This window comes from Mytilus edulis, chromosome 6 (assembly GCF_963676685.1).
Source record: "Mytilus edulis chromosome 6, xbMytEdul2.2, whole genome shotgun sequence".
NCBI lineage: Eukaryota > Metazoa > Mollusca > Bivalvia > Mytilida > Mytilidae > Mytilus > Mytilus edulis.
In genome coordinates this window covers 53633161-53921518 of record NC_092349.1, presented here as the reverse complement: position 1 = coordinate 53921518, position 288358 = coordinate 53633161, and the positions used below count along the sequence as shown (strand labels likewise).

Sequence of the window (288358 nt, the reverse complement as noted above, 5' to 3'; positions counted from 1 at the left end):
GCGTAGCGCAATAGAGTCTTAATGGATCGTGGGTGGAGATTTACTTCCCCATGGGTATCACAAGCCCAGTAGTCAGCACTTTTTGTGCTGACATGAATTGTCATTGATATGGTTATAATAATAAATTTACTGTTTACACATTTTGGAATTTTTTAAGATACTAAGGATTTTCTACCTTAGGCATAGATTACCTTAGCTGTATTTGGCAAAACTTTTAGGAATTTTGGTCCTCAATGCTCTTCAGCTTCGTCCTTTATTTGGCCTTTTTAACTTTTTTGTGATTCGAGCGTCACTGATGAGTCTTATGTACACGAAACGCGCGTCTGGCGTATATGCTAAATTTAGTCCTGGTATCTATGATGAGTTTATTTGCACGTCTATTTGATTTTCTTCTTTAAAAGAATACATTCATGCATCCGGAGCGTTTTTAAATTTCTATTAATATAAGGTTTAGGGATGTCTCTTGTAGATAAAGTGCAACTGTTATCGTATTTAAAATCCCTTACCACACTGGTTACAATGACTTCTTCCTTTTGTTGTCGTTTTAAAAGTAAAATTAAATGTTGATAATTTAAAAGTGTTGTCTCGTTGTTTACATGATGAACATCCGAGAACCACTACCAATGAAAATTGATCAACAAATATTTTTAAATATTTCCCATGATTATGATAACGTTTCATTATTTCCAATGTCTGAATGAAATTGTTACTTATCTAACAATGCTAACATATTATATACTATTTCAAAACATGCTCTAAAACATTCAAATATAACATTATTTATGTTGTTAAAAACGGTATAATTTTCGGAACATATTAATTGGTAAAAAACAATGTCTGACGTCTGTTAACGATGAAGAGAAACTTTTATATAAAGTTATTGATAGCTTTGAAAAAGGGTTTGCATGTTGATATAAAGGAAATAACTATTCCTGTATATTTACGTATAGACAAAATATTATTCAGTAGTACTGAAATTGAACTGCACAATATATATATTTTTTAATGGTGTGCGGAGTAGGACAACAATGTTTTTATTTGGGGTGTCTAGCCGAACAATTAAATCTCCAGTCAATTAAACTGGATAGATCCTTGACACTATGTTTCAAAAGAAACAGATAAAAAGTCAAACTGCATGCTCTAAAGATTAAGTCATACAAGTATCTTGGAATTCCGTCAAAACTCTATCTGTAAGCTTGATAATGAATACAAATACAAATTTCACGAAATGTTATATGCCTGAACGTGTTAACGAAAAATAGAACCTGCTGCTAACTTAACATACATCAAAAGATAGGAAAATTTAGAAGACAAATTATCCGACACTAAATCATTGTATTCATGAACGTTAACTACTTTTAAACGCACAAGCAATCATAAAAAACAAAAACAGGATTTTATAAAGGCTGCATTGACAGTCAAATAGATTAAAGAGATGAAACAAAAAGAAGTGTGACTAACAACTCCTTATTTATTAACACGATTAGTGTCATATCAAATATCACCAAGAGACTTGAAAAATAATAAATTTTATTAATGCTTTTCAAATAACAGATACTGACATAAACACAACCAACACGTTTCTGATTCATAGTGTGTAGTTATTAAAGGTAAAATTTAAAATATGAAAATATTTCTGTTTCATAAATTAGTTTAAAATTTTACCAAAGGGATATAAGAGTTCTTAATTTCGAAAACAGAATAACAACCCCGTTTAAAAAAAACCCATATTGACACGTGCACTGAATGGATGAACGTGCTTGCTTTTGATACGTTGTTGATGAATGATTATTTATGAGAAATCTGAAATATTTAAATGAAATACAAAAGCACATTATGTTTATTCTGACGCACGATGACGCATAACAATAGCGTCTTCATGCATCGTTTTGTTCTCCTTTTTGAAAAAAAAAATAAAAACACATTCATGCGTCCGAAGCGTTTTTAAATTTCATAAATATTAGTGTAAGGAATTTTCTAATTTTTATTCTCTTGAGCTTTGTTTCAGATTTAACGTTCCAACTTGATGGTTTTTTTTTAGCGCCACTGAAAAGTTATGACAATCATAACAGTAGACAATCTAAAAAATGGCTTAAAATAACGTTATTTTTCCATGAAGTGATATTCTAATGAGGCTATGTTTTCTACAGACGGTTTGTTTCGGCTTTCAAAGATATATTGTACTATACGATCTGTGTGATTTAGTGGTTGTTTCTGGACCACTAGCTGTTGGGAATGATATTTGGATACCTTTTCTTTTTTAAGGATTTGCAAATTTAATTTTACAATCCGTTTATTTTTCTTGGTGTTATTTTGGTGTCCAACGAACATCCTACATTTTTTGTTTAAAGCACGTGTCATTTAAACCAGTTCAATCATATGTATAAAGTTTCTGCATTGGTGCACGTTCATGTACATGTCTCCCTCATGACTGGTATCAATATCATGAATCAGTCAGTTTATACACATATCAATTGGACAGGTGTTTTGGATTAACGTGCAGTCAACTATGCTATACGAGATACATTTCGGGTTACATCAAATGTTAAGCTGATAACAGTGTTCTGGTTGCGACATAGGGATAAGGCACTAGCTTATATTACCGCCAATTAAATATGTTAAAATTGTCGAAATCAAAAACATTTCCTTTGACTAATGTAACATGTGTAATGAACGTACAAATTAAGATTGCACATTGTAAACAACCAATAGAAAAAACTTAGTTTTGAAAATAAAGAAAAGTATGCTACCTATAACAAACCATTACAGGCTCCGGTCTTGGGAAAAGCAAACATCACCATACGTTGAACGATAGTGTAACAGCTCAAAATAACTCAACAAATAGTTACCTAATACAAAAACATACCCCTAAAAACGATTTCAGACATACATTAATGATGTAAAACACTCACAGCTACTGACAGCATATTGAAAACCAATTGTTATATTCGTTAGCTAAGGACTTGCTCAATACAGGAGTTAATGTGGACGAAGTTGATGTCTTTGGAAAGAAGGCTATATACTATGCAGAAAACAGTGGATTTTCAAAAATTACAAAATTACTTCTGTCGTGTGCATTGATTGACCAATTCAATCTCACTTGAACGCAAACAAGTATCATATCATATAAACATTTCCTGAGATGCCACAACATGGTGACAAATATTCATATGGCGATTTTCATTATTTCATTGCTGATAGGAAAACGGGTTGACCTTTTAGGAACTAGGATTCATAAAGGAGTAAGGACCGATTTTGGCCTCAAATTTCAGGTTTATCTGACAAAAGATTTTGAACACGTTTTAAACACTTTAAAAGTGTTTATTTCATTTGATTCAATTAGTTTATGTGAAAGATTTTAACTAATTTAGTCATTAAAAACGATCCGATTCAAGCTCAAATATGAAAAATCTACCAAATATTTTTAAAATCACTTTTCAGATGGTTTTTGTCTAAAATAATAGTGGCCGCATCCGTGTTCATCCTCAACCTTTATATATGTTATGTATTATCATCAAATACAACTTACATGTCAATATTAAGGATGAACACGAATGCGGCCACTTTCGTTTTACACGAAAACCGTCTAAAATTTAGCTAAAATGCTAGAATTGTGAAGATTTCAGTAATTTAGCATGACTTAATGGTGCTAGTACCCGATATATGCGCATTGTATTGTCAAAAACAGCACATATTTGTGAAGCAGAAGCATTTTACTCTTCAATAAATAACTTTAAGTTTACATTTTAACAATTTTGTAAAACTGCTATATTTTGGGGCCAAAAAGGGGTCTTACTTGACCTACTCCTTTATCAATTATAAAGATACATGATATATCAATTTTTTAACAGCTTCTAGCGGAAATATATTGACCTCTTCGGCCTCAGTGAACATCATATCTCTCGGGTTGATAAACCATTATTCAAACTCATTAAAAGTCAATAATTGTGTAATATTATATTTCTTTGACATACTTTTTGTGCATGTGTCTGTTTGAACAATATATTGCCAATTGTATCATCATTTTCAAATCAAAGTATTTACATTGTATATCTAAATATTTAATAAAAGTTTATATTGATTTTGAAGTGGTCTTTATTGAAAATACTAAAAAAAATGCACTCGAACTTTATGACACATCATGTTGACTTACAAGAAAAACAGGGTTTTTATACATTTCGAAAAAATGAACGGCACTCACAATGCTCATTCATTTTGATAACTTTCTGTATTGTGATGATATATTATTTTCTCAGGTAAAGATGAAGGTTGGTACCTATTAAAACGTTTTATCCCGCTGAATTTGTTCGTACCTGTCCCAATTTAGGAAGCTGATGTTCAGTGGTTGTCGTTTGTTGATGTGGTTCATACAATAATTCGAAAAGATGTCTTAGAAGTAATCAAGTTGTGTTAGAATTACCAATGTGGTACAGAGTTAGAGCCTTAATTGTGTCTAGCAAGTTATCTGAACTATTGATGTTTTTGCTTTAAATTAATGATTATCAGATCAGCAACGATATATCTCTTTTAATAAATTTAAATGTAAGCATTTCTTGAAGGCTGACATGCATTAAATGTGTTTGTTAATTGAATTGATAAACTATTCAATTGATATAATATATCTGCTTTAAGATAAAATAGTAATATATTGAAAATATCCAATATGTGTTCAACAATTGTACATGCTGAAACAAAGCTTAGAGTAAATTGACTCTCATTTCGTCATCTTGATATCTTTATCTTTAACGGAAAGCTAAATACCAAAATTTATGATAAAAAAGTTGATTTTTCAATTTTTATTGTTAATCATTCATTTGTAGATGGTGACGTTCCCATGTCACAATCTTATGCTGTTTTTATATCTCAACTTGTTCGATTCTTTCGTTTTTGTTACAACGTATTTGTTTAACGAACGAAATCTTTGTATTACTGATAAATTATTACACCAGGGTTTTTGATATCACAAACTAGTCAAAACAATTTCTTTACTTTATCATCGGTATAAGGACATTATTCCTAAATATAAATCAACATGCAGGCATCTTATACCTTCGAGTATTTCATATACAATCTTTTATGGTAAATATTTTTATAAAGCACAACAAGTCGGCTTTTACCACAAAATTTAACCAAACCTTTTAACAAACTTATTAAGAACGGACATAATAACGATATTGTTGTCAGGTCATTAAAGAGGGCATATTTTAGTTTCGATATTGATTCACTCATAGGGTCTTTGCATCTAACAAAAACCCACATTTAATTTAATACCATTTGTTGCCACAATATTGGTTATGTTCTATTCATATATTTTATGATGGTATGATACTTAACTCCTAACGGAAGGTATTGTGCTTGATCTTAATAATCTTCTAATCAGTTTAATTGAGATCTGGAGCTTTTTGTTTACTTTATTTTGTTACTTATTATGACATCGGACTCGGACTGCTTTTAAACTGAGTTTTACTGTGCGCATTTCTGTGCGTTTGTGTTTTGTATTCTACATTGGCTAGAGGAATAGGGGAGGGGAGAGATGTCACAAAATATATTTAAACCCGCCGAATTTTGGCGCTTGTCCCAAGTGAGAAACCTTTATTAGTCTTGTATATTTTTTGATTTTAGTTCATTTATACGTTTTGAATATAAAAAAGAAAATGTGGTATGATTGCCGATGAGACAACTGTCGACAAAAGACAAAATGACACAGAAATTAACAAATAAAGGTCACCGTACATTCTTCTGTAGGGGACAACTGAAGCACGCCGACGGTTGCGGAAATTTTATCGCTGTGTTGGAGACCTATTGGTGTCCTTCGCCTGCTTTCTACTCTTTAGTCGGGTTGTTGTTTCTTTGACACATTCCATTCTCAATTTTATTGCCGTATACAATCTAAACAATGACTAAAATAACTTTATTTTTCAATAAAGAGATATTCAAGGGAGGTTATATCTTTTGACTGAAGGAAACTTATTATCTTGATATATATGTCCCTGGCAATACAGTTTCTTTCTCATTTTTAAACATTTATAAAATATCAAGTTTTACGTGCACACAAATAAATAAAACGCCAATTGTTTTGTTTATTTTGCTATTTTGACATGTTCTATTCATATCAGTGTATATTATAAGCTATCTCATAAAAAAAACTAAGATGCAGAAGGATGAATATGTTATCTGTTAAAAATACCATCATCATCTCATGTTTTCTTACATAAATCTGAATCAATACCGAAGAGTCAGAAAAAAAAACCAACAATGTTTATGCGGTATACAGTTATAACAATATGAGTTGAAAGTTTATCTATGATACAATACTAGTAATATAAAAATTAAAAGATGTGGTCAGAGACAAATCTCCATCAGAGAAATATTTGTGTCTTATTCAAGAAGGCTTTGGCAGTGTTTTCTTTTCTGATCAAATCATTACTACCAACATAGTTTCTTACAGGGTATGTTAAAATGTTTACACCTATAAGCAAGCTTTTACCTAAAATATATATACATGCTCAATGTACTTTTGACGTGCCAAAAAAATCCATTATTTCTATACTTATCATTTCGTGTTTCCTTTTGTTTGAATTCTACAGTAGTTATCATCCGGAAATGATAGGGAAACCCTTTTGCAGAACTTGGAATAGCTCGGTTATTTCTTTATATCTTCTTTTTTTTTTGCTTTCCCAGATGTATTGAACCATGTCATCCGTGTGATTCAACAGTTTTTATCATATGGAAATGATAGGAAAACCCTTTTGCAGAACTTAGAATAGTTCGGTTATTTCTTTATATCTTCTTTTTTCCGGCTATCCCAGATGTATTGAACCATGTCATCCGTGTGATTCAACAGTTGTTTCAGGACCACTAGCTGTCGGGAATAAAAAAAAAAAGTAGATCCGGTAAGGACCGATTATGACCTCAAATTTCAAGTTCATCTGACGAAAGATGTTAGACACGTTTTAAACACTTAAGTGTCTATTTCAGCTGATTCAATTAGTTTATGTGAAAGATTTTTACTGATTTAGTCATTAAAAACGCTCCGATGCAAGCTCAAATGTGAAAAATCTATGAAATATGCCAAAAAATGTCATTTTTCAGATGGTGTTTGCCAAAAATGAAAGTGGCGGCATCCGTGTTCATCCTCAACCTTTATATATGTCATGAAATATCATCAAATGCAACTTATATTTCAATATTAAAAATGAACACAAATGCGACCACTTTCATTTAAGACGGAAACCGTCAAAAATTTAGCTAAAATGCTAAAATTGTGAAGATTTCAATAATTTGGCATGACTTAATGATGCTAGTACCCGATATATGTGCATTGTATTGTCAAAAACAGCCCATATTTATGTAGCAGAAGCATTCTACTTTCAAACAAATAACTAAAAGTTTACATTTTAACAATTTTGTAAAACTGCTATATTTTGGGGCCAATAAAGGGTCTTACTGGACCTACTCTTTTGGATACATTTTCTTTCAAGGCTAAAAAAAAATAATTTTACGTTCCGTTTATTTTTTCTAGATGTTATTTTTGGTGACACACATTTTTTGTCAAAAACACGTGTCATTTAAACTAGTTCAATCATATGTATAAAGATTTTATCATCGGTACATGTACATGTGTTTGAATTAGAAACTAATCACATGTATCTCATCGTGGTTTGTATCATATCATGTATGTAGCAGTTAATAAACTTATCAATTTGACAGGTGTTTTGGAATAACGTGCAGTCACTATGCTTACATTGTAACGAGATACATTTCGAGGTACATAAAATTTTGAACTGATAAAAGTGTTCTGTTGACGACATAGGGATAAGACATTAGCTAATATTACTGTCAATTTAAAAATGTGACAATTTCGAAATCATAATATGATTTAAATTTTACCGTGATTATTGTAATGTGTAAATTTAGATTCCACATTGTAAACAACAAATAGAAAAACTTAATTTAAAAAGGGAAAAATTAGTTACCCTATCACAAAAAAAAAACCACCAACGGTAAAACAAAAAGAGAACTAAACTAAAATTAAAAAAAGAAAAATAACCTAGATAAAAATCAAACGTTAAACTTGATCATGTTAATGTCACCTCATGTCAGCAATGAACAAAATGCATCCCGTATTGTTATAGCCATAAAAAGCCTCGAAATGATAAAAGGAAGCATTTCATACGAAGAAAATAGGCATAAAAAACGGTCTGACTTATGTCAAACTAAACCAATGAACAAAAAACAGACACAATAGAAAACGACTGACTACAAATTTCCGCAACTACTACATTACACATGTTACAGGGTCCGGTCTTGAAACAGACGTTTTCAAAATTTTATGTACATTGTAGTCGGGTTAAACATGACAGCAAGCGAGCGCACAACCTTCCCATCACCTTAAACAGTAGTGTAACGGCTCAATATAACTATTTTAAATATTTAAATACAATATACAAGATGAAAAAAGCTTCACTGAACGGATTACTACTCAATACAAAAACATAACGAATAAAAAACAAATAAAAAGACTAGAGACATACAGTACCTAAGAAAAAACATTGAATACTACTGGCAGGTATTGAAAACTAATTGCAGGTATGTCGTTTCACCTGATAAAGCTGTACACATCTATGGATTTCAATGTACAGATAGGAGAAAAAACGTGACCTTGTTGTGAACTTCAAACGACGAGTGCAATGTTCCAACCGAATATAACAGGAAATTACACGAGAGAAGTTAAACCAACTAACCGGTTAAAAGACACAAAGGATTATATGTTTAATCATCTCAAAAAGACAAGATTAATTGATACACGACACCCAATCATTGCTATGGTATCGTTTTCATTCACACTACCATATTAAACGTGTAGGTAGGAAATAACGTTAACACCTTTACAATAAACAAAACAAAACGAAATTATTCTTGCAATCTGATTGGTGAATAAAGCATACAGTGTACTATAAATATAATTAATAGTTGAGAGCAAACATTATAAGAAACAGCCTTTATTGAAATTGTTAGAATCATCAGTAGTTGTTTAAAATGGATCTTTCAGCTGGAATTGCGATGATGTTTAAAAACTACGAACGATTCGCCTGTGACAATCATCTACAAAAAGATTGGATGGAAATTTTCAATTCAATTGTGAAAGCTGATGCCGTGAAAACGAATCATCTACTAGAAAAACAGTTTGATGTCAATGTTAAAACTAATCTTAAAACAACAATTTTAATGTTGATATGTCAATCCTTTCCTGCTAATAAAGAAGATGACGTGTATTCCTTAGCTCTGTATTTGCTTAATAGAGGAGTAAATGTGGACGAAGTTGATGTCTTTGGAAAGACGGCTATACACTATGCAGAAAGCAATGGATTTTCAAAAACTACAAAATTACTTTTGTCGTGTGCATTGATTGACCAATTCAACCTCGCTTGAACTAAACCAATAAACATATCATATAAACATTTCCACAGAAGACACAACATGCTGACATTCATATGGTCAGGTTCATAATTTTCATTGTTTATAGGAAAAATGGTTGATCTTTTAGACTTTGATTTATAACGTTGTCTATTATATAGAAACATATATTAATTTTTGAACAAGTTATAGTGGAAGTATTTTAAGCTGGTTGGCCTCAGTGATTATCATATCTCTAGGATTTATAAAAAGTAAAAACACAAAAATACTGAACTCCGAGGAAAATTCAAAAGAAAATCCAAAATCAAAAGGCAAAATCAAAAGTCCAAACACATCAAACGAATGGATAACAACTGTCATATTCCTGACTTGGTACAGGCATTCTCTTATGTAGACAATGGTGGATTGAACCTGGTTTTATAGCTAGCTAAACCTCTCACTTGTATGACAGTCGTATCAAATTCCATTGCATTGTCAACGATGCATGAACAAAACAAACATACTCAAAGAGTAAAAAATGTCAAAAATAGGGGTACAGCAGTCAATATTGTGTTATCATCTTAATATCACTATAAAAACAACAAATGTAACGAAGAAGCACAAAAAGGCATACATCAAATTTAACATACTCATTTTGAACCAGTGCTTAGACTCATCATAAGTCAGTTATTGTATATCATATTCCATTTACTCTTTTTCTGTTTTGTGTACATATATTTATGTGCATGTATTAGATTAATTTGTCTGTTTGAAGAATACATTATATATTTTATCATCATTTTCAAATTAAAGTATGTACATTGCATATGTAAATATTCAAATAAAAGGTTTTATATAATCTGGAGTGTTTTAATTTAACATAAATAAGCGATGCACTCGAACTTCATGAGACATCATGTTGACTGCTGGGTTAACAGGATTTATACATCCCGCAATAGCAAACATCATCTACGATAATATGTCATGATTATGCTGAATTGGAGTTCATCATACAATAATGCTAAACACAATTGTGTTTGAATTAACCATTTGGTAAACTGTTAGAGCCTAGCATCTGCACCAAGTTGTCTCTGGATAGCAAATCTACAAGCATTTTTAATTATTCTTTATTACATCTAACCTAAAATGAATGAAATTCATTCCAGAAAATATCTGTTTTTGCAACTTCGGCTTTCAAAAAGAATTTTAAAAAAAGGCAAAGTGTTTTCTTATCTAAAAGTATTAAATATATTATATAAGATATATGACGCCATTGTTACTTTTTCAAAAAACATTTCAAATTGTTGACACTGAAAAAAAGTAATGGATAACCGTAATTCAACCACTGACACAACAAATACATTAATTAATGATTTGACTTTATTTATCGAACTTGTATTTTGAAAAAAAAAATTTCATCAGGTAAACTTTTTAGTTACATATTAGATGACTCCGATGTTGCTTTGTGGAGACAAAAAAAATTCGAATTCGAAAGACTGAAAAATGTAATGAATATCATTTATTCAACTAAACTATTAGATTATTGGCCTTCAAATATCTGTCGTTTGGGCGTTCCTGATTAAGGTAGATACAGAAAAGTGCGCTTCGGACGCATGCAATTTTTAACGTTTGTTTTCATTTTTTGTTGTTTACATGATGACCATATATTGCCTTTTATCATTAATTTTTGTTCAAAGTATTGATGCAGTAGGAATATTGAATTAATGGTGTCGCAATAAACGTAGTGCTAGCCACGAATGTGGGAGGTAGTTGATATCTAGTTTACACTGCTACCCACTATACACGCTGCAATAAAAAGTAAGATCGAATATTTGTAGCTTGGAGCCAGGATACTGTTAAAATGTATCTAATATTAACATCCAACTCATCGTGCTGGTCTTGTAGAAACTGAACACATTCATACCATATAAATGTAAACCACAAAACATTATTTGAATCCGGCATATTGATGTAATAGTTGCCGCTGTGAATTCAGCCTAATCTATCCATGTGTAGGTGTCGGCATTTTGAAATATTAACGATACACATATGATCAAGTTGAATGACTAATCGAGAGGGTTATCTATTTGAGAATCGGAAATATAAATATTGTTACTATGGTGACACTATATTTGACTTGGATCACGAGGGACTTCAATAATGGTACATTTTCAGGTGTGGATCCACGATTTTGAAAATGTGGGGACCTTGGTAGACAACTTTAGCATTTTTTGGACCTATACTTGTGAAAAAGATATGCATTTATCATTTATGTAGCTTCGTTAGGGGTCCTAAATCCGACTCAGTTTTTAAAAAGCTACTTAAAGTAAGCAGGTATTTTTGTCTCAAAAAGTAGTTTTGTATTTGTTAGTTGTGCATTTTTAAGTTGTCCTACGACAGTAAACTTTGAGCAAAGTACAAGTACGCAGTTACATGTACGTCCAGTCAGAAGTGGGCGTGTAGAAAATGTGCCACGATATCTACACAATGGATTTTGCTGTTTTAACGTCCATTTTGGCAATACACCAATTTTGCTCTCAAAAAACAAGGACAATGTAAAACGCTGAATATTAAGTAAAGCTTTTACCTACGAAACGCTAAAATTTAAATATCTGAATGTCAAGTATATATAAGAACCGAAACAATAAAGAGGTATATGGCCAAAAGGAAAGTTAAAAATATCAGAATATATCTAAGAGCTCCTTTGTCCGATGGAGTTTAAACCTAATTTTCTTTGTAATTTGTATTTATACAACCCATGTTAAATGATTGATTGTTGGTTGCCAGTCGCAAATATGTCATGCATGTTCAGGACGATAACAAATTAACAATAAATACAATATGTAAGTCCTGTAAGAGTCTGTTCAGGATGAACATCGGCAAATCTAAATGCCACTGGCAAATGAGGGTATATTGGATAGGGACATAAATGTTGCCTTGGGAAGAAAAAAACAAGTTACTGTAGGGGTTCTTAAAAGAGCTTGTCATTCTTTAAACACGCCTCTTTCTGACTAGACTTTGCTGCGTACTTGCACTTTGCACAAAGTTGATTGTTGTGCGATGACTAAAAAATACGGAACTATGATCCCTTAATACAAAAAGTCCCGTTTCATTATATTCGATATTTAAAAACAGACGTGGATGATGGGGCATCAGTCCAACTTCAAGGGGGAGGGGGTATGTTTTTTGTCTGATTCAGACATTTTTTTTTCGCAAAGAATTTTACTTGTCCCATGCTATCAATTAAATAATTTTGTACAATTTAACATTATATAACATGCATAAGGTGTGGGGAAAATCTAGATTTAGAATGTTTTCTTCTTCATCAAATTGGAAAAAAGCATACATCCCTACACCCCCTCCCCACTTGAAGTAAAATTATCGTTCCCTGACTAGGCCCCCACAAATTAAAATTCATTGATCTGCACCAGAAAAATGTAGAACTATTGAAGCCCCTCGTGGAAGTATACAAGTCAAATTTAGTGTCATCTTAGTGAAAATATTTATATTTCCGATTCCTAAACATATTACCATTTATCATTGATATGAGCTTTTAAAAATTCATTTCAAATCACGATGCCGACAACTACAAATGAATAGATGGGCGCTTTATGTACAGCGGCAACTATTACATAAATAAAGTGTATGCAGGTTGAAAAGAATGTTTATGGTATACGATTATATACTATGACTGTATTTAGCTTAATCAAAATCAGAACAATGAGTTGGATGTAAACGTTTACTTTATATGGCATTTTAAACTTTGTTAGACTGTATTTGGCCTTTTTAAAAAAGCAATATATGGTCGTCATGCTATCAATAAAACATGAAAAACCAAACATTAAAAAATGAATGTGTCCGAAGCGCTTACATGTATCTGGATCTGCCTCCATCAGGAATGCTCAATATTCGAAGGCCGATAATTTATAAATACCGAAATAGTTGGTAAAAGGTTAAGATGATCGTTCAAAATGTGCATTAAATAATTTCATCTTCCGACATGATTACAGATAGTCTGCAAAAAATATGAAATCAAATTTGAGAGATTACATGTGTTTTGGCGATTTTATTGCTAAAAGTTCAGAATATATACATACTCAACCCTACCATACTATTTGGCATTACTTTCGAATAATTGGAGCTGGGAAACTAAATAGTTCTGAATTATTTATCTGCAACACTAATCTTATGTTAGAGATTCTGTAAAACGTAAATCTAATTAATTGTTTGATGCAGGTTTAAATAGGATTTACATTATGTTTTACTCAATAGATGCAAATCTTCAAAATTTCTAGAATACTGTTATCGCATCTGATATCCAATTTGTTTTAAAATGAATTCTCAGCTTTTGAGAAATATTATTTTGCTATCCAATTTTTCACCGCTTACAACTGTCTGTCTCTGGTTTTATTTTATACATTAACTACAGTAACGGTAACTGTTATTTTATTTTCGTTCTGTCCGTTTTGCTTCGTTTCGTTCCGATTTTTTGTTGACATGATTCTTTTTTAATATAAAGTTTAGTGTAAGACACTTTGTTAATTATATCTGTTTATCACATGCTTCTCTTGTCTTTGGATTATTTTCTATTTTAATGATTTAATGATAGCTTGAAAATATGTGCATTAGATTAGAGTAGTCAATCCGTTACTTACGATACGTTTTATGTTGTACAGTGGACTCCAAACTCTAACAGACACACGTTTTGTAATATGTTTGAAACAAATCATCATGACAGCCTTGTGATCAAACCATCTGTTCATCAACCTTACACATTACATGAAAATAAAAAAAAAAGAAAACAACAAATTCCTCATTTGATTAACCATTACAACTGATTTTTAATGACCTTGTATGCTTTGTTTATTGAGTAACCTTTCTATGTCTGGTAATTGAAGAGGACGTTATAGATATAAAAAAGGCTGAACCCCAAAATCCTCATGATGAATTGCATTTTTGTAATACAAATAGTACATCAACTTGATAATTTATTTCTAAATGTTTTGAAAACTTAATTTGATAGATATTCAATATTCCATGTAGACCGCATGTTTGGTTCAGAGCACACATAAAAGCAAGTGGTGTCATTTATAAAGGAAGCTTCCTATAGATATAAGTTCAGGTCCGTTGAAAGAATATGTTTCCTGTGAATATTAGCTTGACTATACATTTATTTAAGACGAAAGCCAGTCTATAAGTGCGTATTTTCACCAATGAGGAGATAGACTTCCATGTAGAGATGGATTTGAATTTATATTGTGCTCTCTGTATGTTTTTTTATTACATCATTTCTTTTTGTCTAGAGATGAAGGGTTACATTTTAGTTCCCTGATTTAGCACGTACTACTTTTATCTTTGCATTCGGCATCGGAGGTTCAAGTGTCTTATATTATCTGATTCCCCATTTTTAGACATCAAACGTGCTCGTTTATGGGAAGCACCTGTTGTAAAATTCGAGTCGTTGAAACGTATATCTGATACGTTAAAGCCTTTGATTTCAGACACTTTGTTAATCTGTATATTTGTCAGATATCGTATCTGCTAATTAAATATAAATCGCATGCTTCTAATGATTTCAGTAGGATCATTTTCATTTGCAATGCAGCTGTCAATTTTCAGATCTAGAAACGTGCACATAATTAGAGAGTGATAATTTTTTCGTAGGTTTAGTACTTTGCTGAACAGTCGACATCAAGTTGGAACAGGCACAAACCGTATCATGTTTAAAAACAGTTTTTGGACACTCTTGTTTTCAAACGAAATGGTAACATGAACCTTAATTTTGGACAGAAACACACAAAACATGCCTAATTTAAGTTATCTTGATTTTTTTTATATGATCTTCCAAGGTTTATAAATTTGACGTTTATTAACCTTTCTTTTTGACATATTTATTTGTTTTTATATTGATTAAGATTATATTACAATGTGGATTGCTATACTCAAATCTTTTACATTTGTTCCTATTATATCTCTTAGTTTTGTTCACACAACGTTGATAATATAATCTTGTTCCCGACTATTGCATGTACATTTGTTTTGCTTGCATTGGCGGTTCAATTGATGTGATGGTTATATTTCTCTTTATTGTGCTTCCTGTTGGTTTTGTTTTAAAGAAAGGGGTCCATCTTATTGTTTTGTTTGAGTTTTCCTATTGTCCTATATTCTTTGATTCCAGATAATATAGCTTTCAAACGTGTACGTTGTCAGGAAATACATGTGTACATTGAATCGATATCCCACCTTCATGCTACGTTTCTTGTTACTTGACAGCTTTTAATTTCAGACACCTTGTTAATCTGCATTTTTTTTCAGATATCATATTATGCTAATTGGCTATTAGTCACATGCTTCTCATTCGTTCTATTGGATCTTTTTTATTAGAGTGAACATATGATTTTCAAACATGTGCGTCGAATTAGAATGCAATACTTTTATCGTACGCTATATTTTTTAACTTTTGTGAACAGTAGACATATAATTCACTCATCCACGATACGTATGACATTCTATTTGAAATCAGTATGACAGTACTGTTTTCGAACGAATTGAACAGAAAAACAAACGAAATTTCTGATTTTATTAATCTTTATATTGATGTTGGGACTTGAATCGATAACAAAATTTGAAGCATTTGGCTTATTTTTATTTTTTCTATCTCTTTCATCAGGAAAACTTTAACGTAAAATTAAGAATCGAAATAGGGAATGTGCCAAAGAGACTACAACCCGACTATAGAGCAGACAACAACCTCTTTAAAGAATTTTAAAACAAAACGTAGGTTTTTCGTCTAGCAATTAAACACAAACCGTATTAGAATTCTACAAGAACCAAGATGCAAATTTAACTGCTACACATGTATGATTTTCACTTTCGATATTTTTGGCATCGTTTGATATTTCAGCTTAAGTCATAACCTGCATTTGCTGAACTAAACTGGATTAAAAACAAAGTGATATATGTTTGCCAATGAGACCACGCTCCACCAGAGAAAAAATGGCAGATACAGAATACCGTTCGGCCTTTAACAACAGCAAAACCTTTAAAAAGTAAGAATGTATAGCAAATCAAACGAAAGCATAAACTGCCTGACTTTATGAATGAAAATAATAAATTAAAAACATATGTGTCATGCACTAAATAACATGATCGAGACTCGGGACAGTGGTGTTATAGTATAACATATTACCAAATTATGAAAATCAGTTTCAAAAAGGGCTCAACTAGTCACATCGATACAACGCACTTAAAACCCTCAACAAGACAAAGAAGACACAAAGTATCAATTGACCGCAATGAGACATACATTTTTGTCATCGATACTTTAGCGCTGAAAGATTGAAACGACCTTCTTATGGACAACTCATATGGCAGGGACTATGAAAAACAATATAGTCCAACGTAATTTAATCTCTGTACAAATGCCTAAAAAATACATAGCTGACTTTCTTGAAGAAAATAAAATTCGTTATTGAAAAATTCCGTATACAGACTCACAAGAACATACTGAACTTCAAAGAACACTAAAGGTTTTAGGAGACAACTCTATGAAATTCATGATGGTGCTGGAAAACTAACTATACATATTTGTAATTTAACAGTATGTGGTCAAAGGAGATGTTCCTATTTCCACGAATGTGTATGGTACGTACGTATAAGTAACTAAGTAACGGCTGATATAGGCGAAACCCATGATGCTGGGAAACGCGCAAAAGAAACTTTTGATGAGATTTTTGAAGATACTCGTTGTATGATACATTATTTAAAGTAGCCCTTTATAATTTCCAAGAAACACATAACAAATTTACAATGTATTTCAAACAGAGAAAGGCACAGTAGCAACGCCTTTTATAGTAACACTGGCGGAAATAGTAATAATTCTCATTCTTTTTTCTATAACACACTTCTTGTTTGCGATTACTGAATGGAAGGCAAACATTCTTGATAGGAAGGTGTTTTAAAATACGAGTTCGATAAAAAAAATCAAATCATTAATAATTTAATGAGTTTGAATTATTCATATCAATATTGTGTTTTGCAGAATAGACATTTTGAAGTGTTTTTCGTAAAGCAACATCGGCGTTATCTAATATATATGTTCCATATTTTTAGGTAAGAAAACGCTTTTATTTTTTGCATTTTTCTTTAATATTTGAAACCCAAAGTGACAAAAGCAGGTATTTTTTGGAATGTTTTACATTCATTTATATATAATTAGGGTCCGATTAACTAGAAAACTAATTAAAAATGCATGTAAAATTGTTATCAAGTCATTGTATGAGAGTCAACTCGACGCAGATGCTAGACACAATTCAGGCTCTAACTGTGAACACATTGGTAATTCAAGCACAACATGGTTACTTCTAAGACATCTTTTCGAATTATTGTATGGTCAACTTCAATTAATAAATGCAAGAATATGTGGTATGAGAACTCTCCGTCCAAGTCACAATTTGTATAAATCAACCAGTATAAGTCAAAGTACGGTCTTCGACAAAGCCTTGGATCACACCGAACAGCAAGCTATAAAGGACCCCACAAATGACTAGTGTAAACTCATTCAAACGGGAATCCAAACGATTAATCTATAATATAAAAAACTAAAAACGAGAAAACACTTATGAAACACATCAATAAACGACAACAACTGAACATCAGCTTAAAATTGGGACCTTTTGCGTTATAACGCAAACCTTTGCGATATAACTTTGCTTTATAACTCAAATATCTTGATTTCAATTATTCATTAAGTTTTGTATATATGTCCGTCTGTCATTCATTTCGGATGTGATTTACTAGTAGATAATAAAAAAACATACATACATGGCCAAATCATTGTAATGAATATGCATAGGAATAATGGATACTTGAAGTGCAATTATACATAAATTAAGTGATTTGTGCATCGGAAAAGTATATAATTTAACAAGAAAATAGATATAGTTTAGTATATAGTCATATTCAAATTGAAAGATAAAAAATAATGTCATACAATTGCGAAACCTCCAAATCAAATAGAGAAAATGATCTTTCTACTTTAAAATGAATTAATAATAAGGAAACATTTTTTTTTAAATCTCAGAATATGATCAAGATTCTTTGATAAAAGTCATTGAATTTTCATTTCAATAGAATGAAGTATTTCTAAGATGCTTGGGTAGCAATTTGAATAGAAAGAACATAATTTTATTAATAAAACATCTTCATTCTATACATTTATTGCCAAAGGGTAGCTTGTTTGAACCTAACCTACTTTACACAGTTCTCAAATGAGAGCTTACTTTGGAAGTATATTTATATTCGGTTATAGCTATATTAGCAGGGTTGATTTTTTTCTTGGGTATAACCTCAATTTACTCGACTTTCCACATGGAGATCGTTTTTGGGGGCCTTTATAGTGTGTTGTTCAGTGTGAGCCAATGCTCCGTGTTGAAGGCTATACCTCGGCCTATGATGGTTTAGTTTTACGAATAGTGACTTAGATGGAGAGTTTTATTATTGGCACTCATACCACATCTTCTTATATTATTCTGCTCATTATTAGTCAATGACATAATTATTCAAGCATTTTACTTTGCAAATACTACAAAGGTGATAAATTTTAATATATACAGCCTCCTCCATTAATAACTACTGTTTCCTTTCAATCTTAAATAAGAAATAAGATGAAACAAATGTTTTTGTTATACAAATGTTTGCGTTATAACGCAAAGCTTTGCAAAGGTTTGCGTTTAAAGCAAACATAGGAAGGAAAAATGTTTGGCGCTGATACGCTTCCGTAGGTACCAACATTCACCCTTACCTGAAACAAAAGATATCCCGTTCATTATAGTGGAATGTATAAAATCCTGTTTTCTCAGCAATTATCCTGATGTGTCATGCAGTTCGAGTGCATCTCTGTTTGTATGTTAAATAAAACAACTCCAGAATGAATATAAATTTTTATTTGAATATTTAGATATACAATGTAAATACTTTGATTTGAAAATAATGATAAAATATATAATGCATTGTTCGAGCAGACAAATGCATATAAATATATGTAAAACGAAATATAATAGTATACAAGTATTGACATTTGGTGAGCTAGAAGCTGTTAAAAAATTGATATATCATGTGTCTCTATAATTGATAAATTTATGAATCCTAGTTTCTAAAAGGTCAACCCGTTTTTCCTATAAGCAATGAAATGATGAATATTTGTCAGCATGTTGTGGCATCTCCCGGAATGTTTATATGATATGATAGTTGTTTGCGTTCAACAGAGGTTAAATTTGTCAATCAATGCACACGACAGAAGTAATTTTGTAGTTTTTGAAAATCCATTGCTTTCTGCATAGTGTACAGCCGTCTTTCCAAAGACATCAACTTCGTCCACATTAACTCCTCTATTAAGCAAATACACAGCTAACGAATATACGTCATCTTCTTTTTTTGCGGGAAATGTTTTACATATTAACATTAATATCGTAGTTTTGAGATTGGTTTTAATGTCAACATCCAATTGTTTCTCTAGCAGAAGCTTCGTGTTCACGGAATCAGCTTTCAAAATTGAATTGAAAATTTCCATCCAATCTTTTTGTAAATGTTTTTGACAGGAGAATCTTTCGTAGTTTTTAAACATCATTGCAATTCCAGCTGAAAGATCCATTTTGAGCAATTACTATGATACTGTCAACTTGAACAAAGGCGGTTACTTATAATGTTTGCCCTCACCTTTTAGTTATATTTATAGTACACTGTATGCATATTTCACCAATCAGATTGCAAGAATAATTTCGTACTGTTGTGTTATTGTAAACGTGTTAACTTTAATACCTACCTACATGTACATATGGTAGTGTAAATGAAAACGATATCTTGCTAATGTTTAAGTTAAGCAGGAGTGTATTAATTAATCTCATTTTTTAATATGATTGAAAATCTAATACTTTAAGGATACTTGCGGTACAAAAGTTTCGGCAAATAATTAAACATTTATTTTTTCATTACAAATTTTATTTATCACACTAATAGTTATTACTTTATGATATGGTACAATAATCAACCACAAAAATCGATTCTGTTTGAATGACTTGAAAAATGTTTATATCATTTAAAAAGCTCCAATTTGAAATATCTTTCTTTGGTGCAAAAATCCCATTGTTTTACATTAGAAATTGAAATATCTTTTATAAGACATCGGAGACCAACTAGTATATTTTTTATTATTGTTTTCAAATAAGCTGTACATAAACTAAATTTAAGCGATTTCTGTAATTAAGGTTATTTTCTTATTTCGATATTACCTCTACTTCTCCTATTAGTTCAGCAGAAAAAAAGGACATGAACAAAAATCTATGCTTCTTTCAGAGGCAGATTGTGAGCTTAAAACCCCATTTTTTTTTTTTTTTTATTTTTCTATTAAGTATATAATTAAGTTCATTTATAAAAAAAATATAGCGAAATCCTATATTAAAAAAAGTGTATACCCGCGATCCCCCTTAACACTGGTGGTAAGCGGATGGTCGTAACTAAAAGTTACGACCATCCGGAGATGGGAGACAACTCTAGGGATAAGTTTTCTTTTCCGATTTTCGTGCACTAACAGGTTCATTTGAACCAAACCGCTTGTCTCGTACATACTATTCGGCAGTCCGGTGATATTAAAACCAAATTTGCTGCATTAAAACATTCCAATTTTCGTAAAATAGTCATTCAAAAATTCAAGCATGATGGTCGTAACTAAAAAACAAAAATATTGAGGATGGTCGTAACGTAAATTTGTGATGGTCGTAACTCTGTTTTAAATTAGACCGAATATGGCAAGTCAAGAGTTTTAAACTTGTCTTTTATTATATGCATACTAGTATTTTATATCATGTATTTCTGAAGATTTTTTTTTATTTTTTACATACAATGTGAAATAAAGCAATTTCAATGCGTGTAACACTTATCAATTCAAAATTTTTAAAAGTTTTCAAATATTAGTTTTGGGGAATTTTGATTAAAGTTCGATTTAGAATTCCAAATTTTTCAAATGTCTTGAACCGAATCAGTCAAGAGTTCTAAACGTGTCTTTTGTTATATGAATATATCATATATCATATTATATATTTGTGAAGTTGTTTTCACCAAATAATAAAAACTAAATGGAGAAAGGGATACCTGTAAAGAAGAAAATTGGAACGAATCGACTAAACAATACAAAATGAACAGTCATATATTCTGAAAATATAATGTATAAAATTAACAAAGAGGCAAATAGTTGAATTAATGTAAGCGGTTAAATTCATTAACAATGTAAATTTCTCAAAAGTAAAGAATTCATTTTAAAACAAGAAACACAGCTCTGGTTATGATAATTCTTAGTTAGAAATAAAAAGCACAAAATGTATCAAATAATTGTTTTAATTACAAAATAAATGAGTTTAAGAAAAGGATTTTTAACAAATTGGACATCACATGAAATAACAGTATCCTGATTTTTTTTCCGTTTGGAATTCGCATCTACTAAAAACATAAACTTTTTGAGGATGTACCTACTAGTTGATTTTTTTTAAATCTTCAATTTAAAAATGATACATTTAGTCGGAAGAGCATTAATAAGGAGTCAAAATAAGCTTAAAATATTGATAGATTATGAAGGTCGTTATCGAGACTACCCGCGAATTCGCAGGTCCGTACCTGAGTTAAAGAACATACGCTTTATTTTTAGCCTGGATGCTTAGACGTCATATTGTTGTTTCGTGAAATCAAGCTGATAATCAGGTGCACAGTAATGTCCAATGACGACGTCCATGAGTAGCTTGTACCCATTCATACAATGTAAACATATAACTTACACATGATTTTCAACCTGCATACCGGGATTTGTATGTAATAGTTGCCGCAGTACATTTAGTTTGACCTAAATCCTTGTTATCCTGGCTACAAGCTTAAGCCTGGCTACAAACTAGTATATTATTTTACTCTTAAGACTACTCAATGCATGTAGCAGTGTAAAATATATATCAACAATATTCCTACTTTCGAGGTTAACACAATGTTCATTGCGACACCATGGATTCAGTTTTAATTCCGTACCAATACTTAGAACTAATATCAATGCTATACAGCAATATATAATCGTTATGTAATCGATTCAAAATAACGACAACACGTAATAAAATCCTGGGTTGAGTTCAATATCGTAGCGGCTACGTAGCTGCTATCAATATCTATGTAACAACTAGTCTATAGCTACATGTTCAAAATCTACGTAGCACTACGTAGCAGCTACGATATTGAACTCAACCCTGACTCGGAAGTGCATTTGTGGATTCTATTTCCTCATGAACGACCAAAAGACGAATATTTGAAGGCCAATAGTTAATAAGACAATAACAATTTAAAGTCAAGGAGTAAACAAAGACTCAAAGACTCGAAGACTTATAAGAACTGCAATAAATGATTTAAAGATGATTGTTCAGAATTGTTCGTTTAATAATTTCATCTGCCGACATGATTGCAGATAAAAAAAAAGTCGTAAATAAAAAACACTAAAAACAAATATAAGGGCATACACGTGCATTTAATAATTTCATGCCTTAACGTACAGTAAAAAATATGTATTAATTCTCAACCCTGACATACTTTTTGGCTTAATGCGAGTTGATTAGTTTTCACTGTTGCTTCTAAATGATGAGCGTTAATTTGAAATCCATTAGAGATGTGTATGTTTAATAATTCTCTAGCTTAATTTCTGCATATCATAACCAGAGTAAAAAATAATATTGTTTGTAGCAAATCATATATTACATATGAGTCTATTACCTTTTCAATGAAAATACATTAATAAAAGTTTTTCTAAATACTCGAGTTACGGTCATCTTTCAAAGTTACGACCATCTTGTGTCGGTTACGACCATCATCCAAAATACTATAGTTGAAGTTACGACCATCACACATTTAAAGTTACGACCATCATGCTTGAATTTTTGAATGACTATTTTACGAAAATTGGAACGTTTTAATGCAGCAAATTTGGTTTTAATATCATCGGACTGCCGAATAGTATGTACGAGACAAGCGGTTTGGTTCAAATGAACCTTTTAGTGCACGAAAATCGGAAAAGAAAAACTTATCCATAGAGTTGTCTCCCATCTCCGGATGGTCGTAACTTTTAGTTACGACCATCCGCTTACCACCAGTGCCTTAAGCATTTTAACTGGTTAGTTGATTAAATTTCTCGCGTGTGATTTACAATCATATTCGTATGAACATTGCACTCATCGTTTACATATTTAACAATGTCACGTATTTTCTCCGATCTTTACACTAAAGTCCATAGATGTGTATGGATTTAGCATTATCATCTTATTTGTATATTATATTGTAGTATTTATAATAACTACATTGAGCTACTGTTAAATGTTAGGTGAAGATTGCCTTTCTTAAGACCGGAGCCTGTAATGTAGTTTTTGTAGTTGGTCTCTATCTATTGTGTTTGTATTTCGTTTTTTATATTATTTAAATGAATCATAATTATTGGGGTTTTGTGTTAAATGTTGGGTGAAGATTGCCTCTCTTAAGATCGGAGCCTGTAATGTAGTTTTTTAGTTGGTCCCTATCTATTCCATTTGTATTTCGTTTTTTATTTAAATAAATCATAATTGTTGGGGTTTTGCGTAAGCAATGCTTCTTAAATTTTACGGACTCCATTACTAGTTGGTTGACTGTTATGGAATATCCGTTATACAAATGGTATCGGATATGTTCTCTTTGTCGTAACAACAATCTTTTGCCCTTTTCACGAATGTGACCTACCGAATTCGACTATTTACGGGCTTTGAAATGACATCGGCAATACGACAGGTACTACATGTGAGGCATGATCTGCTTACCCCTCCAGAGCACCTGAAATCACCCCAGATTTTGATGGGTTCATGTTGTTTTTGTGCCCCTATTTGTGACATTTTTTTCATCATTGTCAATATAATGGATTTGATGCGACTGTCGTACAAATGAGAGGTTAAGCGCTATAAAACCAGGTTCAATCCACCATTTTCTACATTTGAATATGTCTGTACCAAATCAGAAATATGACAGTTGTTGTCCATTCGTTTGATGTGTTTTGTTATTTGATTTTGCCATGTGATTATGGACTTTCCGAATTGATTTTCCTCAGTATTTTTGTGATTTTACTTTTTAGGTTGCACTTTGTAAATACAGCTGTTTCGCAAACCACGCCTCTTTTGTGGAGATTTAGAATATTCATAGAAAAATAATTTTGTTTACATACTGGTTCCCAGTTATGATCTCTGTGTTCTATCTCATAGAGACATAACTTGGGAATGTTACCAGTAAATAAACTCATCATAGATACCAGGACTAAATTTTGTATATACGTTTACAAAAGACTTATCAGTGACGCTCGAATCCAAAAAAAGTTAAAAAGGCCAAGTAAAGTACGAAGTTGAAGAGCATTGAGGACCAAAATTCCTAACAGTTTTGCCAAATACAGCTAAGGTAATCTATGCCTGAGGTAGAAAAGTCTTAGTACAAATGTATTTCAAAAATTCAAAATTTTGTAAACAGTTAATTTATAAATATAATCATATCAATGATAATTCATGTCAGCACAAAAGTGCTGACTACTGGGCTGATGATACCCTCGGGGAAATAAATCTCCACCAGCAGTGGCATCGACCCAGTGAATATACACGTGCAATTTGTTTATATTGAAATCTGTGGTAACCTTTTATTCGAGGTAGGGGTAGTTAAAAGATAGTGTTAGTTTAAAGTTTGAGAAGTTCAGGGCATATACACGTTGAAAATATGCCGCACAGCCCTATATTTTGACCTTTGAAAAAAATTGTAGTGCATATGAACATTCAATTCTAGGATAAGATTTTATTCAAAACTTCATAGTTAAAGTGGTACAGTTTAAGTCGTAAAAGGAGTTCCTAAGGGAAATTGCATTATCAATATTAACAGAAATGCAACCTTTATCATTTTATTTTACCATTTGATTAAAGACTTTTCGTTTGTAATTTTCTTCGGAGTTCAGTATTTTTGTGAATTTACTTTTTACATATTTTTTTAGTTAATTGTTTGTTTTTTTTTTCTTTGTTTTTTGTTTGTTTGTTATAGTTAACATAATTTTCTAGCTGTAAACTAAGTTTTTCTATTGGGTGTTTACAGTGTGCAATCTAAATGTGTACGTACATCACAATAGTCAAAGGAAAACTTGTCACGTTAGGAATTCGACAATTTTAACATTTTTAATTGGCGGTAATATAAGCTAATGCCTTATCACTTTGTCACCAACAGAACACTGTTGTCAGTTTTACATTTGATGTATCCCGGAATGTATCTCGTATAGCATAAAGACTGCACGTTAATCCAAAACACCTGTCAAATTGATATGTTTAGAAACTGCTACATACATGATATGATACAAACCATGAGGAGATACACGTGATAAGTTTATAATTCAAACACTTTACCAATGACAGAAACTTTATACATATGATTGACCTAAATGTAGTTTAAATGACACGTTCTTTTGTCAAAAATGGTAAGCATGTTCGTTGGACAGCAAAGAAACACAAGAACAATAAACTGATTGTAAAATTAAATTAACAAAGCCTTAAAAAAAGAAAACGTATCCCAATAGCATTCTCAACAGCAAGTGATCCTGAATCAACCACCAAATCACACAGATCGTATGGTACAATATATCTGCAAAAGCCGAAACAAAAAAGATGTAATAAAACTCAGTAGAATATCACTTCATGGAAAAATTACACTATTTTTGGCCATGTTTAGATTGTCTACTGTTATGTTTGTCCTATTTCAATCGATGTTGATTTTTTTTTTGTGGTTTTTATTCTATTATCTAGTTGAATTTGTTCTGTTCATGAATTTGATTGCAAGATACTATTTTGAAATAAATAGTTATTTGAATATTCAAAAAGAAAATTCACCGAAGATACCAACATGACCAAGCTATACATCACTTTGTACTTAAGTAGCGCATTTTTTCTACTTAATATTTTAGTAGCTCTAAAACAAATCAAGTTGGAAAGTTAGATCTGAAACAAAGTTCAGAAGCTTTACAATAAGAAAATTCACAAATGTTATATTTATAAAATTGAAAATAAAGCTTGGGACGCATAAATGTGTTGTGTTCATATTTTTTCAAATAGGAGGACAAAACGATGTATGAAAACGCTATTGATATGCTTCATCTTTCGGAAGAATAAACGGTGTGGGTTATTTTGTATTTCATGCGAGTATTCAAAATTTTTCATGAAGAATCATTCAGCAACAACGTTCCAAGTATTTAACGCAATTCCGTGCATCCACACACAAAAAAAAAAAAAAAATATATTACTAAGTAATTATATTTTACTTGAATTTTAAAAGTATTCTTTTTTATTACTCATTACTAGGAATTACTTACCAATTACTCACTATTACTAGCAATTACTTATATTTCACTAGATGTGAAAATAGTTACTCGAAACAAGTAATTGTTTTACTGAAAAAGTGTGTCTATCAAAAAAATTACTTAAATTAAAACAAATACTAAAAATAATTTTACTCACTTGAGTAAATGAATTACTTAATCCATATTTAGGTAATAACATACCCGTACTGTTTTTAGTAGAAAGAAATTAAATTAAGTGGATATACATTTTTTTTTTAAATTATACTAAACTGCTGTATGAAAGTTACTGGAATTACTTCTGATAACATGGATATAAAACTTGTTATTACTAAGTAGGTTAAGGCACTATATCATGTTGTTTTCTTGCATACGGCTTATTATATATAATAATAATTGCTTCCTATGAAATTTGACTCCATAATTTAACAATTTCAACAATATGTAGGTTTAAGTCTGAAATTTGCATAATTGTGGATAACAATTTTCTTTATACAGGCAATTATTCCAACTTGAAAATATTTTTAATTATATGGAATTTTCATAATTTCCTGTGCTTGAAATTTTTATAAATTTCATGTATATTCTGTATTTTAATGTTCAGTGTGGCGCCCAAAACTTTTTATTCCAAAGTAGATAACACATGTTCAATAGAATGTACTGTGCTGCGCACAACACTATCTATACAAAATACATTGTATGGAAAGTATTATGCAAAGCTTAAAAATAATAATGCAGAATAAACATGGAATTTCAAGCACAATAAATCATGCAAATTACATAATTAAAAATAATTCCAAATTGAAAAAAATAGCCTGTTTTTAGATAATACTTTGAAATACTTAAAATATTTGATCGAAATTACTTAGTATAAGAATTACTAGTCATCACTTAACCTATTTTCATATCAAAATATCTTCAAATTATTATTATCTATTTTTAATATAATTTTTATAATGTAAAATAACATGACTTAGTTTTACTAAAATGAAAAAATAACTCTTTATTATAATTGTACAAAACTGTATAATATTTCCTGTATTTTTAATAAGGAGTTTTTATTTGAGACTGAAAAAATATTCGGCCAATCAGAATTAAGGTTTCATTTGACTTTGGTAAGCTATTTTTGAAAATTGACTGGAGCTCATTCAGTTTTGAATTTGAACAAAAGTTTACAGAGTTTGTTTAAATACTTACACGAGTTACACGCATGAAAGAAAATGAGAACTTTACAAAAAGGACACTTTGTGGGTTTTCATGTTTCTGGCTACCCTTTGTGTACTAATTCAATTAAATGAAAATGTAACACAAATAGTTGCTGGTGAGGTAGCCCATGTTAACTTACAACAAACAAGAGAAATGGATTATAACAAAGGATATATGATCATTCTTTAAAAAGATGTGTTACTTTTTCAAATTATATGCATTTATAATAAAACAGTGTAGAATTTTTATTTTAATCTATAAATATATTATAAATTTATATATAATTTATGTGTAAAAGAATTAAATAATAAATATTAACAGAAATACTTACTTTTATTAATACAAATAATCAATATGTATAAAAAGAATTACTTACTATCATTAAAAGAAATACTTAATGTGTATTAAAAGAATTACTTACTTTAATGAAAAGAAATACTTACTTTTATTTAAAGAATTACTTACTTTTATTAAAAGAATTACATACTTTTATTAAAAGAATTACTTACTTTTATTATTATTCAAGTAATTATGTTTTTTGAGTGCATCCGATGTCAATAAGAAACTGTTTGTGTTTCAGCTGTTTTCGGTTTTTATTGTTACAATGGCGTTGCCAGTTTGTCATCGATTTATAAACTCTATTATCCCTTTGGTATTTTTCACCTCTCTTTTCTTAAATAAATTTGTAAAAACAGATAATATTATGTCTTTTGTTTTGTTCACACATCGAAGTCAATATAATTGAATTTTATGCGACTGTCATACAAGTGAGAAAATAAGCTAGCCATAAACAAGGTTTAATCCATCATTTTGTACTTAACAAAATTACTTACCATTTAGGATTATGATAGTTGTTATCCGTTCGTATGAACGTTTGATTTTGCCATTTGATTTGGGACTTTCCTCGGAGTTCAGTATTGTTTCGATTTTACTTTTTCATAGTTTAACGAACCAAAAGTAAATATAAAAAAGAAGATGTAGTATGATTGCCAATGAGACAACTATCCACAAAAGACCAAAATTACACAGACATTAACAACTATAGGTCACCGTACGGCCTTCAACAATGAGCAAAACCCATACCGCATAGTCAATAGCTATTTATATTCAGGTCTTGATAAAACACATAATCAGTCGTGACAAGTAAGTACTACACTAAACAAACATACAATAGGATTTGTCGGTTGGAACAATATGCTGTCTTGTATTGATTTTGATTTTGATTTTTATTTCGTATGTGATTAACAGAACTATCCGTCAATTGAAATACTTAAAGATAAATTCTTCATACTACGTTTAGTAAAAAAGAGATAAACCAGAGGGAAAAGAGAAAAAAATTTCACAATGTTTTAATATGATGGTAGTCTGATGATAACAAACCCATGAAAAAGTTACTCTGACTACAAGATGTATACACTATCAATTAGAAACGTGTTGGCTGTGTTTGCATCAGTATCTATACACACGTTTATGTAGAGCAGTAACGATTAATAACATTAATTATGTGTCAAGTCTTCTGGTGATATTTGATTTGACACTTGATATACAAGGAATTTTTAATCACACTTCTTTTTTGTTTCATTTCTTTTGTACTATACGACTATATCAATGCAGTGTTTCTAAAATCCTGGTTTTCTGGTGATCGCATATTAACGGTTAATGAGAATGTTTTAAGAAAATAATTTGTTACTGAGTTTATTTTTAGGTTTAACATGTTTAACGAGCATGAATAACATGATTAAGTGTCGGCTTTTTTTTCTCTTTTAAACAACAACGGGTTGTCTGATTCGTCTGAAAATTTCTTGACCTTATTAACAATTACATCCAGTGTGAGATTTGCTCTAAATGCTTTTGTTTCATAGATAAAATCAACAATCTACATTTTACCCCTATTTTTGTTTTAGTCATGTCTGCCATGGCAGCCATCTTGGTTGGTTGGCCGGGTCATCGGACACATTTTTTAAAACTAAATACTCCATTGATGATTGTAGCCAATTTTGGTAAAATTTGGTCGAGTATTGTTAGAGTAAAAGTTAACGATGACGACGGCGGACGACGAACGACGGACGCCTTAGGGCTATGTGAGCTAAAACTTGAAACACTTATAAACCACATCAACAAACGACAACCACTGAACATCAGCTTACTAAATCAGAACAGGTACGAACAAATTAAGTGGGTTAAAACGTTTTAATAGGTACCAACTTTTACCTTTACCTGAAATAATGGTACATCATCAAAACATAGTAAGCCATTAAAATTAATGAGCATGCGCAATGTGGGTGACGTTCATTATTGCGGAATGTATAATTCTTGTTTTCTCAGCAGTCAACATGATATATCATGAAGTTTGTGTGCATCTCTTTTTGTATGTTAAACAAAACCACTCCAGAATTAACATACACTTTTATTTGAATATTTAGATATACAATGCAAATACTTTGATTCGAAAATGATGATAAATATACAATGTATTGTTCAAATAGACATATGCACATAAAGATATGAAAAAGGAATAAAATATTATACAATTATTGACTTTTGATGAGTTCCAACAATATTTAAAATAATTTCGCTTAGCCTAGAAGTAGTTAAAAAATTGATATATCACCTATCTATATAATTGAGAAATATATGAATCCTAGTCTCTAAAACGTCAAGCCGTTTTCCTATAAGCAATGAAATAATGAAAATCGCCATATGAATATGTGTCAGCATGTTGTGGCATCTCTTGAAATGTGTATATGATGTTTTATTTGATTGTGTTCAACAGAGGTTGAATTGGTCAATCAATGTACACGACAGAAGTAATTTTGTAGTTTTTGAAAATCCATTGCTTTCTGCATAGTGTACAGCCGTCTTTCCAAAGACATCAACTTCGTCCACATTAACTCCTCTATTAAGCAAATACACGGCTAACGAATATACATCATCTTCTTTTTTGGCGGGAAATGTTTTACATATTAACATTAATATCGTAGTTTTGAGATTAGTTTTAATATCAACATCCAACTGTTTCTCTAGTAGAAGCTTCGTTTTCACGGAATCAGCTTTCACAATTGAATTGAAAATTTCCATCCAATCTTTTTGTAAATGTTTGGCACAGGAGAATCTTTCGTAGTTTTTAAACATCATTGCAATTCCAGCTGAAAGATCCATTTTTAAGCAACTTCTGATGCTCCTAACAATTTCAACAAAGGCTGTTACTTATAATGTTTGCCTTCAACTATTAGTTAAATTTATAGTACATTCTATGCTTATTTCACCAATCAGATTGCAAGAATAAATTTGTACTGTTGTGTTTTTGAAAACGTGTTAACTTTAATACATACCTACATGTACATAAGGTAGTGTAAATGAAAACGATACCCTGCTAATATTTAGGTTAAGCAGGCGTTTATCAATTAATCTGATTTTTACTATTATTGAAAATCTAGTACTTTAAGTAATTTAACGATACGTTGATTAAATTTCTTGCGTGTGGTTTACCTTTATATTCAGTTGGACCATTTCTATCATCGTTTTCATATGTTACAAGATCACGTTTTTCCTCCGATCTGTACACTAAAGTCCATAGATGTGTATGGATTCATTATATCCATGAAACATGATGAATGTAATACCTACAATTTGGTTTTCAATAAGCTGTCAGTAGCTGTGAGTGTTTTACATCGTCACTGTATGTCTGAAATCGTTTTATGGGGTATGTTTTTGTATTGGGTAACTATTTGTTGAGTAAAGCATTATCATCTTATCTATTTATTATATTTTAGTATAAATGATAGTTATTTTTAGCTGTTACACTATCGTTCAACGTAAGGTGATGTTTGCCTTTCCCAAGACCGGAGCCTGTAATGTAGTTGTCGTAGTTGGCCCCTGTCTATTTCATTTGTATTTCGTATATCGTTAACAATGCTTTACATGTTTTAGTTCAGTTGTCCTTTAATTTTGCTTGTTTTGGTTTGTTATAGACAGCATAATTTTAATTTTTTTCTAAACTAAGTTTTTTTCTTTTGGTTGTTTACAGTGTGCAATCTTAATTTGTACGTTCATTACACATGTAACAATAGTCGAAGGAAAATTATATGATTACGACAATTCTAATATTTATATTGGCGGTAATATCAGCTAGTGCCTTATCCATATGTCGCCAACAGATCACTGTTATCAGTTTAACATTTGACGAACCCCGGGATGTATCTCGTATAGCATAGTGACTGCACGTTTTTCCAAAACACCTGTCCAATTGATATGTTTTAAACTGCCTGATACATGATATTGATACCAGACATGAGGGAAATATGTGTGATTAGTTTCTAAATCAAACACATGTACATGAACGTGCACAAATGACAGAAACTTTATACATATAATTGAACTAGTTTAATGACACATGCTTGTAACAAAAATGGTAGGATGTTCGTTTAACACCAAAATAACACCAAGAACAATAAACTGATTGTAAATGCAAAACGTCTGTAAAAAAGAAAAACCCACTATCATGTGATGGACAAATCGAATTATTTTTGGCCATTGTTTAGATTGTCTACTGTTATGTTCATGATGTTTGTCCTCTTTCAATCGGTGTTGATTTTTTGTGGTTTTTATTCTATTATCTTGTTGCATTTGTTTTATTCATGAATTGGATTGCAAGATACTATTTAGAAATAAATTGTTGTTTGAATATTCAAAAAGAAAATTCACCGAAGATATCAAGATATACATCATTTTGTACTGAAGTAGGGCTTTTTTCTACTTAATATTTTTTGTGGCTCTAAAACAAATCAAATTGGAAAGTTAGATCTAAAACAAAGTTTAGAAGCATTACAATTAGAAAACGCCTAAACCTTATATATTTATAAAATTGAAAATAAAGCTTCGGACGCATGAATGTGTTGTACAAAACGATGTGCGGGAGAATAAACGATATGGGTTATTTGTTTTTCATTTGAATATTCAAAATTGTTCATGAATAATCATTCAGCAGCAACATTCCAAGTATTGAAAGCAATCACGTGCATCCATCCAATGTCAATAAAAAACTGTTTGTATTTCAGCTGTTTTCGGTTTTCATTGTTACAATGGCGTTGTCAGTAAGTCATCGTTTTATATGCTCTATTATCCCTTTGGTGTCTTTCACCTCTCTTTTTTAAAATAAATTTGTAAAAACAGATAATATTATGTCTTTTTTTTCACATATCGTAGTCAATATAAGGGAATTTTATACGACTGTCATGCAAGTGAGAGGTTTAGCATGCTACATGCTACAAGGTTTGATCCATCATTTTGTACTTCAGAAAATTACTAAGTAATACCATTTAGGATTATGACAGTTGTTATCCATTCCTTTGAGCGTTTGATTTTGCCATTTGATTCGGGACTTTCCCCGAAGTTCCGTATGTTGTGATTATATTTTTTCATAGTTTAACGAACCAAAAGTAATTAGCTATTTATATTCAGGTCTTGATAAAACACATAATCAGTCGTAACAAGTAAGTACTACACTAAACACACATAAAATAGGATTTGTCGGTTGGAACAATATGTTGTCTTGTATTGATTTTCATTTTGTGTGTGATTAACAGAACTATCAAGTTTTCCGTCAATTGAAATACTTAAAGATAAATTCTTCATACTACGTTTAGAAAAATAGAGTTAAACCAGAGGGAAAAGAGAAACAAATTTCACAATGTTTTAATGTGATGGTAGTCTGATGATAACTAACCCATGTAAAGTTACTCTGACTACACGATGTACACACTATCAATTAGAAACGTGTTGGCTGTGTTTGCGTCAGTATCTATTCACACGTTTAGGTAGAGCAGTAACGATTAATAACATTAATTATGTGTCAAGTCTTCTGGTGATATTTGATGACACTTGATATACAAAGAATTGTTAATCACACTTCTTTTTTGTTTCATCTCTTTTGTACTATTAGACTATATCAATGCAGCGTTTCTAAAATCCTGGTTTTCTGGTGATGGCATATTTACGGTTAATGAGAATATTTTAAGAAAATAATTTGTTACTAAGTTTATTACTAAGTTTATACAACGATTAAGTGTCGGCTATTTTTTCTTCTAAACAACAACAACAGGTTGTCTGATTCGTCTGAAAATTTCTTGACCTAATTAACAATTACATCCAGTTTGAGATTTGCTCTAAATGCTTTTGTTTCAGAGATAAAAGCCACAATCTAGATTTTACCCTTATTTCTATTTTTAGCCATGGCTGCCATGGCAGCCATCTTGGTTGGTTGGCCGGGTCATCGGACACATTTTTTTTAACTAAATACCCCATTGATGATTGTAGCCGATTTTGGTAAAATTTGGTCGAGTAATTTCAGAGTAAAAGTTAACGATGACGACGAACGGACGACGAACGACGGACGCCAAGTGATGAGAAAAGCCCTTAGGGCTATGTGAGCTAAAACTTGAAACACTTATAAACCACATCAACAAACGACAACCACTGAACATCAGCTTACTAAATAAGAACAGGTACGAACAAATTCAGTGGGTTAAAACGTTTTAATAGGTACCAACCTTTACCTTTAACTGAAATAATAGTATATCATTCTAATATGACGTGCTTCTTTCGCTTTGTAAACAACACTGTGATAAAATTCTCGATATATCTATACTTAGCGCAGACTCCGTGGTGTACATAATAATAGCTGTTACAATATACTTCCCACGTAAATCCACATGTATTGAAACCTATTTGCAAACCCTTTGTCGATTTTATTGTTTTAAAAATTGCAATTAAAAAAAGACAAAATCACTTTTATTCTTATTCGGATGCATAATAAAAAGAAGTAATGCACAAGAGCTCGGAGAAACCAACAAAATAAAAATAAAATAAAATTCCGCGAAAGTCTATTAATGTTTTTGGCGCATTTAAGTATTTCAAAACATGACGTCATACAAATCAAAACGCTAGAGTTGAAAGTTTTCTGTTACGTTAACTATTGAAATGTCGTTTACTATTGTATAAATTGATTATCAAGGTAGGTTTTGTTTGATTTTCTATTCTATTGCATTATTCGCATATTTACTGATTTCAGCAAGTCAACATGTCGGCTCCTTAGTTACGAAATGTCAACTTTGGATTTGACGGTAGCTCACGAGAAAAACATGTAAATCAAAATGCCAATTGTTGGTTTTGAGAATGAAACAGATTTTTTTTCAGCGGTTGTTCACGAAATAATCCATGCAAGCTACGGATCTATTAGAATGTTTGAGCTTTATCTAACAGGAAGTAAAAAAGAACAGCCACACACACAGCTTTACCCACCCTCGCTTCAGTATTTTTAATGATCGTATTTGTCCTATTAGAATCGAAATAATTCATGGAAGCCATAGATTATTGGAAATTTACACATGGCCTGGGCCGTGATATTCGTTAATGTTATCCCTCGCTAACGCTCAGGATAAAATTCGAATATCACGGCCCAGGCCATGTGTAAATTTCTAATAATCTATGGCTTCCATGAATTATTTCTTAATCAAAACATAGATAGACATTAAAATGCATGCGCAATGTGGGTGACGTTCATTATTGCGAAATATATTATTCCTTGTTTTCTCAGCAGTCAACATGATATATCATGAAGTTTGTGTGCATCTCTTTTTGTATGTTCAACAAAACCACTCCAGAATCAATATACACTTTAATTTGTCATGAATATTTAGATATACAATGTAAATACTTTGATTTGAAAATGATGATAAATATACAATGTATTGTTCAAATAGACATATGCACATAAAGATATGAAAAAGGAATATAATATTATACAATTATTGACTTTTGATGGGTTCGAACAATGATTTAAAATACTTTCGCTAGAAGCTGTTAAAAAATTGATATATCACCTATCTATATAATTGAGAAATATATGAATCCTAGTCTCTAAAAGGTCAACCCGTTTTCCTATAAGCAATGAAATAATGAAAATCGCCATATGAATATGTGTCAGCATGTTGTGGCATCTCTTGAAATGTGTATATGATATGGTATTTGATTGTGTTCAACAGAGGTTGAATTGGTCAATCAATGCACACGACAGAAGTAATTTTGTAGTTTTTGAAAATCCATTGCTTTCTGCATAGTGTATAGCCGTCTTTCCAAAGACATCAACTTCGTCCACATTAACTCCTCTATTAAGCAAATACACAGCTAACGAATATACGTCATCTTCTTTTTTGGCGGGAAATGTTTTACATATTAACATTAATATCGTAGTTTTAAGATTGGTTTTAATATCAACATCCAACTGTTTCTCTAGTAGAAGTTTCGTTTTCACGGAATCAGCTTTCAAAATTGAATTGAAAATTTCCATCCAATCTTTTTGTAAACGTTTGTCACAGGAGAATCTTTCGTGGTTTTTAAACATCATTGCAATTCCAGCTGAAAGATCCATTTTAAGCAACCACTATGATACTGTTAATTTCAACAAAGGCTGTTGATTATAATGTTTGTCCATAACTATCAGTTATATTTATAGTACACTGTGTGCTTATTTCACCAATCAGATTGCAAGAATAATATGGTACTGATGTGTATTGTAAACGTGTTAATTTTAATACCTACCTACATGAACACATGGTAGTGTAAATGAAAACGATATCCTGCTAATGTTTAGGTTAAGCAGGCGTGTATCAATTAATCTCACTTTTTTATCATTGAAAGTCTAATACTCCAAGCATTTTAACCAGTTAGTTGATTAAACTTCTTACTACCATATTCAGTTGGAATCTTGCTCTCATCTTTAACATATTTTACAAGGTCACGTTTTCTCCGATCTTTACACTAAAGTCTATAAATGTGTACGGATTTATATATCCATTAAACATGATGCATGTAATACCTACAATAGGTTTTCAATATGCTGTCAGTAGCTATGATTATTTTACATCGTTACTTTGTCTTTGGTCTACTTGTGGTTTTTGTATTGGGAAACAATTCGTTGAGTCAAGCATCATCATCTTTTTTGTATTTTATATGTTAGTATTTATAATTTTTATATTGCACTGTTACACTATCGTTTAATGTAAGGTGAAGATTGACTTTCCCAGGATCGGAGCCTGTATTGTTGTTGTTGTAGTTGATCCCTGTCTATTTTATTTATACTTAGTTACTTGTTTTTTATTTCAATAAATCATAGTTGTTGTTTTGTGTAAGCAATGCTTCGAAAATTTTACGGACGCCATCACGAGTTGATTGACCGTTCTGGAATATCCGTTACACAGATGGTATCGGATATGTTCTCTTTGGCGTAACTATAATCCTATTCCTTTTTTCAAAAATGTGATTTATCGAATTAGACTATTTAGTGGCTTTGTAATAAAATAAGCTACACGACAGATGCTACATGTGAAGCATGAACTGCTTACCCTTCTGGAGCTCCTAAAATCACCCCCAGTTTTTGATGGGGTTCGTGTTCTTCGTGTACCCCTATTTGTGACATTTTGTTCACGCATCATTGTGAATATAATGGAATTTAGCAAGACTGTCGTACAAAAGAGAGGTTTAGCGCTATGAAATCAGGATTAATCCACCATTCTCCACATTTGAAAATGCTTGTACCAAGTCAGGAAAATAACAGTTGTTGTCCATTCGTTTGATGTGTTTTATCATTTGATTTTGCCATTTTATGAGGGACTTTTCGTTTTGAATTTTCCTCGGAGTTCCGTATTTTTGTGATTGTACTTTTTACATGTTTTTTTAGTTTAGTTGTCTTTTTATTTTACTTTTTTTGTTATAGGTAACATTATTTTCTTTTTTTTTAAACTAAGTTTTTCTATTTGTTGTTTACAATGTGCAATCTAAATTTGTACGTACATTACAATTATAGTCAAAAGAAAACTAAACACGTTATGATTTCGACAATTTTAACATTTTTAATTGGCGGAAATATCAGCTAATGCATTATCACTTTGTCATCAACAGAACAGATTTTAACATTTAGTGTACCCGGGAATGTATCTCGTGTGCATCTCTTTTTGTATGTTCAACAAAACCACTCCAGAATCAATATACACTTTTATTTGTCATGAATATTTAGATATACAATGTAAATACTTTGATTTGAAAATGATGATAAATATACAATGTATTGTTCAAATAGACATATGCACATACAGATATGAAAAAGGAATATAATATTATACAATTATTGACTTTTTATGGGTTCAAACAATGATTTAAAAAACTTTCGCTAGAAGCTGTTAAAAAATTGATATATCACCTATCTATATAATTGACAAATATATGAATCCTAGTCTCTAAAAGGTAAAACTGTTTTCCTATAAGCAATGAAATAATGAAAATCGCCATATGAATATGTGTCAGCATGTTGTGGCATCTCTTGAAATGTGTATATGATATGGTATTTGATTGTGTTCAACAGAGGTTGAATTTGTCAATCAATGCACACGACAAAAGTAATTTTGTAGTTTTTGAAAATCCATTGCTTTTTGCCATAGCATAGTGACTGCACGTGAATCCAAAACACCTGTCAAATTGATATGTGTATAAACTGCTACATACATGATATGATACTTACCACGAGGAGATACATGTGATTAGTTTCTAATTAAAACACGTTACCAATGACAAAAACTTTATACATTGAACTAAATGTAGTTTAAATGACACGTTCTTTTGACAAAAATGGTAAGCATATTTGTTGGACACCAAAATAACACCGAGAACAATAAACTGATTGTTAATTAAATTTGCAAAGCCTTCAAAAAAGAAAACGTATCCCAATATCATTCTCAACAGCAAGTGATCCTGAAACAACCCCAAAATCACACAGATCGTATGGTACAATAAATCTTAAAAAGCTGAAACAAAACGTCTGTAAAAATACAAAGCCTCACTAGAATATCACTTTATGAAAAAATCATGTTATTTTTGGCCATTGTTTAGATTGTCTATTGTTATGTTTGTCTTATTTTAATCGGTGTTGATTTATTGTGGCTTTTATTCTTTTATCCTGTGGCAATTGTTTTGTTCATGAATTGGATTGCAAGATACTTTTTTGAAATAAATTATTGTTTGAATATTCAAAAAGAAAATTCACCGAAAATACCAAGATATAAATCATTTTGTACTTAAGTAACGAATTTTTTCTACTTAATACTTTTTAGTGGCGCTAAAAACAAATCAATATACCAGGATAAAAAATTCATATTCACGCCAGACGCACGGAAATTAATATCTTTAACAAAGTTAAGAAGCATTACAATTAGAAATTGCCTGAAGCTTATATTTATAAAATTGAAAATAAAGCTACGGACGCATGAATGTATTCTGTTCATATTTTTTTCAAATAGGAGTACAAAACGTACATGTATGAAGACTCTATTGCTATGCTTGATAGTGCGGATGAATAAACGGTATTGGTTATTTTGTATTTCATTTGATTATTTAAAATTGATCATGAATAATCATTCAGCAACAACGTTCCAAGTGTTTAAAGCAATCACGTGCATCCATCCAATCTCAATAAGAAACTGTTTATATTTCAGCTGTTTCCGGTTTTTATTGTTACAATGGCGTTGTCAGTTTGTCATCAATTTATACACTGTATTATCCCTTTGGTATCTTTCAACTCACTTTTCTAAAATAAATTGGTAAACAGATAATAGTATGTCTTTTGTTTTGTTCAAACATCGTAGTCAATATAATTAAAATTGAGAGTTGAAATGGGGAATGTGTCACAGAGACAAGAACCCGGTCATAGAACAGACAACAGCAGAAGGTCACCAACAGGTCTTCAATGCAGCGAGAAATTCCCGCACCCGGAGGCGTCCTTCAACTGGCCCCTAAACAAATATCTATATTAGTTCAGCATTGTTCAGTGATAATGAACGCCATACTAAACTCAAAACTTGAATGTTATGCGACTGTCATATAAGTGAGAGATTTAGCTAGCTATAAACAATGTTTAAACCATCATTTTGTACTTACCATTTAGGATTATGACAGTTATAGTCCATTCGTTTGAGCGTTTGATTTTACCATTTGATTCGGGACTTTCCTCGGAGATCATTATTGTTTAGATTTTTCTTTTTCATAGTTTAACGAACCAAAAATAATTAGCCATTTATACTCTGAATCAGATCTTGATAAAACATAAAATCAGTCGTAACAAGTTGTTCCTACATTTTATAAACATAAAATATATAGGGTTTGTCGGTTGGACCAATATGCTGCCTTGTATGGATTTTTATTTTGTATGTGATTAACAGACCTATCATGTATTCAGTCAATTGAAATAGATAAATTTTTCACACTACGTTTCGAAAAGGGAAAAGAGAAACAAATTTCACAATATTTTAATGTAATGGTAGTCTGATGATAACTTATCTATGAAAAGCTAACTACACGATGTATATGTATACACTATCAATTAGAAACGTGTTGGCTGTGTTTGCGTCAGTATATATTCACACGTTTATGTAGAGCAGTAACGATTAATAACATTAATTCTGTTTCAAGTCTTCCGGTGATATTTGATTTGACACTTGATAAACAAGGAATTGTTAAACACACTTCTTTTTTGTTTCATCCCTTTTGTACTATTATATAGACTATATCAATGCAGCGTTTCTAAAATCCTGGTTTTCTGGTGATCGCATATTTACGTTTAATGCGAATGTTTTAAGAAAATAATTTGTTACTAAGTTTGGTTACTAAATTTAAAGCGCATGAATACAACGATTAAGTGTCGGCTATTTTTTTCTAAATTGAACTATTTTCGCAAAAAATTTAAGGCATTTAAAATTTGTTACAAAAGTTTACTGAAATTTGTTTTTAAAAGTTAAGAAGGTTTTGACAGAATTCCAAGAAATTTGTATGACTTCTTCTTAATGACAATGATGTAGTTTGAGTTTTTAACTGTTTCTTGTGAAGCATGGTGCCAAGGATTTATCTGAGACAATATCTGAAAAAGTTTAATTTCCTGGTTCCATCTTTCAACGGCAATTATGTTTTTATTTTGTAAAATTTTAAGTTTCAGTATTAACAAGAGTATATATTGCACCAGCTATGTACAAAATATAATATGGTTCTTACTCATTAACATATTTAAACAGACGAATTCGAAGCTGATTAAACACTCCTTCTTAAATTTCTTCCAAGAACATATTATAATTTGAATGTTCAATCACCCAAAAATGATGTTGTCCCATGTAACAACATAACCATTCTCAGTAACAAGAAGGATGGTAAAGGACAATTTAACTGATGAGCCACAAAGGTAATCTTCTATATGCCAACCATTGCATTTAATATAAGTTATTAGTATCGTATTAAATAAATCTCAATACAGTATACAGTATTTGAAATGAAAAGACAGGTTTATGACTTTTGATTACAGCAAAGAACATTGTGCAATTCTTGTATTATAGTAGATGGTAACAGAAAGGAATATATTTTTGAATTTTCATTACCTAGGCAGATTTTTTATCTTACAAATACCTTTTTAAAGAAAAATGGCATTGTTTGTTGATATCTTCCAAAATGTGACCAATTTGTAATGATGTATTTTTCATGAACAATGAAATAAAGGAATTGTTTTGAAAAAATAATTCCCTTCTGTTACCAACTCGTTACTCAAGATTCTTCTATGTTACCGACATATCGGACAATTATAGTTTAGTATATTTCATAACCTTTTGTATAGTAAATGGCTAAAAATAAATAAGTGGCATTTGGTAAAATATTGTAGGATATAATAGTAAACCATATAATAGTATCTTTAACTTATTCGTTGTTCCCATTTGAAACTTGTTCAATTTGGTTCACTTTGGTAACAGGAAAGAACTGGAATTTGTGGTAGCATTTTATAATTGCCATTGTTACCACATTCAACAATTGTTTGAATTACAGACAACAGTTCCTGAATCCTCAATGAACTATTTAAACGCAAGTTCTAAAGACATTTTCTTTTTTTGGTTTTTCCTATTGACAAAAATTATACATTTTCAGATATTGTCTTATCTACATTTATTTTTTAATTGACTGGGAATTTTAGTGTTCCGTTAGTCACCCCTAAAACAAACAAGACAACATTGCTGTACCACTCCATCTTTATAATATAAATGATAGTTCAATTTCATTACGACTGAATTATGTTTTTGTCTAGACCTTAATATATAAGAATACATATTGAAATACAAACTCTTTTTCAAAAAAAGAAGCTTATTAATAACTCTAAATTTTGAAATTTTCTTTTTACCCTCAAAAGTCGCTTAAATGATTTTATCATGATCTTGACAATTTTAACAAATGATTATTTTATATGATGAAGTAGAAGAGTGTCACTTTGAATGTTTAAAGCAGTTTTTGACATGGCATGCATATGTTAGCATGGTTAGATACATGTTTGTAGTTAATCAGATAGAGAAAGCAAAGCAAAATTAAAGAGAGGCGAAAGATACCAGAAAGACATTCAAATTCATAGGTAAAAAAAAATGACAATGCCATGGACAAAAAATGAAAAAGACGAACAGACAAACAATAGCACACAATATAGTAAAATATGGGAAATTCATATTGGCTGATCAACTTTCATTTGCGGATGTTCACAGTTGTTCACCATGTTTAAGACGAGACAACACTCAATTAAAAACATTTGATTAAAAAAAAAGAAAAAAAAAAGACTTTAATTCATGGATTGAAATGGGGACTGCAACTGTAGGAGAGGTAATACTATGCAGTAAGGGCATGTATATAGAAGTTATTGTAACCGGTATGGCAAGGTTGTTTTTTTTTAAATTCAAACTCTGGACAAAAAAAAATCAATACAAGAGCCGTCGAAATTATTTTCGCATCTCAAACCAAACGAATCTACATCATTTCATTAGATTAAAACATAAACTTACACATGTTACAGAAGACCACTAGTCTTAACAAAAGTTAATAAAGGTAATTAGCTGTGCGAGGAACGGAATCAGTGTAAAATGACTCTTATTTTTACACCTTTTTTAAAACTTATTATAATCTGATGATCACGATTCTCTTTATAATTGGATTACCTACATTGAAATGAACATACTGTCAGAAAACATGTGTGATGCTTTAACGCTGTTGGCTCATGTTTTGTGTTGAAGATCAGTAACTGATCATGAACTGTTGAATTTTCATGTGACTTTTCAAATCATAGAAGTACATATAATTGGGCATTTCTTAATGCCAAATGTATTTTTTATAGTTTGATTCTTTGTCAGAAATGTACTTCATTTGACTTTCAAAGAGAAAAAATACTCTAGAAACACAGTTTTGTGATAACGACGTCTAGAAAATTACGATACAGACATTTTAAAAGCAATGACATTTCTTTTTAAGGTATCCAGCAAGAAATTCTGAATTGCCATGCATGTCATAGTACTATTGAAATTAAGCATGTCTGCAAATAGCCTATAATATAAACATGAGGATGTGGTATGATTGCCAATGAGACAACTCTCCAAAAAAGACCAAAATGTCACAGAAATTAACAAGTATATGTCACCGTACGGTCTTAATAATGAACAAAGCCCATAACGCACAGTCAGCTATAAAAGACCCCGAAATGACAATGTAAAACAATTCAAACGAAAAAACAGACGGCCTAATAAATGTACAAAAAATAAACGAAAAAACGAATATGTAACACATAAACGAACGACAACCACTGAATTACAGGCACACACATATAGAACGTGGCGGTGTTAAACATGTTAGCGGGATCCCAACCCTCCCCTAACCTTGGACAGTGGTGTAAGAGAACAACATAAGAACGAACTATAAAAATCAGTTGAAAAAGGCTTTACTCATCAGATAAAATTACAAATCCTGCAAATATAAATGGACGTGGCCGGGTACTTGAACATCCCAACATCAAAAGACACAAAGTGCAGATATGTAAGATACAAAACGTGGTGTGTTATACCAATGTAATATGCACACCCCTCATTTTGTTTATCCAGTCTAAGACACAAGTTGTTAAACTACAAAATAAAATAGCAATAATAAACAAAAAAGTCAAACAGCAAGACATATTTTAACTTACACCAATTTATAATTATACGATCTTTGGTTGAACAAATAAATTTTATAGAGTGACATCTTTTAATTTAGTAGTATACATCTTATTGTATTTAACCTATTTGTGTTAATCTGACATGTCTGAAGAAGTGCAAAATCGAACATTTGATTATAACATTTTCTCTACCCTATGCATCATATATGTACATATCCCATTGTGAGAAGCCTGTAGCATGGTGGTTGTCGTTCGTTGCTTTGTATTATATATGTGTTTCCCTTTATGTATACTTAGCTTTTCTGTTTTGCTTTTGAAGTACTAGTCAAGGTTAGGCAGAGATTGCGCGCCTTCTTACATATTATACCTTGCCACATTCATTATGTTTGTTTCAAAATTCAACAGCCTGGTGGTCGCTTTCAGATTGTATCATAAAATTGAGAATGGAAATGGGCATATTTGATTTTCGTTTCCTGTGTTTTTACATACATTAATATTTAGATTTCTTTTCGATTCTGGTGTTTTACATTGATCTGGTTGTGGATTAACATCTAAGAATTGAAATCATTAGTATAACAATTATGAAAATCATTGTAATAAATTACTTTGCTCTTCATGGGCCCTTTAATTGGAATAAAAATATCTTTGCATGTAAGGGCTTTGTAAAGCCTGCTATATATGCGGTACGAGCTTTGTTCATTGTTTTGGCCATTCAGTGACATAAAGGGGCAACACTCTATGTGTAATCTCTGATAGAGAGATGTCTCATTGGCAATTATCATATTTCTTCTTATTTTCATATTATGCAGAACACTATATAAATATACTTTTTTTCTATTTACAGCAGATTATAAAATCGAATTTCACTTGTCAGTCACCACTGGTGTTTTTGTCTGATGTTTTGTTTATTTTCAAATCTTGTTAAGCCCAAATTAAAAACACAATTTCTTTTTTTAATATAATTTGATTCACGTTTCCTTGAGTAATATTCTAATCAGCGAACGCCGGAAAATTGTTTTTTTTTCTTCACTTTTGAAAAACGAAGGACGAACTTCCCTCATGATAAATACATCCGATGATCAAACGATCTGTATCCGAATGCAGCCTTGGTGTCAGTCATAACACGCTGAAGGTTATAAAGCTCACCCCATTTTTGCGTCTTTGTTAGTCTTGTATGTTTGGTGGGTTTTTTTAATTTTAGTTTATTTATATGTTTTAAAGTTTAGAAGCCAGTTAATTTTCACTGAACTAGTATACATTTAGGGGCCAGCTGAGGCCCACCTCTGGTTGCGGGATTTTCTCGATGCAATAAAGACTCATTGTATGTCTTCGGCTGTTATCTGCGTTTTGGTCCCATTGGCAATACTACAGTACTTGCAACCTTAGGCGTTACTGTTTGACGTGAACTTGACTGATCGGTGAATGATCGGTGACGGATGTTTGACTGATCGATGAGTGATCGGTGATCGGTGACCCATAGGATCCGTCAGATAAGTCAAATAACCTATGTGAGAGTTACCCTGACAACTGTCACCGATCGATCAGTAAATTAAATTTATGCACGGATCGGACGGATACGTATATATTTAAAATTCTTATGTAAACCGAACTCCACAGTGTTTACAATTGATGAACGCGGACCTCTACGAAGACACCTTAATTTACACGTTATAATTTGTAATAAAATTAGTTGCAATACAAAAGTAAAAATAGTTTAACAGAATAAGATGCTAAGTGGGCACTCAACGTTGTGACAACGTTGAAATTTGGTTGAAATATGGTCGTGACGTTGATCGACTTAAATTCAACGTTGATCTAACGTCATGGTATTCAACGTTGACTTCACAACGTTGTTTCAACGTTGAATTTACGTTGTTAAAATCAACGTTTAAACAACAACGTTAATTCAACGTTGGGTTAACGTCAGACAATCGCGACAGAAAAATCTTATTGTCAAAATTGAAGGGTACAGATATATGGGATGAGCAGATCGAACAAGGAGCAGTGCTGCAGTATTATAAACGATTGGATAATAAGTGTCTAATTTAGAATTTATAATACTTATAAGGGGGTCCACTGACTGCCATAAGCGTGAGGGGGTTTCCTCCTGTCATGCTTCCATGATCCCTATATAATCAATCATTTTTCCCACAAAAAAGGGGGTAGACCGAATTGCATTGTTTATGCATGGAAAGGAGTTTTGGACAAGAGCAAGTGGTCAGGACTCTGGAGACATCACCAATAACAAATCGGCTTTTACAAATCAATTTTGTTTCGTGTTTATTTTTTAAGTGTCTTTAAAAAAATCAATTCTAACCAATTATTAAGAAGATCTAATTTTGGTTTATTAACAGTGGCGGATCTAGAAATTTTCATAAGTGGGGGCCCACTGACTGACCTAAGAGGGGGCCCGCTCCAGTCACGCTTCAGTGATTCCCTATATAAGCAACCAATTTTTTTCCCAAAAAGGGGGGGGGGGCGGGCCCCCTGGCCCCCCCCCTAAATCCGCCTCTGATTAATTATCTTTATTTTGGGAGATCTGAAAACCTGTTCATACTATTTTAATTATATGTATATCTGTGTAAATATGATATATTCTTAGATTATATTTTTTTTAATCAAATCGATTTTTTTAATTGCTTTCATTCAATTAAATAAATAGGTGAAATTATTCGGTATATTTATTTAATTATTTTTACCGATTGATATTTAATATATAAGCTTAAAATATCATCGATGTACAATGTAATCATAATAATTGAGAAGTTTTTTAATTTTCGCGGTTTTTCAACTGGAGTTCCGAATATTTACATTTGGATGCGCACGCAAGCACGCGCACCTCTTTTTAACATCCGTTTAGAAAAATTTGAAAATCATCCTCGAGAAATTATCGCACCAGACTGATGAACAAATAGTGAAGATCAGTGAACAACTGCGTCTAAGGAATATAAAGAAGATAGGAGACTTTTCTGTATAAACCTCTTGATATTAGGGTAAGTCTATTTTACAGTTAAATTAACGAAGAATCATAATATAAACAAACAGAATCAAATTATTTATCAGATTATCTGCATGTTTACCTTCACAGAAATTATGAGAAGTTCTTATCTTACTGAATCTAATTCAGTTTCATGTCGAAACATGATTGCATATATCCTCTAATTAGCAAACTAACATAAAACATATCTAGCCATGCACAGAGTCAGTAATATCAGAAAAAGGGGGAGGGGGTGTCATCGAAAACTAGCCATTCGTTCCAATACAACTCGATATGGTGTGTCTGTCACATATAGAAATGGTCAGTTCTTAAACACTGTTTTGGTCTTTTAGATTTTTTCGTTAAATATCTCTCATCTTTGATAGTTTTATCTGTATATGAACATTATGGTTATTGCAAAACACAGATCTGGTTTAAAGGATTCATGCTTTGTCTTGTTTTTGATGCAAGCTGGTACAATTGTTTCTAATGAACATGTTGTTTTCTATGATTTAAAGTAACTGTTTTATAATTGGTAGAATTTGATAACATTTCCGGCTAGTAAAAGTACACAACTTTATTTATGTAATTCAAATTTATTTTATTCCTTTTCCATGCTTTCAGATGCTGTTCTAATCTGCCACAAAGAGACACCAGAATCCAAAATATCCGAGCAGTGATCAGGACATTTGAAGAGTGCCCCACAAAAGGCAGAAGGAGTTTCTAGGCAAAAAGAATAAATCATTAAAATAAAATAAATTTTTCATTTTAAAAACCTCTTTTTTTTTTATTTCTATAGTTAATTTAGTGCCAGTTAAAAAAGGCAGTGAAATTTAGAAATACTTTATTTGGTGCATCTTTTTTTCTCTGGTTTACTCAATTGTATCGGGTGTATAGAAAATGATTGAATGAGTAAACAGCTTGGTGATGGTATGTTTTGTTCCAAATGCTTTCAAGATAAATTTAAAAAAAAAACATACGGTATACCCTCAAAAAGTCAAATTTCAGATCAACAAGTATCAATAAAAATGAAAAAAAGACAATAAAAAAGAAGTAAATACATGAAATATTGGATTACAAAAACTTGAAATGAGAACATCTTTTTTTAATGGTCCGTCTATGTATTCACATAAAACAAAGGAGGCATTTTGTGTCACTGTGTCAAATTTGCTGCATTTACATAATTTTGTATAAGTTGGAAAACTTGATCAACCAGAATCAAACCAGTGTGCTGTAGTAAGTTTTTCTTTTTTCCTTTGCTTTGAGAAATTGATGTGCTAGAAAAGTAAGCTTTGTTAATATTGATATATTTGGTTTCAAATAAAATTTTGATATTGTAACTGTCTCTTCTCTATGTTTCTGATTGTTATTCTCTACTATTCTCTTTTGGAGTCCCTTGTTGAGAAAGGAACTGTTGATGGACACTTACTTGAAATAAAACTTGAAAGTGGCTTTTTCATTTCATTATTCAGGTATCTTGTTATTGTATTTGAACACGTGCCAATTAGGATTAATGTACACCCCAAAACCATCACTTCAACCAACCCACAAATGACCCAACTACAACCTAACTCGACCTGATTTCAACCTAAACCAGACCTGATTTCAACCTAAACTCGACCTGATTTCAACCTAAACCCGACCTGATTTCAACGTCACTGGACCCGATTTCAACATGTTATCAACGTCAAAACAACGTTGAAACTGCAACGTTGATTCAACGTCAGAATTTCAACGTCATTACAACTTTCAAAACTAACCCAAATTTCAACGTTGTAACAACGTTGAAGACTGACTTTGGATCAACGTTGATACAACGTTTTGTGCCTGCTGGGTAATTAGAGCGTTAAATTGTTTGTGTTGATTAATATTTTCGTATTAAATATTATAAACATCAGAGACATATAATACATAATTGTATTATATGACTCTGTTAACATGAACTTATTTCTACGAAAATGGTTATTGTTGACCGCCATTGGATTTTTGAACTTTTAATAGTTTCAAATAGGTTGTTTTTTCATGAAATTAAAAGAATGTCAAAGAAATGATATTAAAAGTTTGTTCCCATTGTTTAGAATTACCAAAATTAATATTCTTTTTATCAAATATCGTACTATTTTATTTGCAATCAGTTATTTTTACCATCTTGAGACAAGTCTTCTAATTAGAATTGAGATATAATGAGAATTAAAATACTTAAACTTTTATTTTTGTAGAATAAGAATGCAGTTATTGATTTATTTTGATGCAAATTATTAACCATCATATGATTTCAGTACTTTTTGTACATCAGGATTGGCTGTTCTTCATAAAACATGCCTACTTTAAGGAAAAAGATATTAAATTTTTGTACACGTTACCTAAAATGCAAATACTTCTTCATTTTACTGAAAATTATTGACCGCCATTGGATTTTGTACTTTTTATAGTTTAGAATAGTTTTTTTGTTCATAAATTTAAAGGAATGTCAGAGAAATCATACTAAAATTTTGTTTGCATTGTTTAAAATAATCAAAATTATTCTTCTTTTGTTCAAAAATGATACTATTTTATTTGAAATCAGTTATTTTTACCATCTTGAGACAAGTCCTCTAATCAGAATTCAGATATAATGAGAATTAAAATACTTAAACTTTTATTTTTGTGGAATAAGAATGTAGTTATTGATTTATTTTGATGCATATTATTAACTGTCATATGATTTCAGTACTTTTTGAACATCAGGATTGGCTGTTCTTCATAAAATAATCTTACTTTAAGGAAAAAGATATTAAATTTTTGTACGCATTGCCTAAAATGCAAATATTTCTTCATTTTACTGAAAATTATTGGCCGCCATTGGATTTTTGTACTTTTTAGCTCACCTGTCCCGAAGGTACAAGTGAGCTTATGACATCACTTGGCGTCCGTCGTCGTCCGTCATCTGTCGTCCGTCGTCTGTCGTCGTCTGTCGTCGTAAACTATTTCAAGAATCTTCTCCTCTGAAACTACTGGGCCAAATACTTTCAAACTTTAACTGAATGTTCCTTAGGGTATCTAATTTATAAATTGTATCCGAAGTTTTGATCTATCAACAAACATGGTCGCCATTGCTAAAAATAGAACATAGGGGTCAAATGCAGTTTTTGGCTTATAACTCAAAAACCAAAGCATTTAGAGCAAATCTGACGTCGGTAATATTGTTTATCAGGTCAATTTCTATCTGCCCTGAAAATTTCAGATGAATCAGACAACCTGTTGTTGGGTTGTTGCCCCTGAATTGATAATTTTAAGGAAATTTTGCTGTTTTTGTTTATTATCTTGAATATAATTATAGATAGAAATAAACTGTTACCAGCAATAATGTTCAGCAAAGTAAGATCTTCAATTAAGTCAATTTGACCAAAATTGTCAATTGACCCCTTAAGGAGTTATTGCCCTTTAAAGACTTTTTTCACAATTTGTTCATCATGTTGACTTACTTTAAAAAATCTTCTCCTTTGAAACTGCTGTATCAATTTCAGCCAAACTTAGGCTAAATGAGTTTCAGAGTATCTAGTATTAATTTTATATTTTATTTCCTTGTATGTCAAGAAACATAGCTCCTATGGCTAAAATAGAACATAGGAGAAAGTGATTATTTTTTTTGGCTTTTGAAGAAAATAGGACGATCCAAAAAACATTTAAATAAATTGAAAAGCCAAAATAATCATTGATGAGAGATTTAACCAAAAGAATTAAGGTGAGCGATTCAGGCTCTTGAGAGCCTCTTGTTATAGTTTAGAATAGTTTTTTTTCATAAAATTAAAAGAATGGCAGAGAAATCATATTGAAATTTTATTCGCATTGTTAAAAATAACCAAATTATTCTTCTTTTTATTAAAAATTATACTATTTTATTTGAAATCAGTTATTTTTACCATCTAGAGACAAGTCTTTTAATCAGAATTGAGATATAGTGAGAATTAAAATACTTAAACTTTTATTTTTGTGGAATAAGAATGCAGTTATTGATTTATTTTGATACAAATTATTAACCGTAATATGATTTCAGTACTTTTTGTACATCATGATTGGCTGTTCTTCATAGAATGATCTAACTTTCAGGAAAAAGATATAAAACTTTTGTACGCATCGCCTAAAATGCAAATATTTCTTCATTTTACTGAAAATTATTGACCGCCATTGGACTTTTGTACTTTTTATATTTAAGAATTATTTTTTTTTCATAAATTAAAAGAATATCAGAAAAATCATACTAAAATTTTGTTCGCATTGTTTAAAATAATCAAAATTCTTCTTCTTTTTATAAAAAATGATAGTATTTTATTTAAAATCAGTTATTTTTACCATCTTGAGACAAGTCTTTTAATCAGAATTCAGATATAATTAGAATTAAAATACTTAAACTTTTATTTTTGTGGAATAAGAATGTAGTTATTGATTTATTTTGATGCAAATTATTAACCATCATATGATTTCAGTACTTTTTGTATATCAGGATTGGCTGTTCTTCATAAAACATCTTACTTTAAGGAAAAAGATATAAAATTTTTGTACGCGTTTTCTTAAATGCAAATATTGTTTCATTTTACTGAAAATTATTGACCGCCATTGGATTTTTATACTTTTTATAGTTGAGAATAGTTTTTTTTTCATAAAATTAAAATAATATCAGAAAAATCATACTAAAATTTTGTTGGCATTGTTTAAAATAATCAAAATTATTCTTCTTTTTATCAAAAATGATACTATTTTATTTAAAATCAGTTATTTTTACCATCTTGAGACAAGTCTTCTAATTAGAATTGAGATATAATAAGAATTAAAATACTTAAACTTTTATTTTTGTGGAATAAGAATGCAGTTATTGATTTATTTTGATACAAATTATTAACCGTCATATGATTTTAGTACTTTTTGTACATCAGGATTGGCTGTTCTTCATAAAACATGCTTACTTTAAGGAAAAAGATATTAAATTTTTGTATGCTTTACCTAAAATGCAAATATTTCTTCATAATACTGAAAATTATTGACCACAATTGGATTTTGTACTTTTTATAGTTTAAAATAGGTTTTTTGTTCATAAAATTAAAGGAATATCAGAGAAATCATACTAAAATTTTAATCGCATTGTTTAAAATAACCAAAATTATTCTTCTTTTTATTAAAGATGATACTATTTTATTTGAAATCAGTTATTTTACCATCTTGAGACAAGTCTGCGAATTAGAATTGAGATGTAATGAGACTTAAAATACTTAAAATAAATGATTGCATTACTTTTTGTCCATCAGGATTGGTTGTTCTTCATAAATTGTGTTTACTTTAAGGAAAGAGATATTATTTTAAAGATATTAAATCTTAGCAAAAATGCCGCACCCACTTATAAGATATATAAATGTCTTTACTCTGACTGTTACATTTTGAACACACGAGTGAAAGTCCAGCGCAATGTAGAACAAAATAGTTTCAACATTCATATATCATTATCATGATCTTGACCTCCATGAACATGCATTTAACTTGCAACTGGACGATTAAACAAAACGGTTATTGACGACTGCACGAAAACCTTTACTTCAGACAAAACATGAAATTAACTGTTCATGAAAAACGAAGTCCATCTAGTGGTAAACTACGGAAAAATGAAAATAAATATTTGCAAAATTTTGCCCTGGATACTGTATTTTGGACAGAAAGAAGCTCCCAATTTCCCGAAATTTCATTATGTTTGACAACGATTTTGATGTAAAACAAAACTTTAACCACAGACTGAACCTAAATGCTGAATTAGTCGGCGTGAATGCTGACGACGGGACCGTCCAGCATCGCTAAGTATCGCTTTCGCGAAACTTGTCAAAAAGAAGGATGTTTGTCAAAAGATCCAAGTAGGCAGCTATTTCACTCATAAATCTTAAAGACCTCCTTGCTTTCGACAAGACGACAATAATTGTTTTCTTTTTGTGTAAGGGGGAGGGGGGGTCTTTTTTATAGTAATTGTAGTAAAACAAAAAAAAAATCGCATTTAGTATCATTTTTCTACCTACTAACGTGAATTTTCTGACACAAAGATAAATATACGACAGTACTGTCCATTAAAAGTATGTAATCAAATGCCAAACTATATATGTATATATAAATATATATTGGAATTAACTAGATGTTCTGTATACAATATCATGTATGCTTCACAATATATCAAAATAAAATGCTGAATGACCCATCTCCCTCTCCTTTCAAAAATTGTCAATATCCGATGCATTTGAATTAAGCACAAAACATTTATTTAAATACACGCATGCAATCAGGGCTAGCATTTTGAACATATATTTTAATGGTACCTAACTGTCAGAACATGATTACGATTATTAAGGGTATATAAATTGTCTCTAACTGTCGCCTGGTGAGTTTAATAGGTTAAGGTAAAACTTTATGATACCATATGGCCTAGGTGTTGATTGACTTTTATTTTTATGACCTAAGATCAGTTCCTCAGATATGGTAATGAAATAGCACCTGTACCTTCTTGAATATACAGACGATCTGCTAAGTGAACATCACAGCATGAATCTGTCCATTTTTGCGTGAAGGTAACATTCAAACATATATCTAACCGTTCCTTTTGTAATTAAGATTAATTAACATAACGGTCAAAATAGTATGTTTTAATATGTCAGTGGAATCTTCAGCTTTAGAAGAATGTAACAAACTTTGTATTTATAAACGATATAAAGTAGTATTTGGTTTTGAAAGATACTTAGATTTTCATTGTAATGTATCTATATTAACAAAATTGTGTAGCGGCACACTTAGATTAAATGAATGTTGAAGTTGGTCGTTATCTGAATACTCAAAGAGAAAATAGAATTTGTATATGTTGCAATATGAATGTTTTGGAAGACGAATATCATTTTGTTTTATCATGTCCAACGTATAGATCTGTACGCATAGAATTTTATATTTATTCTACTATTTTTGGCCAAATCGGCACAAGTTAGATAATTTATTCTAAATCTCTGACAGTAAAACTATATGCATTTATTCAAATGCAGCCGCTTGGAAAATTAGATCACATATAATGTCATAATATTATTGTATACTCTCAGTCTGTAACTTCTGTTCTCTGCTGCCTTTTATTTGTCATATGTTGTATATATTTTCGTTTGCCATAGCATGTGAAAATAAATTATGCATATGACTACAGTAATAACGTTGCCAATCTGGTAAATCAATAAACTGATAATGCCCCCAGTTTATCAAATCTCGTATCTAATTAGTCGATAACGCAAAATCACGATCGATCTTGCACATGCGCATTGCTTCCCTGAACTAGTGTATTTGTTATTTTAAATGCTTCGATTGTGACGAGAATATAGAAAGTCCGTGATTATGATAAGTTTTTTTAAGAATTTTATGATGATAAGGATACAAAAATTTGAAATATTGAAAAAAAAATAGACAACATTTTTCAATAACTGATTCTTTCATTTTGTTTTTCCCGAGATTGTTTGGAAAATAATGAAATAAAAATCGCGATGTAGAAACCGTTTTAGAACTCGCCGGTTTTGAAAATATATAACCTAAATAAAACGAAAAAGACCATTCTTTAATGATGATATTTTAATTTAGGTTTTATCTGTACATTTCTTTTCATTTCAATTCATAAAACTTTGCTAAATAATTAATAAACAAAATGTATCATTGAACGTTCGATTTTCAAGAGTCGCCATTTTAATTAGATTAAACGAAACTAAGATTCCGTAATTTGTATTAGTTTATCATGTGACGTATTAAAGTTCAATCCGTCATCAAGGTCGATCGGTACTATCCGTCCGATCAGTCCGATCAGTCATTTACTTTTACTATAAGTCTGACGGATTGCTGACGTGCGTTTGACGCGAACTTGACTGATCGGTGACTGATCGATGACCGCTGACTGATCGCTGAAATAGTAACGCCTAAGGTTGCAAGTACTGTACATCTTCTTATTTTTGTGAAGACTGGTTACTCGTTCAACAGCTGCTATTGTCTATACGACTAAACTGCTGTCCTCATTTTTTTACTTCGGATAACACTTCAAGTTTTGAGTGAATGACACAATAGCCGTAGTTCTCAAAACCCGTCAATAAATGTATAATGTCACCTTTCTTTTTCTTCAATAAACAAAAGACGGTACTAAGCAAATAATGTTCATTTAAAAGATAGAAACAGCAGAACTTTAAGTAAACGTCGATGTGCAACCTCGTTTAATATTCGAAACAAATGGTCTGAAATTCTTTTCTAAAAATATATTGCATGTTTGGGGATCGAATTGTTTCCTTTTGTACATATAACACCGAAATGACCTAGGATAACCTAGAAATCGTCAGCTTGCGCGTCATACATATTTTAATTCGTGTACGCAATTCATCATTTTCAGAGAAAATTATATATTTATCAGCTGTAATTGATCTCGAACTAGCTTTCAGTAACTGCAAGTAATCATACATTGTTTTATGTGTCTTTTTTTATTGTTATTTGTTATGAGGTTTTGGGGAGGTTCATTTTTTTTTGCTTCGTGTCGATCCATTTTCAACTGCATTTTATACTGTGTCCTTATGTTGTACTCTTTCACAAATTTCCCAAGTTAGGGATGGGTTGACTGGTACACACACACATGATACATGTAACCCCGCCTCATTCTTTGTGTGCATGTAACAAATCATGACACTTTAATTCGACAACCACTGATTTGCAGCAGCCTGACCATGGACAGGCACATGCAAAATCTGAAGATTGAACTAGTTTCAGAGCGCACAAACATATCGCTAACCCATGACATAGGTGAAGGAGAACAGCAAAAAAATACAAATCATATTTTCATGGACGAATTTTTTGAAGTTTTTAATTGTCCGATATCCAACATTTTAAAATTGTAATTAAATCAATGTTTTGATAACAAACAGTTCATACATGGGTGGTATTTAAAAAAAAATCATTATCATTTTGCATTTACTGAAGACTGCGTCTTGCCTTCTGGTTATCATTGGAAAATTATTTCGTGTTGTATACGTAATGACTTTATGTGGACCGTTTTAAGATTCGAGGTATGCAGCATGTCATTTTAGTGCTAAATAGTCCGCCTGTTGCTAAACAGGTTTAAATAAACTAACAAACAAACAGTGCCTCTTTTTTGAAAATAAGGTGTGTCTTGATTACCAGTGAAACTATCCATTAAAATTCAAATGAAGTGGATGTACGGCCTTTAAAAGTGGGGAAACCCTTACCATACACGTACATATTCGGCTATAGAAAGGCCCTGGCATGACCAATATTAACCAATTCAGTTGAACAAAAATAAAGGACTAATTTATTACAAAACAATTTAAGCAAAACAAATAATATGACAGACAACCACTGAATTACAGGCTCCTGACTCGGAACAGGCGCATATTGGTGCTGGCGCCAACCCTCGCTTTTAACAGGGCCGGTGTTATATAGCCATTCTTCCCCCATGCCAGTCCCCCCACCACACACACACAGGGGAAAGACTGGCATGAGCCAATGTTTCCCCAGGGGAAATGTTGGATCATTGTCATTCTTCCCCTGCGGAAAGTTAACAATACATTGTACGTATACATATAGCAATTTTTCCCCCATGCCAATCTCCCCCTCCATAATATCGATTTCACTATATTTATATGCAAGTCTGTAAATGAAACCGAACAGTGTTAGAATTATTTTTATTTGTATAAAAATTTGTTGTTCATTTACATATACACAAGTCTTTCTATGTGTCAACTAGTCTGTCTTTCTGTTCACCAGTTTTTCTATGTGTCCCCTAGTCTTTTTACAATTTTAACTGTCTGTCTATATGTCCGCAAGTCTTTCTACATATTCACCAGTCTATTAACATGTTTACCATTATGTCTATGTCCACTAGTCCGACTGGACTACAATTTCACTGGCTTTGAAATAACTTTCAGTAGAGCCTATAAACGGCGAATACTTTTTACTTTTATTTCGGTGTTTTGTGTCTTTTGTTTTTATGTAAGTGATAATTGTGCACCGTACTAACATTTTAGTGAAGTCAATTGCAATTGATATTTTATTTTTGTTTTTTCTTGCGGTATGCTGTCACAGGTTGGGTTGGAGGAGGGTTGTGTTTAAGGCCGCCGCATTATTTATGTGCCATTCCCAAGCCAGGAACATGTAATACATTTGTTGTTGTCGTTTCATGGCGGTCAAGTTTGTTTCGTAAATTATTTGTTATAAATACATTGTAGTTTTGTTAAAAAAAATTCACATTTTTATTGTCGGGGTATTTTATAGCCGACTTTATGAGGGTTTCTCATTGTTAAATGCTGTACGGTTTCAGTGGCCTTTAATTCCTTTCTACCACGTCGTATCATTAGTGCTGGATGGCGTTCGTAAAACAAGGTCAAAATGGTCCTTAGTGTCGACTTAAGCAGTATTAGTACTTAAAATATAAGGCCCTGTTCACACCAAACGCCATGTACAGTAAACTTGTCGATGGAAATATTTCGAACCCCAATTGGAAAATAAAAAAGAGGTCCTACAGATGATACAAAAATATTCTAAATCAAGAGTTTCCCCATACATTATAGTGTTAAATGTGGGGAAAAAATTGATTACCAGCATCGAAAAAAAAACGAAATAAAACGTTTGCGCTGAAAAATTTCTGGCTCAAATAAATTAACAAAATACCCCCCCCCTTTTTTTTAAGTTAAGTGGTTGCTTCTTTATGAAAGCCATTTTGATGATTTGCAGTAGTTTAAAAATAATAAAGATGTCTCGATTAAGCATTAGAAAACGTAGAATATATATTTTTATTCTCATAAAGCTAATGCATTACATCGCTTCAGAGAAAAAGGAATGATATATAAGGGATCACTATATTCCTATTTTTACTGTTTGTTTCAAATGGTATTTCTTCTCCAAGGAGTATTTGGCAAAGGGAGGGGGTAATGTTTTTTTTTTTAGTTTTAAGGGTAATTTAACGGATCCGAGATACGTGTACTAGACAAACAATACATTTACCTCATACTTTTTAAGTAATGCATTTATGAGTGAATCGTTGTTTGAGTAAAGACCAGGGGCAAACATTTCTGTGCAAGTCAAGTCGATTCGAAAAAACCTTAATTTTCAAATGAATTATGTGTTCGGCAATGACGCTGCTTTGAGTCTTGATAAGGGCTTTTAAATAAAGCTATGTTAAGTTTAAAAAAAATATATATATCAAGTTTAGACAAATATTTCTGTTAAGAACTTTATTAATAATTGTTATAAATATCAATTTTATTCAAAAATTGTTTCTTCCTTAAATATACACGGTGAAACTAATGTTTTAAATGCCTAGTTTTGTGTACACTTAATCTACACAAGGCCTACATCGAGTATCAACTGCATGTAGACAAAACATGTTTTACACTACATGTAAACTGAATTTTATCAATGCGAACGTAATTTTGTTTAGTTTACGTGTGAGTTACACTTACACAACACCGAGCTTAGGTCAATATAACACGGCCTAATACTGCACTATCACTATATTTGAATCTAGTCATAAAAAATCCCCAAAGTCTAAGCAACATAAAAGACAAGAACAGATAGACGGATCCGGTTTAAATTATTATGAAAATTACGATTTTTGCTTTATCCTACATATTGGTCTACTTTTATTGTTGTCCCCGTTAAACCTAAAAGTCTTACATTACAACGAATCAGATCTATGTTTTTGCTTTGAGACCAGAATATTTTCGAAAAAATAAAAAAAGAAATCAATTGCGTTTCTATGTATTAAGAAAGAGTCCGGGAAACGCTCAGAATGCACGATTTTGCGTTATTTTTCTCAGAGCTTCTGGGGGCATTTAGGCTCCCCAGACCCCTCACCCAAATTTTCGCCTCGCTATGCTCGGCGAATATATTTGCCTCACTATTAAAAGAGGCTAGTTACGGCCCTGTATTCATTTATTCCATGATACCAGGGGTTCAAGACGGAAAATAGATGTGATCATCACACCAGAATGTGTATACATATATATATATATATACTAGAACACACCCGTGATATCGCGGGTCCATGACTGAATTAAAGTATATAACTATGCGCAAGCCTTATTTTAGTATTAGTATTGTCATCTGATAAATTAAAGTCATGCCGATTATAAGATACACAGTTTTCTTTGCTTTCAAATCTTTCTGTTTGAACCCGTCGAACTGGAACTTATTAATTATTGATAATATTAATTATTCGGAAAACAAAAGGTCCTGGAATGGAGTACTTTTTAATCAACAGCATTGTCCTATATTAGTTATAAATAAAGTTGAATTCTTTGATTCGCTGTTTTACGTCATGCCCGCTAACAAATTGAAAACTGTACCTATACGCCTTATTTTAGTCCAGATTTTTAGTATTCGTATTGTTATCTTAGAAAGTCTAACTGATTAAAATACTACAATAGGTAACAATTTGACAATTAAGTAGTGTCAACCCTGTGATTATGACCCGTGTAATACTATATAGCATATTAATCCTGAATACACCGTTTGGTGGTGTGCCTGTCAGATGCGGAACGTACAGATAATGTAATCGGTAACAGGTGAATATACTATTGGTATCGGTATCGGACTCGACCCGGAACTTATTAATAATTGGCAATATTTATTACGTGGAAAACAAAAGGGCCTGGAGTGGTGTAATTGTTAATCTACACCTTTGTACTATATTAGTTATATATAAAGTTGAATTCTTTGATTCGTCGTTTTTACGTGATGGCGGCTGACAAATTGGACCTCGTAATTTTAGTATTATAGATATCTATAAACACATTCTAAAAAACATCTTTTCGTGACGTCGCCAACGGTATATTACAAGGCGGAAGTTTTAGCATCGCACGCTACTACGGGGGTAGTGGGGGTGGCTGATCATGGTTCCCCACCTTAAAGCTGAGGGGGGAAGTAGGATCATGCCAATTTTCCGGGGGGAGGGAATATTTTATCGAGCCAGTCTTTCCCCCCCGGATCGATCAAGTCTTTGACCCCGGAAAATTTGGCATGGGGGACGAATGGCTATAAGACACCGGGATAGTGGTGTAACAGCAAAACATAAAAAGAAATATACTTTTTCATATATAAAAGTATTAAATACATTCCTTATGACGTATCGTCCGATCGGGTGTATTTGATTTTTGTGATTTTACTTTTTGCACCATGATATTGCGGTTAATTTTATAAAATAAAATCTGATAAAAATAAAATTCTGATTTGATATGTAATCTAACTAGGAAATAAAAGACAATGCAAAGTAGCCCGAAATTTTACCTCTGAGTTTAGATTCGTATATATAAATTCCTTAAAACAATCATTCCTAACCATGTCAAACAGTTAATATTTAGCGTTCCAAGATATATACTGAATGAAAAGTAAAGTGTCGCCTCCTCCCCCTCCCCCCCCCCCCCCCAAAAAAAATGACTAGAATATTCTTCTAGTAGTCTTATTCGTGTTGTGTCTGCGAAAAGATCAATTTCTTAAATGATTTGCTATGATGCAAATATTATTGAAATTATATGTGCCAAAAATGATGATAATGCACACATCATTGCAAGCAATCCAACCAGGAACATGTTGAGCTTTCTGTCAAATAGTTCAGAGGAGTCGCCTTCACATGTGTTATTGTCATAATACTAAAACAAAATAGTCAAAGTCCCGCAACTCCTGTTCAAATTGTCGGAACAAAGAGGCGGTATGATGTGTTATGATCAATTACGTACACTATTTCAATATTCAGCCCCATTCTACTATTTAGTCAGCCATCAGTCCTACCCTGATATACCCTATCTTTTTCGGGTAATTAATATTGATAGCGTTTGACATTTTTAGCCGAACAAATTTATCCATTTTATATAACTTAAATTATTGTATGCTGGTTCATATTCTGGACGCCAATCTTTGCTCCTTTATTATATAATTCACTAACAAAACAATTATGAAGCTTAGAAATGGAAAATTACCAAATACTAAACTTGTTCAAAGGGTATCTACACGTCTCAATCTTCAAAATCGGTTATCTAAAAATACTACCATCGCTAACATTTTTAACAATAAAAATCGTGGTTACCCTTCTATCGATAAGTGTCATGCAAAAAATGACTTACATGTCCCCGTCTTTCCACCAACAATACGGTAAGGTCCACGTTTAATGGTCGCACATTTTCTTTAAATTTTGAAACTGATATAACTTGAAAAACAAACAGTATTATTTATTTACTCACATGAAACAAACCGGGGTGTGGTATTCAGTACGTAGGAGAAACTGGACGATATTTATCTAAACGCACTCAAGAACATCTGTATCGTTTTAAAAGACCCAATAAATTCAAAAGTATCATTTACCAACACCTTAAGAAGCACAACCATCCTTTTAAATATTTAGCAGTTCAACCTTTAGAAGTAGTAAATAAGCAGCCTGGTGAATCGCATTCAAAGTTTGTACGATCACGGAAAATAATTGAATTGAATTGGATTAAAAAATTACAGACAGTTTACCCTCTCGGTCTAAATGATAATATCATGGGAATTGGTAATATATCTAGAACCAATTCCGTTAACATTTTGGATATAGTTTCTAAAACTGTTCGTAAAAAACGTTCTCACGGTCGTAGAACAAATCGCAATCAAAGAAAATTTCGGGCCAATCATACCAATATTTCGGACCTAATTTCTATTTCAAAAAACAACGGCAGACATTATCTGTTAACAAAACTCTGTTCGTTACCGGTTAATAAGTTAAATAAAATTTTGGAGGATTGCAACACAATTTCATATAGCAGTCCTAAGTATGAAATTGTTCAAATTATTATGGCATATTGTTATTCTAAATTATTTCCCAAAATTGATCGCCCTGAAGATCATAAAAAACATTTTATTAAAATTAAGTATGTCAATAAAGGCTTTGATTTTGTAAATATTGCCGGTATATTTAACGACCATTCTGTTAAAGAACAAATTCCTGGATATTTTGACAATACTGAGCTACCTCTTATTTGTTATATTTACAAGAAATCTACCCGGAAATTTGTGTTTAATTATAGTCAATTGTGTAAAGATGTTAATATCAGTGAAAATACACCTACTTCATGTAATTGCAGTAATTCCGAATTTATTTATGGACCCATTTCCCATGTTATAACAGGAGATCTTCACATCGTTCAAGACCGAGAGTTAAAATCATTCCTCAGTAAAGGACCTAAATATCGTCCCCCGTCAATTATTAATTGGAATGAGTGTCGTAATATCATCCACGACTCACTCCATACTTACTGTATGAAATGGATAAAACGGGAAAAATCTGACAAAAAATCTTTGGACTCTTTTTTTAATTCAGTAATGAAGATAGTTGATATACGTATTCAACATTTTAAAGAACATTTTACTATTAACAATAAAAAGAAACCTATTTCTCGTATCAAACATAAACTAAATGAACTAGCCAAGGAATTTGTTTTTGTCCCGGCCGATAAAGCTGCTAATAATATTATTATTGTTTGACGTAAATTTTACATTGAGGTTCTGAAAAAGGAAATCACCAATTCACCAACATTCCAACTGACTCCATTTTCAGAAAACGAAATCTGTAACAAACATAAACTTTTGGCCACCGCTTTACAAGCAGAGCCAAATACAATGAAAGTCCCAACTATGTATTGGCTTCCGAAGCTACACAAAACCCCTTACAAATATAGATTTATTTCGTCTTCAAGCCATTGTTCAACTACTAAATTGTCTATTCTTCTTACCAGCACACTTGGCACAATTAAAAACCTGATAATAAATTGTTCAAATAAGGCCTTCGAAAATAGTGGAATAAATTACTTTTGGAGTGTCAAAAACTCGTTGGAAGTACTTGATAAATTGCATGCTTATATTGGTGATTTTGAATCTGTTCAAAGTTTTGATTTTTCTACCCTGTATACCACATTGCCTCACATTCTCATTAAGAAAAAATTCACACACCTAATTAAATGGGCATTCAAAAAATCAGAATGTGATTATATATGTTCAAACTCTTTTAGGACATTTTTTAGTAGCAATAAACAAAAAAACTATGTTAATTGGACATGCTTTGATACTATATATGCCCTTGAGTTTTTACTAGATAACATTTTTGTTCGTTTTGGGGATTCCGTATATCGTCAGATTATCGGAATTCCAATGGGGACTAACTGTGCACCACTTATTGCGGACCTGTTTTTGTATTGTTATGAGTTACAATTTATGACAAAAATAAGCAAAGACCCATCGAAACAACATCTGATAAACAAATTTAATAATACTTTTAGATATTTGGATGATATTTTGGCTCTCAATAATGACGACTTCAGTATGTATACTAATGAAATTTATCCTGTTGAACTTACTTTAAATAAAGCTAATACTAACAATGACCACTGCCCTTTTCTCGATCTTGATATCTATATCACTAATGGAAAGCTGAATACTAAAATTTATGATAAAAGGGATGATTTTTCATTTCCTATCGTTAATTATCCGTTTTTAGATGGTGACGTTCCCTTGTCACCATCTTACGGTGTTTATATATCTCAACTTGTACGATTCGCTCGTGTATGTAACAATGTTTTAGATTTTAACGAGCGAAATTTATGTATTACTGAAAAATTATTACACCAGGGTTTTCGATATCACAAACTAGTCAAAACATTTACTAAATTTTATCATCGGTATAAAGACATCATTCGTAAATATAGCTCAACATGCAGACTTCTAATACGTTTAGGTATTTCACATCCAATTTTTTATGGAAATATTCTTTATAAAGCACAAAGGTGTCAGTATTCACCTCATAAACTTACAAAACCTTTGAATAGACTTATTAAGAAGGGATATAATTACGATACTGTTGTCAAGTCATTAAAGATTGCATATTTTGGCGTTAATATTGAGTCACTGATAAGGTCTTTGCATCGGAACTAAACACATTTATTCTAAAAACAGTTGTTGGCATGACACGGGTTATGTTCTTCTCATATATGTTATGATGGTATGATACTAAACCCCTAACGGGAAGGATTGTGCCTGATGTTCATATGATGAAATCATAATCTTTCAGTCAGTTTAATTGAATTCTGGAGCTGGCATGTCAGTTAACTGCTAGTAGTCTGTTGTTATTTATGTATTATTGTCATTTTGTTTATTTTCTTTGGTTACATCTTCTGACATCAGACTCGGACTTCTCTTGAACTGAATTTTAATGTGCGTATTGTTATGTGTTTACTTTTCTACATTGGTTAGAGGTATAGGGGGAGGGTTGAGATCTCACAAACATGTTTAACCCCGCCGCATTTTTGCGCCTGTCCCAAGTCAGGAGCCTCTGGCCTTTGTTAGTCTTGTATTATTTTAATTTTAGTTTCTTGTGTACAATTTGGAAATTAGTATGGTGTTCATTATCACTGGACTAGTATATATTTGTTTAGGGGCCAGCTGAAGGACGCCTCCGGGTGCAGGAATTTCTCGCTACATTGAAGACCTGTTGGTGACTTTCTGCTGTTGTTTTTTGTTTTTTATTTGGTCGGGTTGTTGTCTCTTTGACACATTCCCCATTTCCATTCTCAATTTTACTACTGTATTGATGGCAAACATTCCTTCTTAGAAAGATATCTTTCAGTTAAAAACACTCCATTGAACTGCGGTCTTATGATTCTTATTACAATACTTATAAAAATGTTAAAAGTTCAATAACTCTTGTACATCATCATGCAACTCTTGTACAAGCTTGTCAAATAAAACTAACGATATACAGTAATATGAAGCATGGCCCTTCAGTGTTTTAACGTTTGAATTTCCTGTAATTTTTTATTTCTGTGAAAGCGAACAAAAAAATATAAAATCTTGCAGGCTGTTAACTTTAGAGACAATTTGTGCACATTTTAATGAGGGGAGGACAGGGGTAAGGGAGACAGGGAGAAAGGGGGTAGGAGAAAGGGGGTGGGAGAAAGGAAAAAAAGTTGGAGAAAGGAGAAAAAATAAAATATCTCTCCTTTTAAAAAATGATCTAATATTTCAAGAAAAAATATCTCAAAAGGAGATGTTTTATTCTAATGGGAGAAAGGAGAACGGGGGTAGGAGAAAGGAGAAAAGGGGTGGGAGAAGGGAGAAGGGTACCCCCTGTCCTCCCCCTCTTTAATTGTTTTTACAAGAACGACAGCTAGTGTTTGTAAAAGCATCGTTGTACGCCCTTGAAACACACATCTGTTGGATATATATAACGGAAGTACACAGCTTCACTTTATTGGCTTATCTTTATGTTAAAGTGTTGGTTTAGAGTTTAGTCACAAATTTTGTTGTTGTTAGTAAAATATACAAAAAGATCATGAGCTAAGAGTGCATGATACGCTTACGTTGTCTTATGCATTTATGATAAGAGTAAAATGAAATATTTAACCATAATTCAGTTGGAATGCTCCATAGAAAAAACTTGCATGAAGAAACCTTACGTATAATAGAAATAATGCCTTAAATATATATGGCTCCTGTAACTCATTTCATATACATGTACTATCAGCAGTGATTGACACTGTAAAATCCCGTCACTCTTAAACGACAAATAGGGGTTTACATGGATGGATCCACGGTCCGAGGAAAGTGTTTGCTCAAAACATTGTTATGTTGATACATCAATCCGTTGTATACGAAATACATCACCCATTACATGCCCATTCAGATATTCATTATCATTTGGTATTAACTGCAAGTATTAAATCGTAAATGCAGAGAAAAAAAAAGTGTTATACTTTAAGAATAGGGGTTTTATGAAAATCATTACGGACCGATTTAGAAAATTTAAAAAACGAACTTCTGGACCATTTCTTTAAAACAACGTAGATCTATAATAAAATAAGATAAGATATTTTTAGTCCAATTGAATGGCCCTTAAAGAGCAAAGTAATTTATTACAATGAATTTTATAATTGAAACAATAAATAAATGTTGATATAAATATCCACAGCCAGATCAGAGTCACACACATATTAAAAAAAAGTGAGAAAAAAAGGCATAACAATTATATCAGGCTATTATGATACGTAAACGGTTCCGATGTTGGTCTTACCATTACACAGATTTTAAAGATATATGACGTCAACAATAATGTAGAAAAGTAAGTTGGTTCTTGCCTGAATTCTAATCTCCAGGTCCGGTAGTTTCGTTTGTCAGTTTAATAACGTAAAAAATAAGCGAACTTAACGGACGAACGAAATTGCCGACCAGCATCGTACATGTATTTTATATTATAAATGAAAACAGTTAACAGATCATTCGTTCACAAAATGACGATCGATAGAAACTCGTGAAAAAGTATTCAAGAAGATGTGGTACATGTATGATTGTAAATGAGACAAATGACAACACTCCACTAGAGAACAAATGACACAGAAATTAACGCGTATAGATCACCGCACGGCCTTTAGCAATGAGAAACCACCGAATTACACACTGAATGTGCCTATCCCAAGTCAGGTGCCCGTGAATTGTAATTTTTTAGAGGCACCTGACATAGGAGATACACTTTACTTACAGAATGTGGTGGGGTTAAACTCGTTTGAGAGCTCCAATCCCATCCTTTCCTTAACATGGGACAGTGGTTTAATAGTACAACATAAAAGTGTGCACATTTTTAGAATGTAGCGCGGAATACAAAATGTACATTGGTCAACGCTTTTCAACTCGCAATGAGTTTACAATAAGAGGCATTCAATTCTACGGATCCACTTGAACTCTCCATCAAATCGGGCTTTGAATTTTTATGATAAGATCGACATAGTTCTATAATGATCATTTTCAGATTTATTATTAAGAGTTATAGGACTTTAATCGCACAACACTGTGATAGTCATGATACAAATTTTCTTTATGAGTTGAAGTTATGATCAGTTACTGTTATAAGACCATCGAAATAAATGATTTTTCTTACAATATGAATAAGGTGAAGGTGCCTCTAAATTTTGACATTCAAGTCATTGCGAGATCATAAACTCGGGTTAGAAGGAAGAAATTGAAAATCATCTAACTCTTTAAAAATATAGAACACATTGATGTGGATTTTTTTAAACCATAAGATCATAAAAAAAGAATTACTCTAACCCTACCTATCAAGAAAAAAGATGCCTCCTCAAAATCTTTTAGTGATGTAGACATGTATAGACATGAAGATTAAAAATAGCATCCGACATTTTAATTTCTTTTTGCGAGAAAAAAAAAAGAAAAGAAAATGCCTACTTACGTACCTATAACCTATATTCATGTACCCACACAGGCAAATTATACTCACATCAATATCCACGTGAATATAAATTCATGTGCATCTCAAACGAGGTTATACTTGAAACTCACGTGAAATCAGTTTCATGTGAAACTCGTGTGACTGTCACGTGAAAATCACCAGATTTTTTTTCATGTGTTGGCTTTATTCTACTCCCTGTCTTTCAGACCTCACCTCTATGAAACATGGATACGTCCGATCGAATGATACAACTCTCAGAGGCCGCTTGTCATAAAATTTTCCAACTCCGTAGTCTTATTGTCTTGACAATGTATATCGCCAGTTTGATGGGACAATTCTTACGGGAGCTGTAGGACTTTGACCATCTTTTTAATAGTGTAAACATGCAAATGCAACGTCCATTTTACATGAATCGCTTATACTTTGTCGTATTTGGCTGTTCGCCATCATGTGTAGCAGACAATAACTGCTAGTAGTTTGTAACCAAGTGTTAATTATGTATTAATGTCATTTGTTTATTTTCTTTTGTTACCTCTTCTGACATCGGACTCGGACTTCTCTTGAACTGAATTTTACTGTGCGTATTGTTATCAGTTTACTTTTCTCAAAAAATATGTTTAACCCCGCCGCATTTTTGCGCCGGACCAAGTCAGGAACCTCTGGCCTTTGTTAGTCTTGTATGATTTTCAATTTTAGTTTCTTGTGTATAATTCGGAGTTTAGTATGGCGTCCATTATCACTGTACTAGTATAGATATTTGTTTAGGGGCCAGCTGAAGGACGCCTCCGGGTGCGGGAGTATCTCGATGCATTGAAGACCTGATGGTGACCTTCTGTTGTTTGTTCTATGATCGGGTTGTTGCCTCTTTGACACATTCCCCATTTCCAATTTCAATAATAATTAAACATGTTTGTATCTGTCAATTTAATAGGCTCATTTTACATGAGTAAAGCTTAAGATACTAGCTATTTTTTAAAGAGTAATTTGACAACGTTAACGTAGCTGACCATATTATATCGTCATTGGTGGTGTAGTTTACTTCATTTTAAAGTCGTTTGGCTTTTTAGGCACATAGTTTTACATTAAGGATTAAAAAAATAAGGTTGAGAGCGTAATATCAAAGAGTTGTAAAAAAATATGTTTTACTTAGAAGCCCTGTCTCATGGGGTGTTGCTAAACGGCGGAAACGGAAAACGGAACGGAAACGGAAAGAAATATTTATATAGACGGAATTTAAAAGGGGATGGAAAGAACTACGAAAATCAATATCGACTGAAATTACAAAATGACACAAAAATTATGTTGACAATAGGATAGTAGCTAGATATCAAAGAAATAGTAATCAGTTTTTCGCACCTTTATTCGTCATGCTTGACGATATTGATTTGATAACTGGTATATTGCTTTAGAATGACAGATTAAACTTATAGGGTCTTTGCATCGGAATTAAACAAATTTATTCTAAAACCAGTTGTTGGCATGACACGGGTTACTGTATGTTTTTCTCATATATATTGATGCATGGTACATGTATATATACTAAACCCCTAACAGGAGGGATTGTTCCTGATTTTCATATGATGAAGACATAATATTTCAATCAGTTTAATTGAGGTCTGGAGCTGGCATGTCAGTAACTGCTAGTAGTCTGTTGTTATTTATGTATTATTGTCATTTTTTTTTCTTTTGTTTCATATTCTGACATCGGAATCAGACTTCTCTTGAACTGAGTTTTACTGTGCGTATTATTGTGCGTATGCTTTTTCTACATTGGCTATAGTGCCTAACAAGATTTTGTGAGGTAGACGAAATTGACTTTAAAACGATCGTATTGACTTTTGATGTCCAAAAATAGGCAGATCGGACATATTTTGACTTCATATACCTACTACTTAAGTTTTGGAGTTATTGTAATTAACATATTCCAATGAGACTGAATAATGCTTTTTTTTTGTTATGATAACTAATAACTTTACCTGCCGTAGCTGTGCGTAAAATGTATTTCGGCATTTCTCTTAAGAAAATGACTTGTTTAATGGAACAAAACGTCTTATTTGTAAACTTTCTCTTTTATCTCCACAATAGGCTTTTAAAAAATAATCTATCAACTGTGTAGTCGGAAAATTTTGTGAAAATAGAAGAAGTGGCAATTCTTACCTTTCATACCTTAACTTTCATTGATAAAACATAATATTGACTCGTCCAGTGTCCAGTTTGAAGGTCATTTTAGTTACCGTACACATACATGCACGTTCTTATTATCAATAGTCATGTATGAAAAGCATAAACAAGTTTGAAGGTAAACTAATTACAAGTTAATCCAATCAAATTGCGTACGAATTAATAACAATGACCAGTCCACATCATACAAAATAATAGGGGTAAACTGGGTAGGGAGAAAATGTCAGATATTTTAAGTTCATTATTTTGCAATAACGAATAAAAATTTGTAAACCAAAAGATTTGCTATAATTCCATAAACATGTCGTTCTGTATTGGTATAGTTTTTGGATCTTTTATTTGCGTATTTAAGGCTGTAGAAAGTTTGGGCTTCAAAAGTCAACATAATTATTGACTTTATACAGAAAATTCGCCTTTTTAAAACATTGAATGTTTCAAAAATAATACGCGACAACAAAGTAAAATCATTTTTTAAAACACTGCAAAAATAATCATACAGATTGATGCAGTGGTATTGTCATAAATTGTGTTGGAGTGAACAGTGGTACAGCAAACGTCGAATTCCCTCACACAATGTTATCACACACTATAGAGATATAGAAGGAGGGTTGCGATATCAAAAAATATGGCAGGAGCCTCTGGCCTTTGCAAGTCTTGTATTATCTTTAATTTTAGTTTCTTGTGTATAATTCGGAGTTTAGTATGACGTCGATTACTACTGAATTAGTATACATATTTGTTTAGGGGCCAGCTGAAGGACACATAAAAAAGTACAGAGAAGAATAAGTTTTCAGTTGTCTTGACATATCATCTAAATCTTTAAAAACTACAAATATGAATAAAAGTAACTTTTAAATTTCAAGATTTCTTTCAGTGTGAATGAATAAAAACTCATTTCTATATAAACGTGTGTCACACATGTGAAGCTGGATCTGTTTATCCTTCAGGAGCAAATGATATCACCCACAGTTTTTGAGGGCGGTTTGAGTTGCCCAGCTTTAGTTTATATGTTGTGTTTTGCGTACTATTGTTTTTCTGATGTCTGTTTGTCTTTTGCTATTTTTTTTCTTTTTTGGTAAAAGCGTATTCAGTTTATTTTTAACTTGTGAGTTTGAATGTTCCTATGGTATCTTTGGCCTATCTTCAAATGTTTTAAACTATAGTAAAACAGCACACTAGTACCAAATGAGTGACACTAAAGAACATATCCCTAGACAAAAATAGGTTCCGTTGATTTTTTTCCAGATGTGAGGCTATGACTTGTAAACAGTATTACGTTTCAAAAATGATTACATTCACTGTAAACATAGAATTATTCGAACACTTAAATTAAAAAGCCGTTCATTGCATTTACCATTCCTGTTAATCATAAATCGAAGGAATTATATCATATCTTAATTTAGATGTTGAAGTTATACAAGATGTACGAGAACCAGGAAGTAGGTGACCATTGGAACTTTTTCACACTTACAAATTTAACCACTTATACAAAGTATATTTCAAAAGTATGAAATTGTACCAAAAAATCCGAAACTATATTTATGTTGTGTAAAGCTAACTCTGTTCAAGCACTTCCTTTATACAATTATGACAAGTTTGGATACATTAAAGCAGCCAGTTCTGCTGAAGGAGAAAAATGAGTTACAAGTGTTACAGTTATTAAATCAAGATATTCACACATTAGTTGATAAAACAAATTGTCTAGTCTGTTTTAATTATAGTTGTATCTGAAATAGAAACTTTTTTTTTTAAACTTTCACAATTAACTTATAAATGCTTAACTAAAACAAGTCACAATGAACAAAAAAATATGAATTCATAATATGGAAATATTAAGACAATAAGATGTGGTATGATAGACAATGAGATAACTCTCCACAAGTGACCAAATGACATAGAAATTAACAACTGACGGTCATCGTACGGCCATCGCAATCGCAAACCCATACCACATAGTCAGCTATAAAAGGTACCGAAATAAACATACATGAAAACCAATTCAAACGTGAACATGATGATTGCTAACGGCCTGATGTATGTACTAAATAATAAAGAAAAAAAAACCAACTGATATACAGAAACAAACGACAACCACTAAATCACAAGCTACTGACATGCTCAAGCACATACAGAATGTGGCGGCATTAAACACAAACTTATATTTGGACAGTGGGATAACAGTACAACATTATAACAAACTAAAAACAAGTTAAAGACAGCGTCACTCATCAGATTGTAGATCCATGATTGTGTATAGGTATATAAATAATATTTAGTCATAAGACTGTATTATTGTTATCGGCCTATTTGTGAAATTCGCACACCATTCATGTATATCAACACATAGGAACTAGATTCACCACTGTGCATCAACGTTTATTCCTTCAGACGAAATGAAAATGAAAATTTCCACAAAAAAAAACTCTATCATCATCCCTGGAAGGGATGGTTATGTAATTATTCACACTGCACTTGGCAATACACATTTCTTGGAATTCTTGTCTACATATTCACCTTATTATAGAAGGGAAACAGTACATAAATATACTATATTAGGTCATAAATACATTTTATAACTGTACAATAAGTGCATTCTATGTTTTAATCCTTGAGAATTGTCATTGGCGACACTTATTAGAACTATTAAAAAAAGGCGAGACGTTCTTTGTCGTACCTCCGGTTCATTAGCTTTCTGCTCAGACACTGGCGACCTTTAACAAAGTCTGAGTAGGACCACCAACCTATTGAATACAGAAAGAGCTGGGAAATGTATATATCCGAAAATATATGAATATGAAATCGGTATATTGTTACTAAGGTTATGAACATATCAGTGGTCATCTGTGACACAGATATTCATAAAAAAATGCTGAAAGGTGTCCGTAAAACGTTCGAATAGAACTTTATCAACTGGAGTCCATGGCTCGATAACATCATTTCTACTTTGGGGAAATCATGATAGATAATGTAATGTCTGAAATATCACGTTTGTTTGAAGAAATATACTCCATTTAAAGTAATCAAAATTGTTTAATTACAGTGGTTTTAATACAGGATCATTCACAAACTGTTTGATACAAAAATATGTTACGCACACGAAAAACTTGATAAATGAATACATACAAAAATGCAAATTGATTTACATATGGGAAAATTTAAATAGATGAATATAGGCAAAAATGCAAATTGATCTACCACTTACTTTGAAGTAATCACATTTTAGTTTTTAAAAAACTGAAAAAGAAACTACAAACTGTTGTTATAACCGCATAATATATCATACATACCACACATGTTTACATTGAAGCATTTGCGAATTCTCTTAAAAAAATATTCTTATTTGAAAAATACAATCATGTTTCACAAAAGTAATAATCATGGTGTTATTCTATGCATTTGTTCCCCTACGCCCGGCTTCAGTCAGTTACAGATACACTCTTCAAGATGCTGGATTTAATAAAGAATCCCCAAAATACGCCTTTTATTGAACAGATATAACAGCATACTAATGAAACAATATTTATTTCTATTTTGTTCGACCTCAGTATTCATTATACCAATCAATACAGATTACTATAAGAAAAATATCTGATGGAAATGAGTTGTAATTTCTATAAAAAGAATATAAATAAGTGTGACAAAAATAAGGAATTCCCAGCATGTACCTAGGTTAATGTATTCCGATGACATAGTATGTAATTTATCATCGGGTCACATCGGGATATACTTACGATGTTTATTTATAACAATTATATGTACGCTTACACAGCACAAATATTTATATTTGTACAAGATTTGATCAAATGATTAAGTGTAAATATGCAAGTGACACATATATGAACGACCTTAAATCAGTGACGCTTTGTTTAGACCCTAATCTGTTGTCATTTGTCCAGCTTGAAATTGTGTGTTTTTCCTCAGATTTGTTTCTATGCCGTCACAAAATTCAAATATGTGGCCCTATGTGTGTAATGTTTCTAAAATTGGCTTTTGAGTAATGTGATATGATCTGGGACAGGCACATATAAAATGCAACTGATTTGCTGTGCTGAACCTTACCATATCGTGGGACCGTTATGTAAAAATACAGTATAAAAACAAACCAATTCGAAAAGACTTGAATCATCAGATCGGCACAAAGCACCTAATGCAAATCTAAAACAAACTGCAAAGAATATAAATCTAACCTACCGTTCGGTCTTCAAGACTTCTCTATGTATACCAACAAAACATTTAAAGAAAGCATTTAAAACTGATGTTACTTTATTGAAAGAAAATAGATAATAGTCTGACTGTTTTCTCTTTAAATATTTCTTTGATAAGTTAATAATTATAAAAGACATTCGTAATCAGGCTTATAAATGTCAGCTTAAAAATAAAAATAAAAAGACTTTTACAATATGCAAGGATTTGAGGCTTGCAGATATAAGTTAGACAAATTATATATATATATATATATATATAAATAAACAATATGCATTACATCAAAAACTGATACATAATAAGAACTCTCCTTAACTTTAAAATGTTGAACATGTGAAGAATTATGGTAATTGAGTTTTACTCCTTAATTGTTTTAACTAAACCATTTCCCAACCACTCGATACATAGTTAGTACTACTTATCAAGGAACATCGAAGCATGTTTCCCTTTTAGCACTTTTTTCACTAATAAATTACCGCAATCTATATAATTGACAACTTCAATAAAAATCATAAAAATCAACGTTATTGACGTATCCAATACCTTTTAAACATTTGACAAAAAAAAAAAGAACATTTAACTTTTGGGCATGTATGATCTTGAATTACAACATTACCATTAAGCAATACTAAGGCAATGATATGTTTCTTAAGTATATCAATTTCAACCGCCTTGATATTTGATTAAACAAATTTCTACAATAGAGTACATAGAGTACATAAAAGGCTCAAAGTCGACACATTTTGAAAACATTGTCAGAATAAGTTGTCTTGTCCATTTCCCCCAAGCTTTAGAAAAACCATGGCCTCAACATGATAAAAAATATTCTTAAACAAAAAAGTGCCAATTATCATATTGTATCCCTCGACAGAAACGTTTTTGGTATCATGCGTTGATGAAATTGGGAAATTATGCTTTGACTGTAAATGTAGGGGAAATTAGACCAGAGCTGACATTAAAACACACATTAAACATAACGAAGGGGTAATTACTTCGTTATCAATAATAAGATGTGATAAAACAGTTATTTTGTATGATAAGTAATATCACAACCATTTCTATTTGAAATTTATAATGATCGGTTTTTATAACATCAAAATTAAGGGCGAATTATAACCCTTCGAACCCACTCATTACGCCTATCTAACATGATGACCATTTGATATTCGGAGGGATTGGTCCAGTATCATTTGGAATTGTATATTCTTGGCTGGTAATAACTGAAAATAAATAATAACTTTGCCTAAAACTGGGTGAAACTGAATATTCTGGCAAATAAAAAGCAAAATTTTGTTGTAAACAAGTGTGCAAATAGGTTCTTGATGCAAAATACGAGCATCACTGGAGAGACATTGATAGTCGAGATGCGCATCTGGTGCAGACTAATTGGAACTGTTTATGTTGTATAAGCCCTACAGCCGACATGTAAAACTGAATACTATTTAATGTTTATTTTTACCTCAGAGGACGACCATTTGATGAGGAGGGAACAAATTATGGTAACAAAAATGAACTGTGGGAATCACCTCTCCTGCTATACATGCAGCTTCGCCATTGAAATCAACCCTCAATTACAATGTAACAATCTGGAATAGGACACAATTGATAAAGTTGCAGATTATGCGATAATTATTTTTAAAACAGGCTTTCTTATCCCACATTTTATAATCTCCATGCATATACATGTATTGCAGAAAAAATAACTACCAAGAATAAAAATAATAAAGGTAAGGACTGATTTCTTTTACATAATGGAGGTTATTTATGGGATTAACAACGAACTATGTATTCACTTTAATGTAAATAACCGACTACAACCTTATATTCTTACAATGTGCAGTTATAACATACACATAACGTAACTTTACCAATGTGCACCTGTTTTGCAAAAAAACCAACTATCATCTTATAGGTTTTTCTCAGAGACTTAAACAATTCGTTTTTTTCTTAAGTTGTCATATTCACGTCTTTTCTTAATTGCTCAAATACACTAAAAGATACTCAAAACGATCCCATTACAAATGATGTCGTCTCCATACCAGTGAGAAAAGGAAACGGTCGTACGCAACGTTCATAAAAAGTCGATTTTTGAAAGATCTAAAAATTAACATTTCTAACGCATCTTTTAATTACCAAATTCAATACTTATGCACTATTTATTATTTTTTTGTAAAAATATTTTTTAAAGAAATTAATACATATTTTCAAAGTAAAAATTAACCTAACTTTACTGTTAAAAATTAATACCACCTTCAACTGAACATAAAGAACAACATTAACATTTACATTTTTTTGTATCTTTGTCAATGTTATGTATGTAATGAAGTCATTCTTCATTACATAATCTTGGGTCGTAATGAGGTCGGTTTAAACACTTTTTTCTAAAATTTATATTAATTAAAATCATCTGCAATAAAAACATAGAATGCAAACTTTTAACAGAGGAAGTTGAGATATGATATCCAATGGCACAACTCTCCACCAGCGACCAAATGACGTAGAAATTAGGAAATACTGTTAAGTTTGACTGTCCCTTTGGTATCTTTCGTCCCTCTTCACTCTTCGGTATTTTTCTTAATTACGAAGGTGACTTAAATCATAATAGATACAAATTGGGTACTTCAATGTAATTTATAAAAGGTATGGTTCTTATATCTATAAATAATAAGATCTTTGAAATTTTCTTTTTTTGCTGCGAGTAACACATTGCCTTCACTCACAATAATCATCACTCTAAGTGTCATGTTTAAAACTAAATGAATAAACTAATATTGCAAAGAATTTTTTATCACTTTTTTGGTTATTTCGCAAAAAGGATGAGGTGATAAAATGCAACGGCCACAGTGTACAGAAAAGGATAATAAATGAAAATATAAACCACTCATTGTTTATTTAGTATTTGCTGCCAAAAGCAGAGTAGGAAGTCGACACAAAGTTAAATTTGGAAAAAGTACACGGATGTCTGAACATCTTTTTAAAAATTTATTGTGTTTTGAATAACCTGTCAAAAAATAATTTCTCAAACAGAATAACCTTCGAGTGTTAAAAATCTCATATTGATAATATGTACGCAGAAAGCTATATTGAATGAAAGACATTAAGGGAAAGTCATGTAACCTTCTAAAACCGTGGGCATATATGCTTGGCAATCATTTACTAGTTTGTTCTTTACGCCTCCACACCTCAACTAAAGCTTAATGTTTAAATTAAAAATCAGAACATCGATGGTCTCTAATATTTCAATTTCATCGTATGAACGAGTGAACACCAGGTTCTTGACTTACGACAGATGAAAACAAATGCAGCGGATTTTACGTTTTGATAGGCGGCAATATTCACTCTAACATGAAATAATACTGTAGCATCACAGAGAAATACATACTACAAGATGTCAATTGAAATGGCTTAACTAAAAAAAAGAAGATATAAGAAGATCTGGTATTAGTGTCAATGAGACCACTCTCCATTAAAGTCACAGCTTGTAAAAGTAAACCATTATATTTAAAAGTACGGTCTTCAACACGAAGCCTTGGCTCACACCGAACACAAGCTATTGGGGGCCCCAATAATGACCAGTAAAAAGACATATTATCAAGTGAACATGCTTTGAACGAATAAATGATCTATGACACAATGTGAATACATAATTTATAAAAGAAAAGGAGGAGAAAAGAGACGTTAAACAATATCAGAAAGACAACAATCACCTTGAACAAAATGCCGACATTAATCCGTTGTATACATGGTATACATGGAGTACGGAAATTTTGTTTACAAAATAAAGTTTGTTGTTCATGTTGTTGTGCATCTATAGTATAAAGATAATAAATAATCTGGTGTAATATAAAATTAAATATATAGTGTTTTTTTGGGGTATTTGCAAGAACGACTTTAAGAACAAATTCTTTAGTAAGCTTAGTTACTCCCTCTTGATTGCAATTTCTCTCTCCAAAATGCCCCTTAAAGAATTATATAAGTCATTATATTGCAAAACAAAACAAAAAATCTGTCTAGCGTACCAATAGGTATCATAGTTATAAAATCTGCATGTTTGGTGAAATGTTTGATGGCAAACTAGTATATCATAAATGAACCTTAACTGGATTTTGCATTTCATCTTTGATGGAGTAAAAAGTAAAATCACAAAAATACTGAACTCAGAGGAAAATCCAATCGGAAAGTCCATAGTCACATGGCAAAATCAAATGGCAAAACACATCAAAAACGAATTGACAAGAACTGTCATATTCCTGACTTGGTACAGGCATTTCAAATGTAGAAAATAGTGGATTAAAACTGGTTTTATAGCGCTAAACCTCTCACTTTGGTAAATCATTGATAAACTAGTTGTGCTTTAAAATAAACACTTTTACCCATTTGAACACGTTACAGATTATATTGCCCACACTTTGTTTCGTACAATGAAAGGCTTTGGGATGTGGTCTGCAGTTAAGTAAGATGAAATAAAATTCGTTTGTATGGAAAAACATTAATGAAGTCAAGATAAATAATGATAACAAAATTAAAAAAGAAAAAGGGAAGCGACTGAAATATTCGATGTGGCAAAGACAAAACGGATTTTGGAAAATCTATAACGAAATTAAAGATGAAATGTCTACTTGGAGTGGTCTGGAGGCGAAAGTTAAAATGATAGACAAACGATTATATAATCTTTATCTCAATTAATTTTATATCAGATTTAAGTCATTACATGCCCTTTCCGATTAAATTTCCTCTGAGTTCAATATTTTGACAACACGGATGTTGAAATATCTTTTTGCGAAATCAAAGATGAATTTATGCTTGGAGTGGTCAGGAGGCGAAAGGTAAAATGATAGACAAACGTTCATATAATCTTTATCTCAATTAATTTTATATCAGATTTAAGTCATTACAAGCCCTTCCTCAAGTTTGTTTCTTCAATGACCTTTAGCTTTTAAAGATTTATCATTTTCTTGTCTAATAGTCAAAGAGGTACATGTAAATTGTGACAAGTTACTGTGAATTGACAAACTGAGTTTAATTACATTAACTGTTTAAGCAATCAGTGGTTGTATACCGCTTGAACAGCATGAGTGAAAAAAAGTCAAAAAGTTGAAACTACATAAAGCTAAAACAATACCATATAGTCTTGGAGAACATCATTTATTTATTAGATTTAATTGGCTTTGAACAAGTTTTTAGTTAATGCAAGACCCTTAATGTCGGTGGTACATCGAGTTGAGCCAATTGCAACTGATTTACAGCTTGTTCTGATATTGTAATGTTGTTCTTGCTTGAAATGCTCATATTTTTCATGTCGGGATGAGGTTTTCTCATTGTTGAAATCCGTACAGTGGCCTATAAATGATTCCACGTAATTTTAAATCTGCCATCATATAAGTGTTTGTTTTCAAAGTTATATAAAGTCTTTTTTCAAAAGTTGTTCTGATTTATTTTCTAAAAAAGGGGGGGGGGGCATAGTTCAAACTTAAGCACGTTCGCCATGTAGATATACTCGAAATTTAATGAATTAAGAACTGAATTAACAATAAATTAACGCAAAATAATATTCTTATCATTATTTTAGAAAAGCAAGGGCAGATAGTTAAAATGTATCTCAGAAAATTATTCAAAAGATAGTTTTATTTTTCACCAAAAAACACAATGAAAAAGTCATGAACTTTATCAAATATCCTTTTTGAAATAGCTGTAGTAAAAAATTAATAAATATACAAATTTGTCAATTGGTTGCAATGAACGTTTAACTTAAAAATAAGTGGAGGACAACAATCTTCTAATGTCATTTTAACCTAATGATTAATCATTTAAATATCTATGGGAGTAGTCATTTCATAAACATGATGTTTTAATAACATAGTGATCATTTATTACATTAACATAATTAAATATTCTAGAAGTGTAGGTATATCAACATGATTAACAAGTAGGAAACTTAAAAATCTTGTAAAACGGTGTTCTAACATGTCTAATGTATTACATTTCCATTTACAAAGTCGACATACAAAAAAAACATTTATGACGAAAATGACAGTTAAAACAGTTGTCAAAGGTACCAGGTTATAATTGTATACACCAGACGCGCGACTCGTCTACATACACCAGTGACGCATAGAAAGAAAAAAACAGGTTACAAAGTTGAAGAGCAATGGGGATTCAAAATTCCAAAAAAGTTGTGCCAAATACATCTAAGGTAATCTATGACTGGGACAATAAAACATTTAAGGTTAACAAGCAACTGCCTGGCAATCATTAGGATTTTGCCGCATCTTCGTGCATATCAACAATTATTACATGTGATTTTATAACTGCTTATTACTAATGTCTTGTTTATGCAATAATACATCTAACATGACGCTATGTGTGCTCTGGCTCCTCAAAATATTATTGAAAAATAAATTCATAAATAGGACCTTTTATTTTCACCATAATTAACATATTGTTTTAAGTCCATCTTGTATACTCAGACATGTCAAGGGTTAAAGAGTGTTGTGTTCATTCACCACAATATGGCATTTACATTAACTTCTAGTTTTAGTTCAATTTTAAGTAGGCCCATAATACATGTCTATCAAAAACCTCTGCCTACAACAAAAGATTTGACTTTGAATATGTTATTAAGATTGATGTTTTTCGTCAAGCAATGTTATCTAACATTAACAATTTAAGATGCATTAATGGCTTCGTAATTGAATAATACACTTTCATACCTGATAAATCAAATGTTCTACAACAAACTAACAGATTAATAAAAATATCCGTATTTGTACTGGATAAATATGTTTATTATTGATGACATATAAAGGCAACAGTAGTATACTGCTGTTTGGAATTCATAAATCGATAAAGAAAAAACAAATCCAGGTTACAAACTAAAACTGAAGGAAACGCATCAAATATAAGAGAATGCAGAAAATATGCACAAACAATGCATGCACACACATAATACATATCTTTTTGTTTAAGTGCAAACAAAAATGTAGGTTCTAATGTACTTGCTTGTAAAAATATCACTAGAATGACAATTTCACATTTTCTCAAATATCAACTATACGCCCCGTACGGTCCTCAACAATGATCAAAGCCCGTACCGCATAGTCAGTTATAGAAGGCACCAAAAAGACAAATGTAAAACATTTCAATCGAGAAACTAACGGCTAAATTCATGTACAAATAAATCAATGAAAACCGAATATCTAACACAGCAATAAACGAAAACCACTGAATTACAGGCTCCTGACTGAGCTTATGCTCATACATGCAGAATGTAACGGGGTTAAACATGTTAATGGGATCATAACCTCCCTTAACCATTTAACCTGGGACCTGTTAAGTCCTCCAAAGTTCAATCTACGATTCATATGGTATCGAACGTAGAAGCTATCGAGTTTTATTTTTAGGAGCATATGTCGTGTAAAATATGTCGTATGCAGTGCTAATTGTCACAAGCAATGTCTACCACTTTGGTCATTTATACTTGTACGTGTGTATGAAATTCAATTCATATTGAAAACTTCACATGTTTCTTCCTTATGAATTGTAACATTTTCACATGTGTGGCAATTTATGGTGAAATCAAACCGACATGTGTGTTGGATTAGCGTGCTTTGTATATGTCAAATGAGTCATAGTTCGTAGTATCTCATTAAAGTAAAGGCATTGATAACAGTTTTTGTATTAATGGCCACAAATCAATAATGCACTAGCTGGTATTACACTCAATCTTAAAGATATTACTGTTTCGTAATCATCATGTGCTAGGCGTTTCAGTGACTATACAGAATGTACAGTAAAACATTCAGTAAACTCTATAAATAAGTTAGAAGAATGGCTTGTCTTATCAAATCACTACACTACACAAAAACAAACAATAACAAGGTTGAAAAAAAACTAATATAAGAGCACTGTCACTAAAAGGTAGACCAAAGACAACTTTCGGTAATCAAAATTAATTTGCGGACAAAAAGCAATCAGTAGATATTCAATGAATAAATAATGTAATCTAAAAGCGACAAGATTTTCGAGACAAATCTAGTAACCGAATCCTTAGCAGGGGATCGTTTTTAATCACATTCCCACGTTTTAATATTAATTGTCTTTACACGTTTATAATTAAGATTACAAAAAAATAAGAATTAATCTTAAATTTGTTATCTGATTGGTAGAATGGACATACAGATTTTTGAACCGATTAATTAAAAGTATAAAACAATATGCTGAATAAACGAAGACAAAATACAATAACTTTAGTTGTATGAAGTACCATACCGTGTTCAAAATGGATCTTTCAACTGGAATTGTGATGATGTGTAAAAACTACGAAAGATTCGCCTGTGGAAACCATTTACAAAAAGATTGGATGGAAATTTTCAATTCAATTTTGAAAGCAAATTCCGTGAAAACGATGCTTCTTTTAGATAAACAGTCGGACGTCAATATCAAAACAACAGTGTTAATATGCAAACATTTTCCTGTAAGTAAAGCAGATGACGTGTACTCTTTAGCTTTGTGTTTGCTTAATAGAGAAGCCAATGTGGACGAAGTGAATGGCTTTGGGAAGACGGCTAAACACTATGCAGAAAGCAATGGATTTTCAAAAACTACAAAATTACTTTTGTCATGTGCACTGATACACCAATTCAACCTCGTATGAATTAAGATACGCATCATAACAATTAAACATTTCTACAGATGCCAAAAACAATGTTTCTTTCTTTCTATGTTTATTTGTGGAAAAAAGGAACGCTCATTTAGAGACTTCAATATGTTCGATAGTTTTGTCGCATGAACAATACATAGCACTGATTTCTTACGCGATTTTGAACATTAGTCAATATCCACACCTGATAAATTAGGCATGTATATTCAAACTGAAAGTCTTTTATTCCTAATATTACATTAACAAGCAATTTAAATACCCATGCAATGGTTAAGAAATGAAGGATCAATTTTGAATTAATAGATTATATATTGAAATGTATGAAATGCGCTAAAATATTCTATGTATTTCAATGAAATGATATTATCACCTTTTTTTAATTTATTCTTTTCACTTTTTTTTTGGTATATACTCATGAACATGTTATTGATTCACTTGTAAGTTTGAACATACAACTGTATATATTATCATCATTTCCATGTTATATTATTTACATTGTATAGCTTGATATTTGAATAAAAGATAATGTTGATTCTCGGGTTTTTTGTTTTAAAGAAATACTAAAATGGCCGAGGTGCAGTACCAAATGTTTTAGTCTTTACATTTTGAATTCTACCAGAAAACGGTGCTAGTTAGAAGATAGTTGGGTTGTTACTATTTTACTACCTTATACCACTAACATTGTATGAAATGATGCATTTGATATGCGATTGAATGCATATCTTATGCATAATAAATACAAATTTATATTATTTACATTTTTTTTTAAATGAATAAATGTATAGTTTGATATCATTAGATTTCGAGTATGATCAATGATAATACGTAAAACAAAAACTAAAGATTTATTATAACATATTTAAATAAACAGCTGCGCCACGAGCTCATTATACGCCAGTCGTCTTGTGTGTGAAGTATAATGCAATAATCATAAACCTTTTTTTTTTTAAAAAAACTCAAGAACTCTTAAACGAAATTTTTAATCATCACCGGAGAGTATACAGATCTTCAAATGAAAATATTAAAGAAGTGGGTAAAATTTTAAGCGATAATCATCAATCGTTTTTAAGATACGACGCGATATGTGACCCCTCCTTTTTTCACAAAAAAAACTTAATAACTCTAAAATAAAAGTTTAATCATCAACAACAAGTATACAGATCTTTAGATCAATATAACTAAGAAGTGTGTAAAGTTCTTAGCAATTATCATAAATCGTTTTTGAGATACGGCGCGACATGTGAAAAGAACACACCCCTTTTTAGTTCCAAAGTCCCGTAACTCAAAAAGTTTTAATCTTTTTCATGAAATTTGGAAAAGTCGTTCTCAAGTTATGGTGCGACATGTTTACGCCGCACAGACGGACATTTGTATAACATAATACGTCCCGTCAAAAATTTTACGGGCGTATAAAAATCAAATCATATGTATAACTCCTTTCTTAAGTATCAGTAGAATGATATGTGTTGTTTGAAATGTATAATTTGTCAAAACCATAGAAACCCGTAAAGATAAAACTACAATGATAATCAAAAGAATATAAATAATTCATTTGCAAAGCTCAATACTAGTTTGTAAATATGGTGTAACCTATATGTAAAGAATGCCAATGCTGCCTCTGAATTTGTATAAGTACTTGAATGGTTAGAATTTAAGATATACAAATGGACGCAAATAAACACGTACCTAAAACACTTTTTGTATTCGATAACTATGTAATTGTCATTTTTGAATGATAATTTGAATAAGGAAAAGATAAATTGAATACACTTTCGTTATGTTTTTTGTTTTTGTTTTGTGAAATCAAAAAAGAAAAATGAAAACGCTTTCGTTTCTCGAGTTTTATTTTGTGTAGTCAAATATGAAAAAAGAAAACATTTTCATTTTCGATCTTTTTATGTTAAATAAAAAATAAAAAATAAAAATACACTTTGTTTTTCATTTTTTATTTTGAGAAATCAAAAACCAAAATGAAAACACTTTCATTTTTTTATTTTGACATTTTGACATTTCAAAACGAGAAACGAATGGACGCAAATATACATATATCTCAATGTGTGATTTAGTGTTTAGTGTTTAAAAATTGCAACAATGTACTATACAGGAGAGAACAACATTTTTGACCACAGCAAATCCATACACAAAAAGTTTCTGTATTTTTTCATTGTCATCCTGTCTTCAGCATTGTTATTTTTATCACATTTAATCATGTCAGAATTATAAAAAAAATTAGTTTTAATTATCTCCCTCTGTATAACTTCAATAAATGAAACATAGTCTTTATCAAATTAATGTTATTCAGATACTGACATTAAAGAGTTTATTTCATTTTCAATTAAAAAAAAACCAACTATCATATGTTTCTTTTATCAATAACCTGTAAAGTTACTGTGCAAACACATATAGATATCAGAAATGTTCTATTTTAACCTGTTTGAAGTACAATTGTGTACATATACATGAAATATAATATATTACAATTTTATATATGTATATTTATACCAAGCAACATGTAGAGGCATATGATTCACTGCCATTTATGTACGGAAAAGTTTATGAATAAATTTCAAAATCAATTAAATCCTCATTATATCCGAAGATCTTAACAGCCAGGATCGCTCATCTGTATCTATCTACTGTGGTTTCGGAAATCGTGTAAAATACGATATAAATCATAATAGATACTTAATAATGATTGAGGCCAAGTTTTGTTTAATTTGGCCCAGATGTTTATAAATGAAAAGCAGATTTTTTTTGAAAAAAATGAAAGTAAAAACAATTGCCAATTAATTGCAGAAATTATTTTGAAAGACAATAACAGCATAAACAGCAATAAGATGTCAATTGCTTATTTTGGCTATGTTGATCTATTTGAAGATCTGTCTTTACCTGATATTTTTTGCTGTTTAGAGTTTATCGCAATCTATAATAATTTAAAACTTTAAGATAATTAACAAAAAATGCAAAATTTCCTTTCCTCGGCTCTGAAATAATTTTACCAATGGCCTGTATAACCCTGGAAAAATGCCTTTCAGTAGGATTTTTAAAAAACCTTCAACAAAACTTTGATGAAGGGTCTTGATCCCTACTAAACCGTCTGGTCAGTAAAAGTATGCTGGAAAAAAGATATGCAATGGTTATTTGAAAAAAGTTACACTGCATAATTTTAAAAATGGAACGTATCAAGGAGGATTAATAAGCAACCGCCCACCCCTGAGAAATATTGCAACCCCCTTGAAAAAGTCATGTCATCCCATTGTAGTCTTACAATAGTTACTGAAGACCCCTTATCATAATTAAAAGTAGTTTTCAAGTTGTGATGATTTGAATCTGTTGTTTTTTTTTAAAGATTTTTCTTAAGACTTCTATAGTGAACATCTATATTTTATTTTACCCATGAAGATCATGTTGGTTGTAGGGCAAGGTAATCAGATACATTTTCAATCAAATACTATATTTAATAATTGTGGCCAAATTTTCTCTGTGCTTCTTATATTGTTTTTCCTAGACTGTACGAATATTGCAACTGTCTTTTAGAAAACCGTATTCAGAGTGATTGTAAGGGATATGAGAATCTTTCTGACATGAATCATTCGAAATTGACGTCATTCTCTTGAAGACTCTGGTATTTAAAATGTTCAAAAGGGAAAAAATAGAAAGAAGAAAAAACCCATAGCAACTTTTTTTTCAAAACCTGGTATTTGATAAATTCACAATTTTCTCCTGAAAACAGTAACAACAAAATAATCAAGGTTTCTTTCCACAGTGCTTTACTATAATGATTTAAAATGTTGATAGAGTTAAATCTTTATATATCTCTTTCGCTAGTTACAGAAATGTAGCAGAAATTATGTAAGCAAAAATTCTTCTTCTGAGTTTACAGAAAAAAATAAAACATATGCGTTGTAATATTCGCTCGCGATAACTTAACAATAAATGTGCCTATTTAAGAAAAATAGTTTCATTTTAACAAATGTTTAAATACACAAATAAGACAGCAAAACAGGGAATTATGTTATTTGTACTTTTGCTGCGTTATAAACATACTAATCAAATAGATATTAAATTTGAAAAGTCAAAATACACCCATTCAATTATATAATCATCAGCGTAATATAATCAAGATTAATTCTAGACACATTATGTATGTTATAACATAATGTTCTTGTCGGTTTTTTTTTATAACTACCAACAAAACAAAAATGATATACTGTTTTACATCTTGTATAAACCACTAATTATGCGTTAACACTAGAACAAACAACAGACGTCGAAAATATCAGTGAAGTACTTTTTCAGTTTCCGTACAGACTTAGCAAAGTGCGTATTAAGATGCTTTTTACAATAGCTATCCAGTTTTGTTGTTTTCTATTTACCATAGGTGCCAATATTGAGGACTGCATCGGACAGCAATGTTCCGAAATTGTATCTATTCCACTACTGGATAATATGAAAGCTGCATTAAAAGCTGACTTAGACGTTACCGAACTTAATAAAGTTTTGCAAAAATATATTCAAAAAGAAGTGACAAAGGCTGTCAAAGGAGCGATCTTCAATCAAATGGAGGGAACTGTTGATCAAATAACCGAAAATGTGACACGACTATTACAGTCGAACGTTAGTGCTACAATTGACAAATTTCAAGGTAAAAATACTTGCATTTATTATCAAGAAATTTACCCTGCTAGTATATACATTTTTGTAACTTTCTATTCTAGTCCTTTAATTTTTTATTACACCCAAGAACCAATCTGAGTGGATCAAGTTTCTTCTTTTAATTTCTTACAACTAAACGAATTAAACAGTAAAATTGATATTACTGTCAAAAGTAGCGTTTAAAGTTTGTATTTCGTCACCAGGTGTCGCTGTTGACTCTTTTGTAGTCTTGTTCTCGCTTTTTATATTTAACAAATAATCTTTTTTTTTCTGATAAAATGTGTCCCATTACGACATAGAGTTAGTTCCCTTATGTCCGTGCTTGTTCATCGAGGAAAATTCGGTTTTATTCTGAAAATATATATTCTGGTTTCCTTGTTGTTCGGTTACTGTCTCATTGAGGTAATTTAAGATTTTTTTCACAAATTAACTGAATTACAATTAGTAAAATTTAATTGTTGTTTTACCCGCCACATTCTGTATGGGTGTACCTGTTCACAGTCAGGAGCTCGATCCTGTTATTCAGTAGTTGCTGTTTTTCATACCGCATAGTCAGCTTTAAAAAGCCAAAAGATGCATGATAAATATAAACAATTCAAAAGAGTTTAAAAAGACGGCTTATTAATATACAAAACAATGAACGAAAAACAAATATGTGCTTTGCTGATTGTTGAAGTTCGTATAGTGATTTGTGTCATTTGGTTTCTTGTACCGTACCTTTTTCATACTTATGTTAATAAAACAATGTTCACAGACCAAAAATTTAATTTATTAAAAGTAGCATATTCAGTTAACGCTTGTGTGAGTGTGTGTTTTTAAACTTTTTTTGTATTTTGTTTAATTTGAAGGATTTCAGTTATACGCATACTTATGTCCGACATTGTTCACTGAGTTAAGGAAAGCTTTATATTATCCATCGATAGACTTACATATATTGTCTATCGTTGGAATATTATGGTTATGTGCTCTCTTTTGTTTCGATTTATTGTGTTCCATTACAGTTTTGTTGGCATTTCTCTTATATGGTTCAATGGTCATAACTACGATCACGTCTCATTTTCCATAATGCAACCTTCCGAATTCAACTTATCAACGAGTTTGTACTTATATGAGCAAAACGACAAGTGCCCAATTTCATTAAACTTGAGATCATTCAAATTCTTAAATGGCGCCCGTTTAGCTCAGTCTTAAATTTCATTTGGTGTGTTCGGTATACTATTGGTCGTATTTTGTTCTCAAACTTTTTTTTGTCATTACGTTGTGATTTTATTTTTGACCTGTATCATTTGATTGGTAAGTTGGTATATTTTGCCTCTCTCTCCTAATGTCTCATACTCTTAGGTCTAGGGATTATCCGATGATGTCATTTGGTAGATTTATAAAACTTTTTGATTTTCAATACTATTTCTATAATGATGCTCGAGTACAGACATTGGATTTTCTCTTCGTATATACAAATGTTTAACCCAAAATACAATAAACAAAAACATACAAAAGCTGGATTGAAAACAATTAATTAACTGATATCCTGTCTTATATTATACATGTTATAGTTCTGCCATGATATAATAAAATGAATTAGGTGTGGAACGCATATATAAAAGTAAGCCTGTGCTTGACCGTATGCAGTAAAAAGGAAACCTACTATTGTATACTAAATGCATTACATAATATATTGAATGATCTTTGAATCTAGAAAATACTACACATATGTGCAACATAATTGATTGTACCAACAAAACCACAACCTTCATTTTACAAGGGTATCGGTATAAAGAACTTATAATTTTTATTCCACTGTAAATCATGTATATCTGTAAATAAAAATAACAAAATTAACAAATGATCGCTTGAGACGACTCAGAGTGACATTGAACAAAACCTCTATAACATTTAGAGCGATCGTTTAGTCATTACTGTCTTCAAAACCTTTCAGACATGTGAAAAAAAAAATCACAAAAATACTGAACTCCGAGGAAAACTCAGCACGGAAAGTCCCTAATCAAATGACAAAATCAACAATAAAACACATCAAACGGATGGGAAACAACTGTCATATTCCTGACTTGGTACAGACATTTTCAAATGTAGAAAATGGTGGATTGAACCTGGTTTTATAACGCTAAACCTCTCACTTACATGACAGTCGCATCAAATTCCGTTATTTTTAAAACGATGCGTGAACATAATAGACATAATCGGTAAAATAGCTAACAATCCACAGAACAATTGAACATAGAAGAACATATAATTACGTTTTAATCGGTACTATTGATCAAGCGGATGACAAACATTGGAAATATTCTTTATAAAGCACAACAATATCAGTATTCACCTCAGAAGCTAACAAAACCTTTAAATAGACTTACTAAGAAGGGATATAGTTACGATACTGTTTTCAGGTCATTAAAGATTGCATATTTCGGCGTTAATATTGATTCACTTATAGGGTCTTTGCATCGGAACTAAACACATTTATTTAAAAACCAATTGGTAGCATGACACGGGTTATGTTCTTCTCATATACATGGGTGTTATGATGGTATGATACTTAACCCCTAACGGGAAGGATTGTGTCTGATTTTCATTTGATGAAGACATAAACTTTCAATCAGTTTAATTGATGTCTGGAGCTGGCATGTCAGTTAAATGTTAGTAGTCTGTTATTTATGTATCATTGTCATTTTGCTTATTTTCTTTGGTTACATCTTCTGACATCAGACTCGGACTTCTCTTGAACTGAATTTCATTGTGCGTATTGTTATGCGTTTACTTTTCTGCATTGGCTAGAGGTATAGGGGGAGGGTTGAGATCTCATAAAAAATGTTTAACCCCGCCGCATTTTTGCGCCTGTCCCAAGTCAGGAGCCTCTGGCCTTTGTTAGTCTTGTATTATTTTTAATTCTACTTTCTTGTGTACAATTTGGAGTTTAGTATAGCGTTCATTATTTCTGAACTTGTATATACATTTGTTTAGGGGCCAACTGAAGGACGCCTCCGGGTGCGGGAATTTCTCGCTGCATTGAAGACCTGTTGGTGACCTTCTGTTGTTGTTTGCTCTATGGTCGGGTTGTTGTCTCCTTGACACATTCCCCATTTCCATTCTTAATTTTATTGTATAAAGATTTATATCTTCTTGTTCAGAAATTAAAAGTAGTAAAGAAAGTGGAAGTGGGGGAGTGGGTCTGTATTCGCACCTAAGTCAAAATAATCAGCGCGTTGATTGTAACTATTATCAGACAGAAGAAGAAGAAGAAGAAGAAGAAGAAGAAGAAGAAGAAGAAGAAGAAGAAGAAGAAGAAGAAGAAGAAGAAGAAGAAGAAGAAGAAGAAGAAGAAGAAGAAGAAGAAGAAGAAGAAGAAGAAGAAGAAGAAGAAGAAGAAGAAGAAGAAGAAGAAGGAAGAAGAAGAAGAAGAAGAAGGACATTCATTTCCCTTGGGAAATAATTATTCACTTGGGAGACCAAGTCCTCAAATCTCCCTCAGACAAGGGTAATAAATGTATGATATCTGAAACTATATGGCCCAACACGTAATCTTCTATAGTGCCTTGACATTATTTATGTTTCATATTCAATATTAATTTGCCGTTTTACCAAGAAACTATATTTTTTGTGTTAAATATGACTATCATAAGACTAGCTTTAGTCATATTATTAATTATTTATTTCTAATTTCAGGTTGTCAGTGTTCTAACAGGGAGACAACACCAGCATTTTCATCTGTTCGCACACATGATCAAAGCGTTTCAGCAAATGTTGCTATCAAGTTTGACAGAGTTGTAGTCAACATTAAAGACGGCTACGACCCAACGACAGGTATTTTCACTGCACCTAGTAAAGGAGTGTATCATATATCGTCAACTGTGATGAACGCAAAAGGACACAAACTGTGGGTTAATCTTTACCTTAATGACGTGCAAGTGTCAAGTATTTGGTTAAATCCTTCAAGTAAAACTTATGAAATGGGTACAACCAATATGATATTGGATCTGAAAGAAGGAGACAAAGTATCTATAAGGTCACGTGGTAATTACACAGTTCACAGTGATCGGAATGGCTACAGCTCATTCTCTGGCTTTCTGATTATGAATTAATGAAAATTTACATGTTTATGACTTTTAAGTTTTGTCTTTTGATTGCTACTTTATAGAAGAAATCGAGAATGTTTTATTCCACTTATAGTATTATACGAAATGTTCCAAAGAATTTCAAGTCTTGGATTAGCATACAGCATGGAAAAGACGTTACTGAGTTGTGAAAATTGTGTCTGATACATTTGTCATTTTGAACAATAAAATATGTTTAAATTATACAGCAGGACGATTAAATACGCACCTACAGTAACTTATTGAAACGCAATTAAAGTAAATGTAAAGTAAATGTGAAGTAAATTTCACACATTATTAAAATCTTCAATAATAAATGCATATAATGTTCTTAAAAATTGATATGTTGTTGATACCTTATTTTCCATATCAATAATACGTCAACGATTTTGTTCATACGTATACTGTAAACAAACTTATTTTCGAGAGCGATTTATTTTGCGAATTTCGCGAGTAGAAAATAACGCGAATATAAATCGTCGCGAAAATGAAAAAACTTTGATCTTTCCTTATCAAACTACATCATATAAATTTAAAAATCACGAAAAATAGCCGCGAAGTGGACTAGAAAGGATAAAACGCGAAATAAAGTATCCGCGAAAATAAGTTGGTTTACTGTACCCAATCCAAAAGAATGCTCTAGCAAAAACAAAACACAATACGTCGACTTAATCGTACCGTTATCACTTTGTATCAACATCATATCAATTATGAAGATAATCTACAAAATATGTATATTGAGATTAAATTATTTGACGGCAACTAAAAGAACTTTATCAGCGTTTGTATGTGCTTTCCTAACAAATGTGCTTTTATAAATGCATCATCTAGTCATAATTGAACGAACCAAAGTTGTATGCAAACCTTAACCAAAATATGTGATACATTGATAAATAAGATGGGATATGAGTGCCAATGAGACAACTCTCCATTCAAGTCGCAATTTATAAAAGTAAACCATTTAAAGTCAAAGTACGGTCTTTAACACGGATTTTTGGCTCACATCGAACAGCAAGCTGTAATGGCCCCAAACAATACTAGTTTAAAACCTTTTAAACAGGAAAACCAACGGTCTTATCTATATAAAAACGAGAAACGGGAAACACTTATGAACCATATCAACAAACGACAACTACTGAACATCAGATTCCTGACTAAGGACAGGCCAAACAATTACAAAAGGTTTAAACAACGAGTTAATGGTACAAACCTTCACCCTAATCTGAAACAATAGTGTAACAGCACAAGATTGAAAGATATCCTATACAATATCAATTGAGATGGCTTAGCTAAAAAAAAAAGACATATTAACACAAGTGAACAGACACTGAACGAATACATTTGATCTATTATACAATGCAAATACAAAATCAATAGAATAGGGGGTGGATAATTTAACAGTATTATACCGCTGTGAAATATTAAACAATTTTAGAAAAAATAATAAGCTTTAACAAAACTCTGACTGCTTGCTGTACTGATACCATTAAAAAATAAAAAAAAATGCATTTCTGTAGACTCGTCAAAAGTTTTGTCGTCCAGATAAAAAAGATGATAGTTATATTCATAGTATCACTTGGGATTTGTTACTCCTACATTACATGCGATCAGAATATTTCCATGTAAATGAGTTCCAATTTCTAAATAGTACAGAAAAACATGGTAAATGTTTTGTGTCATATAAATATTCATCAAGTTTTCCTGCAGTCCATGCAAACCATTTTTTGGATTTTTCCTTGACCAAAATATCTTTGATTTTAAAACATACAATGCTTTAAAGATAGTAGAAATTTTGGTTTCCGACTTACTATTGTTCAAATTTGCAGAACATATGGAATGCCAAACAATAGTTGAAAAATTCCACATTGACTTTTTATCTGATAAAAAAATATTGTTTTCCCTACCCTATAGAATAAGAAGATATTATATGATTACCATTGAGACATTTTATATAACAGAATTTTTTTTTTATAACTCACAACTACCTATACTTTAACTTCCGAAAATGGAATTTAATGTTCATTATTAACTCAGACTGGGAGTTTAGTACCGGATGGCATTTCCTGATCAACAACTTTACAATTTATAGATTTGTTATTTCTATAGACAAACACATGAAACAATGACACAACAATCTTTATCATCTTATAATAATGTTTTGCGAGTACAATATATGTGTGTCAACTTATTGGAATATAATTTTATTTTACCAATAAGAGCAGCTTTAAAACAGTATATAAATGCCGCTGTTCTAACTAGAAATTAACTATGCATTGGCAATTTCTAGAAAGACTGTCAATTGTCAATTGTGCGGTATTATGTGTTTGGTATTATGCATCGCTAAACAACTGTGGAAGAGTACGAATAAAATCAATACATATGGAATGTTTTAGTGCACATAAATAATATCCTCCTGTAATTAGTGATATAATATAAAAGGACACATAGAAAAGCCTATTTTTTGTAAAATCTAACAAATTGTGCTTGTGTTGTTATTTGAAAGAAGGACGAAAGATACCAGAGGAACAGTCAAACTCATAAATCGAAAATAAACTGACAACGCCATGGCTATAAATGAAAAAAGACAAACAGACAAACAATAGACGTATACTTGACACAACATATAACACTAAAGAATTAGCAACACAAACCCCACCAAAAACTGAGGGAGATCTCAGGTGCTCCGGAAGGGTACATGTAAGCAGATCCTGCTCCACAAGTGGTACCCGTCGTGTTGCTCATGTTATAACAAATGCGGTAAATAGTCTGATTCGGTAGGTCACGTTCTTGAAAGGGAAGGGGATTGTAGTTACGACGTAAGGAACATATTCCTATATCATCTGTGAAAAGGTTATTCTATAACGGTCAAGCAACTCGTGATGGCGTCCGTAAAATTTACGAAGGGATTATTTCAACTTCATAATTTGGAATTCTTGGTTTAATAGCTTCCTTGTGGGCAGCAACCCTCTATCAAGAAAAGCATGATAGGTAATACAACCACGGGAATATCGTTTCAATTGGGAGATATATACCCCGTATGCAGGTGCTGCTGGAATGTTGATACTTCGAAATGGAAAGTTCACAATTGGAAGCTGAAATCATCTTTTTAAAAATGTTAGTCATCTTGTGTCATCATGGCTTGGCTCATATTCACTTATTCTGAACAACCACTCTTATGGTGTTTTAAAATTTGATAATTAAGCAAAATTATATTTTTGTTGAAATCATTGATACGAGAACAAAGAAGGGGGGATACATGGATGGAATAATGGGGAAAAAAAGAGCAAAGTAACAGCCCTCCGTTGAAGCAGTTTGTCTCAAATTCACAAATAAAACTTCAGCACATAGCAAACGATCATACTTCATACATCCATTAGGTATTAAAATGTACTTAAGATTGATCATTGAATTGAATTCATTTTTGTTCTTAATTTAGTCCTCCTTTTTGAACAGACAAATCAGGGAATAGTATACTATTTTATATATTAAGTCTCAGGATAAATTAACCGGCAAATAAATGGTATAAAACATATGAACAACAACAAAAACTGTACATAAAAACCTTTATTTGTACTTTTGATTAAACACAATGATGTTGTGAGGGACGTAGTTCCTCTTTTATATGTTATACTATTTCAAATGAGAAAAAAACAAAAGAAATTCTAACTTCAAAATGCAAACTTAAAATATAGAGAGCAGTTTGCAACATATACCCCACTCAAAATAACTCGGCTTATAATTTAGATCTTTGCTGTTTTCTTTTTTCTTAATTTGACTTTGTCCTATCTCATGTTAATAACATAAATTTGTATTTTCTGATGAAATTAATAATCTATGTTTTTGCCATGGTATTTTAAGCAATTGACAGGCGAAAAGACGTAGAGTTTACGTTATATACAAAGGATTATATTTGTATATAAATTTTGTGGATTAAGGAAAATTATAATTTCGTGAATACTTAGTCTCGCTGTTTTTCAAAAGTCTGCATTCAAACCTATCGAATATTTGTACTTCATTTGACATTTAAATTCATGGTTTAAGCCCCAGTCCCATTAGACCACGGATCGCACCACGCTCACCGCGATCTAAAATAAATTCTGATCGTGGTGAGTTCACGGTATGAGCGGCATGAAAATGTAAATTTTCGTTGCTTTCACGATGCTACTACGTTCTAATCTATTTTTTATATATTTTATGTGAAAATGACAATGAGAATTATGGTCGTAGTGTGAACGTAGTCAAGTCGTAGTGAGATCGTAGCGCAGTTTCTCCGAATAGAACCACGCTTTCGCTACGATTATTCAGCGACCTTTGCGATCTTACTACGATCTTAGTGCGCTCTCACTATGCTTCTACTACCACCCGATTTCGCCACGACCGCATTACGATTGTTTTGAACATGTTCACAGTTGGCCACGCTCATCACGATATTAAAGACCTCACCACGACCGTGATACGACCTTACTGCGATCTACACGATCGTACTACGATCATCAAAATTTGCATTTTTTTAACAGATCGTAGTGCCATCTTGGCCTAGTGGCACTGCGGTATTAGATAAACTCATCATAGAACCACTAATTCGGGCCCGGTCGGAAGAACATAAAAGAAAGTAAAACATTTTTAAAACAAAAAAGTTCCTACGCATACCTGTATCTTTGTCACTAGTGAAATATTAGGGTAGTTGTTTTGTAACAAATGAAAGCTTTGGGAATTGAGATAACTGTAGAACTCTTGTTGAAAGTTTCTTTTGAACAATTAAACATAAAAAATCATAAGAGGAGGGCACATTTGCCTTGCTGTTCGGATCGGAAGTACCTATTTTAGTACTGTCAAACGTCCGGGAAACGGTACAATCTAATATGCAATTAAGAGTATGTTGAATTCTTCAGCACAAATCAGGATAAATTATAGTTTTGACATGATAGGTATGTCATTTAATTTGAACTTGAGACAAAGTAGCCAACAACGCTTGAAGTAGCTGAATTTAACATAGAAAACAATAGGGATATAATTAGTAGTGTTTGCTGCGAATAATAATGAATTCACAGTAAAGTTAGTCTGAAAATCAGTACTAGAATATTATAGCTTACAAAGAAGCGTTGAAAAGAATGTAAAAGGAATGTGGTGTATATAATATTTACACAGACGCCTATTCACTCAAGCAAGTCTTGCATAGATGACAAAAGGTCTAAACAATAAATCTCCAGGGGGGTCGCCCAACATTGTGAATCAATGAGCTGTATAGCTCTGAGGGATAAGATCGCCATAGCTTCTATTTACATTCAATTTAGTAGTCTTTCTCAAAAATGTTTCAACTACTTATTTCATACATCCCGTCATTGTTGTTGTGCTATGGTAAATGTGCTAATGAGTTGGTTTTTTTTGGGTTTTTCTTTGTTGATATATTTGTTTGTTTTTATAGTGATTCAGATTATTACACAATGTTGACTACTGTATCCCTTTTTTTTTACATTTCTACCTATTATGTCTGTTTGTTTGCATGTTTGGCGATAGAATTGTTTCCTTTTGTACATGTAACACCGAAATGACCTAGGATATTAACCTAGAAATCGTCTAGCTTGCTCGTCATACATATTTTAATTATTGTACACAATTCATCATTTTCAGAGAAAATCCATTTTCAACTGCATTTTATACTGTGTCTTTATGCTGTAGTCTTTCATTAATTTCCAAAATTAGGGATGGGTTGACTGGTACACACACACATGATACCTCGATTCATTCTTTGTGTGCATGTAACAAGTATAATTCGACAACCACTGATTTGCAGCAGCCTGACTATGGACAGGCACATGCAAAATCTGAAGATTGAACTAGTTTGAGAGCGCACAAACATATCGCTAACCCATGACATAGGTGTAGGAGAACAGCAAAAAATACAAATTATATTTTCATGGACAAATTTTTTGAAGTTTTTAATTGTCCGATATCCAACATTTTAAAATTGGAATTGAATCAATGTTTTGATAACAAACAATTCATACATGGGTGGTATTTAAAAATAATCATTATCATTTTGCATTTATTTAAGACTGCGTCTTGCCTTCTGGTTATCATTTGGAAAATTATTTCGTGTTGTATACGTAATGACTTTATGTGGACCGTTTTAAGATTCGAGGTATGCAGCATGTCATTTTAGTGCTAAATAGTCCGCCTGTTGTTAAACAGGTTTAAATAAACTAACATACATGTACAAACAGTGCCTCTTCTTTGAAAAAGGTGTGTCTTGATTGCCAGTGAAACTATCCATTAAAATTCAAATGAAGTGGATGTACGGCCTTTAACAGTAGGGGAAACCCTTACCATACACGAACATATTCGGCTATAAAAAGGCCCTGGCATGACCAATATGAACCAATTCAGTTGAATAAAACTAAAGGACTAATTTATGACAAAACAATTTAAGCAAAACAAATATGACAGACAACCACTGAATTACAGGCTCCTGACTCGGAACAGGCGCATATTGGTGCTGGCGCCAACCCTCGCTTTTAACAGGGCCGGTGTTATATAGCCATTCCTCCCCCATGCCAGTTCCCCCCCCCCCCCCCCCGGGGGAAAGACTGGCATGAGCCAATGTTTTCCCAGGGGAAATGTTGGGTCATTGTCATTCTTCCCCTGCGGAAAGTTGACAATACAATATTGTACGTATACATATAGTAACTTTTTCCCCATGCCAATCCCCCCCCACACCATAATATAGATTTCACTATATTTATATGCAAGTCTGTAAATGAAACCGAACAGTGTTAGAATTATTTTTATTTGTATACAAATTTGTTGTTCATTTAAATATACACAAGTCTGTCTACAGATTTATCAGTCTGTCTATGTGTCAACTAGTCTGTCGTTCTGTTCACCTGTTTTTCTATGTGTCCCCTAGTCTTTTTACAATTTTAACTGTCTGTCTATATGTCCGCAAGTCTTTCTACATATTCACCAGTCTATTAACATGTTTACCATTATGTCTATGTCCACTAGTCCGACTGGACTACAATTTCACTGGCTTTGAAATACCTTTCAGTAGAGCCTATAAACGGCGAATACTTTTTACTTTTATTTCGGTGTTTTGTGTCTTTTGTTTTTATGTAAGTGATAATTGTGCACCGTACTAACATTTGAGTGAAGTCAATTGCAATTGATATTTTATAGTATTTTCTTGCGGTATGCTGTCACAGGTTGGGATGGAGGAGGGTTGAGTTTAAGGCCGCCGCATTCTTTATGTGCCATTCCCAAGCCAGGAACATGTAATACAGTTGTTGTTGTCGTTTCATGGCGGTCAAGTTTGTTTCGTAAATTATTTGTTATAAATACATTGTAGTTTTGTTAAAAAAATTAACATTTTTATTGTCGGGGTATTTTATAGCCGACTATATGAGGGTTTCTCATTGTTAAATGCTGTACGGTTTCAGTGGCCTTTAATTCCTTTCTACCACGTCAAATTTGTATAATTAGTGCTGGATGGTTGTTCGACCCAATGCACCTGTAGGGCAGGCGGGGTATTTTTGTAGATCTTGTACAGCTCACACTAATGGGGGTAGTTCATGTACTTCTCGGTCTCCCATGCTGGTTAGAGTGGGTGTTCATATCTCCTCTAGTTTGGATGAAGTTTCATCTGTATCGGACTTAATTATTCTCCTGAATGAAAGCTTTAAGTCGAGAGTATTCCTCTCTATACAGGGGCGTAGCTGCCGTTAGGCACTTTAGGCACGTGCCTACACATACATTTTTTCACAAATATTTTTTTTATTAAAAAAAACAATAAACAACGTTATAGATAAACGCCAGTGAAGTTGTCAAAACTCTTTAATTATCGAATGTCATGTGTACACCAGTCTCTCGTCCTTAGTGAATGGAATGTTGGATAGAATTGAATGTTTTTATATGATTTTACCTTATATAGAAACTATAAGCTAGAACTTTGGTTCAGATCATTTCACTTCTATCAAAAAAAACTTGAATGAACCTTAACTTAGACACATGATTTTTCTAATTAGTTGTTGTTAGTTTTCAACTAGCTTTCCACTTTGTCTTCACCCGACCTACAATAAAACCCTTGCCAATGTTGGTCGTCCGTTTGGTTGTGCAGGATGTATAAATACGCAGTCACGTCTGGTCAGAATGGGGACATTAAATCCGATGCCTAGTTGTAGAGAGAATGCCACTCTTTGGGGAGTTCGTAGTTGATCTACTGAAAGGTAAAATTTCTGCTACTATCCAATAATGATCCATCATTTTCCAATGCGTGGCATTTTCAAATTTTCAGACCTTCGTCCTGTACGACACCTATTACAGGACCTAGCTCCCTGTTGTATTTAAATTATTGTAAAATTGTGTTTTTGTCCTGAACTTGCATAAATATTTGTCACTGGATGTTTAAAAATCAATCAACTAGCTTCCAGTAATTTTGAGTACTCTCATATATGCGTGTAATGACCACAATTATTCAAATTTCTAAGCAGGTAGGGATTTTACAGTAGAGGATATAAAGACATATGAATTTCTTGAATTTTGTTACGATAGTATGAACAGAACAGAACTTTTGCATTAGGCATCGACTATGTGTGTATATATTTAGTCTCTTATGCATGATTTTTTATTATTAATTGGTTTTGGCTTTTAACTAGCTGTCAGTAACTGCGAGTACTCTCAAATCGTATTTTCTTGTTAATTCGACCTGTTGATACTGTTTATAATGCTTTTTTGTCATTTTTTATTTATACGGATCTTGTCTGTACACCAGCTTTGATTATTTGTAATATCTTCACTTATTCTTACAACATTTGTATAAACTTCAAGATTATAAAAAACCGGTTTTTTTCTAAAGTGAACATTGATTGGTTAAATATTTCTCAGTCATGTCCTGTTTTTGAATTTGTTTGTTAGCTTTTTGGTCATGAATGTTTGTCTCTAATATTTAATTAACTGTGCATTTGTATTCAGATATCGCAGATCAAATTTATTCGTTCATTGTTTAATCATACGTTTTTTGATTGAGTTAAGTCTGCCAATTGATATTTTATCGTATGTTTTTCTTTGTTGTGATGTTATGCTATTGTTTCAGAAAAAGGGAGAAGGTTTGGATCCATTAAAACGTTTAATCCCGCTGCAAATGTTTGCACCTGTCCTAAGTCAGGAATCTGATGTACAGTAGTTGTCGTTTGTTTATGTAATATATACGTGTTTCTCGTTTTGTTTATATAGATTAGACCGTTGGTTTTCCCGTTTGAATGGTTTTACACTAGTAATTTTGGGGCCCTTTATAGCTCGTTGCTCGGTGTGAGCTAAGGCTCCGTGTTGAAGGCCGTACTTTAACCTATAATGGTTTACTTTTTAAATTGTTATTTGTATGGAGAGTTGTCTCATTGGCACTCACACCACATCTTCCTATATCTATATGTTTGTGGCTTGGGTGAAGGTTTAAGAATCGAAAGATTGATGGTTGACGTCTAGCTAAAAGGATAGTCAATATGTACTATTAATTAAGTTAAACGTGTATATCAGTCAGAACGGAATAGATATAAAAATAACAAACAGGGTGTACTGCTCAATTAAAGGTATACGCTGATCTACGCTGGGCAATGCATATTGTAAATATTTTTTTTTATATATATTTCCGATTGTACTGCGTTATTTAATTCACCAGTCAGATATTATGGTAAATTATTCATAATTCTTCGAACTTTTCATCATGTATATTATAATTATCATGAACCCCCTACCAGGGCTCTGCCCTGGACCTGCTGGGGCCATCAGCGGCCTCCAGACCCCCTGCCGATTGGTGCCTACAGTTGACTGAATATCTAGCTACGCCCCTGCTATACGTGCTTTCGGTGAGTTCTTTTACTTAGAAATACTTTGCATGATTTATCATGTGAAGTCATTTCACGATATTACTTTGGAGACATCATAGACGTCTGTCCAAGGACAAATCTACTAATTGACAAGAAATGGTTAACGTAATTGTATTCCAGGAACGTAACAACATTGAGGCAAATGCCTCATGTTGAAAATTTCAATAAAAAAACTGAAACAAAAGATTGTCTTCATATCAAATTGTTTTCACGGAAAGTGTTTTGAAAGAATCAAGCTCTTTTCACTCTCTGATGTCGCCCCTGCATGTTTTTCGTGATCCATGTTTCTATTTTACTTTTAGTTTTCAGAGTTGATGGTCTATTGTTTTATGACTATAGTCTGAGTGTTGATTTTCATCTGTAAACGTGTGGTTTTGCAATGTTGCATGTCCACCGATGTCCAGACTATCACTGTGCGAGAAAATATTTTAAGAATATACGATGCTACTGGGCACAGAACTAGATTGGTCGTTTCTGCATGGAGAATTGAACTTGATATCAAAGAATACAAAACTGGCTCTTTTTTTGTAGATAAAACTAGATATCTGACTTGGTTTAAATTAAAGTAAGACCACCAAATTCCAGGTATCAAATCATCTATAAAAAAAACTTCAATGTATTGCCATATGACCTTTTACATTGAAGGGTCAATCTTGCAATAAGTCGTGTTCAGACCCTTTAACAGAAAATACGGGAATATGGAGTAAACGTGCACGGGACCTAATCTCACACAAAGGCAATGCATAGAAAAAATACAAATGATCAATGGTCAAAGTTTGTATTCCTGTTTTTCATCTTGATAGTTGCTGGAAGGTCTTCAACAATAAAAAAAATCAGTAAAACCGTAAAACAAGGTCAAAATGGTCCTTAGTGTCGACTTAAGCAGTATTAGTAATTAAAGTATAAGGCCGTGTTCACACCAAACGCCATGTACAGTAAACTTGTCGATGGAAATATTTCGAACCCCAATTGGATAATAAAAAAAAGGTCCTACAGATGATACAAAAATATTCTAAATCAAGAGTTTCCCCATACATTATAGTATTAAATGTGGAAAAAAAATTGATTACCAGCATCGAAAAAAAAACCGGAATAAAACGTTTGCGCGGAAAAGTTTCTGGCTCAGATAAATTAACAAAATACCCCCCCCCCCCCCCAAACCACCCTTTTTTTTAAGTTAAGTGGTTGCTTCTTTATGAAAGCCATTTTGATGATTTGCATTAGTTTAAAAATAATAAAGATTTATCGATTAAGCATTAGAAAACGTAGAATATATATTTTTATTCTCATAAAGCTAATGCATTACATCGGTACATAGAAGAAGGAATGATATATAAGGGATCACTATATTCCTATCTTTACTGTTTGTTTCAAATGGTATTTCTTCTCCAAGGAGTATTTGGCAAAGGGAGGGGGTAATGTTTTTTTTTTTTTTTTTAGTTTTAAGGGTAATTTAACAACTAGACAAACAATACATTTACCTCACACATTTTAAGTAATGCATTTATGAGTGAATCGTTGTTTGAGTAAAGACCAGTGGCAAACATTTCTGTGCAAGTCAAGTCGATTCGGAAAGACCTTAATTTTCAAATGAATTATGTGTTCGGCAATGACGCTGCTTTGAGTCTTGATATGGGCTTAATAAAGCTACGTTAAGTTTTATAAAAAATATATATCAAGTTTAGACAAATATTTCTGTTAAGAACTTTATTAATACCCTAGTTTTGTGTACACTTAATCTACACAAGGCCTACATCGAGTATCGACTGCATGTAGACAAAATATGTTTTACACTACATGTAAACATTGAATTTTATCAATGGGAACGTAATTTTGTTTAGTTTACGTGTGAGTTACACTTACACAACACCGAGCTCATGAGCTTAGGTCAATGTGAACACGGCCTAATACTGCACTATCACTATATTTGAATCTAGTCATAAAAAATCCCCAAAGTCCAAGCAACATAAAAGACAAGAACAGATAGACGGATCCGGTTTAAATTATTATGAAAATTACGATTTTTGCTTTATCCTACATATTGGTCTACTTTTATTGTTGTCCCCGTTAAACCTAAAAGTCTTACATTACAACGAATCTCAGTGGCGGATCCAGAAATTTTTATTATAAGTGGGGGCCCACTGACTGACCTAAGAGGGGCCCGCTCCAGTCACGCTTCAGTGATTCCCTATAAAAGCAACCAAATTTTTTCCACAAAAAGCCCCCCCCCCCCCTAAATCCGCCTCTGAATCTATGGTTTTGCTTTGAGACCAGAATATTTTCGAAAAAATAAAAATAGAAATTAATTGCGTTTCTATGTATTAAGAAGAGTCCGGGAAACGCTCAGAATGCACGATTTTGCGTTATTTTTCTCAGAGCTTCTGGGGGCATTTAGGCTCCCCAGACCCCTCACCAAAATTTTCGCCTCGCTATGCTCGGCGAATATATTTGCCTCACTATTAAAAGAGGCTAGTTACGGCCCTGTATTCATTTATTCCATGATACCAGGGGTTCAAGACGGAGAATAGATGTGATCATCACACCAGAATGTGTATACATATATATATATATATATATATCTATAAACACATTCTAAAAAAAAATCTTATCGTGACGTCGCCAACGGTATATTACAAGGTGGAAATTTTAGCATCGCACGCTACTACGGGGGAAAGGGGGGGCTGATCATGGTTCCCCACCCTAAAGCTGAGGGGGGGGGAAGTAGGATCATGCCAATTTTTCCGGGGGGGAATATTTGATCGATCCAGTCTTTCCCCCCGGATCGATCAAGTCTTTGCCCCCGGAAAATTTGGCATGGGGGAAGAATGGCTATAGGACACCGGGATAGTGGTGTAGCAGCAAAACATAAAAACAAATATACATTTTCATATATAAAGTATTAAATACATTCCTTATGACGTATCGTCCGATCGGGTGTATTTGCACCATGATATTGCGGTTAATGCAAAATAATTGATTTCAATAATTTAGGAAGGGAGTCATCAGATTGAAATTATGTTAAGGAAAACACATAAAAAAAATCAGTATTCATGATATTTTATAAAATAAAATCTGATAAAAATAAAATCCTGATTTGATATGTAATCTAACTAGGAAATAAAAGACAATGCAAACTAGCCCGAAATTTTACCTCTGAGTTTAGATTCGTATATATAAATTCCTTAAAACAATCATTCCTAACCCATGTCAAACAGTTAATATTTAGCGTTCCTAGATATATACTGAATGAAAAGTAAAGTGTCGCCTCCTCCCCCCCCCCTTTCCCCCCAAAAAAAACAATGTGTAGAATATTCTTCTAATAGTCTTATTTGTGTTATTTCTGCGAAAATATCAATTTCTTAAATGATTCGCTATAACGCTTGTTATTGAAATTTTATGTGCTAAAAATGATGATAATGCACACATCATTGCAAGCAATCCAACCAAGAACATGAGCTTTCTTTCAAATGGTTCAGAGGAGTCACATTTGTTAGTGTCATAATACTAACAAATAATAGTAAATGTCCCGCAACTCCTGTTCAAATTGTCGGAACAAAGAGGCGGTATGATACGTTATGGTCAACTACACTACTGTCTTGATGGCAAACATTCCTTCTTAGAAAGATATCTTTCAGTAAAAACACTCCATTGAACTGAAGTCTGATGGTTCTTATTACAATACTTATAAAAATGTTAAAAGTTCAATAACTCTTGTACATCATCATGCAACTATTGTACAAGCTTATCAAATAAAACTAACGATATTATAGGGTTATTGCATGAATATTGGGGAATATTGTCCCGAGTAGAATTTTATATTGCACGAGCTTGCGAGTGCAATATATGTTCTACGAGGGACAATATTCACCAATATTCATGCAATAACCCTTTTATTGTATAGCAATATAATATTTGAAAGTAAAAATTGGTTTAAACTAAGATTTTGTCATTGATGACGTCATGAATTTTGAAGATTTATTGCACTAGTACAATATTAGAATTTATTGCACGCTAACTTTTGGTTACTTTCTGTTGGAAATATTATATTGCTATACAATAAACAGTAATATGAAGCATGGTCCTTCAGTGTTTTAACGTTTGAATTTCCTGTAGTTTTTTATTTCTATGAAAGCGAACAAAAAAATATTAAATCTTGCAGGCTATTTACTTTAGAGACAATTTGTGCATATTTTAATTGTTTTTACAAGAACGACAGCAAGTATTTGTAAAAGCATCGTTGTACGCCCTTGAAACACACATCTGTTGGATATATATAAAGGAAGTACACAGCTTTACTTTATCGGCTTATCTTTATGTTAAAGTGTTGGTTTAGAGTTTAGTCACAAATTTTGTTGTTGTTAGTAAAATATACAAAAAGATCATGAGCTAAGAGTGCATGATACGCTTACGTTGTCTTATGCATTTATGATAAGAGTGAAATGAAATATTTAACCAAAATTCAGTTGGAATGCTCCATAGAAAAAAATGCATGAAGAAACCCTACGTATAATAGAAATAATGCCTTAAATATATATGGCTCCTGTAACTCATTTCATATACATGTACTATCAGCAGTGATTGACACTGTAAAATCCCGTCACGTTTAAACGACAAATAGGGGTTTACATGGATGGATCCACGGTCCGAAGAAAGTGTTTGCTCAAAACATTGTTATGTTGATACATCAATCCGTTGTATACGAAATACATCACCCATTACATGCCCATTCAGATATTCATGATCATTTGGTATTAACTGCAAGTATTAAATCGTAAATGCAGAGAGAAAAACATGTGTTATACTTTAAGAATAGGGGTTTTATGAAAATCATTACGGACCGATTTAGAAAATCTAAAAAACGAACTTCTGGACCATTTCTTTAAAATAACGTAGATCTATAATAAAATAAGATAAGATAAGATATTTTTATTCCAATTGAATGGCTCATGAAAAGCAAAGTAATTTATTACAATGAATTTTATAATTGACATAATAATGTTGATACTATGGCAGAGTCATATTTGATTGATATATTAAAATATGATATTGTTGATTATTAATTTTATTGCAGTGTTTGATAGTTTAGTTACTCATTGTTTCTATTTCTAGCACTATTGTTCTAGTATCATTCTCTTTTCCCTTTGGTGAACCTCTTTTCTTTCATATCATTTTGGAGGGAAAATTTTAACCTTTTGATTGGTCAATCTTCAGGCCATAGGCCTTACTATAGGTTTTCATTGTTTCTGGTAAATTTAGACTGCAGACATATTGGAATGCAGTGAAAATTACCTGCTTGGTATATTCAACTCTGACATTCATGATATTTATATTATACTTCTTGGATTTTCAATATTATATTCAGGTCAGTTGATTAACCTTATTTCTAATTAACAAACTTAATAGTATGTCACTCATTTTAATACTTTGTGAAAGGATTGATTGTATGTATTGAATAGAGGAATATTTGGAGTATGAAAGAGTAAAAGATTAAATCATTTTATAAAAACACAGAGTCATATTAAACATTTTAATATAAAACATTCGAATACTTTAAATATTATAAAGTTACAATAAAAGTAAAAGACAGATAACTTTGGTATTTGAATAATACAGAATTCTGAAACTACATATTTTAGATGTACATGTAGTTGTGTATTTTATTTAATTGGTGAAATAGTCCTGTCTTATGAAATGTTATATTTTTATTTATTCAGGATATGGATTAATACCTTGTCAAATTGTCATATGAGTAGTGCTCAGATTTTATACACGTACAGCACTGTGATGCTTCCAGCTATTACACTGACCTATGTACCACATACGATCATTACATGGTATAAAGCATTGTGTTCTATGTTGTCTATTTGTAATGTCTGTGTTGTCTATGTTTTATTTAAGTAATTGTCTGTTTATGTGAAGTGTAGTTCAATATGTGATATATTTATGTTGGTCAGAATTTGTATAAATCTATTTATAAAATGGACAACTCATTAAGAGATTTGAGATGTATATAATTATTTATTATTATGAGATACATATGAATTATATTGTATTGGAAAGTTAACTAAAGAGTTAGATTTGTGTGCTTAAAAGATTAATTGTAGTATATAGATATTTAAGGAATAAGTATGAATTGTAGTTATTCCCCTTTGCCCATATGTTACATGTACTGTCGTGTCATGTGAATATTTATTATTTGTTATTATGTTGTAGGGTCTAAATATTGTGTATTAAAGAAAAGAACCCTAGAACATCGTTTACGTTGTATTTGCCTAGAAAATACCCCGTTACAATATAAATGATAAATATCCACAGCCAGATCAGAGCCACACACATATTAAAAAAAAGGCATAACAATTATATCAGGCTATTATGATACGTAAACGGTACCGATGTTGGTCTTACCATTACACAGATTTTCAAGATATATATATGACGTCAACAATAATGTCGAAAAGTAAGTTGGTTCTTGCCTGAATTCTAATCTCCATGTCCGTTAGTTTCGTTTGTCAGGTTAATAATGTAAAATAAGCGAACTTAACGGACGAACGAAATTGCCGACCAGCATCGTAAATGTATTTTTATAATAATTCTAATATAATAATTCTTTATTTGCAAAACAGACAAAAACCAATTTTGGTTATGGCAAATACATTGACAAAACAAACATGATATTATAAATGAAAACAGGTAACAGATCATTCGTTCACAAAATGCCGATCGATAGAAGCTCATGAAAAAGTATTCAACATGTATGATTGTAAATGAGATATGACAACACTCCACTAGAGAACAAATGACACAGAAATTAACGCATATAGATCACCGCACGGCCTAAAAAGTTAGCAATGAGAAACCACCGAATTACACACTGTATGTGTCTATCCCAAGTCAGGTGCCCGTGAATTGTAATTTTTTAGGCACCTGACATGGGAGAGACACTTGACTTACAGAATGTGGCGGGGTTAAACTCGTTTGAGAGCTCCAATCCCATCCTCCCCTTAACATATGGGACAGTGGTGTAACAGTACAACATAAAAGTGTGCACTTTTTTTTTTAGAATGAAACGCGGAATATAAAATGTATATTGATCTAGTATATTGGTCAACGCTTAGCACCCCACACACTGAGTTTACAAAAATAAGCATTCAGCATAGACTTACTGATCCACTCCAACTCTCCATCAAATCGGACTTTGAATTTTTATGATAAGATCGACATAGTTCTATAAACATTAATGACTATTTTCAGATTTATTATCAAGAGTTATAGGACTTTAATCGAACAACACTAATAGTATACAAATTGTCTAAAATTTATGAGTTAAGTTAAAAGACCCGATTTCTTACATCGAAATACATGATACAGAATATGTGTATCGGTGGATTGCTGCCACATTGAGAATACGTTCATAAAAATCTTAAAGTGTTTTATATTGGAGAATCCAACAAAACAGGAGCGGCTCTTAAACAACCGAACAATACCGGTAATTACGAGAGAAAAAGAGAGGGAATGTCCGTCTGGATACTTAAGGTGGTACCTAACACTACAGGGAGATAACTCTGTAAATTCAGCTAAACGTTTTGATTACGTTGTGTTGTTAAGGGAATATCAAGCTTCTCAATGATCAAAATAAGTGTTCATCAAACTGCTATATAACCAGTGTCATTTTTCTGATAAAACGGTTGGTTCAAATTTTTTTGAAATTTTTATATTTTTGTCAAAGGGTCAAAGTAAATACTTTGTCAAAATTTAAAGAAAATTAAACGAGCCAAATTAGTTTAGTCAAAGTGTTGGGTACCACCTTAAATACATGTATTAAATTATTATTCTTATACAATACCAACCTCTGTAACAAATGAAGTTTTGAAGATCTTCCTTGTACATGTATCTAGTATATTTAACTGAACGACCATTAAACTTCAAATAGGATGGAGTTTTTTATGCCCCACTTACGATAGTAGAGGGGCATTATGTTTTCTGGTCTGTGCCTTCGTCCGTCTGTGGTACCGTCCGTTCGCTTCAGGTTAAAGTTTTTGGTCAAGGTAGTTTTTAAAGAAGTTGAAGTCCAATCAACTTGAAACTTAATACACATGTTCCCCATGATATGATCTTTCTAATTTTGAAGCCAAATTATAGTTTTGACCCCAATTTCATGGTCCACTGAACATAGAAAATGATAGTGCGATGTTCAGGTTAAAGTTTTTGGTCAAGGTAGTTTTTGATGAAGTTAAAGTTACATCAACTTGAAACTTAGTACACAAGTCATGTTCCCTATGATATGATCTTTCTAATTATAATTCCAAATTATAATTTTGACCCCTGGGCCAGTTTCACGGTCCACTGAACATAGAAAATGATAGTGCGAGTGGGGCATCCGTGTACTATGGACACATTCTTGTTTTTCTTTCTAAAAAAATATTGTGATCCCCAATTTGATGAAATAAAATATTCAAGCAGTTGACAAAAAAAATTTATTCTGAATCCATAATTTCCCCATACCGTACATATACCATTATAGTGTTACATTTATGAAATAATAATTTGATTGATAGCGTTGAAAAACAAAATAAAATTGAAAAAAATATTCTGACTAAGACAAGAAAATACCCCTCCCACATTTTTGAAGTTTAAATGTTGCTCACTATGTATGATAATATACATCTATTTTTCATGCGAAAAAAACAAATTATATTTCTGAAACTGTTCGACATTTTCAATATCATACTGTATATTAAAGGCTCAGCTATCCATCCATCAGATGATTCTACGGTCACCGTGGAAGAACAACCACATAATCAGTATGGATTCAGCCGACAACCTGGACAGCCACTTAGTTTGATTCCTGCAACAGTACTTATCACACCGGAACATTTTAAACCTTACAGGATCACGTGCCCTCATTGTCAAGAGGAGATAACTACCGAAACATCTTTTTACATGGGATCCGCTGCTAAATCTTGTGTTTTCGCTTCACTTTTCTTTTGGTAAGTATTTAATACTGTCAGAACAAAATTGTTACAGCTGATCAGCTTCGAATAACTGTTTGCAGATGTTTAATTGGTATGAATTAGATAGAGACAATAGTTTTCGAACTTATATTCTGTAACGTCATGATAATAACTGATTTATAAGCAACTAAACATGTTATAAGGATCAGTGAACTGAACGCTTTTCCAGTAACACTTTCACATTTTTCAGTGTGTTTTCATTGTGGCATGGTGCAACTCCTATTTATTTTCAAAATGTCACCAATGGTTTATGGTTACCATTATAAAATTCATAATTCTTTAAAAAGTATAAAATAGAAAAGTTTATAAAGTACAGTTTTGCGTATTAACCATAGTATACGTAAGGGAAACTATCCTGTCAAAACTAGAGTTCCGAATTCGACTAAAATCTTAATTGACTTCTTGATATTGATAGTGCCCATAGAGAATCACCGGCCGACCTTCGGTAGGAAACTATCAATCCTAAGTAGTCAATTAAGATTTTATTCAAATATAAATCCTCAGTGTTGACAGGCTAGTACATGTAGTATCAGTAGTTGGACCACTTATACCACTCGACCACAGAGGTACCCCGATGAAAAGATGAAAACGTATTTCCAACAACAACAAAAAAGAGTTGAACGGGAACCTTAGTTGAATAGCATTTCGTCGTGTATGATCATTGTATGTTTGTAAGATTTAATGGGATACCAAGAAAGATGAAATTCTTCTTATTTTCATAATATCCTACGTTTTGCTGACCAGTAGTTTTGCGATACTAATTCCTATTTCTAGTAATGTAGCTACTATTTAGGACTGATAACGATCCTTAATTGGCTTATTCTCTCTTCAAATCGTCATAATCGGACCTGGGGTATCTGTTCAAAGAAGCATGTGACACGTTCAAACTTGTTTAGAAGATGGTTATCTAATATATCTATTGAAGAATCTATTTGGCTGTTAACAAACAGTTGATTGTTATATTTCAGTAAAAGACGTTTCTTTCCTTTTTAGTATATGGTTTGGATTGTTTTGTGTTGCGTTTTGGCCATGTTACACAAATAAGTTTAAAGATGTAAAACACACTTGTCCATACTGTCATAAGGAAGTAGCTAGGTACGAAAGAAGAAAAATAGCAACATGGCATCAATCTCCATGGTTGCGGGAAAGAAGAGGTAAATATTGATAGAACAGACTATAGATACATGGTTGTATTATTTGAATGAAAATAAGAATAGTGCATAACGTGACACTATTTAACAACATTCAGAGATCTAGAACTGGTTTCGGATAGTCACAATTTACAGTGCAAAATTAAATTGCATAAAATTATCTACGATCGACGAGTATACGTACTTTCTAAACATTTAATTTATTATCATATTCTATATTTTACCAAATAAATCTTAGATTCTATATTTTACCATATAAATCTCAGATCCTATATTTTACCAAATAAATCTTAGATTCTATATTTTACCAAATAAATCTTAGATTCTATATTTTACCAAATAAATCTTAGATTCTATATTTTACCAAATAAATCTTAGATCCTATATTTTACCAAGTAAATCTTATATTCTATATTTTACCAAATAAATCTTAGATCCTATATTTTACCAAATAAATCTTAGACCCGTTATTTTACTAAATAAATCTAAGATTCTATATTATAACATATAAATCTTAGATCCTATATTTTACCATATAAATCTCAGATCCTATATTTTACCATATAAATCTCAGATCCTATATTTTTCCAAATAAATCTTAGATCCTATATTTTTCCAAATAAATCTCAGATCCTATATTTTACCAAATAAATCTTATATTCTATATTTTACCAAATAAATCTTAGATCCTATATTTTACCAAATAAATCTTATATTCTATATTTTACCAAATAAATCTTAGATTCTATATTTTACCAAATAAATCTTAGACCCGTTATTTTACTAAATAAATCTTAGATTCTATATTATAACATATAAATCTTAGATCCTATATTTTACCATATAAATCTCAGATCCTATATTTTACCATATAAATCTCAGATCCTATATTTTTCCAAATAAATCTTAGATCCTATATTTTTCAAAATAAATCTCAGATCCTATATTTCACCAAATAAATCTTAGATTCTATATTTTACCAAATAAATCTTAGACCCGTTATTTTACTAAATAAATCTTAGATTCTATATTATAACATATAAATCTTAGATCCTATATTTTACTATATAAATCTCAGATCCTATATTTTACCATATAAATCTCAGATCCTATATTTTTCAAAATAAATAAAAGATCCTATATTTTTCCAAATAAATCTCAGATCCTATATTTTACCAAATAAATCTTATATTCTATATTTTACCAAATAAATCTTAGATCCTATATTTTACCAAATAAATCTTATATTCTATATTTTACCAAATAAATCTTAGATTCTATATTTTACCAAATAAATCTTAGACCCGTTATTTTACTAGATAAATCTTAGATTCTATATTATAACATATAAATCTTAGATCCTATATTTTACCATATAAATCTCAGATCCTATATTTTACCATATAAATCTCAGATCCTATATTTTTCCAAATAAATCTTAGATCCTATATTTTTCCAAATAAATCTCAGATCCTATATTTCACCAAATAAATCTTAGATTCTATATTTTACCAAATAAATCTTAGACCAGTTATTTTACTAAATAAATCTTAGATTCTATATTATAACATATAAATCTTAGATCCTATATTTTACCATATAAATCTCAGATCCTATATTTTACCATATAAATCTCAGATCCTATATTTTTCCAAATAAATCTTAGATCCTATATTTTTCCATATAAATCTCAGATCCTATATTTCACCAAATAAATCTTAGATTCTATATTTTACCAAATAAATCTTAGATCCGTTATTTTACTAAATAAATCTTAGATCCTATATTTTACCAAATAAATCTTAGATCCTATATTTTACCAAATAAATCTTAGATTCTATATTTTACCAAATAAATCTTAGATTCTATATTTTACCAAATAAATCTTAGATCCTATACTTTACCAAATAAATCTTAGAGTCTATATTAAACCAAATAAAGCTTAGATTCTATATTTTACCAAATAAAGCTTAGATCCTATATTTTACCAAATAAATCTTAGATTCTATATTTTAGCAAATAATACTTAGATTCTATATTTTACCAAATAAATCTTAGATTCTATATTTTACCAAATAAATCTTAAATTCTATATTATACCAAATAAATCGTCTCAGAAAATAAATTCGTATATATACCTTTTAAATAACAAAAGGTACTTAATAAATTGACTCGCGATTTGTCAGCCGGTAGCTATTATATTCCGTTATATGCCGATTTCTCGGCAGTCAATCCCACTAAAACTTGTTGTGTCGTAAATCTAAATTGATTTATATTCACAATGGTGTATAACACGCCTACTTTTGTTATATAAAGGAATAAAACAAAAGTGAACTGTCTATGGGAAACACACTAAAATAAGCACTATCGATGGTGTTGACATTTACCTAAAGATAACAATTTTATCGAACAGTCGAGACCGTCATAGGTAGTGACGGTCGTTAAACACCTACTAGTTTTGTACCCAGAAGACCACGAACAATTAACAAACCAGTACTAGCATGATTATTCAAACTATCTATGCATTATCAATTTAAGGTTGGGATGCAGCAGCACTTCATCTTCAGCCAAGGTATGGGATCAAGCAGCAAGCAGAACAGGCAGAAGCACCACCCGGTGTTTTGATAGTACAACCTACGCGCATGCCTACACCAGAACATTTCAAACCGTATGATACCATATGTCCACACTGTAACGAACATGTAACAACTGAAGCTTCCTATAAAATGGGTGATAAGGCGTACCACACTATATTCAGATTATTACTTGTACTGTAAGTAAAATATATATTTTATATGATATGAGGGTCTGGATGTGGGGTCCTTGATTTCTATATTCTTTAATGTTAAGTTCATTTTACTCTATTCTTTATGTTTTGTTTGCCCATTGTCTATACTTTTTTTTTTATATTTCAGCATCCCATTATCTCTTTTCTTTCCTTTTATGTTTGTCCTTGGTTTTTCTCTTTTCTGTATTTTTTGGGAATATATATTCTTCTTTTTTTCCCCACATTTCTCTTTACTGTAAACCCCATCCGGAACCTCAGTCATATCTTTTCTCTTGTTGCAACAGTATGTGTACCTATCTCCACTATGCATACTATTAGCTCCGATTCCTTCCCCTGGGGCGGTGTCAACGAAGCTGTCTTAGGAGTAGGACATGTCTTAGGATGGTCTTAGGACACGTCTAAGTTCTAAGTCGGGTTAACGAAGGTGTCCTTAAATAAGATATGTCCTAAATTTGGTCCTAAAGTTAGGATATATAAATAAGTGTCTTAGGATAGTCCTAAAAGTAACAATGTCCTAAAACGAAATAAAACAACTAATATGGCATAAATTCATTAAAATGAATACTAATACTATACTTAACTAGTATAATATTATAAAAAATAAACGAATCAAACAAAACTTTCAATATTTGTTAAAGATTCAATTATGTTACATTATTTTCAATTTGTAGACAAATTTTATATTTAAAATACGTCCAGATATTAAAAAAGCGTTCATAGTATTTTAAAGTTTAAATTTTGGAATAATAACCATATTACAAGACATTTGTGTGGGTGTGCTAGAACTTACTTGATGTACATATCTAAATACATTGAGATATTGTCATTTGGTGAAATGCTTTACTATACACTAAAATTGCTTTTCTGTACACAAATCTATATGAAATGTACATCAATAGTAAATCTCCTAAAAGTGTGTTTGACGATGTCATATCGTTACGCTCGTACATTTATATAGAATACATGGAGCTGTCCTTTTTGCTTAAACAATGCTATCATCATGAGTAACATTTGTTTTGCACCTTACGGTGCAATTTTAATTTAAATGTGGGGGAAAATGACTCCCTTTTACTTAATCCTTATTCAAAACATGCAATGTAATCGAGTGGACCAAAAGACAAAACAATTTACATGCTTACATTAAATTCTAGCACGAATTTAACAAAGTTTTGTGACTATTTAGTTTTGTTGTCGTATGCAATTCATTTATATTTTTGTATCGTGTATATAATAACGTATCTACTAGTATTACGTTAAAACTTTTATTTTGCATAAATTGTTTTCCATAAAAGAGTCATCCTTTCTTCCATTACACATATATATATATATATAGTGAAATACAATAAAGTATATGTCATTGAATTCCGTACATAATGTTTTTTTTTTCAATTAAATAAATGTGTTAGGATGGTCATAGGACCATCGTAGTTATGACTGTCCTAAGATAGCTTTGTATTACATCATAAGACATGTCTCAGAAACGTCCTAAGACCATCCTAAATAATGTCCTAAGACCTACATGTATCTTAGGACATATCCTAGGATACTTTCATTGACACGACCCCAGGGTTAGACCTTTAATTGGTACTTTGTGGTTTTATCAACTCTGAAAATTTAAAAAAGGTTTTAGACTTAATTTTTTCGACCTTCACTGAAGAGATATCTTTGTCTAAATTCTCATCTGGTGCAGTAAAATCGTCACTTTTAATATTGTGTATGTATGAAACTCGTTTTATACCTTTATTGTTTGAAAATGGTTTGATATTAATGTTCATGATGTTAAACTTTGTGTGACTATCGATTTATGGTTGATGTTCTAGGTTAACAGTATGCGTAAAGGGAACGACCATTTAAATTCAAGGGGGTGGGGATTATGGCTTTTTCCGAGAAAAAAAAATATTCTGATCCCGAATTTGAGGAAAACAAATCTGTTCAAAGAAAGGACAAAACAAAAATATTTTGAATCCAGAATTTCCCTATAATACCTGAAAGTGATATGTTTTGAAATTGATAATTTTATTGATAGTGTTGAGGAAGAAAAATCTGACTAGGACAAAAAACCATACCCCTCAACCTTTTTTGTAGATAAATGGTTGCTCCCTAACGTAATTACTTTGTATTCGTTAAGTTGTAAATTACAATGGAGATACTGACTTAATTGTTTTTGAACAAATCAGTTCGACACTAGATTAGACATATTCGATGGAAAACTACTTTCCTGTTAAGTTTCCTTAATAGTTTGTTAATAATGGACGCGTGGTTTGTCCAGAATTAAGTATATTCTTCTTTGCATTAACGTTATTCGTTACTTTTCAACTACCAACTGCATGATGTTTTTCGGTCTGTGCGTTTGTCTGGTCATCCGTTCGTCCGTCTAACCTGCTTCAGGTTAAAGTTTTTGGTTTAGGTATTATTTAATGAAGGTGAAGCTCCAATCAACATGCCATTCAGTACAAATATTCCATATGATATAATCTTTCTAATTTTCATCCAAACTTAGAGTGTTTTACTCCAATTTCACGGTCCACAGAACATATAGAAAATAATAGTGCGAGTGGGTAATCCGTGTTCTATGAACATGCACATTCTTGTTTCTTTTCTCCCGTTTTAATTTACTCTCAATAGCTACATGTACGTAACAATTCGACTTTTTTTTCAAAATTATTGTAAAAGTTTACTGAATAGTCCAAAATATGATTGCTGCAGCCGAAAATATTCAGAATCGGTGGCAATATTCTTTAAGATACATTTGTGTTCATCAGCCTTTTTTTAAAACTCTTACACATTCTTCATGTTGCGTGAATTATAATTAACAATGATTAAACACTATGATCATAACATTTTCGGCCTTTTTCACTCGGAAATATGTCAAGTACAATTTACTCAATATGATACATTTATCCGATAGTTTGATTACCAAAACTGTTAAAATACAATACATTCAATATTATACATACACGTACAATGTAGAGTTACACTGGTCCAGGGGCAAATATCATAAAAAAGAAGATGTGTTATGATTGCCATTGAGACATCATAAAAAAGAAGATGTGTTATGATTGTCATTGAGACAACTCTCTACACGTGAATAAAAATACTTATTTTTAAATATTCAAGACGATACATTTTTAAGTAAAGATAAAAATCAATGTAAATGTTGGTCCCCCTATAATTCTGCATTCAGAAGTTGGAGAAAACATATTTAAAATGTTATGTATATGTTTTATTGTATATAATTTGTAATACTAACTTAAGTGTTGAAAACAATTTACAAAACCTTTAATAAAAGAAAATTCAAATGTATATATAATAATCATGTTATTATAACTATGGTTTAGTTAAAGACGATCTCCTTAAAACATACTAACATATTTAAATAGATTGATATAAAAGAGAGTTGAAAGATACCAGAGGGACATTCAACTCATAAATCGAAAATAAACTGACAACGCCATGGCTTGAAAAGAATAGTACACAAAACATAACACAGAAAATAAAAGACTAAGCAACACGAACCCAAACAAAAAACTGGGGATGCTCTCATGGGTTCCTGAAGGAATATTTGATCCTGCTCCACGATGTGTCACCCGTCGTGATATTGCCGAAGAAAATGTTATGAACACAATTCTAAATGGCAAAACTATTAATTATCAATCAGGTTTATAAAGAAACTGAAGCTTAGATTGAAAAGGTAAACAATAACACCATTCAAATATCTTCATTTAGTTGTACATACATTTGTACGTCAAGCTGTTGATATCTATCATCAAGGACAATAATTATTGATGAATTAAAAAAATCTTTTGAAACCCAGTAAACTATCATAAGTAGCAAGCATCATGCATTGTATATCAGGTTCGAAAAAATCTTCTATGAGGTACGAAATGGTATACATGTTAATATGCCATGAGGTACGAAATGGTCAAGGTACGAAATGGTTTTTTCCAGGGTATGGAATGGGGTGTACGAAATGACTATGATAATACAAGTTTAACATTTGTCACAATTTGGATGATTCCGTTACTCTAAAAAGAGAATCGGAGTGAGCCGAGGTAAGCCAATTAATGGTTTAACATCGAAACAGCTGCTGTTCGAAAGAAAAAAGATTTCAAACTCACTCTCTTTTTTGAAAACGAAACACATTTGAAGGAAATAGTGATTTGAATAGATGTTGAAGCATTTTGTAAGTAATTGTAAAAATTCATACTAAGATACATTTGTTTTTTACAGATGCTGTATTGGGTTACCGATATTAAGCTTAGTGCCTTGCTGCATAAACAGATTCAAAGATGTAACCCATACATGTCCACGCTGCCACCAAATTGTCGCAGAATATAAAAGACACGAAATGAATTATTTTTAATAATTTCAGCATTCATCATGTTGTTTCTTTAAAAATGCCGAGTTCATAATGGAGGCTAAGCGTTTAAATGTTGATTAAACGATTGAATGTCTCAGTTGTCATTGTGTTTTGTTTATTTGTTTAATGTCTTTGCATTTTAAGTCATATGCAACTTTAAATTATGCTACATGTAAATATTTCCCTTAAGGCTTATGGTATGATAGAACAACTAATTCGGCCCGTTTGGAAAGAACGAACGACATTGATATGCCCACTACGGGTACACAATCGAAATGTGACAACGTGATTGGCGATAAAAATGTGTCTTTTCCGTAATGTTTACGTATAACATATGAGCATGTCCAATTTGGTTATCTGAATGTATGAAGATAGATAGAAAAACAAAGTAAAACATATTCCACAAACATTTTTGGGAGCTCCTAAGGTTACACCTACCTCATAGTATATACCCGTATAGCATTGCCTTTTCTTATGACATTACTCTTCATATTCTTTAGCGATCAGTTTGATTGCACATCGCTGAGTGTGTAAAAGCTATCTACAATAATTGTACATTGTACATATAAATTTCAATGTTGCCGAATTGACTGTACATATATTTTTCAATGTTGCCGAATTGACTGTACATATACATTTAAATCTTGCCAAATTGACTGTACATATACATTTCAATGTTGTCGAATTAATTGTACATAGAAATTTCAATGTTGCTGAATTGACTGTACATACAAATTTCATATTGCCAAATTGACTGTACATATACATTTCAATGTTGCCGAATTGACTGTACATAGAAATTTCAATGTTGCCGAATTGACTGTACATATACATTTCAATGTTGCCGAATTGACTGTACATATAAATTTCAATGTTGCCAACTTGACTGTACACATTCTTTCAATGTAACCGAATTGACTGTACATATAAATTTCAATGTTGCCAAATTGACGAAAGGGGTTGAGTGAAAGCTAACGTCCGTTTATCGTATGCAGACTACATGTATGTGACTATACGTTTGATGTGATCTGATGTTGGAAAAGTCATAGAAAAAACATACAATTGTTGAATGCAATGGTTTGCAATGTTTCTTCCAGACTGTAAGTCTAGAAACGAAGTTGTTGTTGTCTGTTTCAGTAAAAAAAGTTGAACAACAAATTGCATGAACAGATTAAAAGTCTTCCTTTTTTTAATCCGTGGCTTTAATCAAAATGATGTGACTGATTGATTGTTGATGTTTTAACGCCATAGAAAACGACGAGACACGTGTTGAATGTTGGGCATGGTGGGGTTTGCAGTGTTTCTTTCAGACTGGAAGTCAGGAAACGGAGTCGTTGTGCGCGTGTTGTCTGTTTCAGTAATAAAAAATATGTTTTATTTTGAACATGTTCAATTCAAATTATATGAACTGATGAAATTACTTCCTTTTTAAATCAATGGCTTTAAACACACGAAGCTGAAAGTGATGTGGCTTACATTCAAATGACCATGCTGTTATGTACAACTTATAAATATTGAGTATAAAGATAAGAAGGTATCACGTCAATTAGACAGCAACCAAAAAAAAAAATGAAATAACAGAAATCCAAAGAGCAACTAGTCCGAAATTATTCTGACGTCTGATGACCAGTTTCAATCTCGAAATCTTAATAGATCCATTTTTAGTATGATATTACGATTTCGAGACATGGCGTAGATAAATCAAACGCCATTCGATTTCTTTTTCATTTATTGAATAAATGAATACCTTTTATTTTTGAAGAAAAGAGTAAACAAAAGCAGTCCACTCACTGCAACACACACACATACACCAACAATCAAAAGGTACATGTCTATATGATACTGAAAATGTTTAACAATATACAGCTGAGAATAACACATTTCTATGTCAGAAAAAAAAACCCCCAAAAACAATGCCGCCTCAAAAGATTCATTGAAAGAAATGTGGTCGCTGCTAAAGCAAAAGAAAAGTTGTTTTTGTGTTGACCGATTTATTTTAACTACCGGGTTCAATTATCCTCGAGCAATTATCATGATTATAGTGCAGAGCCTAATTACTTTATTAATACTTTTAAACCCTTGGTGTTTTTACATTGTAATAATAGTTTGTTAGCTGCAAAATCCTTTCTACGGCCTTGATTTGGTTAACAAGCTTTTAATGTAATATGTTATTTTCATATATATCGAACTACATAAGTTTTCTAAAACTCCCGTGGTTGGCCTTATTAAATACTGGATTTTACCCCGACAATGTCTTACAACTAGGTTTTATTTTTAAATACCACATACAATTCAATATGATAATGGATCGATATTAATACTAACAACAGCAGTGTGAATATATAGGTTGTTGATATACTTCACCATTCAGCTCGTTGTTTACAGGTAAGCAATATTATATATACATCTGAAACAAAATAAGTATACAAAATTTATAGTGAAAGATGATTAGAAATAATTGTAAACAATATATAAAAAAAATCGTACTCGCAGATAACCCTGATGCTATTTATAAAACGATTCGGACTAAACAGACTCTACATGTGAAGTGTTTTTTGAACAGCAGTCGCGGATCCAGAACTTTTTATAAAGGAGGGGGCTGATTGACATAAGAGGGGGCTGCTACAGTTATGCTTCAGTGAATCCGAATATAATCTAGCACAATTTTCCCCTGAATCCGCCTATGAACAGATTCATGTCCAAAATGTATACGGGTCAATTATGTGTGCCACTTGTACACACGTATTTGTGTTGATACTTGATGTTCAGATGCTGGCTTTAGACTACTTACTAATATTCATGGAAGAGACCTATTTCATAATGTATAATATTTTTGCTTTCATACTATACCGCTGTAGTTATAAGTAGGGTATTTAGGTCAAATTGAAAGAGAAACCAGTGTGTTATTTTGCTGAATTTTCTCAACCATTGTCAAATTAAACATATTTTCAATGTTAGTATTAAGTGTAAAATGTAATGCGAATTAATGTTATGGATGGCTTATGCCGTTTCTGAGTTTTGTGTTTTTGAGTACCTTACATGCATGTATAACATAAATCACAACAATTTGAGGTCATTTGTACATTAACATATATTAACTAATCCACTCTGGGTCGAGTATTTGTAAACACCTATTTTTGATAAGCAGTGGAAAAGATTTATTCGTTTGTGGTGTAGATTAAATAACATGAGCTCAAATCGGTTAAATGCAAAAGTTCACAAGTGGGCTGATAGTATGAGTATTAAGCATAAGTGTGTTAAAAACTGGAATTTTTTTAGTAAAGAAAACCTTCTGGAACTAAATTTAAGTAATTTATCGTGTCCTGAAAATATGGACACTAACTATGTTATAAAATTTTTTATGTCAAAATTACACGAAAAACATGTCGATAATTGGCATGCTGTTTTACATTCTGATAAATCTATATCGGGCAGAGGTGGCAATAAGCTACGAACTTACAGACTGTTTAAGGAAAATGTTGAACCGGAGGAATACTGCAAAATAGCTTTACCCTTCAGTCACAGAAGTGCTTTCGCCAAATTTAGATGTGGTGTTGCTCCCCTAAGAAATGAAACAGGGAGATATGAAAATATTGTTTTAGAAAATAGAGTGTGCCATATATGTGACGTTTTTATTGAAGATGAAGCACATGTTTTATTAAGATGTCCTCTTTATGACGATTTTAGAAACCATTTATATTATGTTGCTGAAACTTTTAATGATAATTTTATATTAAATACTTTAGATGATAATCAAAAGTTAGTGTTTTTATTCTCAGATGTAAATATGATACGTGTGTGTGCCAAAACCTGTCAATTGATTTTAAAAAGACGTAGAATTTTTATATATTGTAAATAGTATTTTATTTCATATTGTGTATTATATCTATGCATTTTAATAGTCTCTTATAATTCTGTATAGAATGGCTCTCATTTTACCTAGTGTTATTTTACAATGTATAAAGATTGATTGTACTTGTTGAGAGATGAGACTTTAATAATAAAACATTGAATTGATTGAATTTATATTAACTAATCCACTCTGGTCGAGTATTTGTAAACATCGATAATATTGGTGGATGTCGATCCCTTCGATATCTTTCGCCTCTCTTTTTTTCAAATGAACATGGGGTGATTGGGGGGGGGGGGGGGACAGAACAAACTGAATACGCCCGTATACAATGGTATATACACTGTACATATTTTTTTTTATAAAGAATATGAAACCATATAACAGCTGCATGTACATGTAATTCTGAAATTTCATGTTTGCGAGCCCCTCCTTATAAACATAGATATCGTTTATAAGCTCCATAATCGTGTAACATACATGTACATGTGTAGCTTTTTTTTCTGCTTCTAGATTTTTACCTTGACCTTATTCTTTGATCTTAGAAATCAATACCAATAACACATAGCATCTAGAGTTGATCACACAACACCTGTGCGGGTATTATTTCTAGATGGAGTATTCAAATTATAACACGGAATACGGTAAGTCGATATTTAAAATTCAAATGTGTTAATCCGGAAATATATTTATTAATATTATATCGTTAAAACGGAAACCTGAGATCGGTCTATTTCTATACTATTAAACGAGAAGACCTCATTTTTGGTGTCGCTTCTCGCCTCTGTGTCCTATAGGTACAGTGCAAAGTCGCATTTGTCATCCATTCATATGATTATTCAGATTGATTTATTTTAGGAGAAAAACGAGAAAAAAGGCATCCGGATATTGTCCCGTCATTGTACGAAATTTTAAGTCAGATTAGACTTCCGGTTTGCGTTTTTCTGTATACTTTGAACATACATATACTACGAATAAAGTGTATTTTTAGAATTTTATCTGCTATCATTTTCAAGTTTACTATCCACGGCGGTCACAGAGTTTATTAAATAGAGAGGGTCTGTATAGTATATCAATGATCACCATGGATCGATTAGTAAACTTAGAATTGAAAGTAAATACGCTTTATTTATATAGTAATGAATGTTCATAATATACAGATAAGCGCTAAAATTATTCATGTGAACTTTTGATACTTTTTCTGAAATTCTCCAGTCATTAAATATTTTACAAAATTCATTGATTACATAAAAAAAAAAGAAGATGTGGTATGATTGCCATGTTAAGACAACTCTCCACAAGAGACCAAAATGACACAGATATTAACAACTATAGGTCACCGTACGGCCTTCAACAAAGAGCAAAGCCCATACCGCATACTCAGCTTCAAAAGGCCCGAAATGACAATGTAAAACAATGCAAACGAGAAAACTAGCGGCCTTATTTATGTACAAAAAATGAACGAAAAACAAATATGTAACACATAAACAAACGACAACCACTGAATTACAGGCTCCTTACTTAAATAAATGTTCATAACATACTAAATGTATGTTCATATTGAAATTGATAGAAAACCAAAAATTGGGAACTTTGGAAATAAAGGTGGAGGGTAAAAAAACATGTTCCTGTCCCCAATAACCTATGACTTATGATATTTTTGCTGAAATTCTCCAGTCATTCTGTATTTTACAAAATTCTTCCAACAACACTTAACATACTTTAAACTACGCTCTGAATGCCCGCGATTTCGCGGGTGTGTTCTAGTAATCATATAAAAAAGATCTGATATACATGATTGGCAATGAGACAACTATGCACAAGAGACCAAAATAACACAACAAATAACAACTATAGGTCACCGTACGGCCTTCGACAATGAGCAAAGCCCATACCTCAGCCCTCATAGTCGGCGTGAAAGAGCCCCGAAGTCACAAATGTTAAACAAATCAAACGAAGAAAAAGAAACACAATGATCTAATTCAATTATGTACAAAATAAAAAAAAAAACACAATAAAACAAGTAGGTAACACAGCGACAAACGAGAATCCCTGAATTACTGGCTCCTGACTTGGGACAGGCACATACAGAATGTGGCAGTGACTGCACGGTTAAACATGTAAGCGGATGTCCAACCCTCCCCTAAGCCGCGATGGGGGTGTAACAGCACAACTTCAGAACAAGTTATAAAAAAAAAATTCCGTCGTTAAAGGGTTAACTCATCAGATAGATACAAATAGAAATTCATCTAAAAAAACTCAAAGAGGACGTGGACGGGTACTTATACATCACAACAATAAAGATACACTTAGTACAGATCCGATAGTACTCGCAGATACCGACAGCTATTTCAAAGACAATTAAAACTAATGAAAAACTCATACATCTTAGACTTAATTATTGCAATCAGTACACATCCAACTTCGAATTGATTTAGGAAAGTGGTGTAAAACACAAATCCATCAATCAATCAATAGATTTTGTGACCTACGGGTTATATACAAATTTTGAAGTCTTAATGTATATATTATTTTTTTTTTTTTTTTTTTTTTTATGTTTTATTACTTTTTAATATTTTATTTTTATAGGAATACTTTCTGCTATCCGATTTTATCATTGATTATATCTGAAAATGTTTTAAATATAAAATGGTTTAATTTTAAAGGTTCAGCTATCCCTCCATCAAAAGATACTCCGGTGAAAGAACAACCGCAAGCTAAGTATGGGTTTAGTCAGCAGCCAGGACAACCACAGGGTGTGGTGGTTATACCTCCAACATTGCTCATAACACCGGCACATTTTGAACCTTACGAGACAAAATGTCCTCATTGCCACGCTCAAATAACGACTGAAACATCTTTTAACATGGGATACATTGCTAAAATGTGTGTTTTCACATTGCTTTGCTCATTGTAAGTATAAAATAATAATATTTTTTACCTTTCCAAGAAGGTCATTTTGTATCTGTCACATTGATGTCCCAAAAAAAAATCCTTAAAGTATAATAATAATTGTTTTTTTTTTTTTTAAATTAATGAGAATTATTTATCAGAACGATAAATAATACTGTCCTATCACACTGATATGGAAGATGAAATTTATTAGACATTGTTCAGAAGATTCTCACTGTGTCCACATAATATCTACGGACGGACGAACGAACCGACACACAGACGAAAAACAGAATGAACAGGAATAAAATGACATTGCAATAACTTATTGATAATTATCTAATCTAGAACACTTTTATGGTATATCATGATTATATCAGTTTAGTATGAAACCGCTTTTGTTTTGCAGTGTATGGGTTGGATTGTTTTGTGTTGCGTTCTGGCCATGTTGTAGTAATAGGTTCAAAGATGTTGAACACACATGTCCGCGTTGCCGCAAGGTAGTAGCTAAGTACGAAAGACACAGAATTGCACCAAATTACCAAAGTCCATGGTTTAGACAAAGAGGTAAGTATTTATAGACTAAGACATCTGTAATAAGACCTACTTATATACCTAAATGTATATGGAGTTATTTTCTTTCAGAACCTTAGGTCATTCTTTCTCAGAATCAACCCGGACGATACCATGTTTCAATGAAATATGCTCCAAGGCATAACATAATGACCTGTGTCAGGTCATTATTTTCCTTGATAAAAATGCAATCTTTAATTTACTCCAAAATTATTTTCGTCTGATAGTTTTTTATTGCCGATTTGTTGATGAAAGAAATCGTCAATGCCCGCATTTTATTCTTAGAAACAAATAAAACGTGAAGTTTTGTTAATTTATCGCTACAATACAGAATAGCATATATATATATATATATGCATATATATATATATACAACTCGTCTAAACATCAACCCAACAATGTTAGATCTGTAAATTTGCTTTCGCAAATTTTTGATTCTTCCCTCGCCGGGATTCGAACCCATGCTATATATGTGAGATGAATTTTAATGTAGACTTTTATAAAATAAAGCCAGATTTAACATAGGTTGATTGATTGTTGGATGCTTGCTTAACGTCCAGTGGTAAATATTTCATGCATGTTCAGGACGATACACACTGAATACTGTGACCTACATGTATTTATATTCGTCGCCGTGTCAGTTCTTAATTTTTTTAACTTATGTACACCTTTTACTCTATCAAATGATCAACTAAAAAAGATAATCTAATTTTCTTTGAATAACATTAACGTAACTCACAAAAGTGTCGGGTGCGGAGGGTATATAATTATACCCTAATTATATGTTTAAAAAATGTATTGCTATTCAAAAGACAATCTTTCTGATTATTTCATTCGATTCAATTAAAATTGTTGAAAAAATAACCAATTTTCCGCGATAGAAATGTCGTTATAAATAGAAAAAAAACCATACCCCACTCTTTTCCATAAACTAAGTTGATACAATAATTTACTTACAATGTGTCTAGTATTTGTCAAACACTGTTATCGGATGGTAACAATTCATTTGTGTGTTTTTTCATGCAGTTGCAGTAATATTTTTATTGTGTATGGATAATAATTTTCCAAAGGTTTATATCTAGATTAATAAGTGAGTTTTATTTCACATTCTAAATGAGACGTAGGGCGTATAAAAACCTGGCCGCATTAGAAAGGAATATCCCACTTTAGTGTGGTCGGTAAAATAGGATACTAAATTTTGCAAATCTTTATTAAAAAAAAATTAATTTTGACGGTATATAAGTCAGATAATGCATATTTTAAGATTTTTCTTGTCGTAGAACACACCTCCGTAGAACCTACGAAGAAAAACCTTAAAATATGCATTATCTATAACATAACAAAATCCTATGTACTCTAGAAACATGTATTATTGTAACAGAATATACTGCAACTGCAAAAGGTCTAAAAACAACGAATGGGTTAAATAAAGGCAACAGTAGTATACCGGTGTTCAAAATTCATAAATCGATTGAGAGAAAACATATCAGGGTTACTAACTAAAACCGGGGGAAACACATAAACTATATATAAGAGGATAACAAAGAAACAACAGTAACACTGAAGTGCAACAAAAACAAACGCCAAAATACATAGAAACGAACTATTTGATAACAACTGCCATATTCCTGACTTGGTACAGGACATTTTAAGAAAAAATGGATGGTTAAACCTGATTTAATAGCTAAACCTCTCACGTGTATGACAGTCGCATAACATTCCATTATATTGACAACAATGTGTGAACAAAATAAACAGACATAACAGGTAAAAATGTCAAGTATAATTACCACTTTTAGCAAAATTTAGGTAATTTAACCATATTTTACCTCAAACCTGTACTAAATTTTTCGATAGATACAAAGATTTGGTTGGCAACTGTCATACAAGTGATAGGTTTAGTTAGCTTTAAAACCAGGTTTAATCTACAATTTTCTACATAAGGGTATGCCAGTTCCAAGTCAGGAATGTGACAGTTGTTTTACATTCCTTTGATTTGTTTGAGCTTTTGATTTTGCCATTGGTGAAAGACTTTCCGTTTTGAATTTCCCTTGGAGTTTCTTACTTCTTTTATTTAACTTTATTTAGGAATTGTTAATTTTTTTATATATATATAATTATGTACAGCAGTTATATCTAAGAGATAGAACCAAATTGAATCTTAGATGTTTAATGTAAAAGAAATGTAAACTTGTACGATACGTGTAAAAATATCTCATTTTTTCTTTAATTTTGGCATGTGATATCTCTTTATTTAGTTCTTAGAATTTTGTTTCGAAGCACTTACTGTGAATATGTGTTCATTCCTGTAGTCGGGAATATATTAATTGGCTAAAAGTTCATATTATCATGAACTGCCTATTTCTGTTTTTCAACAAACTTATCAGAAGATTTCTTAAAGGGACATTGGCTGTCATATTCATGTTCACCGATTTGACTCAAATTCTCATAATTGATTTTTAACATACTAAAACGAATATTCAAATTAGAAAAAGTCTAAAATAAACATTTTACAAGGCATGGGCTATATAAAATGTATCATCTTTTCGTGCGTATTTTAGTCTAGACGCCATCTAATTTAATATCGGGGGCCTCGGTGGCCAAGTGGTCTAAGTAGGTCTACTACTGTAATCACTAGCCAGTCAACACTGAGGTTGTGAGTTCAAACCCCTCTCGTGCGGGTGCACTAGACTCAAATATTAATTGATTAGGATTGTCAGTTTTCCTCTCGAAGGTCAGTGGTTTTTTTCTCCACCCATAAAAACTGACCACCACGAAACAGCCCAAAAGTGGCGCTTAAAAGTGGCGTTAAAACACCAACAATCAATCAATCAATCAATTTACTATCGAGTTGACCTCCGAAGACTGCTGACGGTCATATAAGCGATATAAACATAACTATAGTCTAAGATATAAATAGATAGCAAACTCATGCAATTGGATTTTTCTAGGTCTGTTTAATTTTATATTATAGGTGACAAATACATGTTAATCATCGTTTTTACCTGTATAAGAATGAGTTTTGTGGATCGAATTAGTCAATCAAATGATATACCTTTGTTTCACTTTCAATGTTGACATTCTATTCCTTTAATAACTGAACACGCATAATTCATGCATAATTCATCTCTAGCTAAGGGGTTAAATTGAAGGTCACATGAGTACGGATTCAATGAGGTCGAATTATTTACTTGCAAGTGAATAATTTATCATCGATGTTTCTTAGCTTATTTTGACAAAATTGAACCATAATGGCTGCTAAAAGCAAATTATTATTTCACTATTTCATTTTCGCTAATGATTGAACAAAAAAATCATATTTTAAATATTTTATATATCCTGTAACTAGTGCCCCTTTAATAAATATGAGTTATTGACTCAAATGACGATTGTTTGCCAATATTTGTGTTTTTGCAAAATATATTTTAAAAGTACAAAAGATAGCCATATCCGTTAATAGCAAACATGATCGACAGTACATTATCTACAAAGGGGCAATGAGAACGAAACCATTATAATATGTTTGTTAATGTATATTGTTATCAATACAAGTTTGTTTGCCTAGTATCTTCAAAAAAAGTTATCACTTGGATATGATAATTGAAAACTGTAAAAAAAAATATATTTCATTATGCAGGTATGGCCGGTTATGGAGCAGCACACTTTCAGGCTGGTTATAATCAGCAAGTTCAACCAGCGGAAGCACCACCAGGAATTCTGATTGTACAGCCTAAACCTATGGTGACAGCAGACCATTTCAAACCTTACGATACCACATGTCCGCATTGTCATGCCCAAATAAGAACTGAAACATCTTATCAAGTCGGAGATCAGGCGCTCCTATGGGTTTTCATTTTTACGTGTATATTGTAAGTAAATTTGATACATAACTTATAGGAACATTTTATACAAATATAACAGCTTGGTTTGTATGGTTTGTAAGTGTAAAGGTTTGTCACCTTTTTTACAATTTATGGAACCTTTATAACTTATTATTGGCGAATTTAAAAGGACCGTTTTCCTCAAGACGCTCTTTAAATACTAGTACTGAAATTTTTACAAAAAAAATTAAAAAAATTGGCTTATGATAATTGTCTTTGAACGTTTTAGCTCACCTGGCACAATCAGTGTGAGCTTTTACCATCACTTGTCGTACAATGCAAATCTTCGCTAGCCAAGGGTTACGATCCACTCCAGTTCTCTTCATCCTTGGCGGATTGAGCCAACATTTGTGATAACAATGTTGCTCCATCTATCGGAAGATAAAAATCACGCCCATTCCGAATACATTATTCTTGACCAATGGTAGCACTTGAACTCTTCAATTTGGAGGTAAAAACACGGAAGCGTCTAGATTCTACACACTTGGTAAAGCCGGAAATGAAAATATACGTCAACATTCATGCATTTGGGCATGAAACATACAGGGAAAATGGTTCTATTTATTCTGCCATAGGCGACAACAGTAACATTTTCTAAATTTACCAGTTTTTATAATAAAAACCTGGATAAAACAGTTATGTGTGGTGTTAGTACTTTATTACTCTATTTTAAAAATTGAAGCCAAATAGTATCATGACCAATTTCCAACGGAGCTTGTTTGTGTTATCCATGCCCACCGTCATTTTACACCAAATTTATGAAATTTTGGAAGCTTTTTCGAATAATTATCTAGAAAATATTTCAATAGGTTTTAAAATTTATATTGTAAATTTACACACTGCAGTTATTCATAGATAAATAAAAAAAAATAGATTGTACCCTTACATCCAATCACAGCCCTCCTAAGTTGACTTCCTTCACCTGTCTTGGGTACACAAAAGGCCAACCTAATGCTGGGAAAATGTAATAGTACCGTTTTACCTACACAGGAACTTCTATTGGTTGATTAAAAACATTCAAGTTGTCACTAAATATAGTCGTATGTTTAGGGATGTAAAGACTTGTTGCACAATAAGCACGTGGTAATTGTTTACAAACACGTTATACATTTACACGTGATCATGTTATAGGCGCTTTTTGATTGGATGCAGCGAGTTTTGACTGCAACCAATAAAAATCCTTACCTTGTGTCTCCGAAATTTTATCTCAATCTGCCAAGGGTAAAGAGAGCGGGAGTGGATCGTAACCCTTGGCTAGCGAAGATGTACTATGCATATCCCTTCAAGATACCAAGCTAAATTAAACAAACCTGCCCTCATTCCCTATTGCGGTATTTAGAAATGTGTTTGATGGCTAATCATCTAAGCATTGTTGGATGAAACAAAACATAGGCCGGGAAAATGAAAGTATTATAGGTTATTTTTTTATACCTCTATAGAAAGAGACGGACGGGTAAACAGGTTCAGATTGACGTAATCTGTTTATGAACATAAAAAATGATAACGGCACCTTGTAGGAGGACACGTCCTTAATTACATGTAGCTAAATAACTCTGTTATTTTCATGCTTTTTTGCCTACAAACTTTAAAATTATAATATATAGATAAATAAACATCATGTAGCAAAAATGATAAAACAAAGACAAGATCTATACAAATAAGTTAATTACATAAATAGTCATTTAACACTGGAAGATGAGAGTGTATTGGATAAGACTTTTCCTTGCAACATGCCAACTCATTTTGACCGGACGTGGCTACATACTTGTACATCCCACACAGCCAAAAAGACGCCCTACAAATATAAAGACACACTTTTCTAGATTTTATAATCATTGAAATAAAATTAACGCATTCCAATATGAAATACTTTTTTTTGTTTTCACAGCGCATGGTTTGGACTTGTTTGCTTCATCTTTCTGCCGTGTTGCATCAAGTCTTTCAAAGATGTAACCCATACCTGCCCTCGCTGTCATCAAACCGTAGCGGTGTACGAACGACATGAAATGCTTTAATGTTTTCCGTCTATTCTTTTTAAACATACACAATGAACTACTATGTATGTCTCTGTATAGTTGTTTGTTCGCTGTTAGCCAAGGCTCATTGTTGGAGGCAGAACATTGACCTATAATGGTTCACATTTGTGGTGGAGAGTTGTGTCATTGGCACTCATACCATATGTCCTTACATCTTCTTAAGCCTTAACATGTGGATTGTATGATAGAAATCTATATTTGTTTGTGGTCTTTTTTTATATATAGTGTTTTTTACCCTGACTCAAAAATAAGACAATACACGTTTTTAAACTGTGTAAAAATGATTTTAGGTCATTTGATAAAACCTGTCTATAAAAGGCAAAAAAGGAAGAAAAAGGGAGTACATGTTCCTTGTGGACAAGTGGCAGTGCCTCATAAACAAGGATGTTGTTGATAAAACCGCCTAGTTTTGTTAAGGTATTGTGAAAGTCCCTTATCAAATGGCAAAATCAAAATCTCAATCACGTCAAACGAATGGATACCAACTGTTTGGATACCAACTATTCTTGACTTGGTACAGGTTTTCTTGTGTAGAAAATGGTGGATTAAACATGGTTTTATTCTTAGCTAAACCTCTCACTTGTATGAAAATCACACAACATTCCATTTTATTGAAAATGATATATGAACAAAACCGACAGACATAAGAGGTATATATGTCAAAAAAGGGGGTACAACAGTCGACATTGCATTTATTGTAAGATATGCTCTGCAAGGTATTCATACGATTTCGTGTTTGTTTTATTCATGATATTACTCATTACAGGAATTGGATAACAGTAAAATCAAAAAATGAAATGTATCGATTATTATTATATTATGTTATAGATTTATATTTTTATATTGTAATACATGTATTTTTTTTTTGGATGTGATATGTTTTTAGGTTAATTATTATAATATGTGTGTATTGTTGAGTTGTATAGGCGTATACTTTTATATTGTAATACATGTAAAGAAGTGAACTCATATTTTCTAAAAAAAAACTCTCTCGGACTCCGTGTTTTTATTAATTTACATGAAATGTATTTTAGGTTAGTTAATATATTAAATATGTTTGTATTATTTAGTTAAATTATACATATAGCATTATGTAACTGTAAAGTAAATTAATATTCAGTAAAATAAACAATGTTATAATGTCAACAAAGTGAGAGGTATAGCGCTATAAATCCAGGTTTAACCCACCATTTTCTACATTTGAAAATGCCCGTACCAAGTCAGGAATATGACAGTTCTTGTCCATTCGTTTTTTTATGTGTTTCGTCATTTGATTTTGCCATGTGATTATGAACTTTCCGATTGGATTTTCCTTTAAGTTCAGTATTTTTGTGATTTTACTTTTTATCGACAATTGACCATTATTTTTATGACTTTTTATTATTAAATATTTTCGGAAAAAAATAAAAATTTAGATATTTAGAAAAAAATTTAAATTGCTTACTATATGACACTCATAAACTAGAATACAAGCACCTTAATCACTGTAAAATAGACCAAAGTGAGTCGGCAGCGGTGGGGGCATAGTGATGGGAGATGTTTTAATTTAGATTTGCAGATCGATCAATGTTTAGTTGTTGCTGCCAATATAAAAACAAAAAGTGTGTTTTGCATGTTTGCCAATGAGACAATAATTCTTCACACGATACAAAATGACACAAAAATAAACAGCTAGTATACTAGGTTAGTGTACGGCCTTCAATAAAGTTGAAACCCATATCGAAAAGTCAACAATAAAAGGTCCCGAAATGACAAATGTAAAATAATTCAATGGAAAAACTAGGACTTTATTACTCAAAGTGCACTAGAGAAGTTACAAGATAATTGCCTTTAAGTGTGGAAGATTTTAAAGAAAATCGATCCCCGAACCTTGACAGATGATTTTGCCTATTTGCTAACAACTACTTTATTTTATGTTTTCTTCTTTGATAGTGCCAAACCGAATATCAATATCTCCCATACAGACAGACTTATCGTCCTTTCCTCCTCAAGGACGACAACTCTGTCTGTATGGGAGATTGACCGAATATACCGATTCTATGATATATGAAATGTTTGAATAACCTTCTGATAGAAACCCTGAATTTAATCCCGGTGACACAGCAATCAAAAACGACACACAAAAAAACACATCACAGGTCAACATACATTCTTCAAAATAGGCAAGGTATATCTTGACAACATTTCAGGTTCTATAAAATCGCCCAATCTGAAGAAGTTTCAAATGTTAGTTTCATTGTGATATGTTTAATGCTGCATTGTAACAATTGCTGGACACGAATCTGCAGTATAGCCTTTGCTCATTGTTGAAGGCCGTATAGTGACCTATACAGTTGTTAATTTCTATGTCATATGGTCTCTTTTGAAGAGTTGTCTCATTGGCAATAATACCACATCTTCATTTTTATATATGCTAAAGCTGCTCATCATCTTTTAAATTAAGTTTATGAGATAGCTTACAAGTGCATTGATCGATATACTTTAAATACTTAGTCTATATAATTACATAAGTTAAATAAAATTGAGAATGGAATGGAGATGAATGTGTCATCATAATACGTTATTCTGATTGGCTAACTGCAATCTCGCGTTTTTATTTAATCAACTTTCCCGAAAAAAATTATCATTCATGATGACACGAGTTGTTCCGAGACCACAATTACACCCAATTTACAATAACCTTGACAAATCTCACTACTAGTCTTGTAAGTAGTCTGCTCGGCTGTCTTCTCTAGAAATTTAGTTAGTACTGTAACGCTTCGAATACCAGATAATTAGTTAACTTGGCCGTATAAACTCGACAATGGGTTGATAAGTAATTATTATACTTTTTAAAAATATCCTAGACGCATATTTTATTTTATCTAACTGATTCGGACATAGTAGTGTTCACCTTATATCAGATTTATGAATAAGAAATTATACGAAGTTCTTTTTTTCTATTATACTTTCAATAGATCTCTGGCCTCAGATCAAAATAAAATTCCTAGATATTAATTTTTATAACGTTTTAACTCATTAATTAAAATACAGCATGTTCTTTTGTCAAACATTTTGTGTGTGTAAAGTACAGAACTAGCCCAAAAAAGTATCCAACATTCAGAAAGATTAAACTAATCCGTCTTACAAATTTAGTCAATACACATCACCATCCCTATGGGCAAGTCAAGAGATGTTCCGAAAACTGTAAATATGAAGCTTTTGTACATGACCTAATCACTCTTTCTATATCAAAATCAGTTATAATACAACATCCAAAAATGTATTTATCCTCTCTTCTTTCATTTCTATCCCCTCAAATAGAAATGAATAAGGAAGGGAATGCAAAAACAATTAAGAAAAAAACAAGTTAAGTAAAAGGACCTTTATGCTGCAACTTGTTCTACTGAGACTGTCGCATGTATAGCCATCTCAGTCAATTCACGTGCGTAATTCATATAACTATGGAAATAGTCCTAAACTTTAAAACATTCTTCCCATGTATTCAAGTCTGTGTGGTACATAGAATGGTATGACAAATCTTTATGTCGGTGTCCAAAAAGAAATATAAGTGAAATCCACAAAGGTTCATGACAAAAGCGTCCTCTGGACGTACATGTAAGCAATATTTTCCAAATCAATCTATAATTCATATAAAGCACCAAAAACGAGACAAAATCCACTTGAAGGTCCATTGTGTCCTAAAATATTGAAATATTCAATTCCAAATTGCCCAAGGAGGTTTTCCTTGTGAGTGGCGTTGGAAGCATAATTGTGTACCTCTATAGTCTCAGTTCCCCATACTGTTTAATGTCTGTTAATATATATACTCGTCTAAACATCAACCCAACAATGTTAGATCTGTAAATTTGCTTTCGAAAATTGTTTGTTCTTCGAATTCCCTCGCTGGGATTCGTACCCATGCTACTGAGATATCGTGACACCAAATCGCCTGCATTGTATCCGACGCGCTAGACCACACGACCACCTTGGCTTCACAAAAAAAAAGCTTTCGGTGGCCGGGTGTTACCTTTCCCCGTCAGTTTTAATATATATATAAAGAAGACGTGGTATGATTGTCAATGAGACAACTCTCCACCAGAAACCAAATGAAACAGAAATTAACAACTATAGGTCACCGTACAGACTTCAACAATAAGCAAAACCAATACAGCATAGTCAGCTATAAAAGGTCCCGAAATGACAAAAGTAAAACAATTCAAAAGAGAAAACTAATGGCCTTATTAATGTACAAAAAATGAACGAGAAACAAATATATGACCATCAATAAACGACAACCACTGAATTACAGGCTCCAGACAAAATTTCACAATTCAAACGAAAAAATCTTGAACTAGAAACAAACTTGCCTTCAGAGTTACCTGTGATCCATTAGCAAATAAGATTAGGCAACAAAGAGTAATCAAGTAATTGATGAGTTATATACACCAACCAAACTAATTTCCCGGTATTCGAAGTGTTACTAAATTAATTTCTAAAGAATTCATTGGGGTACAAAGAACAATAATAGACAATCAAGTAGAAGAGAAGACAGTCGAACAGACTACTAACAAGACAAGACAAGACAATATTTATTTAAGTCTCACCTCTAACAAGACTAGTATGGAAAGCCAACGGGGTCAACATTCTTAATTCGTAACTTGTCAATTCGTAACTTGTAACTGTGCAATTTCTAAATTGTTAATTCGTAAATTGTTAATTTGTAACTTGTTATTGTGAAATTCATAATGCTTAATTCGTAAATTGTCAATTTGTAACTTGCACCTTTGTAGTTTCAACATTCTTAATCGGTAAATTGTCAGTTTGTTACTTGTAACTGTGCAATTTCATCATAATGCTTCATTCGTAAATTGTCGATTTGTAACATGTATCTTTGTATCAAAATTCAACATTCTTCATTTGTTAATTGTCAATTTGTAACTTGTAGATTTCAAAATTCTTTATTGGTAAATTGTCTTTTTGTATATTGATGTTTTGTAACTTGTAACATGTGACTTGTCGATTCGTGAATTGTCGATGTGTGAAATGTCGAAGTGTTAAATGTCATCGTTCTATTATGCTAACAATCATTATGACGACAGATGGCGCTCGGGTTCTTCTTCGGTGTATAAGCCTCCTGTAAGTAGGAGCACCGCCATATGGAATACATACCAAAGGAGTATAAATCAATTATGTACAGCACATACATATAAAAGATAACAAATAGATAAATACATTGTTTATTTTATATGGCATGTATAAAAGGGACTCGGTTTTGTATTGAGGTAACCTCGTATAAACATGTTTGTTTACTGTACTGGTCACCAAACCTGCAATGAGGTGTGTCACTTCCTTTATTAAGGTATATAGATGTGTCGCTGGAACGGGCTTCCTTATCAACTTCGTAAATATATTACTGTCACTTGGCAAGAAATTTCTACTTAATATTTAACCGGGTCAAAACAAGACTAACAAGATTGTGTCCCCAGTACACGAATGCCCCACTCGCACTATCATTTTCTATGTTCAGTTGACCGTGAAATTGGGGTAAACACTCTAATTAAAATGATCATATCATAGGGAACATGTATACTAAGTTTGAAGTGGATTGGACTACCTTGACCAAAAACTTTAACCTGAAGCGGGACAAACGGACGAACGGACGGACGGACGGACGAACGAACGGACGCACAGACCAGAAAACATAATGCCCCTCTTCTATCGTAGATGGGGCATAAAAACTTGAAATATAAGACGGTGCTGGAAAAATACTAATATTGTAATGGGCCCGCACATTAGGACTCAATGTATAATGGCAGAAATGGTTTGAGAGCCATCATTCATTAATATTATAATCTCAATATTAAAATTTCAGAAAAGAATGTAATTTATTCTAATGATATGTTTTACTACAAGAAACAAATGGACGAACAGTCTTTATTTATTTGGCTCCTGAGTAATGAGCATAAATCAGGAATCTGATGTACAGTAGTTATCGTTTGTTTATGTAGTTTATACGTGTTTCTCGTTTCTTGTTTTTTTTATATACTAGTAGATTAGACTGTTGGTTTTCCCGTTTGAATGGTTTTACACAAGTAATTTTGGGGCCCTTTATAGCTTGTTGTTCGGTGTGAGCCAAGGCTCCGTGTTGAAGGCCGTATCTTGACCTATAATGGGTTACTTTTATAAATTTTTATTTGGATGGAGAGTTGTCTCATTGGCGCTCATACCACATCTTCCTATGTCTATAAAAAATGTTTAATGATATCATATAAGTTTTTTGTAAAACAAACTGAATGAAAAAATATTTTAAATGAGCCACTTAGTTAATGTATACTATATATCAAAACTGTGTTGAATATGCACTATTTTGTAATAAAATCTAAAGGAATCAGAAAAACTAATCGAGGCCCTAAAATTTGAGATATTGTTAACCGGAATGCGAGAAAACCGCATATATTTTAATGGTCAGGTCAATAATGAGATATCATATCGTCAATAGTATGGGACCAGTTCACATCTTCAATCATCAATAAGCTTGAAAGAATACAGTGACAACCTGTGAGATTTATAACAGGAGAGTACAAGGACGTTCAAGTCAGAAGCTAATATTTCTGTACGAGATGGTCGCAGTGCTATAGAACCAGACAATTTCAAAAACAAAAAAGCTCGTTCAAAAAGAACACTAAATTGCTGTCAAGGGCCCGATTTGACAATTATCAGTCAAGAAATGTTGTGAACAAACATGCAGATAAAAAACTACACGAAGTGTTTTGAGATTTCAACGAGTAAAATACAACAATATTCTAACTCATTTTTCGTATAAACAGTATTCGAATAGGACCACATTGAAGAAGCGTAGTGCGTACACCGAGCGTTGACAGCCGTTATGTAACTTCTCTCGAGCATCGTCAATACATCGACGGCGCTCTCTCTACCGTTGTATTAAAGCCGGTATTTGTATCCAAAACGTTCTCCTACAGATACAGATCTATCAGGATCGTGGTACAAGATCGAAATATACTAGGAGGTGTCCCCTCTATATTTTTTAATGACCATGATCGTTAAACTACGAAACACTTTATTTTTTACTACACGCGTCACCTACATAAATTTGAGAATGGAGATGGGGAATGTGTCAAAGAGACAACAACCTGACCATAGAGCAAACCACAACCGAACGCAACCAATGGGTCTTCAATGCAACGAGAAACTCCCGCACCCGGAGGATTCCTTCAGCTGGCCCCGAAACAAATATGTATACTAGTTCAGTGATACCGGACGTCATACTGAACTCCGAATTATACACAAGAAACAAAAATTAAAAATCATACAAGACTAACAAAGGCCAGTGTTTTTTTGAAATCTCAAAACCCCCTTCTTAATACTCCCACTTTTAAACAAATTGACGCCCTCTCCCTCTGACTTGTCAGAGAAAAGAGCTTGCCATATCGCCATTTGCATGAAAGAGGCAATTATCTCTTACTAGTATATGCTTCCACTAATTATACCCCACGCAACGAAGTTGCGGAGGGTGTAATGTTTTGACCCGTCCGTCTGTCTGTCTGCCTGTCCGTACGTCAGTCCATCGGTCCTGTTTCTTGTCATCGCAACTCCTCTCAAACCACACAACAGAATTTCATGATAATAAGGACAAACTAAGTAGATTTGCATATCGACAAGAAACTACAATTCATTTTTTTTTCTAGAAGTTACGCCCCTTTGAACTTATCCTCTGAAACCACACCACAGAATTTCATGTAACCTTGTAGATAATAAGGACATACTATGCATAGGCGGATCCAGGGGTGGCCTGGGGGGGGCCACCCCCTCCCCCTTTTCGTGGAAAAAATTTGGTTGATTAAATAGGGAATTACTGAAGCATGACTGGAGCACCCCCCCCCCCCCCCCTTAGGAAAAGTTCTGGATCATCCACTGCTATGTAGATGTACATTGTACATATCAACAGGAAATTATGATTCATTTTTTTTTTCTTATACAACATTTTTTTCTTACAGTTATTTTATTCCTCCAGTGACAATGTGGGGACGTGGGGCATGTAAGCGCGCTCACTAAGGTTCTTTAATTTTATTTCTCCACGAAAATATTTGCATATTATTTGGGGTTTGGCCAAAGGAGTATGTATTTGGTCATTTTTAGAGTAAAATGATAGCCTTGGATCCTGGTAGCTTGGATCCTGGCTGACTGTTCGACAGAAGAGCCAGGCGGAATACAACCTGGTTTGTCAATAGGATATTAGGATGTTACAAATTCATTGCAAATGATTTTTTATTTTATATTTGACATGCAAATTAAAAAAAAAAATAAGTATATTGATTAACATCGTGAATCATTTCAGTTAATTAACGATTGACAACATGTTAGATTTAGTAAGGTTGCCGGGCTATAAGGAGGTGTGGCACCAGATGGGGTTCATATCGGGAGTACGGGGCATTAAGCAGCTTTTGAGATAGAGGGACTCGTGAATATTTTGGTCTTTTTGGTTGTACATTTTTATTGTAGGAAATCTGGTAGCGGCAATTTTTAAGCTTCTTGTCCAGAAAATTCAGTAGGCTTCATATTAATACATAAAATTGAGAATGGAAATGGGAAATGTGTCAAAGAGACAACAACCCGACCATATAACCGACAACAGCAGAATAGAATATATATGTCAGCCCTTCATGTCAGAATAAAATGGTCCGATCATAGCATTTTATGATTAATAGAAATCGTTTATTACTAGTACCTGGGGTTTTCAGTAATGATGTAGCCTTTTAAAGCCGACTATATGGTATACGGTTTTGTCATTGATGTAGGCAGTAGGTTGCCTATAGTTGCTTACATGGACTTTAATTGTACTTCGCGTTGGTGGATAGTTGTCTCATTGGCAATCATACGGTTTATTACCACATCTCCTTATTGTATATACCTGAATAATCAAGTCGTAATATTCCACTGACCAACGACTATTTCATTAACCTCGTAATTAGGAGAGATCAATTATTTTGAGGGACTGAACTAGTCGGGATGTTTTTTTTATATAGTTTCCGAACGAAAGTCCACGTCAGTAATAAAAATAAAACTGGGATCCTGTAAACATGCAATTTTTGTTTTGCTTTTTTTAGACGCATTTGCTGTAATCAATCGATGGATTAAAATTACTTAGGTATATATTCCACATGGAGGTACTCCGACTTACAGGAGGATTATACACCGAAGAAGAACCCGAGCGCCATCTGTCGTCATAATGATCGTTAGCATAATACAACGATGACATTTAACACTTCGACATTTCACACATCGACAATTCACGAATCGACAAGTCACATGTTACAAGTTACAAAACATCAATATACAAAAAGACAATTTACCAATAGAGAATTTTGAAATCTACAAGTTACAAATTGACAATTAACAAATGAAGAATGTTGAATTTTGATACAAAGATACATGTTACAAATCGACAATTTACGAATGAAGCATTATGATGAAATTGCACAGTTACAAGTAACAAACTGACAATTTACCGATTAAGAATGTTGAAACTACAAAGGTGCAAGTTACAAATTGACAATTTACGAATTAAGCATTATGAATTTCACAATAACAAGTTACAAATTAACAATTTACGAATTAACAATTTAGAAATTGCACAGTTACAAGTTACGAATTGACAAGTTACGAATTAAGAATTTTGACTCCGTTGGCTTTCCATAGACTAGTAGTGAGATTTGTCAAGGTTATTGAAGATTGGGTGTAATTCCTCTATTAGTTCTTTATACTTTAATTAAAGGGAACTATATTCGTGAACAACCAGTTCCCACAATAATTGATTGATATTTGGTTGCTTAACGTCCAAGGGCAAATAGTTCCCGCAATAAAGTGAAAAGGTAAATTAAATAAAAACTTGATAAAAATCGTGTTTTCATGATCCTAGCTAAAAATGTATTTATAGGTATAATTGAATGCTTCTTTTTATAACTTCATAGGGTTGTAAAAGTGTTGACCGTGCGCACATTATTAGAATGAAGCGCGCACTTCGGTGAGCGCTTTTACACCCCAGTGAAATTACAGAAAGAAGCATGCAATGCTTATTTAACTGAACAGACAACGCAGACATGTTAAGTCTTTGTAATGAACTTTTAGCGAATATTTCTTAGTACCATATAGATTACATGTTCAGCAAGGTACACACATAGTGCATAATATTTTGTTTGATTTTCCAACATTTCCTTCAGAAAGAAATCAAATTGACCATTATATTTCACGTTAATAAATTCAGACTGTATATCACTTGATATAAGATTACACAGACATTAAATATCCAGTATATTCCTGGTACCATAATCTATATAAAAAAATAAGGATTCAAATTAAGGAAATGCCATATGGTTGTTAATGAGACAACTATATGTCAGTCTGTTTTTCACGAGGAAACTATCCGACTTTTCCCCTTGACAAACTGACCAAAGCATTATATTATGTATGTCATTGAATTTTTGGTATAGATTAATTTGTCTTTCGCGGGCTCATACATGTATAAAACATTATTAACATCATTAAATGCGTCCAATTGAGGGAAAATATACCCCATTCACTGAAAGAATTGCAAAGCAGAATGAAAGACATAGATTAGAAAACAGAAAAATATATCATAAAAATGCTTAGCAAATTATACAACAAATGCTATATAATATCTCTCAAAAAATAAAGAATGTTTCAGCATTGAATGTTAAATATTGCTCAATATAATGAAATATAACATTTGTTGATCACTTTCAGTCTATATATTTGAATAAAGTTGCGATTGCTATTTTTAAATAAAATATTGTTATATAATGATATGTTATGTTTCAAAATGGATGAATGACAAGTAAAGCAGGCGACACAATTCAGCGTGTGATTACAAATTAAAATTTCTGTTGTCAAAATACATTTCTGGTAGCAAAAGCTGGATAATATTATTAATAATAATTCAGAAATTATATTCGTGGATTACGAACAAAACCTCTTACGAAATTAATTTTTAAAATATTTAATATATAATACTTAGACGTGGATATTAATAGGCCTTCCTGGCAAATAATCATGTCGTCTATGTTAAAAGACAGGCGTTGACTATTAGCATCCTTGTACATGACTAAAATACTATCATCATTCTACGTTAATCATTGTTTGTAATGTGTTAATTGGCAAGAAATACACGTATCAATATAAAATAGTATGTTAATATTAATTATTAATTAAATATATTAGTTCACAGAAACATTTGAAGAGTTATGACATGAACATATATACTGATGAATTTAAAAAACGCAACACATTTTGGTGATTTTTTTTACCTAATCATAATTAATCTGCTATATGCGCTGATGTCCTTCTTATTATTAGAATCCTTTTCATCACAGCGTTGACAAGACTATGTACTGGTTTGATTAGGTTATCAACTGACTGGGCCAGATTAGGTGAACGTTCGTCCCAACAAGTACACCGTCCCAACTATAGACATACATTTGTATAAACTGGGGGTTGCCTAAATCAAATACAAAAATGTAATACATGTAAAAAGCAGAGGGTTTCACCTTGTATGTTGATTAAAATGTTGAATACTTAAGTTTTCTTTTTTTCTTCTTGTGCACCTGCCTGAACTTAACTCTTTTGTTCTATATAAATCCCCATTGGGGAGCCTCTGACAGACTGAGTGAGCGTAACATCACTGTTATCGATAGCCGATGACAAACAATTGGAAGGTAAATGATTCAGTAATATTTACCAAAATAAGTATTGCGGTTGTCTACGCTGCAATGAAAATGATTCTGATAACTATGAATACTGGACTAACCAGAGGGCATACTGGATTATCGTTAAATCACTTAATTCCCGTAAAAGACTGTAATGATCGTGACAGAGTTCAAATCAGAGGCAACAAAACTGAACCCAAAACATCCCAAAGTTAGACTTTGGCTACAAGCAGACATGGCATGTGGCTACAATCAGCCGTTGCCTTGAGAGTGGCACATACACATATAGAGTGAAGACCATGTTTTCAAGTGTACCTTAAATTTACAAAATAAACGTGATTTAACAACTCAAAGTTTAAACGAAATGAATGAATGTTATGTTTATACAAATGATATTTTATACATAAGGGAGCTTCCATTTAAGTTTTATGGTTGGAGTAGGCTAGGATTAAAAATAAATACACCTCACTTGTTAGTATATATTAGTTTAATATCCTTATTTATCTCTCCATAAATTGTCATCCTGCCTTTTTTTGCAAACTAAGATGCTCATCCTGGCTTTTTATTTTTACAAAAAAAAAATTTCTGTCCTGCCTTTTTTCAATTTTAAACTTACCCCTCCATAAAAATCTAATGGTAGCTTCCTAATGCATACCTGAAAATAAAATAATTGATTTAGTGTTGCGTTTTTTAGTTCAGTCATTATAGGTGTTTCCTTTTCCCTATCCTATAAATGAATCACTTGCCAAACTTATAAATAATTACTAATAACAAACCAAGGTCTCTTTATAATTTACAATGAAAAATTGGCTCATAGTTTATGTGCAAAACAAGGAATGAAATCATGCAAACTATTAAAACTGTATTAAAAGTCACTGTGACACATAAATATGATTTAGAGATAGAAGGGATTTATTTTCGGACAAACCCACATTTATAACCTATATTGAGAACATTGATGAGTATTGATTGGTTGATTGGTTGTTGCCCAGTGGCAAAATATTTAATGCCTACCCATGACGACACATATCCTTATATACCATTAAAAAGTTATACTTCGGTACTGGCAAGAAAATACGGATTTTTTGTGTTATTTAAATTTGCTGTTACAAAATATTAGAAATTATTATAAATTAAGGAATGTATCTCCCTCATGCAAAGCTCTGATTCCTTTCACGAATTTGACTATACTTTTTGGACCTTTTGGATGATAGCTCTTCATCTTTTATATAAGCTTTGGATTTCAAATATTTTGGCCACGAGCATCACTGAAGAGACATATTTTGTCGAAATGCGCATCTGGTGCAACAAAATTGGTACCGTTGATTTTATTATAATTGCAGAAAATGTGTTTGTTTTAAAAGTGTTTCAGTTTTGCCGGTGCAGCGATAATAACTATAGATTTTCAACACACGACTACTCAATGCCGTAAGGTAGTAGCGAAGTAGATTTCAAGATTTCAGTAAAAGTAAGGGAGACCCCTAAAATAAAATGGTAGCTCCTTTATTTTAACGCAGAGTTAAGAGACCATTGTTTTGTGTTGCGACACTCATTATTTATTGTCACTCTTCAACATTTCAATTTGACAAGCTGTATTGTGTTGGAATCATAGTCATTTAAGAGTCTCATAACATGTATAACATAAACATCAACATAAACATCAACATAGATATATAACTGACAATAAAACAACATTCAGAAAGACATTTATTATGAGAGAAATTATGGGACAATGGCAATATCTAAGGCACTTTTGTTTTGCTTTCTTTTAGACGCATTTGCTGTAACTAATTGATTAAAATTACTTAAGTATATATATTCCATATGGAGATGCTCCTACTTACAGGAGACTTATACACCGAAGTAGAAACCGAGCGCCATCTGTCGTCATAATGATCGTTATTATGATCGACATTTCACACATCGACATTTCACACATTGACATTTAACGAATCGACATGTTAAAGATTCCAAAACATCAATATACAAATTGACAATTTACGAATCGACAAGTTACAGAACATCAATATACAAATTGACAATTTACGAATCGACAAGTTACAAAACATCAATATACAAATTGACAAGTTACAGAACATCAATATACAAATTGACAATTTACGAATCGACAAGTTACAAAACAGCAATATACAAATTGACAATTTACGAATCGACAAGTTACAAAACAGCAATATACAAATTGACAATTTACGAATCGACAAGTTACAAAACATCAATATACAAATTGACAATTTACGAATCGACAAGTTACAAAACATCAATATACAAATTGACAATTTACGAATCGACAAGTTACAAAACATCAATTACAAATTGACAATTTACGAATCGACAAGTTACAGAACATCAATATACAAATTGACAATTTACGAATCGACAAGTTACAGAACATCAATATACAAATTGACAATTTACGAATCGACAAGTTACAAAACAGCAATATACAAATTGACAATTTACGAATCGACAAGTTACAGAACATCAATATACAAATTGACAATTTACGAATCGACAAGATAAAGAATAGCAATATACAAATTGACAATTTACGAATCGACAAGTTACAGAACATCAATATACAAATTGACAATTTACGAATCGACAAGTTACAAAACATCAATATACAAATTGACAATTTACGAATCGACAAGTTACAGAACATCAATATCCAAATTGACAATTTACGAATCGACAAGTTACAGAACATCAATATACAAATTGACAATTTACGAATCGACAAGTTACAGAACATCAATATACAAATTGACAATTTACGAATGGACAAGTTACAAAACAGCAATATACAAATTGACAATTTACGAATCGACAAGTTACAAAACATCAATATACAAATTGACAATTTACGAATCGACAAGTTACAGAACATCAATATACAAATTGACAAGTTACGAATCGACAAGTTACAGAACATCAATATACAAATTGACAATTTACGAATTGACAAGTTACAAAACAGCAATATACAAATTGACAAATCACACAGCTACAAGTTACAAATTGGCAAGTTACGAAGTAAGAATTTTGAACACGTTGGCTTTACATAATTTTCCATATAGCGCGAAACGGAAGACTATTTTTCCATATGATACGAAATGGTTTTTGTTCATGGTTATGAGTGACAAATTCATGGTACGCAATGGTAATTTGGGGTACGGAATGGCAATGGTACGAAATTGATATGGTTCGAAATGACTAGATACCTTGTTCTTGGGCGATGATTGCCGCTGTAATGTGTTATCTTGTTCAATATAAGCAAATTATCAGATGTGAGTGTGATAAAAATTAATAGACTTTTTGAGGCAATAAAGACAGGATGTAACCGCCAACCGGTTTATTCCAAACGATGTAGATTTCGAAGCGACAGTACATCAACAAGTAAATGGAGGTATCGCAAGCTTATTTTCTTAATGAATGTTTCTATATGCATGAGTTTTTGGATATGAAAATAAGCATATTGATGTAGTATGAATGTCAATGAGACAACTATCTGTAATCTGTAATCTGTAAACGAGTTTCTGCCAATCAAGGCACACCTCCGTATAGAGGAAAGTAGTTCCGTCAATGAGATTCCTCCACCAATATATATACACAGGTCAATTCACAGTTCACAATAGTGCATACACAAGGTTATCTTATTTAACATACATGCTTACGCCACGACAGTGTTAAAAATATTTCAAATGCAATTAAAATGGTAAAAACTAATTTTAGAATAAATTAAAAATAAGATACAATAGAGACAATAAGTACAATTATATATATATATTTTTTTAACACTGTTAAAAAAAAAGAAGAAAGTTTATAAGTGCAATCCGTAAAAAAATTAATAGACTTTAAAGCTACTAAAAGAGAGAGATCCATGTGAACTCCGACATGTATATATTACAACTAAAATGATTTCACAGTTCTTCATTTTCTGTTTGCTTTTGTATCAGTTTTTGTCAACACATCATAGCGCTTGGAATGAAGTGTATATAACAGTTGGCGACATAGCGGTACCAAGTGATTACCGACTCTATCTTCAACATCCTTGCACATTTTCTTCGGTAGGTAATGATAAGGGTAAATAATTAATGTTATTAAGTCAATAGGAGTTTGCAGGCTCTCTCTTGCTATGGCCAGACTACCTTCGTGTAGAATTTTGACGATAAGGGATGACCTTATTTGTGACGTTGTTTCACACAATAAGATAAAGTGTTCAATGGTTTCGTCAGCTTTATTACAGAGTCTACACATCGGATTTGTTGCATAATTTGAATACTCCGCTTTATTAGATTGTAGTATGTAGGTTCCTGTAACTAATTTAGTGCAGATGGACAGTTTCTTGATCTCCGTTATATTTGCACTTGATGTTTTAAGTAAAGGATGAATTCTGCCAATATCATATTCACATTTAAGATATCTTAGAGTTGAGTACTCCTTCATTCTGGTCTTTATGGCACCCTCCCAGTACTTGTGAATCTTTTTGGTTATAAACCTCTTCCATTCAATTTTTGTTAATGGCTTATCAAGATACTGTTCTATCTCTATGATGTCATATTTTCCACATATCTTTTTCAGATCAATAAACCAGCTATTGCTTGAGTAGGTTTTAATTTGTAGTTGTCGTTCAGCTATTCTCCATTCTAAGGACGATCTTTCAGATCTGGTTATATTCCCATATAGTGTGACAATTTTAATATGGATCTCTGCTTCAAGTGGGAGCAAACCTGATAATATATAGACAGCCGGGTCAGCCACATTTAGTTTGAGAGATAAAATCTGTTTAATCCACCTTTTATGTTGCTGTTGTATAAGATCTAAATTTTTGCCTGTTGGTATCAAAACTTCTAGGCCATAGGTCAAAACTGGTAAGATGTAAGTTCTAAATAAGGAGACTATTGTTTCAGGGTCTAGTCCATTTTCCCCATGTAGTCCAGCACCCATAAGACTGTACATAGATCATCTGGCCTTTTTTATATTTTCAGTGATGGTTGTATTAGTAGAGTCTTTTTGAGATTTTTTTATACCAATATGAGAGGAGTCTTGGACAATGGGCATATCTATATTTTTAAGTTTCCAAAAACCTTGTTCAACATCTATCATTTTATTACATGTTTTGATTGGTAAGACTCCACTTTTTTGAGGCTGTAATAGATATCCCTCTCTTTGGCTGAAATCAACTGCTAAATTTATCATATTTTGGAGTTCAAAGGGATTGTTGGATATCAAGGCAATATCGTCAGCACAAGTTGGCGCACAACAGTTTATATTCCCAATTTTGGCTCCCAATCCAGAATTGCTCAGAATATGTAGTAGGGGGTTGATATAAACTTTGTAGAGGTCAGCGCTAATGGCTCCACCCTGTCTTACACCTTGTTCAATATTAAACAATCGATTTGACATTGTATTGCCCCATTTTACACAGGATGTTGCATTTTCATATAAATTGCTGATCAGTAAAATAGATTGCTGTGAGAATCCAATTTGGAAAAGACGTCGTATCAGGTTTTTATGAACTACAACATCAAAAGCAGATTTTCCATCCAGTAATGCAACATAGGTTGGTAACTTGAGATCTTTATTTTCTCTTTCGAATTCCTCAATGAACAGTTCACAAAGCAATGGAGTGGATTTTGCTGTGAAACCTTTTTGCAGTGGGTTTTGATGTTTCAAAATCTTATTATTTTCCCTTCCTTTAATTATAATTTCTATGATCTTCGAGTAGGTTGGTGTTATAGTGATCCCACGGTAATTTTTAGCATTCTTTATGTCACCTTTGTTTTTGAAAACAGGAAAAAGAGTTCCAATTTTAAGTAAATTTGGTATGTAACAGTGTTCAAAACTTGTGTTAATTAAAAGTTGAAGATATTCTAAAAGTGTTTCGCTGGCACGAATGAAATTTTCAGCAGTGATTCCATAATAGTCCATAGCTTTATTTGTATTTAATTTTTTTACAGCATTTTTCAATTCTTGGATTGAGACTTTCTCATGTGAATAATTTTCCTTACATATCTTTAATATTATTTCTGTTTCAACCTCTACTGCTTCTAAATGATTCTGATCAAAGTTATGATAGTTAGATTTTTTGGCAAGATCTCCGAAATGTTTTGTCCATCCTTCCAATACACTGTCAGATGTTTGATATGTTTCGTTTTCAACTATAAGTTCATCAATAAATCTACCCATTTTCCCCCTCTGTTTCCTAATTAGTTTATAAAATATTGCTGTATCACTGGATTTAGCATCCAAGATTTGTTGTCTAGTATTAATCCTTTCTAGTGCTTGTTCTTTTCTACATAGTTTCCTGAGATCATATGTGGTGGTTGTTTTTTCCTTAAGATAGAAGTTACCAGGTTCTTTTGGTCGACCTTGTTGTTTCCAAATATAGAAGGCAGTTTTCTTTCTTTTCACAGCGTGTAAGATTTCATCATTCATCACTGGAAATTTCTTCTTTTTCTTACCCTTTCGTTTTCTTGGAGCAATTTTTGAAATTGTATCTGATAGAATTTTGTTCAGTTCATCAAATGCTTGATCTAAATTCAATTTTTCTGAGATTGGTTTGATTTTCTCTAATTTATCATCAATCAAAGTTTTATATTCATTCTTGTCCACCTTATTCCAATTAACTTTGAAGTTTTTTGTATTAGTACGTTCTTTCATCTTCTTAAAGGATATGTCACATCCACCAAGGTTCATATGAATTAAATGTAAACAATTCAAAAATATAACGGTCTAATGTGTAACATAACAATTTTTGAAAAACCAAATTGAATATATATGACAAACATGAACAAACGACAACAACTACACCACAGTCTCTTTAAAGGGACGACATCAAAAGTTCAATGAAGGATAAAAAACTTAATTCACATAGTTTTTTCACTGACACCCCCCCCCCCCCCCCTCTTAACTTTATTTGGGAAAAATTGATTTACCAATAGGGATATATGTAAAATCGATTTTAGATTAACAAAAATTTCAGCAATGTTGACCCCCACCCCCGAACTATTTGATTTAAGTTTTTTATCCTACATCGATCTTTTGATGTCGTCCCTTAACTTTGGACAGTCACGTATAGAATCTTGCAGGTAAACATGTTTGCTTGACGTTTTGAAAGTTAAAACAAATCTTTAATTACTAACATATATTTTTATATAACTTGTATGTATAAATGTGTGCCAACCTGACTGTTGTACATGGCGATGTTATAGCAAAAAACTTACAATGCTTAAATTAATGCTTTGGACATACATTTTTATGCAGTCAGATATATCGTTTTGTTTTTGTCTTAAGAAAGCGTCACTGAGATTTGCGAACAACCAGGTGAATTATATATACGTCATATATGTTCTGATTCATTAGGAATTGATTTTTATATCTAAAATTACGTACTTATAAATTGACGAATAATGTCTGGTAAACAACCTTGACCTCGCCAATATTAATTAAACAGTTTTACACATTAATTATTTTAATTTTACAACAAATATTTCCTCCTTACGATCAATCATTTAAAATACCTAGTTTCTTAACTTTTTCTTAATTTACCACAAGATTCCAATATTTACCACAAAATCCCCATTTAAATAAACTTGACCGATATTATTATAAATATATACATTATTAGGTCAATATAAAAAATATATACTTTTTTGTATGAGGCTGAGAATCTGGGGATGGGCAAGGTTCTACCGAGCCCTTCCTCAGTTTTGCGCCGATTACAAAAAAGTTTATATTTTTCTGACATTGACTTAATATTGTTTTTAAACTGCAACTTAAATGAATACGTTAATAGCTATTTAAATTGTAAAACTTATTTGATTTCATACATATTTTCATCCTTAAAGGAACCACTGATTGGAAAAAAGTGATCTATGATGAAATTGACATTGCACAAAATATAGTTGTGTTACTATATTTAAGAAATAAACACAACTAGTTGCAGTAAACGAGAATTTTTCTTTCGGAATATGTAGTTAAAAAATGGATGTAATATTGAAACATTGGGTGGTGGGGGGGGGGGGGGGGGGGGGGGGGGGGGTGAGTGGGGTCTGCAATTAGATATACTCATTGATTTAAAAACAAACATACATATTTTTGTAAAATGCATCAGGCTTTTGCATGCAGTGAGTTTTCTTTTTGAAATCAAAAGTAAAGCTACGTCAAGTTATATTTAATAACATTTTTATTTACCCCGGTAATATATTCGAATCCTTGGTCTACCAACTGTGGTTTGGTTCAGCATACACCCCCCCCTCCCCCTGCACCATTGGCATCCTTAGAGAGTTAATACAATTTTAGTTACTAAGTCTATTACTCAAGACATGTGAGAATAAAAAAATAATAAGAGGGTCATCATCCAATGAGTTTTCTGTTTGACATTATATGTCGAGATCATTTATTTCTAACATTGTATGGATCGATATTATGTATTACTATTTCGTCTCAAACCTTGGAGAGCGGTGTATAAGAGCAACACATTACCAAACTATAAAAAAAAGGCAGCTGAAAAGGACTAAGCTCATCAGATCGATACAAATGTAGTATAACGTAATCAGACATTGACAGATCCAGGGGGGGGGGGGGTCCGGGGGTCCTTTTTTGGCAGATTAACGCATTTGAATGGGGACATATAGTTGGAACCCCCCCTTTTTGTCCTGGGTTGGGATCCCCCCTTTTTAAATAGCTGGATTCGCCCCTGATCAGAGATCAATAGTTGTATACGTCAGACAAAAGACTCACCAATGACCGCTAGAATAAAAAGGTTATCCCATATAGTACGAACTCACAACTCTGAAATGTTTTTTTCAAAATAAAGCTAAGATTATCTTTTCCTGGAGTGGAACCCACAGAGTATTACCATAATGTTTCGTTTAAAGTATTGTACACAATTAATCTGTTAATATTAACAGATCAATATAGCAGTAAATCATCAAACTCAATAAATCCTTAGAAAAATAAGAATTCTGGGACGCCCGGTTGAGCTTTAAGAAAAGTGAATGATATAAGAACTGGAACATTTACTTGACCTTGCATACAATTAATAAAACCGATTGTTTCTACGCATGATTATATTAAAGAATGTCATATCATATGTCCTTGAATTGAAAGTCGCAATTACGATAGATTTCCACGTTCATTTCATATTTATAACAAATGACATCGAATAATATTAATTATATAAACCTATTTTAATATGGTTTATGACTGTGTTTTTTTCAATTCTTAAAGTGCAGCGAGGGAAATATATAAAATAAATAGGCCATGCTTTTTGCATATATACCAATGATGAGCAAATATTATTTACAGCGATGCTATTTAAGGAATGGCTAAACTATTTTGTCTGTCTTGGAGAAAAATAACACCAACAAATATGGTGCAAACTGAATAACCTGCGTAGCGTGTTATCTAAAAGTATGCACCACATTTTGGAGGTTTTTTGAATAGACAGTAAGCATGACAAACTAAAATTTTGACATTTTATTGTCGATGACGTCACGTACGTTCACATGAGGAAATTTGTCTATGAACTGATAAACAAAAACTTCCAGCCAATCAAAGGATGTCTTACATCCAATTTCTAATTATAAATTATTTCATTTGCATTTAATGGTCGGATAATTCTGATTTTGTGGCAACATCAGACAAGGTTTTTGCATTACGAACATCATCACACTTTATCGTAGGTTTTGTGTTAAAAATTTTGAATATAGGTTTTTAAATTAACATTTGTTTTAATCTTGTTTACTACTATTTATTGTTATCGGTAAGAATTGTAATACGTATCTTACATTATAATCAAACGCACCTCGTTCTGAATCAATATATTTAAAATTTTGAGTGCACCCTTAAATAAGTTATTGATACTTGTATATTTCAAAATTTCATTTAAATTTGTACTTTTTTTTTTTTATAAATGAGTTAAACCTGTTGATCAATTGGCGTAAAAAGTAACATCACAAAAACATTGAACTCCGAAGATAATTTTAAAACGACAGTTCCTAATCAGGTGGCAAAATAAAAAAGCATCAAATAAATTGACAACTGTCACATTCTTGACTTTTTAAAGACATTTTTTTTATGTAGAAATGGTTGGTTAGACCTGGTTTACAGCAGGCTACAGTAAACGACGAAATCGAACAATCTTACTGTGACGTATAAAATAGAAACGACAATAATATATCGTTAAAACTTCAAGTGATGGTAAATTTTCATAATACTTATTTTCAATAATTAAAAAGTCTGTTGACCTTAAAATGTAAAAATAAAAATCCACGTCACGGTGATTTATTGAATACTGTCACATATGATATAAATATTGTAAATTTGATGAATAATAAAAATCAATCAGCTTCTTAGATATGATATAAGTATTTTTTTCCAAATTTTCAATTTGTCGCAGATAGTTTTTACGAATGGAGGTCCTATTATCTTTTTTTATTGTAGCTGCGTTGTCCGTGACCTTTGTTGATGGCGCTGGATATCTACAGGTGCGACCTCCCACATTAGGACAGTGTTACTATGAAGATATCAACACAGCCCATTTTAGCTACAATAGGACTTTTTGTGAAGGTAAGAATGTAAACTACCATTTAAAATGTCAAAACAGCAATATTTACTCAGAGAACACGTTTTTGGTGCAATTCAAAGTTTTTTTCTCGTAACATTTGACCTTTAAATTATATATATTTATATTTAATTCATAAACCTGATATTCAGAATAACAGAGTAAAACAAAACGTAGTTTCGATTATTGATATGATATCGGTATAACTACAAACAAATTGACTGCTTACAAAAGTTTTATTATTTGCCAAATACTTCATTAGAAATAGATTATCTTAGCTGCATAAGTTAAAACCTTTTGAAAATTTGAAGCCTTATAGCACTTTAACTCCGTACTTTTTTTGACATTTTTAACATTTGTTAGACTATTCTCATGTTACCGACTTTTGACTCCGGATTATATAAATTTCAATTGAAAACCTTACTATCTTAGTAGTCGATCATTTGAGAGCAAACACCGGAAGTATAACCAAACATTACAATCGATGCAATTATGGAGGAAAGTTAACTGTTTGCCGATGATTTGTATCACGTATAGAACAGTAACTGTTCCCCTTAATTAAACCGCTTGTAAGCTCAATTTGACTTCTTCCAGTTGCTCTTCCTTGACTGAGAACCAGGTTGTCGTCCTACCACAGAGAAGGTAACCTATCGAAAATATAAAAACTCCCGAATAATACGTCGGTAATACAATAATTATTTTATAGTCATATGTATGGCAAGCCGTTCTCGTCAAAACTATGTTTAAACCATTTTTCGAAAAGTTTACACACTGAGAATTACAACAAAGTACACTGAGATTTAAAAACTTCAAAACGCACACTGAGAATTGAAAATTACACACTGAGAATTGAAAATTACACACTGAGAATTGAAAATTACACACTGAGAATTGAAAATTACACACTGAGAATTAAAAATTACACAATGAGATTTCATAAAGACGCACTGAGATTACAAAAATGAAAAACGCACACTGAGAATTGAAAATTACACACTGAGAATTGAAAATTACACACTGAGAATTGAAAATTACACACTGAGAATTAAAAAATTACACACTGAGATTTAAAAAAGACACATTGAGAATAAATAAACTGAAAACGCACACTGAGAATTTGAAATTACACACTGAGATTTAAAAATTACACACTGAGAATTTAAAATTACACACTGAGATTTGTGCGCACTTTTTATGCGCACATATCTAATTAGCATGCTTATTCTGAATCTATTACAAGCTTAAAACAACAAGGGGACAGAACTCGTTAGTCCTTCGATTTGGTTGCAAATTATTAGTAATAAAAAAACTTACTCTTATTACAAAATATAACCAAATGGTGAAAACTTTATTAAAATTATAAGAAAACATTGGAACAATCTGCAAAAGAATGCAGTGAAATTTTTACTCAAGTGTCTATTATAGCATATAAACGTAACAAAAATATAAAAGATTAACTAGCGAAATCAGGGAAACAGTTGGAAGACTTTTGAAAAGGGACCCACGGTTTTAAGTAAAAAAAAAATCATCCCGATACACTGGTAGTAATGATCTGAATTATAGGCAACAAATTTATGAATATGAGCGATGTTAAGTCTTGAAATTTATTACGAATGTTGGTTGAAGGAATCGCATTTCATTATAATGATAAGAGTTCTTGAGATCAAGATATTAATCTGTTGAATTATTCATCTCATGAATATTCATTAGTAATTTGCATATTAATCTCAGTGTGTATTTTTGAAATCTCAGTGTGTAATTCACAATTCTCAGTGTGTGTTTTTCAATTTATTTCATCTTAGTGTGTCTTTTTAAAATCTCAGTGTGTAATTTTGAATTCTCAGTGTGTGTTTTTTATTTTTTTAAATCTCAGTGTGTAATTTCGATTTCTCAGTGTGTTATTTTAGGTTTTTAAATCTCAGTGTGTATTTTTTTTCGAAAAAAGGGTTTAAACATAGTTTTGACGAGAACGGCTTGCCATACATATGCAAAGATAACAGAGTTCACGGACAAACACCTCAGATAACCTGGATCTGTTACTGTGGTTACTTAGCTTTTGCCAAGAGGAAACAGCTCGTCTTTGTCCTCTAAGATTAAGATAAAGCAAGGCGTGCCGATTTAATTGTTTATTTTATTTATCAGTGGTTGTGTAACGTCCGTTGGCAAATATGTAACGAATGTATAGGACTATGCTGACGATGACAAAACATTTCTCCTATCGTATAGTTATGCTCTAGCTCTAGCTGATTTTATTAGTGATCAAAAACGTGTTCAAACGTAGAACTTTTTTTATGTGTTTCGGTAGACAGATGCATAAAAAACCGAGTTCGGTTCTCAGACCAAAGACCCCGGAAGTTACTTTAAGGTAGATGATACTAGGTATATGATTCCCGTGATAGAATTTTCTTATACCTTGCCAAAATAATGATTTTACTATGCTCTTTTCAAAAACATAATAAAAAATATGGTTCATCGTGCTATTATTCAAGCTATGAGTGGTTTAAATGTGCCTAAATTTGCTGAGCATGATTATGATAAAACACATTTTTGTGCATAAAATGAGACAGAATTTTGAATTAAATTGTGAGAAGAAAGGTTTTATAATATGTTTTAAGAAAATAAAAATAAAAAATGGTATCACCAAACTTGTTTTCTTGCTACAAGTAAAAATAAAAAAAAAATTCCGATCAGTCCAGTATATATATTTGACTAAAAGAGTTATCTCCCCCAAAAAGGCGTAGTTGAAAACATTGATTCTAAAACGTAACTGTTTGGTATTTGTTTTAATATTTTGGAAAATGCGATAAATCAGCACGTTTTCTTCATATAAATAAACAGTCTAACCAATAACACTGCAAATCTGTCTACAAATTTGCAGAATTGGGTTGTGTACAGCGATAGTACAATCCAAGATGGCGGTTAACTATGAATCTATCTTAAAGTTGTGTTATATAAAAAATGAATAATCGGATGACAAGAAAACATTTCTGTCTGGATACAGGAAAGTTTTCAACTTTGACTTATATTTTGACACTTCTTTATATTTGATACGTTTATATTAGACAAAATGTTAAATATAATGTAAGTTTTGCGTGTCAGTAAGTTTCCAATGATACATGTACCAGTCGTCATGCTATATAATTTTGACGTTGACATTCTCTATTACCACATCTTCTATTAAGTCATAGCCAAACCATAAAGTTTTGTCTACATCTTAATTTTAAACACGAAGAGAACATGCATTGCCAATACTAATAATCTTTTTTTTTTTGACATATTTTCAATTTCTAAGTGTAACGTATGTATATATATTTCGTGTTTCATGTAATATGTGTTTAGAAATAACAATAGTTGAAAAACGAAGGTCTTGATTAGTTTGTAAATAAATAGGTACTGTGACTACTTCCGTGAGGTATAAACATAAGAAAACGGTGTGTGTATGCTATTTAGACAACTCGTCAAAAATAAATGACACAGAGTTTAACAACTACAAATGTATGACCAATTTACGTCCCCCAACAACGAGTTGTTGAAAAACTAATATCAGTGTTCCCTTATAAATGAAAAAATACACAATACAGCGAGTATCACCTATATTACACATAACTAGCTTTTGATGCTTTTCTGGTAAAATTTTTTTTTCATTAGGATTCTTTTCTTCAAACTTCAGGTTAGCTCTTTAATGTGTTTTCGCCTTAAAACTTTAATTTCATATTTTCAAATATTCATACGGGTATGGCAACGTTCATGTTTTTTATGACAAAAAAAATTACACTTTTCTGAAGCATTCACATATTTTTCAGGACCAGCTTATTGGTGTCAAATTCACATATGTTGGATTACATGTGGATCAAACAAAAGACAATCGCCAATTAATATCGATACACGTAAAACACAATTTAGGCTATTGCCAATGCCAAAGTTCTACAATCTACATAAAAGAGTTCCAGCAACTATAAAAAACAATGGTAAGTAGCATTAATATGGTGTAATTTCGTAGTACATAGTTTAAGGTAGTACCCAACACTTTAACTAAAATTAATTTGGCTCGTTTAATTTTTCTTAAAATTTTGTATTTACTTTGACCCTTTTACAAAAATATAAAAATTTCAAAAAATAAATAAATCAGAATAATTACACTGGTTATATAGCAGTTTGACAAACACTTAATTTGATCATTGCTTAATATTCCCTTAACAACACAACGTAATTAAAACGTTTAGTTGATTTTACAGGGTTATCTCCCTGTAGTGTTAGGTACCACCTAGAACTTAGAATCGTTAGATCATTAATTGTAAAAAAGGAAAGATATTGGATAAAAATCCATGACAAAATTAGTACATGAACAGCATATCAGGAAAACCAAAGTATGGTGTTCTGCATCTCATGATCACATTTAGATAACTCTTATAAGTGTTCTTCATTTCATTATCACTCACAGTGAGAGCGGTTTAATTTGTGTTCTGCATCTCATGATCACATTGAGATAGCTCTTATAAGTGTTGTTCATTTCATTATCACTCGCAGTGAGAGCGGTTTCATTTGTGTTCTCCATCTCATGATCAAAATAAGATCGCTTTTATTGGTTGGCTTCATCTCATGATCACAATAAGAGCGCTAGCATAGGTGTTCGTCCTCTCATGAGCACATTGAGACCACTTTTATCGGTTTCATCCGTGGAAGCGCTATTATGTGTGCTATTATTTCATGATCACAGTGAGGCCTTCAACTCGGAACAACAAATGTCACACATAAAAACAAACGAAGACGACAACTGCTAGCACCGGATTTTCTTACAAGAAACTAATTTATAATTAAATTGTTCAGTTAACTTCAAGATGAAAATTCTGTAAATCCTAATTTAGATTTATAATGATTTGACGGAAAATAGCAACAGGTAGGTAAAAAAATCATGGGTTGCTTGTTGAAGTTCATATGTGATTGTATTCGACCGTCATTGCTTTTATTGTTGAATTTTCTTAATGAGCAAACAAGAGAACAATAAAAACTGTCAACATGTTAAATTTAACAATGTAGAAGAAGGAAGCTTGATTTAAAAAATAATCAACATTTATAGGTAGTTCATATAAAAACTAATGAAAATTGTGATTGATAGTTTATTTCCGAGATAGTTCGCTTTACTGTGTCAAATTTTCATTTTACACACAAACATCACGTGATAATGTCAGAAGTCAATGCAGTATAAGGAAAGCGGTACTACTACATTTTTCCAGCATTAGGTTGGCCTTTTGTGTACCCAAGACAGGTGAAGGAAGTCAAATTAGGAGCGCTGTGATTGTATGTAAGGGTACAATATATTTTTTTATTTATCTATGAATAACTGCAGTGTGCAAATTTACAATATAAATTTTAAAACCTATTGAAATATGTTCTAGGGAATTATTCCAAAAGGCTTCCAAAATTTCATAAATTTGATGCAAAATGACGGTGGGCATGGATAACACAAACAAGCTCCGTTGGAAATTGGTCATGATACTATTTGGCTTCAATTTTTAAGATAGAGTAATAAAATACTAACATCACACACATAACTGTTTTATCCAGGTTTGTATTATAAAAACTGGTAAATTTAGAAAATGTTAGTATTGTCGCCTATGGTAGAATAAATAGTACCGTTTTCCTTATAGAATTAGTACATTAACAACATCGTCTGCATGAAAACATCAACATACTGACAACGTCACCTTACTGTGTGTTTTATCGGTGTTAGAGGTTAAAATTGGAACAGTGTGGTCGAGTGTTTTAAGTTGAAATTTGAGTGAATCAAAACACTTTCTTAATTTGACTGAGTGTGTAAAAATCTAGGCATATGCAAAATAAAATGGTAAGTTATTATATGACTTTTCTCCACATGGAATCATCTACAGGTATCAAAGAACTCTTCTTATTTTTGAAATATGTTACATAATCAGTTATTCCTTCAATAAAAAAACCCTAACATTTTTCACTCTTTTCTGGCTCAAAGTGACTGTCAGTTTGATATTTTTACGTTTATTATTAAACATTTGCTATAGTCCACAAGATTCTTATTGGATGATTTAAATTTTTCATTTGTTATATCATCAATATATTATACTTATTTGTATAATGCACTTGAATGATAACTTTAAACTCATTGATGACAAATGTTCAGTATATAAGATAACCTGTTTAACCAGTGGAACATATTTCACAGACTAGGAACTTATTTTACCAGGTGAGGAACAAATTTCACAAACCCAGAACTTATTTCACCAGGTAAGGAACAAATCTCATAAACCTGGAACCTATTTCACTAGGTAAGGAACAAATTTCACCAACCCGGTACTTATTTCACCAGGTAAAGTGTGGAACTTATTTCATAGAGATGGAACAAATTATATTGAAATTATCTATGAAAAAAGTTCCCCCAGAACATATTTTCTGTGATATTAGTTCCACAGGAACTTTTTTTAACAGGAACAAATTTTGGCTCACACTTTCTATCTTATTTGATTACATTCTGAAGCGTTCAAGAAGCATGCAGACGCCCGATTTCTAGTTAAACGCCAAAAAAATGCTTTTACATCATCTTGTTTAGTCACCAGAGATGAATATGACTGTTTTGTCTTGTGTGAAATAGCATTCCTATACGACGTGTCTCGGTATTTATACTTCCAACATTAATGTATTTAGTTATGTTTGTTTAGTGGGTTCAATTTGATATGCTGTTATGTCTTATCGTTAGTGGTTTGAATTCTGTAAATTTAGCACATTTCACATATCCCTTGTTTGTCAGTATAATCGAGTTAATTTCCATTTTAGATCATATTACGTGTATAAAGTATTTTCTAAGTCCCAATATTTATAACGTAGTCACAGCTTTAATTCAAAATAACCTTTCAATACCGTCATAATCTTGATAATTGTTTGGCCTAGTATTAGTGTGTAAATATTTGTTAATTTTCAGATCTCGATACAAATAATTGTTTGAATTTCAAGTTTATATATACGTCACACAAACAAACGTCGCTATTTGTGTCCTGTGCTGTCATTATAGATAGATGTCCGTTGTTTTTCTACGGTTTACATGTTGAAATGTACTATGATTATATCATTTATTATTGCGTTTCGCTGTAATGAGTGTTCTTGCGTTTGTATGTACTGAACTCCTGTCATGTATGTTTGTCATTTAAGCGATATAATTAAACGTTGCCATATAAACGGGAGGTTTGGCTAGGCATAAAACCAGGTTCAAACCACAATTGATCTTAAAATGTACTGTACTAAGTCAGGCAAAATGACGTTTGTTTCACTTCTGTGTTTCTGTTGTTCCGTTGTTTTCCTCTGACTTATTGTTGATGTGTATTCCTCGGTGTCAGTGTTTATTCTGGATATATTTTTTTCTCTATCGATTCATGACTTTTAAACAGCGGTATCAACTGTTGTCTTTGTTTATTACAAAAAATGCAGTCATTTTCACTTCCAACATATGTAAAAAAAAAATAAAAAAATAGCAATTTCTTGGACTGAAATTAACTGATTTGTGTATTTTGCATTACAACATACGTAATATTGTGTAATTCGAGCTTAAACTACATTAACAATAGTAAATTCAATTCGTTTTACGTTGGCGAAGCGAATCGTCATCACAATACTCTGAAATATACACAGAAATATAAGTTTAAAAAATAGAGAAAAATTAAATGATGAATATTTTCCATCTTTGCTGCTTACATTCACCATTAAAACATCGGCAAGCTTGTTTAAAATGGGTTCCCAAAAATTGTTGCATATTTTCAATATTGATATACAATGACTATCAGCGCATGGTGCTGTAACTATGTGGTTTCATTGACCTTTGAAAAAGTTATTAATACTTCAGAGGTCAAAGGCTGAAGTGTATATCAGTTTTTCAAAAGTCAATAAAACCTCATAGTTACTGAAACAAAAGACAATAATTATTAAATTCCATATCCACAATTTATACATTGTGACTGGGATGGAGAGTGGTCTCATTGGCACTCCTACCACATCTTCTTATTTATAATTGATGACAACTAATCACTAAGTCCAAATGTACATAAACAAATTTACCAAAGATATTCACGTAGAAGCACGTGACATTTAGCGGGATGAATACTTATGTAACATGTCATTTTTCATATTGACATTGATATCATCCAACGACAAGACAGGCATCATGTAGGTCGAGAGAGGATATCAGAGCCAAAATGGACGAGTACATATAAAAATCTATTGATCACTTATTATATGTGTGATGCATAGTCGTTTTATTTTGTTGCACTTCCGTGTTTCTGTTGTTTCTTTGCTTTCCTCTTATATATGATCCCATGTGGGGAAAACGTTTTAATCAGATCGCATGCTAGCTTTGAAATATTTCAAATGTTTATGAGTTACCTATGAATTATATAAATGGGTATGGATTTTTGCGTAAATCATTCTGTCAATTTGAGAGGGGAAATGTACTTTTTTTAAGCCGACCTAACTTCTGCACCCAATTGTATATGTTTAGAGCTTAAGACGTTATAACAGGGCAAAAATACCGTATTTTTCCTTTTCTTGGATAGACATATGGTTTGGGCGAATCTGCGGTTTTTACATATGCATAGCCTAATGTTTTCGTAACAAATATGTGATATCCTGTTTTATAAAAAATGCAATACATATTGGTAAAACTTCTAAAATAATATAAAATATGGGGGGAAAGTCCAATAACAAAACTACAGTACTCTAAAGGATATTCGAAACGGAAAGTCATTTATTAAATTGCAAAATGTAAAGCTCCAGCACGTCAAACGAATGGGAAACAATTGTCATCTTAATGATTTTTTACAGGCGTTTTTCCATGTAGAACATGAAGGATTAATCTGGTATTGATTTACATGTTTTTCCTAACAGTTTGAAAGATAAAAGCAGTAAATCAACCGAACGGTTCTAATCACATCAATATTAATTGTATCTTAATCTAGATCTATAATAACGTACAAATGTTCTAAAAATGGATTATCAAAGTAATATAATGCATGCAAATAAACGATAAGAAAAAAACATTTTTTCTGTCTATGAAGAAATAACATAAAAAATGTTACAGTCATTTCTTATAATTTAATTCTAAATTCCATTTTAAACCGTAGAAAACCATGAAAAAACGTTGATGACGTCACGGTCACATGACTAAATTATGTCTATGGGCTCATAACAAAATAACGTCAGCCAATCAGAAGACGCGTTATATCCAAAATTAAATTATATATAGGCAGACTTTATACTTATCACACAGTATAAATAATCGTACCACTGCCAAACATCTGGAGCAATTTATGCACAATAAATTCGATAGCTAGGTTTCATCTTGTGCAAGTTGATGAAAAATCATCAGTGCACGAAACAGTAATAAATCCATTCGTTTAAATATATTTTCTTTTTAACATAAACAATTATGACAATTTGGTTATGTTGTTATATGTATATTAATTAGTATGTTGACCTTAAATTAATTCAATCTCATTACAATCAATCATTTTAATTAATTAGATACGTGTATTATTATTGCTACTGAACAGGTAACACAACCACTGAATAACGATTACTATTAAATCATATGGTGTATTTGATTGATGAGCAATTATAAATTTAAAGCTAAATGACCTTTAAACTGTTTCTTTTTAAATTATTATAAATTCTGTATTCCCTTAAAAAACCCGACATCAACCAACACAAAACAAAAATAAAAATATCTAATCAATTAATGATTATTATAGCAATACAACGGATATTAGATGCAAGAGATACAAATTAGTTAAGATTGTCATTTATTTTTATGGACGCAGAGATAAACTTTTTTATGTAATACAATACAAAATCCCAACCATCAGTATTATACAGTAGTGATAATGACAGAAAGATTAAATAGTTGTATTTAGAATGTTTTTTACAGTGACACATAGTTATTTCAAATGCCATAAAATGTATGTTTAAATGTTGGAATGAAAGTTTATTTGTACTCAACAACATCCTTTACCTTTATGATATTCAGTGCGTACTTCTACTGATAAACCTACAATATCGGAGTAGATGAACGCAATTATAATTAACCTTTACAGAATCAATTCCATGCGCGCACATTTTTTTCACTCGTATGGAAGAATGATATGATATTCAGATGGAATTATCTTATATTTAATTTAACGTGTATTTGCGTTTTTCGAACTTGAGGAAAGTCTCTTATTGTTATGTTTTTTTTTTGGAATCGTTACACAATATATTTTTCAGACACGTTCATGATCTTTGAAATTCGCTTATCAGGATCATTATAATTTTGAGTAGAAGTAGAATAACAAAAATACCAAACGAGAAAGTCTCTAATGAAATGGCAAAATCAAAGCTATTAAACGTCACATGAATGGATAACAACTGGCATATTCTTGATTTGGTGTCATATATACATATGTGTTAGGAAGCTACCATTTGATTTTTAATTGGGGGGGGGGGGGGGGGGGGGGGTAAGATGAAATTTGAAAAAAGGTAGGACAGAACTTTTTAGTAAAATAAAGAGGCAGGATGAGCTTCTTCGCCCAAAATCGGCAGAATACAATTATTAGTGTAAAAGTCAAGATAAACTTATAAAAAAATGCTTGACCGAATAGACTTAAAAATAAACATGCAAGACAGAGTCTACAACTAAAAGAAATGGAGGATAAGTTTCTCAATAAATTATTGTAATTACACAAACTGTGCACAACACACATACTCTTTATAGGAAGTTACCTTTATTCTTTTACAATTATGTTTTGTTGATCATCTTGTTATAAAATGATTTATATAACACATGTCACAGCATTTATTATCCACCTGAGAAAACATATCCTCAAAAACACTGAAAAAAGTATTTAGTTCCAGTAAAATCTCATTTTCATTTTCTCTTTCGTTTTTTTTTTTAATTTTGTTTTTTCATTCTGTTCTTCTATTGATATATTTCCAAATGTAAATCATAGATAAAAAAAAAATTCACGTCATCATAACTCTAGTTACTAGTTGTCTTATATACACTCATAACACATCTTCATTCTTTATATAACACATACAATAACAATACAATATGAAAATTGTCTTCTTTTGCCATAACAAGATGATATAACCTATATTTAGTAAATATATTTTCAATGTAGGCCACTTGTCAGAATAATTAGTATTGCTGTTAAATACTACAGAAAATGTGCTGACATACCAACATTCTTTTAATGATATGCGCACTTAAAATTCATCTTGTTTACCTTTTGGTAAAGGTTGGTTTAGTTTTATATTGTATAAATAAACTTATTAAATGCAATCCATGTAAAAAGTGTCCTTTATTTTTATTTTGGGACATAAAAAAATGATATTAATATTTTATATGTATAAGAAACATTGAAGTTAACCTTTTTTAAATAGCTTTTCTTGTAGGTGATTATTCAATATCAGCATTTAAAAGTTAGTCAAAATCATTACATGTACTGATGTAGATATATATATATGATAAATACCAGATATAACACAGATCAATAATCAATACTTAAATAAAAATAACAAAAAAAAAACTATAAAAAACCCATAACGTTGAAACACAGGACAATCACAAAGAATATTCACATTCTTTCTGATAATGATGAAATTGTTTGTACCCGCTGGACATCGAATTCATATATTGATAAGGTTTGATATTCGGGAATACTAGTTTTCATTTAATCAGAAACATTGTGATATTTAGGTGTGGGAAAAAATTATGCATTACTTCAAATTACATAGTCTACCTACTGATCATATAACTCAGCTTTCCTTCAGATTAATAACATACATTTCGTATGGAAATTTGTGCTGTTAAACGGTGCAGCAAAACAAATACATGTTCTTTTAAACAATCACTTCCTGGTTGGTCATATTTATCATGTTTATAAAACAAAAAAGGTAAGAGACGCGAACTCTGTATAGACTCTAATTTAAATTTCATGCAATTTGTATGCATAGAATAGAATAGAATAGATTGGAATTTTTAAATTTTAATCTGATTGATATGAAATATTACAAACATAAGCTCTTTAGAGCTTTTTGTCAACATTAATAACACTAATGAAGCATACAATATTAAGACGTATAAAACATATAAAAGATACACAACAAACAAACAAGTAACACATCTATATAGAAGAGGGACGAAAGATTCCAAAGAGACAGTCAAACTCATAAATCTTAAACAAACTGACAACGCCATGTCTAAAAATGAAAAAGACAAACAAACAACAGCACACATGACACAACATAGAAAACTAAAGAATAAACAACACGAACCCCACCAAAAAACTAGGGGTGATCTCATGTATAACATTCGCACGCATGTTGATCTATAAAATTAAAGCAGATACAAGCAAAGCATAAAGTAAAATAAATTCTACAAGTGCATTGGACAACTCAACATAATTATCAATACACACAAATTAGATTTTGTTTGTTACCTTAATTTGACTTCTTGAATGACTTCTGAATACGAACAACATTGGTCAAAATGGTAAAAAACTGTTGCATTAATTAAAAATACTTGTCAAAATATTTTGTATTGATGTAAAATACAAAAGAAAATTTGCTTTCGTTTTTTATATAGATTAGACCATTGGTTTTCCCGTGAATGGTTTAACACTAGTAATTTGGGGCCCTTGATAGCTTTTTGTTCGGTGTGAGCCAAGGCACAGTGTTAAAGGCCGTTCATTAACCTATAATGGTTTATGTTCATAGATTGTTATTTGGATGGAGTGTTGTCTCATCGGCACTCACACCACATCTTCCTATATCTCTTTATACATCAACATACCTTTAATGATATGCATAATTGCATGTTATCTTGATTACTTTTGAAATGTTGGTCTAATTTCACACTGTATAAATAGACCAATTAAATGCAAATCCATGTAAAAAAGGAGTTCATTAATTTTATTTCTTGGACATACAAGGACAGTGTTTGATAAATACTTTATCGGAGAAATTAAAGATAATTTATGTTAAAAGTTTTTGATGGTATGAATATAAAACAATCGGTATACGACACAGCACCAAACTCAAATGCCGTGGCATAAATATTGGTCAACTAAACTACATATCGTAGCAATTTGTTTTATGTCATTAAATGTCAATACATTTGATAAATACCAAAATTACCAAATCTCATTAATCATTAAATTGAATTAAAATTGACAAGTACGTTATGTTGAAACTTACGATAACCACGGACAAAGTTTCTGAATGGGAGAAACATAGACATGTACCGAATGTTTAAAATTTCCTATGCTGAACATGGAGTGATGTTAGATAGTGATAAAATCAATTATGTATGATAAACTATTTATTACATAGTATATGTCATTGATGCTTAAGGTACAGGGTATGTTTTTAATAATGCAAAAACAATATTAGACATGATCACGTATGTTTTTGAGGTTTTCCTGCACTCACCTTATAGTAAAAGTTAAAAACAAAAATAGCTAGGTGCAAAACTAATAATTTTAATTGACTTTCTAAAAACTACACAGTTATATTCCTTGTAACAGGTCATGCACCAGAATTCAATGTTGTACAAACAAAAAATAACAAGGATAGGATTATTTTATCTAATGTCCCTGGCAGACCAAAAGATAAGAAGTATGTTTTTGCTCAATTACATGTCCACTTTGGAAGAGACGAAACACAAGGATCTGAACATTGTATTGACAACGTATTCAAACCGATGGAGGTAAAATTCATTATCGCAAAATTCGTAGTTTGTTACATCCCGTGTAGGACCAACATTTTCTTTTTGATAGAAAGCAGATAATTTATATTAAAGTACAAGACGAACTGAGGAAAAAATAATGATATACTAGTATTTGAAGGACAATATAAATAATAATCTAAATCAAATTGTATGGATTACTTCTGATTTAGTATACAGTATTTGTTATAAAGTAAATTCATGACATATTTAATTATAAAAGAATACAAAACTTTTTTCAATATACATGTAATAAGTTCTGTAAAAAAGAAATATAAAATGAACCCTTATCTCTTCGTAACATTATATACAATCATAGACTGAGTAAAACTTATATTTTAGGCTCACTTGGTATTTTATGACCTAGATTATGGCAACATTGGAGACGCTAGATCTAAAAAAGATGGACTTGTGGGGTTAGGTGTAATGGTAGAGGTCAGTGTCTTATTTATATCTACTCATTAGCGTCTCTGAAATTTACAGTATAATGCAACCTCGCTTTTAACGTTCAATCTGATTTGATAACGTCATAAATTGTCATGGCATCATTTAAAAATTGATGATATGAAATTGTACGTGCAAGCGTAGACGACGTATGACAGATTTAAAACGTATGATATGAGGTTGTTTTCTGTCAGTTTCATTTGAATGGAGATAACATTATTGCAATTTAAGCTTCAACGTCATCAATTGGTGATTTGAAGGTTGGAAATACCCGTTTACTGGCTCCGTTTGAACTTAAATTACAATACAGTTATCTCCTAATTGTAATTAAGTGGTATTGATTGTATCGTTTTTTTTATAAAATACAAAACAAAATATGCTTATAGTCGCATACATTTATGTTGATAGACCAATTTAACTGATATAAAATGATGGTATGCATTATGGAATATATCTTAAATACATTTGTAACATTGCGTGTGTATAGTGTATTTTCTCAAACTTATTTGTTGACACGTAATACTCGATATACTACCAGGGGCATGATTATAATGATTAGTTCTTCTCAGTTCTTATCTATCCTGTGAACTTTCAGGTCCGCGGAAACCCCCAGAAACCAACTGTATGTAAGGTGAGTAATTCAAGAGTAATTAAATAATTTATATAAATTGGAAGTATTCAAATACGAGGCAAAGAAAAATTATCAAAATAAAGATAATCATGTTCGAATGTGCTCTAGTAAAAAAATCCATTTCCAAACAATTACTGACTTCAATAGTAGATACTCATGGTGAACACATGGAGAAACTTTGATACAACTGATATCATCATTTGTTACGTAATATTACGTCAACGGTACAGAAAAATTATAATTTGCAAATCGTACTGTTATCCGTAATAAACGATGAATCCAACAAGTTAAATATAAACAAGAGAAAAATATGTTCTTGAATAAATGTAACTTAGAAAATATCATATATTGTATAAATGTTCCCACAAGTTAAAGACCTGGAAACATTTTGGATCTAGCAAGAATCAAGGAATAGCGGATGCGACACTCATATTGAAAACGTTTTTCTCAGTTAATATTTGAAATTTTCGGGGACGAGTATTTCAGGGACTTCTATTGATAATTGTTCATGCACGTAACGAGGACGATTTCAAAACAGGTTAACTGTTTAGAATATTTAAACGAAGGCTAAAAGCTTTTTGACATCACACGCATGTTTACGGCATTCATTACAAAATACATACAATATACATCTATTAAATAGAATAACAAAATCAAAACAACAACAATAGCAACAACAATACAACAAACCAAAGGAACAACGCTTTTATTGATGTTCTAAATCTCAATATCAATGTGCGGCCTTCAACACGAAGGTACACAAACTTTCACCTCACTGCAAGTTTACTCATCCAAGGTCAATACTCTTTAGTATATATTAATGAGAGTTTATTACTTATTTACATAGAAAATGTATACAGTCTCGTGAAATTAAATGTTTTTAATTTCATATAATAATATTTTTGCATACTTCTTACACAATAACAACTCTTGTTTTGATAGAACGGAAGAAAATGTAAACCAAGATTTGCAAAACGATTCAGTGATTTAATGGAAAAATACTATGAACAAGTTCGATGTTTTCCGCTAGAGCAATACAGAGATTATATCAACAACGACAGATTTGGGTTTTTTAGGAGAAGAAGTAAGACTATTCGTTTTAAATTGAAGGCAATATTATAATATGGACACTTTGAATTTAGTTTTTCAAAATAATTTTTATAAGATATTTGTCGTTAAGAAAAGAATGGGATTAAAGGCAAAATCTTCAAAGAAACTAGGTTTTATATCAATGTTAAAGAGTCTTACCTATATAAATCCAACATTTTAACGCCATCGTATCACCTTTATGTAAAACAAAATTATTCAATAAGTGATGTTGTTTGTTCTATTAAAGAAAAATAATTTTTCATTTTTAAATTTCAAACAGATTCACGTTCTAAACAGTATTGCGGAGGGACACTAAGTCAAAATTATATACAAAATAGATGTAAAAAGGACCCGGATGACAATTCATTAAAAGTGCAAGTTACAGAGGGTCTCTCACCTAAAGATGTCCTACCGTATGACACAGATTTATTCTACACATATGGAGGATCTCTAACGACACCTCCCTGTTATGAAACTGTACAATGGATTGTTTATAGATGTCCAATTACAGTTTCAAGCCAGGTCAGTATAATATTGCACGTACTGTAAACGTGTACTTTTTTTTTTACCGTAGTTAAAAAAAAAGGCGAAATATATCAGAGAGACATTCAAACACCTTGATAAAATATAGACTGTTAATTCCATGGCTTAAAAAGAAATAGACAAAACAGAAAAGCAGACAAACAATCAATAGTAAACAATTCATAACATAAAAAAGACTAAGCGACACGAACCCCATCAAAAACCTGGGTTGATGTCAGGTGCCCCGGCAGGGTAAGCAGATCCTGTTCTACATTTGACAATTGTCATCAATCATCCATAAAAGGTAATAGCAATAGAAGTGTGTTAAGGGTTATAATAAGATTAAGGAAAATAACCCATGCAATAGTTAATTGTAATAAGTATATTACTTGTAAAACTATGTGACTTTAAAGCTATTGAACAATGTTGAAGAAGTTTAAAATATATTTTAAAAATGTCGACAAACACGTTCATATGGTTTTCCCCGATGTAGGTTGGTCCTTATAATGCGCCTTTCTATTGGGAATTGATTTTATAGTTAAGACCCGTTATATGTGAAAAAAAAACAAATTGATAAAACATTGGTTTCTTGATAAGTATTAATTAGAAATTTGACTTACATTAATTTTGTAAGTAAGGAATTGCAAAACAAAAAAAACCGACACAAACGGAAGATATACGCTATACATAAAATTGTCATTATTGAATAATTATGAATGTTGTCTAAACAGTTTCTATTTGATCTGATATAAAATCATTCTTTAAATTGTACAGACAACACATTGACAAGTGAATCCAATATTTGTTGACACGTGAAGTTTAACATATCTTAGGTATAATCATTGCCTATATATTTGATATTGTGCTCATTGTTTGATTGTCAGGCTTTCAATATGTTACAATTTGTTGAGGATTCACAAAAGGATGAACTTATAAAACTTGGTGTACGGAGGCCTATACAGGTAAGCAACTCTATTGTGGATTCTTTTATGTTGTTGGTACCACTTTACGTGGATTGAGAGAAACGTGAGGGATATTTGATTTCCAGGTTTTCCAAAAGTTTGCATTTAATGATACAGCAAATTTGTAATTCGTTGAACATTTAACATCGTAGTTTCCCTTTACCCACAAAATCCACGAAAATTGGTTTCCAACGAATAATAGTAATAGGAAATCCTCTGTATTTTGTACACTTTCTTCAGCTGTTTCCTTCAAGCTATATTTGGTAATAAGTCAATATGTTCAGTCCGTCAGGTAAGCAACATACCAATACACAAATGTAGAGTAAGTAACAAATAATTTGGAAGTCCGCCGAAAAATATCATGAATGTTTGACGGGCTGTTGGGAGTGCTAATTTGGCTTGGAACACAAGTTTTCCTTTTCATACGTTTTGTCTTGTTAAATTTTCCGACAATTTTTATCTTATAGTCTTCAAACTTCTATAAGATACAAAAACAAGGAAAATTTAATATTGGTATCAAAAAGAAAAGTTCTGTAAACGACCATGGCAACAGGTTTTAAAATCTATATATCAGGGTACGACTTTCAACAATGTTGATACCCTCAACGTAAATTTTGCTGTATAAACATGAGGAAAAGTAAAACAATTAAAATGGAAAAAAGTAGCTATCATAAATAATGCAAAAACACATTCAACGAGAATATGTGTATTAACATCGATAATGTGCATTTTCACTTGGTGTTCATATTTGTAAAATGTAGACTTTATATCAATGAATATATGTTCTATATGGACCTGCTTTGAATGAATAATATGAATACATGTAATCATTAATATTTATATATTGCCTAAATTGCTTTTGACATGACACATAAATATTGCAGTTATTTTTCACTTGTTACGTTGATTGATGGCATTTGACTTTGTCAACTTTCCCTTTTTTAATTTGCTTTTAACTTTGATATTTTTGCCCTACTGTTTATACTGATGGATAGTAAACGCCAGGAGAGAAGATATACACACTGCAATTAATAACCAACAGGATGACAACGGAAAAATCGCGAAGAAACCAATAAGAAATATTTTTTCTTTATACTATGCAATGCACGAGGGCAAATTAGATTGTACGTTATTGAAAATATATACACGAAACATGACTTTGTTTAAAAGTATGCATTTTATGTCAGATATTGTTCTTGCAACTTTCCATAGAAACAACTTAGGCATACTTTACTATCCAATTCACTAAGCATTTAACAGTTGTCCTGTCCTCCCACAAATAATGACAAGTCTAATAAATATGATAATGACACTTCAGTTACAGTTTTCCAAAAAAACCCATAGGCGTCTATTCATGCTGTCAACCATTCAAACGATTTACATGCACCTTAGAATAATTTATTATTATGAATGTATAATGATGTTAAAGGAATCCAATAAAACAAAACAAATTCCGTATCAATTTGCACGTGTTATAAATGATGATAAACAAGTTTTCTTTGATTGCAAATCAGTGATTGTGACTTGTTCCTGGTTTATTTTTGCACACTAAGCACTAAATGAAAAACAATGAAAACAATGAAATTCAATTTTTTTAAATTTGATTTGTCTTTGAACGCTTGGTTTTTCGTTCTGTCTTTTGCATGGGAATACTGTCTATTTTTTCGTGAGTTATCACTTTATCATGGAGGTGCAGATTTTATTTTTGGTTTATGTGTCATTTACATGCTTAAGTTATTTCTCTCTTTTCCACAGAAACTTAATGTAAATAATTATTTTTTTAAGACAGAACGTTTTTTAAACATTCAAATCAGATTCGTAGTATTACACGAATGTCAGGTGTTTTTTTTTTCTTTTTCAGAAAAATAGGAAAGTGACTGTATACAGTAGTTTTTAATGGAATATACAGTAATACAGAATTTGATTTTGACGACAGATTTTTAACTTGATTTTTTAGTTGTATTCAACTGACGAAATTTGTATTAATAATATTTTCACCCAAGAGTACACAATCCTATGTCCTAGCCAGTACATTAAGTTGCGATTGAAAACTCGATGCTAATCACAAGTTCCTGTACATAAAAAATGTTTTCAAGTGATATTGTTATACAATTTTTTTTTTATCGTTCCTTATATATTAATTATGTTATCTATAAAGTATATAATCTTTTGAGCTGTGCGGACAGTATTTTACGATGCAAGCAAGATAATCTTACAATGACGTATTACTACTATTTGATTGTATTTAATTATCATACGTGTAAATTGAATATTGTAGCTACAAATTAAAATGCCAAATAAATTGTTAGAATTATTATTGGTAAGATATAAAAATATTGAAGTCACCAAACAGAAATCCAAAAATCAAAATGTTTTATGAACAGACAACATTTAAAATGGAGACTTTAAATGTAAACACCAAAAGTACCAAACAGATGAAGGGTTGTAATATATTGAAAACAAATCATTTAAGATAAACATGAATTCCCCATAGAATGAAGGAGCAGGGATACACCAAATCATCATGTGTTTTGTATCTTCCTATGTTTTTCTTTTGTGTGGTTGAGTATATAAATGCTTTATTTCAAATTGTACTTCGTTGTATCATGTTCTATTGTCATTATTACTGTTTCTGTTATTGTATAGTGTTGTTGTTTACAATTTAAAGGGGACACCAAAAACAATCACAAACAATTGTATGATATGGTAGATTTCAAAACAAAAAGACGGAAACATATTAGTTAAAAAAACACCCGACAAGGAATCTGTGGAGTATCATGTAGCATAAAGTCATGTGTATTTATGTTATCAGATACCCTATTCCATATTTAGTGTGATGGAAACAAACAAGTTGAACATGGTTACGTAAATGAGTTATGTACTGAAAATACGAATAAACATACCACTAGGTTTAAATTCGTTTGAATTACCTGTCTTGTATTGAATCGGTATAATGCCACAATACTTGGTTGTTTTCAAGATTGTTTTTTTATGCATAGTGAAAGATAATAATAAAATTAACGGTACCAATTTTTCTGCACCAGATGTGCATTTCGACAATATATGTCTCTTCAGTGATGCTTGTGCCAAAATATTTGAAATCCAAAGCTTATATAAAAGATGAAGAGCTATAATAAGCAACCTATCAGAAAACAATTAATGTTCTTGACCTATGAAAACTAAAACATGTCTTCAATACATTGTTTTGCATAAAAAGAACATTGTTTGTACTATCATATTATTTAGTATTTATCATTTTGTCATTGCTAAGAAAAGTCTATATACAGTTAAACCGTACTTTCATATATATTATTAACCCTGCTTTATTACAATCTGTTTGTGTCTATCCCAGGTCATGCGCATGCTACATATAGGTTTGCTGTGGTTGTTGTTGGTCATGTTTGACTTGAAGCCGATGTTTTGTGTTGAATATGTATTTGTTTAATTTTAACTAACCGCAGCCTATTATAGTCTACATTACTAAATGGGCCTTGCTCGTAGTTGTAGCGACCTATATTTTTTAATAACATCTAACGTATGTCGTCTGAAGGGTATAGTTTTTTTTTAAATCATATTCAATCTGAAATAATATTATCATCAATTCACAATGACAACTTTGACTCAGAAAATGCCCAATCCGACAAAGGATATCATCTTTGAATTGTACAATATCATGTTGGAATTGTTAAAGTTCCCCATTTTAAGTTGTATGTAAGAAATGAAAAAGCAAAACTACAAATTATAAACCTTGAATGCATGTATGAGACCTTAAGATGTGTTTGTATGTTGTGCCAACATTTAGGTTGGTGTGAATGTTTGACTTCTTTGTGTCAGCACAATATATAAATACATACAACTTGTAATGAAGATTTGCTGGGTACTTTATATAAGGTGCATGTATAATACAGGAAAGAATAAACACACAGCTAGACTAAATGTCTATTTTTCCTTTTTTGATTGCTTTTCTCAATAAATACTATGCGTTCGTTTGTCTTTTTAGTTAAGGCATTTTACTTTCAGTATATACATTTGGTCTTAAATTTTAGTGTGTTGAAATTACACAATAATTCAACGTGGTTCAATTTATACATTAATTATTATATAAACAAACAGTATGACCGACCTGACCCTCTATTCATTTGTTTTCTGCTCATTCACAGCTCCATGGACATTAATTAAATAATTGAAGCATTTAGCATATTATAAAGTCTCGGTTTGTACAACTATATGTAAATAAAAATGCAAAAAAATAGCTTTTGCCTTTTTACTTTTTACACGACATTAACTTTCCAAGCCTATCGACAGAGATTTGTCTTGTATTTCAAACTGTTCTAAATTATTCTACAAGATATATAAACAATGTATTTGATAGTTTGAAATAATGTTATGTGGTTTCATTAAAAAAACTGTTTCCTTCATGTGTCAATCAAAAAACAATATTTATATACAATTAAAAGAAAAATTACATTGACCAATAAAATCTAATAACAAAAATAAAATAAAACATGATAAATGATCTATACCTTAACTAATATAATCGTAAATAACTGTCAATTTTCTTTCGTATCTACATATTGTAATTAATAATTGTAAATTAATTTGCACATGCATGTCAACTTATAAACATGATTTAGGCATGCATTTGGAATGATTAATTTCAGTTTGGTTATCATTAAAGACATAGTGTGTTAATGTCAACAACTAGAATGAACCACTTTTTCTCAAAAAAGGGGTGACAGATACCAGAGGAACAGCCAAACTCACAAATCGAAAACAAACTGACAAAGCCACGGATAACAATGAAGAAAAAAACACAAGATAAATAATAGTACACAAGAAACAACATAGAAAACTAGACTGAGCAGCTCGAACCCCAACAAAAGCTAAGAGTGATCTCAGGTTCTCCGGAAGGGTAAGCAGATCCTGCTCAACATGTGGCACCCGTCGTGTTGCACATTTTCTGAAGAATTAAGAAAGTCAAACAAAAAAAAGAAAATTTGGAATGGACCATTTTTGGCCCCGTTTATAAACTTCAATGTAACAAGTTAAAAACGGTTTCAAGTTAAATAAAAGACATGTGAGAAAGTTAAATAGCACTATTTGTGTCAAAGTGTAATTCTGAAGCGTTGATTTTGACATCCCAAATAAGTCAAAAAGTGATTTTTGCAAAATTCGACTAAATTGGCCGGATTTAAACTAACTGTAGGACCAGTAAACATAGAGCGAATGCGTCGACAAACTAATATTCAAGTAAGACATGCAAAATGTCTTTACAAACATTATTTCAAAAAGGTTTTTCTTGTCGACATATGTGTTCTATGTTTCCAGTAAAATAATCGATGAGAATTATCAATTTTCGTTGAATTTCTGTCGGAAAATCAAAATGAGCATTATTTGTTACGTCCTGAATAGAACACATGTACGGTCTTTCAACAAAAGGCTTATTTATTTGCTATTTATCACTGTATTAGCTATGATTCATTGCAATTTTGTTCAAAAAATCTTAACTTGAAAAATTATTTCATTTTAGGGCGTTATCAAAACCTACTCTTTGGCAATGAAAGAAAATTCAAGAGGCTAATAAACGACTTTATATCATTCGCTGTGCGTGCATGTGAAAAAAAGGAATAACTTTGTACCATACTGAATTTCAGAGCGAAGTTGAAGGAAAAACAAAATAACGAATTTACATTAAAACACATGTTTAAAAGTTTTAACATTACAAAATTTGTAATCATTTAATTTGTTTTACAAGTACAGAGGCAACATTTGCTCGCATGAATTTGACATGAAATTCATGTGAAAAATTTCACGCGACATTCACCTCAAGGGAGGTTATACACAAAACTCATGTGAAAATGTTCATGTGAATTTCACGTAAAATAAAAAACAAACTGGTAATAGTTAAAGATTTTAATTGAATTTGATAATTTAGATGTTATTTGAATTACTTTATATAAAAAATTCATGTGAATTTCATGTAAAAAAAAATCATGTGATCTTAACGTGAAATTCACCGTCATTTTCACATTAGATTCATGTGAGCTTCGCGTTTAAGCTCGTTTGAGGTGAAATTCACGAGAATTTCACGTGTGATTCACATGAATCTAAATTCACGAAAATTGATATGAGTGAAATTTTCCCTTGTTATCGCGTTGTATGCAAACTAAATACGAAACCAATACTCTTCTTTTATTTGTTTCGCCTTGTTTTAGTAAAATTTCTGCGATAACTCTTTGATCATTCCTCATACATGTAGTAGGCCCTTGTTTACTTGTGTTTCACTGTCATTTTGTTTAGTTTTTGGTGTTACCTATTCTGGCATCGGACTCGGACTTCTTCTGTGTGTATTGTTGTGTGTTAGTTTTTTCTACATTAACTAGAAGTAAAGGCAGAGGGTTGAATTGCACTCAACGGCCAAAAGTGACGTAGATATTTTTCCTGACTTGTTCAAGCCGTAAGGTCGTGCATACAATTAAGTTCGGTTTCTGAGAATGAATGGTTCAACAGATTGCAAGAAGCTTAAGTCATGTTTTAAGTACTTATTGTATAGATTTTTGTGATTTTTAATGTAATATTCGATAAAAAATTGATATACATTTTCGATCATAAAACTATGAATGAAATTTGGGAATGATTCAAAGAGACTACAACCCGACCAAACAGCAAGTTAAATTGTAGGCCAGCAGTGTGTCTTCAAGAAAATCCCGCACCCGGTGACGGTCTTCAGCTAGCACCAAAACAAAAGTGTGTACTTGTTCAGTTTAAAGGGTCGCCATACACGTTTTTATTAAAACTTTCAAGCACAAGAAACTATAAAAAAAATCCTTAATCAAAAATAATTCTAAGTTGAAATACTAGCCTGTTGTATGTACAATTTGGAAAACTTGAATTTCTAAACTATATACTAGTAGTTTGTTTTACTATTGACTGAATTATTACTCTTAGGCGGCAAATTGAGCTTAGTTTAAGCGATGTACAATTATAGGCATAAGCGAATACTTCTTGTATCATAAAAGTAATCCCATTTGAATAAATGTATATGTTACGACTGTTCTGTTGTATATAGGAGGAATTAAGATTTTCAAAAATAAATAAGTAGCAACAAATTAGAATGAATTATGTTCTATTAAATATTAACATAAGGAAACATTATTGCTTATTGCGTCACAAACACTGTTATTTGTCCTGTATGCCGCCTATTTATGACAAAAGTATTCTGATGGAGTAAAATTATAATTGATACGTAACTTCCAAATATAAATAAAATTCTACCAGATCTAATAGTTTGGCACAAAATAGAACACAGAACCTATTCTAATGGTTTAGCTGTTACATTGTCTTAAGTAGAACAATCACTCACCTGGGATGAAGAAACTTGAAATATGGATGACGCATCACCAGTTAAGAAACACATTAATATTTTCCGCCATCAAGTTAGGATATTGAGTAATTTTCCTACCAGGTTCATCATTGAATATTTGCGGCGTATTTGTCATATTTAAAAAAGTCAAAAGGGATTCCTGATTGCAAAGCCAAATGCTTAAAACAGATAACAGGGAATGCAATAAACTGTTTCCCCCGGATTAATAAAATGATATAAGTACAATGGCAATACCATCATACTTTTATAATATCAAATAGGTCCATTGAAGGCGATATATGTACATGTAATGTAGAAATTGGATTAAGTATTTGCACGTACGACTTTAATGAACCTTGTGACACATGTACATAAATTAATTGATACATATTTTAAATTGAAGTTATAAGGTTAAAGGAATAACCTTTACACAATGAACGGATTGTGCAACTTTTAATTCTAAAATCTAGTCACAACACTGCAAATATATTTATAAACAAAATCCTGATTTATTAAATGCATACGTAGGCCCCGCCTCATTTTGAAGAATCATAGAATAAAACGGTTTGGGCGACCTCATATATAGACCATTTGGCTGTACAGTATGGAACTTACATTTTTGTGCGCTACCCTTGCGGCAGTGTCAGTGTCCTTCGTTGATGGAGTTGGATATATGGGTGTTAGACCTCCATCTCTGAAACAATGTTGCTATAAAGACATAGACAAGGCTCATTTCAGTTACGACAACAATTTATGTGAAGGTAAGATATAAGATAAGAAGAAAAATAAAATGACAAAGTCAGCGCTGAAAATACAAATGGTAATAAAGTTTTTAATCAAATGTCACAATTAAAAGCTCGAATACATCAAACGAAGGGACTCCAACTGTCATATTTCTGACTTGGTACAGAACAATGGATGCTGAATTTATCATTTTATCTTTAAAAGAAATATTACAAATTGAAATTTTTAGCCATTATTCAGCATTCATGTTCTTGCATACTTAAGACTGCTTATGGTTCACATGATTACATAACACCCCCTAGACCTGACGCATTATGTAAACAGAGCCGTACAGTCTTTGTTGTAACTCCTTAACGACTAGTGCGCAGAGGTGCAGTATCAAATGTCTTTGAAGTTATCTTGGCTAATTACAAAGAAAGAATATGATTAGCAGTCATTACAAGATATACACGACATAGCATATGAATTAAAAACTCAAAATGTGTCTCCTAAAAAGATTTGGGTATCAGTATTTGCTTTGATGGCATTAACATATTTATTGGATTTTGGTGTTTCTGTTTTTATTTACTGTTTATAAATTTTTTTAAAATTTTTCCATATTCACCAAAACAACTTCTGAAATTAAGAGTGTTATATGGCTTGTCTGTTTTTCTATACACTTGTATTTATATTATCATTTATTGGACAATTATTACTAAAAGGCAACACTAACAATTAAACACAACGGGAACGAATTTTCACTTTCCAATGAATATGTTTGAAGTATATTGTGAAATTGAATATCGGCATTGGATAAGCCTAAAATTATCAAATTATGCTGCAGCATTCCTGTTTGTGTGTGACAATTGCGTACAAGATACAATCATGTATCACCTACCGAATAATGTGTCGTATACATGGATCATCTCGTACAACACCAGTCGCTACTTTCCACGTTCTGAAAATAAATTAGCTATAGTTTCTACATAATCACACTTAGACAATGTCACGAAATTACTGATAAATTGTTGTAGCCATCAATACTTCTGACGTTATTAATAATAGACGATTTGAGTACGGGCATTTGAATATGCAATATAAGCAAATATATATATATTAAAGAGGGGCTAAATATATCAGATGGACAGTAAAACTCATAAATCAAAAATAAACTAACAACGCCATGGCTAAAACTGCAAAAGACAATCAGATAAAACATTGTACTACACATTACACAACATAAAAAACTAAAGACTTAGCAACACAACCCCCAACAAAAACTGGGGTTAATCTCACGTCCTCCGGAAGCGTAATCAGATCCTGCTCCTCATGTGGCTCATATTATTACAAACCCGTTAAATAGTCAATTCGGTAGTTCACATTCATGAAAAGGGAAGGCGATTGTTGTTACGACGAAAGGAACATTTCCTATATCATCTGTGAAACGGTTATTTCATAACCAACTGGCGTCCGTAAATGTTGCGAAGGGATCATATCAACTTCACCATTACCATGATTACGAAAAACAAGAATCTCAAATTTGGTTATAAAATCAGAGAAAAAATTATTACTTTTTCAATCATCTTATTCACATTGTAGATACTGCCATGTACAAGTCATATAATGTATCTGAGCAGAGAATACAAATGTCCATGTGTATAATATTTTGAAAAATGAATTAAACAATAGAGTAGACACTCATAAATATAAATCAATTTGTACAATGTTATTGTAAATTAAAAAGAATAATAATCATAATTACTCGTATCATAGAACACATTGTAATTTGTATATGTTAATTAGTTAAATTATCTCATTATTTCCAAGAGGAATCTTGACTCTTGATGATATTTGTATTAAGCAATATTAGATGAATAAATATGATTATTTTGTTAATTGAGTTGTTAGTATAAATAAAATGATTGGCTCGTCAGTAAATAAATTTATATATGCTCATCACTATGTAATAGAGGTGTATTGTAATAAATAAACTCGGTTAAGCTTATGAGATATGTTGATTGACTGCTCTTAACAGATGTTTATGACAAATCAGTTTAAGTAAGGCCTAGTTCGGATAATGATTATATCAACCAAGAAGAAATCAATATTTAACACCATGTTAATACAATACTTTGATTTCAGGACCAGATAACTGGTGTAAAGTTCATCCATGTTGGACGACCTGTGCATCAAAGAAGAGCCAATCACCTATCAACATCAACACAGGTTTAACTCGTTATAAAAGATATCCTAGGCTAAAGTTCGAAAAGATACTTAGAAGAGTTCTTGCAAACGTTCGAAATAATGGTTAGTAGTAATAGTTTTCTACATAGCTAAATATATCAATCATCAAAAGTTTTCCTGATTAACTGGACTAGGTAATTTAATTTTTCAAAATGAAATAAATGTTAGTTATGAATGGAGGTTTAATTATGACGTTTTGAAATATTCGATGAATTATGTCTGACCTCGACTTGATTATCCGACACGTTCTTTTTTATAAAACTGTTCGAAAAAGCAAGGCAATTTGAAACGACTTGTGTGATTTTATTAAACATTCAGATCAAAATAGTTTGAGAGAATAATATTTTTTATTCGTATTGTTTCATAAAAGTTGTCAAACTAATGAGACTTCACATTACTCAACATGAGGTGTACTTTAAGTGTTCGTCCTTCAACAAACAAGTATTAATTAAAATCAAGAACGGTATAAACATCAGAAGAATTCGAATTAATGCATGTAGCTTTGGACATTTGCAGAATTACTCGGGGAACCTCCATTCAATTTCAAATGTGGGTATGGTTTATTCCTTAAAAATATTTTGATCCCAAATTTGATGAAATAAATTTCTGTTCATGAAGATAAAAACAAATATTCTGCATGCAAATTGTCCCTACCGCATACCTTGAAGTGTTGAATCTGAAATTAAAAATAATATTTGATTAATTGTGTCGTAAAACGAAAAATAAAATTCTGAAAACTATTGCTCCCTTTCGACAAAAATGACACCCGAAGGTCAACATTCGTTCCTTTACAATGCAATATATATGTTTGTACAAAAAATACAATTTCAAAATGGCCTTTGTCTGGCACAATTGCAGACAATGAAGACGATAATTATGTATGGTGTGATTTATATATATAGATAGATGATAATTACATGTACATTTGTTCAAAGATAGATGATTTGTATAAAGATAGATGTTATTTTTTTTTCTTCTCATTTGCGATTCCCCTAACAAATGAGACTGAAAAATCGGGTCCCCCTTATTTGCTTCCCACATTATTATTTAACAAATACGTTTACAATTTAAGAAAAACAATTATGTGACACATTAGTAAACTGTTATTGCTGTTAAATAAAAATTACTAAAAGGGCATTCAGTATTATATATTATACAACACATAGCTGAGAGGGTGCCATAGCGGAATATTGTCCCTCACAAAGACATTGTCAACCTTGACTTCGCCTCGGTTGACAATGTCTAATTGTGGTAATAATCTGCTCTATCACCTTCTCAGCTATGTATTGTTTATATATTGTTACCCCATGTCTTTTGTGATACATTTGATATGCAATATGCAGACCTGTGATTTAAGATTAGAAAAATGTATTTGAATAGTGAGAGCCCAACTAGTTATGGTAAATTGTACTTATCAGTATACGATATTCATAAAAATAATGAAAACTGTTTGACTGTCACGTTACATCATACTGTTTAAGAGATCTTCTTTGCATTTAACTCTATCTGCAGAATACACATGTATGAAAAAAAAGACGACAGGGTATTCATTCTCATAATTTCCTATTGTATAGTCCGTTAAAAAGACTACCACTAATTGTCAGGAATTAGCCTCCATTTAACTACGTTAAAAATAAACACTCCTTCATACATGTCGGACATTAAAATAGTTCAAGTTCTGATTTATCATAATTCAGAAATGTTCAACCCCAATAGTATGAGAAGATGTCTGATAATAAAATAACATTCTGTCTGTAAATCAAATCAAATTCATGCCTCTCCTTTCTTTATTCCACGAAACAGGTCATGCACCGTATTTCGAGGTTCATGATAGATACGATGACGAGATAACTGTACGTAATGTCCCTGAGAGACCAAGACAGAAAGAGTATAATTTTGCTCAGATACATGTTCAACTTGGGCAAGATGAAAAGAATGGATCTGAACATTCTATTGACAACGTATTCAAACCGATGGAGGTAAGTGTTTTTATTACTAAAACAAAGTACATTAAAAAAGGGAATATTAAATCTATTGATATTCAGAAACAGGTAAAATAATCAAAAAATGAAAACGGGAAGAAGGCATTTACAAATCTGGGAGACATTTAGACCTAACACGAGCGTGAAACATCAAACGCAACTAGAAATGTATGGACGTTTACCTTCGGAACTCAGTTAGAATTACCGCAACACAACTATTTGTATCAAAACCTCAGGCTTTAGCTTGAATAATATGCATGAATAATACCATTGCATTTAATTGATACATTCAACAACACTTATCTTGATGATAATTTTCGTTAAATAACTAAAACATATCCTAATATACTGCTGAAATTAATCGAAAGGAACTTACTTTCATTAAATCGAATGTAAACGGTAATTACTGTCCTTTCCTAGATTTAGATATTTCGTTTTTCACGAGAAAACCCCACACTAAAATTTACGACAAAATGTAAAATGTTTTGTTCCCTGTTGTTAATTTTCTCTTTTTGTATTGATATTTTTTTTGCACCATCTTGATGTGATTATATTTCACAACTCGTTCGCTATAACCATGTCTGTTGTGGCGTTTTTAGTTTTAACGAACGTAATCTATGTATTACTGGTAAATTATCATGTCAAAGATTTCGCTCCTATAAATTAATTAAAATCGTTACTAAATTCTTCCGTGTTTACTGTGCCCGGAAATTTAGAAACGTTCCTGGTAAACTTAATAATCCTTTAAATAAACTTATTCTAAAATATTACCAATTAAACACTGTAACTTAGATCAATGAATATTGTTTTATTGGTATTAATATAGATTTTGTTATCAGTAAATTAAAAGCAGTCTTAATATTATTGTTATATACATATACACATTCTTGTCGATAACTGTATCTATACATTGCACAAGTTCATGTTATTTAAGGAGAGTGTTGGGATTCCGCTAATACGTTTACCCCCCCCCCCCCCCCTGATTCTGTCTGTATGTGCCTGTCCGAAGTCAGGAACCTGTTATTCAGTGGGTGTCGTTAGTTTATGTGTTACATATTTTTTTCATTCAATTTTTTTTTACATAAATTAGGCCGTTAGTTTTTCGCTTGAAATGTCAATCCAGGACCTTCTATAGCGGATTATGTGGTATGGACTTAGCTCATTGTTGAAGGCCGTACGATGACCTACATTTGTTATTTCTTTGTCATTTTTCTCTCTCTTAAGGAGAGTTGTCTCATTGGCAATCATACCAAATCTTCTTTTTATATGTAATTGGAAATATAGCTTCAAAAATGTTTGATTATGATTTCGGTTAACGGTAAGACATATGATTTTAAAAACATTTACTAACATTGTTAGACTGTCATTTCCATCGGATTAGAAAATAGATACACGTTAATCTCATCAATCCCTTAAACTCAAATTGAGATAAAAAAAAATATTTAATTAGTATAGCTTCATGATTATTTGTAATTATTATGTAAACAGGTTTATTAAACTTTACTAGTGATGAAAAAGGTTATAGAAAATAAACAGAAAAGTAAGAAAAATGTGCATTTATTATCAATCAAATGATTAGAAAAGTTTGTGATTAGAATGATAAAGGTTTGACTCGTAATTGTTTTTTACTGTTAACAAATGGAACCCTGACAATTGTAAGACAGATTTGAATTTCTGATGCAGGAACATACTTTCAATATTAACTAACAACAATTCCAGTTTGTTTATTGGTATCAGATGTGTTTCCTCTTTTGTCATTTCAATTTATCTGTAAATATATCAGTTTTACTCAAATTAAACGGTACATGTATATCTAGTCAGGCATTATTTTTCTCGGAGATCAAAATTTTCTGATTTTACTTTTTGCTAACTGTACATTTACAATAAAAGATAATCTTTAAAAATATCCTCATACATCAAAATTCGATCATTATTCAACGACAGAAGACAACAAAATACTGGACAATAGATCTTTTCAGTTTGTTCTTTGTCATAACAACGCGTTCCTTGTATTGAAATGTTGAGATTTGAGCTTTCCTGATGAATGTTTATCCAGAAAATAATTAAACAATTCAGATGCATTTACTCATGCTACTCTTTCACTCAATGAATCCATGACTTTAGCTATCTACCTGTGTTTCACAAATACTGCCTATTTTTACTGGATGTAGACATTAAATATATAATTATGTTCATAGAATCAAGTGGCGATATGCCAATAATCAAAGAGATATCACATTAGCATAGTATGCCATCTGTATGATATTCCGTATGTTTAATTTGATGCGACTGTCATTCTTAAGAGAGGTTTAGTGCTATTAAACCAAGTTCAACTTACCATTTTCTACATTTGTAAATGCATGCACCAAGTCAGGAATATGACAGTTGTTGTCTATTCGTTTGATTTGTTTTATCATTTGATTTTGTAATTTGATTAGGGACTTTCCGTTTTGGATTTTCCTCGGAGTTCAGTATTTTTGTGATTTTACTTTTTCATAGGAATATTACTAATTTATAAAAGACGTCTGTATTAAACAATTCATAGTTCTATCAACCTCCAAAGCCGATTGCTCGTGAGAAAGAAACTGTCGAACTCATATTTGAAGATAAAATGAAATAAGCTACTGTGGGTGACCCTTGATAAGGATTTGAACCTGCGTATGCGAGATTGCATGCGGTATCCTTCTGCATGACCATGTCTTTGATATTAACAATTCCAGAAATTAATGTAATGATTTAACTGTTATATTTAAGGCTCAAGTGGTATTTTACGACAAAGACTATGAAGATGTTACTGACGCTAAATCAAAGAAAAGGGGACTGGTGGTGATGAGTGTTATGGTAGAGGTAAGAGCTTAATCCTAAATCTAGAAATTGAAAAAAAAATTACGAAATTTTTTTTTATACAATTATGTCTTTTGATATGCGGTTTTATTGACTTTTGAAAGACTGATATTCACTGAGGTGAATATGCTTTTTTTTTTAATTTAGAATCCAATTCATATAGAAAACCCTACTAAAATAATACTTATATGGAATAATGTTTGTTATTCAATAAAATAAAGTCTGTCAAAACGTAATTGAAGTAACAATTTTCAAAACATTTCGGTTGTGCCGAATTCAATGATACATTTTCTATTTGTTATAAGTTTACATTATACGAAGGAAGTTAAAGTAGAATTGTGATGCCATTTGACAATATTGTCGTGTTCTCATGAAAACGTATTATTTATGGCATATATTTCATACTATAGACGTACTCTGACAAATAAAACATACAGGAAATCTATTTTTTAACAACAAGTTTGTTGACTGTCGGTATTTTAAATGATGTATTCCTGACAGTGTTTGTCATGTACAAAGTTCAAAGGGGGCAATCTGCATCAGTGATGCACTCCTGGCTGCCATTAGGACGACATTATCAGAAGATCAATGTAGGATAAAAACAAACTGAAAAGGGGTGGGATGGGGTTAAAATTCTGCAAGTTTAGCTTATCTAACATCGATTTTACATATATTCATATTGGTCAATCAAATCAGTCTGTAAAAAAAATATGTGAATTCAGTGTTTTTATGCTACATTGAATTTTTGATGTCGTCCCTAATGGAATTTGGAATCGTCTTATTTCTTTTTACTCATTTGGTTATTTTAGGACATTAAAAATGGTTCCGTAATGAAAGAAAACCAATTTATCGGATGTTCAAATATTTCCTTGTTCAGTTTTAACCCTCGTCGAAAGGTCATTGTAGTTCAACTTCTGTTCAATAAACTATCACACTGAGGTGGGAATTCGAACTTGATACTTGGTGTACTCGGTGGACACGTTGGACACGGTTTTGAAATTTTTAATTATTAAGTTTTCTCACGAATCCGCAGCTTCCTTCTTCCGATAAAAACGAAAAAAAAAACCAACTTATCAAGACATTAAATCCTCCACAATAGTTAGATGTATTTATATCTTATTTAATAATAAACTTCACAGGCGAAGACAAAGAAGACAAAGACAATGCTAGATCTACTATAGTCAGTTTTATTGAATAACCCCATCGTAAATACAGTAAAACCTGACTGAACCGGACCCTATATAAACCGGTTTCTTGTCCATCCCGGCCGAAAGTTAAAAGTCCCATTTTTTCCCCTTCAAAGTCTTTCTTAAAATACCCTTTATAAACTGGACCCAGTGTATTCCGAATTCCGGTCTTATTAAGCAGTGCCAATACTCTAAATTATATTAATTATTACCTGTCAAAAACGGTTTGTCTAATTAATTTCAATGATCGATATGCAATCAAAACATATTTGTTTATACACTATGACTTTTCAGGATAATCATTTAGTCAGGGGTTAAACTGTGAACTTACAATCGACGTACAGTAGTGAGGTGTATTATGTATTTAAACACAAACGTGTCAATTAAAGAAAAGACACACCGAATGTATCTCAGATTGAACCTACGTCGTAACTTGGATAAACAAATTTAACATTGTTTAAAACGCAGAATACGAAATTTAAATTGTGATTTCGAAATCCTGGTTTTCCCTTTTTTTAACCTCTAAACGAATGACCCTGATAATGAAAAAAAACACCCGGATGACAACAATCAATGGGTATTGTACACTGTACGACAATGTTTCGTTGATAGTGATGAAATTACGTTTGATAAAATAATGGCTTTGTAATCGGCCATTCCGACGTGAAAATTAATGATCATGATGTAAATAGAAAATCTCGTCTCGCAATCTAAATAGCGCGAGCGAGTATTATGATGCAAATGCAAACAATAAAAAACGAAGTGAAAGTATTTAAATTTATCAGATATAATTTACAGACAGACAGAACTTTGTATGCAAAATATCAGACGTCACAAGTCATTTACTTCCGGTCAAAGCGGAAACCTGAATAAACCGGCTCACTGTTCAAACCGGCCCTTTTTCATAGTCCGTAGCTGGCCGGTTTATACAGGTTTTACTGTATGTTCATTCAAGGTGACAAGTATAATTCAATAGACCACTTTCGAATTTGTCCGTCACCGGAAAAAAACTCGTCAATTATGAGCACCTTTTGTTTTATTAACTAGATAGAGGAAATAGCCTGTATCCCTGCACTATAAAATTTAATAAAGCGTCTAAGTGATAGTCACTGTGCAGGATAAACTAGAAATAATATTTGATATATAGGCACTTAATCACAATTACCTAATGACAGCAGTACTGAAGCACAATTATGAGGGTTCAATTTGACGAATAATACGTGCAATATAGCTGTATAGTTTGCAACCACTCCTTCAACATTGGAACGGAAGTGACGACACCCCTAAACGCACTAATGATGTTCATTAACACTTAAGTCTTTTTTACGGAAATGGATCGAACTCGATGGTTATCTATTCAGGGATGATTGTTTTTTTGTTAATTGTTCAAATAATTTATCAGCACGTCCCATGTCATAGGTAATAAGCTGTCATATATATATTTTATAGGTATATGGACAAAAACCGGAAAATGATGCATGTGGGGTAAGTTGTGCACTAATATATTACAGTGTAACCTGTGTTTTCCGACACAATGTGGGACAAGAAAAAAATTTCGGATTAAGCATGGTGTCAGAATACTGATGTTGGAATACTCAGTTGTCGAATACGGCAAGTTACACCGCGTTTACATTTTGTTAACTGTAAACAATTGAATCCCAATTTATAATTTGGTATCCCATTCTAATTTTGAGTTGCGGGATCACATAATCTTAACAACGGTTGTATTTAGTATTTAACTCACTTGTACAATTAGCAATTTAGAGTATTTGCATATAACCGTAAGTAAATGTAATGCTGAAAAATGTTGCATTAAACTTTAGCATGAATTTTAATTTTGCACAATCAAATCGAAGTAACGTCTGCAATTCGTGTCAGCTATTATTCGAATATGGAAAAATCGAATAGGTTAAGACAGAGAATTACAAAAGAATGTTTTTATATTTTTTAATAGGAGTATTAAATAAATGTGTAACGTTTTTGTATTCATTTAATATAAATCTGAAAAGACTTGATGTGTGTTTCTACTTTCTGTATAAGTCATCGTTTCAATCTCATAATGCATTTTTTTGTATTGGTAGTGTGATCAAGAAACATGTACAGTCAGATATGCAAGGAGGCTTAGTGCATTGATGGAAAAATATTATGAAAAAGTTCGACGTTATCCACTAGCATCGATGAAACCTGATTTCTGGACCTTCCTTTCACTTCCAAGTAAGAGTTCAAATATATATTTAATTAGACTGAATACAAAAATACTGAATGAAAATCGGTGGTATCACATACGTTTGTATTTTTTTTTTGTGTTTCGCTTATACATTTAGAAATTAAAAGGCAATACGTTTTGACTACCTCAAGTAAAGTTGTTTTCTATCATTAACACGTAGCTCTTAAAATCATCAGTTTCGTATACATATTTGGTATTCAAATATTCGAGTTTGAGGTTTCCGATAAAGACAAATCAGGCAAATTCTTTCGTACGCATGCCTTTTTTTTCCTTCCGGAATACCAGCCATTAAAACAAGCTCTTGTTGATGTCCGTGTTGCTGAGTCACTTGTTGTCTTTGTCGTGTTTTGTGAACCATTATTTGTCTATTTGACTAGGTGTTGTCAGTTTATGTTCGGCGTATAAGTTTAAATGTCCCTTTATATCAATCGGGTCTCTTTTGTTAAGTTTTTTTTTATCGAACACATATTGATATAAATGTGAGTAAGAGTTAGGATATATATCTAATTAGACTGAATACAAAAGTACTGAATTAAAATCTGTGGTATCACATACGTTTGTATTTTTTTTTTGTGTTTTTTTGTGTTTTTTTTTTTTGTGTTTCGCGGTAACGAATAAAGAAAGGACAAAACATTTCCACATAATGATAAAGAATATTCATCATGATCTCGTGATAAACTACTATTATACTGATTTCATCAGCTGCAAGTGGAATAAACTAAGCTTAGTTGAAGGTAAAAAAATATTCGGCCTTACAATCATTATTCTAAATGTAACTCAAAAGGAGTTACGATAAAATTAACGGTACCAATTTTCTTGCACAAACATGTCTCTTCAGTGATGCTCGTGGCCAAAATATTTGAAATCCAAAGCTTATATAAAAGATGAAGGGATATAATCCAAAAGGTCAAACAAGTATAGCCAAATCCGTGAAAGGAATCAGAGCTTTGCATGAGGGAGATACATTCCTTAATTCATAATAATTTCTTTCATTTTGTAACAGCGAATTTTAATAACACAAAAAATCCGTATTTTCATGCCATTACAGAAGTGCAAGTGACTCATGACTTGATAAATAAAATCAAAGACTATTAAACAGTCCCCTTGGTTTGTCATACATATTATTTCAGCAGAATCGGTAGCTTCGAATTCAACAACCGCAAAAAACATCCCTGTGCAAAGACTGTTCTGACTGAATGTTTCAAGACAACAAATCACATATCGTCAGAGTTTAAGAGGTTTTAGTATCAAAATGAAATGTCATCAAATAGGTGTATTCTCTTGGAGAACGACCTCACCCTTGTTTTAATTATTTGCTGATCATGTGTGAAGCATTTACATTCAGATGTTTACATCATATAGCATGCATATTCGGAAGTTTAACTAACAGGGTGTTGTTTTGACAAATCGCAAAAGAAATCTTATTCAATTTGTTACTTGTTTGTTACAAAGGTAGTGTTTGATAGGCTTTGAACAATATACTTTTAACTTGCAGCAGGCATATGTCTACATAATTGAATATAAAAGATGAAGTATGAGTTATAATGAAACATACATACGTTTGTACTTTATATATATGTTATACAGTGAATTTGTATAATCAGGGATTATGTATAATCACTGGTTAGTTTAGAGATAATATATAAACACTGAAAATTTCAGGGATTATGTATAATCACTAGGAAAAACGTCAGGGATTATGCATAATAACTGAAATGAAGAAATAGTTTAATTTATACAGAGAATAAATAAAATTAAATAATTTATTCTATAGAATCATATTAAAACATAATTATTTACATACAATGTAAAATTTTCAACACAATATGTTAAAATGATAACCTGATAATATCAAAATGTTAGGCACAATGTAAAAAAATGTCAAGCACAATGTAATAAAATGATAAGCACAATATATTGATATATTAAAATGTTAGGCATTATAAACCATATTTTAAAATGTTAAGCACAATATTTAAAAACAATCATTTATTTTTACAAACTAAATTTGGATGTCACCGACTATTGCACTCGTGCATTACTTTTCTACCTGCACATCTGTTGGCTTCACACCTTTTTTTACCGCAACATCCACATTTAAAAAAACCTGTCCTACACATATTGAATCGGATTTTTACAGCAGGTCTTAGGTAAAAAAAAAAAATTGCAGTACACATATCTGAAGGAACCAAAATAAGCTTAAGGGAATCAGCAACTCAAACTGGGTTCTTGTACATGATCCGAACAGGATACCATGTTTTGTGGTCAAGGGATATCATTTGTCAGTCTTTTGATGAACAATGGCCATAATGTTTTTTCCCTTTCCTCTGTCAACATTTTGGATTGGATTGGTATTAGAACATTACAACCAATGTCAGCCTCCTCTGAAAGTTTGTTCGATCTGTTGATCATTCGTTCTGTCTGTTTTTTCAGTACTCATAGTTCTCTCGGTTTGTATTTCTTGTTCATTTGAACACAAAAAGCAAAAACAGATGTCCCATAACCTTCTTCGCCATTTGCTTTACCACAGATACCATACACTGTCGATTTACAATTTGAACATGAATGTGCATTTGACGGTGGCTTTTGACAAAACATACATGGGATGTCGTTATTTTTTGTTATCAAACAGAGGATCTTCAGGTTATTGATAATCCCTGAAATCATATTAGGGAATTTGTAGAATATTAATCAAAATGTTCAGTGATTATGTGAAATCACTGGTCCTTTTCAGGGAATCTATATAATCACTTATGAGTTTAGTGATTCTACATAATTCCTGAAAAATCAGGGATTCTACATAATCACAGATTATACAAATTTACTGTAACATATAGATACATACAGGACATGTACCTGGAGCAAATGAAACACTGATGCATAATTTTGTAAATTTTGATCTTACAGATATATAAGACTACAATGATCTATATACATGTTAAATAAAGGCAACAGTAGTTTACCGCTGTTCAAAACTCATAAATCCATGGACAAAAAAACAAAATCGGGGTAATAAACTAAAACTGAGAGAAACGCATTAAATATAAGAGGAGAACAACGACGCAACATTAAAATGTAACACATACACACAGAAACGCACTAAGCATTAGACAACATCCTATGAGAATATCAAATATAACATGAAAACCAAATACCGTCACACGTCTTATAGTAATGTGAATTCACACTCAAAAATAAGAGAAACCAATCGACACAACGAAAACACAACGTTAGAATGTAACACACACAGCGACGAACTATAATATAAAAATGGCCATATTCCTGACTTGGTACAAGACATTTTTAAAGGAAAAAATGGTGGGTAGAACCTGGTTTGTGGCATGCCAAACCTCCCTCTTTTATGGCCATGTGATAAATAACATTAAAATGACAACACAGCATTACAGGACTACAATATAAATAAATAGGAGAACACAATTGACAAAGAGACACACGAAAAATAGCTAACAAAAGGCAACAAGTTTAAAATTTTTAATACGCCAGAAGTGCATTTTGTCCACACAAGACTTACTAGTGACGCCAGATACAGATCAAGAGAGTGTCAAAGAATGAAAGAGCAAATGTAGCTTTTTAATATACTTGCAAATTAATAAACCAATAGATGTAACATGATCAAGTACATGTAATCATAATCATGGTATTGTCTTCAATCGTTTCTTTGTAATTCCTTATAGAAAAGTGTTGGTACAACCGGTGTGGTAAAACACCAACTAAAGAATTTATAAAAAATAGATGTGAAAAAGAAGAGCCAGATAGAAGACCTTTTAGAGTATTTGAAGGTATCACTCCGCTAGATGTCCTTCCATATGACACAAATCGTTTCTACACATATTCAGGATCTCTCACGACACCTCCATGTTATGAAACTGTACAGTGGATTGTTTATAAATGTCCAATTAAAGTTTCTGCCAAGGCAAGTACAATTATACTTAATATATGAATTAAAAGTTAGCTTAAAGTTAATTTAATAAATAATTTATACAAGTGCTGTCATCTGCAAAACGCACACAAACCAAGATTTGAAAACTGTTGTTTATTGAATTTAACCACAATGAATACTACAAATTATTAATACAAAAATAAATACAAATGATAATCAGTGATTTAACATCAACATTAACATTAACACTCGTTTGAAAAGTTGCCTGTATTTATAATGTGTATGGTATCTAAAAAGCCAAATCATGGCAAATCTAACAAATCTAATGTCAAATTTGTAAGTTAAACCCCAAGTATATTGTTCAACTTCACGCTGGTTGAAAAAAGATTTACACTAATGATATTGATATTATATCAATCTGAATAACTTGTAATTATTGCTGCAATATAAAAATCTGAATAACTTGTACTTATTGCTGCAATATAAAATATGATTTGCCATGAACCATACGACAGGTGCCACACATGTTGAGCATGCAATCCTACTTTCAGACCATCTCGATCAATTTCAGATATCTATTGGGTACATGTTGTTAAATTTGTAATGTTCTTTTTTTATTGTTTGGTATACTTTAGTTGCGTTACCATACGTTGACTTGTCCATTCGTCTTTTAGCTCTGATTTTGACTTTGGTGGCGTCCCATTATTTTTAACTATACACTCATGCATTATCTTTTTCTAGCAACTTGTTCTTTAAACTTCATCAACTCTCATTAATATTAACCGTAACATGTCAATACACATTATTTTAACATTAATGTGAATTCGTTACAGTATGTTTTTATTTTTTCAAATGCTTCAAAGTTAAAAATAATAAATCGGCAAAAACGTGAAGGATGCCATATGTGACTCCACTGACAACGTTTTTTCTAGTAATTCATTAGTTTCCATTGTATTTTTGTAGGCTTTTAAAATGTTACAGTTGGTGGAAGATTCACACTTAAAACCCCTACCACAACTGGGTACGAGAAGACCTCAACAGGTAAGAATTATTTTATGTACACAATATGTTCTTTAAGATTCGGTTTTCACTATTTTCCATCCTGTACACGTTTTGTTGTATTCTTTCATATGCATCATGGTGTTATATGCGTTGGTCACAGTTATATTGAGAGTTTACATTGTTAGGATACATGCATACGAGAAAAGATCGGCGAATCAATGAACGGGAATATTGTAATTCAATTGCAGTACATTAATGAAGATTTTGCAAATATTGAGGGTTTTTTCGAGAAAAAAAATTGCGTATGCTAAATATGTTGTAAAACATTTAGTTTATCAAAAATTCCTCTTTTTATCTAAATTTTAAGTTTCAAATGATTTTAACATTACAACACCTTCATCTATCAGAACGTATCTCTTGAAAAAAAGGATGAATACTCTATGTAACTTAATATACATATCAAAATAAAGTTAAGATACCAATGTCAAAGCAATCAATAATAAAACATCGTAATAGACTTTATTTTTTTTATCTGTGAAACATGCTGTTGTCAAATTTGATCAATTTCTGCTCACCTTGTACATTGAAATGCGTGAAAACAATATTCAAAGCAACGCTAGGACAACGTAGTTCAAGTAGCTACGTGTATTAGGGACCGCCAACCATCTGCAAACGCGTTCACCGGTTTTGTTATTTCAATGAGTTTTGTTTGATTAAAATATTTTTTAAAACTATTCCGTATGTTAGAGTACCCAAATCATATGCCATTTGAGCAACAACAAACAGTCAATACATACACAGATAATTCACAATAAATTCATAAAAACACTACAAGGAGATGGTTTCTATAATAAGAAAAAACATAGAAAAGGAACACTATTAATTTTTATGTATCGAATTTTCAATTCTTTTAATATCATTTTTAGTTGCTTGCATCTGATCTGCAAAACAGAGAATAATGAAACTTCGTTTTATTGTATAAATACACGAGGAGCAACAAATCTGCATGTTTCGAGAGACTTTTTAGAACAAAGGAACATTACAAATGCACATTTTATTCCCTGTGATGCTTTTTCAATAAAAAAAAAAACTAGATTGTGAAGATGGTTGATAAAGAAAAAAAAACCTTGATTAATATTTCTTTTTTTTTATTATTTTCAGAATATGAACGTACCTGTTTACCGCAGTTATTTGAAGTGAAATTGATAATCAATAGACACACATAAACAAAAGATGGCATTTTAAGTCATGAGGAATAAGATCCCACCATATTTGATATTATGTTAAAAATAACATTAAAATTTAGCAATGTACTGAATACTGAACATGCTCGTTCATCATAAACTCATACATGTTATAGATAATATTGTTATCTTTTAATCGTTAAATTTTACGTTCGACATGGTTTTTCTAAGTATTCTTATAAATTTACGGAGTACTTAAAAAGATTTGTTTATCATATACTCATTATGAATAATATTGTTATATGTCGTATGTGTTAGTTTTCTTACCTTAAATTGAGCTACATGATACAGACACTATGTATTTGAGGTTATTTGATTAGCAAACACCGCTTATATCACTACAATATAATTAATAGCTTAAAAAAGCTTATAAACATCATGCTAGGACAACTGAGATGCAATATCGACCTTTTGCACTAAAAAGATGTTAAAACACCATTCAAAGAAACGTGCACAATAATATGTTTGACCAAAAGACAAACATCTGACTACAAAACACTACATATTATCTCAAGATAAGAACGGACTTTACCAACCAAACAAGGTAGTTTAGTAGGCTCTGGAAGTCAAAGCGGATAATATTCCAAATTGTACTCCTTTGATATTAAACGATGTAACATGACTGCCAATGAGACAACGTGTGAAAAAATCATTATAGGTAAAAGTACTATATCATTTATAGGTAAATTATTTATTCAACACTAAGCCTTGATTCACTCCGAGCAGTAAGCTATATTAGGCCCAAAAACTGACAAGTGTAAAACCATTTAAACGGAAAAACCAACAGTCTAAACTATATAAAAAAAAAACAACCCAGGAACACTTATGCCATCAATAATTTCATTAACCATGTTCCGGGTATTGTAGTAATAAATATAATCAGACAATCAATTACTCTTTAATTATGTTTATCCTTTATTAAAGAGTTATTGTACATATGTCATGTATGTGTTACAAATAAAGCATTCAGTTCCATGTAATGACATGGGTCTATTATGATAAAAGGAGAGAATAAAATAAAAAGAAGGAAGAAACGTCTTCTGTAGAAGAACAGGTATAAACATTGTCATAAATTTTGAACCTACCAAAATCAAATCAAACTTCTGATAAACACAAGAAAAAAGTATGACTGCTCCCAATATATGAGGTGAAATCACTAAAAAGAAGTCGGGCATATATGAAGGATTTCGTTTAATAGAGGTTTCCCGAATTGCTACGTATCAGGTACGGTTGGTACTTGACGCAACTGTAAGTGCTGTTTTTGAGGAGTCGTTTGTTTGACATTTTTACTCTTTGAGTATGTTTGTCTTGTTCATGCATCGTTGACAATGTAATGGAATTTGATGCGACTGTCATACAAGTGAGATGTTTAGCTAGCTATAAAACCAGGTTCAATCCACCATTTTCTACATTAGAAAATGCCTGTACCAAGTCAGGAATATGACAGTTGTTATCCATTCGTTTGATGTGTTTGGACTTTTGATTTTGCCTTTTGATTTTTGATTTTCCTTTTTGAATTTTCCTCGGAGTTCAGTATTTTTGTGTTTTTACTTTTTTTTTTCAACATGAAATTATTTTATTCAGCAGCAGCATGATAAAATCAAAAGAATTGAAATGCGAATCACCAAAAAAACTAGATTAACAATTTATTTGATAACGATTTCAACGTTGCAAGAACTCTTTGTTCGTGATTATTTAAGGGATTACTTAGTTATGTACAAGTGCATGAATCAAACAGACCTTTTAACGAACTGGGTTAACACGGCCTGTATAGATTCTAAATATAGATTTGCGTTTCAATTTGTTATTGGAATTGTGGGAAAAATAAAGATTGTTTCCTTACAGAGTGAGGCTTAAAGATAATAACTATAGACTGCTTTCTAAAACACATACTGGTGCTGGTTATATTCGCTAACGTGTAAAATTTGCGTATATTATTCAAGTAATATATTTCGATCATTGCAGAAGTACATTTTGTTTAGATAGAATAAGGGAGCAGATATGTCATTTTGAGTGATAAAATGGAATTCCCCGATATATTTTTCCCCTAGAAATGCATTCTAGAAAGTTAAATTGAAAACATATTGATAAATCAGTATTCACTATTTGGTTGGCCATGAACACATCATTTCTTAAATCATTGAATGTTATTGACTAGAATAGTTTTCATATAATTGAACTTACAGTTGTGTCCAATGAAAATTTATTAGAAAAAATGAGAATGGAAATGGGGAATGCATGTATGTCAAGGAAACAACAATCCGACCAAAGAACAGATAGTAGCCGAAGGTCACCAATGGATCTCCAATGCAGTGAGAAAATCCTGGAACCGGAGGTTGACCTCAGCAGGCCATCGAACACAGTGAAAATGGACCTCAAACAAAAAATACTCATTAACTTATAAATGAACTAACATTTAAGAAAACAAACAGACATGACTAACAAAGGCCTCTGTCTTGGAACTGATGAGTGTATCTAATAATTCAGCCTTTATTTGTACTTTTAACGTTTAACTTAGTAAAATTGCTCATACGTGTGAATGAAAACTTTGCCAAATTTCAGAAAAATATATGAATTGTATTTTGTTAAAGAATTTGAACAACAAAAATAAACCTACAATACTAAAATCTGACAAAGAATGCAAAGATATCCTCCTGATTATTTTTTACAAACAAGTGGTTTACTTTTATAAATTGTTATTTGGATGGAGAGTTGTCTCATTAGCACTCACTACACAAGTTCCTATATCTACGTAAGATGATCTCCGATATTATATGCTATCATGGTTATCACATAGATGAAGATCTGTTGAAGATGAGACCCATTTTAGGGTAAGTTGTCCTTAGTATAGCGAACAGAGAAGAGTATTATTGGACATAAGAAACAGTTTTTGTGCCAATTCTAAAGAATTAACCCATGATAAAACATAACAAAACTGTTCCCAAATAAGCATGAACCAATTTTTATGTGCCTAGGATATAATATTATTCAGTGTTCAGATATGAGATACAGTTGGAAATAAAATATATAAATGATATTTGATTATTATGAAAGTTGTCGTAATATTTATACAATACACATGATGTGCAGTGGCGTAGCCAGGGTTGAAATGATGTGGATGTATTGCCGAGCGGAGCGAGGCGAAATTTTTTTTGGACCTTTTTATGCAGAAAATTAAGCACATGTACTCCCCCAGAATCCGACACTAGTTAGATTTTTGTTTAAATTCAAAATACCCACCAATACATATATTTATATTTTCAACCAAATTTTATTGTTTCCTCGAAACTATCATCGTTCAATTCATAAATATTAATTTGATGTAAAGTTTCCCACCCAATCTTATATTTGACATATCAAAAAACGGACCTCATTACAGCGTCACTTCTGTAGAATTTTGGAACTTCGGAATATAGGAACTGAAGTGACTTCTCTTTCCAGGAATTTGAGTCTTCAACCTTGGGTTTTTGATTTTTGATTACCATGATTACTGAACTAAACGCGTTGCAGGAGACATAAAAATACCGGGCGTCCGATCGTCCGGTCTTGTTAACACTCTTATGTGTACAATTCTTGTCAGATTAAGTGAAACTCATATCATTCTCTACGGATTTTTTTTAGTTGGTTGCTGCCTTAGCCGATGACGCAGACTTTAATTTTTTACGAACAAAAGTTAACTTGAAACACTATTCTGGCATTCAACTATCTTGTTTACATAAACTAAATTATCCTTAATGAAAGACCAGGCATGACTGGACGTTATCCTCATATCCTCAGCCTTGTTACATTTGAATGCTTCTGAGTTAAACTGCTGCTATTTTTTTTTTGTCAAAATGATGTGGATGCTTGAGCATCTGAGCATACATGCGAGCTACGCCACTGATGTGTTACGCTCTGGACATGTCCATAACATGATAAAGATATGTTAGGTTAATGTTTATATTTTTTCCAATCATATTGTGCATATTGTTGTTGTGGAATGATGCCTTTCATATGTAGGTTCTAGATTATACATTTCTTATCTTATATACTTATGTTATCCCTACAGACTTGCTCAGTCATGGCTATGTTCATTTACAGTGCATTTTTTTGTATCTATATTAAGGGAAAAAGTTGATTTTGATGTGTTTAGAGTTGGATACAGCAGAGTGCAATAGGTGTTTTGAATTTACCTTTAACATTATATATTTTCAATGAGGTCAAGTTGGTATTTCAAAATAGTTCTTTTTTTTATTAACTTTTCTAAAAGCCTACCCCCGAAAAATGCTAATTTTTCTTCTTTAAACTATTACATAAGTTTAACAGGCAAACATAAGGTAAAGTATGAAATTCGATGTGCTTTTTGATAAGCTTCTTTTTACAGATGGAATTTCAAGGGGAGAAAAATCTCAATTTACAACCGTTCGCTGATACAGTTTGTTGAAACATAATCGTGTACGTACATTATTGTTTGTTATGAAAAGGTAACATATTCACATGAAAGTTATACCAAGTTTTAGTTTAAAAACATCTTATAAAATTAAGAATGCATATGGGGAATTTGGCAAATAGACAACAACCCGACAACAGAGCAGAAAACAGCCGAAGTCCACCAATAGGCCTTCAATGCAGAGAGAAACTCCCACTACCAGAGGAGTCCTTCAGCTGGCCCCTAAACAATATGTAACAAGATCAGTGATAATGGATGTCATACTAAACTCCGAACTATATACAAGAAACTAAAATTTCAAATCATGCAAGACTTACTAACAAAATCCAGATGCTCCTAACTTAAGACAGGAACAAAATTGCGGCAGGGTTATTAATGTTTTTTGACATCTCGACCCTCTCCTACATCTCCAGTTAATGTAGAAAAAAACAAACGCACAACAATACGCATAGTAAAACTCGGTTCGACAAAAAGTCCGAGTCCGATGTCAGAATAGGTAGCAAAAGAAACTTAAGAAAATGACAATATAACATAAATTAACAAAGACAAAGGACTATTACCAGTTGCTGACATGCCAGCTTCAGACCTCAATTAAAGTGATTGAAATTCATGAAATATACATTGGCATTAAGAGCATGTATGAATTGATTTCAAAAGTTCAATGACGGCTCCCGGTTCGTACTACGGTTGGTACCGTAGCAAAACGGAGAAACCCCTAATAGAGGTTTCCTGATTTGCTACGTATCAGGTACGGTTGGTACGTAACGCAACCGTTGGTGCTGTTTTGGAGGCATCATTTAATGCATGAACTAATTTTCTTCATTGTGATAAAATTAAAAGAATTGAAATGCGTGTAACATAAAATCTAGTTTAACGATTTCCAAGTTTCTAGAACACATTGTTTATAATTCTTTATGAAATAACTTAAATATGCACAAGTGCATGAACCAAACAGACCCTAAACGAACACGGCGTTTTGGATTCTAAATATAGATTTGCGTTTCTGTTTGGTATAGTTATTGTTTACGTATCTTTTATTTATAGATAAAAATGTTTTTTACCAGACTTTGAAATAATTGGAATAATAACTATAAACTACTTTAAAAGAAACACATGCTACTGGTGTTGGTTATATTTGTTAACGTGTCAAAAGTGCGTAGTTTTCGTATTATAATTAGGTCATACATGGTTTTGAAACTAGTTTGTATTGTTCAAGTAATCTATTTCGATCATTGCAGTAAAATATTTTTTTCTGAGAAGATGAAGGAGCGAAGATTTCATTTGAATGGGAAAGGGGAATTCTTCGATATTAGAAATACGTTTAGAAAGTAAATTAAAAAAAAAATCAGTATTCACTATTCGGTTGCCAATGGAAAAAAAACCTCATTTCCTGATTTTAATTGACTCTAATAATTGTCATATAATTATATTAAATACAATGGTACTGTGAGACACTTGTGTTCAATGAATAATTTACAAGTGTATCTTTATTTGATCCTTTATTCGTACTTTTAACTTTGGTAAACTTTCTCATACATTGTACGTGTGAATGATGATTTTTGACAAATTTCAGAAAAAAATATGACTGGTATTATAGATAGTGAATTTGAACACCTATATTAAATTCCGACATAGAATAGAAAGATTTCTTTCTAATAAATAAGTAAACACAAGTTAGTTGATTATCGATCTTATATTCTATTATAATATATAAAATATATTCCTAAGTGATTATATCTATATACTATGCATTCGCTGATAGTAAGTTATCAATTAATAAGAACAGGTTTTGTATCAACCTTTACCATTACACATTTTCAAATTTTATATGTTAATATAGCTCTTATTCTCTTATGTTTTCTAAAAGCCTACCCTCGAAAATCCCAAATTATCTATTCTAAACTATTTTATCAATATAACAGGCAAACATAAGATGAACTATGAATGTGCTCTATGTTTAGCCATTTCCTTTGCCGGTGAAATTTCAGGGGAAATAATTCTTAATTACAAACTGTTCGTTGCAACAGTTACTAGCAACGGTTTGTTGAAAGCATAATCGAGTACACACAATATCGTTTGTTATGAACAGATATCATATCTACATGAAAGTTATACCAAGTTTTAGCTAAAAACCATCCAAATACTTTAAATATAGATTCATGAAATATTCATTGACATTAAGTACATATTTGAATTAATAAAAAAATTTCAATGACGGCTCCCAGTTCGTGCTACGGTTGGTACGGTACCAAATCGGGATACCTCTAATACGGTATATGGCATTGGAACCTACAAGACGGTATAACAAAGACAGTTACCAAAGATTCAAGAAATGACGGAAAGCTTTGAAATGTCATATTAAAGTGATTTTAAAAAGGATCCTCTTAAAAACTCTTGATCTATAAATCAAAATTCACTAAATGAAGTGAATGTTTGCAATTGTAGACAGCTGTACGGTCTTCAACATTAAATTTTTGTTTACCTTATATGTATATGAAAAATACGAAACAATTCAATAAAGAAATCTAACAGACTAATTGATGACAAGAAAATAACGAAAAATAAACATGAAAGACAAATCACTTCACTAAGCTCCTTACTTGGGTGAGGCACATACAAATTGTGTTCGGGTTGTACATGTTTAAGCGCGCGCGGAACCAATCCCTCACCTTGAACAGAACCATTCAGCAAATGTACAGACCGGACATGATAGGCTGTTTATACAGCACAACAAAAATAGATAACAAAAAGTAAAGATCTGAGATTACTCGTAGTTGACAGCTTTAAAACTAATCATGCACCTAAGACTAAACAATTCATCATTACATATCCAACAGCCAATGTGATATGTGTAAAGACGTCACCGTCAGTCAGAAAAAAACATATAGCCTTGTGCAATGTCAAAATATAGGTGTGGACAGATTGTAGCATTTCATCACACATCGAATGCAACCTAAACGGACCCCAAAATCAATTTGTTTACAAGATTGATAACTTTACCTGGACATAAATTGCCGAGCTCGGTAAAAACATCATCGTACATTGAAGTATTTAGATAAACTCTGTTTGAATTGAACATTTGTTAAGACACAAAAACAATAACCAAGTTAGCACCAATTATAAAATATACATCTTCCATTCAAATAGTAATACTGTAACTTATAAAAGATTGATCCAAAATTTTAAAACTCATGTATTTGTCAAAATTTATTTACGATCAGTTTCAGGAATAATACTCGGAGAAATTTCCTGCAGTTAACTGACAAAAAAACCCATTTCCTGCCGTTATGGCCCTCCTAGGAATCATGACCTGAAAAACAAGGTCTTTTGACAGGTGTTTTGTTACCTGATATAAATCAGACTGAAGGATATTTTGTATCGAGTCGACATACCAGGTCATGTCAATCCATTACAACTTATTGAACCTGATCTGTTCCAACATTCGGTCTAGCCTTTCCGAGCACAACATTCGCACTAAGACTCTGAAGTCAACCAATAAAATACTTGATTTGGGTTTTTATTACATATTTTGTAATCGGATACCGAGTAAAAAAGGGGCGAAAAATAACAGAGGTGCCGTCAAACTCATAAATCGAAAATAAGCTGACAACCTCAGGAGGTTGCAGTTACGACATAAGGAACATATACGATATCATCTATGAAACAGTTATCCCATAACGGTCAACCAACTCGTGGTGGCATCCGTAAATTATCATGATATGATTCTAGTTAAGTTCACGAGAGATCTGAATTTTTAACATTATTTACAGTATGCTTAGTACTTATATTAGAATACAATGTTTTACTGGTCTCCCTTTTTAAACATTCGAAACGTGTTGCCTACATTGTACGTTAGTGAATATAGTTTTTAAATTGAAATAAGATAATTTTCAAGAGGGTTGTAGGGCATATTTTCTAGAAAATGTCAAGCTTTGATTCATTGAAACACGTAGCAGTCTGTGAATGTCTGCAAACCTAAAAATATGGCGATGCTCCGACACTTTAATAGAATAAAAACATTTTTTTTTTATCAAAGTGTTTGAACTCACACGATGAATTAGTTAGCTTAAGGAAATTCTAGCAACGCCTTCATATAGAGTATAGATCTCCCAATTGATACGATATTCCGGGGCTTGTATTTCCTATCATGATTTTCTTGAAAGAGTATTGTCGCTCACAAGTAAGTTATTAAACCAAGAGTTCCAAATGGTGAAGTTGAAATCATTCCTTCATAAATTACATGACGCTATCGCTAGTTGGTTAACCGTTATGGAATAACCGTTTCACAGATTATATCGGATATGTTCCCTTTGTCATAACTACAATCCCCTTTTTTACAAATGTGACCTACCGATTCGAACTTTTTACCGGGTTGGTAATAGCATACGCAAAACGAAGTATACCATATGTGGAGCAGTATCTGCTTACCCTTCCGGAGCATCTGATATCACCCCAGTTTTTGTTGGGGTTAGTTCTGCTGTTTATGACTGGGAGTTATAGTCTGTTATGTATATGTGCTATAAATTTAATGCATGCAATGGCAAACATTGTGATAACTTTTCATTTCATTTACCATTTAATTCAAATACATTGCACCTGCTCGTAAAACACGCACACAAAAACAAACAAATATATAAGGAATGTTGTTGCAAATGCACCACAAATACTAAACCCTATTACGAAATCTCTAAATCCAAGTGAAATTAGGGAGTGTGAGAAACGTATTTAGCGCAAAATGTTATTTGATGGAAATAAAAGCTGATTATGATCAGGTTCGTATTCAAAATACCAGAAACTAAACAGCAGGACATTAAGTATGGCGTTATGGTGATAGCACACAAGAATAAAAATATGACACCATTTGACGATGTAGCGCTCTAATAACTGCTAGTCTACTAATACCAGCTCCACAGTGTTTTATATTTGTATAAAAAAAATATGATTACACCATTATTAAATTATATTTTTTCTCAAAAAACTTTTAAATCACGAGGAAAATTATTCGATGGTTTTTGCAACTGTTCTTGACCAACTTTTGAAACAACAATGGTGTGACAAAAACTGAAGTCTCTATGAACATGTATTGACAAAAACGAACAGAGATTTTAAAGACAACATAAAGTTGAAGATGACGAGTCTCTGTCGGCTATACAACCTAAAACATATGTATTTTATTTTCAGGACTCGTCTGGTACAACAAGAAAACAGAACCATTCTAAAATCAAATTTAAAGTAGATAATTACTTAAATGAACCATATGAATGCATGGAATTTGACATTAAGAATTTGAGAAAGCAAGTGCTAATCCACGATTCTCAAAGCTGGCATGGGAGTATAATTTATACAGACACCCCCTGCTGTGGTGACGCCTTAGTATTGGAGAACACATTTTCCGACCATACAGATGTAGAATAAATTTAAAAGCTGTCAGTGATTAATGAGGATTAACTGTGACTGGCCATAACGTGTGACGAATGCTCATTTATGTATATGTTTTAATTTTTGATGTGTTCTCAAATTGTTGAAAATTTAAGTAATTATTCATAACTTACTGAATTCATTCTCAATAAGTATTACACTAATGAAAGGTATTCATTCTAATGGTTTATTTTTCAAATTCATTGTTATCAGCAGTAATCGTGTGTCAATGTAATTATTAAATTAATTTTATTAATATTTGAGAAATGTTTTAATCATTTAATCTGAGGAATCGTCCAGTTGACAACATAATTGTAATTTAATTTATAAAATTGAAAGTACTTAAACCCGTATCTGCTTCAGAAGTTTATGTACATCTTTAACAGTGTATGTTTTAAGTAACTTCAATGCAACATAAATTCACTTGTAATGATCTCCTGAACATTTATATGCCATGCATGAGTGTGTGTTGACAACTCCAGCATTTCATTTTCTATTAAAGCAGAGAGTGATCAAACTACATGCATGCAGTCAATATACATTCTTCGATACACGATATGTAAAACATGTGAAGTTTTGTCACGGTATTTTTCTATCCCAAATTCATGTATTTGGTTTTGATGTTATATTGGTTATTCTCATCGGATTTTGTCTAATGCTTAGTCCGTTGCTGTGTGTATTACATTTTAAAGTTGTGTCGTTGTTCTCCTCTTAATATTTAATGCGTTCCCCTTAGTTTTAGTTTGTTACTCCGATTTTGTTTTTTGTCCATAGATTTATGAGTTTTGGACAGTGGTATACTACTGTTGCCTTTATTTACAGAGAACAACATTGTTACACGTAACTGATACTGCGGTAATTGCTTACATTTGTTTCATAAAATGTTAACAAAACATATAAATCAAACATTAAAATTCAACGATCGTTTGAATCAGATATGAAAGCAAACTACTTGAAGGAAAAACAATTGTCGTCACGAGAAAGCACATATTTACTGTCATATACACGGAAATGTTAAAACTAAGTGTCATAATGAAGGACAAAGATGGAATTCACTAATGATACATTTATATTGAGAACTGATGCATTAATTTTAGCAATTTTGAAATCAGAAACTAAATTTATATTAATTTTGTAATTTGTAAACACAAAGAGTTTATTATTATTCTGACATTCATATTGTTTAATATTATATGCATACGTACGATAAAAAGTGATGTACACATCTATGGTGAATATATGTATAAACCTTGAGTAATTAATCAGCCAATTAATGTCAATTATCATACTTAATTATGTTACAATTAAATATGCATATTCATGTCAACCTACATAATGTAAGCACTTATATGGAATAATTAATCCATTTTTTGTTTCCTTTGATTGCAAAGATTGTGTCAAGGTCATCAAATAAAATAATTTTCTTTTAGTTCATGTGGACATGCACAAGTCCCAAAATTCTTTCATGTGAACAGAATTCAGCAATTAAATAATACGTTAAAGCATTGGTTTGAATGACATCGGGTGCATGTGCGCATAAGGGTATATATATGTGTGTGTACGTAAAGAAAAGCATAATTTTGTACCGTTCAAATATTAGATAATACTATAAAGCAAAAAAACAAACAGAAAAAAAAACACTGATAAGACAGAATCAAAATTTCAGTTTTCTTATAATTCTTTTTGATTATTTGATATAAGAATGTAGCTAAATGCTGTGAAAAGCTAGTTGTCTTATAAAAACAAAAATTATCTAAAGGCATCCTTTCTATTACGGTAAAACTTCTACAAGCGAGAGTTCCATCACTAAACAAATATGAGGCGATTCCTTTACTTGTCTTTGCTGAAAGTATATATCTGTTATTTATTCAGTTAACATTGTATAAGATTGCAATCCCTACGAGTAGTATGAATCTTGAAGCTATACTTTCTCTTAATATTGTGACCTGTTATCTCATAAAAAGATATTCCTCATATCACACGCCACGGAGTGTGTAACGAAAACTACGTTAATTTCTTTGGTTTAACCAGCATCATCATGCGAATTAATGACATTTCCATTAGTATTTCGTTAGGTTATTTTTTCAAAGGTTATGACGATGTACGTTTCGTCAATTGCAACGGACATATATGATTTCTTCAATAATATTTAAAACAATCGCACTTTTCTCATGCAAATCTTCTTATCATGCTTATTGTCAACTTTTATTTAATTCTAAATCGTTCAAAAAGTTTTAAAAGGCTGATGTTCAAGTTTGATTCCTAAATAGGACATATGACGTCATACAGGTAAATGAAAAAAACTAGATCAACGATTCGCAAATATTTTAATTTAACACAATGAGATTGTTATTCCGAAGAGAACTAGGCTTAACAACTCTTGAAAATTGGACATCGCTTGGTATTTGGAACAACTTTTTGAAATTTTCGGTACTCAATGCTATTCAACTTTGTACTTGTTTGGCTTCATAACTTTTTTGATCTGATCGTCACTGATGAGTCAAATGTAGACAAAACGCGTATCTGGCGTATTAAATCATAATCCTGGTACCTTTGACAACTATATCGCTTGATATCAACTGTTTTTTTATTTATTCAATTGTAATAACAAAGTCACCGAGGAAAGTTTATAAGTAAAGCTATACACCAAGGGATAGGTGTGTCGGGATATGAAACCCCGTCTGCCAAAGTGTATAACTAACCTACGTCCCATTCTAAGCCCTATATTTGTTAACATTGATTATTAAATGAAAACAAAAAACAATACCATATTAATTGACAATATCAAACCATGATTTATAAGATTGTTTTATTACCTTTGGCTGTCTTCGTTCAAACTTTGATAAGTGGTTATATTTTACAAATGTCAAACTTATTCCCATGAAATCAATGTTCTGTCACGGATCAGCAGGTCAAGGTTTACTGTTTCGTGTGTTCTTATTACAAACAAAGCATTCATGCTCCTTGTATACAGTTATCAAAATGAACATGAATAAGACGGACGACATTTTGAGACAAGCGTTGGATTTGGTAGAATCGACTAAAGTTAAAGGCAAGATTATAACCATTATAACTTACATGCATCAGTTTAAAAAATGCAATCATAACTGTATTTTATAGAAAAAAAAAGCCCCCCCCCCTTCTACTCGAGAATAAACATATTCGGCCAAACTAAGGGATAGGTATGTTTGCATTAGAAACCCGACTAACATACATGCTCATCATACAAAGATACAGATTTAATATTTAGGAAACCCCTTTATGGGGGCAAGCAGGGGATGATCCAGCCGTCGGTGTCAAACTCAGAGAAAAAAGGGGGGAGTCAAACCATTCAATTGCATTGATTTTTTAAATGAAAATTGGGTCCAACAAGCGTAACCTCCACCCCCGGATCTGCCATTAGGTAACTTGGGGGAATTAGAATCCCTGCTATTCAATGCTTTAGAATAGACATATGACTGGAATAAATAAATTACCTCCAAAGAAAGAGTATTTAGAGGTTTATTTTTTTTGTATTCAAACTAGATGCTTATTTTTTCGCTATTGAAATTTCCTTTAATGTGTTATTCTAATATTTTGGAAAAAAATTGCAGTGAACACTATAAGTAATTTCTTATGCTCAAGCTATTTAAAAACGTAACTTAATTCTATTGTTACGAAAAACAATGGACTTGTTAGAGGAATGTAAAAGCAGGGGTTTCAAGAAACCCCACTCGTCACACCCTATGGTCAAAATGCATTTTTACTCGTAACAATAGATCTGTTCAATTTACACTTGTTTCAGAATACATGTAAGAAACTATGAAGTATAACAATAGAACAGGGGTGTAATTATATTAACATTTAATAACTCGTTTTGATATCATGTTATATCTGATTATTACTCGTCATGAAACCTATAGATATATATATATAGACCACGAACACAATTATATTGTAGTGCAATTCTATAACATAATAGATGCTAATAAAAATATGCACTTACTTTTTCTGAATATGATTTATACAGTGTTCAACTTTGATCAACATTTTAGAAAAGTATACTATCTCCAACTCAAAATAAAGACAAATGTGTGTAAGTGAGTATATATTTCATTTTCACATCTTCACGATATTCATGTTATTACTGTTGACATAAACTTTGCCAATAATACTTCTTCACGAAATATTGTATAAGCCTCGAAATTTCAAGTGGAAACACATCTTCGAAATGCTGATGAATTATGTCATGGCTTATCCTGGTAACGCAAACAGCGCAACAAAATAGACATGTATTTTATTTCCAACTGGTAGAAAAAAACCACCGAATGTGTCTATACAAACATGTACACTTTGGGGGTTGAATGTAAAACAAGGTGAGGCACAAATGGTTCAATATTTTCAAGCAGAACTATATTGAGTATGTATCAAACTGAATAAATGCAGATTTTTTTGTGTCTTTGACAATTATCTCTATTTTCAGGGTCTCAGCGTTAAAAATGATAAAAATAGTAAAATAAACGTCCGATTATAAATTCTGATACAGTCTTTTTATCAGTACAATGGAGTGCTGCAGCCTCCTGCATGGAGACAAACATACCGGAATGATACGGGATTGGTCATATTAGTCAGTATCTCTCTTTACTGATAAGGCATCTCATCGGCAACACACACGTGCACATAAAAAAATATGAAAAATGTGTCTAATCAAAAACAAGCACCATCTAAGTTACAATTGAGCAAAGCAATACATTTTTATCAGGTAGAACATACATTAACCTGAAATGAAATCTTTAAAAAAGATGGACTAAATACCACAAGTCAAAGGGGCATTTGCTGTCAAATTCATGTTGATCGGTCGGACTCAACATTATAATAATTGATTTATAACATTCTAAATAATATAATCCAAATAATAAAAAAAGACTGAAATAAACAGTTTAAACGATGCATGGGCTCGAACTGGTGCAATATGATTTTCCTAGGTATGTATTTATTTCGTATTAAAGGTTAACAGTATATATTGATCATCGTTTTTTTACTGTATAAGAATTAATTTTTAGGGATCGAACCAAAATGGTTTACCCTGGTTTAACTTTCAATGTTAACATTCTTTTAATAACTGAACTTGTCTATTTCATGCATAGACTATTTCTACCTAAGGGTTAAACTGAATATCACATGAATACGGATTAAATGAGGTCGAATTATTCACTTGTAAACGATGTCTTGAGGCCTTTTTTTTTTTAGAAAATTGACCCAAACTGGCTTCTTAAAATGATTTTTTTTGGCTTTTTAACTTTCTGTAGTGATTGAATTAAAAAATGCATAATTGATTTTGTATAACTCGTAGCTTACATGTATGCCCGCTCCCTAAGAAACACATGAAAATTTCCCGCTATCTAGTAAGACTATCGAATATATTTCCTTTAACAGGTTTAATAGTGAAGTGACGAAACAGTAAACAGTCGAATACTAAAAGAGCTTCACATCATGGTATACAGCTAATAATTGGCACAGTTCTTGAAAAATGTTTTTATTTGATTTTAAGATTGGTCGTCAATCGTACCGTGCAGCTTTTGTTTAAATTTTGCAGATCACTTGTGGCATGCTGTTTGGTTGTCCTCAGATATCTTTCTTTTTTATTCTATTCAAACATCACACATAATGTTCTATGCATTAGGCGAAAAAGATAATCCTAAAAGCTGCTTGATGACAAATTATGAAATTAAACACTACTGATGAAAACACTTTATTAAGGGAATTCGCTTCTCAGATTTAACGTCATTAACTTTTCAAAACACTAGTTTATATTGATAGGGGATTAATAAAGGAATCCAATATATAGGTCACCGTGCTTGTTTTCGAGATAAACGACAATGAAATTTGGCGGGAAAATATCATCTCTTGACTTTTCATAGCTTGACAAGTTGAACATTGTTGAAGTTCTCAAAAACTGTTGAAAAGTAATTAAAATTTTATAATAGTTATCAAAGGTACCAGGATTATAATTTTGTACGCCAGACGCGCGTTTCGTCTACATAAGACTCATCAGTTGCGCTCATATCAAAATATTGATAAATCCAAACAAGTACAAAGTTGAAGAGCATTGAGGATCCAAAATTTCAAAAAGTGGTGCCAAATACGGCTAAGGTAATCTATGCCTGGGATAAGAAAATCCTTAGTTTTTCGTAAAATTCAAAGTTTTGTAAACAGGAAATTTATAAAAATGACCACATTATTGATATTCATGTCAACACCGACACGTTGACTACTGGGCTGGTGATACCCTCGGGGACGAACTTTTACAGATGGCTTATCATTATACAAAATATTTACAAAAAGAAAAATGGGTGTCACGGGGCAAATTTTTTCAAGGCATTCAAATGGATAAAACCAGAGGATTCCAAAAACCTGACAAAAATCCAAAATCTGACAAGCAAGCTTCCTTAAGTAAGATTGTTAAAATCTCTGCTTTTCAATCAATAATTTTAAAGAAATCCGGACGTTTGTCATTTGTGTCCCGTTCATGATTGAGCTGAATACCTAGTTTTCCTCAAATATTTGGGACTTGATATGACTTATTTTTGTTGATGTTTTATTGGTTCTTTAAATTATTTTGATGTTTTCTATTCTTTTAGGTTGTGTTGTTATACTTTGTTTAGTTGTTTAGTTGGACAAAATCTCCAAAAGAAGACAAAACTAGAAAGTCTGTTGAAAAAATAAAATAATTGTTTTAATTACCACTAAATGTAAACCGAGGTATTTTGACACATTTGATGAAATTTACCCGATAGTGCGCGGATGATTGTGACTTTAGTTCATAATATGAGCTTGGAAATTGTTGATTAATATAAAAGTGGATACAATTAATGCATACGTCTACATAATGTAACGGTGTTTACAGTTGGCACTGCAATAAGAAATACAGAACCTTTTCAAAGACATAAAGAAAAACACTTGGCTTAGCTCTTTGATTTCAAATTTAGATTTCCTGTCTCTCTTTAACCCACCTGTTAGTCAATAAGTACTTACATTTCATATACCCCGGTGAACTTTCGATAAAGGATACTACAGAAACTAGAATGTATGCTGCACATCTTGATCTTCACTTTGATAATGACACAAACTGCATACAAAAATATTATATCTTAAAAGGACGATTTTCATTTCCAATTGTCAATTCCCCCATGTCTGAATAGTACTACATTTGTATTTTTTCTGCGCCATCGTATACATACATGGATACCAGGATTGAAATTCATGTATATATTGTATACATGTCTCAATTGATACCGTACGCTCGTGCATGTTGAGTCGGTACAGACTTTCTGGACAGGGCTGTACCCCTAACTATTTACAGCAGGCCGCATATTTCAAAGAGATATGCCAACTTATTATTCGGCAACAATGTCATATTAAAGGTCGAAGAACGACATAATTACACACACAATTCTCTAAGACACTACTTAGAAAACTAAAGATCAACACGAACCTTATCTTGACCCGGAAGGTTTAGCAGATTGTGTTCCAATTGTTACACATGAGTGTCGAACGTTGAAATTTGGATTTGGTGACATGGACTGAATTGTGTCACATGAGTGTCGAACTTGGAAATTTAGATTTGGTGACATGTACTAAATTGTGAAGAAGAACTGGCGACTGAAATAAACACAAAATAAGTTTTTAGATCACCATAGCACGAATAATGTTACCTGTAAGCTCTGTCGTGACCCAACTCACTAGTAGCATCTTGTCGCGGTTTAAGATCTTTAGCACTAAGTATCAGATCAGATCTGCAAAATTTGCCATTAATTTGTGTCCCATTCCTGTATGTAACATATTGATAATTTTGATTTGCATGGCACGTGTTACATGTTGACACAACCTAGCTCAACTTTTTTGAAATTTTTTAAATTCACCCATTTGTTGTTTAAACACATGAACACGGTGAAACTACTGTTGTCTCTGATGTTTCTTAAAGACATACAGATAATATAGCAGCCCCATCAAGTCCAGAAATCATATTAGTTCATTATTTTCTATCAATTGTGTAAGGTTTTGAAGGCCGTTGTTCTTACTGCTTGAAAAAAATCAACACTCTAAACTGAAATCTACCCTCCGTTTTGTAGAGTCGCATATGCGTATTCGGGAATCTCATTTAACGCATGATGCGGGTTTCCATTTTCTGGAGGAAAAATTTAAATAGGAAAAAAAAGATTCAAGATTTCATTCATTCTATTGTAAAAAGAGTGTTTTTAAAACAAGTTTACATTGATATTATATATTCAGTTTTGTTTTTCCTTGAAAACGACATGTGAATTTTGGTCTTGCCTTCTAAAAAAACGGCACCATATTTTCTTTTGACGACTAAAATAATCTCAAAGTACACATATTTTCGAATCGAATGATATATGATATAGTCATATACTTTTTGACGATTAAAATTTCATAAATCCGACTTTGGTCACCGGCCTATAAGTGGTGTATTTGCCATTTAACAAATTGTCAAATTTGATGCCTGATTAATAAGTCGCATGCATTATCTACAGATAAAAAGATTATAAAACACTTTGATAAATGATATAAGAACACGGACAATAATTCATACATAATACTACAGAGTTGGTCAATTGGGGCTGATATTGTACATGTAGATTGGATAACATGTATGTACGTATAACTATTTGAACCTAGTTACACATGTACATAAATTAAATGAAACATAACTAAAAAAAGAATAATATTTTGACAGGTTTAAGGTTACAAAAATAACATTTACATAATGAAATGGATTTGCGAAACGTTTAATTGTGAAATACAGTTACATGACTGAAAATATATTTAAAGCATAAGAATCTGATTTATGAAATGCAGTCATACATGTACCAATGTCCCGCCTCAGTAAGCTGCATTTAGTATAAAACGGTGTGCGCAACCAAATGTATGAACCATTCGGCTGTACGGTATGGAACTTGTATTTTTGTTCGCTACCGTTGCCACAGTGTTTGTGTCTTTCGTTGATGGAGCCGGATATCTACAGATTCGACCTCCCTCAGCGAATCAGTGTTGCTATGAAGACATAAACCAAGCTCATTTCAGCTATGACAGGGATTTCTGTGAAGGTAAGAAATCGGATTAGTGAAAACATTTGATTTAATTTAGACTTTCATATTTCATCTTTTTATTTTGCGTGGTGAGCGGATCAACTGTAATGTCCACATTAACACACTTACATTAATGATGCATTGTAATCGTCATCATCACAATGTTTTATATAAGAAAGGAGATGAATTTTACTCGACAACTATCAACTAGAGTTCGAATGATATACACAGTAGTATCTGTCACCGTACGGCCTGATAAACAATAGGTGGCGTATTTATAATTTGCAACAAAATGCCCCGACATTAAACTTGTGAAACAGTTCAAACTAACGGACTACTCTGACAAAACTGTATTACAAGCTACTAAGTTAGGTGTGAACCATAAGGAATAAAATGCAGTGAGTTTCTACAGAAATTGGCTATGCACCACTACTTTTGACCAATATCAATACTACAAATGGAGTTCCGGAATTTTGGATAGGCAAAATGCAAATATATAAGGTTTACGGGGCTGTCTGATGCTTGGATTTGGTGTAAATGACTTTGTGAGCAATACTTATTTATTCCTTATGGTTTAAGTTGTGTCCGAATTGTAAAAAAGCTTTTATTCTTATGGAAACCAAGTGTAGTTAGTTCTCGTACAACTCTACTTCAAAGCAGTGTTGCAAGTTATATTTATTCATTAATACTTCACTATTGTATGTTTTTTATCGCTGTTTTGGAGATCCATTGTTGGTCTTTGGTTGTTTTGTGGTCTCTTTGACGCATTTTCCTTTTTCATTCTCAACTTTATTTGACACAATTTTGTGCCGGTTAAAATGAATACAATGATTATAAATTGGAACCCAATGTTCGTTTCGTCTACATTAGACTTATCATAAAATAAAATAAAATAAAACAATTTCGAGGACAAATCATGTTTTACAAAGGTCGAAGAGTATTTACAACCGAACATACAAGATTTGAATTATATTCAGTGTGCACTATAACATAAAGTGCTAGTAACGTTGTTGAAATCAGCGCCGTTGTGAATTATGTTATAATATCTGGTGCTGTACTGATCCAATTTGTATCGTTATTTTAATTCTACCATTAAACAAAAACCTATTCTGGTGGTATATAAGTCTAGTTCATATGTGCATCATCTATTGTTAAAGTAACATTAATACCTTGTATGTTATTGTACCTTAAAAAGGCGGATAAGAGTCGATTACAAATGCATATGTGCAGGAATGTTAGAACTAAGACTAACTCGTCCATTACGATTTTTCTTCACACTTGCAAATTGACAATAGTGATATATTGGTATTGAATATACTCAGTTAAGCTTTCTAAAAGAGATATTTCGTCAACAACAGAGGATCATGACATATTATGATAAAGTATTGACAATCTTGCATCATGATTTATATCAAGCAAGAGGACATCAATTATTAAAACCATTGTAAAACAAAACGTATTTTCAGGACCAAAGGATTGGTGCAGAGTTCATCCATGCTGGACTACATGTGGATCACAGAGGAGACAATCGCCTATTAACATCAACACAAAAGAGACTCGTTATAAACGTTATTCAAGGCTCAAGTTTGGAAATCTCAACACAAGAGTTCTTGCAAATATCAAAAACAATGGTAAGTAGTGCAAATTTAGGTAAATAGGTTATAAATCATTCAGTAAATGTTTCTATATTTCACTTCAACAACAAGAACACATCTCCTGTCTGATGCTTATATATTAATGATCTCTGGTGGCCTCTACGGGTGTCTCTCATGTTCGACAAAATAGTATTGACAGAGATACATTTGGTAAGAGGAGAAGGCTTATGTCATCATCAACTTTTTCGACGTATTTGTAGTTTGTTCCAGAGTGAAAAAAGAGGGGCGAAAGATACCAGAGATTCAAACTCATAGATTGAAAATAATCTGACAATGCCATGGCTAAAAAAACCAAACACAAACAAACAGACAAATAATAGCTCAACAGACACAACATAGAAAACGACTAAGAAACAGGAACCCCTACAACAACTTGAGATGATCTCAGTTGTTCCGGAAGCGTAAGCAGATCATGCTCCACATGTGACACCCGTCGTGATACTTATGTTATTACAAATCCGGTAAATAGTATAAATCGGTAGGTCACATTCTTGAAAAAGGGAGAGGGATTGTAGTGATGAAATGATAAACGATAAGTAGGATCTAGTAGATAATTATCACATATATATGCATAACAGTAACGTACCTTAGAGTTTTGTTTTATACTGCTATTGAAAACTTTCGACGTGTCTGTGTATTGGCCTACGTTTTGAGTTTTAAACGAATTATTATCGACAGCGTGCTTATTTTCTACATCACACTTTCGCTTCCAAACGAAATTGAAAAAGTATTGTTGTACGTATTTTGTTCAGGAAAAGTTTTCAAACGTTTTAAGTTAAAAACATTGAAATTAAATTCATACACTTAAAATTTCTTCTAAATCTCGTGTCAATATCCTGAAAACAGGCCATGCACCGGATTTTGATGTTGACGGAAAATTTGATGACGAAATAACTCTATGCAATGTCCCTAGAAGACCAAAAGACAAGAAGTATAATTTTGCCCAGTTGCATGTTCACCTTGGACGAGACGAAAATAAGGGATCTGAACATGCTATAGACAATACATTCAAACCGATGGAGGTGAGTATTTTTATTACATTAAATATTTAATTCATCATTCTTTAAGATATAAACAAACATGTCTCACAAATTAGAAGGCTTACGAAACAGTTACAGGGAGAAAATGACGTTGCTATCGTAATATGGTTGTTTTCGTGACGTCCGTTAACTCAAAATCGAGTAAATGGACCAATCTGTTTTTTTAAATGACGAAATGAGTTGATAAAATATGAAGATTATATGTACCAGTTTAACATGTGCTATGAAAAAAATCACCGTTGATTTTTTTCTTCAAATTAAATAAACCTGCAACAAAAAATGCCATTTTTTTTCCAAAGTCATGAAGTTTTAATTTAAATGATTTTTTTACAAAGAATTGTTTAAAAATAAAAAGCAGATTTTTTTAGAGGATATTCCAAATCGTTTTACAAAAAAATAGCATGTATTTATCAAATAAGTCTGTCCACAGGAAAGAAATGTCCAAATATTGTCATAAATGAAATCAAAATGGGATCAAAACTGTACCGTATGCCGATAATGAGGAAATAAGGCCTTTTAACAATATCATGAAGACTTCATGCGGTAAAATGTAAAATCAGAAGAATACTGAACTCCGAGGAAAATTCGAAACGGAAATTCCCTAATCACATTGCAAAATCAAATGATAAAACACATCTAATGAATGGATAACCACTTTCATATTCATGACTTGGTACAGGGATTTCGAAATGTAAAACACGGTGGATTGAAACAGGTTGAATAGCTAGCTAAACCTCTCACGTGTCTGACAGTCGCATCAAATTCCATTATGTTTATAATGATTCATGAACAGAACAGACCTAATAGCGAAAATGATCAAATAAGGAGATAGAACAATAATCACAATCCCAATCAGAAGAATAACAAACAATATTTGACAAAGAAGCACAAACAAGGATATAAAAAATCTAACAACAACATGCAACGGACGTGAGACACCTAAAGCAAATATAAATGTACTAAGTTTACCTGCAAAATACAATATAAGATTGTTGATGTAAGAGTAATGGAAATGTCGGTGATCGGGATTTTGGTTTAATGTCTGACATTAGATATTAAAAGCGTTTACTAACGTTTTTAAATTGTCATTTCCATCAATATAGAAACTATATAAAAGGAAAGTACATTAATCCCTAAGGCACGAATGGAGGTAAATGAAAATGTGTACCTACATGTAATATAACTTAATACATATTTGAGATTATTATGTGAATGGGCTGATTAGATTTAATAAATGTTTTAAAAGAGAAATTGTGCATTAATAGACAAACTAGAAAAAAAGATTTATTATAAAAAAAATATTTCCCAAAAAGATAACAATTTGTTTTGACTGGAAAAATAAAAGTCCTGACTGATAAAAATCATTCAGTTGAAGGTAGATTATAAGAAAATGTTTTTTGAGACAGAATTTTCTTATAATTTGCCAAAATGAAGATTTTACTATGCTTTTTTCAAAAATATAATAAAAAGTATGGGTCACCGTGCTTTTTTTCAAGCTATGAGTCGTTGAAAATTGCTTAAATTTGGTTGATTTGTTCATGAAAAACACATAAGGGAGATTAAAAAAAAATTCTATGAGATAGAATTTTGAAATAAATTGTGAAAACATAGGTTTCATAATACGTTTTAAGAAAATAAAAATAAAACATGGTGTCATCGAACTGGTTTTCTTGTCACAAGTAAAATTAAAAAAAAATCCCTTTTAGCCCAGTATAAATTTTGTACTAAAAGAGTTAGCTCCCCTTAAATTGCTCATTTGAAAAAAATGATTATAAAAACCAAAAAGATTGCTATTTGTTAAAATATTTTGAATAATACAATAAATTAACAAGTTTTCTTTATATAAATAAACAGTCTAACCATTAAATTGCAAATCTGTTCCAAATTTGCTGATTTGGGCAAATAACTAGACCGATTTTGTACTGTGATTGCACAACCAAAGATGGGGGTATACCATGAATCTGCCTTCAGCAAATTCTCCTCTAAAGCTGACAATAATTCAAAATCATTGGATTTTTTATTACAAAACAACTGGTTTGTTTGTTGGTATCGTCTATGTCTCTCTTATCTTATAATTTAATCCGACAATATTATATTTTAATAACAAAAAACAAACGATATTTCATATCAAATTTTCTTTCGGCAATAGCATTATTACAATAAAAAGTTTCATTTCAAGACCTACACACTTTCATATTTGAGGGACCTCGGTGGCCGAATGGTCAACGTAGTTATTTCTGTAATCACTAGTCAGTCGACACTAAGGTTGTGAGTTCGAACCCCATTCGTGTCGGTGCTCTCAAATTCCATTCTTAATTGAATATGTCTGTCAGTTTTCCTATCGAAGGTCGCGACAGGTGGTTTTCTCCTGGCTCTCCGGCTTCCTCCACCAATAAAAACTTGCCGTCACGAAATAGCCTAAATGTGGTACTTAAAAGTGGCGTTTAAACAAAAACATCAGAAATCAAAATCATTTATATTTTGTTATATGCATATTCTTTTTCCCCATAATTTGACGACTTTGACTTCTTACTTGCTTCTCATAAATTCTGCCTATATCTACTTAATGTATAAAGAGACTTAAAGAAACCTGTGTGATAAATAGGTAAACGCGATTATCTTTAACTAGCGTTATACCGCTTTTTAAAGATATATAGCATGTTCGCAATACGCAATGCTTATAATAATCATTATGCATGTTATGTTCATACTAATATCAATTAAGGAAAAAAAGATTTCTGTTGTAAACAATTTACCAATCTATCGTCCTTCAAAGCGGAAGTGTTTCCATAACAGACGCCCAAATTCATTATTGAAGAAAACATGACATTAGCTGCTTTGGTTGACCTTTGAGATGGGCTATGTTGAACCAACTTATGCGAGCTTGTCTACAATTTCCTCCTATATGACCATTTCTTTTGTATTAGCAATTCCAGAAAACAAGTCGTGTTATTAAAGAATTGTTATATTTTAGGCTCACATGGTATTTTACGACAGCAACTATGACGGTGTTGGGGAAGCTAAACCAAAGAGAAATGGACTGGTAGTGTTAAGTGTTATGATAGAGGTGAGAGCCTAATACCTAATCTGGCAGCTACTCTGCATGACTTTTGACAAAATAAAATGAACTCATTGTTGATCCGTTTTTTTCCTGTTATTGTCAAATTTTCTTCATTTTACTTTTGATGGCCCTGTACGATTTAAAATAAGAACAATATTAACGAGAATAGCTTAGTTTCTGAAATTGCAAATAACTCTGAAATAATACTGCAAGGATAGAATAAGTTTAGACCTTTTGAAAACAGTTCTTACAAATGTTTTCCTGTTAGGCAATCCATCTTAATCTGTGTTACATGTAAATGCAGAACTCCTAAAGCAATATTATATTATAACATAAAACTAGTTAGTTATCGAACTTAATATTATGTTTTGTATAGTGTTTGTGTGATTCAATTATATTAATTGTAATTTGTTTATACTTACAGTCCAGAAAAAGTAATAAAAACCTCACAAAATTCAAATGTTGATATATAAATGTACATTAAAAATATAATGACCAGTTTATTTTTATTGCAATATAGATTTGATCATACACTCAGTTCTGTCCAAATGATGTTTTTCTTAAATTTGTGATATTAACAGATCATAATTATATGTAAGACACACATTGTCCCCATGAAAATTAGCTTACTTTTGGTACTAATGTGGCTGTTGTTGGGTTTTTTTTACTTTTTAAAAAGATTTCTTTTTTGCAATTAAACATATTCTTGGTAACCCCCTTTGTTGTATAGTAATGAAAAAAGTAAAATGCAAAAACATCGAACTTTAAGGAAATTTCAAAACGGAACGTCTTCATTGAATGGTAAAATTACAAGCTCAGATATATGAAACGAATGGGGAAAACAACTGTCATATTCCTGACTTGGAATAGGCATTCCCCATCGTAGATAAGGACTACGTGATACCATCATTGAGTAAATTGGTTGAACAAAGCAATTATACAATCAGAGTTGAGAGCGGATTGATGAATACCACGAAAGTTGTCATCATTGGATATTCATCAATGACCGAATGTCTATCATGTCTATAGTTTTCATGAATAGTAATAAATCGCACTGACTTATACAAGTTAGACAAAGACATGGCACGATCATTAATAGACATCTGTATGCCGACTGAATTTTTCCACCGTAAATATTATCATTCCAGAAAACGAGTATTGTTCTAGTCTAGAATAATGTGTTTTGTGTTACTTAGATATATAGGCAAACCTTGTTGAATACACTATGTATGTATATATAACATAGTTTACGCATTGCTTGGTATGCGTCTAGCGTAATGTAATGTATTTTCCGATACAGATTGACTAGGTTCAAACAAACCTTATTCACATAATTTGAAAATACAAAACGGCAAGACCAGTCTTGCAACATTGACAAATATATCGTTAACCTATACTTGTATCGGGTATTTAAATGTATGCTGCTAGGAATATAATGGTAGACATCAGCACTGCATATGTCACAATTTTTAATGTATAATATATTTATTTTAGGTATACGGAAATAACCACGAAAACAATGAATGCAGGGTAAGTTGTAGACTCAAAATAATATGCGAATATTGTTAACCATTCATTCTCTATCTCTCTTCTTCTAATTTCTAAATCGATTTCCAGTAACAAAAACATGTTAAGATAAGTAGTTGTAAAAACAATAGTAACATATACAGATATTGTATGGTCCACCAGTAAATTGCAGGAAGGCATTTTTGTACCAATAAAGTAGTTGAAAATGTCAGTTTAAACTTGATAATGTTTTAAACAGATTGCAATCAAACCGACGAAAAGTTAAGTCTGCAATATGAATTTCAGATTTTTCAAATATAGTCAAGGCTATTTAATCTAATTATATAGATTAACATACCAAAAAAACCCAATAAACACTTTTCTTATACACAATGTACAATTGTATTGGTAGGTTGATGGAACATGTAAAGTCAGATTTGCAAAGAAGCTTAGTAAACTGATGGAAAAATACTATGAAAAAGTGCGACACTATCCTATGGAGTCGTTTAATCCTGATTTCTTCAACCTCCTTGGGTTTCAACGTAGTAGTAAGCATGCTTTAATTATATAGTAACCAAAATAATTTTTATTCAGACAGGTGACATTTCGTCAGGTATTAGTAGTCATCACTTAATGTTGATATGAAATGTCATTAAAGGTTTTCTGGATAAACGAACTAACCACCGTTTTGTTATATTTTGCGACGACCATGAAGTTTCACTAAGAGACTAATATCTTGTTTTGTCGCGAAATCTTTGTAATAAGTACTTGTCTGATACATACATAGTTTATTATGCGGCCAGGGACTTCATTTACTTTAATTTCAATGCGATGCAGGTATATGCATATACAATTTGTTATATATAGATATATAGACTATATATAGAACATATTTGCTACTAAGCTTTCGCATTAGTTTCGACCATATGTTATGTGAACTTCAAATTTCTAAATATATAAAACTGCCATGAAATATATACATGAAAAGTTACCTACATGTATGTGTCATTGATGTCAAATAAATTATGCAATACAGATTACGTTTTGTTTTCCGATATTTTTAATAAACTTACAAAACAATAGTTATATCACGATTCGGGACATGTTATCATAGTTATTAAATTTTTTTCTTTCAATTCTTACTAGACAGTTGTACGAACAATAATTGTGGTCGAACGCCAAGTCCTGACTTCATAGAAGAGAGATGCGAAAAAGAAGAGCAAAACGCCAGATCAGTTAGAGTTACAGAAGGTATCACTCCTCTAGATGTCCTTCCGTATGACACAAACCAATTCTACACGTATGCAGGGTCTCTCACTACACCACCATGTTATGAAACTGTACAGTGGGTTGTTTATAAATGCCCAATTAAAGTTTCTAGCAAGGCAAGTATACAATTACAAGCACTGTATGATTTAATTTAGCTGAGAGTGTTCTTTTTTTCTTCAAAAAGAGTGCTTTGCAAGACGCAACATAAGCAACAAGTTAAAACCTGTTGTTTATGAATTAACCTTAATGTTGCAGCTAAACAGGCGCTGAGGTTAAAATGATAATCTTGTCGTAAACCAAAATAGTTTTGTTGTTAATTATGCCGTTAGAGTTTTCTCAATGAAATTGTTTTCATATGTTTAATTTAATTTTTACAGGACTATATGGTATGAGTTGTTGAAGGCTGTACGTCTGCCTATACTTTCTGAAATTCAACCCATTTGAACTTTTTTGGACATTAGGTCCATTGTCAGTCCTACCACATGTTCTTATTTTTATATTCACAGTGGTGATACATTTTATACAGAGACTTTAGAATCATAGAAATAATATTATTAGCATTCTTTACCAATGTCCATATATAAGTTTTCTATTTCATTTACTTGTGTAATGTCTTTGCATGTGCATTCATGTATATTTCTGATACAAGTTTTGAATTGTCTGATCGATACTTATACCACTTAATTAATGTTTGTTTGAATAATATAGTAAACTACAATAGTGACTTGCTACATAGATTTTACATCTATATCCCATGGTGCTGATTTTCAGACGATGTTACGTAACCGTTTCACAATGCATGTTATCACTGATATATATAATTTAATATGCATATTATCCGTGTTTAAGGGCATCCGGTACAGTTTTTTTTTATATAATGTCATTTTGATAGTTTTCAAATATGTTGTAGGCCTTAGCGAGTTATAAAATAAAACACAAAATAAAACATAGGTCACAGTGCTGGTTTTCGAGAAAATTGAGGCTGAAAATTGGGGATTTGTGCAAAATTGTAAAAAAGGCAGGCAATGTTTTAACATTTTTGGAGAAAATATTCTTCGTCGTAAATTATTAAAATCGGGTTCAATTTAGAGCTGTGATAAGTGACAATAAGGAAAAAAATAAATCCCTACACAAATGACTATACAGTTATTCAAGCCTTTCTTGACCTTGCCGACCAGATGCTCAAAGTGGACTTTTTTTAATCCAAAAAATATAGAAATAAAGTGTTTCTAAAAATGTAATTTTTATCCTTTTTCTGTATAAACTGCATTTTGTCATGCTTTCTCCAAATTTCAAATAAAAAAATATTTGTCACCGTGCTTGATTCTATGATAAACGCGATTTATCCTAAAAATTGCGTCCCCCCTTTTTAACCTCAACGTTAGCGTTAAAGTGCACGACGTCGCTGGCAGACTTTTTCGACGTTATCGCTGCAAATTACCGGAGACATTTTTCAAAATGTATAAATATTGCTTGTAAAGCGCTACCTAATATGAGGCAGGCATTACCTGTAAATGGGGACGAAGTCTGTATGAATATTTTTTTTGTAACTTAAATATTTGTTTAAAAAAAAAGAAACGGAAATACCGTAACGTTTCCGATTTTGGTTCTGTTGTTAGGGATTTAGTTGTGACGTTATGTAAATTATGACGTCATATGCAATGTAAACAAAGAAACGCTATCATCAGGTAACGTTTTTTCATATCAAGGAATTATTAAAAATGAAATTGGTATTGCGCGTTCCTTCCTATTTTATACTAGACTGATAAATATATATTTTACTCAAAGTTCATACAAACGAGACCGGAAAAAGGAAGTACATTGTACAACTCTGCGCAGGTCCGGGATTTCAAAACACGACAAAAAAAAACAAAACTGAACGATTTTGAGTTCATTAGTACAATGAAAAATTCGTGAAATTTTCCCGTATTTTTTTTTTTATTCAATTTTCTACACATAAAATCATGTAACTCATAAATACATCTCTTTGTTTGTGGTCCAAGTGAGAAATATCTCAAGAAAAGTGATTACGGACTGTTGATAATTTTTACGGCTTTTAAAAGTAAAGACTCTGCAATTTAGAAACAGTTTTAAAATTCACAGTTTTTATAGCTGACAATGCGGTATTGGCTTTTCTCATTGTTGAAGACCGTACGGTGACCTATAGTTGTTAATTTCTGTGTCATGTTTGTCTCTTGTGGAGAGTTGTCTCATTGGCGATTATACCACAATGGAATGTGTAAAGGAGAATTTGCAATATGCTAAAGAATGCTTTTGTCCAGATAGAGAAACAATACCATAACTATTACAATTTTTGATTTGGCAAAAACGATTGAATTAATAGCTAGAGGACTGGACATATTACTTATGCGTAATTTCATTGGTAAATTATAACTATATATTTTTTTTCACCACAGCGCGACGCATTGCGGGGTACATAAAATATCGCACGTTCATTCCTCTGTCTGTCCTTCCGGTCCTTATGGTTAATTAGATTTTTCAAGTATACAATTCTTGCCAAATTTCGATTAAAATGATATCGTATGGACACGGTCGAAAATCAGCGCATGTCAACTATCCTTTAAAAGAGTTATGTCATATGGAAATATTAATAATATTGGAAATTGCATTGTATTTGATGTCATTCTTTGATGTCCTTCTGTCATGTCTCTAATATATTTGTAAAAGAAATAAAAGAACAAAATAAACAGCTGCACTACGAACGCATGATACGCTCGTCGTCTTATGAAAAAACCCACAATACATGTTTTTAAAACAACACGGGGGTTGGTACAGGAAGTCATGGGAGGTATATTCTGACTCATTCCTTATTCTTGCTCAAAAGGAATTTTGTATATTACAACATGTTTTCTATGATACCAATTTGTAGCTCAATAGAAATTTACTGAGAACTCATAATGAAGAATCATCACGAAAAAATATACAGAATGAGATCTTAAAAATAATATAACTAACAAGTATGTGAATTTTTTTATGCAATAATTTTCTATAGTTTCTGAGATACGGTGCGACATGTGAAAACCCCCTCTTTTTCGTAAACTCAATAACCTTGAAAATAAAATTTGAATCATCCTCAAAAAGTATACAGATCTTCAGATTCATATACATTGTAACTAAGTTGTGTGTAAAGCTTTTAGTAGCAATAATCATAAATCGTTTTTGAGATACAGGGCGGGCTGTGAAAAAACACCACTGTTTAAGTAACTCAAAAAGTTTACAAAAAAGAATACAGATCGTTTGACCATCATGAAAAAAAACCCAACCATGACATTAGGATAATATGCTGTACCAAGTTTACGACGGACAGACGGAAGCCAAAATATTTGCAATTGGACGTGAAGCAACCAACAATCAATCAATTTATAGGACATAGCCCTGGTATTAAGCTAGCATTTAAGGTAGCGCCTTCCTCATATCAAAAATGATCATTGACATCCATTATATCATCTTGAGATTGCTAACTATACGATATTTTGTTGAAGATCTCACAGAAACAGTAATGTGTTTTATTTCTTATGGTTTTATTAGACTGTTATCCTAATAGAATCAAATGTACTAATATTAATGTTGTAGAAGTTAGATGCGGGAGAAACAGAAATTGGAGCATCGAAAAATCCACATTACGTTTCTAATTACGAAAAATTACACGCATTACGTCCAGAAAAAAGTGACGTTTTGCGGGAATTCAAACGCTTAACGTCGCGCCAAGATTTAACTCCCTTGAAACTGGATTGTTTAAACATCGATAAACCTTACAAACCATAATGGAATATTGAAATGCAGTATTTAGGTTCTATGTTATGTAGAACTTATTTCTGTTTTTGTGTAAAATAATAGCTTTGATGAACAGGATTTAGCTTATCAATCTGTGTTCTTCGCTTTGGAAACATTGTTTTTACCATGAACACTGTGAGTGGAGCCACATTTAGAGCATGCACTTTATACCCTTCAGACCTTCTTAGTTAATTTCTGAGTGATGTGGAATCCATTTAAAGTTAGTTTTCTAAACTTTTTAAATGTATTGTGTATTCTTTCGTCGTTTTATGCAATGCTTTAGCCAGTTGATCATTTTCTTATGCAACTTATTGTGTCTTTGGTTCTTCCTTCTCTTGTTTTTACACTTTACATATGTTATTTTTCTCTTGAAACCTAAAATTTCGAATGTCATATTATTGATAATAAAACTGCGATGCATAATTCTTTAGTTCAAAAGTGAATTCGTTACGGTGCATATGTATTTTCATTTGCTTCACATTACATCAAATTTGTTATGCATGTTTTACTCAAGTGAACTAATGTTAGTAAATGTTAGTAATTCAACTAGAGCCCACTGTATTTTTTGTAGGCTTTTAGAATGTTACAGTTGGTAGAAGATTCACATTTTCTTCCTCTTACAAGATTTGGTGTACGAAGACCTTTACAGGTAAGGAACAAGTAAGGAAACAAAGTGTTTTCATGAAACTGCATTTGAACATAGAGAGCCGCCAGTAAGATACATAAAATTGAGAATGGAAATGGGGAATGTGAAAGAGAAAACAATCTGACCAAACAGCAGAACACAGCCGACGGCCATCAATGGTTCTTTAACACAGCGAGAAAACGCCGCACTCGAAGACAGGATTAAGCTGGCTCCTTAACAAAATGTAAACTAGTTCAATGAAAATGGACGTCACACTTAACTGTTTTGTGATATATCAAACCTTCCCTATACCTCTAGTCAATGTAGAATAAACAAACAAACAGTAATACGCATAGTAAAAATCTATTTTAAAGAAGTCCGAATCCGATTTCAGAATAGGTAAGGTACCCAACACATTTACTAAAATTAATGTCACAGTGGCTCGTTTAATTTTCATAAAATTTTGACAGAATATTTACTTTGACCCTTTGACAAAATTATTAAAAATTCAAATCATTTGAACCAACCAATTTATCAGAAAAATTACACTGGTTATATAGCAGTTTGACAAACACTCATTTTGATCATTGAGAAGCTTAATATTCCCTTAACACCACAACGTTATTAAAACGTTTAGCTGATTTTACAGAGTTATCTCCCTTTAGTGTTAGGTACCACCTTAAGAAACTACGCACAGTAACAATGGTACATAAATTAACACGGGACTACTAGCAGTTATTGACATGCCAGCTTCAGCCCTCGATTAAAATGATTGAAATATTATGTCTTCATCATATAAAAAGCAAGCACATTCCGTCCCGTTAAAGGTTTAGTATCATACCATCATAAAATATATGAGAAGAACACAACCCGTATCATGCCAACAACTGGTTTTGGAATAAATATGTTTATTTTCAATAATTTTTTACCCATTTACATTCGAAGAAAAAATGTGTTTATTTTCAATGCCAAGACCCTATGAGTGAATCAATATTAATGCCACATCTAAACATATTGTCTCTTTGGTATCTTTGGTAAGTTCATTACCAGTGATAGCATAAAACGAAAAGTATGCTTATAAAGTTTTTTTGTTCATCACCATTTTAATTGCTTGCATGTGATCTGCAAAATAGAGTAGAATTGAAAGTTTTATGGCACATAAACCTGGTGAGCAAAACATCTCAACGTTTCGTGTGAAAACACAAAATTATCAAAAAAATGATATAAAATACACAGTGAATGCGTGTCATGCTTTTTTCAATAAACATCTACGTAATAGTGTTTATTGAGATAATGCCTTTATTTAATATATGTTTGTTTTTGTTTTTCAGAAAAATAAGAAAGTGGTTGTCTACAGTAATTTTAAAAAATGACAATGAAAAACATCTGTATTGTAAAACCAAACATGAAATAAAAAATGACATTCTAAGTCATAATCAATTTAATCTTGTCTTATTTGAAATTTTTATCAAATTATAAGAGATTCGAAAATAAATTGATAATGCCTATGCAAAAAAAACAAATACTTCATAACAGTCACCCGCTTGTGATGGCGCTCATAATATATTTTAAGGTTTAATTTGAACTTCACATCTTGTAACTCTTGGTTTAATAGCCTCCTTGTAAGCAGCAACCCTCTATAAATGAAATCATGATAAGAAAATATGCATCGGAATATCGTATAACTGGGAGAAATATATTCTGTATGCAGGCATTGTTAAAATGTTGCTACAAAGACAATTTACAATTGGGAAGCAAAAATCATCTTGTTTGTCGAGGATACCCATGAATACCATCATAGAAAATGATATTAATTATTAGTTTTTTCAACCTTAGATTAATTTATTTACATTATTCAAATGGATGTTGAATGTGAACTGATTGATATCTAAGGCTAAGATAAAATTGAGAATGGAAATGGGGAATGTGTCAAAGAGACAACAACCCGAGTCTGATGTCAGAAGATGTAACCAAAGAAAATAAACAAAATGACAATAATACATAAATAACAACAGACTACTAGCAGTTAACTGACATGCCAGCTCCAGACTTCAACTAAACTGACTGAAAGATTATGATTTCATCATATGAACATCAGGCACAATCCTTCCCGTTAGGGGTTTAGTATCATACCATCATAACATATATGAGAAGAACATAACCCGTGTCATGCCAACAACTGTTTTTAGAATAAATGTGTTTAGTTCCGATGCAAAGACCTTATCAGTGACTCAATATTAACGCCAAAATATGCAATCTTTAATGACTTGACAACAGTATCATAATTATATCCCTTCTTAATAAGTCTATTCAAAGGTTTTGTAAGTTTCTGAGGTGAATACTGACACCTTTGTGCTTTATAAAGAATATTACCATAAAAAATTGGATGTGAAATACCTGAACGTATTAGAAGTCTGCATGTTGAGCTATATTTACGAATGATGTCTTTATACCGATGATAAAATTTAGTAAATGTTTTGGCTAGTTTGTGATATCGAAAACCCTGGTGTAATAATTTTCTCTCGTTAAAATCTAAAACATTGTTACATACACGAGCGAATCGTACAAGTTGAGATATATAAACACCGTAAGATGGTGACAAGGGAACGTCACCATCTAAAAACGGATAATTAACGATAGGAAATGAAAAATCATCCCTTTTATCGTAAATTTTAGTATTCAGCTTTCCATTAGTGATATAGATATCAAGATCGAGAAAAGGGCAGTGGTCATTGTTAGTATTAGCTTTATTTAAAGTAAGTTCAACAGGATAAATTTCATTAATATACATACTGAAGTCGTCATTATTGAGAGCCAAAATATCATCCAAATATCTAAAAGTATTATTAAATTTGTTTATCAGATGTTGTTTCGATGGGTCTTTGCTTATTTTTGTCATAAATTGTAACTCATAACAATACAAAAACAGGTCCGCAATAAGTGGTGCACAGTTAGTCCCCATTGGAATTCCGATAATCTGACGATATACGGAATCCCCAAAGCGAACAAAAATGTTATCTAGTAAAAATTCAAGGGCATATATAGTATCAAAGCATGTCCAATAAACATAGTTTTTTTGTTTATTGCTACTAAAAAATGACCTAAAAGAGTTTGAACATATATATTCACATTCTGATTTTTTGAATGCCCATTTAATTAGGTGTGTGAATTTTTTTCTTAATGAGAATGTGAGGCAATGTGGTATACAGGGTAGAAAAATCAAAACTCTGAACAGATTCAAAATCACCAATATAAGCATGCAATTTATCAAGTACTTCCAACGAGTTCTTGACACTCCAAAAGTAATTTATTCCACTATTTTCGAAGGCCTTTTTTGAACAATTTATTATCAGGTTTTTAATTGTACCAAGTGTGCTGGTAAGAAGAATAGACAATTTAGTAGTTGAACAATGGCTTGAAGACGAAATAAATCTATATTTGTAAGGGGTTTTGTGTTGCTTCGGAAGCCAATACATAGTTGGGACTTTCATTGTATTTGGCTCTGCTTGTAAAGCGGTGCCTAAAAGTTTATGTTTGTTACAGATTTCGTTTTCTGAAAATGGAGTAAGTTGGAATGTTGGTGAATTGGTGATTTCCTTTTTCAATGCATGATTTGTTTTATAAGTTGTTATCGGTTTTGAACTAGCTGTGAAATAAACACATGGCAGGACTGGTTTCGAAGTTAACTTATGACAAGGGCGGACCTATTTCCATGTTAACTGTTTGGCAGACATAAAACCAGTCTAGTTAACTAGATTTTGGTCCTAGAACTGGTCAGAGCAGTCCTATATCCTGTCACAGATTAACTTTGACCAGTCCAAATGACTGGTTATCAAATTAACTTGCTGTACAGGTTAAGACTGCACTCATCTGTAAATGGGAGTACTCTCATATCTGTAATTTGTGTCTTTTTGTTGTTGGGATGTATAAGTACCATACCACGTCTCTCTGTATTTTTGTAACTTGTTTTGCTTTGTATCTACCTGATGAGTGCAGCCCTTTTCAACTGATTTTGTACTTACTGTTACACCACTCCCGCTAACATGTTTAACCCCTCCACAGACTGCATGTGCCTGTCACAGGCCAGGAGCATGTACTTCAGTGGTTGTCGTTAGTTTCTGTATATCATATTTGTTTTTCGTCCGTTATTTTGTACGTAAATTTGGCCGTTAGTGTTCTCGTTTGAATATTTTTACATTTTGTCATTTTGGGGCCTTTTATAGCTGACAATGTGTCATGAGCTTTGCGCATTGTCGAAGTCCATACGCTTATTTTTTTGTAATTTTTGGTCTTTTGTGGATTTTTTTATATTTAATCGAACTCGTTTGTAATTTTTTCGGCATACACCATATACTATCATGAATAAATAACTCATCTCTTATACAAGTATAGAGGAAATGTCAGGACGTCTGAGAGGCGAAATAAACAATTTGCACTCAACGGATATTAAAAAGTCGAAAAAAAGCATGGACAATATAGAAGAAAAATGAGAAAGGAAATTAAGCCCTGCGCAAATCGTCCTGCCAATTAAATTACACATGTTTTGTTGGGATCGATAATACGTTTGCTTGATTGAACCGTTCTTTTAAAAGGTTTAGCTGACCTAGTTTAGACTTTCTTTTCTTCAATGTTATGTTATTCTGTAAACATGAGGCATGCGACACGTTTTGTGTGATTTAGGGTAACAAAATAAACATTTACAATGATTGATTATATTTGTACTTCATTTGGAGTACTTTGAAAACGTGTTACAAATAAATTTTGAAAGTCCAAGTATATATAAGGTCTATTGTATTAAAAGGAAGAAAGGAGGAGGCAAATAATTCAGTCAAAGAACAGCCAAAAACAAAAATGATCCAACTAAATACACGAATCAACGTTCATATAAAATTTCATGGACAAATAATAACCGAGCAATACCAGTTAACCAAATACAGGAGTTAAACCAAAAAAAAGGAAGATGATAGTATCGTAAGAAACTCGTTGAGTAAGGTGGGTAACATTGGAACTATTTTGTAGAAAATATATAAACACGTAAGGTGGTGCAAACGGATCAAAATAAGGGAAATTAACACAATAGCGAAAAAAACATCGACCCTTTTGTTGTAAATTTAAGTGTAGTTTCCCATGTAAAACTTAAATATTTAAATCTACATGTATTACTGTTTTACTCAAAGTAAGTACTTTTTGGGTAAAGGTCGGCAGTATATTCTTAATTTAGCAGATTACGTTTAAATCATCTTCGGTGCAACTTCAGTTTACTCAGTTTTGTTTGAAACGTTACCCTGTTCATTATTATGCCATGATAATGTGCAAAACACTCCGGCAAGTCACTTTGCAATAAATGAAGAGATTGTTCAAAAGAGGGACGAAAGATACCAGAGGAACAGTCAAAATCAGAAATCGAAAATAAACTGACAACACCATGGCTAAAAATGAAAAGGACTAACAGACAAACAATAGTTCACATGACACAACTAGAAAACTAAAGAATAAACAACACGAACCCCACAAAAAACTAGGGGTGATCGCAGGTGCTCCGGAAAGGTAAGCAGATCCTGCTCCATATGTGGCACCCGTCGTGTTGCTTATGATATAACAAATCCGGTAAATAGTCTAATTCGGTAGGTCACATTTATGAAAGGGAAGGGGGTTGTAGTTGCGACGTAAGGAACGTATCCGATATCATTTGTGAAACGGTTATTCCATAACGGTCAACCAACTCGTGATGGCGTCCATAAATTTTACGAAGAGATGATTTCAACTTCACCATTTGGAAGTCTTGATTTAATATCTTCCTTGTGAGCAGCAACCCTCTATCAAGAAAATCATGATAGGAAATGCAAGCACGGACCTATTTCCATGTTAACTGTTTGGCAGACATAAAACCAGTCTAGTTAACTAGATTTTGGTCCTAGAACTGGTCAGAGCAGTCCTATATCCTGTCACAGATTAACTTTGGCCAGTCCAAATGACTGGTTATCAAATTAACTTGCTGTACAGGTTAAGACTGCACTCATCTGTAAATGGAAGTACTCTCATATCTGTAATTTGTGTCTTTTTGTTGTTGGGATGTATAAGTACCATACCACGTCTCTCTGTATTTTTGTAACTTGTTTTGCTTTGTATCTACCTGATGAGTGCAGCCCTTTTCAACTGATTTTGTACTTACTGTTACACCACTCCCGCTAACATGTTTAACCCCTCCACAGACTGCATGTGCCTGTCACAGGCCAGGAGCATGTACTTCAGTGGTTGTCGTTAGTTTCTGTATATCATATTTGTTTTTCGTCCGTTATTTTGTACGTAAATTTGGCCGTTAGTGTTCTCGTTTGAATATTTTTACATTTTGTCATTTTGGGGCCTTTTATAGCTGACAATGTGTCATGAGCTTTGCGCATTGTCGAAGTCCATACGCTTATTTTTTTGTAATTTTTGGTCTCTTGTGGATATTTTTATATTTAATCGAACTCGTTTGTATTTTTTTCGGCCTACACCATATACTATCATGAATAAATAACTCATCTCTTATACAAGTATAGAGGAAATGTCAGGACGTCTGAGAGGCGAAATAAACAATTTGCACTCAACGGATATTAAAAAGTCGAAAAAAAGCATGGACAATATAGAAGAAAAATGAGAAAGGAAATTAAGCCCTGCGCAAATCGTCCTGCCAATTGAATTACACATGTTTTGTTGGGATCGATAATACGTTTGCTTGATTGAACCGTTCTTTTTAAAAGGTTTAGCTGACCTAGTTTAGACTTTCTTTTCTTCAATGTTATGTTATTCTGTAAACATGAGGCATGCGACACGTTTTGTGTGATTTAGGGTAACAAAATAAACATTTACAATGATTGAATATATTTGTACTTCATTTGGAGTACTTTGAAAACGTGTTACAAATAAATTTTGAAAGTCCAAGTATATATAAGGTCTATTGTATTAAAAGGAAGAAAGGAGGAGGCAAATAATTCAGTCAAAGAACAGCCAAAAACAAAAATGATCCAACTAAATACACGGATCAACGTTCATATAAAATTTCATGGACAAATAATAACCGAGCAATACCAGTTAACCAAATACAGGAGTTAAACCAAAAAAAAGGAAGATGATAGTATCGTAAGAAACTCGTTGAGTAAGGTGGGTAACATTGGAACTATTTTGTAGAAAATATATAAACACGTAAGGTGGTGCAAACGGATCAAAATAAGGGAAATTAACACAATAGGGAAAAACATCGGCCCTTTTGTTTTAAATTTAAGTGTAGTTTCCCATGTAAAACTTAAATATTTAAATCTACATGTATTACTGTTTTACTCAAAGTAAGTACTTTTTGGGTAAAGGTCGGCAGTATATTCTTAATTTAGCAGATTACGTTTAAATCATCTTCGGTGCAACTTCAGTTTACTCAGTTTTGTTTGAAACGTTACCCTGTTCATTATTATGCCATGATAATGTGCAAAACACTCCGGCAAGTCACTTTGCAATAAATGAAGAGATTGTTCAAAAGAGGGACGAAAGATACCAGAGGAACAGTCAAAATCAGAAATCGAAAATAAACTGACAACACCATGGCTAAAAATGAAAAGGACAAACAGACAAACAATAGTTCACATGACACAACTAGAAAACTAAAGAATAAACAACACGAACCCCACCAAAAACTAGGGGTGATCGCAGGTGCTCCGGAAAGGTAAGCAGATCCTGCTCCATATGTGGCACCCGTCGTGTTGCTTATGATATAACAAATCCGGTAAATAGTCTAATTCGGTAGGTCACATTTATGAAAGGGAAGGGGGTTGTAGTTGCGACGTAAGGAACGTATCCGATATCATTTGTGAAACGGTTATTCCATAACGGTCAACCAACTCGTGATGGCGTCCATAAATTTTACGAAGAGATGATTTCAACTTCACCATTTGGAAGTCTTGATTTAATATCTTCCTTGTGAGCAGCAACCCTCTATCAAGAAAATCATGATAGGAAATGCAAGCACGGATATATCGTATCAATTGAGTTATATACACCGTATGCAGGTGCTGCTGGAATGTTGCTACTTAGAAATGGAAAGTTCACAATTGGAAAGCTGAAATCATCTCTTTTGTCGTAAAGTTTTGTTTTCAATCGACCCTCATTCTCAATTTCTTTATGTAAATCAAGATATGAGGCCGACTCAACTGTATCTGTTGTATCCTTTATCTCTAGTTCAATGGGATAGATGATTTCGACGTAGTCACCAAATTTTAAACTATTTAGTGAAAGAACATCATCTATATAGCGGAAAGTAGAGCTAAAGGATATTGCTAACTTCTTATCTTTCTTCCTAAGAAGTTCCTGTATGAAGTCAGCCTCATAATAATAAAGAAATAAGTCGGCAAGAAGAGGGCCACAATTCGTTCCATAGGAATGCCGATAGTCTGGCAAATTTAATAGACAACGCACATATATTGTCTTCGATTAAAGCTAGGAGCATATACAACACGTGTAGCTCTGCATCATCACCATTCACATAATGTCAAACTGACATATAATTTCAAGTAATGCGAACATATGTATGTGCCCTTCTTTTATACAATTTCACAGCAATTATGAAAAATGCTAACAACAGGTTATATAAATATCACGCGTACGAAACTTTTTTTCTGAATTGACCTTCATCAGTACCGACCAAAGCCAAATATTTGAAAGCCAAGGGTGTATTAGAACCGAAGCAATTGACAAAATACATGACTAAAAATAGCCTTACAATTGCCAACTTTAACTGAGGGAGTTGAAACCTTAGTTTCTTTCAAAATGTATAAACGATCAGTTTAGACAGGATTGCTATAAATCATGTCAGTACCGAAACACTGACTACTTCTGAGCTAATGATACCCCGTGGAGTGATAGTCAACAAGCAGAGGTATCGACCCAGTGCTGAAGAAACTAAACAACACGTTATATAATTTTCATGTGTCCAAAGCACTTTAGCTCACAACTATTTGATTGAGATAAAATAGAAAACCATTCTAAAGAAGAACAAAAAAATTATAAGTATATGTTATAATGAATGACAAATATGGTATTTAATAATGATACAATTTTGTTTTAATAAAAGTCAAGTATTTAGTGCATATGCATTAACTTCAGCAATGCAGAAATCTTATGTTTGATCTGTAAACACGAAGCGTTTATTCTATTTCTAACGTTTATATGTTTTATATTGTATACCCGCCTACAATTGAAAGTGGTGTACACTTAATTGATCTATAACTTCAACGATGTATCCGTAAGTTTCTGCCAATTATCATATTTATCTGAGTATTTAATAAATAATAAAACAATCACATTGGCACATGCGTGTCGACCTATGAATATGATTTATTCATTCACGTGGAATGACAAACGCATTTTTTTTCTTATCTAAGATTGCGTCAAGGTTTACAACTCAAATGAAAGTTTCGCAAAGGACATGTGGACTTACAATAGTGCCCAAAATTGTTTGATATGAAAGACATGCAGCAATTTATAAAGTTAAAATCAATAGCTTGAACATGTCTTGCTATCTCATAACTTAGTAAGATATGATGTATTTACCAACACAAAGAGGACCGTAAAACCTTACACGGTCGAAAAAAAACACAAAAACATATACAAATGCATACAGTTTACCTCCATAGCACGGATATATTTTAACCAAACATAACCACAATTTACCATTTGATTGCATAGAATTTGATCTTTGAGAATGTTGGAAAAAAAGTACAAATCCACAATTGGCAATCTGCATGGGATTATATATCCATAAAGGCATCCCCTGCTGTTGTGGAGAGACGATGATTATAGTCCGTCGGAAGGGGACGATAAATGGCTTGCATGTGTTAAGAGAGGGCCTAAACTCTTGTCCGTTAAAGATACCATAGTAGATGTCGAAAAAGAGCAGGCGAATGACGACACAAAGCACTCACAACCGCAAAGTGGAAAGGGATTAATATAAGTTGCGATAACTTATTTTCCAATCCACTATATATAAATATGTTTAAAATAATAAAATTTTAAATCATTACACCCGTAACTGGTTGAAGGTTATATACATATATATATTCATTAACAGGGTAAGTTTTTAGTACCTTCAATGCAATATCAATTCACTCATTTGTGAAACAAAAATCATCTCTTTTGTCGAAGAATACTTTAGGAGTGCTTAGACAATTGTTTTATCATAAACTTATCATAGATAGAAATAAAAGTTATTTTCCTACCTTTGATTGCACTCACGAAAACACTTAAAACGATCTTATGTGTATTGCTTTGTCATATACCCTATATACTATCATGATCAAATAACAAATAGTTTATATAAATGCACGTATACAGGACATCCCGGGACGTTTGAGAATGGCCATACACTTTTTGCACTCAGCGGATATTAAACATCTTAAGTAGAAGAAACACGAACAATATACACGTAATAGCAATAATCAGAATGGTGGACTTAATAAAAGCAAGTTCTGCACCAAGTGTGCTATCCATTGCATTAAGCATACTATGTCAGGACCGATTATAATTAAAATTTGCTTGATTTTACTGTTTTATTGAAAGGTTTTGTTGACTAAGTATTATAATATATATATTATAAAGCAGTGTAAAATATCTTATGTGTATTACTTTGTCATATACCCTATACTATCATGATTGAATAACAAATAGTTAATATTAATGTACGTATACAGGACATCTGGGGACGTTTGAGAATGGCCATATTCTTTTTGCAATCAGCGAATATTAAGGATGTACACCTCTTAGAAGCCCAAAATTTTTAGAATTTAACTTTTTTTCTTAACCTGATTTTTCTCAGTTTTAAGAACAAAATGCATGTTATTTCAACTATTTTGTTATAAATGATTGAAAAAATACATATATCTAAAAATTTGATATGGGATGTACATGATTATTGTAAAATCATTTTTTGTATCCCTCACCCATTTTCTCAAAACTTTGGCTAAAAATACTTGATTGGTCATAAAATTTGAAAACTGGATTACTGAAAAACCATTCATTATAAATACACAATTTTTTCACAGAGTTACGTTTGATTGTAATATTTTTTGAATTCATTGATATTTTCCATTGTATTACACGTTTTGGAAAATATTCAAGAACGATATTTTAATGAGACTGAACGAGACTGAAAGGTCAGAGGAATGCATCCTTAAACATTTTAAGTAGAAGAAACACCAAAAATGTACATGTAATAGCAATAATCAGAATGGTGGACTTACTAAAAGCAAGCCCTGCACCAATTGTGCTATCCATTGCATTACGCATAGTATGTCAGGATCGATAATGATTTAAATTTGCTTGATTTTACTGTTTTATTGAAAGGTTTTGTTGACCAAGTATTATAATTCCTTTCTTCAATTTTATGTCACTCCGTAAGCAGGGTAAAATTGTATAAGCCATGCCAAGTTTTTTGTGTAACTAATTATTACAAAATTAAATCTTACAAATAATTACTCTTTGATTACACGCATACTTGTAATTTGAAAACAACTATTAAAATTGACTTCGGAAATTGAAAGTGATTTGTTAGGTTCATTTTATAAAGAGTAGAGAATAATTAAAGGAAGGAACTACAACAGTAAAAGCAATACAAAAACACATACCACAAAAGAAATGAAGTTCACATAAAACTACCAAAAAATTGTCTAAGCAATACCAGTCCAAACAAATACAACAGTAGAACTCTTAACTTGAGAAGTCGACAATATCGTAAGAAATCCGTGGAGTAGATAATATAAATTATAACCTACAAGATAGCCTATAAATGAAAACAAACCAAAGCTAAATATACAATGATATAGTCAACATTTCAAATTAGATTAAAATCAAAAGAGTCATATAGAAAATCGGTTTTATACCAGATAAATCGGTACTACAACATTACATTTAAGTTCACACAGTAACAAATCTGGGATTTCGTCCCAAAATAGTTTTCACGACTGTTCAACAATTCTGGCGATATGTACGGTATTTATTTTGAATCAGGATGAATGAAACTTTGTAACGAGCCTTTTTTAAAAGTCTTTTTCGATCAGTTCTGCACTTTTAATTAAACTGTATTGAAATGTGCAATGTTTTAGTCTATTTGAACATTATTATCGTACTATTAAAGACTCATATGGTTTTAAGTACAAATTCAGTTCATAGATGACTAGTTTTGTACTTATAAAAATTAGAATGAAAATGAGGAATAAGTAAAAGAAACAGAAACTCAAAGCGCAGATGACAGCAATGAGTTTTTACAGCAGCGACAAATTGCCAAATAAAGGTAACAGTAGTATACCGCTGTTCAAAACTCGTAAATCTACAGACAAAAACAAAATCGGGGTAAAAAACTAAAACTGAGGGAAACGCATTAAATATAACAGAAGCAAACCAGAAGGTGGGCCTTAGCTGTCCCCTAATTAAAAATGTGTTCTAGGACAGTAAAAATATATGTCATACTAAACGTCAATAAAACATATAAATGAAATAAAATTAAAATATTATTCTAGCAAAAAAGTAATTGGCCGGGGTTAAACATGTTTTGTTAGATCTAAACATTCTCCTTTTCTTGTAGCCAATGTAGAATAAACAAACACACAGTAGTTCATACAGTAAAACTTAGTGTAACAAAAGTTTGAGTGGGTTGTCAGAATAGGTAATAAAAGACACTAAGCAAAGTGACAATGATACATTCTAAAAAAAAAGGACTACTCGCATTTACTGGCAGTTTCGAACATACCATCTCCACTCCTCATTTATACTGATTGAAAAATTGTTGGCTGCAACATATAAAAATCAAATTCAATACCTCTCATGAGGGATTTAGAAACATGCCATCATAAAATATAGGAGAAAACCTAGCCCTTATCGCATATAATATGTTAACATGAGATCGTGATCACTTTCTATAGATTAAGTAGGTATTTTGAAAAGTCATTGTTTTACCTTATTTACAATTTGAGAATGCACTTTTCCTCTAATAAAAAAACGGAAAATATTCCTTTTAAATATAAAAATAATTTCAGTAACAGCAGTAAACAGCAGTTGAGTTTTATTATGGATTTTTTTTTAAGTAGATCAGTCAGATATGGCAGTCACATTTGTTAGGAAATTTCAAGTTGTGATCCTTTAAAAGATATAGCAGTCATAAATGTATACAATGGTATATAAACCTTAAAATATTTGATTCATGATATCGACTAAATTCAACAATCGCTCTCGGTGCACCCAGTCTAGCAGTATTTCTACTTAAAAATAGCAGGATATATTTTGAAGACTACATTGCCATACAATCGATATATGAGCATTTGAAAGGGATTAAACTATCTGCTATTAAACATCACATGCATGATAATACGAAACAATTAAATGACGAAAGTCAATGTGATATTCAAGCATACTATTGTTTATTCTTAGTCTCAGTAGTTGCAATATAGTTTCTTGCGTTTCTCCACTAGAGCAGTCAAATCCTTATCAAATATTTAAAAAAAAAAAGGGGGGAACATACATCGTGTCCATGCCATTACAAGTATTCTTGTCTTCACAGATAATCCGAATTGACCGATGATGAAGGTTCTTAAATATGAGCATTCAAGAAATCATTGTTAAACATTTATATTGAATATTACGCAGATGTGAAAAGAGAGAAATGTGTACGAACATCGCTTTCAAAATCAGGGTACAGACAGTGATTTGATAAGTTATTTGAATTCAAAGGAGTATATTGATATCTTAAACTTTTCTTCTCAAATGTAAACGAAAGTGAATCTGACTAACGATAGATAATATATTCAATACGAGAGTAATAGGTAGAGCTAACACTATTTCGAAAAATGTAAACTTCCTTGCTTTTAATTACGATGAGATAAGTCTGTTTTTATTTTTCCACAAAGTGGTTTTTAAAGAAAGACTTGCCTGCATTCACCAAATATCATGCAATTGAATTTATCTTGTATAAAAGTACATGTATGCGTACATACGTACTAATTTCGGCTTTGAAGATATTCAATTATTATTTAATAAAATGTGTCATGATACATTCGTGATTTATGGTTCATGCATTTAAAAACGGTGTTCCAATTGTCTGTCAACTAAAGTTTTTACAAGCACAGGTTTGTGTATATTTTCATAATTTGAAATATTTCGAAGTAAGGTTGTCATCTGATTACCAGTTAACCACTTAAGCGTCGGAAGGATCGAATACCAAAAACGCTAACCGGTTAACCGGGCTATTTTCAATTTTGATAGATTTGATATCAATGTGTATTGAAAACATTAAAAAAATTTGTTCTATTCAACAAATTATCGTCGGTGTTGAAATGAATATCAATTGTATGGTCCTTTTTTAATAAAATTCCTGTTAACAAAACTTTGATTTTTTCGAAAAACTATGGATTTTGACATTCCAGGAACAGATTACGCTAGCTGTATTTGGTACAACTTTTCAGAATTTTGGGTCCTCAATGCTCTTCAAGTACTTGTTTGGCTTTATAACTATTTTGATTTGAGCGTCACTGGTGAGTCTTATATTGAAAAAAGTAAAATCACAAAAATACTGAACTCAAAGGAAAATTCAAAAAGGAAAGTCCCAAATCAAATGGCAAAATCAAAAGATTGAACCGGTTATATAGCTAGCTAAACCTCTCACTTGTATGACAGTCGCATCAAATTCCATTATATTGTCACAGATGCGTAAACAAAACAAACAGAAACAATAGGTCAAAATGTCAAAAAAAGGGATACAGCAATCAACATTGTGTTATCATCTTAATCACTATAAAAACAACAAATGTAACGAAAAAGCACAAAAAGGCATACATGAAACTTTAACCTCCTCATTTTGCTTATATTATACGATTTTATTTATCTATGTAAAATGCACCCATAAAGGATGGAAGGTTTTAAGTACTGGTGTAAAATTGCGCGTTTGAAATTCGCACAGGTAGACATAAACTAATTTTGTTGTTCAAAGTATGACGGATACATAAATACAGTCAAGTAAACTAGATATAACAAAAAAAAAAAGACTTAACAGTAAAAGTAATAATAATAAAAAAAATTAAAAACCAATTCTTGAGAGAACAATTGAAGGTCTGTCCACCTCGATAATAAGAATGAAATTTAAAAAACGATGTTAGAAAATGTCACTCCGTGTTGAGGTTATGTGGTAAATCAAACTGATATAAAAAAAATAAGATTAATAGGTTTAAGCAGAAGACTTAATTGTTTTATAATGGACCAGAAAAACTTTTTAGCATTTAGCAAAGGTCAAAATCTAGAACGTCAAATTGACCTTTGACCTTGACCTCAATTATGGGGAAAATCCTATAAGGGTTAACAAAAAAAACTCTTCGACTTAAATAGGTTGAAGTTGCGCCTTTTTGTAAACAGTTATTTGGCAAACATATCATATCATTTACTGTCACAGTTTCTTTGGAATACCGATAACAAGCAAAATTCTAAATTTACTACATGACCTTGACCTTTGATCTTGACCTCAATTTTCTTCAAATGGACCAAGGATTTCATATCAAAACACTGTAGGCCACTACGACTTATAACGTATGAATTTATCCAACAAATCACCCATCTTAAATTTTCAAAGGGAAATAGCTGCCATAAGATGTCTTCCGATCACTCAGGTTAATATAAACTAAATCATTCTAAAAAGTAGACGAATAATTTTGTGAAAACAGTTTGCTAAAATCTTTTTCAGTTTTAGAGATATAGATAACAAGAAAAAGGGGACGCGGGGAGATAAATCCTATAAGAATAAGTATTCGGTCACACAGGGTGAGTTTTGAAACCCCCATTACTGTACAACATCATTGGCCAAACATCCATTCGATATGTTGTAAAGAAAAAGCTTCTAAGACGGCAGAAGAAAAAAATAATCAGAAGAAAAACAAAAGGTCTTTCCACGAACAGTGGAAAGACCTATTAATCAGAAGAAAAACAAAAGGTCTTTCCACGAAAAGTGGAAAGACCTAATAATAGTGTGGTTCAAAGTATGACGGAACGCCCATCAGGCGTACTGCATTATAAGCCTGGTACATTTGATAGCTATTTATTTGACTGATCAATCGTCCAGTATATTGATATTGTTAATCCTAAAAACATCATATGAATTAGAACTTAGACAAGTTGTCCATGTTGTCTATCAGGTCGGGTCAAAATCGGTAGGAAATATACTTAGTATACATTAATTTTAAACAGTAACTGTAAATCAGAAATCCGATTTTTTTACGATTTACTCGATTATCTTATTTTCATTGATATTGCGTAGACCTACGTCTGAATGCGCAATCTATATTATAAAGTCTTTGTCAAGCTTTAAATAAAACGCCAACTCAAAATTGTGAAATACAAATCAACGTGAATGTGATTAATGTATACTTGATTCTACGAGTAATATGCTTAATCATTTTAACTTGAAACACCCCACATTATTTTCATAAACATAAAGTAAAAAGGAAAGAATCATTTGTTTTCAGACATTTACAATTCGACGAAATCAAAATTGTGAAATACAAATCAACGTGAATGTGATTAATGTATACTTGATTCTACGAGTAATATGCTTAATCATTTTAACTTGAAACACCCCACATTATTTTCATAAACATAAAGTAAAAAGGAAAGAATCATCTGTTTTCAGACATTTACAATTCGACGAAATCAAGACGGTTTTTCTTTTTCCATCCGAAGTTAGTACAAACGCAATAGTTGATACGGTGTATCGGATTATTAACAATCGAACTGCGACAGCTATCCTTACAGACACGCCTTATAATGCCAACTTCAATTCATCGTATTATAAAGACGTTCCTTTTTAGGGTACTATATATATATATATATATATATATGTGTGTATGTATATATAAGGCCTTCGAACATCAACTTATAATACCGGTTAACCGGTTAATAGGTTGAACGATTAAATGAGTTTCCGGTTAGTAAAAACTGTACGATCGGACAACGTTAACACTTTGCAATTTTGTTTTTTATATTATAAATATCACCTATCACTGGTTGCCATATGACTGGCTTGTTACTAAGGAAAAGATCATATATTGTCATTCATATTCAGGAACTGACAATAATTAACATCAAGGAAATTAAATATATATAAAAAAATATGACTGCGCTATATATAACATGTATATATAGTCGTTTTGTTGTGTTCTCTTTGATGTATAAACAATACCATTCTATTTAAATATGGCTATGTGTTTTTAAATTACTTTTTTCGGCTTTGTATGTACGTTTGTTAGCTGGCTCTACATTCTCAAACACAGAAATCGTTCTTATATTTGTTAGTTTTTCGACTCAAGATACAAAATTCATGAAAAATAAGATATTTTCTAGCAAAAATAGGAGTGTTTTTTTCCCTGTCATTAATGCAAGGATTCTTTTTTAATTGAGTATACTAGTTAAAAAAACACCCTGCATGCGGAAGGATTCTCAATTAATGTATAACACATGATTATATTATTTATGTTGTTCTTCCGCAATTCATTTTTTGAAAATTAAAATATATTTCAATTCCGGCGAGATATAAGTATCTTAATGTGAATCCAAAATGAAGTGTATAGTTATATTAATTATTATTTGTGAAGCTTGTAGTTATATTCATATCAATGATAACAGTTGTCGTAACGAAACTACTGGGTAAGACTGTTAATGTAGTGAAGTACTGATTTGACGATCATATTATTATTTGTACATCAGATAAATTATCTGGAATGACTTTAAAAAGCTCATTAGTATTACAACTAGAAATTACAGAAAACACATAACTTATATCATGATGTTTTTCTTTTTAATTCAGAGACACTAAATGCTGCTACAACCATGAAGAGGTCAATGGAGTGTGTAAACGTAAGTGTCTAGACTACTTGATGAATTGATAAATTAACATGTATTGCCTATAGTCAATGGTAATTTACAAAAATACTTAGAGTGTTACAAGTCTTATTTATTTATCTAGAACGTGTAAAATGCAAATATATTAAATTGGTAAAGTCATGAATCGATACAGTCGTGTTTTATAATTTTATAAAAACAAATAGTTACGTATGTGTTTGGTCGTCAGACAAAATTTGTTTCAAACATGTATTCTTAGAGGAAATTGATTTGAGCAGACATACAGATTAAGTTTTGATTGCTTGTTGTTGATTTAACAGTCTAACTTTATTAAGTGGGACATATAAATACCTTGATTTCGTCTGTCCCTCCGCCTTCGTTAGTGCAGGCACGTGGTCAATTCTAGCCAAGATTTAATCAAACTCATATCAAAGGTTTATATCAGCAATGTCTGAAAATTAGTGGCAACTAACCTTCTTAAAAGATTAATGCCCCTTGGAAATATTAATCATATTGCTTATGTCATTTTAAGGGCTATCATGTGTGCAATTCTGGCCATAAAAATATTATTGTATATGTTTACACTAGCAATGTTCCGACCAAGTTTGGCAATCTATGTTTCTTACTTGTTTAAAAAGGGAGTTATGACTCTTGGAAATATAAATATATTGATAATTCAATGGTTCTGATTCTAGACATTTTATAAATTTTTTTCAAAAGTTCATGTTTTTCACTTTTCGCATGTCCATTGTTTCTATCGTAGTTTTGTCGGTTTTTTTTTATTAACCAAAAGCACTTTAAATGTTGCTATAAGGCTATGCCAATGAGTGTTCCAATATTATCACAGTTTTATTTTTAATTGTGGGTTAATAAATACAAATTAATAATGTATATCATTGTACCATTTTGAAACAGCTTCACTTAAATTTCATCTGTTCATGCGAAAAAAATATTTCCTGTTTAAAAAAAAAAAACAATGCGTCCTCATCCTTTAGGTCAAATATGTTATGTATAGGTACTAATAACTAATCGTAAAATTTCCGTTTAGGCCACACCAATTTGATTCCTTGTTCGACGGACCCGCCCGCACCTATTTTTATCAAAATAGAATGTTTTTATGTTTTTTATATTCCTGCTTCCCGCATCCGGAAATGTAATCATGATCATTTCCCGCACCTTTTCTTTTTGTAAATATTAAAAAGGGATATCAACATTTGTTTTTAAAATCACAGTCTAACCTGTATATAACGATTTTAAACATAAAAGCACCCCACCACACTGTGTTAATATCTGTGAGAATATTTGTTTCAGCACGAAACCTATTGATCGGAAGTGGGAGTGCTCCGAAACAAATTTATAACAGCGGAAATACCTGTAAAGAACAACAAATTGGTTTCTTTCCCCCTTACTTATATTCCCTATAAAAATATGTTCGTAGTTAGAATGAAGTACAAAGAACTTCTGAAGGATTTGCCTTCAACTGCAATTATATTGTATGCTGGCGTAACAAAACTATTCATAGCCGCTGCATGTTTATGCACCTGTCCTGATTGATGCAGGGGCCTGTAGTTCAACAGTTATTGTTTGTTGATGTTGTTCATTGGTATTTTCCAGTTTGGATATATAAATTAGATCGTTGGTTTTCCTGTTCGAATTGTGTACGCTAATAATGTGTGGGTCCATTATAGCTTGATGTTTGGTCTGTATCAAAGCCCTGTGTAAAAGGCCGTACTTTGACCTGTGTTTATTATTATCAGGTTGAGAAGAACCCTCCCTCAGACAAGGGGTCATTTTACTGATGTAGAAAAGAAAATAGAAATACCAAGGATTTGGTATAGTTCTTCTATACAAAACCTTTGAAAACTTAGAATTTTGTACTAAAAAAGAGGAGAGTTACTTCATATTTTAAACAACTTTTTCTATGAGAGGGGTCCACTTTCTAATTTTGAATAATATTAAACTGTTTAATAAAGTAAATGTGTTAATTTAACATGGTTAAAGTCCAGGATTATTACAAAATTCTTGGACATGTTTTGACCATTAAATACCAGATATATATATAGTTCTTTGAGAAAATATGAGCCCTTTTGTATAAACAAATATATTATAACTTATATTGATCCCTCATAAAACATGTAAAAGGGATATTTATATCATTAAGGGGTTGCCCCAAACTGATTATGACTTGGATGGAGAATTGTCTCATTGTCAGTCACACATATATAGACCAGATTTAATTATTTCTTGGTGAACAGGGAAAAAATACTTCAGAAATTAAAGAAATGTCAAAGTACAAGTGATAAATCAAGTTTTAATATTGTCAAAACCTACTATTTTATGTTTACAAAAAAAAAATATAATCGCTCGCCTTAACTTTTCAAGCTTCGTCTCAAAAATTTGCAAATTAAATATTTTTTTATTACAATTTCCAAATCGCTCGCTCGCCCCAAATTTGGGAGTCCAAAAATCCGTAGAAGAAGAAATTAAATTAGTGTGGCCTTAAGTAGAAATATTTAGATTGTGGTACCTCATGGCATATATATATGACGCCCGACAAGCAAAAACGACCCTTATGGCAAAAATTATGAATTATCAGATTTTTTATTAATTAAACAGAAAATACTTATGCCAACACAATGTAAAAAATTTGAAAACGATCGGCGAAAAATTAGTTGAGAAATTTCAATTTTGGTAACACATGAAATGTGTTCTAACGTAAAATTCAACGTAACGTTGGAATCATACACTTTGACGTCGATTTAAGTTTGCTGCAATTTACTACTTTACTCTTCTCCTGGTACTTGACAAAATGTAGCCTGATATTCCTTCCTAGCATATGAACGATTTTTTAAATATAGATGTTCCTAACTAACACGTGCAATTCTGGCTGCAGGAATAACTACAGGACGAGCCAACTTATCGAACTATTATACAGGATGATGAACAGTTTCTATTTCTTTTTATTTTGTTCATTTTTTTTTTTTTTTTTTGGTAAAATTAATTTCTGATTTATCATGAGCAACGATGAAATAATGGTACTTTCTGATACCATAGAATAGGTTTAATCAAAACAGATAAAATTGGTTTCTAATCTCTCCATTTTCTAATTAGTTTCATCGTTCTCTTGCTTACAATGTTAACCGACTTATCTTATTGATGATGATTTTTGGAAGAATTCTGCCACGTGCGATGCAGTATCACAGTTTGATCGTCGATATCTTTTATTTGCTTGACGAAATCTACCAAACGTTTAGTATGACCAAAGGCTTATTTTTTCTAATATCGTTCAGTTACATGTAGCACACACAGAGCAAGATAGTCAGTCATATACCGATTTTTTTCTCCTACAATAACAGAACAATAACGACTTTCATTTGTTGGATTTCAAATATAAAAGAATTCTTTTTATTTTGGAAGCGATTTCAGTGTTATCTTAAATGTAATATTAAAAAAAAACACACTGAAGTGTGAACTCCTGATTTTTCCAGGGCACTATCTCTTTTTCATGGGGTTCGTGTTGCTCAATTTTTAAATTTCTGTGTTATTTTTTGTTTCACTCGTTTGATTTTAAGACATGGTCATCTGAGTTTTCTGTTTATGATTTATGATTTCACGCGTGGTGTCTGTTTGTATTTATTTGATATTAACTTGACTAATTTTTATTCTTATTCGATCTTTCTCAGGTTCAGATTGATAATCAATTCATATTGCCAGTTAAAACAGTTTGGCCATTTAAAATCAAATTGACAATAAAATTAGAAATGAAATATAGTTTAAAGGAGCTCAATATAGGAATTTGTCGTGGAAGGTCAGTGTTTGAACATTTAATCTAAAGGAGTGGAATATATTTTGCCAATAGGGCGTTTAATACTGGTATTAATTTACAGCCGATTCTATTGAGTGTGAAGGCAAAGGTCATATCTTTGGTTAGCTTGATTCGCGGCTAGCTTAACCGTGAAGTCATTTCTAGTTCAGGTAAACTACACTCCTTTAAAAGTAGACTCATCCGACAGATAACCAATCAATCTGTCTGTAAGACCAGGCTACTCCGAAAGAATGGTCGTATTCCTTATAGCTAACCAAAGATATTACCTTTGCCTACACACTCAATGGAATCGGCTGTAATAAATTTGATTGTTTCATATTTTTCATATGGGGGTCTTTTATAGCCGACGATACGGTATGTTTTATTTCAATGTTGAAGGCCTATAACTACGACCTGGGACTATTATACATGTACTAGTACAAGAGTCCCATATACGACAAACATCAGAATATATAGATGTATATTATTATGTGCGGACAGCAAGGCAACCGGACATTTGTCCATTTTGTTCAGTGGACATATCTAGTCTATAGATGCTCCGTGTTGAAGACCGTACTTTGACCTATAAGGGTTTACTTTTTTTAAATTATGACATGGATGGTGAGTTGTTTCATTGGCACTCATACTCATCTTCTTATATCTACATCCAGTTCCATTTGTCTGAAATGCTGATACATATGTGTCAAAACCCGAATGTTTTGATTCACAAGAAAATAACACAATCTGAGGTTCAGAGTCATTTCTGTTATGAGGTACTATTTGTGGTAAACCATGCAGACTAGCATAATTTTTCAAATATTGTACCATATTTGAAATTCCCTAAAATGAAAATGTATTTTTTGGACGTCTATTAAAATTTTTATATTTTCTTGGTATTTCTATTACTGTTGATGTGTTTAAGCAAAGATTTTAAACGGGACTCTCGAATACTATAGGTAACAGAAAAACATCTCGACAAACTTACCTGTCGTCAAAAGTTTATGTCAAATTTTGTTCGCTTTCGCTGTCCGTATCTAGAACGGGATTTATCTACGCCTTTTTATTTTAATTTACCCTTTAAATACATATCTTTGCCTTCTTTGTATAGTTCATTTCTACATGTATTATCTTCAATGTTATCGTTAAATGAGAACTGCAGCTGCGTGTGCAATTTCATCCGTTTCAGATATATTTCTTGCAATAAATATATACGCATGTCAATGTTTACAAAACAAACTAAAATGCACGTTAAACTAAAAATGATTTAAACGAAAAATAACATTTGAAAACTTTATTAAATAACATTTAAAATATATCTCAAGTGCGAAATTTCAATATGTCCGTGTTCGTAATAGATATCAACTATTTTTATGTATTACTATAATTATAATAAGTTTCGCATGGATATCCCTTATCAGAGAAATTTCATTCGAAGTGAACTTGAAAATTTCAATATTATGCAAAAGTAAAATAGATTGTTTTTTAACATCTAAAGTATGACATTTCAAGATTGAAAAAAATATGAAGAACAACATGATTATTTGATGTGATCTATGTATATGTTTTTTTCAGCTTGTGCTGCCTCCATTAGTCCTTGCCTCATGTTTACAGATCATTGTAATATATCCAGCATCATCTTTTTTGAAAATTAACGCAACATTGCAAAATTGCATTTGTTTCTGTTTCTGATTTTACATGGCGTTAAAAAATTCCATTGAAAGTTTATTATCGGATTGTTAACCTTATCTATCCGTGAATTTAGAGATTTACACGACGGGTGATACAGTCAGTGACTTCTGATCATTAAGTCAAAAACATCAATTAAAAAATGTCTTCTCGTCGTTGTATAACCTTTCGTACTGGAGTTGCACATTTATTTCAATCAAGTTAACAACTCAATTGTCAAACAATATCCTGCATCTCATTTTATTCAAAATCAAAGAAAATTGATACAAAAGAAATTGAACTGTGACCATTAAATAGTATTCATATATTTGACAACATTGTAACAATGATTAACCAGCTTAAACAATCTCGTGTATGCATTCAAATTATAATGATATAATTATGAACTGATATTTGTTTCATACTAACAGTTTTAAACGCATTGCAAATTTTTATGCCCCACCTACGATAGTAGAGGGCATTGTGTTTTCTGGTCTGTGGGTCCGTTCGTTCGTTCGTCCCAGTTCAGGTTAAAGTTTTTGGTCAAGGTAGTGTTTGATGAAGTTGAAGTCCAATCAACTTGAAACTTAGTACACATGTTTCCTATGATATGATCTTTCTAATTTCAATGCCAAATTAGAGTTTTTAACCAATTTTCACGGTCCACTGAACATAGAAAATGATAGTTCGAGTGGGGCATCCGTGTATTTGGGATACATTCTTGTCTGATACATTTTCTAATAAATACTCATAGAATGTTTTCATTTGAACAAATTGGTTTATTGTTTTATGTTCAGTAGTAAATATTGCGGATTAAAGCGTGGCAAAATAAAAGACGAAAAATTTCAGACAGACTTTCTTCTCTGTCGTACTGAATTTCTTGTAAGCAAACTCTCTCGTGTGATTATAAACCATGCAAGATTTTCCGCATTTGGCATGCATAATGTTGCGCCGACTATTAAATTATTTTCTAAGGTTCTTCATACAATAACTTGCCGTATTAAAAGTATAAAAGAAATCTAGCTGCGAAAAAGAAACTTTTAGTGGTTTTTAAAAAATATTGGTTTTTTTTATACACAACATTGGTATTGTTTATATATTGTAGAAGGTTAATACGTGTATCATAACATATGATGTGTGGGATTTATATATTGTTTATAAATCATTCCTCTCAAGACAATAAGAATATACAGCGTATGTCAAAACAAACATTTGAAAAGTTTTAATAGAAATTTATCACAAAATTAAATTTTAAATCGTAAATACGGCATTATTTTACAGAAGTATTTAAATGTAATATAAGAATATACTATTCAGTTCGCATGGATAACGCTTTGTTTAGAAAAAATATCTCAATTTCAACGTGCAATTTATCGGTTTGTTCTACGTTACATTCTAGCGTTGACTACCGATAACGACGTCAAATGCGATAAGGGTGGTTTTTGCTTGACGGGCGTCATATATATATATAGCCGTAGCTGTATTTCGTACACAATTTCCATGATATCATTCAGTCGTCTAGTCAACTGCACTTCCTGACCCGATTTCATGTTGCTCTTGTTGCACTTGTTGCACGCAATATGTGACTTAGTGAATTATTAAACTTGTCTATATACTAGTTGACTAGTAAACTTTACTAGATTACCTAAATTAAGTCAAGACTGAGTAGACATATCCTGATTTCTGATAAAAGTTATGTCTTTCATTTTTTGACACATACAAACAATTACTTGTTCTTTTCTCGCTAACGGGTCCGTTTATTTCGACATTTCCTGGAAATCGGGATGGATTGTTTAATATAATTGACAGATATATTGATAAACAAATCTTAGGTCGGCTTAACATAAAGATAGTCAACATTTCCTCTTGTTATTCTAATTGTTAAACTCTAAGTACTTGTTTTATGTCTGACTGGTCCCAGCATTAACTGACAGTACTGGTATTGTGTAATGCAAAGTACATGCTGTTTTTGGTAACTAATTAGATTGCGTATGGTTGTATCACAAGCCAGTAAATATGGTTACTAAGGATTGATTGAATAATGTGAATGACAGCTACAGTTAACAACAATGTCTTCAACATTTTGGAAGGATAAGGTTGAAAAGTGTCTACTTTTGGTCTAAATGCTGAGCTGTAGTCAAAATGTGGTAGTTTTGATATCATAGGAAGGTGTGTATAACAAAAGTATTTGCAACTTCAATCAACGCTGAACTTCATAATGAGTTTCATTTTAAAGACTGAAGTGTCAATATAAATCAGGAGTTAGTATTGATCAGAATGGCTTGTATATAACAAAAACTTACTTGCCAGCACTAACCATCATTCAGAACAATAATTTTTTATGAAAAATACTATACAGTAACTTTATTTCAGTTGTGATTATATATATATAAAGACGGTTGTATATTTAATATTTGCTCACATCAATAAACACAATCACTGAAAAGTATATGTCGGTATCATCATTGTTTTTTTTATAACTCAAGGTGTATTTAAAATGAAAATTACAACAATGCTGGTAGATGTTTACAATAACGTCACAATTTTGGACGGCTTTAAATCAATGAGTGCCAATATTTTCAATTTCTATCCACAAATGGCAAACCTCACAAAAGTTATAATTTTTTTTAAATTCTAAAGATGGTTTACATAACGCATTTTTTGCTGCATCGAACACAATGTGCAATATAAATTATTAAAAAAAAATAATTTAGGTATCACAAATCAGTAAAATAAACATTTTTGCCAGCATTAACAAACAGTGTCCAATATTTTACGTTAGAATGCAAATATTATGCCGGTGTCATGAATTAGTGAATTTGGTACATTTAAGATCATAAGTATATATTTTTTGAGACAGAATTATCTTATAATTTGCCAAAATGAAGATTTTCTATGCTTTTTTTTCAAAAATGTAATAAAAAGTATAGGTCACCGTTCTATTTTTCAAGCTATGAGTCGTTGAAAATTGAGTAAATTTGTTTAGTTTGTTCATGAAAAAACACATAGGCCACACTAATTTTAATTTCTTGTTCTACGGATTTTTGGACTCCCAAATTTGGGGCGAGCGAGCGATTTGAAAATTTTAATAAAAAAATATTTAATTTGCAAATTTTTGAGGCGAAACTTGAAAGAGGGACGAAAGATAACAAAGGGACAGTCAAACTCATAAATCTAAAACAAACTGACAACGCCATGGCTAAAAATAAAAAAGACAACAGAAAAACAATAGTACACACGACACAACATAGAAAACTAAAGAATAAACAACACGAACCCCACCAAAAACTAGGAATAATCTCAGGTGCTCCGGAAGGGTAAGCAGATCCTGAAAAGTTAAGGCGAGCGATTATATTTTTTTTTGTAAACATAAAATAGTAGGTTTTGACAATATTAAAACTTGATTTATCACTTATACTTTGACATTTCTTTAATTTCTGAAGTATTTTTTCCCTGTTCACCAAGAAATAATTAAATGTGGTCTATGTATGTGTGACTGACAATGAGACAATTCTCCATCCAAGTCATAATCAGTTTGGGGGCAACCCCTTAATGTTATAAATATCCCTTTTACATGTTTTATGAGGGATCAATATACATGATATAAGTTATAATATATTTGTTTATACAAAAGGGCTCATATTTTCTCAAAGAACTATATATCTATCTGGTATTTAATGGTCAAAACATGTCCAAGAATTTTGTAATAATCCTGGACTTTAACCATGTTAAATTAATACTTTATTAAACAGTTTAATATCATTCAAAATTAGTAAGTGGACCCCTCTTATAGAAAAAGTTGTTTCAAATATGATGTAACTCTCGTCTTTTTGAGTACATAATTCTTAGTTTTCAAAGGTTTTGTATAGAAGAACTATACCAAATCCTTGGTATTTCTATTTTCTTTTCTACATCAGTAAAATGACCCCTTGTCTGAGGGAGGGTTGTTCTCAACCAGATAATAACAAACACGGGTCAAAGTACGGCCTTTTACACAGGGCTTTGATACAGACCAAACAGCAAGCTATAATGGACCCACAAATTATTAGCGTACACAATTCGAACAGGAAAACCAACGATCTAATGTATATATCCAAACGGGAAAATACCAATGAATAACATCAACAAATGATAACTGCTGAACTACAGGCCCCTGCATCAATCAGGACAGGTGCATAAACATGCAGCGGCTATGGATAGTTTTGTTTCGCCAGCATACAATATAATTGCAGTTGAAGGCAAATCCTTCAGAAGTTCTTTGTACTTTATTCTAACAACGAACATTTTTTGATAGGGAATATAAGTAAGAGGGAAAGAAACCAATTTGTTGTTCTTTACTGGTATTTTCGCTGTTATAAATTTATTTTGGAGCAGTCCCACTTCCGATCAATAGGTTTCGTGCTGAAACAAATATTCTCACAGATATTAACACAATGTGGTGGGGTACTTTTATGTTTAAAATCGTTATATACAGGTTAGACTGTGATTTTAAAAACAAATGTTGATATCCCTTTTTAATATTTACAAAAAGAAAAGGTGCGGGAAATGATCATGATTACATTTCCGGATGCGGGAAGCGGGAATATAAAAAAAATAAAAACATTCTATTTTGATAAAAATAGGTGCGGGCAGGTCCGTCGAACAAGGAATCAAATTGTTGTGGCCTTAGTGTCCATAAAAACAATTCTAGATAGAATTTTGAAATAAATTGTGAGAAGATAGGTTTCATAATATGTTTTAAGAAAATAAAAAGAAAACCTAGTGTCATCGAACTTGTTTTCTTGCTAAAAGTAAAAATAAAAAAAATCCCTATAAGCCCAGTATAAATTTTGTACTGAAAGAGTTATCTTCCCTAAAATGGCTCATTTGAAAACAATGATTTTAAAAACCAAAATATTTAATATTTGTTAAAATGTTTTGAATAAAACAATAGATTAACAAGTTTTCTTTATGTAAATAAACAGTCTAACCATTAAATTGGAAATATGTCTCCAAATTTTCAGATTAAGTCAAATAACTAGACCGATGTTGTACTGTGATTGTACAATCCAAGATGTCGGTATACCATGAATCTTCCTTAACTCAAGGTGGATTGGAATAAATGAAAGACACCACTATAGCAATACAAAATATTTTGGTAGGCCTAAGATCAAATAGTGCCAACACTCATTATTTTTATCTTAAATACTGAACATCATAAACAATCAGAGGTTTTGATATATCATTGGTGATTTGTAACTAACGGGAGAGATTGTGCTTGATATTTATATGATGAAGGCATAATCTTTTAATCAATTTAATTAAGGTCTGGAGCTGGTATGCCAGTAACTGCTTGTAAACCTTTGTTAATTATGTATTATTGTCATTTTGTCTATTTTCTTTTGTTACCTATTCTGACTTAAACAGAGTTTCACTGCGCACATTGTTGTGCGTATGATTTTTCAACATTGGCTGGAGGTATAGGGGAGGGTTGATATACTAGTATAACAAACAAACATGTTTAACATGTTTAATTTCGCCACATGTTTGCGCAAGAGCATCTGACCTCTATGGTCAGTGTGTTGTCTCTTTGACACCTTCCCTATATCCATTTTCAATTTTATTGCAAAATATCATACATTATACAGTTTGCAACACCAGAAGGATACGCTTATTCTGATACAATATTTAGTTAATGATGCTACCATGCTTTCTATGTAAAATATTCGAATTAGCTCTTGCCGCGATATAGCCTTTTTGTGCTAATGCGGCGTAAAGCAACCAACAATCAATCAATCAATGTATTTAAAATACCGAATTGTTATTGAATTCCAGTAGTTTGTTAAATGTCAAAATGATGTAAATGCATACCAAATTCTCAACACTAGCCAATATTTTTGAGAAAACTACTTATCATGACAAAATTAATTATTTCACAATGACTATATACATAATTATATAAGTTTGCTGGGTTAAAATATGAGAGCACCACTATTTCTTTTTTTTTCTTTTTTTTTATCATTTTAGAACGATTTTTAATGAATAAAACCATGTTGCTAGAATAAAACAACACAGCAAATATTGGTAATGTATAAAGACAATATAATTTTTTTAAGGTTTGATCTATTGTCTTTCTATTTTTTGGTAGAATGCAAAATTGGAACAGTTGCTGAAGCTGGTAGTCAATGTTTGCCATGTAAAAATAATATGTACGGTTACAAGTGTTTAGACAAGTGTGATTGTGGTGATTTGGAAAGGTAAACGTCATAGAAATATGCTCATGTAAGATATCAAACCACTAATTAATAGCTGAGTTGATTGTTACGTTGAATTTTTCAATTTCAAGCATTAGTGTAATGGCTGCACTATCTTTAGTTCAAACAAAGTTGCAGTCGTTTCATGGCAAAACTCTATCTAATTATGACGTGTGCTTAAACATCAAAATACTTCACACTAGTACTGCATATTAGATCATACTGGTTCTTAAAAGTTTGACAGTACACAAACAGGTACTTTTAATCTCAACAACAGTGCAAATGAATGTCTTATTGTAAGTCTTTATACTTTTTGTTTTACGCCAACATGAATCTTTTCTCATAATATGGATTGTTGTTTATAACTTATATAAGTGAATCAGGATAATGATTTCGAAATTTACAAAATTAAAAACAATTGAAAATGTGTCAATCTCTACAGTTTTTTTTTAGTCAGACGTTATTCATTGAAGTTGTTAGTGAAGCGTGATACCAAAAAAAAAAACAAGTCAAGTTATGAATAGACAGGTTTCTGTTAAAGTCATATTTTACTTCAATTTTAAACACAATGATGTTTATGTTTTTTTTTATAACTAAATACCCAGCTTTTATTATAAAGCTTATGTACATATATATTTGTCTAAAGAAAATGTTTCCTTCGTCATAAAAATCTGATGAAGGTGGACAACAAACTGACAGATAGTCAAAAAACGTAAACATCGCTTCGTCGTTAAAAAAATACCTGTAACACACATGCTCACCTAAATATTCATTCTTCTTCGTTGATTGTTTACAAAAGTGTCAAAAGGTAAGTTTTGGGTTTAGAACGAGACAATTAATTTTCTTCCATATTTTCACATCAACACTGACCAAGTGAAATCAAATGTTTGACGATCATACGATTTGTATGCGTAAACATTATCAAATCGTGACAAAAGACTTGGATGCATTGGTTCAAGTAAAGGATTTAACATTGTTTTTCACCAGTCACTCGTTTCCTATGACTTTTAAACGTTGACTATTTCGCCAAGACATATTTCTAGAAATGTCAATTATGGAATATCTTGGATATTCAAATACTCCTAATTACTACCTATAAATAACATACTCCTCCTTTACAAAAGGCAATTTTAATGGTTGGAGGGAATACACGATAAATTTGGTTTAAAGGTACTTGTATGTGTGTTTTTTTTTATACAGATGTCATGCTATGGTTGGATGCATTCTACAGACAACAATGGAAGATAATGATATAACAGGTATTAAACTAGTACCGTGCTATTTACAGATACATCACAAAACAAAGTAGTTCGTATTAAAAAATTAACTCGGGTTTCTAACTATGCATTGAAACTATTCAGACTAACCGATTGAAATGGAAATGTTCGACACAATCCACAACAGCCGAAATGGCGAATAACAATCAACACACTCTCACTAAATATTACGAAAAATAAAATGAATACACAAACATATATTGACAGACACCGAGCACCTTAGTTCATCATATATATATGACAACCGTTTTGTTCCAAAAAGTCATAAATCAAATATTTGTAAGTGATTAAACGGATCCCAAATGTATCGTCACGTCTAATCATGCTAGCTTTATCATATTCATAAAGGGTCAGTTTCACACTGCATAATTATGATGCATTTTCCATCGGAATATCAAATCAATATACGTAATTTGACATTCATTTTTATTAATACCCAATATTAATACCCAATTCGTATCAGCATAATTACAAGTGGCTTCATCTATTTTGTTCAATAAGGCCATTATAATATTCCAACATCTGTGTGTATCTGTATAAGTTATATCTGTAACAACTATATGTGTTTTAAACAATCAAACTGCATTCAAAGATGTAATAAAACTATTAACTCTGCTGCGAGAATGAAAAAAAAAAAACATTTGGAAAAACAATCATTAAAAATCGGGTGCATGACATATACAGTTTGCTGCCGTATATTCCGTTTCAGTAGCTTTCACATAAATGTGATGTTGTTGTTTATGAGTCAGCTATCTACAAGAGTCCAAAGTACAAGGATGTAAAGAATAAAAGGACACTCTATAAAAACCATGACAACCCTGACCACAGATCAGTTTAACCAAGACTAAAACGGATATTTAAACAATTAAGATAACTTTTTAATTACCATTACACGATAGATGTTGATGTTTTTCTGTCCATTTTAAGCATATTATATATGGTGACATTGTTTGTGTGATATTAATACATGTATATATTAGTACAAATATACCAAACTCACAAGCAAATGCGTAAACGGGAATATTATAAACACTGACAAAATCAAACACTATCAATCAACAGAAGTAGTAAAAATAACTGCAATTTTTCTGACCTGGTACAGGCCTTGACTAGGACTTGGTACTAGCAGATATTTGAGCAATAGGCACTTGTCTCTCTGGTAAATTTACCAAAATATTTCAATAAAACAAAGGTATTCAATTCGTAGTTTTGAAAGAACGAAAAATAGCACACATTCCCGACCCTTACCGTTATATTTCGATTCCGTTAATGATCTACCGAGACTTGTTATGCCGTAAATATACATCAAAATATTTAAAACATGATGTATAACACGGTTTTGTTTGTGTTCGTAATCCTTCGCAATATGGCTAGTAAAAAAAATATTTTTATTGTTCAAGACGTACGATCTATAATAATATGTCATTTCGACATGGTTGTATCATTGCAAATTATAACATCTCTCATAATCATGTAATATGCAAATGGAGTCAACATATTTACAGCCTTTGTCACAATTTGTCTAGACTTACACTAGTAATGCATTGTACAGTAAGAGTAACAATAGCATTTATAACGTTCTTGCGTAAACATCAGAAACACTTATCACTCAAATTGCACGTCCATCAAATTCATCATCAAAAACGATATATTTGTAAAAGCATTGATTCCCTTTTTAAACTAAAAACACGATTTTACACACAGATTCGACTATTCGTGGCTTGTAAATTGTGAAATCCATTCGCAGGAGAGAGTATCTTTTTATCGTCTTTTGATTGATTATTTAATGGCAAATATACTTTATTTACAGTTCATACCAATTGCTCCGATCAAATGTAAATACTCGTAGGACTATATTACACATTTGACTGTAATGTAATCAGAAAAAAACACATGCTTAATTTTCGGTAAAAAACAGTTAATACTAGACAAAGTTGTTATAAATTAACATCGAGCACAACATAAATGCTCTTTTCAACGAACATATGACCATATACCTTACTCTTATTGGATAAATGAATTTATCAAATTAAATTGGATTTTATTGGTGCATAACTCATTATAATGTGATACTTCACACCGAAAATGTTAAATGTTTAATAAGTACACAACATCAATATCAGATTCAAAGGATTTATGCACAACAATCGATTATAGGTCCCAAAAGTATTCCAATTGTAATTCGATATAGGAAGATGTGGTGTGAGTGCCAATGAGACAACTCTCCATCCAAATAAAAATTTTAAAAAGTAAACAATTATAGGTCAATGTACGGCCTTCAACACGGAGCCTTGGCTCACACCGAACAACGAGCTATAAAGGGCCCCAACAGTACTAGTGTAAAACCATTCATACGGGAAAACCAACGGTATAATCTATATATAAAAACGAGAAACGATACTGTCTACTTTGCATGAAAAAATATTGATGTGATCTTATTATGAATTTAGGAAGGCAATAGTTGTATCAGTCATTTCATTGGTTTACTTCTAATTTGGTCGACATAAATCAGGGCGTGTATCCATTAAAAATACTATTCCAACGGTTTTTTTTATACATAAAACGAAGGTGAACATACATTGTCAAATTCAAGGACCTGGGTAGCCAAGTGGTATAAGTAGTTACTCTTGTAATCCCTAGCAATTCAACACTGAGGTTTTGAGTTAGAACCTCGCTCGTGTGGTTGCACTGGACTCCGATCTTAATTGACCATAGAAATGTCAGTTTTCCTATCAAAGGTCGGTGGTTTTCTCCGGTCCCTCCGGCTTTCTCCACGAATAAAAGCTGACTGCCCCGAAATAGCCCAAATACGGTGCTTAAAATTTGCGTTAACACACCAAAAAAAAAACCCAATTACAATCAAAGATCAAATATATTCGTTCAGTGTATGTTCACTTGTGTTAATATGTCTTTTTGCAGTCAATTTCATTGATATTATTGTAGTATGTCTTTCTTTGTTGTGATGTTTCATTGTACACTATTGTTTAAGATAAGGGTGAACGTTTGGTACCATTAACACGTTTAAACTCGCTGTATTTGTTAGAACCTGATGTTCATTAGTTGCCGTTTTTTGATGTGGTTCATAAATGTTATTTACATATAGATTAGACCGTTGGTTTCTCCTATTTGAATGGTTTCACACTTGTAATTAAGGGGGCTCGTTATTTCTTGTTGTTTGGTGTGAGCCAAGGCTCCGTGTTAAAGACCGTAATTGACCTACAATGGGTTCTTTTTTAAATTTGTGACTTGGATGGAAAGTTAAATAATTGGCACTTATACCATATCTTTTTATACTTATCAAGGATTGGATTCAGGTCCTATATATTATTTTGATATTTATTAATGATCTGTTTTTATGTTGTGATATTAACACTGTTTTTACATTATGCACGTGATAGCACTAGTTTTGGGTTTGGGAAACATACGGTATAGGTTAGGCAGTTAACGCTGTATTTTAGAATATTTGAAATTGGTGTAATGAAAACGAAATGTAAGTAAAAGGAACATAATGTGTAAAGGTTGTAAATTAGATATGTCTATAAATGTCCACTATGTAAATGAAAGTCACTGTAAACAAGTTCTTTATATTTAAGTTTAGAATATAACTGTATTGAACATTTTTTTTTAAAGGATGTAGACAATACATATTTTTAGTACAAGTGGAAGAACTTTAATTGCATAGATATTTAAAGATCCTAGAAAACTGCAATTAAAAAAAAAGCCTGAATAACCGAACACACATAGTGCTAATGCTGTTTTACTTGTGTATGTAAACTAATCCAATTGTTATTGCATTACAAAATACATATTTCAAGTGGCGTCACTAGCAGACAGGGCATATTCTACCTAGAAAGCGTTTCTTCAAATCGTAATTTTAGCATTTAATACTTCCAGGTTAATATTTTCAAATGAGACATCAAAGTACATCGACGATGAATTATTGTTATAAATAGTTCGTGATAGGGAGAAATTAAACACTAATAACAAATCATACTTAACATTTTAAATAGCTGTATCATAGACCCATTATATAATGACTTCTAAAATATAGTTTCAAAAGAAATAAAGGGTGTATTGATCTTATTGTAGATAATCCCGAGAAGAAAAACAATGTTACGGATGAAACAACTACTACGGACAGTGGTAGGTAACGGTTCATTCATTGTATCCTATATGTATAATAAGTCTCTACTGTATAATATACCATTGTCATTATCGCTATTTTACAAATATTTTTTTTGACTAAAAGTTGCCTTTCTCATCGGAGTCGAGTGATACGAAAAATTATCGCTAGAAACTAAGGGGCACGTGGCGTTTTCAATGAAATAGACATGAAATTGACCGTCATAGGTTAAATAGCGATAAACATATTATCATTGGCTATCTCAACTGATCAACGATAATCTATAATTATCGCCGGGATAAGAAAGTTAATTTTTGTATATTGATACAGAGAGTGTAATGTAAACGGATGTTTTTGTCAACAAGCAATGTAGGGGATTTGCCGACTATAAAAAAGATTTAAAACACGCTGTAAAAGAAATATTTTCATAACACTATTTGAAACTATCAATACTTTATTTTCCACTTCGCTTGTATTTCAAATATTTTGTAATAATTTACGATTACAGTTGTACATTTTACATACATAAGTGGAAAACCAATGAGATGTGCTACACCAAGTAAAAAGAATATCAACTTAACCAAACGAGCATCTACTAAGTTTGAGTATAATTGGTATACGGCCTCATCAGATCAGATGGTCAAAGACATGGCACTACCTTATTTGTTTACTTTAAAATATGCCATATTTAGGTAGACACGTTGTACCATTGCCAGATAGACTCAACCCTGCGTGATTTACAGCTTTTTGTGATTTTCGAGATGCTACAAATTTTACAACAAATTATGGTTGCTGTACATTTTTTGTTTCGTCCTTTTGCAGCAAGTTCACCTCTTCCTCTATAGGTTTTGTAATAAAATTGTTTTGTTCATTTCTAATAATACATTGATCCGTTATCTCAGATTCGTCTTCCTGAATAAGTTTGGGAATATTTTTTTCCGTGTAATGGTTTTTTTTTCAAATTACAAAAATAGTTTCTTCCCTTTTCTCCCTCCACTTGCGATCTTGCCTTTGCTCTTGTTATTATCCCTTAAACATTTTTTTTCTCTTATTACTTTTAATTCTAGTTCCAACCCTTCTCTTTCGTGGTGAACCGATTTCAAGTTATTCTCTATGAGTTTTTTTTTTTTTTTTTATCTAATAATGATATCTTGTATAATAATTTTTTTTCTTTATTATTTTGTTCCTTCTTCTGAAAAGACGAAAATGAGATTGCAGATCCACGAACTTTCATCTTAATCATATCCCATAAAAGCTGATAGCTCATACTTAATTGTTTATCCTCTGTCCCAATGTCGATAGATGGATCAGACCCATATTCTTCAATGACAGTTTTGATATCCCCTTTATTTTTTTCAATAAACCCAGTTTCCTTTAAAAGACTGTAATTAAATTTCCATGTACCCTTCCCTCTAATCTGGCTTGAAAATTTTAAATTAATAAGTACCGGAGAATGATCCGAAATATAACCATAACATGTTCAGACTTGCTGTACATAAATTTACCGTCACAAGTGAACAAATCCCGTCCAGAAAAAGTCTCGATCTGAACAGGTCTTTAAAGAATAAGGAATTTAATAAACTTAGATAATAAGGTCATAATCCGTAAATGATACTACTCCTCACAAGAGACCAAATGACACAGACATTGGCAGTTTAAGGTTCCGGCACAGTCCTGAATAACTCCCATATCTCATGGTCAGCTGTAAAGGGCTCTGACATGACACACTTAATCATTTCGAAAGGGAACACAAACGGCCAAAATTAATGTTTAAAAATATGAAAAGAAAAAAGATAACACAGCAACAAATGAATATCAATGCATTACAGACTACTGAATTTGGAGAGGTACATATCTACATAATGTGGCAAGGTTTAACCTGTTAGCAGTAAACAAAATTGAACACAGAGATTTCCTGGATCTTAATATCTACATCTTTAATGGGGAGCTTAAAACAAAAATTTAGGAAAGAGAGATGATTTTTCATTTCTATTGTTAATTATCCATTTTCAGATGGTGACGTTCCCTTGCAACCATCTTAATATTTTTCTATATCTCACTTGGTTCGATTTGCTCATGTATGTGACAATGTATTTTTGTATTTGATTTCATCGAAAGAAATCTCTTTATGACTAAAAGTTATTTCACTAGAGTTTTCGATATCACAAACTAGTCAAAGAATTTTCTAAGTTTAATCATCGGTACAAAGAGATCATTCGTAAATATAATTCAACATGAAGACATCTTATTAGTTCAGGTATTTTACTTTAAACCTTTTATGGTAATATTTTTAACAAAGCACAAACATGTCAGCATTCACAACAAAAGCTGATAAAACAAATAAACAGAACAATTCAGAAGGATTTCACAGAGCTACTACATTATAGTAGTACACGTTTTTTGTTTAAGGGCAAGCTGAATTCCGGATGCGGATATTTCTTGCTGTGTTGAAGATAGATTTGTGGCATTTGGCTGATTTTACGCTTTGGTCAGGTTGTTTTCATTTTGACACATTCCCCATTTCGATTCTCAATTTTAATAACTCATCAGATGGATACAAATAGAAATTCATCTTACAAAGCACAAATTGGACGTAACCAGATACTTGTTCAGCCCAATAATAATAAATGTTCAGTATTTTCTTAAACAATACAGTATGTATGATGTCAATTTGTAGATTTATTATTTTTGTCATAGTTTTTGTCAGATCACGCGACTGATTCTAAACAAAGAAAAACAACCACCAATTAAATCCGAATGCTGACACATCATTGTGTAAATTTGTAAATCTCATATAACACTTTACATGAGATTTACAAATCAGATATATGTATTTTGGCCATAACTTGGTCATTTTATATCTTCGAGTCACTTTTCAGACTTTTACACTGCGATAAAGTGATCACAGCTTTAACATATCGCTTGTATTCAATTACGATTTGTTCAGTCTGTCATGTCATGTAGTTGTTATTTACTTGTCCACATTAACAGCAATGTCTCTGGACTGTCCGAGAAGCTACTGAAGATATCTTTATTAAATTAGGCAAATTGTGTGACTGTACTGAGTTTGATTTTCTGTTTCTGAACTAGGCTATTATCGAAACAATATAGACGGTAACACAGAGTAATTTTGTATAGACTCGTTATCTTTACTCGTTTTAATAAATACAAGTTTCGATCATACTTTAAGGTGTAAAATTATTGTCATTATTCAAAGCAAATACAAGATGTGTCGTTAAAATGCAATGGAAACTAAATGTAAATATTTTCCAACAATTGTAGGTACATCAAACATGGAATGGATAATTTATACTCTATGTGTTGTCGCTGTTGTAACTATCACTGGTTTGAGTCATTTGGTCCGTTCGTACAGAAAGCGACAATCATTAAAAGATAGACAATCAAATAAAAATGTGGTTTTAGAACAAGTAACAGAAAACCCATATAGTGGCTTTTATGATGAAATTGACGAGAGTATGTTAAGAGAGGATATGAGCGTATTTGTTCCTCGGGAGGGTGTGTGTTTAACACCAGGCACTGGACAAAATGATCAAATTGATATTGGTTTATATTTAGCAAATGACGAAAATGACGAAGAAAATCCTACAGGTGATCAGTTGGAAAAGGACAGCATGTCATATTGCTCTACAGACTCAAATGTTGCATTTCAAAACGATAACCAATATCTCAACCCTTATCATTCACTACAGGAAAATTGGAAAGAAAATTCCGATAGGTATGAAGTAACAGTGAATGTTCATCAAAGTGATAAAAATGTGTAAGAATCTGATGAAGGAATAAGAGTTAATAAATACTAACCACCACAAAACAACTACGATATGCAGATCGTGTGTATAAAACACCGGCAAAAAAGCTTATTCCCGTTTTTGTTATCCCTGTTGAAAAAACATTTAGCATATGCAGTTCGATGCACTTTGTCTATATCTTATCATTTGTAAAGATAAAAAGTTCATTTCAAGAACTTGCGGAATACGCATGACAAAACAACAGCAAGGTCAGCTTGTATTACTAAGACTACATGAATATATGCTGTTCCAAAATATTTTTTTTTTCTAAAGCTTGATAAACAAAAACGTAGTTGTTTACTTTTTAAGCTCTTTCACATTGCCCATTGAAAATAACAACCAAATTTAATAAAACGTTTATGTATTTTAACACGTTTGTTTATAAATTGCGTAACTCTGGAGATTTGATGGTTTTGCTTAGTTACTTGATGAAATATGTTACATATGGTAGCTGTAATAGTTGAAGAAGGTTATTTTGAAAATCAAGTTATATATACGTGTGTTAAAAAAAGAAATAGGAAAACGAAAGAATAGAAAAATAACTAAAAAGCACATTATATAGTTCATTGTGTAATATTAATAACATATTCTTGGCTCAACCCTTTTATTAACTGGGTAGGATGGTGATGATATGAAATAATCTCATCCATAAAATTAAATCACAAACCACACGCATCTCACAGTAGATATCGACTTCCATTGTCTAGGTCTTTGTTACTACTTTGGTGTGTTTTGCTATTTTCAAAATCGATGTGACCTTGCAACTATGTTCCACCGCCCTTACGAGTCTGCTGAAGACGAAACTTTTGTCTTGTGTTTTATTCTATATTTCTGTCGTCTTTGATGAGTTTTAACAATACTGTCAGAAAGATAGTTAGTAAAGTATATTTCCAGCATGATCATATCTTAAATTCTATATGGATCCGCAAGGGGTCGGTAGTGAATCATGTAACGAATTTATCGTACACGGGACTTCTCCTGCTGAGGGATGTATACAAAATGCATTGAAATACAAATCTATTATTCGATGACGCCACCATTAATGATAAACGTTACTTCATGAACCACTTAGGAAATATACAAAACTATGAAATATTCTAAGTTGCATATTTGGTTTTCGTTCTTTTTTTTATAAATCAGGACGTTAGTTTTCCAGTTTGAATTGTTTTACATTCGCAATTTCGCTGCCTTTTATAGCCGATAATGCGGTACACAGGCAAAATTTGCTAACGTGAATTTCACATGAATCTCACATGAAATTAACGTAAAAAATTTCACGAAAGATTCACTTCAAACCAGCGTATACATGCAACTCACGTGAATTTAGATTTAAGTGATTCTCACGTGAAAAAATTCACATGAATTTCTCGTGAACTTTTCAAAAAAAAAATATTGGTACATGTATTTTTCATGATTTTACTTTAATTTAAAATTTAGATGTTGTTTGAAATACTTTATTTTAAAAATTCCAGTGAATTTCACGTGAACAAATTTCATGTAATTTTCATGGGAAGTTCACATGAATTTCACATGAAATTCATGTGAAACTCACATAAACTGATTTCACGTGAGTTTCACGTATAAGCTCGTTTGAGGTGAAATTCACGTGAATTTCAGATGAGATTCACATGAATTTAAATTCACGTGAAATTGATTTGAATGAAAATTGCCTGTGTATTAGCGTTGTTCAATTTTCGAGGCTGTACGATGATCTTTATTTTAAAATTTCTATGTCATCTGGTCACTTGTAAAGACTTATTTTTTTGACACACCACGTGACGCCGTTATATTAAGTATAGCGGCATAATGTTTACGAGGTCCGTTAATAATATATACTAGTGATTGATAAGGTCTGTAACAATCTTTATATTAGGAATGTGATTATGAACTTTCTGATTATATATGTTATTGATATTCAGGCAGTCTGAAAGAAGAGTTTCCAATCCCTGTTATACAGTATGTTTGAAATTAATTCGAAATTGCCCATGACAAAATGATCCGACTGTGCATCCTAAAACATAATTTAAAAGAGAAAACAAAAGAGATAGGGGACGAACACTTTGGTAAATTATCCGTTGTCAAGAAGATACAGTGGAGATCACTTCTAACCTCTCATTAGAACTGTCAGAATAATCTGTCATAGAACTGTTCTAACCTGTCTTAGAACTGTTCTACCTGGAACAGTTGTTCTACCCTAGAACTGTTCGAAGTAGAACTGTCAGAATCAGTTCTAGGTAGAACTGACTAAATCAGTTCTAGGTAGAGCTGTCCAAATCAGTTCTAACCGTAGAACTGTCAGCAGAACTGAATAAATCAGTCAGGACTGTAGAACAGTTCTAAATGACGTCACTGCAGTAAGGGCACTTTAGAATTTAGAAGAAAAAAATCAGTTCAACTTACTTTACTATTTCATAGCAGATTTTCTATATTTTTTACTGATCAAACGTTACATGTACAAATATCGAAGTGGATAGAAGGTTATCCAACTCATCGGAGAAATATTTTTATAAGATTGCAAATGAAACATCATTGTTTACGTTTCTTCTTTCCCGTTTTTAACAGTCTCTTTCTTAATATAACTCTGCATTAATAATAATTCATGGAATTTTAATCGTAATTTACCTTCTTTGCCTTGGATTTACATTCGTGATTTATGATTCTGTTTTGACAAATGTTCAAACGAAAATTGTACAGTGGATGAATTATGGGATATTAATGAAAAAAGTGTTGTATAGCGTAAAAAAAACATGTACATTTGCACCATCTCGTCAATTTAGCCAAACTTATCCATAACGATTATAAATGATATCTGGGAGTCTCGAACGTCAGAAAAATATACTCGATCTGAACATGAATGAAACATTTGCCCCTGGATGTTAGGCTACAAACAAAATCAATCATTTTTCTTTGCCTTCTTCAAATTATATTAACAGTATCACTATAATCTACTATTACAAGAAGAGAAATTCTCATACATGTACTACTTTTCATTTTAAAATAAAGTATATGAAAGTATATAGACCCAGATGCAGCCTAACTAGACATTAGCTTGCCAAATTGTACAGTGTATATAGTTTTAATTATTTTGTTAATATTCACTTTTAATCAATGGAGAAGCCTCCTGTTTTTTCGAGCGGAGTTAGTACATCCCTCAAATATGAGGTCAACTCCTTAACGGAAGAAGAGGAAGAAGAATCAGTCATGTGAGTGTTGGATGATGCCATTAAATAGTTTTGATTTAAAAAAAAACACGAACAACTGACTAAAACTAACTTTAGTGACGGTTCATTATTATGGATACAGAGAGGAAATAATGGCACGCTAAATTGATTTGGACAAAATTGTTAGATATGGTATAGTACATAGTGTTCCAAAGTTCGTGTCATCTCTATCATACGATCCGTCCTGACAATAAGAAATATCATTCTAATGCAATTATTTGGATCAATGGTTCTGATTGGATGACAGTTATTGTAAAATTCTCTATCTCCTTGTCTGTAATTAAGGAAACCGACATTGTGAATAGCTGAATGTATTGACATGAAATTTCTGCAATAATAAGCCACAAAACTCACATGTTGCACTTAAAAATCTTCTTTTAATCAAATTTTATTACATTCTGAAGCGGCACAAAAGCCAGAAAACGCCCGGTGTTTATGTTTGATGCCAGAAGCATACCTATGAAGTCACCTAGTGTAGGGACCAAAAAGGATAACATCTTTTTGCGGAGTTTTCTTTAAAGAAGATTTTACACTGAAATAATGATTGAAATTTTATTATTAACTTGTTTTGCATTAGAATAGAGATAACTGTATTGTAATCGAAGCTTTGCAGACGTCCATCGGTAGTTTAACTGTCGTAAATACCCGTTTACCTGTCTCCGCTACGCGTCACCAGGTAAACTAAATTTGCGACAGTAAAACTACTGATGGACGTCCTTAAAGCTTCAAATACAATACAGTTATATCTTACTGGTTTACAATGAGGCCACATATATTTACAAGATAATGTGTAAATATGTTCAGTTTTGTTTGATGCTGTCACATACATGTATGGTCAGTTTTGGTTGATGCTTTCAAATATGTTCAGTTTTGTTTGATGCTGTCACATACATGTAAGGTCAGTTTTGGTTAATGCAGGCAAATAATTTTGTTATATGAGTCAGTCTGAGATATCAAAACTACTGAAATTAGTTCACAATTCAAAATTTTGAATAAAAAGAGGACATGCTGACACTATAAACTGATGCGAGCATAATTTGGTGGTCATTGTTATATTGCTTTCATTTAATTACACAATCCATCCTGATATAAAAATATAAGTGATTTACTTTGCGGCTATAAAGATTTACATCATGTACATAATAAAGTGCAAATATGGTCAGTTTTGGTTGATCATGTTGATGCGGACAAATAATTTTGTTATACCAGTCAGTCTGAGGTATGAAAACTACTGATATTTGTTCATGTTGTTTATGATGCAATATTTTGAATAAAAAGAGGACATGCTGGCACTCTAAATTGATGCAAATGAAATTAGGTAACATTGTGTTCCAATATTTCTATCATTTGTATTATACAATCCATCCTTACATAAAAATATTACAGATTTGCTATGAGACTATAAGAGTTACATAAACAAGAGTAAATATGGTCAGTTTTGGTTGATGCGGTCAAATATGGTCAGTTTTGGTTGTTGCTGTCGAATATGGTCAGTTTTGATTGATGCAGACAAATAATTGTGTTACATGAGTCAGTCTGAGGTATGAAAACTACTGATATTTGTCATGTTTTTTCTGATGCGATATTTTGAATAAAAAAATGAAATTCTGGCACTCTAAATTGATGCTAAAAAAATTGTGGTCATTGATTTCCAATATTGCAGTTATTTATATACTACAGTCCCTCTTGACCTAAAACTATAACTTAATTACTGTGCAGCTATATAGATTTACATAAAAAAAGCAAATTTATTCAGTTTTGGTTGATGCGGTCAAAAGATTTTATTACACGACTCAGTCTGAAGTATGAAAACTACTGATATTTGTTTACGATTCAATATTTTGAATAAAAAGAGGACATGCTGGCATTTCTGAAATTTCTGATTTCATGTGATTTCATTAGACATTTTCCCTAGTGTTGAGTGCAAATTGAGGTGCATATTGAAGTTATTTATCGTAAAGACAGTGTAGTTTTGCTGATTGTTGTTATACAATATCATACAATATGGCGGACGGAGGGACAATTCCAAAAACCCACACTAAAACGTATGCTGAAATAGCCTCTTCCGAAGATACATCTTCAAAAGATCAGTCAGTAAGTGACGTAAAACCAATTTTCATAATGGAAGATGATTTATTTGGCTCTAGTAAGCCCACAAGAGATCAATATCTCACGCATGTCGAACTATATAAAGCAGTTGAATGCCTTGTAGACCCCAGTCACTTAAAAGGCTTACAAAGAGTGAGGGGGATGTGGAGGTTATACTTTGATAATCATGAGGACAGGGAAAAAATGCTTACTAATGGTATTGTCATTCGAAAGAAGCTGATTCAAACTAACGCCAGAAATCCTATGGTAGCTAATAATGAAAATCCATCAAACATTTGGGTGAGAGTGAAAAATATACCCTGCTCAGCGGATGATGGACAAATCCAAAGAGCATTAGAAGAGAAGAACTGTATTGTACACAAAATAAATAGGGAGAGGTTAAGAGTTGATGGGCGTCTAACAAACTGTCAGACCGGTGATCGCTTTGCTATTTGTGATCCTATCCCCACACCATTACCAAAAACTCTTCTTATTGGCAAATATAGAGCTATAGTTCTCCACAAGGGCCAAGAAGACACTCAGAAAGCAGTCAAATGCAACAAATGTCTGCAAGAGGGGCATAAGCTTTTTGAGTGTCCAAATGACTGGGTATGCAGAACTTGTGGAGGTAGTGGACATAAATCAAATTACTGCACTACTTGTCCGAATGACTGGTTGTGTCAAACTTGTGGCAAATCCGGTCATACAGCCCAATACTGTAATGCTGAAACTGTCTCCTCCAGTGAAGACAGCCAATCAGACTCCGATTCTGATTCTGACAACAAATCTAGTCATCAGCCTGATCAGGAAAACAGAAATTATACTAAACACCAATCTCCAGATCTGTCGAATTCTAAAAACAGATTTACATTCAACAAACAAATACATGTTGCAAGTGAAACAGCAGAGAGACAAGACAATAACAATCAAAACAATCAATCAAAAGAAAATCCGAAAGCTTCTGATACATATTCTACAGACGAAAAGAGGCAGGTTAGAAAAGCTAAACGACAAAAAAACAAAAAAGACAAACAACACCGTTCTTCTGGTGATCAGCAAAGAATGGATCACTTCTTAAAGGAAGCTTTTCGGACACCTTCTCAAAAACCCAATGATGAGACAAGAACACGAAATAAACAAAATGCAACCACCCCTACTGATGAGCTGCATGCAAGAGAGGAACCTGTGAAAAAAACTAAATCCTAATTTCCTCTAAAAAAAAAAATATAAAAAAAAATCAAAAAAACAAAAAACATTTTCTATAAAATATGTTTTTAATTTTATTCAAATTGTATATATATTTTTGTTTACTTTTTCATGTAACTATAGACTGTGTCTATAATGTTAACATAAACATAATTTGTGAGTGTGATGTCTATATAACAGATAGAATACATTCAAAGAAGAAAAATTTAAATACAAGTACATGTAAAGAGTTATTTAAAAATATGGTAAATATTTCAAATACAGATAAAAGTCTATATGAAGACTGTTTAGAATGTAAAAGCAATCTTTTGAATAAAGAGACAAAAACAAACACTGTTTATAAGTCGCTTGAAACTGGTACGGCATTCATGAACTGTAAAAGCATCAGCATCACTTTAAAATATTTTGTTGAAATGTCCAATATAATTCACTTATATGGATCTCAGTTCGGCAGTAAACTAATTCAATTTTATAGTTGCAAGTTTGGGATTAATATACTGTCAAGGTCCATTCTTCTAGTATGTCTATTTATAAATTTCCATAAATGGTTAAAATCGATATCAGTTACATGTAGAATATCAATTTCACAAAATAATGATGTATCCACACTATATTGTAATGTAAATCCTGTATATGATGTTTCAAATATAAATACTACTAGAATTATTCATTTGTTTACATTCCATATCATGCACATGTTGACTGTAAAAATAATTCAGGTAGTCGTTAACTCATACAAGGTCAACACATCAATCTTTGATGTTGAATCTGAAAAAGATAAGAAGATTTGTTACAAGGTAGAAGGTAGCATATTATATATAAATACCGTAAGTGTCAATTTTAACATCAAAATAATTACACTTCAAAACTATCTAAATCCGGTACATTTCAATTACCTATTAAGAGAGATTTTCGGAAAGTCAGTAATGAAACTAAAAATAGATTTAACCTTTCACAATGCTATATATAGATCTATAAATAACCTGGTATTTATCTTGGTCATGATCAAGCTCGATAAACAAAACTTCTGTTGGCATTTAAATGTTTTTTTTAGAACTGTTTTCTATAACAACAAATACAACTAACTACTATGAACATTAAAAATCTTCATATTTGTTCATTAAATTGTCAAGGGTTAGCAAAGAAGGATAAACGCTTTAGACTATACACATGGTTTAAACAACAAAAGTGTGACATTTTAATGGCACAAGAAACCCATTTTTCAAAAGATGTTATAACGAAAATTAATAATGAATTTCATGGAAAACACCATCACAGTTTAGGCAAAACAAATTCGAGAGGTGTTTCTTTTTTTATACGCAAAACACTCGATTTTAAAATAATAAATGAATTTTGTGACAACGAAGGAAGAATAATTTTAATTAATTTGGAAATTCAAGATAAGATATTTACTTTATTAAACTTGTATGCACCAAATGAAGTCCACGCAAGGAACACATTCTTTAAAAAAGTGCAAGGTTTAATTGAAGAGCACAGTCTTGGTGCATTAATTGTAGGAGGAGATATGAACGACCGTCTATCTAGTTTAGATACAAAAAATCAAAATCTTCATAAAAAGTTTAAAAAACCAGTAAATAATCTTAAACAGGTAATTAAAACAAATAAACTGATAGACATTTGGAGGCTATTAAATAAAACCAAAAAACAATATACATGGAAAAGAAAAAATTCTACAAATGAGGCAAGTAGAATTGACTTTTTTATAATAAGTTCACAAGTACGCATGCTGACAGTATCAGCTGACATCAGACCAGCTCACATTTCAAGTACAGACCACCAAGCTATTTCTTTAAAAGTAGATATTTATTCAAGTAATCGAGGAAAGGGTTACTTTAAAATGAATAATAGTATATTAGCTGACTTTCAATATCAAGAAATAATAAATAAATTGATTGATAAGTATGAGAATAAATTTAATAATGAAAATCTTCTTACTCAGTGGGACTTGTTAAAAATTGAAACCAGAGACACTACAATTAAATACTGTAAATCGAAAGCCAAAGAAAGAAAAAATAAAATCAATGTTTTGGAAAGCGAAATTAAAACTTTAAACGATAGGTTAGATACATTACCCACAGACACAAATAATAATCTTTTAAATGAAATTAAACAATTAGAAAATGAACTAGACCAAATATATTCATTAAAAGCAAAAGGGGCTCAAATTAGGTCAAGAATCAAATGGGTTGAGGAAGGTGAAAAAAATACAAAATTCTTTTTATCTTTAGAAAAACACAGGCAATCAAAAAAATCTATTAATAAGTTATTGTCCCAAAATGGGGAGGTAACTGTAGATCAAAGTGAAATTCTTGATATGAGTAAAGAGTACTACAAAGTCCTATACAAAAGCTCTAACCCTGATACTGAAATCTTAAAATCATATATTGAAGGAACAAAGATAAATCATTCATTGACATCTTCTGAAAGTAAACAAGTAGATGGTAAATTAACACTAGAAGAGTTAACATCCTCTATTTTAAAAATGAAACTAAATAAAACACCTGGGAAAGACGGTTTAACTGTAGAGTTTTACAGACAATTTTGGTCAAAACTAAAGAACATAGTTTTGAAAGTCTCTAATACTTGTTATGATAAAGAATCTTTATCTAATACCCAAAAGATTGGGATTATATCATTAATTTATAAGAAAAATGACCCTTTGTCCCTGGATAACTACCGTCCAATAACTTTATTAAATATAGATGTGAAATTAATAACATATACTTTAGCACAAAGACTTAAGAAAATCTTACCCTTAATAATCCATAGAGACCAAAATGGATACATAAAAAATCGCTATATAGGATTCAATGTGCGTCAAATTCAGGACATCATAGATTATTCTGAAAATTTTAATATTGAAGGAGCTATACTATTTATTGACTTTTCTAAAGCATTTGATTCACTGGAGTGGGATTTTATGCTGGAATCATTAAAGAAATTTGGGTTTAATGAATCATTTCAGAAGTGGGTTAAAACCCTATATTATGACATAAAAGGATGTATCTTAAATAACGGGTGGATTTCAGAAACCTTTAATATTGAGCGCGGAATTCGACAAGGGTGTCCTTTAAGCGCTTTATTGTTTGTTTTATCAGTTGAATTACTTGCTTGCAGAATAAGAGACTCTAATGATATAAAAGGAATACAAATCAAAATTGATAAAAAAACTCATAGTCTAAAAATTTCACAATTAGCAGATTACACAACTCTTTTTCTAAAATCTAAAAATGAAATAAAGCATGCACTTAATATAATTGAAACCTTTGGATCGCTCTCAGGACACAAACTCAATAGAAACAAAACAGAAGGTATATGGCTAGGTAAACTTAAACACTGCAAAGACAAATTTGAAAATATCAATTGGAAACATAACGTAAAAAGTCTTGGTATTTATTTTGGCTCTGATAAGAAAGAATGTCAAAAACTTAATACAGAAAAACAGTTGGAAAAATCAGAAAGAATAATTAATGATTGGAAAAAAAGGAAAATTAGCATGATTGGTAAAATCACTATCATCAAAACACTTGTCATACCTAATATAACATATATTGCATCACTAATAAATCTGTGCAAAGAAACTATATCTAAGTTTAAGAAGATGATATATAATTTTTTATGGGAGGGTGGTAGTGAGAAAGTTAAACGCTCAGTGCTAAGAAAAAATTATTTAGAAGGGGGGTTAAAAATGACAGATATAGATTCTTACATTGAGGCAATGAAAATAAATTGGGTAAAAAGACTTACAGATGAAACTTGGGCAAACTGGAAAATTATTCCAACCTATTATTTCAGTGAGTTTGGGGGTAAAAACCTTATATTTAAAATGAATCTGGGTTCTCATAAATCATTAGAAAACATAAAAAACCTGCCTACTTTTTACTTAGAAATCTTAAAATGCTGGATTAAAAATGGTGGCGGGAAGACAAATAAACCTGAAACCTATTTAGATATCAGGAAACAAGTTATATGGGGAAATCAATATATTAAGAATCAAGGCAAAAGTTTGTACTTTAAACATTGGATAGAAGAAGATATAATTTTTATAAACGATATAATTGACGATAAAGGAGAAATTTCAAAAAAAATCTTGACATATTTAAAGAAAAATTAAACTAAGCCGAAGAACACCCTGTGTGTTTTCTCAAGTAGAAAAAAAATCTTAGACAAACTTAAAAGGAAACAAAATTGGATAGCAGAAACATGTATTTTACGTAAAGCCATACCCAAATCTTGGAAAGAAAAATTAAAGAGTAAAACATCTTTAAATACTAAAATTCATTTTCAACATGATATAAAGATGAATAGCCATGGATTGTATTACAATCTGGACAAAATTTCATTCAAAGAAATATATAATATTTTAATTATATCTAATAAAGAGCTCCCAGTAGGATTCTATGTATGGAAAAATCATTTCACTTTTGATAACGTTACTTATTTTATAAAGAAGAACCTTATTTTTACGTTCCATTTTTTAAAAGATAATAGAATGAATATGTTTAGATGGAAATTACTGCATAATATTACAGCAATTAATTCTAATTTGCACCGTTGGAAAATATCTGATTATCCAAATTGTGTGATTTGTTCCAAATGTGATAACTATAATCATTTTTTCTTTGAATGTAAATGGGTAAAAAATTATTGGTCAATAATTTATGACATATTTATGTATTTCAATATAGACCAACATGTCTTCTGTCTTAAAAATCTTGTGCTTGGATATAAAATTGAAGATATTGAATATAATCCACTTAATCATGTCATAACAATGATTTGTTTTGTGATTTATAAATGTTTTTATTTATCAGAAAAGAGAACTAAATTTGTGAACATGTTGTCAGTTCTAAAAAATGAGATTGAAACACAAATGTTATATCATCCAGAAAATCTATTTTTGAAAAAATTTCAGAGGAAAATATCCAAACTTTGATTATATCTATTTTTTAGGAGAATTAGATCTAATATAAATACTTCAGTCAGTATTTAAATAACAAAGAATCAATCAATCAATAATTTACAAATCAATCAAGATCAGGGGTCAATAGCTCCTTCTTTGATCTCTTCAATATATTTCATTATTACTTACCAGAAATATTTGATTATTATAAGTTTAGAAATTTACACATTTGATAAGTCACTTGATGACTGCAATAAATTACTCACCACTTCATGAAATTAATTGTCTAGCCATGAGGTCGACCATGCTTGATCATTCTTGATCATTCTACTTTCTGTTAAACTAGTTTTATACAATCAAAACAAATGACGGACAAAAATCCGTCTTTTTGGGTTTTTTTTTTTATTATAATTTCTTTCTTATATGATTGTTTATATATAGGATCACTGTCTGAATAATATGTAGGTCTTGTGTGCTCGTATGAATTCTTTGTAAAATGCAACTAACAAAAGATATAAATATAAAGTATATTTTGCTAATCAAATCCCCTGGTTTTATTAGCAATTAACAACACAGGGAGGAACCTTAGCGTCATTGTTGTAGCGCTAAGGGACATTGTTCACAACCAGGAATGAAATAAAATATTTAAAGTTGAAAAAAAAAAAAAAAAAACAATCCATCCTTACATAAAAATATTACAGATTTGCTATGAGACTATAAGAGTTACATAAACAAGAGTAAATATGGTCAGTTTTGGTTGATGCGGTCAAATATGGTCAGTTTTGGTTGTTGCTGTCGAATATGGTCAGTTTTGATTGATGCAGACAAATAATTGTGTTACATGAGTCAGTCTGAGGTATGAAAACTACTGATATTTGTCATGTTTTTTCTGATGCGATATTTTGAATAAAAAAATGAAATTCTGGCACTCTAAATTGATGCTAAAAAAATTGTGGTCATTGATTTCCAATATTGCAGTTATTTATATACTACAGTCCCTCTTGACCTAAAACTATAACTTAATTACTGTGCAGCTATATAGATTTACATAAAAAAAACAAATTTATTCAGTTTTGGTTGATGCGGTCAAAAGATTTTATTACACGACTCAGTCTGAAGTATGAAAACTACTGATATTTTGAATAAAAAGAGGACATGCTGGCACTATAAATTGATGTGAACAAAATTTTGTAGTCATGGTTTTCCAATATTGCTGTAACTTTAAAAAAGAAGATGTCGTATGCTTGCCAATGAGAAAACTGTCCACAAGAGACCAAAATGACACACATTAACAACTATAGGCCAATGCACGGCCTTCAACAATGAGTAAAGCCCATATTGCAGTCCCTCTTTACCTAAAATTATAACTGAATTACTGTGCAGCTATAGAGATTTGCAGAAAGAATGAGCAAATAATGTCAGTTTAGATTGATGCGGTCAACAGATTTTCGTTAAACAGGTCCGTCCGAGGTATGAAAACTATTCTTAAACAGATATCAAATATGTTTACGACTCAATATTTTGAATAAAAAGAGGACATGTTAGTTCTATAAATTTGAAGTCATTGTTTTCCAATATAATTGTTGTCATTTGTACAATACATCTTTGCCTAAAAATATAACTGGATTACTGCAGTGCGCAGCTAAACGTATATAGATTTATATGATGAAGAGCAAATATGGTCAGCTTAAGTTTAATATAAATAATAATACCCTCCCCCCTAATACTAACGGCCTAATTTATGTAAAAAAATGAAAGAAAAACAAATAATATATGTAACACGTCAACAAAAGAAAATCACTGAATTACAGGCTCCTGACTTGGAACAGGAACATAAATGCAGAATATGGCGGGGTTAAACATGTTCTCTTGACGATTAGAAATCTGAAATAAAACCGGCACAGTAGCAAAACTCTATATAATATTAATTGCCATTTTGCCGAATCATTTATAAATCAATTCTAGCCGTAGAATTTGTAATCAATTCTAATCGTAGAACTGTTCTAGAAGTAGAACTGTCTAAAACTGTTCTAGAGTAGAACTGTCAGGATCAGTTCTACGTAGAACTGTCCAAATCAGTTCTAGGTAGAACTGACCAAATCAGTTCTAGGTTAGAACTGTTCTAGCTAGAACTGACTAAAAGGTGTCAGGTTGACAGTTTTACGTACTGTCCTAGACCAGTTCTCCTGACAGATTCTGACAGATTAAATGAGAGGTTAGAAGTGATATCCACTGTATATCATATGCATACAATTTGCAACACTCTTACTCCGATAATAGACTAGCAATGACAAACAACTTGGGATCTCAAGGTAATTATAATCGGACATATAGTTGGTTGCTTATCGAAATAAGGACGTCATAACGAATTCATGTACCTTCATAAACTGTTTGTCTCACCATTTCACAACGTTGGCAATGAGAAGATAAGGTTTGATTGACAGTGAAATAACTATTTAACACTGTGTAATGAAATAGATTTAAAGAACTATATAAGCATGTATAAGTCATCGTACGGCTTCGTATGGTAAATAATATATATTCATTATATATTCTGGCTTAAAAAATGTACACCAGGTGAACTCCGAGGAAAATTCAAAATGGAAAGTCCCAAATCAAATGGCAAAATCAAAAATACAAACACATCAAACGATATGATAACAACTGTCATATTCCTGACTTGGTACAGGCATTTTCTTATGTAGAAAATGGGGGATTGAACCTAGTTTTATAGCTAGCTAAACATCTCACTTGTATGACAGTTGCATCAAATTCCATTATATTGTCAACGATGCGTGAACAAAACAAACAAACACAATTGGTAACAATGTCAAAAATAGGAGTACAGCAGTCAACATTGTGTTATCATCTTAATCACTATAAAAGCAACAAATGTAACGAAGAAGCACAAAAAGGCATACATCAAATTTAACATCCTCATTTTGCTTATATTATACGATTTTATTTATCTATGTAAAATCGAACTTTCGTAAATATGTAGGAACGAGGGACCAAATTTAAAAACAAACTGATCTCTATCTATTTGATTATAAAAAGAGGAGTTATTATTATCTTGAAGACATTTGATGAAAGCGGGTTGATGAAAGCGGGATACAAATAGAAAACAAATCTAAAGGTTTCGAGACCGACAGTGCCAGTTTGGAATGATTTTTCACTAAAATGAACAGGCAATTGGAAAGTGTGGTGGTAATTAGTTTCTTTTTGAAGCCACGTTGTAATGTTTACTTCTTTCAATTACAAACTGTTAAATACGTTGCTTTCATTTCTGTATTCTGAGGAAAATTAAAGGATGCAATGAGTAAAATCATAAACAGTATTGAGCTCCGAGAAAAATTTAAAACTGCACGTTTTCCAAATTTAAAGCAGTATATATAAGTAATGAATTTAAAAAAAACCCGACCAATCAAGTTGAAAACTTGTAAAACCATCCGTTTTAACACGGCCTTACTTTGTTCAAATGTTGAAACCAACTGGTATGACAATAGTTCATAGTTCTGATATCTCACCACAATTTGGTAAACAAACAGACAGATAATAACCATTATATTTGTTATAAAAAAAAAAAAACCAGTCTAAATATTCTTTGTTTTGTTCGGATCCTGTTTTAAGGAAAAATGTGTTAGATTTTGTTAAATTAGATAAACAGGCGTTTTAAAACTGTTTACAAAACATGTGGTCTTTGTCCTGAGTCTTGACATTACATTTATACAAGAACATTTTTCAATGCAGCTAGAAACTCCGGCACCCGGAGAGGTCCTTCAGCTGGCCCCTTAAAAAAGATGTATACTAGTTCAGTAATGACGTCATAATAAACTCTGAATTATACACAAGAAACTAAAATTAAAAATCACAAGACTAACAAAAGCCAGAGGCTCCTGACTTGGGACAGGCGCAAAATTGCGGCGGAGTTAAACATGTTTATGAGATCTCAACCCTCTTTATACCTCTAGCCAATGTAGAAAAGTAAACGCATAACGTTAAAATTCAGTTCAAGAGAAGTCCGAGTTCGATGTCAGAAGATGTAACAAAAGAAAATAAACAAAATGGCAATAATACATAAATAACAACAGACTACTTTCAGTTAACTGACATGCCAGCTCCAGACTTAAATTAAACTGATTGAAAGATTATGTCTTCATCATATGAATATCAGGCACAATCCCTCCCGTTAGGGCTTTAGTATCATACTATCATAAAATATATGAGAAGAACATATCCCCTGTCATGCCAACAACTGTTTTTTTTTATAAATAAATGAGTTCAGTTCCGATGCAAAGACCCTCTAAGTGAATCAATATAAAGCCAACATATGCAATCTTTAATAATCTGACAACAGTATCGTAACTATATCCCTCCTTAATAAGTCTGTTTAAAGGTTTTGTTAGTTTTTGAGGTAAATACTGACATTTTTGTGCTTTGTAAAGAATATTACAATAAAAGATAGGATGTGAAATACCTGAACGTATAAGATGTCTGCATGTTGAGTTATATATACGAATTATTTCCTTATACCGATGATAGAATTTGTAAATGTTTTGACTAGTTTGTGATATCGAAAACCCTGGTGTAATAATTTTTCAGTAATACATAAATTTCTCTCGCTAAAATATAATACGTTGTTACATACACGAGCGAATCGTACAGGTTAAGATATATAAACACCATAAGATGGTTACAAGGGAACGTCACCATCTAAAAAAAAAAAATTAACGATAGGAAATGAAAAATCCTCTCTTTCATCATCAATTTTTCCCGTTAATGATATAGATATCAAAATAGAGGAAAGGAATATATTTGTCTGTTTTCAATTTCCTCAGTTGCTAAGAATACAATGAAATCGTTTATGCCAATAACTGGTTTTTGAGAACTCCCCGCACTTTAATTTTATAAGAAAACAAGTCAGGATGATTTGTTTACCAGTAAAATTTGCCACTAAATGACAGATCCATGCTTTTCCTACCATGCACACTTGAACTCACCTTATCAATGTCATTTGTTGTATTTAAACCAACTAAGTGAATATCAAATCCCGGTTTCTATTGTTTCGTTGGTCGCTTACATTTATTAAAACAATTGGCAAATTCATTTATAGAAAAGGGACGAAAGATACAAGAGGGACAGTCAAACTCAAAAATCAAAAAATTAACTGACAACGCCACGGCTAAAAATGAAAAGGACAAACAAACAAACAATAGAACACATGACACAACATCAAGTTCTTATAGAGTTCTACTTTCTTTTTTCGTTTATATGTTCACTTAAATGATATGGTTAATTTTATTTAGTAACATACATATCAAAGATTGATCTTGTATTTTCATGTGTGTGGACAAAAATTATAGAAATACAGATATTACATTTATTATGTGTAGTTTAAAAACCGTAACGGGACTATTAGACTGATTCATGTATACCTATTCCAAATTTAAAAAATTCACAATAAGGTACATATTTGCATTTATGTCAATTTGAAATACTAGTATACACACGTTTTGTCACACCTGTTTGGTTAGTGATATAAAGGAGTGAGTGTGACGGTAAAGGTCGTTTTGTGGTATGTAGAAATTCACCACGTTTACTATTATATTTGTATAGGCGCTGTATTTGTCCTCTGTGCTAACTAGTACACTTCTTCTAACAGTGTTATCCAACAAGACTCTGATTGAAGATTCAAGCTTATAAAATAAATTGTTTAAATTACAAAACCAACAGATTGTTCTAGAACATAAAGTTGTCTATAAAATTAGTTATATTTTTGGCTGTTTCATTTAGTTTCTGAAATTGAACACTTTTGTCTTTACGATGTATAATATTGCAAAAGCCTATCTGGCCTCTGGAAATCTTGTCATAACACGAATGACGGCGATTGTTACAAAAATGCTTCTTGATCAAAACTAACTGTGTTTCTACGTTTCTCTCGGTGATGCCTAGACAGATTAATAAAAAAATCAATAGCTTTATTTTCAAACTTTCTGAAACACTAGAGCAATGTGTTGCTCAGTTTTGCCAGGGGATCCTCCAAAAGATTGCAGGGCCTACCACTGAAACGTCGATACACGGCTTTTTCGCAATATGTGTTGTATGATAAAACTGACCCTTTGACACCTTTGTCAGTTCAAGATGTCAGCAATCGGACATGTATATAATCATATGTTACCTTAAACAGTTGGTAACAGAACATTTAAAAGTATCTCAACAATTAAATACAAAATAAAAGGGCTATCTAGCTCTTGCTGGCAGATTGACGATACATTTTGAAAGACCTTTCATATTCATCATATGTTAAACATTGTGAAAGATACTAGTAGTTCACATCTTTCTTCTTTGCTTTTGTTTGGTAACTTGATAAACAAAAATCAATGAAACGGATAATAAATTTAAGAAAACAGATAAACATCGAGTATAAATCATTAGTGTCGTCACTTTAAAGGTCACTCAAGTATTTTGAATTGCTTAGCATGCTTTGTTAAATGTAAAATAAAGTTGACATAGTTTAAATCAAATACCAAAATAACATCTACATATATTGAGTTATAAATGAAAACCCGTAAAATTGATCATACTTAGAATTAGGTCAACTTTACACTATGTACACGACTTTACCTTTTAACAAGTTTAAAATAGATTTCTTTACAATAAAAAACCAAGACAGGCTATTAGCTACGTCAATAGATCTTGGAACTTATAGAAATTTTGTGCATTAGGATAAGTTATAATCTTCAATAATCAAGGTAAAGATGTTTTTGCACTTAGATTTGTTTTGCATATGCCTCCAAAACAGTAATATATCTTGACAGAAAACATTAATGACAAAAACACAGCATTTACTGTAGCATTTCATTTCGATTACCATGATTATTATACATCTTGACAAATGAAATCGTTAATACGTGTAACAGTCATATCTGGAATGTAACGAGAGATAAAAAAAAGGTTTACTTGAGAAATATTTAACTTTGAATTAAAAACCGTGAAAACGAAGAAAAATGAAAATTAATTAGAATTGTGTATAGAGATTCGGAAATTATAGTGTGTTATAGTAAAATGTCAAATAATCAAATAAAAAATGACAAGACGATACTTGCTATAACTTCATGGACTCATTTGAACTTAACCGTAGATGTTTAAATTTATTGATTCACACCATTCATTGACAAAACATGTAGAACATTGAATACTGCGTAATTTTTACATTTATTTTGTAATATAGACTTCAATCTTTCTTACTTGTATTTTTACTATAATGAGACACAGTTGTTTGTAGATTATTTTCAGAAATAAACGAATATAATAACACTATCGTTAGGTTTCTATTATTAAGTCGTAATATTTAAACAAACTGCTTTGATTTCACGTTGTTTGGTGATTATGTTTTTTTACGATAACAAATATTTTATTCAATCATTTCCTGATATAAAAACACCCAGGTCGCATATTTAAGGACCCTGTAATTTAACAGCCTCACTTTACCAGGGGGGGGGGGGGGGTCAAATGAGTTTATTCAATAGTTTACATACACAGTCATATTTAAATAACCAATACAATTGATGTTCACCTGACAAGCGTCACTGTATCAAACACTATCGTTAAGGGGTTCACTGAACAAACATGCGTTGATTTAAACTACAAAAAACACTATTATATGATTGCGAAAAAAAAGGTTTAGTTTGAATTTGAAATTATTGATGCAATTGAACAAAAATTGAAATTATTCTGTAATACATCTGGATTGAAAAAAATGTTTAAAGCACATGTGGTCAGTACTAATGTATTACGAAGCATGATATATGTGGTAATTTACTAATGTACCTAATATGCACAGACATAGATTCGAATATTGATTACAATAAAATATTGGTTTTCTTAAAATAACATATTGTTCACTACTTTATTCACAAGATACAATAAGATTATTGTATATTGAATCGAACACACCTTTAATTTAAAGCAATAGAACGAAGTACATTTTTCTATATGTTTTCGATAAATATACTTTATATCCAAGCGTAGCAAGAGAAGTTCTAGTTCGTTTTTCCTGTGCAGTTTTAGTAAAGCCTGTATAAACTGCAAATACAGTTCATTTTTATCGAATTAGCATTTATTACGTATTTTCCAAATAGCCCATTTAGAATAAAGTATTATTGCATTAACCATGTTAACAATGATATTATTCGAATTCTCTGTACAAAAAAAATCCTAATAAAATATCTTTTTCCAACGAGAACCTCGTAATTTATAAGGTTACAATGGTGAATTTGAAATCATCCCTTTGTAAATTTTACGGACGCCACCACGATATGTTCCTTACGTCCTAACTACAATCCTCATTTCATGAATGTGACCTACCGAATTATACTATTTACCGGATTAGTTATAACATTAGCAACACGATGGATGCCACATGTAGAGCAGGATCTGCTCGCCCTTCGGGAGTACCTGATTGGTTCGTGTTGCTTATTCCTTAGTTTTCTTTGTTGTGTCATGAATACTATTGATTGTCTGTTTGTCTGTTTGTCTTTTTTATTTTTAGCCATGGTACACTTTGACTGTCCCTCTGGTATCTTTCGTGCCTCTTTTACAAAGTTGTGAATTTCTAACAACCGTTTCTATTAATGGTTTAACATTTGTACATTGTTAAAATAATGCTCAAGAGTTTCAATATTTTCGATTTCATCACACAAGTGTTATTTTCCATTTGACATATGTGTCATGAATGTTTAATGTGTGAATATTCCGAAATACAATTACGTTTATCTATTGATTGTCGATATATTTCATTGCACGATTAAAAATCTTTGTTATTATCGTCCATATATCACAAATAGTTTGTATCTGACTTTTTGCAAAGGAAGAATAAAATAAAGATTTGCCCGGAAATGAATTGTATGACTTTACAAATAATCGCTGTTTCTTTACTTCCATTTTGTTAAATATACCCTGTGTACTCTTTGTCAATTTTGACCAGCATTGTAAAGCGCTTTTGTAATAATTTCGTATGTGTTTCAAGGTCAGAACATATACACGGAAAAAGTTAACCTGCAAATTTCTTATCACATTATTTTAACCAAAATTTACCTATTGCATTCAAACTAGATAATGGCTTATGTAATATCGAAGATAACGATTTAATATATTTACTTACTATCAAAATATCTCAATTTAAATCCCTATGACCCCCCTTTTAACATTTAAACAACAAACCGTCCGGTCTACTTGATTCACTTTCCCACCCCAAATAAAATTCCATATTATCTTATTAAATTTCTTTTTTTTGCAGGTATACCTTTTATTTCTAACTCATACCCACACACTGAAATAATTAAATTTTAACGACAAGGACTTTTCCAGAGTAAGCCAATTTTCTACTTTTACAGACGTGTACACAATTTTGTACTTTAACTAATATTGATTTCCAAATTCTGTCATTATCAATATTATAACCATAGTGAATACCGAGTATTTTTATGATATCTGTTGTCCAGCTTATCTTTTTAAAAGTAAATCGTCTGCGTGTATTTGCGCCAATAATTATTCCCTTAGTCTTTTCGTAATTAATTTAAGAACCCGAGGCCTTTCCATATTTGTCCAATATTTCAAATGATTTCTTTCCAGAACTTTTTTTTATTCTTTAATTTTTATTAAATAATTGAGTGTCGTCTGCAAACATATTCAATAAGTTTCTAGTAGCTCCCCGTTTTCTTCCCCAGGCAATATAATGCCTTAAATGTCTTATTCAGCCCTTATTGCACAGGTCAAGGGATCTGCCTGCAATATATATAAAAAGGGGCTATATGACACCATTGCCTGGCTGATATAGAAATTAAAAAATATTTTAAGAAGTACATTTTGTACTCACTTGTTTTAATACACGTCTGTGTACGTTTAATAGAATTTGAACCTAACCACGAAAATTGTGAACAAACTTAAAATCCTTCATAAAGAAGTCTAGCCATCCCCATTCCATCACATCAAAGGTCTTTTGTTTGTCTAAAAATATTATTATACCCTCTTTATCTTCATTATCAATATATTATATGATATCCTGTATCATTCTATAAGCTTTCGTTATATGTCTGTCTTTTACAAACTCTTTTTGATCGGGATGAATAAGCGCCCCTTTTTTAAGAAAAGTATTTTAATATTGTGTCATAGCTCGTATTTATTCTTTCAGTGTATGTTTCCTTTTTTTCAATATGTGTTTTGATTTAATT

The 288358-nt window shown here is 31.7% G+C and overlaps 6 protein-coding genes and 2 long non-coding RNA genes across 8 annotated transcripts; 7 read left to right on the top strand and 1 right to left on the bottom strand.

Annotated features, from left to right (window-relative positions):
- Positions 1–46404: 46404 nt before the first annotated feature.
- LOC139527877 (uncharacterized) lies at positions 46405–47809 on the top strand. Its single transcript, XR_011665476.1, has 2 exons — positions 46405–47050; positions 47659–47809. It is a non-coding gene; the product is annotated as an uncharacterized lncRNA (long non-coding RNA).
- Positions 47810–86597: 38788 nt separating this feature from the next.
- Positions 86598–91327, top strand: LOC139527876 (cerebellin-3-like). Its single transcript, XM_071323552.1, has 2 exons — positions 86598–87006; positions 90696–91327. Exons 1-2 carry the CDS (start codon positions 86694–86696, stop codon positions 91109–91111), a joined length of 729 nt encoding a protein of 242 aa, XP_071179653.1. The 5' UTR covers positions 86598–86693; the 3' UTR covers positions 91112–91327.
- Positions 91328–107448: 16121 nt separating this feature from the next.
- LOC139526481 (uncharacterized) lies at positions 107449–118408 on the top strand. The gene is made up of 5 exons (XM_071321633.1): positions 107449–107458; positions 109742–109988; positions 111006–111166; positions 113702–113936; positions 118182–118408. The coding sequence occupies exons 1-5, from the start codon at positions 107449–107451 to the stop codon at positions 118312–118314; spliced, it is 786 nt and encodes a 261-aa protein (XP_071177734.1). The 3' UTR covers positions 118315–118408.
- Positions 118409–120562: 2154 nt separating this feature from the next.
- On the top strand, positions 120563–131813 carry LOC139527874 (uncharacterized). Its single transcript, XM_071323551.1, has 6 exons — positions 120563–120696; positions 122675–122805; positions 124828–125074; positions 125463–125620; positions 129264–129495; positions 131396–131813. Exons 2-6 carry the CDS (start codon positions 122775–122777, stop codon positions 131520–131522), a joined length of 795 nt encoding a protein of 264 aa, XP_071179652.1. The 5' UTR covers positions 120563–120696; positions 122675–122774; the 3' UTR covers positions 131523–131813.
- LOC139527875 (uncharacterized) lies at positions 128943–179143 on the bottom strand. Its single transcript, XR_011665475.1, has 3 exons — positions 178646–179143; positions 143883–143921; positions 128943–131302 (listed from the first exon to the last, which is right to left on the bottom strand). It is a non-coding gene; the product is annotated as an uncharacterized lncRNA (long non-coding RNA).
- LOC139528960 (nacrein-like protein) lies at positions 167244–173584 on the top strand. Its single transcript, XM_071325206.1, has 8 exons — positions 167244–167268; positions 167435–167616; positions 167977–168069; positions 168674–168709; positions 169652–169793; positions 170079–170320; positions 171205–171282; positions 173144–173584. Exons 1-8 carry the CDS (start codon positions 167244–167246, stop codon positions 173177–173179), a joined length of 834 nt encoding a protein of 277 aa, XP_071181307.1. The 3' UTR covers positions 173180–173584.
- Positions 179144–179194: 51 nt separating the features above from the next.
- On the top strand, positions 179195–196080 carry LOC139527873 (nacrein-like protein). The gene is made up of 9 exons (XM_071323550.1): positions 179195–179406; positions 181511–181675; positions 183416–183591; positions 186349–186441; positions 189075–189110; positions 189707–189839; positions 193548–193786; positions 194717–194794; positions 195917–196080. Exons 1-9 carry the CDS (start codon positions 179250–179252, stop codon positions 195953–195955), a joined length of 1116 nt encoding a protein of 371 aa, XP_071179651.1. The 5' UTR covers positions 179195–179249; the 3' UTR covers positions 195956–196080.
- An 18569-nt stretch (positions 196081–214649) lies between these two features.
- Positions 214650–229328, top strand: LOC139527872 (nacrein-like protein). The gene is made up of 9 exons (XM_071323549.1): positions 214650–214950; positions 216399–216563; positions 217434–217609; positions 220602–220694; positions 222183–222218; positions 222607–222742; positions 223341–223579; positions 227830–227907; positions 229215–229328. Exons 1-9 carry the CDS (start codon positions 214794–214796, stop codon positions 229254–229256), a joined length of 1122 nt encoding a protein of 373 aa, XP_071179650.1. The 5' UTR covers positions 214650–214793; the 3' UTR covers positions 229257–229328.
- The last annotated feature ends 59030 nt before the right edge of the window (positions 229329–288358 follow it).

Bases quoted from the DNA above. Each gene is read 5' to 3' on its own strand.
- LOC139526481 (XM_071321633.1), top strand. The intron at 111,167-113,701 runs GTAAATATTGAT...TATCAATTTAAG, and splicing joins ATGGTTGCGGGAAAGAAGAG to GTTGGGATGCAGCAGCACTT. The intron at 113,937-118,181 runs GTAAGTAAAATA...TGTTTTTTACAG, and splicing joins TTCAGATTATTACTTGTACT to ATGCTGTATTGGGTTACCGA.
- LOC139527876 (XM_071323552.1), top strand. From the start codon at position 86,694: ATGCTTTTTACAATAGCTATCCAGTTTTGTTGTTTTCTATTTACCATA. The intron at 87,007-90,695 runs GTAAAAATACTT...TTCTAATTTCAG, and splicing joins TACAATTGACAAATTTCAAG to GTTGTCAGTGTTCTAACAGG.
- LOC139527874 (XM_071323551.1), top strand. From the start codon at position 122,775: ATGGAGTATTCAAATTATAACACGGAATACG. The intron at 125,075-125,462 runs GTAAGTATAAAA...TTTGTTTTGCAG, and splicing joins TTCACATTGCTTTGCTCATT to TGTATGGGTTGGATTGTTTT. The intron at 125,621-129,263 runs GTAAGTATTTAT...TTCATTATGCAG, and splicing joins TCCATGGTTTAGACAAAGAG to GTATGGCCGGTTATGGAGCA.
- LOC139527872 (XM_071323549.1), top strand. From the start codon at position 214,794: ATGGAACTTGTATTTTTGTTCGCTACCGTTGCCACAGTGTTTGTGTCT. The intron at 214,951-216,398 runs GTAAGAAATCGG...ACGTATTTTCAG, and splicing joins TGACAGGGATTTCTGTGAAG to GACCAAAGGATTGGTGCAGA. The intron at 227,908-229,214 runs GTAAGGAACAAG...TTTGTTTTTCAG, and splicing joins GTGTACGAAGACCTTTACAG to AAAAATAAGAAAGTGGTTGT.
- LOC139528960 (XM_071325206.1), top strand. From the start codon at position 167,244: ATGTCATTGATGCTTAAGGTACAGG. The intron at 167,617-167,976 runs GTAAAATTCATT...CTTATATTTTAG, and splicing joins ACGTATTCAAACCGATGGAG to GCTCACTTGGTATTTTATGA. The intron at 168,710-169,651 runs GTGAGTAATTCA...TTGTTTTGATAG, and splicing joins AGAAACCAACTGTATGTAAG to AACGGAAGAAAATGTAAACC.
- LOC139527873 (XM_071323550.1), top strand. From the start codon at position 179,250: ATGGAACTTACATTTTTGTGCGCTACCCTTGCGGCAGTGTCAGTGTCC. The intron at 181,676-183,415 runs GTTAGTAGTAAT...TCCACGAAACAG, and splicing joins TGCAAACGTTCGAAATAATG to GTCATGCACCGTATTTCGAG. The intron at 186,442-189,074 runs GTAAGAGCTTAA...TATATTTTATAG, and splicing joins TGATGAGTGTTATGGTAGAG to GTATATGGACAAAAACCGGA.